Source organism: Poecilia mexicana, unplaced genomic scaffold (genome assembly GCF_051168715.1).
Source record: "Poecilia mexicana isolate PSO_F unplaced genomic scaffold, ASM5116871v1 scaffold_7, whole genome shotgun sequence".
NCBI lineage: Eukaryota > Metazoa > Chordata > Actinopteri > Cyprinodontiformes > Poeciliidae > Poecilia > Poecilia mexicana.
This window is the reverse complement of record NW_028263376.1, coordinates 11027965-11316322: the sequence shown is the minus strand read 5'-3', so window position 1 is coordinate 11316322 and position 288358 is coordinate 11027965. Positions and strand designations below refer to the sequence as shown.

Genomic DNA, 288358 nt, shown 5'->3' with positions numbered 1-288358 from the left:
AAAATATTACAATAACCACGTATTAAAAAAAAATAAATCTGATATTGTTGGGGGGGGTATGAGTTTTCCAGTGGGCGCTATAGCACCCCCTGGTGCCACAACTGAGAGCATGCAAGAGAGAAAACTTGCTCTCAGCGCTCTCTCTGAGAGCAGCAGCAGAAACTCACTTTCTGCTACACTGCAGCTAGCACAACCTGCGTTCAGAGGATGTGACAATTCCCATTTGAAAGCAGTAAAACTTTTCATGCAACGTAAAGGGCTATTTGTTTACAAAATATTGTATCAATCAGTCAAATGTTGTGTATAGAACACTTGTCATACATTCAAGTCTAATACAAAGTTACAGAGGTTAAAAACAGAAAGACAGGCATTTAACCACTAGACACACAATGAAATGATCCACAAACAGATAAAACAGGTAAGTATTGTTAATAAACAAATGTGATTTATTAGTGGGAGGAAATCAATTGTAGAAGATAAGGAACTGTGGCAGCTCGTATTGATTAGAGAGGAAACACTGGATAAATATTTCTATTATATAAAGAGAAAGCTAAAATTCATAAAAATGGTAAAGTCCATGCATTGTAAACATGCAAAAATGATAAATAACAATAAAATCTAGAATACTGAAGATGAATTATCTTCAAACACATAACAATGTTTATAATTATTAACAATTTTCAAATAAATACATTAGGAACATATAAATATATAATTTAAAAGTGGCAAAAACCAAAGTGAAATGGAAAATAAATACAGATGAGTAAAGTGATATGACACCATCCAACTAGCAACAACTATAAGAAAACAGGGAAATGATCAGCTCAGACACCCCAGGATGGTGACGTCCCTGTCCTGAGATTTCAGCTTGTTGGTGTTAATATGGTTCTGAGACGATCCCCTCACTTAGGTGAAATGGATCCTGATGGGGAGGAGGCGGATGGGATGAGGTCGTCATCAGGCTCCAAACAGGTTAAGTCCAGCTCGAGGTCATTGTTGGAACGAACCTTATCAGTCCTAACAAGGAAAATGGAAAACACAATCAATGATAATGCAGATCAACTGTGACTAAAACAGTGGTTCCCAAACTTTTTCTTCTGCGCCCCCCCCAGTGGTTTCCAAACATTTTCTGCGCCCCCCCTATGGATTACAAATGGCTGTCTGGTTGAAACGACGCGTGTGACGGGAAGGGACGGGGGTGTGCATCGACTTTTTGGGGGGCAAAATGAATATACGTAGCTGAAAATAGACACCAACATCGGTAGCCTACAAGGTACTTGTTAAGCTTAAGGTTCTGTATTGATATTAGCTAGTCATCTTTTAGCTAACATTACCTGCATCCAGCAGCTTTACTCAACTCAGTCGGTTAGTTTGGAGGGAAAAACTGTGAAAAGTTCTTTGCGTTTTGCTGCCGTGATTCTAACACAAACCTACGTAGCTCCGCCCAGCAGCAGCAGGTCTCCTTCACAGGTGGAAACCCAGCGCGAGCGTCGTAGCGCTCATGTTGCGTTTAAAGGCGGCTCGGAAAAACAGGTTACAACATGTTAACAACGGATTAAACAGTTTTAACTGCTGATAAAAGTGACAGAGGACACAAATATGGGAAGTGTGGAAGCCTCTACTGTATGAAATTGACAGAGGAATAACAGAGAGTTGGCCATTCTAAGGTAAAAACCCAGAGCATACAGTGTTCATGTTTTGTTTGTTTTTCATCCAGACGGCTTCCCGCGCCCCCCCTGCAATGACACGGCGCCCCCCGTAGGGGGCGCGCCCCACAGTTTGGGAACCTCTGGACTAAAGTACTCCATATCTTACCACTTAGTGGAAATGACTTATAACAATCTACATTCCAGATTTGTTTTCACCAGAATCTGTCCGAATATTTTATGAAACCTTTCAGAGAAAAATACTCCAAACATTCTGAGTCATTTAGATCATTGTTATGTTGGTTTAAGAGTGAATAATACACAAACCATTAAAGTTGCAGTATTAAACTTTTATAAAAATTTTGTTTTTTACATTTATGAAACTCACTGTGTTGTGACAGTATGTTATGAGACACATCATAGCTTGTTTGGTGCCCTGGGCAAACAACCCCTGTGGGCCATGATTCCATCTTTCCTCTCTGTTATTACCTACTTTCCTGTCTAACTGCTCTCAAATAAAGGCTGCCTGAGCCAAAAAAAAAACTGGTAAAAAAGAGATAATTTATTAGTTTCCTTCTTTTTTTTTTTAAAGTAAACTAAGTGATTTGTGTAAGACTGACTTAAATTTGTCATTTTAAACACACTTAATGTGTCTTAAAAAAGAAAAAAATGACGCAAAATACCCGACCTCCTGCTGGGTTTCAACCAAGGGTCCAAGATATTTTTTTTAGTCCTGACAAGATTGATTTGACAATTGAGTGTTGTAGAGACCCAGATGTGGATCAATCACTGAAGGTTTGGTGTCTTGGAGAGTTTTTGTGTAAGAGATATTACAGTTTTGTGTTTAATGGTGAAAGATTTCAAACTCTGAGGCCTGACCACGTCCCTTAAGCATGCATGGCCATGCCTTATGAACAAAATGATCAAGTTTGAAACTGATCGATTGAAATCTCTAGGAGGAGCTTGATCAAATGCGGAGGCTGTAAACGGCCAAAATATGGTCAAACTCGGCACTTCTATCCAAGATAGCCAACTCATACATAATTCTAAAGATATTAATAAAAACGTTATCAAAATTTTAATTTGTGCTTTTTTGGGTTTGAAGATATAAAAAAAAGTGTAAAGGTCAAAAGGTAGGAATTGCAGAGTTCATGGAGGGTGGGGATAGCGCAGTTAATAATTTGATGACCTTTATAGTAACCTTTTGGAGAACCTTCTTCTTTGCAACCTGCTAGTTAGCATTTGTGAAGAAATTCTCTGCACATCAGAGGTAAAGGGCCAGAAGAAGCTCTGCGGAGAGTCATATTGTCTTCCAGAGTCTAGGGAGGAAAGTCTTTGCTGCACCTTTTTATCATAATTTTGAGGCAGGACTTGAAACGCCAGACAACACGCCTGAACCATTTCCAGGAAATGTGTGGTGCTGAGATGGGAGCATCCTATCTTGGGAAGACACTCGTATTCACTGTTCTTTCTCAGAACACCCCATTTGTTCAGTCTCAATGCTGGATTTCATACACCTGTAGCTACAGGTGTATGAAATCCACCTGTAGCTACAGGTGGAATTCAGGTGGAACACCTGAATTCAATGATTTCGATTGGGATTCAAATACTTCTGGCAACATTGTGTCTTTGCGAAAGAACACATCATTTTAATTATTTCAATTACCTTTGTCTTTCTTCCAAGGCTAGCATGTCGGCTTCCCATAAAAAATGGATGACAATCACACCCATCATGTTTGTGAGAATATTCACCATGGTAGTGAAGTGGTCTCTGAAGGGGACATAAGAGGAGAACAAACTTGCTGTTATTCAACTATGTTTTCTTGAAGGTTTTCTCTTCCCCACTCTACAACAGTGAGCTCTTCTCCAGTTCAGACAATTCCTAGTAACATCAGTCACAAAGTGTAGTTTTATCAATCATTGCTCCCCAGGATCTCCCCACAAGTAGGCTATCCTAGACATTTGTTTATAATGCAAATTAAAAATCATGTCCTGGTCAAAAATAACTGCAAGCTTTTTGATAGCAGACCAGCATAACTCCATCCAGGGTGACGACACGGTTTGATGGTTAAAGTACTTCTTAAACACAAGTGGCAGGCTGTTGAGCATCAAGTTGAACTTACAGAAGCCATTCAAACACCACCAGATGGACAGCATCCTTTGCAGGGAGTCCCACAGATGTCAGAACCATGATAGTGGTCACAGCTCCTTTTGCTGGGACCCCTGCAGTTCCAAAGGTGACAAAGGCACTACACAAGCTGCAAACCAAACACAGACTACATCAACTGAAACACGCAATTGTGTCAAGCCTTTTCTCTTAACAATCCCAGCATGCACCTTTTCTCAATTCCAGACACTTCAAGGAAGCAGCTTACCAAATGGCGATTATCTGGCTGATGTCCAGCTTGATGTCATTTATCTGAGTAATAAAGATGGAAGCGATCACTTCGTACAGTGTTGTCCCGTTCATATTGATGCCGACGGTAATGGGCAATATGAGGCGGAGGAGTTTCTTATTGACCTTCACGTTCTCTTCACAACATTGAAGGGCAATAGGTAGAGTGGCGGTGCTTTGGCAGAAAGCACATCCTTTATTGGTGCACCGTTCATATGTGGAAACTAGAAAAGTGTCACTCTTTGACAACAAACAAACAGAACATCTCACCTGGATGAGATGATAAATGCAGTCATCATAGCCTTGGAGATCTTCCTGTAGATGTGAATGGGGTTCTGTCTGACTAACAAAAAAAAAAACGTGGGCAGAATAATAAAGGCGTAGCATCCATGTCTGAAAGAGACAACAAACTTTCATTAGAGTCATGCGCTGTGTTATCAAGACACAAAGAGCTATTCACTGGCCTTCAACTTTGACACTTATGAATTTTGACATGGTAAACCACATGACAAAATTGGTTGTCATGTGTTTGGGGGGACTAGATATGCTAATACATAGCTGTGCGTCATTGCAAAGTGCAAGGAAAATGATTCATTGTTGCACAGTAACATCCACGAAGATGTTTGTGCATCACTATTCAGCCTCAATGAGTCCATACTTTGTAGATCAACCTGTTGCTACATCTGTAGCCTGTTGGGTCATGTTTCCACCAGCTTTGCTCTTTCATAGACGCATTTGTCACATTGTTCTCTGCAAAATACTATAAGCTCAGATTAGATGGAGAGTGTTAACACAAAGCTTTCTGCCACATATTATCAAAAGGATATTGGTCTAGACCAGTGTTTCCCAACCCTGGTCCTCAAGGCCACTGACCTGCATGTTTTAGATGTTCCCCTGCTTCAGCACACATGATTTCAATAGTTTTGCTGAATTGCAATCATCTGAATGAGGTGTGTTGAAGCAGGGGAACATCTAAAATATGCAGGTCAGTGTGGACCTTTGTCCTCAAGGCACAATCAGTGATTTATTTTAAGCTCGGCCAATTAACCTGGTGTGCTCATGTCCACCCCCACGAGATGCTGCCCTGGGCAGTTGCACATGAGAAAAATCTCAGCAAAATCAATGCTACGCTTCTGTAAATACATTGAAAACAGTTTTCTTTCCTTCTTGTGTAGAGTTCAGTGCTGCCATCTCACGAGCAGTCATCTCAGTTTGGCAACAAAGTTGAAACAGACAAAGTGGACGTACGCCATACAAACCACTCCTGCAAACTTCACGAGTTTAAAGGCATCTCCCCAGTCCTCCACAACCAACACACTGTCTGTGATCAGGAAAAATACTCCAATTGGCAAATACCTGAATCAAAAAAACGGTCAAGAAAAAAGGTTAAATAAATGGGTCTTCCAAATTGATTTTGATTAACTGTTTGTCAAACAAGGTATCCTGCAAGGATGATAAACATTCTTTTCTGTCTACTTAGAAAGATTAAAGCAACTATTTCCACAATTTATTTATGTTGATCAAGCAAGACTGTTCTTTGTTTTAATTACTTACATATTTCTTTGAAACATAAAATCAAGGTAAATTCAACTTTGTAAATCAGTTCAAGCAGAACTTTGTATAATGCACTCAACATGGTTAATGTAAATGAAATATGCAAATACACGGTAAAATCTAATTAGTTCACCTAACTTAAAAAATTGTGCAAACTTATTGCCTCAAAAAAAAAAAAAAATCATGTTTTTAAAACTTAAGATTTGATTTTTATTTGTTTCTCTGTTCAAACTTAAATATGGAAAGAAGTGATAGTTTGTTCAAGTTTTTATTTTTCTAAGATTTTATTAGTTCTTTGCAAAATTACATTCGGGGCAGAAAATCAATTACAAGTATTACAACAATATAATACACAAACAGTTCATTCATGGATTTCATACAAATTCTGTTAGATCTATTATTTTCAAAGGTTCAAAAACTGTCCAGGTATTTTCCACGTTAACATTTTGTCTTCACTTTTTTCACCCAAGGAGTTTTCCCAAATAAAATTTTTAACCAATGTAGCCACACTTTTTGTTACAGTTGGGTTTTTTTTGTTTGTTTTTTTTTTTTTTGCTACTGTCAGTGTTGACCTCATCAAATCTATTTTTTCTGCCTACATCTCCAACAACAGCATTGCTTTTTGTTAACCTTTAAACATTAAAAACACACCATAGTGCATATTTTATTTTTCAACACAGAATCAGTTGCAGGTTTGCTTCAGCAGGAATGGAGTAAGGTCTGGGGACGTCCTGAACATTAAGCTTTAACTTAATTTAACTTCATACTTTTAAGTAGACACAGCAGTGTGTACTTGTCAGTGTACTTCAAATCACAGCTTGGGAACTCTTAGGTAGCTTAGGTTGGTGTCTTGAAATACAGAGAGAAGCACAGTAAAGATAACAAGATTGCTTTTTGTTTTGTGAATGAACTTAAAAAGATAGGCTCTTAGTACTTAATTTATTTTCTGAAAAAAAAATGCAATTTTTGATAGGTACTTTTTCTCGAACCTATATAAAAGAACCACAGACAACTAACAATTTTGAACAAATATTTTTGACCTCAATACTGTATATATTTGTGTAAAGATACAAACTTGATTTTCTTTTATTGTTGATTTCACAGTTTCAGCTATGTTAAATTTACTTCACCACAGATTCATTTTTATCACAAACAGAAATCACATTTCTTTGATATTGTAATTTACTCTTATGTCTGACCTGAACTGATTAGAACATTTTGTGTATTAAACATATATCAGTGATTCTTGAGAATAGGGACAAAATGGGTTTTAATTTTCCCATATTTTTTTTTAATTATTTCTCAACCTTATGTATGCAAATATGACAAATAATGTTTAGAAAATATGAAGATGCTAAGGTACAGGCTCCCAGTTGCGAATTTTTTTAAAAAAATTACATTTTTAATCGACCTGACCCAGAACTTTGTCATCACCATCTGACAAAAATAAATCTAAAATGATTTTTAAAATACCCCATTAGTGATATTTTTACTCAATTTACAGACAAATGCTTCTCAAGAAATAAAATAAATATTATTTAAAACAAAAAACAAGAAAAAGTCCATCTGATGGAGTTGACAGTGCATGACGGAGTTGACACAGAACTGAAGGTGGTGACAAACTAGTGAGTAAAATGAAAAACTTGGTACATGTGAAGTAATGCAATTCATGTAAAATACATTAAAATGAATTAGTTGCACAATTAAGTGAGATTTGACAACAATTTCACTGAAAGAGTCAGAAAAACTCTGACGGAGTTGACATCTGACGGAGTTGACGAAATGCCAAACTACCTCAATTTATATGATGTTATTCTGAAGGAGGCCATATTGTAGCTCGTCAGGTCCATGAAATCTTTACATTATACCAAAATTAAGCTTTTATTTCACAAAATTTCATCAAAGTTTTGAAAATTGTCAGTTATGGAGTTGACACATCATGGTTGTGACAAACAACTTAGGAATAAAACAGAAGAAAAAACTAAAGAATAACTTAAGCTAACCGGAGCTAACTAGCCCTCCTAGCAAAGGAAGAGAAAAGACAACGTCATGGGGTCCTCAGAAGTTCTGGTGCCCCCCAATAATGCCTGATTTTTTTACATTCTTTTCGTTTCTGACGGTGTTGACAGAAACTAAGGACAAATTTGAACGGAGTTGGAAAATATCTAAAAATTATTTTTAATTCAATTTATCGATACTTTTATAATTATTTATATGTCTACTTATACTTAATTGTCATAATATATAATTTTAGTATTTATTTAATTGTTTTAAACTATAAGAATGTGTTGAGTTCTGCTCCTGGACAAGGGCTTTTACAGGCATCATCCACCGACTACAATGTTTAAAATAAAAAAATATTCAGCAAAAAAAAGAAAAATATACATTGTTGTGCTCACATGACCCAGGTTAGTTTAGTTAAATATTTGAAAAAAATATATTTTGTGTATATTTTATTCAAATTTCATGCTTTATCCATAGGACCTGTTTTGTCCCTATTCTCAAGAATCACTGATATAATTTGGTAAAAGCATGAAATTGTATACTGAAATGTTATCTTACCACAGGAACCAGACGACTATGATTTTTACTGACTCGTTGATGATTTGAATGAGCTTCATAGTGCTTTTTGCATTGTCTCCCACCCTGATTAACAAGATGCCGATGGTGAAAGACCAGATGATCAGTCCAATAATGTTGGCTTCAGGAATATAGCTGCCTACCAGTAGCATCTCACTGTCATTCTGCGGCTAGAAACACAAATATGCAGCCTCTAACTCTCCAAGAAAAGTACTGTAGTAGTACAGCACCATATTGGACAATACATATCACTTTTCCACAGTAAGTCACATTAAAGTCATTAACTTTGATGTATTTTATTTGCCTTTATTTTGTAAAAGACAAATCCAAAGTATAAGATAACTGTGAAATGTATAGAATAAATTCAAGGATTAGAAAAACATTATGCATATAAAGAGAAAAAAAATATTTGTGTATTTAGCTATGTAACCCATCCAATAGTCCTACACATTCAGTTATACACACTTCACTTGCCTTTCTATTGCAGGGAAGCAACAGACAGTCTTAATAGGAAGATGGATGACACTAAATCCCAAACAATCTAAGATCAAAACTTGTTTTTAGGGGGCCAGAAGAGTTGAGAAGATTCCCTTGGAGAAAAACAGTCACTCTAAATATACAACCAGAAGACAATGGATGGCTTTAGGTGAAAGCACAACCATCTGTTCGATTATTATGGTCAAATCCGAGCCTAAATAGAACAGAACATTTATGGCAAGATGTGGAAATTATTCTACCCTCTGTCCAAAGAAATGCTATTGTTGTGTTATCTGGTGTTGTCTAAACCAATAGTACAAGTGTTTTGAATGGTTGCTTGTCTCTGTGTTCCCCTGTGATGTGCCCCCCCTCCTGCTCAATGACTGCTACAGAAAGGCACAACTGCCCCTGAGGTGAGCTTAAAACAAACACCACCTCTCCTTTCATGTTTTAAATTAAAGCCATCCAGATTTTTCTTCCTCTTCACAGTCAAGTACTCTTTTTAGTGTTGGCTGACTACTTAAAACCTAAACAAAATACTTTGAAGTTTGGGGTTGTAAAGTGACAAAACGTGAAAAAGCTCCAGGGCTATCAATGCTTTTGGAAGGTGCTCTAGAATAAGAACGATAAGAAGAAAATACTCACCATTGGGATTACAATTTGATCTTTTGAAAGATAAACAACCTCAGTCTTGTACTGAGGAAAAAAAAAAGAACTATTTGTAACCTTCCAGACCCAACATAGGAAGTTGCACACTGAGCTGTGGTTCTGAATAAAAACATACCTGCTCAAAGAAAGCCTGAATGAAGCTCTCTGGAAACATGTTCCTGTGGGAGTAAAAAGAGAGTCAGAAAAAAAACTGAGCTTGTAAATGTGAAAGACACAAACCGTGACAATATTATTTTCACCAGAGTTTAATATTATCATTTCACATCTACCAAGACAGTTTTAAATTATAGTCGCTGATGAAGATAAATTCTATTTTTATTTCTCTATGCAGTAAACTGAATATGCTGAAAAGCAGGAATATTGTTTGAAACGGATCACTAGAAGAAAATTAACAAAAAACAGAAATACAAAATGCAGCGGTCTGAAATTAAACATTAGACTCATCCCCTGTCTAAAGCAACCTCAGTCTCAGGAACTATCTGCCACTTCAGCCGGCTCTGCTACATATAAGATCAGAAAAAGGACTATTAGTAAATGACTTCACTCATTGATGTTGATGTTCCTGACAGACACATGGTTGGATGACAATACTGAATCACCTCTACTAATCGAATCTGCGCCTCCTAATTACAATTTTTTAGGTGAGAATAGAAACCGTAAAAAAGAAGAGTCGTGGCCTTTATATTTAAGAATTTCAGAATTTCATAAATTCTAATGAAATCTTTTTAGGTAATTTTACCTCTTTGGAATATCTGGGAATTGAGGTAAAAGTCCATAGACTCTTTACAAAGAGTTAGTGATATGTAGAAAACTTCTTCATTGGCTTTAATGAGCTTTTATCTCTTATATATATCATTGATTATGTTTATGTTTAATAATTTTGGGAGATTTCAACATCCATGTTTACAAGCCAGAAGATATTCTTGATAATTTTGGTCTGACTCAACATTTTACACAAGCAACACTCAATCAAGGATACACACTGGACCTGTTTATCAGTCAGGGTGTGAATATTTCCAATGACTGTAACTGTAAAACCATTGCCCTGTCTGATCATTTAGCTGTTATTTTTTAAGGTACAATCTATGGAGGACCAAAACCGACATAAGAAATAAAAGCATAAATATATGCTTAGTTTTTCTTTTTCCTTACACATGAGTTTCCATCAAGTAATGTATATATTTTCTTTTTTATTTCCCCTAAGCATGCGTTTTTGTCAAGAAAAATAGATATTTTGCTTTGTCTTTATTTGCTTCTCCCTTTTCTGCTCACTGTATTTCCGTTTGATGTATTTCTGCTGCATCGTTATGTTAATGAGGAGAGCTGCCTTCTATGTCTGCTATTGGTCAATAGAGCTTTGGAAAAACGTTGTGGGGCGTTTAGGTGCAGTCGCTCGGTGCCATCTTTGCAGGCCACAGACCAAAACAAACTTTATCTCGGTGGTTTAATTTTGTGTTACCGACTGCAGTGAGGTTAGTTTCGAGTTGGATATTGGATTTTCCATACGTTGGTTACGTATTGTAACCCCAGATTCTATGAGTATAGGCGCAGCCCTTTAAGGCTATATGAAATAGATTGGGTTCGTGGTGATCTGTTTCTGGGTGGTAATTCTGTCAGTGGTGACGGAGATATAGTCCAGTACAAATGAGGCGTGCTGCTCCACAGTGGGTTTCACATGTTGGCGAATATCGTGGTGTGAGGAAAAGGGAGAGATGGTCCAATTGTCCAACGTGGGGGACGGGTGTTGCTTTATGTGCTCCAGCCAAATGGGAGTAAACATGGTCCAGAGCCTTGTCCCCTCTAATGTTGCAAGTGACTTATTGGCGGAATTTGGGGAGGACTATCTTCAAGTTGGAGTGGTTGAAATCACCAGCAACAGTCAAAGCAGCCTCAGGGTGTTTGGTCTGGTGTTTGCTAATGGCTGCATGAAGTTCTATCACAGCCAGCTTGTCATTAGCATCCGGGGGGATATATGCTGTCGTGAGTATGATGCAAGTGACTTCTCTAGGGAGATAATAAGGTCTGCATTTGACCATTATAAACTCCACATTGGGTGAGCATTGTCTCTTGTCTGTGCACCAAGCTTTTTTTTTTTATATAAATGCACAAACCTCCTCCGCTGTTCTTGCCGGAGATCTCTGCTATTTTGTCAGTTCAGTGTGTATGGCATCCTGCTAACTCAATAGCATTGTCAGGGAAGCCATTGTTAATCATGTTTCAGAGAAAAATAAGACATTTGAGTTCATAATCCGTCTGTTATCGGTGTTGGGGAGCCATATTTCATCCATTTTGTTTGCCGGAGAATGGACATTGACGAGGAAAATGGTGGGTAAGGCCAGCCGGTGTGGCGTAAGCTTTAGCTTAGCTCGTAGCCCTCCACGTGTACCCTGCCTTTGTTTGCGCTCTTGGTGCCATCTGCGTGCACTGGCCAGGAAGTGTGAGCAGCCCCTGGCATTCTGGAGATCTCTGTGATTGTTGGATATAAAACTGTTGGAGTTTTGAGTCCAAATGTCCAGAAACTCCTGTCTGCTGTAGAACAGCAATGGCGAGCAATTCTGGATGCATAGTCCAGTCAAAAGTAAATAGAAAATCGTTAATTCTTGAGAGACCCGAGCCTTGCGTTGTTCATGCGTCACCACAGTTATGTGTAACATTCACCAACATTATGATGTGTAACGGTGGCACTTGACAAAATGTAATGCTTCAATTGTTGCCTGTGTGTTCTATGATTTTGGATTTTGTGTTTTTATGATGTAAAACACCTTTATCTGCCTTGTTGCTGAAATTTGCTGTATACAATTAAACTTGAGCTGAATTGAATTAAACACTTGTCCTCTCACCTCAATATATCCATGAAGATCAAATTCATAGAGAAGGGAACAATAGTATCCTCTTCATCAACTCCCAACTCTGATCCCACACCAGGCCTTATTGTGATCACCAGAGACAACCCTGCAACACAAAATCTCAGGCAGGATGTCAAAAGCAACTAGAAAAATTGCTGTTCCTTGCAAAACTGTTGTGAGAATGCATACCTGCAGGATGAACACTGCAGTAGATGCCAGAGAGAGTAAAAAATATATATATTTATATATACAGAGACAGAAATGAAGGAAGTTGAAGAGAGAGACGAGTCAGAGGAGAGCTGAAGACAAAAAGACCAGAAGAAAGCTGAACACAAACAGATCTAAGCAAAGCAGAAGAGGGAAACACAAGGAAGAAAATGTTCCCGGAGACCTGTGCTCCGAACGCCTGTGCTCCGGGAAAACTTGAGAGAAAACTGCAAGATCTACAGCAATTACTCTAATATTTGCTCAAAGCAGACACCCCTGGCTACATTTTGATGCATAAATTATTTCTGTAGAGTGAAAAATGTATGAACAGCAGCATTTTGATGAATGCATTCTCACTTGATAACACAACAGACACTATGATACTCTATAAATCTACGTTAAAGTACACTGCACTTTATAAAGTTACCATAAGCTGCGGCATACAAGGTAGATCCACAGACGAAGGCTCCTGTGATCAAGCCTGCTTTCCTGGACATTTTGGTGTGTAATCCAGTTACACCTGAGAAAAGAAAGCAGAACCAGAATTTCATCTGATTCCTGAGCAAGAAACAGGATAACATCCGAGTTCATATGTGGCCTAACAATAGTCTAAATGTCTGAACTGATCTTCATCTTCTAACACCTTTAGGTGACAAGAAATAAATTCTTGTGAATTAGACTCATTGAGATCTAGACACATATATAAAAAAGTGTTTTTAGCAATATTCATACAGAATATCCACAAAAAAGTGAGAGAACACCTTTCATATCTATCTCTATAACAATAAGTTAATACATTAAGAATTTAGATTTATATTTAGCTTGCCTGCAAGCACGCTTGTCACAATGAGGGGGAGAGAAAACATCTTAAGCACATTGAGAAGTATATTCCCTGGAATTTGGATCCACCCTTTCAAAGCAGAAGTTGGGCCAACTGTAAACCTCAGCAGAAACCCAAGGCCTACTCCTATGGGACAAAAAAAAAAAATAAAATAAAAAATCACAATCATAACAAGCATAAAAACACCCCCAGCACCATCAAGATGTAAAAACAACTTTCAGTATGGCATACACACAGCAGCTGTGAGAAATATGTGGAAGTGCTTTAATATAATGGTAAATTACATACAGCTATATTTTTCAAAGTTTGTTCAGATTATTATCTATAGGCAACATTGTATTGTATGAATTAGTAAAACAGAGTCTGCCATTTATTTTCTACAGATGGGTAAAATAGCGACTAACTTCATGTCATTTACACAGTAGATTCAATAACTGCAGGAAAATGAGTGAAAGTTGGCAGAAAAAAACAAGGTTCACTGTAATAGTAGAACATGGCCTACAATCATACTCAGTAAGTTAGAATATGTGTTCTAATGAGACTTGTTTATTTGAAAATAAACAAGTCTTTTAAAAATATCCTGAAACATACCGTACTTATTTATTTTTTTTTATTAAGCCCATATCTCCAAATTAAACATACTTTGTATTGTACAAAAATGTTAAATAATGTGTTTTCATTGGGTGTAAGTGCAGTAAATGGGCTCTACAGCGGTGTGAGTGGGGCCAGAGCGGAGACATGAAGGAGAGGAAGGCAGGAAAATGTAACAATGAGCCCTTCCAGTTCTCGCGGTGGATTATCGCGGGACCTTCTCTTCATCCGTAGAGGAGTGGCGAGATTTGACGATGAAAACAAACCCCCATGAGGTGGAGTCATTGTGGTGAAAGAAGTCATTTGACTGACGCCACGTTTCTGTTTCACCGTCATGCTAAAAATTATCCAATTAATCAAATGATGGGAAAGAAAAAAAAGCTTTTCAGCACAGCAAGTCAGGAAATACACTTCCGGGTGTACACTTCAATTTGTATTCTAAGATATTTGTAAGAATTCACCTGGGCAATTAGTTGATTATGGATGACCACTGGGGTATTGATTTAGGGACAACAATAATAATAATAATAATAATAATAATAATAATAATAATAATAATAATAATAATAATAATAATAAGTTCCTGTGATTCTTGGACATTACACACCCGGAATAATGTCCGGGAGTATACTCACACCACTGAAGAATTTATTTAAATCTGTTGTCGGTGACTAAATGTGATCTGAATTGAGGCAAAAATAAATAAATAAATAAATGAAAATCTTAACGTAATTTTTTTGGTGTAATACAGTGTATTAAGCTGCAGTTCTTAAGCGTCCAGAAATATTAAACACTTCATTTGCATATTAAATTTAACAAATGTCAAAGTACGTTTTAACTTATTTCAGTTAAATGCCAGGCTAAACACATCTATTTAACCGCTAACCTCCGTCTCACCAGCAATCCCACCACAAAAATGAATTAATAATAATAAAATAAAAAAATAAAAAAAAATTTAAAAAAAATCACAGAATGTTTGGCAGTAGCAAAAAAACTTGGTAATTACCTAAGGCAACGGACAACAGGCAAAAGACCTGAATTAGGCTGTCACTCCTTTTCATCGTTTCTCTGGTCCAGTCAGACAGATGCACCAGTCTGTCGCAGCCGTTCACGATAATCGGTTGCTGTTTGGTGTCCAATGCTGGGTAACCAGATGAAAGTTGTCCCACTTTTTAAAAAATGCCCCGGAAAGCATATTCTGTCTCTATGGATACATTGGTAAAATAAATAACACAATCTGAATGCGTTAGAAATATTCTTGTTTAAATATATTTAAACCTATGTCAGTAACTGGATGTATTTAAAAGCGAATCTGACTCGACTTGTTCATTTGTTACTTCATAGAAACAGTGTTTAGGTGATGCAAAAAAAATTCTGATCTAAGAGGATGTTGTTCATTTTGGCATCCAGTCCTAAGATTCTTTTTTTTTTTTTTTTTTTTTTTTTTTGGAAAATGCCCGGAAAAGCCTTCCCGTGTCTCCTTGGATACCTTGATTTTGGTTCAAATACTCAACAGAATTTATTTTAAAAATGAAAAAGTCAACATGTTTCGACTAAATTGTTTGGTTTATGGACTATTTACTCATGAAACTGGACATTTTAACAGTCTGAAAAATACAGTTTCCTTACTTTAGAGTGTTAGCCCATAACACAAGTTGCCATCAATGCTAAGAGTTATTTATAGTAATAACGTGATAAAACATTTTCTGTTGAAAGAACGGGTGATGTGATTTGTTACTCAGTGTCAAGGATCTTAACTGGTGAAATAAGGATGACATTTCTGTTTTGAGAGAGTACATTTAAGAGAATCAGTTTTATTTAATTTAGAGTTGAATAAAAGATAGGTATGTTATGTAAAAAGAAATCACGTTTAGTTTCCATGGTAATTGTTATAAAAACTAATAATTTGAAATGTATTCTAACTTTAACCGTCAGCTGTACTCTCGTAACCCAATCATCATCTACAAATGATGCATTTGAAAGAGTAGAAGTACAATTTGCTCAGAGGACATTGTGATTTTATATAAATGTTAAACATGTTTTAAAAGCTCTTTCTCTAAAACAACAAATGAGAGTTTATTTTTAACTAAGCCCATAACTCCAAATTAAACATATTTTAAAAACACTGGATACATTTTCGAAACCAATTAAACCCTTAGTTTCGTGTAGGAGTCCGCTGTTTCGCAATTTTTGAAAAATTCACGTGTGAAAGCATATTTATTTAGTTCCACACTGAGTTTAGATGTCTATTCCTACTGTATAGGTACGTTCATATAGGTCTTTATTTATATTGTAGTGATGGAGGTGGTAGATACTTTTGATTCTGAAAAATTGTAGGGTTGGAGAGAATGTAATTCAAAGATAGATTTTTTAAAATGAAAATACATTTAATATTACAAATTTACATGAGACCAATAAAAAAGCATGTAGATACATAAATGCGGGATTAATGAAAAAGTTTTTTTTTTTTTTTTACCTGTTTAAAGATTAAACATGTTTAAAGATTAAACCGGTAAAAAGATTATTATTAGGCAAAAGTAGATTTACTTTCCGAGTGCGCACATCTGATTTAATAAAACTGATCGCACTTTAACCACTAGATGGCGCCAAAACACTTCTCACAGTATCCTAGATCTGTGAGACGAACTTCAGGCCCATAGATCAGCCAGCATCAGTGGTAAACACAAACCATTTGAGATTTTTACTGGTGCTGATTTATGACACATGTCACAAAGCGGTTATAGGATCAAACAACATCAGCGATTTAAATATCAGGTACTGTTAAGGAAGAAAATTCTAAATTGGTTAACTTTGGAAAAAGTCTGGCTCTCTCTTCCTCTGGATCCCAGGTCCTCTCGGAGGGCCACGTGTGGCCACAAGGAAAACAGCAATGCGTGTTGACGTCACAGAATTACAGAGTTTAATCCAATATAAGACAATGCATAAACTTACACCAGAAACTGCAGAACAACAGAGACATACATTCATTTACCTGACATAAATGGAAAGAAGAAAAGAAAGAAAAGCAAAGACGTGCAAAGACATCTTTGGAGAGTTGCAAGAGCAAATCTGATTTGTTACTTCTGTGTAGAAAGTTTTATCTTCTTATCTTTAAAATTCAAATAAGGCGTACCTGTGCTCATCCAATCCAGGAGCTGTCTCTGACCCTCTCTCAAGCCAGAAACCCCTGCCGTGTTTACTGCTTTTCACAGATGAGTGTGAAAAGCTGGAACTTCTACTGTATTGTTTTCCCACACAAACAAAAGGCAGTTCAAACGATCCTAGCAAACCATCTGCTGTAACTACGGGTAAATTAAAGGTCAAAAAGTCAGAATACATTACTAATTTCAAAACCACAATTAGGCCATTTGAATCAAGACATGTTAAGTTTTAAAACTAGCTTATTTTAAATGTATCTTCTCAACAGTACTTATTAAAAAGTTTTTGTTTTGATCTCAATCTTTTTGTTGCAGTCTGGGTAAAGCCACAATTTTCTGGTTTGGATTTTTTTTTTCCCTCAGGAAGTCGTTAAGATTGCATTAGTCAAAACCAATCTCGCCCCCCAAGGATCAACTCTGAGAGACCTGTAAATGGCTGTTCACCGATCTTCGCCATCTACCCTTATGGAACTGGAGAGGATCTGCAAGGAAGAATGGCAGAAGATCCCCAAACCCAGGAGTGCAAAACTTGTTGCATCATTCCCGAGAAGACTCATGGCTCTACACTAGCTCAAAAGGTTGCTCCCACTCAGCACTGAGCAAAGGATCCTAATACTTATGAACACGCCCTGTTTTAACCTGCAGCTACTTTTATTAACTGCAACGTACAATTCAATGTTTATATAAATATATAAAAAACAGACTTTTTAATCTATAAGTAGACAGTTAACGCACAGCAAGGTGCACTGTGAGCACCGCAGGCCACACCCTGCAGCTACTTTCATTGCTTATCGTAACGTTTGATTTTCCTTTTGCAGCTTGAGTGTTCATCAAAAGCGTCTTGGAGTTAATTCCTTATTCAGCAACACATTAAGTGAATGTCTTAATGCAGATTTTCTGTTTTTCTTTGTGGTTTCTTTGTTGCTGGATTTCTAACTGCGCCAGTTGATTGCATCTCGGCTGACTGAACTCATGGCTCATCTTGATCAAATTTTAAATTGATGCATTGCAAACAGTTTCTTAAGAACAGAAGCGGCATGGTCAACGGTACAAAGCAAACATCCAAAGTCACGAACAACAATAAAATGCAGAATAGTGAAGTTTAATTATCTACAAACGCATAACAATACTTATAATTATTAAAAACTCAATACGTTAGAAATATATAAATAGATAATTCAAAGGTCGCAAAAACCGAAATGAAATGGAAAATAAATACAGATGAACAAACTGATATGACACCGTCCAACTAGCAATAACTATAAGCGAGCAGGGAGATGATCAGCTCAGACACCCCAGGGTGCTGCCATCCCTGTCCCCAGGTTTCAGCTTGTTGGTGTGAATGAGGTGCGGAGACGATCCCCTCGCTATGGTGAAATGAATCCTGAGGGTGGGTGGGAGGGACGGGGGACGAGCTTCTTATTAGGCTCCAAACAGCTTAAGTTCTTTTCGACCTCTCCAATGTCTCTAACACTAGCAAGGAAAATAGAAAACATAAGTAACATCAGTAATAATCTGGAAAAGCTGTGACTGTGAGAAAAGTCCTTAAAATACAAGGAAAGAATTTAAGATTAAAGAAATATAAGGACACTTACACATTTGGACTATTTTACACATTCGGAGGTGGAATAGATCACCTCCTGCTACAGTCAGAATAGTAACCGCTAGTCAGTTCAGCAACAACCTGTGGTGCTGGAAACTGTTGTCAAGCCTGTTTTTTCTACCTTTTTATTTCCTTCCATCTTCTATTTAAAGGCAGAAGCTGAAATAGACTCTGTGTTGTTGTTTTTTTCTTTCATTATGTATTTTATTTTCAATTTTATACACAGACAAACAAGCAATCAACCCGTGTTACCACCTGCTCAAAAGGGTGCTTCATTAATTTTAGACAGTTTTACAGCATCTTTAAGTCGGGTACAAAAACAAAACAAAAGATTTTCTAATGGAATGATTTTAATTTTGTCATAGTTTACCCTGAAACAGAACCAGAGAGGTTCAATAGATCCCACAGCCAAGAAGGAGAGTGAAAGGGGTCTGTTAGATAGAGGAGGACTTCATCAGATAATAAATTAATGTTATGGATTTCCTGACCAACCTTTAAATCTTTTACTTTAGGATCTCTGGATCTCTTCTTATTGCCTGAGCCAGATGTTCAGCAGCTAAAACAACTTGGAGATAGCTGGCAGCCTTGTCAACTCCCAGGTGGGAGGCAGAATATGACTTAAAAGATCCAAGTCAGTATCACGTCTGGTGAGCCCTCTCCTGTTTAGTACGGTATATGTAGATTATAAAATGGGGTCCCTCAGTAGTTTATATAGTAGGCTGCCCCAGTCATTGTTGACTCATGGTTGCTAAAAACTTTACAAGACCGACTGATTTTAGTGACATAGTGGGCGTAAAATATTGAATAAAATGTTGCACGACATGACCGGCTTTATTTTCATTCTTACATTTACCGCATTTTCCGCACTATGAGGCGCCCCTTCAATGAATGGCCTATTTTAAAACTTTTTTCATATGTAAGGCGCATAGAATAGACGCTACAGTAGAGGCTGTAGTTACATTATGCATCCACTAGATGGAGCTGCACTAAACAAAATATTAACAAAACAATCCGACTCCGGTCGGCGAGCAGAGCCTTCCGCGACTGGGCCGGGGCGTGGCCGGACGATGGTCACCCTTCTCCGTTCGCGCACAGCATGTTGGTGGAGAACGTGGTGCTAAATGACCTGCAGACGACCTGATTATAGACGGTCGGTAGGTAGATAGGTCAGTCAAACTTTATTAATAGATTACAAACCAACGTTCTGACAACTATACCAGCTTGCACCGCACACTTCTTCTTCTACATGGGAAAATGAAGTCGGCGGCTGCTTACCGTAGTTGTTAGACCTGTTGTGGCTCAATATTGGTCCATATATAAGGCGCACCGGATTATAAGGCGCACTGTCGACTTTTGAGGAAATTGAAGGTTTTTAGGTGCGCCTTATAGTGCAGAAAATACGGTAACTTTATGACATACAAATTTACAAGTTGATCGCTGAAATTGTCTCCAAGTGTATTCTGGGTAAAACACGTCACCAACCATCCACAACGTCGTCATCAGTCAGATACTTAGGAACGGATTCTAAGCTAGGTAGATTGGAGTATTTTTACGACAAATATGAATGGCTTTTATTAGTACTTTATAAAATTATGTTTTCATGAGCTTTGTTATTTTGGGTATTAAGGGCCCGGTCATTAGCCCCGCCCCCCGGCCCGACGCCGACTTGTTCCACAGAAAAACCACAATTTTTTCTGAGAACACTCTTTTTTTCCTCAGCCTCAATGCTGGATTTCGCACAACCGTAACCGCGAAAGTCACTGGAAAATCTAAATTCAGTGATTTGGATCGGGAAGTGAATACTTCTGGCAATATTGTGTCTTTGCAAACGAACACGTCATTTTAATGATTTCATTTACCTGTCGATGTTGTAGCCCATCAGCGCATCGTGGCACAGATGATCGATAACAGCCACACCAAAGCAGTCTCCCAGCACATTCAGCGTGGTGTTGAAATGGTCTCTGAAGAGCACAGAGGAAGAGAAGAAGCATACTGTCAGACTCAACTATGATTTTCTTGAAGGTTTTCTGTCCCTCACGCTACAACAACCAGCTCCACCAGCTCTTCTCCATCTCAGACCATCCCTGGTAACAAAATCAGTCTCCAAGGGTAGTTTTATCAATCATCGCTACACAGGCTCTGCCCACAAGTAGGTGATCCGAGATATTCGTTTTCCATGCAAGTTAGAAAGAGTAACTGCAAGGTTTCTGATAGCAGACAAGCATGACTCCATCCAGAGTGGCCGCACGGTTTGATGGTTAAAATGTCACTGAGACAATCAAACCATTTACATGATTTGAAAACATGAACTACCGTGCTTTCACTTTGTGCACACAAAAGCTTTTAATAATAAATATTTCTCACACAATACTATAAATGCAGAGTGTTGTAGTTTTCATCTGTAGTTACTGGGTCTAACGCCAGCGCCATCTTGTGACGTATTCAGGGTAAATTAAGCCATAAACACGTGATGGGTGATATGCCGATACAGATCAAGGTGAAAATGTCTGTTGTGCTGCTTCTCTTCTATCGTTTCTGTCACTATATGCTCTAGATCAGTGTTTCTCACCGTTTTTTTGGGCCAGCGACCCCTGTCCATTATTCAGGTCCCTCACCGCCCCCCCCATCAAAAAATGTATAGGATACTTTGCACTGAATGTTATTTTATTATTAATATTACTATCACTGTTGTTGATGTTTTGATTTGTATGGTTGTTTCTGGAGTTATCGTCAAAAATAATTTCCCAGAGAACAAAAAAGCAATGCGAATAAAAATTATTTTTACAGGTGTCTAAGAAAAATGCAATGAAAGGACATTCAACTTAAAATCGGTAGGTCTAAAAGCAGCCAAACAGAGTAGAAAAATATTCTTATTCTTTGCCATTTTCTACTTGTTAAATCTTTCACAAAATGACCAGATAAAAGATGTACAACAATGCCAGTTTAAACTGTGAACTTTTTGCAAAAAGACTGAGCTCTGCAACATTAAAACATGGATATATAACTCCAACTATATCATCACAACTGTTCCTCTCTTTTCTGTAAGTTTCTGGTGGTGCAGCTGTGTGCTGCCTTCAGGAGAATGGGACATCAGAGTATCATTCATATAGAATTTCACCCACATGGCATTTATTGTGCAAACCAGAGCTTTCAGTGGAAAAACAAAAGCTCCAGGTCCTTTGAATGCCATACAAATATGAGACAGAAACATGGATTACATCTTTATATAGGCCTGTCTATTGATTTATAGATTAATAGTTCGTTGCTCAGTTCTATGTCACGGTTCTCCTGCTTCAGAGTTTTGCGCAACGTGCGCATCCTTTTTTTTCCCCTACCCCATAAGGCGCGGAGCGGTCGGGAAGCTGGCTGGCGTAAACCTTTTAGCTTGGGTATTCTGATGATGAGCTACCATCGTTACGGTCGCAGCCAAGCATGTTTTAATGTTACACAATACCGTTTCAGCAACCTGCTCAAAGTCTAAACTGGTATTGTGCATTTAAGGCGTAAAGTTTACCTTCAAGCAAACGCCCCACAAAGGAATCCCTTTAGTAAAAATTTCCGCCAGCGCCCCCTGCTGTCCTCTGAACGCCCCCCGGGGCTTCAGATAAATGGCTCAAATCTTCGGTAAAAATCGCTCACAACTTTCTCTGTGTCTGTGTACTCAGCCTAGTTGTATAGGGTTTGATTTATGCCGATTACATCACAAGACGATTTATTATAAAAAGCTGTTGTTTAAATCATGTACGTGGTTTTATCATTTCAGTGACACTTCAAAGTAATTTTGAAACACAAATATCAGGCTGTGAGCATCAAGTTGAACATACAGAAGCCATTCCACCACCAGTAGAATGTAGGCATCCTCCGCAGGCAGTCCCACCGCTGTCAGAACCAGGATGGTGCTCACAGCTCCCGTTGCTGGGATCCCTGCGGTTCCAAAGCTGGCAATGGAAACAGTCAAGCTGCAAACCAAGCACAGCCTTCATGAGCATTACATGTGATCAACACACAACTGTATCAAGCCTTTTCTCTTTAAGGGTTTAGTATTATGCAAAATCATGTACTTTTTTGAGCTTACATCATGTTATAATGTTATTCCCTCATCAAAAACATACCTGGAGTGTTGCATTCTTTCATGTATTTTTTTTTTTTTTTTTTTGAGAAATCCTTTAATCTCCCATGACAACCACTCAGCTGTGCCTCTGTGGACTGATTGGGACTGTCGGACAAAGCTCTGAAAGTGGCAGCTTGGAACCTTGGAGCTCCACTTTACAAGGTTCTGAGTTTCCACCTCACAGAGTACCCCTTTCCCGTACCTGAGTGAAGTTGCCCTCCCCCCCCCCCACCTTCTTCAAATTAGACAAAACTGGTGTCAAACATTTGTGCTATGTTTGTAATGGTTTGTGCAGCAAAAATTTTCGTTTGTGCTGCTAAGATATTAAGAAAGATGTTTCTAGAGGTCATCAAAGGTCATTGGACATCAGTTCATGCTGGATCTGTGAATTTCATTTGAAATTGTTAAGTGCTAACATATGAACATAAATAATTAAATTTTAACGTTGATGAACACCACTTAGAACTAGGTCTTAGAATGAACTGGGACAACACCTCCCAAAACACACTTGCTGACCTGTATTTTAGTTTCTGATCACCAGAGGGCGCTATTAGACAAAGTGTACTGTTGAAATACGAAAAGTAAGACTAGAGCAAAATGTGCCAACTATCTAGTCTGCTAGATAGTTAGTACATCAATTTCATTACCGACAGTCATCATCAACTCTTATTTTCATGACTTCAATCTGCACAAACTTGCACAAACTGTTTATAAAAGAACTGATGTTCACCCAACTCTCACACTCAGCTCATTCAGACTAGCCAGCAGCAATTAGCAAACACGTGGAACTGTGCACTTACTGAGCTCAGTATATGAGCCACTTCTGAGTGCAACACAGGTAGAAACTTAGTTAAAAGGTTAATAGAGGAGTTGTGACGACTTTCTGAAGGCAGAGTTTCAAAGTGTACAACTTTTAAAGAGACAAAGGGCCAATTTCAAGGCATTAAATATCAAAGCTGAATTTCTTTTAATTTGTATTTGATATTGATCACATTTTTATAACAATTAAAGGTAACATAGTTCATTGGTTGCTATAAGAAAAAGAAAAACAATTTAACAATTCCACTATTCATTGCTTTCTTAATTCCAGGCACAACTAGGAAGCCGCTTACCCAATGGAGATTAACTGGCCGATATCCAGGACGATGTCATTAATCTGGGCAACAAAGATGGTAGCGATCACTTCGTAGAGTCCGGTCCCATTCATGTTGATGGTGGTGACGATGGGCAGAATGAGGCGGCAGATTCTCTCATTGACCTTCATCTTCTCTTCACAGCATTGAAAGGTGACAGGTAGAGTGGCAGAGCTTTGGCAGAAAGCACATCCTTTATTGGTGATGTGTGGACACTTTTCTAGAAAAGTGCTGCACTCTGACAAGAAACAAGCAGAACATCTCACCTGGACGCAATAATAAGTGCTGTGATCAATGCCCTTGAGGCCTTCTTGAAGACGACAAAAGGGTTCCGTCTGAGGATAACGAAATAAAGCCCAGGTAGAAATACAAAGCCATGGATCACAAGCCTGAAAGAGACAAAAAAGTCATGCTCAGTGTTAAGACAAAGTATTCACTGGCCTTTAACTTTGATACTTTTATACATTTTGTCATGGTAATACCAGACACCTTAGTGCATGGTTTCACAGTAACCATTCATCAATGAAAATGTTTGTACATCAACATTATACATTATAGATTATAGATCAATCTGTTGCTGCAGTTCCAGCTGCAGCCTGATGGGTTATGTCTGCACCAGCTTTGCTCATTCATAGAAACAACATTTGTCACATTCCTCTCCACAAAAAGCATGAAGTCAGACTGGATGTAGAGTGTGAACACAAAGCTTCTTGCCACAAATTATCAAATGATTATAGGTCTGGATTTGACTAGACCTTTCTAACACATGGATAAACTGGTGATCTCTGATCCTCAAGAGCTAGTGTACCAGACTTTTAGAAGTTTCCCTTGTCCTACACACTTGAATTAAATGGCTGAACGGCATCACTAGCATGCAGTCAAGGGCCCGGTTCCAATACTCAACCGAGCCCCGACACCACTCTGTGAAGTGTGAACTCAATCAAAGTGCACATAAGGGTTCGAGTGTGCAGATTACAAGCAGGCAAAAATGAGAGAATTGGGACAGTACGCCCCTGAGTGGAAACGTCGACATCCAGTGAAGGTATTTTTGCTTTCCAGAATCATCGTTGGATGTATTTGACTGTTATAATATGTTTTGTTATGACTTGTTGAATACAGAAAAAAAAAATTGATGGACTCACACATGTTCAGTGGAGTGAAACTAAAAATAGTTCAGTACTTCACTTTTGAAAACTGATTTTTTTTTCTTTGACAGTTTTTTGTGTGAACATTGTGACATTTCCGAGATGGCAAAAAAATACACATTAAAATATGTTAATACTCAATTTAACAGTCTGAAATTTGACTAATTAGAGACATGATTACATCTTCAGTTGTAACTCAAAAGATCAAGTTAAGGACAAACATACTGCATATATAAAAACTAGAAAAAAACAGCCTGATGCTACATTGTGAAAAGGAAAGACTACTGGAACTAAAATCTCCTTCTCAAAAGAAACTATGAATGTTGTGACTTTATAGGCCAAAACCGTCATAAGAAATTCATCAGGAACTCCTACATCAATTTTCTTCCCCTCTTTCCTGAGAAGAAAACGTTTAAAAATTATGATCTCCAAAGAACATAAGAACCATTCCACTCCCGCAAAAAATTTAAGATATTAATTTCACAATTCTGTACAAAATTTTCCCTGTAATGACTTTCTGCAAAAATAAATGCAAAAATAAATATCAATTCCTGTGCGTTTTGTGACAGAGATTTTGAGAAAATACACATTTGTTCAATTGCAAATTCATTAAGGTTTTTAGAAAGATTTTCAAAAGTGGATATTGTACATCTTTAATTTTTAATATAATAAAATGTAGTCTTGGATTGAAGAGTTAAATTATGATATTAATTATTTAATCTCCTGGCTAAATTACTAGCCAGGAGATTAAATACTGCTTTAAAAAATTATTTAAAAAATAATATTTTAAAAGTGAAATAATTTTAATGAAGAGAGTATTTAAATGTTTCAAAACCAAATGCCCAATCTTTCTACCAAGATGTTAATAGCTCAATTTAAGATTTGAAATTTGTCTTGCATTTGTAACATTTTGCTTTACTTTCCTCCCTGTTACTGTAGCTATTCTTTATTTCTTATCTTCTCTGCTCAGTTTATCATATCAAACTTTTTTGCTACTAATGTGAGCCTTGCCACAACATTGCCACATTTCCACCTTTTAACTCAAAACGTCACATGCAGCAATGAAATGTGCGTAACACATATAAGGACATAAACAGAACCCAAAATGGGCAGGGCGAAGGTCAGATGTGGAGAACGTGAGACACACTCAAACCTTTCAACATGAAAATTTGAAGGACACAAGGGTGGAAGTGCGTGTACTGGGACAGAACAAGATCTACATATATCTGCTAATAAGCCTATAGTGGAGCCAGGGTGTGCTGAAGCAGAGAAACACCTAAAAGTTTCAGGACACCGACTCTTGACAAGTGGAGCTTGAGACGACTGATCTAAACCATTCCATGCTCTCTTTAGTTGAAGGTTTAGAGTTATTGTGCTGAAGGAAGATGGACTTTGCCACAGTCAAAAGTATTTTGCTGCCTCTAACAGACATTTCTTTTCCCAGGATTGATGTGTGGAGCTCAGACTCTAAGCATTTTCCTTATCTGAAAACTTGGGATATTGTTCTAGAAACTAACCCTGCTCCAAACTTCTCCAGAACTTTGTCCCTGATGTGTCTGCTGAGGTTCTTGGTCTTCATGATGCCGTTTGTTCCCTTACATTCTCTAACCAACCTTTGGCCTTGTTCAGTTCATCCAGTCCACTGCTTGAACCGGACTGGATGTTTGGAGGTATCAGAGTAAAGAGGCTGACAATAATTGTATTCATAAGAACTGATCTCTGAACATAAAGGAAATCTCAGTAAAATCAGTGATACTGTTCTGTAAATACATTCAAAGCAGTGTCTCTCCTTCTTATGTAGAGTTCAGTGCTGCTACTTCAGGAGCTGTGGTTTCAATTTATTAATAAATCTGAAACAGAGGTGGTATACATACCCCAAAAGAACCAGCCCTGAAAGCTTTGTAAGTTTAATGATAGCGGCCCAGTCCTGAATCTCCAGCACCTGGTGTGCAACCAGGAACAACACCCCTAATGGCAGGTACCTGAAACAAAAAGCAGTCAGGACGTTAAATAAAATAGGTGTTTCAAATTTTTGCTTTACTAATTTTGTTTAGAAAGTTAACAGTTATTCTTGCTGTAAATACAAGAATTGAAATGACATTTCAAAGGTATAGAACTGGTGACTTCCTCTTGTGCTTGACCGGAAATAAAAGAGGGAATATTCATAATAAAATGCATCTAATTTGGTAAAAGAGTGAAGTTATGTGCTGTTTGATCTTACCACAGGATCCAGTTAAATATGATTTTTATTGCACTGTTGAGGCAATGAATGGCCTCCACAGCGACTTTGGCCCGGCGTCCCGCCCTGTTTAACAAGATGCCGATGACAAAAGACCAGATGACCAGTCCTACCATGTTGGCTCCAGCAATATACTTGCCTATCAGTTTAATGTCAGTGGCATTCTGTGCAAAAAAAAAAACAAAAAAACAAAACAAAACAAAAAAAAACCATAAATATACTACTCTAACACTCTTAGAGTAATATTGTAGAAGTACATCGTCATTGGACAATAAATATCATTTTTCCACAATAAGTCACATTAAAATCCTAAACTTCAATATATTTTATTTTGATTTATTTTGTAAAAATTTATTTAGCAAAAGAACCAGTCCAGATTGTGAGATGGGAAGAAACTAATTCAGTAGGTCTTATAGATTTTAGGTTTTATATATAAAAACCTAAAAAAAATTGTGTTTAAACAATTTTTTCATCACTTAAGTCTTTTAGTATTTTTTCTGCAAAATAAAACAAAGAAACTAAAGAGCTGCTTATTGAAAGCATAATGCTCTGACTATTTAGCAGATTAGTTCCCTCCAGAATTAGTTGATAAATGATGCATCTTCCACATTCAGTGCCACTATTAATGTGAAACATGACTTTCTTCCTCCATTTCACCTTAACATATTTAGTTGGATGTTTATTGTTTGTACACACTGTGATTGACTGACGACCTGTCCAGGGTTTCCTTAAGTTGATCGTTGGAGATGGGCACCATCATCCCTCGAAACCCCACCAGTGTAAGTTTGTGTGTGTGTGTTTGTGTGTGTGTGCACTGATGGATTAACTGATGGGTTAACAGAGCAGTGTTTTTCAACCCTGGTCCTCACAGCACACTGCCCTGCTTGTTTTATGCATTTACCTGCTTCAGGAAACATGATTTCAGTTGATGGTTGATTAACAGGCTTTTGCTGAATTTCAATCATCTGAATAGGGTGTGTTGAGGCAGGGAAACATCTAAGCAATGCAAACCAGTGTGCCGTAAGGTTGGGAAACACTGCTCTAGAGTCATATTAATGACCCGATTCAGAGGTGCTGAAATGGAGATGCATCTAAAACCTGCAGGACATCAGTCCTCGAGGGCTGGATTTGAGAACCAGCCCTCATACAACCTCAGAGAACCATGCTGACTCTGTGTTCCCCTGTGATGTACCCCTCACCCAATGACAACTCCAGAAAGGCACAACTGCTGCCCCCCCCCCCCGGTGGGCTGAACACAAACACCACCTCTCATTTCAGGTTTTAATTTGGAAATTTTTTAAAGCCTCCCCTTCTTTTTCTTCCTGTTTACAATCAAGTACTCTTGTGTTTGTTGATTACTTTAAATCTAAACAAAATACATTAAAGTTGGTGATTGTAAATTGACAACATGTGAAAAAGCTCCAGGACTGTGAAGACTTTTGGAAGGTGTTATGGAAAAAGAACAAAGATGAAAAAAAATAAAAATAAATAAGTACTCACCTGACTAATATTGTGGAGAGAGTCTTTTCTTTTAATTTGAACAATGTCAGTCTTGTACTGAAAGAAAAATAAATAAACTGTGGAAATTTTACAAACCCAAAATGGGAATGTACACAGTGAGCTGTGGTTCTGAATAAAAACATACTTGCTCATAGAAAGCCTGAAGAAAGTTCTCCGGAATCATGTTCCTATGTGAGTCAAAGGAGAGTCACAAAAAACTGAGCTTGTAGATGTTAGTCTTTTTTAGTTGCTTCGGTGCATTTCTCAAATCATTCTTGACATTTGCAAAAAAGTGCGTTTTTCAAAGCAATTTCTACAAACAGCGAAACACTTTGGATCACCTGCAAAAGCCAGTTTCTTTCTCAAAATTGAACATCTGAGTCAACGAAAGTGCCAATACCGCAGAATTAAAAGTTCTCATTTCATTGTGACAGTCAAATTAATTGGTCACGTTGTCAATATAACAGTGTGAAGGGATGTTCTGTTGTAAACTACAGCTAAAGTTTTGATAAGTATTGTAAATTATAATTGTGAGAGGTTAATGGCAAGAGACTGCAAAATTCACATTTATCCTTTTAGTGTAATTTGTTGACAGACCATGTCATTTTTGTACAGAAAGAACAAGACAAAACTGCAGAGCACAAAGAAAAAAAAGACACAGTAGAAATAGGAACATAGGACAATCGGAAAACCAAACTTATGTTTAAATATTGTGTAGGGTGAAATGATTCAACAGAGACATAATAAATTTTTATGAACATGACGCAAGTAATTGAAAATGTAAGAAGAATCAGAGAATCAGATATAATCACCTGTATAAATGTAAAAAAGTATTTGTAACTTGTTGAAAGAAATGATAAACTTCTTTTCTGATGTGTTCAAGAGGCACAATAATGTGAAGATTGAACAAGAAGATTTTGTGAATTTTAATTCTGTTCTGAGAAAAGCACCAAACCAACTGAGAAAAACTAATACAGAAAACATGAGGATATCATTTTTTCACCAATTTTACACATAAACCTATATAGTTTTAACTCAAACAGTGGGAAGAAAAAGCATTCATATCCCTTGAACTTTTCCCTATTTTGTCACATTACAAGTATATCTCATTGGAATTTATTGTGAAAGACCAAGATAAAGTGGTATGCATTTGTGAAGCAGAAAGAAAATTATCCATCCATCCATTTTCTTCTGCTGGTGCCTATCTTCAGCGAACTTTTTGGGCGAGAGGCGGGGTCACCCTGGACAGGTTGCCAGTCTGTCGCAGGCTTTGCACATGTAGTGACTGAAATTTTTGCCCATTTTTCTTTGCAAAACAGCTCAAACTCAGTCAGATTAGATTAAGGGCATTTGTGAAATGCAGTTTTCTGATTTTGCCACAGATTTTTTTAATGGGTTTACATTTGGACTTTGTTTTGGAGCCCTCCTTTATGTTTACAGCAGTTGTCCTGCTGGACCTCTACCCCAGTCTAATATCTTTTGTAGACTCAAACAGTTTTCCCTGTATTTGGCTCCATCAATCTTCTCGTCAACTCTGACCATATTCCCTGTTCTTGCTGAAGAGAAGCAGGTGCAGGGAATATGGGGTAAGAGCACCAAAAGTCCAATGAAACACATTTATGTTTGTGATTGTAATGTCACAAAATATGGAAAAGTTCAAGGCGTATGAATACTTTTGCAAGTCATCGTATTTGTTAGAGATAATAAAAAACAGCTATTGTATCTTTTCTATGCAGGAAACTATAACATTACTATGCAGAAAAGCAGGAATTTTGCCTGAACACTTCTTCTCTCACCTTAAAAGGTCCTGAAGAACCAAATGAACGGATATGGGTGGGACATCCACTTTTTCAGTGGATGAAATGTCTTGCCCCTCACCAGGCTTAGCCAATAGCACCAGAGTCAGTCCTACAACACAAATAATCTACAAACATATCACCTCACTCTCACTAATGAAATCTGGTCTAAAAACCCATCTTTTTATATGAACCTATTCTTATTAGGTTATGATGATGTGGATTTCTTTAGTCTTTCTTGCATTCTGTTGCTGTGTTTTATGTTAGCTTTTAACAGTACAGCAATCTTGATTGTACTGAGATGCACTTTTAAATGAACAGTTTCATGATTTTTTTCAACAAGCCTCAGGCAGCATGTCAAAACAACACCACAATGCACTCTATAGTGGTCTTGATAAGTCTACATTAAAATGTGCAACCTATGATAAAGTTACCAATAGCTACGGCAGTCAAGGTAGTGCCACAGACGTAGGTTGCAGCGAGGATGGCCGTTTTCTTGGACATCGGGGTGTTTAAGTCAGTTACGCCTGAGAAAAGAGAGCAGAACCAGAAGTTCATGTGGTGCCTGAGCAATGACTAGGACAACATGCCAGTTTATATGTATCCTAATAGTCTAAATGTCTGAACCAATCTTTATCTTTTTGTGGCAGTATGCCCTGTAGGCTCTGAACGCACCACACACGTGCCTGAATCTATAGCCGTTTTCGCACTGCAAGGAACGGAACGGAGCGGCACGGAACGGGTTCAAAGTAGGGCCGACCGTGTTTGCATTAAAACTTCCGACCCGGTTCCACCCGACTCCTTGTGGTTCCAATCGGGCCTGCCAAATGGGGCTGCTTAGAATCAGCAGCTGATTGGTTTAGAGTCAGCCGTTAATCGGTTCTAGCTGGCTCTCACTAAACTGTTCTTACTGTATTTTGTAAAGAGTGCTCTTTTTTAATATTTTTATTATTATTTTTAATTTGCGATGAATTCCTCTCAATATTCTGCTGTTACCTGCTCCCATGATGAGGTAATTTTTTTCCTCTCCGCTTACTCCCTGATGAACGAGTACAGAACGAACTAGACCGGTCAACGAGGAAAGAGAAAGTTTTCCGCAGCATCTCTGAGGAAAAGGTTTCGGCCGCTGCATCGAAACCATTGTTTAGTTTCAAAATAATGACGTCAGGTACAGCTTCGATGGCGCCCTCAGTTATATGCAAACACAACAGGGCTGCAGTTCGGGTGGAACCGGACCGAAGCGTGCCGTTCCGTTCCGTTCCGTTCTTTGCAGTGCGAAAACGGCTTAATTGGTTGTGGCACTGGCTGGCTGTATATAAAGGGCCCTCCCTCATCTTGTTGCCATCACGTTGTTTTCTTTCCGGTTCAGACCTCGGCGTTTGCTGGCGCTGCACGCTAGGTAAGGTAGGCTTCTTCTCTCTCTGTCAAGCTTATTACTTGTGATTTATTTCCATTTTCTATATATCAGCCGCGTATTAATGCGCGCTCGAATGGTGCGCTTAACGACGCTCTGATCGCCGATCCATCCTCCTCGTGGTAAGAAGCTTCCCACACTCCGCTTAGCATTAGCTCAGCTTCTATTGTATATCCAGGCTGCCTGTACAAGCTGCATGCTTTCCCCTTCCTGTCAGAGGCACCACATTTGAGCTCAGTGGTAAGTGAAATGGTAATCTTTTGTATGCTTCCAGAATCCATTTATGACACTTATTTTCGATAGCCGCTGCTGTTTGCCCTTGGCCGGCTGTGTGCCTGTTGTCTTGGTTATCCGTTGTGAGCTGCCTCCCTGTCGTCCTGGTTGCTGGTCTCATGCCCGCCGGCGTAAAACTGGCTCCTGTCACTCGTCCAGTGTTGCTGGTTTGTGACCAGCTCGGACTGATTCTTCTAGTGCAGCTCTGGATGGCGTCTGGTGCGGCGGAAGGATCCTTAATTTGAACTTTTGCTGCTTGAGTATTTGTCGTCGACTGAACTGCATAATTGTGAATTAATGTAATTTGAATGTGGTTCTCTTTTCCTTTATTTTGACAGGAACGGCCAGCTCACGGTGTTGGTGGTGGACTTTCCTGGTGGTGGTACTCTTTTTTTCTGGTTTGGTGCATGATTTTCTTTTTCTTTTTTTTTTTTTTTTTTCTGTCACTTCCCTGATTTGCACTGCCATCCGAGTTGAACCATAATTCTTTAAGTGTGTATGGTTTTAAATTGGCATATTTTGACTAAACTGAAAACAGTTGTGCAATAAATAAAATTATTGAATTGGGTGAGATTGTCTCAAGCCTCATCTGCAGCGGGTCTGTGTGACTTAAAGGCAACTTTTCAAGTGGATTCATTGCAATCTTATCTTAAAATAGTGGCCTTAAATTCAAGTTGCCCATTTTGATCACCCTGGTCTTGCTACATTCATTTTGTCACAAATAATTGGTAAGAACACCTTATGAATCTAAGGTCCAGATATAATCAAGTGTTTATCCACAAATCAATGAGTGAGCATCTTTACAACAAGCTAATGCATCAAGTATTTCGATTCATATTTAGCTTGCCTGCAATCACGCTTGTCACAATGAGGGGGACAGCGAATAGCTGAAGCACATTTATAAATATTTCCCCTGGCATTTGGATCCAGTGATTATGAGGTGGACTTATAGAAACCAGAAACTTCAGCAGAAGTCCAAGGCCTAACCCTATGAAGCAAACAAATCAAACACATATTTATAAACCAAGAACCAGAAATGCTGAATGAAGACCTGGTTTCTTTATAGAGCAGCATCACTTTAACACCAAAGGCCCTCAACCTGTGCTGAAAATGTGGTCGCTGCTGCAGATAGTCAGTCTGAGCAGTGCATGAGTTTAATATTTCCAGACATAAAAATCAACAAAGTACATTAACATCTTACACTATGACAAATACACATTTTTAATTTTTATCTGACCAACAAATAACTCAATATTCAAACTTGAGCTACACTTGGTGTCGAGGGGAAATGCATAAAAAACCCCAAATTAAACATTTCACGAGGGTATTAAGACTGCACATATAAAGTATGCTTACCTCATTTCAGTAGAAACCCTGGTTAAACCCACTAACTTCTGTCATCAGGCAGCAATTAGACCACACAATTAAAGCACTAAAAAAATTCACAGGATGCTCAGCAGTAGAAAATGGAGTCAGTACTTACCTAAGCCAACTGAAATCAGGGTAGTGAGCTGAAATGAAGTTTCTTTCATTGTCTTTCTTTCACCTCAGTGCAGTGAGCTGAAACAGATGGCCCAGTCTCTCACAGTTAAGATTATGAGTTGCTTTTTGGTGTCCAATGCTGGGTGTATAAATGACGTGTGTCCCCCTTTGAAAAAAATGCTCTGAAAAACAGATTTGGTTTCCATGGATACCTTGGTAAAAATAAATACAACTTCAACATTTTATAAATATACATATGTATATATATATAAAAAAGATAGTGGGCTTTCTGTAATTTGATGTGCTTAAAAACAAATTAGGTTTCGATGGTGTCAATTGGATTAATTAGTTTGCTAGTTCAGAGAAGTATTTTTGTTTAAACAGTGTTTCAGTGATTTAAAAAGTTTCAGTTTTAAAAGGATCTTGTTCATTTTGTCATACAATGTGTCTTTGTGTAATTTTTTATTTTTATTTTTTTTGGAAAATGCCAGGAAAACATTCCTGGTCTCCTTGGATACCTCGACTTTGGTTCAAAATTAATCAGTGTTAATATTCATCTGTTTAAATTAAAAAGGCAATGTGTTTCTAATATTAACTCCCTATGCTGTTATTTTATGGGCTTTTTATTAATGTGACTAGAATTTTTGTTTTGAGAGAATACATCAGTTTATTTAGTTTAGAGTTTAGAAAGAGAGATGGCGCTTGGCCTGAGCATATTAAAAACAAAAACATGTTTAGTATAGATGGAAATTGTAATATTAAGATAATTATTTAGAACAATATATTGTTTGAACATTGGTCTGAGTTTATCTGTTGGTTTACAGTCATAATTGCATGTGCAGTCACAAATCATCACCTAGATGCTAACACAAAGTAGTGCATCACTGTAAGGTGGAATGAAAATTATGGCAACTCTTTATTTGATGGGGTGTGAATAAGATTGTCATGACACTGTCATAAACATGAGTACGTTTTCCAAAGCCTCTGGTCCGTTAAAGCGTCCAGATCAGAGATGATTCTCTGACAGATATTGTTCTTAGTCTGATTAATAATGAGCTCCACGATGTTCTCTGTGCGTAAAGTTGAAACTGCCTGCGCACCAAGTGTCAGCTGCGCTTTATCACAGTCTGGACACAAAGCCAGCGGACTGTTCTCTGTTCTTATCAAGACGAGGGTGAGGAGGGAATCTGACATATTAACTCAGTTAAGTTTTTACTGATTTTGTTTTTAAAACACCATTAACGAAAGCAGCGTAACTATATATTGTATATTTTGTCATCTCATATGAGATTAATTGGAGCATAACGGTGGAGCATTTATGCGCATTTATTGTCCAGCGCACTGCGCTTGTTTCTGTCTAACGGATCTGCACTTTAATTTCTTTCCTCCCTCAACAGTCAGCTGCTATTCCTCTGCTTAAACTACAATAAGTAGATCATAACATTCTCTTTAGGTTTTCTCTGTGTGCTGCAAACTCATTAAATGCAAACTCATTAGAAGCCCGAGCCATCATCAGGCAAATCATTTTTGTCCGACCCGAACTATGTTAATATGTCAAAACATATTAACATAGCATATTTAGCCGCATTTTTATGCGGTTTAGTTAATATTCACCTAATTGAATCCAGATCCCATCACACATAAAGGAGACAAATGCATCTAACTTTTTTTCCGTAGTGACACAAACCACTGACTGTGGCTCCAATAACTTATAACAAGTGAAATTAAGCAACTCCACTTAAATTACTAGCACTTCACTGCTGTGGTCTGAACGCACAGTTTCACAAATTCTTCCTGGTCGCATCTGCAGAGAAATCTGTGCTGGTTCATCAACAGGTGGATCTGTCTGAACCAAACCGAAAAATTTAATTCTGCAAGATTTTTTTTTTTTTTTTTTTTTTTTTGCCCCGTGCGCGGTTCGGGCGTGCATTTTTGTCAGGATTTTTTATTTTTATTTTTTGCGTGGTTTCGCTTCTCCAAAAGGGACATATGTTACATCTGCCGCGCTCCTTCTGAGTGGCGCTCTCTTTCTGGGTGCGGGAGGGTAACATCTTCACCTCCATTTGTTAAAACTGCAGGGCGAGTTAAGTTTAATTCTTTGCATCGACGGAGGCGATGCGAAGAATTAAAGACAATGAATAAGTCTTTCATTGGTTGTGCAGCGTACTGCGCATGGATCTAATTAACTTCTGCACCTTTATTCATTTCCTCAATAAAAACTGCTGGCTCTTCTGTTTAGACTATAAATGTATTAAAACAACGTTGCATTCTCTTTAGTTTTCTCTGTTCTGTACTGCAGACTGGAGTTAAAGGCGCCATTTCAAGTAAAGGTTTCCAATGAGCTTCCTAACCAAGGTGTCCTGTCCATACCTCTTCAACACGCTGTCAGCTCCCTGTCAGAAAGACGCATTTAGTTCAGTGTCCATGAGATGATATGAACTCTTTGCGTAAAGTCTATCATGTCTCCATGTGCACCGGTCAAAGGTGTTAATTGTAACCTGTCAAATGACAAAGGGGTTTAAAAAATAACCAAATATTCAGTTTGGTTATTTTTCAATATATCGACTACACACACACTTTAACACATTTTAAATTTTGCCCACTGTTGCTATATTTAGCAATGTTTTAGAGAAAAACAAAAAATTGGTGTCGCCCAAAATTGGAATTGGCAGGTCAGGCCTCTTAAAGTTTGGTATTCAGCAATTGGCTCGAGAAGCCGCTCAAGAAGTCACCACAGCAACAAAAGGAGATAGTGCTGCGTCTTTTGCCTCCCCCTCCCACTCTTCTGTTTCTAGAAGTCAGGTCGAGAGTCAGCTGGAGAGACTGAACCAGAACAAGGCTGCAGATCCAGATGGTGTCAGCCCCAGAGTCCTGAAGGCCTGTGCAGAGCAGCTTTGTGTGATTCTGCAGCACCTCTTCAACCTTAGCTTGACCCAAGAGAAGATTCCACAGTTGCAGAAGACATCCCACCTGGAATTCTTGAGGAAGCTAAGATCCTTCAAACTCACAAACAGACCACAGTTTGTGTCAACTGAAGAACTGTCAAACCAAGTGGTCAGCAACACAGGAGTACCACAGGGCACTGTACTCTCACCTTTCCTTTTCACTCTCTACACGTCAGATTTCCAACACAAGTCCGATGTCTGTCATCTATAGAAATACTCGGACGACTCTGCAGCTGAGCACAGAGTCGTCTGTACTCGACTGCAGAGTTGAGTACAGACAACGAAACAGTCGCTGGTGGACTGTTTTGTGACATGCTGTGGAAACAGTCAACTCATCTTGAATGTAGACAAAACAAAGGAGTTGATTGTTGATTTCAGGTGAAACCGGGTTAGATCAAACCCTGTTTCCATCACCGGAGAAAATGTGAAAGTGGTTGAGGAATATAAGTACCTCGGTGTTCACCTTGACAACAGACTGGACTGGAGATGCAAAAGGGGCAGAGCAGACTGGACTTCTTGAGGAAGCTAAGATCCTTCAAGGTTTGCAGCAAGATGCTGCAGATCTTCTATAAGTCTGTTGTTGAGAGCGTCATCTCTTTTGCCATCATCTGTTGGGGCAGCAGCATCAGAGCCAGAGAACTGAAAAGGCTCAACAGTCTGATAAAAAAGGCTGGTTCTGTTCTGCGTACGACTGTGGAACCTCTGGAGATGATGATGCAAGGAAGGATTCTTCAGGGGATAAAGAAAATTATGGACAACCCTGACCATCCTCTTCACAAGACTGACTTGGGACTGTCTTCAGTCAGAGGCTTCTTTAAATTTACTGTAACATAGACCACTACAAGAGATTTTTCCTGCCAACAGCCATTATGATCTACAATAAGTCTTTGAAGAATCTTAACTAATGAGTTACGACAACATTTAATTTCCCTTTGGGATTAATAAAGTATTTTTGAATTTGATTTTGAACTGTTAATTTTCACGGCTTTGATTTAAAGTTAATCGATTAAGTCCTTGCAGCTGTTCAGTTGACATGCAGGATCTTTTAGACCAGTGTTTCTCAACCCTGGTCCTCACCGCCCCCTGTCCTGCATGTTTTAGGTATTTCCCTTCTGCCACACATATGAATTGTATCTCTGGGTGATTAACAGGCTTCTGCAGCACTTGATGGTCATGCAATCATTTGAATCAGCTGTTCTGGAATAGAGGCACATCTAAAACATGCAGAGCAGGGGGGTGGTGAGGATCAGGGTTGAGAAGTACTGTTTTAGACAGAGTTAAGAAACTGATACTCTGAATGGAGAATATGAGGGAGGTTTGAAATTATTTTCTGAGTCCGTGTGATTATAGTTTCATTGAAAATGGTCTGAATTGAAGCATACTGCTTGACCCACAGTAGCAGCAGTTCATAACGGTTTACAAAACAGAATAGAATATATTTTATTGATCCCCAAGGGGAAATTGCTTTATGTGAGACAAGTGGGGTTAGCCTTCATTTAGACAGAGAGGTTCCAAATCCAGGCAGAAGTGGTGAACCTAATGATGCAGCTAAAGATGCTTTCTCTATTTCAGTATGTTGAAAGAGCAACATTATTTTTTTGACTGACACAAGAAGCCCTCAACCTGCACAGAAAGTGTAGTTGCTACTGGACCCTGTTACTGACCTAGTCAACCTGAGTAGCCCATGAGAGTTTGTTGTCAATTTGTATTCCAAAGAATAGATCAAAAATAGGTTTGTCATGATTTTGCTAGTTGAGAAGAATGCCAACACTCAGACAACTGGTTGAGGTGAGGAAACGCAGCGTTTTTAGTACCATATTTTCCACACTATAAGGCGCACCTAAAAGCCTTAAATTTCCTCAAAAGTGCACCTTATAATCTGGTGCGCCTTGCATATGGACCAATATTGAGCCACAACAGGTCTAGCAACTACGGTAAGCAGCCGCCGACTTCATTTTCGCCCGTAGAAGAAGAAGAGCGAAATGCTAGAATAGTTGTCAGAACGCTGGTTTGTTAATAAAGTTTGACTGACCTATCTACCTACCGACAGTCTATAATCAGGTCGTCTGCAGGTCATTTAGCACCACGTTCTCCACGAACATGCTGTGCGCAAACGGAGAAGGGTGAGCATCGTCCGGCCACGCCCCGGCCCAATCGCGGAAGGTTCTCCTCGCCGACTGGAGTCGGACTGTTTTGTTGACATTCTTTATGTCAACAAAGTGGCTGTAGACATTCATTCGGGGTTCTTCGACTAGGGCTACCAAGGGACCAGCCCCTATACATTTAAAGCCGGGGGCGTGGGGGAAGAGAGACGTAGACTGAGTGAGTGAAAGAATGACTGGGGCAGCCTACTATATAAAGTACTAGGGGACCACTTCTTTATTATTACACATCCACGTTTGTAGAGTACGGAACAACAGGACGGGTGTCAACCTTAACTGTAGCGTCTATATGCCTTAAATATGAAAAAAGTTTTAAGATAGGCCATTCATTGAAGGTGCGCCTTATAGTGCGGAAAATACGGTACTTAAAGTGGGATTTCGAACAGACACCTCGAGAACAGGTAGCTCTGGTAACCCAAATGACAGTAAGCATCGACAAGGAACCCGCAAATCAGGATAAAGAAACGAAAGACTAAATACCTACGGAGCATAATCAGACTGCGAGGCACAGCTGTTGCCATCAAGAAGACAACGGTGGATTCAATTAACCAGTAAATGGGAAAAAATGGGAGAATCTGTGGCAGTTCATGTTGATTAGTGAGGAAACACTGGAGAAATATTTCTGTTGTCTAAGGAGAAAGATAAAATTTATAAAACAATAATACATAACATGCAAACGGGAAAAATAACAGAAATAAAATGTGTAATAGAATAGATGAATTATATTCACATAATACTTTTATTATGTAGATATTAACTTAAACACAAATAAAATATTACACAAATAGATAATTTAAGAGTTGCAATAACTAAAATAAATAAACTAAATACAGATAAATAAACTGATATGGCCCCATCCTATTGATAATAAACATCGACAAACAAGGAAAAGATCAGCTCCGACACTCCAGGATGGTGACATCCCTGTCCAGAGGTTTCAGCTTGTTGGTGTTACTATGTTGCGATGATACCCTCTTCGGGGTGAATTGGATTCTGAGGCGGAGGAGGAGGAGGAAGCGGAGGGGATGAACTCTTCATCAGAGTCCAAAAAGGATAAGGCCAGCTCGATCTCCTTGATGGAACGAATCCTATCATCGCTAACAGGTAAAATGGAAAACATGGTCAATAAAGTTCAAGACAAAATGTGACTAAAATACCCCTTGTTTTACCACTTAGTGTAAATGACTTGTAACAATCTACATTCAAGATTTCTTTTCACCAGAATTTGTCCTAATATTTTATTAAACCTTTCAAAGGAAAAAACTCCAAACTGAAGACAATCTGATACATTTAGACCATTGTTATGTGGGTTTATGAGTGAATAATACAGAGACGCTGATATAGCTCAGAAAGGGATTTTACACAATGTTGACAACAGTATTCTGTCATCTGCCTTCACATACACATGAGAACTAGAGGGGTGTCTATTCTCAACCCACGAGGTTAGGTATGATATGAGCAAACCAGTTAAGTTCTTCTGTGCAAAATGCAATAATACATGTTCTGGACACTGGTTTGTGTACTGGTGCTCAATCATGTGCTAACAGGAAGAAGCCATTTTCCAACTGTTCCCACAGGGTTGGGATCTTGAAATGGTAAAAAAAAGATGTGGTCCGCTGCCAGGACCACCAGTCTGACATCATGCTCATGTTCAGAGAGTGAAGTGGTACAGAAACCAGCTGGGGCTGTGCAGGGCTGGAGCAGAAGAGAACTGCTGACAGGTTTCACAGGGAGCAAAGAAGCAGTTCAGTTCCTCTACCATTGGTGCACTCAGGACCCCCCACTGTTACCAAGAGTCTCGTCACAGCAGAGCAAAGTGCGACCTCCCCGTTGCATACCAACAACGTATCATCCCGGGTGAAACTAGGTTTCAGAAATGATCAGAATGAAACACTCCCAAACACAGCAATGAGTTTCATTTTCAAATGATCCATTTTATGCACCAGAGATCTGGCTTTGGAGAACTACAGGCTTGAAAGAAGTGACTTGTGTGAAGGTGAGATTCACAGGGACGGGAAGGACTGTGAGGATATTTATTTAACAATGCAGTAAAAAATTAAATTAAATTTACACAATCTGAGCGTTTTACGAGTAGATTAACTCCTGCTACAATCAGATAATTGTTTGAAACAGTTCAAAAATAACCGGTGGCGTTAAAAACTATTTTCAAGATTCAACTTCTTATTGTTTCCATCTTCTACCTGAAGGTGCAAGCTGAAAGATTATGTGCTTTCAAAAGTTTTGATATATTTTTTGTTTGGTAGACTTCATTGGGCTTGGGGAGGGAGTGGCCATTATTCAATGTGAGTGGTTATAACCCCTGGGAGAACAGTTTTCTTTGCATCCCAGCAGCTAGCATATATGAAGATGCTCTTCATACAGCAACAGTAAAGGGTCGGGAGAAACTAGTGGGACAGCAACTTTGTCTGGGGACGAAAGTTTTAAACATTTTTTTGTTTTTTTGTTACATTTGAGGCAGGATTTTGAACTCCAGACAAAATGTCCACACTGGTCTAGAATCCAGTAGAGGAGATGTAATGACTTCAAGTCGTGCACAGGTGGCATCCCATCACGGTGTTAGTCTCAAATTCATTGTTGCTTTTGAGAGTGACCTATTTGTTCAGTCTCAGTGATGGATTTCATACACCTGGAAGCTGTGGAAGCCACTGGAACACCTGAATTCAATTATTTGGATCAGGGAGCGAATACATTTGGCAACATTGTGTCTTTGCAAATGAACACATCATTTTAATGATTTCATTTACCTTGGTATTTTGTCCAGGGTTATTAGGTCGTCATGCCACAAATGGTTGGTGATAGCAACACCAAAGACATTTACCAGCACATTCACCACGGTGATGAAATGGTCTCTGAAGGGCACAGAAGAGAACGAACATGCCGTCAGACTCAACTGTTTTCCTTGAAGGTTTCCTCTGCCTCAGTCTAGAACAACCAGGTGCACCAGGTCTTCTACAGCTCAGACTGATGTTGACATCATTCTCCAAGTGTAGTTTTATCAATCATTACTACACAAGCTCTCCTCAGGCTTTCTCCACTGGTAGGTGATCCTAGACATTAGTTTATTATGCAAGTTAAAAATCATGCCCTTGTTAAGAATAATTTCAAGCTGTCTGATAGCAGAGCAGCATAACTCCATCCAAAGTGACTCCACAGTTTGATGGTGAAAGTACTCTTTAAACACAAGTAGCAGGCTTTGAGAATCAAGTTGAACCTACAGAATCCACTCCACCCCAACCAGAATGGCAGCATCCTCTGCAGGCAGTCCCACAGCTGTCAGAATCAGGATCGTGGTCACAGCTCCTGTTTGTGGGATCCCTGCACTTCCAAAGGTGACAATGGCACTAGACAAGCTGCAAACCAAGCACATTCTCAATTAGCATCCCTGTCCCAGCAACAGAAATGCTACAATCTGCAATTGTATCAATCCTTTCCTATTGTCCAGTTGGTTCAGTTCAAAATTTACAGTGAAAATATCCTGAAACACCTCCAGATTAATGTTTTAGAATCAATAGAGTGCCTAGTCTTTGACGTGCTGCCTGAACCTTTGCCCACTGCTTCTTCCTCTGGCTCTAACTGTCATGATGTGTGGTTGCGGTGCGGTGAGGATGTACACCAAGGACCCAGGTTGTAGAAGGTAAGTGAAGTTTTACTGATAATTCAGCTCACATACAGTCCAGGAAGCTGGCAGCATGGCAGAGTGGTAATCTAGAGCTCAGGAGCGGTCGCAACAGTACAGCTGGAATGAGAGCTGGCGTCGACACAGGACTAACAGTTCTACTATGACGACTACTGAAACTGAACAGACACTCAGGACTTCACAGTTCTACTGAGATGACTGGCATACAACATGACTGTGAAAGACAAGTCACGACAAGGATCCGACGAGGAACAAAGGACACAGGTGGGTTTAAATACACAGGGAGGATAATCAGGGAACGAGACACACATGGGAAACAATCAAGGGAGGAAGAGATGGGACAACATGGGGACTCACAGATCTAAAACACAGAAAACCTAGAAGAAACACACTGAGAACACAGATCACGACAGTACCCCCTGTCAGGGGCAGCTACCAGCCCTCCCCCCCAGTACAAAACCAACAAAAAACAACCCAACCAGGGTGGAGGGCCGTCGGAAGCAGGGTCACAGTTCACGAAAAACAAAATAAACTCAGTCCATAATGGAAAAGTACGATCAGGGCGGAGCCTGGCGTGAACTGTCCAGTGGGCGGAGGTAGAATCCCGGAGGTAGGTCCAGCAGGCATCGCTGGTGCAGGTAATGGACCCCTGGACGCGGGTCCGGAAGACGATTCTGGCGCAGTAAGAGCTTGGGCCTCAGCAGGCGACGCCAGAGTAACTGGGGCCTTTGAGGGCGGCACCGGAACCATGATGGGCCCGGAGGAGGGCTCAGGAGGGCCAACAGCAGGCTCCAATGTTATGAACATTTAAGATTTAGCATGCTATAGTGACAACTTGACAGTGTAAACCAATGGTAGGGATCATCGCCAGTAGGATTTTTGCCCTCCAACAGTGGCTCTCTAGAGGCAGCACATCCCTCTATATGTACCATATTGTCTGCAGTGAATGAAAACGTTTTGAAATCAGGAAATATTTCTTCAGTGATCAAAAGTCGTCAAAACTCTGTGAACGAGGAGTTTTCTTATAGCAGCTGCCTGCCAAGATGGCTGTCAGTTACAAAGTTAACAGAGGTGTGATGTCACATGACATGTATTGCCCTGGGCCCTTGTTAAGGGGAAGTGCTACCCATTTGATAAATCACTGCTTGTAACAATCCCAGCATGCATCTTTTCTCAATTCCATGCACTTGTATGAAGCAGCTTACCCAATGGCGATGATCTGGCCAACTTCCAGCGTGATGTCATGAAGCTGGGCAACAAAGACAGTAGCGACCACTTCATAGAATGCCATTCCAGTTCTATTGATGCTGGTGACGATGGGCAACATAAGGCGGCAGAGTTTCTTATCGACCTTCACGTTCTCTTCACAGCATTGCAAGGTGACAGGCAGAGCAGCGGCACTTTGGTAGAAAGCACATCCTTTATTGGTGCACCGTTTATATGAACAAACTAGAGAAGTGTCATGCTTTTTCAACAAACAGAACATTTAACCTGGATGCAATGATAAATGCTGTCGTCAAAGCCTTAGAGATGTGCTTGAAGATAAGAAAAGGGTTCCGTCTGGTGAGAATGAAGTAAAGCACGGGGAAAATAACGAAGGCTTGGACTGCTTCCCTGAACAACACAACAAAGTCACACTTTGTGTTAAAGATGCATTACGTATTCACTGGTTGTTAAAGATTTATTCATATATTCATACCTCTTTAGACATTTTGTCATAAAACCTGACAGATCAATGTGGTTGGGGGATTTTATATGATATTCTAACAAAGTAGTGCATCACCGTAAAGTGGAATAAAAATTATGGTAACACTTTATTTGACGGGGTGTGAATAAGACTGTCATAAACATGACATAACACCTATCATGAACATGAGTAAGTCTTCATGAATATTTATGACAGCTTTCAAAGTGTCATTCGGTAAATCATGATACTTTTAATACAAAGTTGACATTATTAAAAGTGTCTTTATGACAACTTGACATTAACCAAGAATCATCATATGTCATAATAGTAGTTATAATAATGTCATTGTTATTACACTGTCAAAATCTAACAAAACACTTATTAATATTTCCTCTACCTGAAATAAGGCAAAACAAGTAGGACCAACAATAAAGACATCATTAATCATTAAGCATCACTGGAGATGGTGTATTGCACTACTATAAACAGCCTTAAGTATTGTTTCAAATGAAAAGTTCATAAGTGCTTTGTAGACATCTTGCTGTAAAACTTTAGGATAATTTAAATTAAGAAATTTAAGACTAAACAAAATGACAGAGCGATATAATATTACCACATAAAGCTACATAATTTTTAAAGTTTAATCAGCAATGTTTTTATAACAAATGTCAGATCATGATTTCTTGGATAATATCAAGTTGTCATAACGAAGACATTTTGAATAATGTCAACTTTGTATTAAAAGTGTCATGATTTACCAAATTACACTTTATGACAAGAGTCAAATATTCATGAAGACTTACTCATGTTAATGACAGTGAACATTTTTATTCTATTCAGTCTCAATGAATCCATACTTTGTAGATAAACATTTTGCTACAGCTCCTCCTGCAGGCTGTTGGGTCGTGTTTCAACCAGCTTTGCTCATTCATACAAACATTTGTTACATTCTTCTCTACAAAATAGCACAAGCTAAGATTTAATGGAGAGTGCAAACACACAGATTCTTGCCACATATTATCAAATGAATATAGATCTGGACTTTGTCTATCCCATTCTAACACATAAATAAGCTTTGACCTTAATCAGTGGTCTCAAACTCCAGTCCTTGAGCGCCAGTGTACTGGAACCTTTAGATGTTTCTCTGAACCTACAAACTTCTATGAAATGGTTAAACTTCATTTCCAGCATTCAGTCAAGATCTGCAGAAATCTGCTAATGAGACTGTAGTGGAGCCAGGGTGTGCTAAAGCAGAGAAACATCTATAAGTTTCAGGACACCGACTCTTGAGGAGTGTAGCTTGAGACAACTGATCTAAACCATTCCATGCTCTCTTTAGTTGAAGGTTTAGATTCACTATGCTGAAGGAAGACGGACCTCGCTGCAGTCTAAAGTATGTTGCTGCCTCTAACATACTGTTTTTTCTCCCAGGATTGATCTGTATGAAGCTCAAACTCTAACCTTCTTCCTATTTCTTATCTGAAAGCTTGGTATATTGTTTTAGAAATTAACCCTGATTTAAACTTCTCCAGAACTTCCTCTCTGATGTGTCTGCTGAGTTTCTTGGCCTTCATGATGCTGTTTGTTCACTAATGTTCTCTAACAAACCTGTGAGGCTAAAGAGAACTTCTGAATCGAAATGCTTGAACTGGACCAGATTTTTGGAGGAATCAGAGTAAAGAGGCTGACAATAATTGCATTGATGAAAACTGATCTCTAAACATCAATGAGTAAAATTTCAGTAAAATCTGTAAACTGTTCTTCAAATATATTCATAGCACAGTTTTCTTCTCATGTCACTCAGGAAGAGTTCAGTGCTGCTAACTCAGGAGCAGTGATATCAATTTGGTAACAAAGATGAAAAAGACAAGATATTTGGACATACCCTGCAAAAAACACTCCTACAAACTTTGTGAGCTTAAGGACAGCGTCCCAGTCCGTAACCTCCAACACATGTTCTGTGATCAGGAACATAACTCCGATTGGCAAGTACCTGAAACAAAAAAACAGTAAAAAAAAAACAAGGTTTATTAAAAAAGGGTGTTCCAAATATATTTTAAATTAACTGTTAAGAGTCGAAGCAGAACTGAATATGCAAAAGAAATGACATCTGCTCAGATACTGTCTGATCTTACCACAAAATCCAGTTGACCATGATTTTTATGGCATCGTTGAGGCATTGAATGGCCTCCACAGTGATTCTTGCCTCCTGTCCCACCCTGTTTAACATGATACCGATGGCGAATGACCAGATGACCAGTCCTATCATGTTGGGTCCATCAACATACCTGCCTACTAGTTTCGTCTCAGTACCATTCTGCACAAAAAACACAAGTATGGCGGCTCCAGCTCTCTGACAACAATATTGTAGGAGTACATCACCTTGTTGGACAATGCATTTCACTTTTTCATAAGTCAACATACAACCATTGATTTTAATGCATTTAATATGCATTTATTTAGTAAAAGACCACTCTAAGAAACTGCATGATTGTGAAATGTAACGGCACAAATTCAAGTGTCAAACCCTTTACACACACACACACACACAAAAATAAGTTAAGCAAAATGGAGCCGAATGGAAAGTAAAGGAAGGAACCAGCAAGGAATGGCTGAGAAAGAGGTGTATCACTACTGTTAGGTTGAATGCTGAACAAAGATCTGGGCTAATGAGCTAATAGGTGGCAGGGCTGAGGAGAGACAGAAAGAGGCACAAGGGGCGAGAGAGAGAAGACTTTGGACTTGGAAATGAATCTAACAAAAATAATTAGACATCAGAAACATAATGAAAACTAGAGTAACTAAGGAAAGGACAAGACAGAAAAAACTAGAATCACTAAGAAAATTATAGAAACAGGGCAGAACGAAGTAAGTAAGGAATACAAATAATGACAAAACAAAAAAACTCAAAAAACCCAAGATCTAAGCTCTAATAGTATAGAGCTATTAGGGTTTGCATGGTTGCTTGTCCTATGTCCTAACTATGGCACACCTTACAGTCACAATGGCAAACACCACCTCCCCATTCAGGCTTTAAATAAGAAGAAACTCAAGGCCATTCTTTTTCTTCCTCTTCAATTTGAAGTTTGTGGCTATAAAATGACGATTCTAGAATGAAAACAAAGATCAGAAGAAAATACTCACCAGTTTTGGATCAAGGGAGAGGCCAGGTTTTGTTTTAACCTGAATAATCTCAGTCTCGTACTAAGAGAAAAAAAAATAAACTGTTACATTTCCAAACCCCAAATAGGAAATTACATAATAAGCTGTGGGCCAGAATAAAAGCATACCTGCTCGTAGAAAGCTTGAAAGAAGCTCTCTGGAACCATATTCCTATGCAAGTAACAGGAGAGTCAGAAAAAACTAAGCTTGTAAATGTTAAAGACAAAAAAACATGCAGATGTTATTTTACCCAGAGATTCATTTCACAAAAACCTATATAGTGTCATGGTGTGGTGTGGCGGTGGACTCAAATGCAGCAGGCAGTAGAGCTTATAAGATCTCACCTTATAAGATCCTGCAAGATCACGTGCAAGACGAAGGTTGACACCTCCTCTGTTTCCTTGCCTACTTTATGGTCTCCCACACCAGGCTTGAATGTGAGAGCCAGAAACATTCCTGCAACACAAAGTATCAGGCAGGATGTCAAAAGCAATAACACAGAACAAACAATAGCGGTCTTCATAAATCCATTTTAAAATCTGCTGCCCATGATAAATTTACCGAGAATTACGGCTATTGAGGTAGAGCCACAGACGAAGGTCCCTGTGATGATAGCTGTTTTCCTGGACACTCTGGTATTTAATCCAGTTACTCCTGAGAAAAGAGAGCATATAATCGCATGTTTTAATCAACATTTATACAAAATATCCTAAAAAAGATGAGTGAGCATCTTTTCAGTCTATCTCTATAACAATTATAAGTTAATATATCAAGTATTTGAATTCATATTTAGTTTGCCTGCAACCACGCTTGTCACGATGAGGGATACAGCAAACATCTTAAGCATGCTGATAAGTATTTCCCCTGGTATTTTGATCCACTCTTTCAATTCTTCAGTTAGAAGAGGTGTAGCCCTCAGCAGAAACCCAATGCCAAACCCTGTAGGGCAAAAAAAACAACAAAAAACATTTATACAAAATAGATATGAAAAAAAAAACTTCATCATGTAAAAACCTTAAGAAGTAAATGGGAGTGCTTAATAAAAATAGCAAATGATACATTTTGCAGACATATTTTCCATATTTTTTCAGTGTTTTCACTGTAAAAACAAACATCTAAAAACCATCCATCAGTTTGTGAACTGAGCTACTGAAATAAAAAGAAATTTTCAGTAATCTCCTTATTTACTGAGCTTCACTTTAATGCATCCAAGATCACATGTAAATTTCAAATTTTAACATTTTACATCTAAATCAACTAACCACACAGTAACAAAATGACATGTTGCCATGGTGATACAATGGTTCATGATGAAATGACTGCAGAACAACTCCCCCTACAATCTTTTGTTTCATACTGCTATTTCATAAATGAAAATGCTGGGGACAATATAAACAACTTCCACAATCATGATATAAAACAGATTAAAAGATGAAAGGATCACTGGAAAGAAAACAAACTCCCATAACACTAAGTATATATTTTTTAAAACTTCACACCTCCGTGGTTCCCTCTCGTGGTGGAGGGGTTTGAGTGTCCAGTGATCCTAGGAGCTTTGCTGTCTTGGGCTTTCTGCCCCTGGTTGTGTCACCCAAGGCAGACAGGTCCTAGGTGAGGGACCAGACAAAGCGCAGCCTGAAGACCCTTTTGTGGACGAGAACTTTGGATTTGGTGTTCCCTCGACTGGACGCGGGTCACTGGGGAGCCACTCTGGTGCCAGGCCTGGAGATGGGGCACGATGGCGAGCGACTGGTGGCCGGGCTTCTACCCATGGAGCCCAGTCAGGCTCAGCCCAAAGGGGAGACATGGGTCCCCCCTCCCATGGGCCCATCGCCTGTGAAAGGGGCCAAAGGGGTCGGGTGCAGTGTGGGATGGGCGGTGGCCGAGGGAGGGGGCTCTGGCGGTCCAATCCTCGGTTGCAGAAACTGGCTCTTGGGTCGTGGAATGTCACCTCTCTGGTGGGGAAGGAGCCAGAGCTAGTGTGTGAGGCGGAGAGGTTCCGGCTAGAAATAATCGGTCTCACCTTGAAACATGGCTCTGGTTCTGGAGCCAGTCTCCTTGAAAGGGGCTGAACATTCCACTCTGGAGTTGCCCAAAGTGAGAGATGCCGGGCAGGAGTGGGCATACTTGTTGCCTCTTATCTGGGCGCCAGTAATGTGCGGTGAGGTTCATGGGTGGTGAGGCACCGATTTAATTATAATCAGATTTACAAATCTAGACCCCTGCATGTTATTGTTGACATAAGGAAATTTAGGGCATGAGTACAATGCTGGAGGGCAAAAAGACTATTCCTTAATAATGCTTAGCTGCGCCGCCGCCGCAGAATAATTCCTTTATCTCAATCAAACTTAGACATGTAGATATTATTAATTATGTGCTGTGCTTAATAGCAAAGGGAGAAACTGTAAAGTACAACCCAAAACCATGTCTTTCTCGCTCTCTGTATCAGCGCAGCTACTGTATGGCTAGCTCGTTGTTACTGTCTCTTACTCTGCAGTTGTGGAGTCACAATGTCTGAGTTCATGAGCGCCCCCTTCCATGAGGCAAGAGAACTGCCTGCCTCACCTCGAATCTGTTCTCTGCCGTTTCTGATCGCTCCTCAGCACACGAAACACGTTACACACACAGTTGGTGACAATAAAAACACAGCTAAGCTAAATTATGGAAAATCAGTTCATACATTAAATGTTTTAACCATTTTATTGGCGACGTACAGACAGGAAGAACATGTTCTCATAGAATGGCAACCGGTCCAGTTAGTGAGAGGTTGCGCAATCACAGGTGAGGCTCAGCTCGCTGCTGCCTCACCGGCTTCGCTTCGAAGCATTTGAATGGGAAAATGCGAAAATTCATCGATTTTGATGGAAAAAACCCCCCATCAGATTGGTTAAATTAAATGGAAAATAGGTACTTTATAGCAGTGTTTTTCAACCTTTTGTGAGCCAAGGTACACTGTTTTAATTGAAAAAATCCCAAGACACACCACCAACCAAAAATGTAAACAAAGATACTCTGTAGCCACCTATATTACATATATAGTCATTCTTATCAAAGTGTCTTGAATAGGAATCAAACACAAAAATTTATTTTTTATCATATTTTACATTTCTTATTTCAAATTGCACTTAACATGTCCACTTCAAAAATACACCTGAACAGTGCCACAACACTGTCATGTGTGATGCATGAATATTCTGCATCACTAATTCTTTTGTTTTAATGTAAAATGCTCTGTACCTACTGCCATCTAGTGATAATAAAATTACATGATTATGCGGCTAGTCACTACTACAGCAAAGACACTCAAAGATGGCATCATTTGCAGATAATTAATTCGTTTTCAAAAAATCTTTTAAGACCAATTACCATATTTTCCGGACTATGAGCGCACTATACTATAAACCGTGCCTTCAAATTTTTTGACTTTAGAAATAGGAATGATCTCCCATTCATGTCTAATACAGGCCTCTAACTCTTCAATCGTCTTGGGCCTTTTTTGTCACACCTTCCTCTTTATGATGTGCCGCCAAATGTTCTCTATAGGTGAAAGATCTGGACTGCAGGCTGGCCATTTCAGTACCCGGATCCTTCTCCTACGTAGCCATGATGTTGTGATTGCTGCAGAATGTGGTCTGGCATTATCTTGTTGAAAAATGCAGGGTCTTCCCTGAAAGAGATAACATCTAGATGGGAGCATATGTTGTTCTAGAACCTGAACATAGTTCTCTGCGTTAATGGTGCCTTTCCAGACATGCAAGCTGTCCAGCCCACAAGCACTCATGCAACCCCATACAATCAGTGATGCAGGCTTCTGAACGGAGCGTTGATAACAACTTGGGTTATCCTTGTCCTCTCTGGTCCGGATGACATGGCGTCCCAGAGTTCCATAAAGAACTTCAAATCGTGACTCATCTGATCACAGAACAGTCTTCCATTTTGCCTCACTCCATTTTAAATGACTCCTGGCCCAGTGCAAACGACTGAGCTTGTGAAGCTTGCTTAGAAATAGCTTCCTCTTTGCACTGTAGAGTTTCAGCTGGCAGCGGCGGATGGCACAGTGGATTGTGTTCACTGACGATGCTTTCTGGAAGTATTCCTGAGCCCTTGCTGTTATTTCCTTGACAGTGGCATTCCTGTTTGAGGTGCAGTGATCTGTGATCTATGTTCTATTACGAATAAAATATTGACATTTGCCATCTCCACATCTTTGCATTCAGTTTTTATTCACAATTTGTTTAGTGTCCCAACTTTTTTGGAATCCGGTTTGTACAAACCACAGGGTGAAAATATCTTTATAAATGATTTTATTATTATTATAATAAAATCATATTATAATAAAATCAGGGACGCCTCCCTGGTGAGGTGTTCCGGGCACGTCCCACCGGGAGGAGGCCCCGAGGAAGACCCAGGACACGCTGGAGGGACTACCTTTCTTGGCTGGCCTGGGAACGCCTTGGGATCCAGTGGCTGGAACAAGTAGCAGGGGAGAGGAAAGTCTCGGCCTCCCTTCTTAAGCTGCTATCCCTGTGACCCGACTCCGGATAAGCGGAAGAAAATGGATGGATGGATGGACCCTGCTGGTTCCTCCTGTCACTTCTCCATTAATTTCTTGTTCCATGTGTGTTCTCTTTGTGTGTCCTTGCTGGTTTCCTTCCATTGGATGTTTGGTTTGTGTTCTGCCCTAGCTCCCTGTGATTTTTGTAAGTTTGTTTAATTTATCATTATTTTATTAAACCTTGATTTATTAAACTGATTGGCTGTCTCTGTATATCTGTAATTGGGTACAACTACTACTCAAAGTGACAGAAAATGCAATTGTTTGGCGAATACTTTTTCCACAACTTTAGAAATGAATGGTAGGTTAAATAGGATGGAGATTGTTGAAGTTCGAAGGATGGAGACCAGATTGTTGTTGATAGGAGTAGTGACTGTGGATTTAAATGCCACGGGGATGATACCAGAGGACAGAAAGGAGTGGATGATGTTAGTAATGACAGGGAGCAGAGAAGTGAGACAGGGTTTGACGAGAACTGTAGGAAAAAGAGTGGGCTGCCTGGAAGACGGTTTACACTGGCAAATAGCGTCAGCAATGTCAGCAGCAGAGGGGACATAAGTTCAACAGTCATGCATGAAGAGTTGGGGCCAAGGTTATTGTGCATAGAACAGTGGTTCTTAACCTGGGTTCGATTGAACCCCAGGGGTTCGATGAGTCGGTCTCAGGGGTTCGGCAGAGCCTCTGCCACAGAGATAGACACACTTGTGTAAAGTCGTGATGACGCCCCGCTTTGCCATCACTTGAGGCAGAGGATCACATTACATTGCTTAGCCAATCAGAGCTGCGGAGGAGCACTGATTGAAGGAGTTCCACTCTCAGCATGGATTTGAACTTGTGTCTTTAATTACTTCAGCAAGACTCACCGTTTTTATCAAATTCTATAGTCTAAATCTGCTCCTTAGTCGCATCTTTTTGGGGTTGCTACTGCCTCTAGTGGCGTAGGGGTGGTAACGCAGCTAATATAATTACATTACTAAATCAGAACGCCGCAAAGTATTTTGTGTGTCGGCGGGGGGTGGTGTGGGGGGATAAGAAGGGTTTGGTGAAGGCGCATATGAAACTGGGGGGTTCGGTACCTCAAAAAAGGTTAAGAACCACTGGTATAGAAGGAACCTGGAACACAGTTCAGGAGTTTACCAAGGTGCACTGGCTGGGTTTTCAAGGGATTGAGGAAATCAAGGATATTGGTGAGGCCATTATTACGGATGCAAAGAAGGCCATCTGGGTCAGAAGTATGAACAATGGTGAAATGGTCAGCAATGTGTGATAAAACAAAATTTTTAATATAACAGAAAGAGAGGGACCATAAAAGTTTGGAGGAAGAGCATTGGAGTTTAACATTAAAAGAGAGCAGCAAATAATCAGTAAAAGGAAGCTCATCAGGAGAAGTTCAGAGGAGTAAATCCAGACAGAGCAGCTTAAAAGGTCCAGTGTGTGTCCTTGGATGTGGATCCAAGGACACACACTGGAGGAGGAGAGATCAGCATCATCAACGTGAACGATAAAATCCGTATGACATTCGGTGAGAGGGCTTAGAGACGGACAATCAGAGCAGCAAAGTCTTTCTTAAAAGAGGTAGACAGCCCAAAGGAGAGGAAGGCAGGCATATGTAACAGTGAGATCTTTCGGTTCTCGCATTGGGTCATTGCCAGACCCCTCCACAGCTCGAGTCTCAGCACTTGGTGACGTAAACAAACCTTGTCGTGGTGAAGTCACTGAGGCGAAAGAATTCACTCGGCTGCTGCCAAGTTTCTGTCTCACAGTCACGATGAAAAATGTCCAATAGATCAAATGATGAAAGGATTGCTGGTGTTGATGCACCAATAAATCGGTCCTGATTTCCTCAATATTGGGAGATTAATGATGGGCCTGTATGACAGTAAAGCTGATTTTATCCTCTGAGCTAATCCACCATGACAAAGATATAAAAACTGACCTCTGTCCTTGTTTGCTCAGCTGTAATAGAGATCTGACTGACAGACTTATGCACAAGGTCATGTTTGCACATCTGCTATTAATAATAAGTATCTCACTGTTGCAATATTTAGCAACGTTTCAGAGAAAAACAAAAAATTGGTGTTGCTCAAAATTGGAATTGGCAGGTCAGGCTTCTTAAAGTTTGGTAATCAACTATTGGCTCAAGAAGTCACCATAGCAACAACAGGAGATAGTGCTGCGTCTTTTGCCTCCCCCTCCCACTCTTCTGTTTCTAGAAGTCAGGTCGAGAGTCAACTGGAGAGACTGAACCAGAACAAGGCTGCAGATCCAGATGGTGTCAGCCCCAGAGTCCTGAAGGCCTGTGCAGAGCAGCTTTGTGTGATTCTGCAGCACCTCTTCAACCTTAGCTTGACCCAAGAGAAGATTCCACTGTTGCAGAAGACATCCCACCTGGAATTCTTGAGGAAGCTAAGATCCTTCAAGGTTTGCAGCAAGATACTGCAGATCTTCTATAAGTCTGTTGTTGAGAGCGTCATCTCTTCTGCCATCATCTGTTGGGGCAGCATCATCAGAGCCAGAGACCTGAAGAGGCTCAACAGCTTTATAAAAAAGGCTGGTTCTGTTCTGGGTACGACTGTGGAACCTCTGGAGATGATGATGCAAGGAAGGATTCTTCAGAGGATCAAGAAAATTGTGGACAACAATGACCGTCCTCTTCATGAGACTATCTTGGGAAGGCATGATAGTCTTCCCAAGATAGTCAGCTGTTATGATCTACAATAAGTCTTTGAAGAATCTGAACTAACGACTGACACAAGAAGCTCTCAACCTGCACAGAAAGTGTAATTGCTACTGGACCCTGTTACTGACCTAGTTAACCTGAGCAGTCCATGAGAGTTTGTTGTCATTTTGTATTTCAAAGAATAGGTCAAAAATAGGTTTGTGTCATGATTTGTATGGTTGTGGTGGTGAGGATGAACGCTGAGACCCAGATGATGATGATGATGAAGATTTAATAAGGAGAAGCTCAAAACAGTCCAATGTAGGTGGCACGGCAGAGAGAATAGCACACAGCTATTTACAGGTAGCAACTGATAGTGGACTGAAAAACGAGAGCTGATGCCGACACAGGACTTAACCAGTTCTCCTGTGACGACGGACAGACTGACGCTGACAAAGACGAAAGTAGACGAGGACCCGACAAGAGACAGAGACAACAGGTGGGCTTAAATACACACGGGGGTAATCAGGTAAGTAGACACACCTGAGCAGCAATCAACGGGGAAGACGCAGAAACAACAGAGACTCAGGACAGAAACTGAACACAGAAAACCCTTAAAATAAATACGCAGAAACACGGATCATGACAGTTTGTCATGATTTCTCTAGTTGAGAAGAATGCCACCACTCAGACAGTTGGTAGAGGTGAGGAAACAAGTGGGATTTCGAACAGACACCTGTTACTAGGACAGGTCGCTATGGTAACCCAAATAACCGTAAGCATCGACAAGAAACCCGCAACTCAGGATAAAGAAACGAAAGACTAAATACCTACGCAGCATAATCAGAAAACGAGGCACAGCTGTTACCATCAAGAAGACAGGTGGAATCAATTAAGCAGTAAATGGGAAAACACAACACACAAGAGAGCTAAAAGTAACATATAAGTAACACAAAATCCAAATCTCCACAAGGCTCCGGTGATATTTGGATGTTAAGGATCAGAAAATGTTCCTCACAACACTGAAGACAGTTTTTAATCTGCTGTCAGTGGTTAAATGTGATGTGTCTGAAATGAGACAGAGAATAGCTGTGTCATCAGAAAAATTTGACATGTAGTTGTTTGGTGTAGTGTATTAAGCTGCATTTCAGTAGCATTAAGGGAAAATACTTTTAAAAAATTAAACATTTCATCTGTGTATTAAAACTCACATTTAATGTACGCTTTAGAAAAAACTCCGGTTAAGCACATCTGTTTAACCGCTAACCACTATCTCATCAAGCAGAATTACACTACAAACATAAATCAATAAAATAAAAAAATAAAAAATCACCAGTAGAAAAGAAGTAAATACTTACCCACGGCAACTCCAAGTAAGCAAAATACCTGAAGTAGGTTTTCTCTCATTGTTTTTGTGTTTCTGTGGTCCAGTCAGATGGACCAGTTACTCCCAGCTGTTCAAGACATTTGACCCACTTTTCAAAAAATGCCCTGCAAAGCATTTTCAGTCTCTATGGATACCTTGGTAAAATAAATAACTACTTCAAATTCAAAAATTCTTTATTAATATGTTGTTGTTACTCATATTAATTCAAGTTCTTCAAAGAGTTATTGTAGATGGTGATGGCTGTTGGCAGGACAGACCTCTTGTAGCGATCTGGGAAGATATTTGTAGCTTTCTGTATTATAGATCTTGTAATAATGTGAACGTGAAATATTTTAAAAATAATATAATATGTTTTACAGTAATTTGATGTGCTAACAATCATGTTTCAGTTGAGTTGATTTGTTAATTTCTTAGTTCACAGAAATATTTTTATTTAAAAACAGCATTTTAGTGATTTAAAAAGTTTCTGGTTGAAGAGGAACTTGGCATCCAGATATTGGATTACATTTTTTGAAAAATGCCCAGAAAATGATGCCTGGTTTCCCTAGACACATGGATTTTGGTTCAAATAATGAAAACAATGTTATTTATTTTTTAAATTAAAAAGCAAAAGCATTTCTAATAATATTACCAACTCAAAAAACTCTTTAGTTTATGAGCTTTTTATTTCTGTGGGATGTAGACACAAGAAAGACTCCCTACTTAACTTCTCACGGCCAGCTAAGAAATGTTGTTACATCAACTAACTTACTCCCTCTTTGGTTACCTAGCAACAACCTGTTTAGTAATTTGCCCAGCAGTAGTTTAAGGATTCACCACTTTGCCTTTTAACTGCTTAAAAATAAACAGTGTGAAGTGAAAACTCTGCATAAGTCACGCCACCAGTTTGGCAGTATTTCAGATAAATAAAACAAAAGATAATAATTATGGACATCGACTGATATGAAATGCTTTTATCACGAAATGATTTCATGCAATGTTCATAAGGTCATTCATAGAAATAACTTTTTTACAGTTATTTTTTTCAGTCTGAAGCAGTAAACCTGGTTATGCAACATACAGAACTTTATTGATTTACAAAGTATTGTTGTACCAATCAATCAGTCAAACTTTGTATACAGAGTACGTGTCATACACTCAAGTGCAATACAAAATTACAGTTGTAATTACATTTAATCACTTGGAGACACACAGTGAAATGATCCATGTGATCAAATCAAGTAAACAGACAAAAAAACAAAAAACAAAAAAACAAGGTTGGTCTGGAAGTGGGAGAAAATCAATTATAGAAGACGAGAAACTGTGGCAGTTCATGTTGATTAGTGAGGAAACACTGGACAAATATTTCTATTGTCGAAGGAGAAAGATCAAATTTATAAAAAAACAATAATACATAACATGCAAAAGGAAAAATAACAAATAAAATTTATAACCGATCAGATGACTTGTATTCACATAACAATACTTTTATTATAATCGTTATAATAGTTAACAACTTACACACCAATAAAATATGACACAAATAGATAATTTAAAAGTTGCAAAAACTAAAACAAATAAATTAAATACAGATAAATAAACTGATATGGCCCCATTCTACCGATAATAAACATCGGCAAACAAGGAAAAGATCAGCTCCGACACCCCAGGATGGTGACATCCCTGTCCAGAGGTTTCAGCTTGTTGGTGTTACTATGCTGAGAAGATCCCCTCTTCGGGGTGAATTGGATTCTGAGGCGGAGGAGGAGGAGGAAACGGAGGGGATGAACTCTTCATCAGAGTCCAAAAAGGATAAGGCCAGCTCGATCTCCTTGATGGAACGAATCCTATCATCGCTAACAGGTAAAATGGAAAACATGGTCAATAAAGTTCAAGACAAAATGTGACTAAAATACCCCTTGTTTTACCACTTAGTGTAAATGACTTGTAACAATCTACATTCAAGATTTCTTTTCACCAGAATTTGTCCTAATATTTTATTAAACCTTTCAAAGGAAAAAACTCCAAACTGAAGACATTCTGATACATTTAGACCATTGTTATGTGGGTTTATGAGTGAATAATACAGAGACGGCTGATATAGCTCAGAAAGGGATTTTACACAATGTTGACAACAGTATTCTGTCATCTGCCTTCACATACACATGAGAACTAGAGGGGTGTCTATTCTCAACCCACGAGGTTAGGTATGATATGAGCAAACCAGTTAAGTTCTTCTGTGCAAAATGCAATAATACATGTTCTGGACACTGGTTTGTGTACTGGTGCTCAATCATGTGCTAACAGGAAGAAGCCATTTTCCAACTGTTCCCACAGGGTTGGGATCTTGAAATGGTAAAAAAAAGATGTGGTCCGCTGCCAGGACCACCAGTCTGACATCATGCTCATGTTCAGAGAGTGAAGTGGTACAGAAACCAGCTGGGGCTGTGCAGGGCTGGAGCAGAAGAGAACTGCTGACAGGTTTCACAGGGAGCAAAGAAGCAGTTCAGTTCCTCTACCATTGGTGCACTCAGGACCCCCCACTGTTACCAAGAGTCTCGTCACAGCAGAGCAAAGTGCGACCTCCCCGTTGCATACCAACAACGTATCATCCCGGGTGAAACTAGGTTTCAGAAATGATCAGAATGAAACACTCCCAAACACAGCAATGAGTTTCATTTTCAAATGATCCATTTTATGCACCAGAGATCTGGCTTTGGAGAACTACAGGCTTGAAAGAAGTGACTTGTGTGAAGGTGAGATTCACAGGGACGGGAAGGACTGTGAGGATATTTATTTAACAATGCAGTAAAAAATTAAATTAAATTTACACAATCTAAGCGTTTTACGAGTAGATTAACTCCTGCTACAGATAATTGTTTGAAACAGTTCAAAAATAACCGGTGGCATTAAAAACTATTTTCAAGATTCAACTTCTTATTGTTTCCATCTTCTACCTGAAGGTGCAAGCTGAAAGATTATGTGCTTTCAAAAGTTTTGATATATTTTTTGTTTGGTAGACTTCATTGGGCTTGGGGAGGGAGTGGCCATTATTCAATGTGAGTGGTTATAACCCCTGGGAGAACAGTTTTCTTTGCATCCCAGCAGCTAGCATATATGAAGATGCTCTTCATACAGCAACAGTAAAGGGTCGGGAGAAACTAGTGGGACAGCAACTTTGTCTGGGGACGAAAGTTTTAAACATTTTTTTGTTTTTTTGTTACATTTGAGGCAGGATTTTGAACTCCAGACAAAATGTCCACACTGGTCTAGAATCCAGTAGAGGAGATGTAATGACTTCAAGTCGTGCACAGGTGGCATCCCATCACGGTGTTAGTCTCAAATTCATTGTTGCTTTTGAGAGTGACCTATTTGTTCAGTCTCAGTGATGGATTTCATACACCTGGAAGCTGTGGAAGCCACTAGAACACCTGAATTCAATTATTTGGATCAGGGAGCGAATACATTTGGCAACATTGTGTCTTTGCAAATGAACACATCATTTTAATGATTTCATTTACCTTGGTATTTTGTCCAGGGTTATTAGGTCGTCATGCCACAAATGGTTGGTGATAGCAACACCAAAGACATTTACCAGCACATTCACCACGGTGATGAAATGGTCTCTGAAGGGCACAGAAGAGAACGAACATGCTGTCAGACTCAACTGTTTTTCTTGAAGGTTTCCTCTGCCTCAGTCTACAACAACCAGGTGCACCAGGTCTTCTACAGCTCAGACTGATGTTGACATCATTCTCCAAGTGTAGTTTTATCAATCATTACTACACAAGCTCTCCTCAGGCTTTCTCCACTGGTAGGTGATCCTAGACATTAGTTTATTATGCAAGTTAAAAATCATGCCCTTGTTAAGAATAATTTCAAGCTGTCTGATAGCAGAGCAGCATAACTCCATCCAAAGTGACTCCACAGTTTGATGGTGAAAGTACTCTTTAAACACAAGTAGCAGGCTTTGAGAATCAAGTTGAACCTACAGAATCCACTCCACCCCAACCAGAATGGCAGCATCCTCTGCAGGCAGTCCCACAGCTGTCAGAATCAGGATCGTGGTCACAGCTCCTGTTTGTGGGATCCCTGCAGTTCCAAAGGTGACAATGGCACAAGACAAGCTGCAAACCAAGCACATTCTCAATTAGCATCTCTGTCCCAGCAACAGAAATGCTACAATCTGCAATTGTATCAATCCTGTCCTATTTCTCAGTTAGTTCAGTTCAAAATTTACAGTGAAAATATCTATAAATATCCTGAAACACCTCCAGATTAATGTTTTAGAATCAATAGAGTGCCTAGTCTTTGACGTGCTGCCTGAACCTTTGCCCACTGCTTCTTCCTCTGGCTCTAACCCTCAATGGAGCCACCACTCTGCTCAATTCAGTTTAATGTATGATTCTACTGTATCAGCTGCTAACCTGGACTCTGGTTTTACAGGTTGGTTCTTTGTTAATTTGATTTTCTGAACCAGATACAGCGATACATAGCAGATCAATAAGCTGCTGCAGCATCAGATACTGATGAGTATAAATCAGAGGTTATGCTACACTTGTTCATTGTCATCTCTACTGATGGTCTCATTGAGGTTAAGTAATATTAAACAAGCTGAACATAAAACATAAGAACATAAGAAGCATATATATATATATATATATATATATATATATATATATATATATATATATATATATATATATATATATATATATATCATATCTAACATAATCTCCACAGTGATATAGTTTTGAAATCAGCAAATGAGGTCAATCAGAAGTGTCAGGATTGAATATCAAAATTGCTTTACAGTTCTATGTTTTTGGATGTGAAGCTTATTTTGCACATATTAAGTGATCACTGTGGTAGATTAGCTACTGGCAGCACATCCCTCTATATGTACCATATTTCTGCAGTGAATGAAAACGTTGTGAAATCAGGAAATATTTCTTCAGTGATCAAAAGTCATCAAAACTCTGTGAACGAGGAGTTTTCTTATAGCAGCTGCCTGCCAAGATGGCTGTCAGATACAAAGTTAACAGAGGTGTGATGTCACATGACATGTATTGCTCTGGGACCTTGTTAAGGGGAAGTGCTACCCATTTGATAAATCACTGCTTGTAACAATCCCAGCATGCATCTTTTCTCAATTCCATGCACTTGTATGAAGCAGCTTACCCAATGGCGATGATCTGGCCAACTTCCAGCGTGATGTCATGAAGCTGGGCAATAAAGACAGTAGCGACCACTTCATAGAATGCCATTCCAGTCCTATTGATGCTGGTGACGATGGGCAACATAAGGCGGCAGAGTTTCTTATCGATCTTCACGTTCTCTTCACAGCATTGCAAGGTGACAGGCAGAGTGGCAGCACTTTGGTAGAAAGCACATCCTTTATTGGTGCACCGTTCATACGAGGAAACTGGAAAAGTGTCATGCTTTTTCAACAAAGAGAACATTTAACCTGGATGCAATGATAAATGCTGTCGTCAAAGCCCTAGAGATGTGCTTGAAGATAAGAAAAGGGTTCCGTCTGGTGAGAATGAAGTAAAGCACGGGGAAAATAACGAAGGCTTGGACTGCTAACCTGAACAACACAACAAAGTCACACTTTGTGTTAAAGATGCATTACGTATTCACTGGTTGTTAAAGATTTATTCATATATTCATACCTCTTTAGACATTTTGTCATATAACCTGACAGATCAGTGTGGTTGGGGGATTTTATATGATATTCTAACAAAGTAGTGCATCACCGTAAAGTGAAATGAAAATTATGGTAACACTTTATTTGACGGGGTGTGAATAAGACTGTCATAAACATGACATAACACCTATCATGAACATGAGTAAGTCTTCATGAATATTTATGACAGTTTTCAAAGTGTCATTCGGTAAATCATGATACTTTTAATACAAAGTTGACATTATTAAAAGTGTCTTTATGACAACTTGACATTAACCAAGAATCATCATATGTCATAATAGTAGTTATAATAATGTCATTGTTATTACACTGTCAAAATCTAACAAAACACTTATTAATATTTCCTCTACCTGAAATAAGGCAAAACAAGTAGGACCAACAATAAAGACATCATTAAGCTTTATTACACTGTCAAATGATTTAGTCATTAATAATTCCTTTTACATCAAGTGGAACAAGTAGCCCCAGTTATGAAGATGTCATTAATTGTTATTGCAGTGTCAATCTTATCTCAAGTAAAGTGAAACACGTAACAACAGTTATGAAAATGTCATTGAGTATTAAAACAGTGTCATATGCTATGCTAACAGAGTCATTAATATTAACTTTTACATCAAGTGAAGTGGAAAACACTGAACTACTTATAACTTCTGTCATAGCTGTAGAACAAAACCTTTGAACAGTGGAATAAAACAAAAGATTACTTGTTCCTCAAACAGAGGGTTTTAATTCTGGCGAGTATATTGTAACTCTGAAATACTGATTGAAAATCTAAAATATAATTACTTATTATTTAACTTAAGAAAATAGGTTATTTCAACAGTCAGCCATTTCCTTCGTTATAGCGTTCCTGTAACACTTGGAAAATAGGGAGATCTTCTTGTCTCCATTTCCTGGAAGCAGCTCTTTGAAGGTGTCCAGAAATGCTAAGAAATTATAGTTGTTCTTGCAATAGTTGTGGTCAGTGTTGATCATGGTGAAAGCCTTTTCATGAATTCTAACTTGGTGAATCTCTTCTGGACATTCTCATAGCAGGTGATGACTCAATTCAATGTGGTCACCTAAAAAGATGGCAAAGCAAAGAACACAAGCACTGTGTCACATCAGCCAAGTTGCTAAATAATGCACATAAAGGATAACTTTGACTAACATATTAGCTTTTAATTTGCTAGATTAAATTTGGAGGTAAAAAATCTATTTGTCTGCCTTTAAAATACGTTTAATATTAAGGGCTAACCTTACAGTTATGGAGTTTAATAACTTTAGCTAACTTTAACTTGCAGCAGGTTTAAACTGCTCATAGCTAACATTACAAAGAAAGAGAACACAGTCAATGTTATTTTCTCAAAGAAAATGTAAAGTTAATAAGACACATACCTCATAACAGGAGGTCTGGCCGTTTTAACTTGTGTTAGGTTGGCCCCACAAGATGGAAAATTTCTTCTTCACCAACACACTGCACGCCTGTTCGTGCACTGCTGCCTCTCACTGGTGGAGATGGTGTATTGCACTACTATAAACAGCCTTAAGTATTGTTTCAAATGCAAAGCTCATAAGTGCTTTGTAGACATCTTGCTGTAAAGCTTTAGGAATAATTAAATTAATAAATTTAAGACTAAACAAAATGACAGAGCAATATAATATTACCACATAAAGCTACATAATTTTTAAAGTTTAATCAGAAATGTTTTTATAACAAATGTCAGATCATGATTTCTTGAAAATAATTAAAATACATGCTTGCACAGTAACATCCATGAAGATGTTTGTGCATTTCTATTCAGTCTCAATGAATCCATACTTTGTAGATAAACATTTTGCTACAGCTCCACCTGCAGGCTGTTGGGTCGTGTTTCAACCAGCTTTGCTCATTCATACAAACATTTGTCACATTCTTCTCTACAAAATAGCACAAGCTAAGATTTAATGGAGAGTGCAAACACACAGATTCTTGCCACATATTATCAAATGAATATAGATCTGGACTTTGTCTATCCCATTCTAACACATAAATAAGCTTTGACCTTAATCAGTGGTCTCAAACTCCAGTCCTTGAGCGCCAGTGTACTCGAACCTTTAGATGTTTCTCTGAACCTACAAACTTCTATGAAATGGTTAAACTTCATTTCCAGCATTCAGTCAAGATCTGCAGAAATCTGCTAATGAGACTGTAGTGGAGCCAGGGTGTGCTAAAGCAGAGAAACATCTATAAGTTTCAGGACACCGACTCTTGAGGAGTGTAGCTTGAGACAACTAATCTAAACCATTCCATGCTCTCTTTAGTTGAAGGTTTAGATTCACTATGCTGAAGGAAGACGGACCTCGCTGCAGTCTAAAGTATTTTGCTGCCTCTAACATACTGTATTTTCTCCCAGGATTGATCTGTATGGAGCTCAAACTCTAACCTTCTTCCTCTTTCTTATCTGAAAGCTTGGTATATTGTTTTAGAAATTAACCCTGATTTAAACTTCTCCAGAACTTCCTCTCTGATGTGTCTGCTGAGTTTCTTGGCCTTCATGATGCTGTTTGTTCACTAATGTTCTCTAACAAACCTGTGAGGCTAAAGAGAACTTCTGAAGGGAAATGCTTGAACTGGACCAAATTTTTGGAGGAATCAGAGCAGGGGCACAGTGAAAAGTGATGACGATTCTAGGGCCCCTGACCAGCAGGGGGCCCTCCACAATTTAATTATTTATATTTTGTTCATAGACATAAAATAAAATAAAAAAATCGGGGTCCTGTCAAATACAAAATTAATCATATTGAATTTTCAAAGATTGTTTTTAGCAGTAAAAACATACACATCCGTTTTTGCCCTGAACTCCCCGCTCAATCTGCATGAAATGGTTCGTTCCTGCTTAGAGCTTAACAGTGACTATGCAGCTGTGGTCAGTAGAGGCTGCAGCTGAATGCTGCGGCAACTGTGGCATTTACTGTGCTGCTAAGAAAAGTTATAAAATCAGGTTTTCAAAAACAAAATAGAGAGAGGGAGAGAGAGAAAAAAAGGCAAGAGTGTTAATTTATAACCCAGTTTTCCTCCATGAGAGGTGAGTATACTGTGTGAGATTATGAACCATTTAGCATAATTAGCTTAGCTACAGACTACTGTTTGCCTCCATTTCACTAGCATTTAATGAATTAAGAACATTTTTTTTACTAACATATTCATATATTTAACTTGTTCCCTGTGCCTTTTACCACTTAAGAGATGAGTGAGTCAGCAGCAGCTCTAATGTCCCTCCTGGCCTGTTCTCTCCCGAGTGAAGTTAAAGCTGCAGTATATCATTTTTATATAAATATTTTTTCACATATTTTTTAAAACTGTCATTATGTTGTGACAGTATGGTATGAGAGGTAATCTGTGAAAAACCTATTTCCTCTGCCTTCTCCAAGTGTTAGAAACAACCAGTCAGTGGCAAGAGAGCTTTAGTGCTGTCAATCATAATTTCATATGGTGCTGCTCATTCTTCCTCCCCCTCAATTTGTGCCATGCTGCAGCTAGCATAGCACATAGCTGTGCAGATTCAAACTGTGAATGCTCAGTTTAGTTAGCACAGCTACCAATGACGGCAGACAAACAGTTTCTTGTAATGATAAGTTGTTTCTCCCCCATTAGCACATTTAGCAGTGAGTGAATGAGGCTAATTGACAGTGCTAAGAGCGTCCTTCTTGCTCTGATTGGTTGTTTTGGTCAGAACGGTGCATTACTTTGACCAGCAATAGTAATTCAGGGAGGAGATGGAGGAGATTGATTGTTTTCACAAATATGGAGAAAACGTACTTTTTATTAAAGTTATGTATTGAAGCTTGGAAAAAATGCAACTACATAGCATTTTTGAGAAGTCTGGATTGCTTTATGTGTAGTTCCAGATTGATTTTGACTGTTGCTCATGGGGAGACATTTCAGTATCTAAAACTAATACAAAAAATGTAAGCAACCTACTTGCATACTGGATGTGGACTGTTGGATGTTAAATTCATGAGCAGTAAACATTGTGCTAGTTATCAGTATTGAACTAAAGAAAGCAATGCAGATGCAAGCCTTTAAAATTGTCACGCTTTTTATAGAGTCAGAAAATTGTAACAGCAGCAGTACAGAGGGCACCAATCAAATTTTTTGTCAGGGGGCCCACGATTTCTGGCAGCGCCCCTGAATCAGAGTAAAGAGGCTGACAATAATTGCATTGATGAAAACTGATGTCTAAACATCAAAGAGGAAAATATCAGTAAAATCTGTAAAACTGTTCTGTAAATATATTCATAGCACAGTTTTCTTCTCATGTCACTCAGGTAGAGTTCAGTGCTGCTACCTCAGAGCAGTGATATCAATTTGGTAACAAAGATGAAAAAGAAAAGATATTTGGACATACCCTGCAAAAACCACTCCTACAAGCTTTGTGAGCTTAAGGACAGCCCGCCAGTCCTTAATCCCCAACACATGTTCTGTGATCAGGAACATAACTCCGATTGGCAAGTACCTCAAACAAAAAACAGTAAAAAAAAAAGTTTAATAAAAAGAGTGTTCGAAATATATTTGAAGTTAACTGTTAAGAGTGGAAGCACCTGTCCTATGTAAATAGAACTGAATATGCAAAAGAAATGACATCTGCTCAGATACTGTCTGATCTTACCACAAAATCCAGTTGACTATGATTTTTATGGCATCGTTGAGGCATTGAATGGCCTCCACAGTGATTCTTGCCTCATGTCCCACCCTGTTTAACATGATACCGATGGCGAATGACCAGATGACCAGTCCTAACATGTTGGGTCCATCAACATACCTGCCTACTAGTTTCGTCTCAGTACCATTCTGCACAAAAAACACAAGTATGGCGGCTCCAGCTCTGACAACAATATTGTAGGAGTACATCACCTAGTTGGACAATGCATTTCACTTTTTCATGAGTCAACATACAACCATTGATTTTAATGCATTTAATATGCATTTATCTTGTAAATGACCACTCTAAGGCACAAATTCAAGTGTCAAACTCTTCACACACAAAAATAATAAACATAAGCGAAATGGAGCCAAATGGAGAGTAAAGGAAGGAACCAGCAAAGAGTGACTGAGAAAGAGGTGTATCGCTACTGTTAGGTTGAATGCTGAACAAAGATCTGGGCTAATGAGCTAATGGGCGGCAGGGCTGAGGAGAAAGAGAGAGAAAGAAGAAGTGGCACAAGGGGCGAGGGAGAGAAGACTTTGGACTAGGAAATGAATCTAACAAAAATAATGAGACATAAGAAACATAATGAGAACCAGAGTAACTAAGGAAAAGACTAGACAGAAAAAAACTAGAATCACTAAGAAAATTATAGAAACAGGGCAGAACGAAGTAAGTAAGGAATACAAATAATGACAAAACTAAAAACAAACTAAAAAATACCCCAAGATCTAAGCTCTAATAGTATAGAGCTATTAGTGTTTGCATTGTTGCTTGTCCTATGTCTTAACTATGGCACACCTTACTGTCACATTGGCAAACACCACCTCCCCATTCAGGCTTTAAACTGGAAGAAACTCAAGGCCATTATTTTTCTTCCTCTTCAATTTGAAGTTAGTGGCTGTAAAATGACGATTCTAGAATGAAAAAAAAGATCAGAAGAAAAAACTCACCAGTTTTGGATCAAGGGAGAGGCCAGGTTTTGTTTCAACCTGAATAATCTCAGTCTCGTACTGAGAGAAAAAAATAATTGGTGTTACATTTCCAAACCCCAAATAGGAAATTACATAGTAAGCTGTGGGCTAGAATAAAAGCATACCTGCTCGTAGAAAGCCTGAAAGAAGTTCTCTGGAACCATATTCCTATGCAAGTAACAGGAGAGTCAGAAAAAACTAAGCTTGTAAATGTTAGAGACAAAAAACATGCAGATGTTATTTTACCCAGATATTTCACAAAAACTTAGATAGTGTCATGGTGTGGTGTGGCGGTGGACTCCAACGCAGCAGACAGTAGACGTAGAAATAAATGGATGTAGTGATGGGTCCGGTGTTGCATCAATCCGGGTTTCCCCATCAAATACGGTTCCCCCTGCGTCTTTTTGCCACCCCGCCCAGGCGGCAAAATACGCGCGTGCTCGTGATGAGCACTGAGAAAGCCCGCGCGCTCATCTGGGGAACTACGGATACCGTGAAAGCTCAAACAACATGCTTCGGCAAAGTTCACACTTTCTTCAAGTTTTTGCTGAAACTATATATATAAAATTAGGTATCTGATGGGTGATTTTAACATAGGGGAAACGGTATCGAGCATTAAAATGCATTGCCCTGTTTTTAATCCATATAGCACTATCTATCTATCTATCTATCTATCTATCTATCTATCTATCTATCTATCTATCTATCTATCTATCTATCTATCTATCTATCTATCTATCTATCTATCACACACACACACACACACACACACACACATATATATATATACATACCATATTTATTATTATTATTATTATTATTAGTAGTAGTAGTAGTAGTAGTAGTAGTAGTAGTAGTATTAATTTCACACAAAAACGTGAAGTAAGTGTGACAACTTTGCCGAAGCATGTTGATTGAGCTTTCACGGTGTCCGTAATTCCCCAGATAAACGCGCCGAACAAGGGCGTGCTTGCTACGCGCGTGCTTTCTCATCACGAGCATGCGCGTATTTTGCCGCGTGGGCGGGGCGGAGCGGCAAAAAGACGCAGGGGGAACCGTATCTGATAAGGAAACGCGGATTGACGTAACACCTGCTGCACACACCGGATGAAACAACAAAAATGAAAACAAATTTATTTTCCAATATAAGATCAAAATGGTCCCACACTGCAGAAACCTTTCGTTTGAGGCTGCTCCATAGTTGACGCTGTTCCGTAAAAGATCAAGAATTCGTTTTGCAAATGCATTTGACAGATTGACAGATTCGCTTCCCTATAGACACAGTTTGGCGCGTTAATGTAATTTCGAAACAGTTCCTGTATCGGTCACGTGACTTGCTGAAACCAATACGCGCACCGACACGGGTTTTGGTCTGTGGGCTTGACACATGCGCCGAAGCATCGGTGTTGCCGGTGTTACGTCAATCCGCGTTTTCATGGATTGATGCAACACCGGTTCTTGCCAGTTTCTACTTGATCTATCTGAATCCAAATCCAGCTGAAATTGACTTGTAGTTTACTTTCATATTATGTTCTGCAGGTTAAGTGTCGCATATGTTTGACTAAACTGTCTTATTTAAATAAATCCACCTTTTCAATGTTGAGGTATTATGAGGCATGAGAATGAAGTCCCAGATACACCTAGATAAACTCAGATATACAGCCATTCTACAAATTTCTCAGTTGCATTTTATAAATTATTTCACATACAGTTAACCCTCGCTATAACGCGGTTCACCTTTCACGGTATCGCTGCTTCGCAGATTTTTTTATAAAAAAAATTTCCCAAAGTGTTCTGCGTCCTGATTGACCATATGATTGTTAAAAACAGTCTCCGCGCTTCTTCTCTACCTGAGTGCCAATAAAGTTACGGTATTTAATACAGATTGGCCATTCAGGAGATGGAAACTGAAACTTTGAATGCCAGCTGGAAAAAAAAACTGTTGCCAGAGGCAGCGCAAAACCTGACCGGAGTTTCGCTTGATGAGATCCATCGCTCTGCCGTAGATACAGCTGTGAATCTCGCGGGACAGGTTGGAGGAGACGCTTTAATGACATGACTCCGGATCACATTAATGCCCGATTGATGCACACGCACATCCGCTGATGTAGAGTATTTAATTGTGCTGTATAATAATTGTAAAACCTAAAGGTAACTACTTTACGGATTTCGCCTATCACGGGTTATTTTCGGAACGCAACCTCTAAGAAAAACAAGGGTTCGCTGTAAATGTAGTGTTTACTTCATTTTTCTACAGCAGGAGAAGTTTTGTCAAAAAAGCGTAACAGACTAAATTTTAAAATGTTGTAAAACCTTTTTTTGAAAATTTGTGGGAAAAAAAAGTCCATGCATCCTCATTCCAAACACATTCACATAAATTTTCACTTTATGGTACATGTTCCCATTATTTATTGACTGTATATCAAATATATTTTATATTTAACTGAAGATATGACATAATACAATATATAATATTCAATAAAATACAAAGACTTAAATCTTATTGTATAGACTAGGTCATCAAATCACTACGTTCCCTGTAGGAATTTTTAATGTCCAGCAGGTGTCAGTATTGAGTGACAGAGTATCGACACAGAATCGACACAGTTTTGCTATGTGTTGAAACGATACATGACGCCTCATCTACCCATCACTAAGTGGATGTTTTAGTGAAGAAAATCAACCAACAAAAAATCCAAAATCCAAGGATAGAAGAAAATCCAAAAACAAAACAAACTGGAAACACAAGGGAACAACAGGTAATCCAGGGAGGGAAACATGGGTAGTGACGATCAGGGTGACAAGACAGACTAGCAAGTTGTGACTGGGATAGAGGAGTTTAAAAACTGGGAGGTAGTAAGTGGAACAATGGACCTAACAAGATGAGATAACTGGTTGCAGGTGTGAATAGTTTTCACAGGAGCTAGCTGAGGGGAGGGGAGAAGATGACACGAGGAAGCTAAGGAGTTAAACTGGGGGAAAAAAACAGAGGAAACACCAGGGACCTGAAAATATCTCTAAAACGAAAGAAAACACTAATACCAAAGAAAACCTGATAAACTAGAAGACAAAAAGACATGAGGGACAAACATAAACAGAAAGAAGGCTGATCTAACAATAAGAACTAGGGGACAGAGAGCTATAGAAACTAGAAGATCTGAGCAAAGAGATAGCCTAACTAGAATTACTAAAGAAAGACTAAAAAAAGCTAAAGTGACAAAATAAGATCTAGAAACACTACAGAGGGAACTATAAGGATTAAATACAAATAAACTACAGTGGTGTGAAAATGTGTTTGCCCCCTTCCTCATTTCCTGTATTTTTGCATGTTTGTCACACTTGAGTGTTTCGGAACATCAAACCAATTTAAACAATAGTCAAGGACAACACAAGTAAACTCAAAATGCAATTTGTAAATGAAGGTGTTTATTATTAAAGGAGAAAATAAATCCAAACCATCATGGCCCCGTGTGAAAAAGTGATTGCCCCCTAAACCTAATAACTGGTTGGGCCACCCTTAGCAGCAACAACTGCAACCAAGCGTTTGCGATAACTTGCAATGAGTCTTTTACAGCGTTCTGGAGGAATGTTGGCCCACTCATCTTTGCAGAATTGTTCTAATTCAGTTACATTAGAGGGTTTTCGAGCATGAACGGCCTTTTTAAGGTCATACCACAACATCTCAATAGGATTCAGGTCAGGACTGTGGCTAGGCCACTCCAAAGTCTTCATTTTGTTTTTCTTCAGCCATTCAGTGGTGGTCTTGCTGGTGTGTTTAGGATCATTGTCCTGCTGCAGAACCCAAGTTCGTTTCAGCTTGAGTTCACGAACAGATGGTCGGACATTCTCCTTCAGGATCTTTTGATAGACAGCAGAATTCATAGTTCCATCTATCACAGCAAGTCTTCCAGGTCCTGACGCAGAAAAACAGCCCCAGCCCATCACACTACCACCACCATATTTTACTGTTGGTATAATGTTCTTTTTCTGAAATGCAGTATTCCTTTTACGCCAGATGTAATGGGACACACACCTTCCAAAGAGTTCCACTTTTGTCTCATCGGTCCACAAAATGTTTTCCCAAAAGTCTTGGGGATCATCAAGATGCGTTTTGGAAAAATTGAGACGAGCTTTAATGTTCTTTTTGCTCAGCAGTGGTTTTCTTCTTGGAACTCTGCCATGCAGGCCATTTTTGCCCAGTCTTTTTCTGATGGTGGAGGCATGAACGCTGACCTTAACTGAGGCAAGTGAGGCCTGCAGTTCTTTGGACGTTGTTGTGGGGTCTTTTGTGACCTCTTGGATGAGTCGTCGCTGTGCTCTTGGGGTAATTTTGGGTGGCCGGCCACTCCTGGGAAGGCTCACCACTGTTCCATGTCTTCGCCATTTGTGGATAATGGCTCTCACTGTGGTTCGCTGGATTCCCAAAGCTTTGGAAATGGCTTTATAACCCTTTCCAGACTGATAGATCTTAATTACTGTCTTTCTCAATTGTTCCTGAATTTCTTTGGATCTCGGCATGATGTGTAGCTTTTAAGGATCTTTTGGTGGACTTTACTGTGTCAGGCAGCTCTTATTTAAGTGATGTCTTGATTGAAAATAGGTGTGGCAATAATCAGGCCTGGGTGTGGCTAGAGAAATTGAACTCAGGTGTTAAAAACCACAGTTATAGTATATTTTAACGAGGGGGGCAATCACTTTTTCACACAGGGCCATGATGGTTTGGATTTATTTTCTCCTTTAATAATAAACACTTTCATTTACAAATTGCATTTTGTGTTTACTTGTGTTGTCCTTGACTATTGTTTAAATTGGTTTGATGTTCCGAAACACTTAAGTGTGACAAACATGCAAAAAAACAGGAAATGAGGAAGGGGGCAAACACTTTTTCACACCACTGTATAATCACTAAAGAAGCTTGACGTAGACTCAGAGATACAAGAAAAACAGAACCTAAGTAAAGAATAAACCTAACTAGAAACACTATGAAGGGCTGATAAGGAAAATAACAAGGCAATTGTAATCAGACTAAATAACCTCAAATAATAAATGTGAAATGACCCTGAAGGGCTAACCTAAAATGGACTAAAACATAATGATAAATAAGATCAAAACCAAACCCAAAAACCCAGAGTCCTGACAGATAGTTTAACTGATGGTAATCAAAGATGATAAAATATCTATTTTATCTTTTCTGTACTGGAACACATTACAGGAAATCATGAATTTTGTCTCACCTTATAAGATCCTGCAAGATCACATGCAAGACAAAGGTTGACACACCCTTTTTGTCACTGTGTAAGTCATGTTCTAACACACCAGGCTTGATTGTGAGAGCCAGAAACATTCCTGCAACACAAAGTATCAGGCAGGATGTCAAAAGCAATAACACAGAACAAACAATAGCGGTCTTCATAAATCTATCTTAAAATCTGCTGCCCATGATAAATTTACCGAGAATTACGACTATTGAGGTAGAGCCACAGACGAAGGTCCCTGTGATGATAGCTGTTTTCCTGGACATTCTGGTGTTTAATCCAGTTACTCCTGAGAAAAGAGAGCATATAATCACATGTTTTAATCAACATTTATACAAAAATATCCTCAAAAAGATGAGTGAGCATCTTTTCAGTCTATCTCTATAACAATTATAAGTTAATATATCAAGTATCTGAATTCATATTTAGTTTGCCTGCAACCACGCTTGTCACAATGAGGGGTACAGCAAACATCTTAAGCATGTTGATAAGCATTTCCCCTGGTACTTTGATCCAGTCTCTCAGTTCTTCATTTAGAACAGTTGTAGCCCTCAGCAGAAACCCAGTGCCTAACCCTGTAGGGCAAAAAAAACAACAAAAAATATTTATACATATAGATATGAAAAAAACTTCATCATGTAAAAGCCTTAAGAAGTAAATGGGAGTGCTTAATAAAAATAGCAAATGATACATTTTGCAGATATATTTTCCATATTTTTTCAGTTTGTCTATAGGCAACATTGTACCCTAATGCTGAATATTCAAGTTATATGTGTTGTAATAATTTGTTAAATATTGTGTTTTCACTGTAAAAACAAACATCTAAAAACCATCCATCAGTTTGTGAACTGAGCTACTGAAAAAAAAAAGAAATTTTCAGTAATCTCCTTATTTATTGAGCTTCATTTTAATGCATCCAAGATCACATGTACATTTCAAATTTTAACATTTTACATCTATGTTAACGAACCACACAATAAAACTAACCACACAGTAACAAAATGCCATGTTGCCATGGTGATACAATGGTTCACGATGAAATGACTGCAGAACAACTCCCCCTACAATCTTTTGTTTAATACTGCTATTTCATAAATGGAAATGCTGGGGACAATATAAACAACTTCCACAATCATGATATAAAACAGATTAAAAGATGAAAAGATCAACAAACTCCCATAACAATAAGTATATATTTTTAAAAACTTCACACCTCCCTGGTTCCCTCTCCTTGGGCTGCCATCTTATCGTGGTGGAGGGGTTTGAGTGTCCAATGATCCTAGGAGCTATGCTGTCTTGGGCTTTCTGCCCATGGTTGTGTCACCCAAGGCAGACAGGTCCTAGGTGAGGGACCAGACAAAGCGCAGCCTGAAGACCCCTTTGATGGACAAGAACTTTGGATTTGGTGTTCTCTCTCTGGGGAGCCACTCTGGAGCCAGGCCTGGAGATGGGGCACGATGGCGAGCGACTGGTGACCGGGCTTCTAGGTGGCTCAGCCCGAAGAGGAGACATGGGACCCCCTCCCATGGGCCTAGTGGTGCAACTACACATTATTCAGGTGGATGCGAAAACATAAATCGGCGCCCCCCCCTCCCAGGGAAGGAACGTCAGGGTGAAGGAGCGACGCTCGTTATGTGCGGGAGGTGAAGGAGCGTGAGGCGCGCTGAAGTGTATGGGGAAAACATAATCGGCGCGTCGCCCCCTCCAGACGGGGTTTTGGCGCCCCCTCTGGTGCTGCGCCCCTATGCGTTGCATACGCTGCATACCCACTTTTTGCGCCTCTGCATGGGCCCACCACCTGTGAGAGGGCCCAAGGGGGTTGGGTGCAATGTGGGATGGGTGGTGGCCGAGGGAGGGGACCCTGGTGGTCCAATCCTCGGTTGCAGAAGCTGGCTCTTGAGTCGTGGAATGTCACCTCTCTGGTGGGAACTAGTGTGTGAGGCGGAGAGGTTCTGGCTAGAAATAGTTGGTCTCACCTCAAAGCATGGCTCTGGTTCTGGAACCAGTCTCCTTGAGAAGCCCTGGACATTCATTCCACTCTGGAGTTGCCCAAAGCGAGAGGCGCCAGGTTTACCCCAGTGAACGAGAATACCGCAAGTTGCCTTCCCTCAATGGAATATATAGTAGTCAGTCCCAGTGACCGTTTCATTCACGGTTTAGCCAATGTGCTTCCTGGGTAAAAATCAAACGACAAATGCTGCCCAAAGCGCGCCCTCCCCATCCCACCCCGCTCAACAGTTTCCAGCAACACAGGTGATACACGTGAGGGGCCCGGTCATTGGCCCCGCCACCCGGCCCGACGCTGACTTGTTCCGCTAGTGCGGGCCACTGTCAGTCTCATACCTTATTTGGAAACGGGACCATTGCAATCTGGAAGTGAAGGGGGCGCTATTTCCTATACTTCCGTTTTTATTTTCTTTGGAATCTGTGACATATTTTCACCTTTAGGAAGGAGTTTCAATCTCAGAGTGTATTTGAACTTCATTCTTTTATCCTTTTATTTACTTTAGCGCAGCTCACAGTTTTTAGCAAATTCTGTAGCTTTCGGTTTACTTCTAAATCTGCTCCTTAGTCGCATCTTTTCGGGCTTGCTACTGCCTCTAGTGGCGTGAGGGTGGTAACACAACTTATATACTTGCATTACTAAACCAGAATACCGCAACGCATTTATTATTTTCTATTAATTCTGGCATTACTGGAACAGTAAAAGATAAATTATCTTATAAAAAAATTTTTTTTTCTCATTTTTCTAAGGATGTAGAGCTAATTAAATGACAATATTTTTATGCATATCTATATATCTCCATCAATTATAGAAGGAACAAAAGACAAAAGGAGACATGAAAAACAACATGATTATCTATAATAAAAATACCATTCGCAATTTATACATAAGAAATTTAATTGAGCAAAAGTCAATAACAAACAAATGAATTAGGTACAGAAGAATAATAACACAGGTTGTTACAACCAGGGCTGTTAAACAGATATAAGCAAAAGTTATTTTTTTTGTTTTTACAGTGCCATGTATATTATTGAGAGACTTTTTGTTGGTAGAGTCTTATATATAGAAAAAAATAAGATTAAACTATTTAATCAATCAGCGAGGAAATTTTCCTTTGACTCTAAATCAATAAATCATATTCATGAATCACATTATTACACGGCCCATCTGTGGCGACGACACAAAAAAAAAGTAGTCTGCAGAAACTTTATGTGGCATACAATGATGGCATGAGGCTTCTACTCAAAGTGCCTAGATGGAGTAGTGCTAGCCATATGTTTGTACATAATGCTGTTTCCACATGTGCAGCTGTGCTCAGGAATCTTATGTATAAATGCATGTGTAGATTATATGTGTCATGCAATAATATAATTGCAATTTTAGTAAATCCTGCTTTTAGTACAGTGAGACTCTCGTCAAGATTATGGAATCACTGGCGTCATCATTTATTTGTGACTCGGTGAATAATACGTCATGTTTATTTTTAATTTTCTCTTATTTTGCTTGTTTTTACCTTTTTACCTTTTTTGTGTCTGGAATAAAGATTTGATTGATTGATTGATTGATTGATTGATTGATTGATTGATTGATTGATTGATTGATTGATTATCAACAATTTGTGAACAGAGCAAAACACTTGGCATGCTATAGGTAAATGTTATTTAGTTTTGTAAAGAATAATTATTGCAATGTCAATAAATGACGTCTAATAGATGTTCCTAGTTACCAGAGGGACACAGTAACACCTTCATGAGCTCAAAGGTTCAAACTGATGAATAATGAGAATGGACGCTCTCTGCTAAAATATTTCTTGCCATCTTTCATGTTCTTTCAGCAAACAGTTCAGACAGAGTTGTTTTAGGTTTCACCACTATTTACCTGCTGTTATTCCTGCCATTGAAAGTATTCTTAAAAGATTCTGTTAGTCTGCAGCTCATGTGACCAAACCAGCCAAGGAGATAAAAAGTTAAAACTTGACTTAAAATGTTGTTTTAACTTGAATTGAGTTAAAACTCAAGTTAGAATGTTTAGTTTTAACATTTAACTCAACAACCTCTGCCTAACTAGAGGTTGTACACAACCTCAAGCAGGGTAACCCTAAGGGTGATTCTCACGAACCTAGTCTTTTGAATGTCTTAGAAGATTTTAAAGTCATACTCATGAAAATTAAAAATAATTCACTTTTATTTGAACAATCATAATTTCTAACATTTGGCACACTTAATTGTTAGTTACCAAAATAGTTTTTTAAATGTTTTTTAATTAATTTTGGAGTCAGAAATTCATTACCGTAATGCGTCCGAAGTAAAAAAAATGCTTTCACCTCAATTTATCATTGTAATTATTCAGGCTGGTTTATAAAAAAATACTACCAACTTATTTAAAACTATGTTAACTAACTCAATATTGTAATATTTAATGTTTTCCTATTAAATAATAAAAATATATTAATAAAAGTCAGTATCCGGAGGTGCAAAACTCATTACCGTAGCACCTTGTTCAAAGTCCTGTAATATTTATTAAAAAAAAAGAAATTTAGTTATTTTGACCCATAATGCACAACAAAGAAGAGAAGACAAAAGATGGCTAAAAAATAAGACTGTTTGATATCTTTTGATTATGATAATTGTTACGTTTCTCCTCGCATATGCCTATTTCCACACCACAGGCGATCATTACCGTAATGTGCATTACATCATGTGCTTAAAAAGTAAATAATTAGATATTTTCCTGTAAAGAAGATATTAGGGAATTTGTATTCTAGGTGAAAAATTTTTGCTGAGTCACCATGACATGCTACCATTTTAAGCTATCTTATGCGAATGTCACTCATTACCGTAATGCACAACGTTCATTACCACGTAATTTGAGACCTGTTGCGGTAATGAAAAACAAGATTACGGTGATGAACAGTCTTTTTGAAATGAAAAAATAGATAAATACATAAAGTTTAATACTGCTTGTTATTGTTTTTTTTTTTTTACACAATTACAGCAGTTTTTGATTTACTTCCTACTTATGAAAAATGGTTATACTACTTATATTAACAAATATTAATTACCTAATGTGAAGGTCAAAAGGAAGTAGTGCTGGCTATCAATTAAAATGTCCAAAAATGCTTCGATACAGAGGGACCCATTTCAACTCATGATCCAATTTGATGGTTTTTCGATTCAGTTAAGGATATTGCGCTATCAAAATTTTACTTGGAAGGTGAATGAGTGAAAGAAGATGTATATTGGGGGCAGTTCTCCTGGATAGGCAGCCTGGGGTGATGGTCCACCTATTTAAAAAGGGAGGATACAGAGTATGCTCCAACTACAGAGGGTTCTTAGGCCTCCTTGGTAATGTCTATTCAGTGGTTCTAGTTTAGTCGAATCTAAGTTTCAGGAAGAGCAGTGTGGTTTTTCTCTTGTTCGTGGAGCACAAGACCAGCTCTACACCCTCAGTAGGGTCCTGGAGGGTGCGTGGAAGTTCACCCAATCAATATTATTAACATGTGTATTGTGAACTTGGAAAAAGTGTTCGACCGTCTCCTTCAGGGATCCCTGTAGGGGCTGACAGTAAGTCAGGCTCGTTTCCGGTGAGAGTTGGATTCCACCAAGACTGCCCTTTGTCATCGATTCTGTTCATTACTTTCATAGACAGAATTTCTAAACGTAGCCAAGATGTGGAGGGGATCCGTTTTGTTGATCTTCGGATCGCATCTCTGCTTTTTGCAGATGATGTGGTCCTATTGGCTTCATCAGGTCATGATCTACAGGTTTAGTTCCAAGTATATCTGTGGTTATGGATGGAAAAATGGAGTGAGAAATTGACAGGTGGATTGGTGCAGCGTCCACAGTGAAGCATATACTGCTTTTCATTGTAAGCAGTAATGGCTTTCCATTATGGTTGAGCAATATGCAACATTTTCCCAGTTGTACCGGTCTGCCCTGGTGAAGAGAGAGCTGAGTCAAGAGACAAAGCTCTCAATTTACTTCCCTCATTTATGGTCATGAGATCTGGGTCATCACCGAAAGAACAAGATCACAGATACAAGAGGCTAAAATATTTTTTCTCTGGGTTCTCTCATAGAGATAGGGTGAGAAGCTCTGTCATCCGGGAGGGACTCAGAGTAGAGCCGCTGCTCCTCCACATCGAGAGGAGCCAGTTGAGGTGGCTCGGGCATCTGGTAAGGATGCCCGAGCCACCTCAGTAAATAAATCACCCTTAGATAATAAATAAATAAATAAATAAATAAATAAATAAATAAATAAATAAATAAATAAATAAATAAATAAACCAACCAACCAACCAGTGAAGGACATAACCTATTGTCTAGGGCTGTGTAATAATATTGATTTTGCAATATATATCAATATTTTCTTTCCTAGAAAAAAAATCGATATAGTAACGCAAGTATCGTAACATCCAACTGTCACCTTGCTCACTCACTGCTTGCTTCACCAGGTGAGTGATGAGGTCATCAGGCTTAGAGTGATTCCTTCAGATGTTAAGTGTCAAAGTTAAAAAGGTATCAAACTATGCAGAGCAGGTACTTGGTGCACTTTATTTACTTTACAAATGCAAGCTACAATTTGTACTGTTTCAATTAAAAGAAACATGTTTTCTCACCACTTCTTTGATTAATTTTGTCCAGCTGTTGACTTTAAGTTTGTGCCCAGGTCCAACCAGACCCAGGTATTGTGTAGTTGGTGCTTTTAATAATTTTTCAGTTAAATTAATTCAATTCAACTCTATAATGCTCACAAAATGTCACCAAAATTACTCTCACTCTAAAATCTTTCAGAAAATTGCAAAAGTGTATTGAATTGTATCGTTTGCTGATTATCACAATATATATCATATCGTGAGCAGAATATGTGTATCGTATCGTGAGATTATTGTATCACTGCAGCCCTACTATTGTCGAGGATTGATGAATCCGTCCAATTGCCCAACCTTACATTCCAAGCAATAAGCAGAGATGAAAAAAAAGTTAGGTCTTCATAAAAAGTAGAGTGTCTGAGAATAGTTCTTAAAGATATAGTCAGTGTTTTCAGCAAAGTTGAGCTGACTCTCCAGGAATGACTTGAGGCTTTTAAAATTTGCCACAATGTCAACAGGTTGGCCATCAAGTGAAACTGGAATCACTGTCAGGTTTTGTTTATCTCATTTAATTTGCTCTACTGCCTTAAGAAAATGAAAAGGTATGTTCTTTTGTGAGGGAATTTATCTTTTACTGTTCCAGTAATGCCAGAATTATTAATAATAAAGACTTTGTGGTATTCTGATTTAGTAATGTAATTAGATTAGTTGTGTTACCACCCCCACGCCACTAGAGGCAGTAGCAAGCCCGAAAAGATGCGACTAAGGAGCAGATTTAGAAGTAAACCGAAAGCTACAGAATGGGCTCTTTGCACCTCAGCTTCCGCGTTCGGTGTAATGCGGCTCGATTGTTTCCGATCCAATACAAATATCATTTACACTAGGTGCTTGCAGGGCTTGGCCAAGGTTTGTACATCGATCCGAAGCCCCAACAAGTCAGCTGGAGAAAGGTTTTAGATGTTCGCCTCGTTATACATTCACTGACACGAAGGTGAGTTTTACTTAAACTTTGTGGCTAACATTAACCTTAGCTTATGCTAGTAGGCAATATTCTCGGACATTGTTCTTGTAAAATGTGCTATTTAAGTATCTAAACATTCTAACGGACAATGTATTTATCTTATTTTCAAGTATATTATGTGTGTTTATTGTCGTTAGTGTCACAGACTAACGGGAAGGTTCCGGTTCGGGCTTTTTACTTCCGAAGCCTGACGGAGCTCAACAAGCCTCATAGCTTGACAGTAGCGCAGCTCTGGTGTCAGAGATCTGGTTCAGCTGTTCAGGTTCAAAGTTGCTGGTTTTAGAAAAATATGACCGTGTTGCTTCATGTCTCCGTGTTATTTCGTTTTATTACCTTTGCATGTTTCTTGTTCAGAGCTCAGATAGGACGGTGTTTACAGCAGGATGTACAGGCGGATCAGTTGCTCGGCTTCTGGCTCTGGTCTGCTCTCTCGTTCCCATAAACTCTTTCAGGCTGAATATAGAAGTGATTCCATGGAAATAACTCAGGGAGGCTCCTTTATTTACCATCCGTATCCCCGGTAGTTTTAGGCTGATCCGGAGTGAAGTGAAGGCTGCAAACTTTGCTGTGCGGCGTTAGCTGGTAGCGACAGATATTTACAAGCCATCTTCTTAATTCAGGATAGCTTGGAAATTAACGAAAACTTAAAAGCCCATTATATTAGGAAGACAACAATGTTAATAGTATTGTTTTTTTGCATCTGAAATACGACTTAGTCTTTTCTACCAGTCATGGTAACTCAAAGCGGAAAAAAGTGAGCCGCATTAGCTCCTGGAGATGTGACGTCAACGCCTTAGGTGCAAAGAGCCCATTTGCTAAAAACTGTGAGCTGCGCTGAAGTAAATAAAAGAATAAAAGAAAGAAGCTCAAATACACTCTGAGATTGAAACTCCTTCCTAAGGTGAAAATATATCACAGATTTCAAAAGAAAATAAAAACGGAAGTATAGGAAATAGCGCGCCCTTCACTTCCAGATTGCAATGGTTCCATTTCCAAATAAGGTATGAGACTGACAGTGGTCCGTCCCCGCCCCTTTCTGTTTGCTGCAGCGTGGTTGTTCTCCTTAGAGGTAGGGTGAGGAGCTCGGTCATCCGGCAGGGACTCAGAGTAGAGTCGCTGCTCCTTCACGTCGAGAGGAGTCAGTTGAGGGGGCTTGGGCATATGGCTAAGATCCCTCCTGGACGCCTCTCTGCTGAGGTTTTCCGGGCACGTCCCACCGGAAGGAGGCCCTGGGGAAGACCCAGGACACGCTGGAGGGACTATGTTTCTCGGCTGGCCTGGGAACGCCTTGGGATCCTGTGTCTGGAACAAGTAGCAGGGGAGAGGGAAGTCTCGTCCTCCCATCTTAAGCTGCTACCCCTGTGACCCGACCACTGGTCCTCTTGTCACTTCTCTGTTACTTTCTCGTTCCATGTGTGTTCTCTTCGTGTCTCCTTGCTGGATTCCTTCCATTGGATGTTTGGTTTGTGTTTCTGCGCTAGCTTCCGCGGGGATGATACCAGAGGACAGAGAGGAATGGATGATGTTAGTAATGATAGGAAGCAGAGAATTGAGACAGGGCTTGACGAGAACTGTAGGAAAAAGTTTGGACTGGTTGGAAGACGGTTTACACTGGTTGATTGTTGATTTCAGGTGAAACCGGGTTAGATCAAACCCTATTTCCATCACCGGAGAAAATGTGAAAGTGGTTGAGGAATATAAGTACGTCGGTGTTCACCTTGACAACAGACTGGACTGGAGATACCTCAGTCAAGCTATCTATGAAAAGGGACAGAGCAGACTGGACTTCTTGAGGAAGCTAAGATCCTTCAAGGTTTGCAGCAAGATGCTGCAGATCTTCTATAAGTCTGTTGTTGAGAGCGTCATCTCTTTTGCCATCATCTGTTGGGGCAGCAGCATCAGAGCCAGAGAACTGAAAAGGCTCAACAGTCTGATAAAAAAAAGGCTGGTTCTGTTCTGGGTCTGTTCTTCGGACAACTGTGCAACCTCTGGAGATGATGATGCAAGGAAGGATTCTTCAGAGGATAAAGAAAATTATGGACAACAATGACCATCCTCTTCATGAGACTGACTTGGGAAGAGAGGGTGTCTTCAGTAGTTAAGATCTACAATAAGTCTTTGAAGAATCTTAACTAATGAGTTATGACATTTAATTTCCCTTTGGGATTAATAAAGTATTTTTGAATTTGATTTTGAACTGTTAATGTTCACGGCTTTGATTTAAAGTTAATCGATTAAGTCCTTGCAGCTGTTCAGTTGACATGCAGGATCTTTTAGACCAGTGTTTCTCAACCCTGGTCCTCACCGCCCCCTGTCCTGCATGTTTTAGGTATTTCCCTTCTGCCACACACATGAATTGTATCTTTGGGTGATTAACAGGCTTCTGCAGCACTTGATGGTCATGCAATCATTTGAATCAGCTGTTCTGAAATAGAGGCACATCTAAAACATGCAGAGCAAGGGGGCTGTGAGGATCAGGGTTGAGAAACACTGTTTTAGACAGAGTTAAGAAACTGATACTCTGAATGGAGAATATGAGGGAGGTTTGAAATTATTTTCTGAGCCCGTGTGATTATAGTTTCATTGAAAATGGTCTGAAGTGAAGCATACTGCTTGACCCACAGTAGCAGCAGCTCATAGCGGTTTACAAAACAGAATAGAATATATTTTATTGATCCCCAACGAGAAATTGCTTTATGAGAGACAAGTGGGGTTAGACAGAGAGGTTCCAAATCCAGGCAGAAATGCTGAACCTAATGATGCAGCTCAGTGATTCTTGAGTATAGGGACAAAACAAGTCTTATGGATAAAGCACAAAATTTGAATAAAACATCCATCCATCCATTTTCTTTACACCCTTGTCCCTCAGTGGGGTCAGGAGGGGTGCTGGTGCCTATCTCCAGCTAACATTCCGGGCGAGAGGCGGGGTGCACCCTGGACAGGTCTCCAGTCTGTCGCTGGCCAACACAGAGACACACAACCATGCACACACACATTCATACCTAGGGACAATTTGGAGAGGCCAATGTTTTTGGACTGTGGGAGGAAACCAGAGTACACAGAAAAAACCCACGCATGCACAGGGAGAACATGCAGAAAGACCGGGGCTGGGAATCAAACCCAGAACCTTCTTGCTGCAAGGCAACAGCTCTACCAACTGCACCACTGTGCAGCCTGAATAAAATATACACAAAATATATATTTTTTCAAATATCTGACTGAAATAACCTGAGTCATGTGAGCACAACAATGTATGTTTTCCTGGTGTTTGCTGAATATTTTTTTGTATTTTAAACATTGTAGTAGGTGGATGGTGTCTTTAAAATCCCTTGTCCTGAAGCAGAACTCAACACATTATAATAGTTTAAAACAAATTAAGGAATACTAAGGTAGTAAGTATTATGACAATTAAGTATAAGTAGTCATATAAATAATTATAAAAGTAACAATAAATTGAATAAAAAATCATTTTTATATATTTTCCAACTCCATTGAAATTTGTTCCAAGTTTTTGTCAACACTGTCAGACTTAAAAAGAATATTTAAAAAATCAGGCATTATTGGGGGGCACCAGGACTTCTGAGGACCCCATGACCTCTTTCTTTCTCTTCCTTTGCTGAGAGGTCAGTAGTTAGCTCTGGTTAGCTTAAGTTATTCTTTAGATTTTCTTCTGTTTTATTCCTAAGTTGCTCGTTACAACCATGATGTACCAACTCCAACAGATAATTTACAAAAGGTTGATGAAATTTAAAAGCTTAATTTTGGTAAACTGTAAAGATTTCATGGACCTGATGAGCTACAATATTACCTCCTTCAGAATAACATAATATAAATTGAGGTAGTTTGGCTTTTTGTCAACTCCATCAGAGTTTTTAAGACTCTTTCAGTGAAATTGTTGTCAAATCTCACTTAAATATGCAATTAATTCATTTTAATGTATTTTACATAAATTGCATTACTTCATATGTATCAAGTATTTCTTTTTACTCACTAGTTTGTCACCACCTTCAGTTCTGTGTCAACTCCGTCAGATTTACTTTTTGTTGTTTTAAATAATATTTCTTTTGTTTCTTGAGAAGCATTTGTCTAAGACTGAGTAAAAATATCACTCATAGGGTATTTTAAAAATTATTTTATATTTATTTTTTGTCAGATGGTGATGACAAAGATCTGGGTCAGGTCGATTAAAAATTAAATTTTTTAAAAAATGTTGCAAATGGGAGCCCGCACTTTAGCGTCTTTACATTTCAAAAACATTGTCATATTTGCATCCATAAGGTTGAGAAATAATTTTTTAAAAAAAAGGGAAAATTTAAACCCATTTTGTCCCTATTCTCGAGAATCACTGAGCTAACGGTGCTTTCTCTATTTCAGTATGTTGAAAGAGCAACATCATTTTTTGACTGACACAAGAGGCCCTCAACCTGCACAGAAAGTGTAGTTGCTACAGGACCCTGTTACTGACCGAGTCAACCTGAGCAGTCCAGGAGAGTTTGTTGTCAATTTGTATTCCAAAGAATAGATCAAAAAAAGGTTTGTCATGATTTCTCTAGTTGAGAAGAATGCCACCACTCAGGTATAATGTGTTTACCTGGTAGAGGTGAGGAAACGCAACGTTTTTAGTACTTCAAGTGGGATTTCAAACAGACACCTGTTACTAGAACAGGTAGCTCTAGTAACCCAAATAACCGTAAGCATCTACAAGAAAGCCACAACTCAGGAAGACGGTGGAATCAATTAAGCAGTAAATGGGAAAACACAACACACAAGAGAGCTAAAAGTAACACAAAATCCAAATCTCCACAAGGCTCCTGTAATATTTGGATGTTAAGAATCAGAAAATGTTCCTCACAACACTGAAGACAGTTTTTAATCTGCTGTCGGTGGTTAAATGTGAGTGTCTGAAATGAGGCAGAGAATAGCTGTGTCATCAGAAAAATTTGACATGTAGTTGTTTGGTGTAGTGTATTAAGTTGCATTTCAGTAGCATTAAGAGAAAATACTTTAAAAAAATTAAACATTTCATCTGTGTATTAAATCTCACATTTAGAAAAAACTCAGCTTAAGCACATCTGTTTAACCGCTAACCACTACCTCATCAAGCAGAATTACACTACAAACATAAATCAATAAAATAAAAAAATAAAAAATCACCAGTAGAAAACAAGTAAATACTTACCCACGGCAACTCCAAGTAAGCAAAATACCTGAAGTAGGTTTTCTCTCATTGTTTTTATGTTTCTGTGGTCCAGTCAGATGGACCAGTTACTCCCAGCTGTTCAAGACATTTGACCCACTTTTCAAAAAATGCCCTGCAAAGCATTTTCAGTCTCTACGGATACCTTGGTAAAATAAATAACTACTTCAAATTCAAAAATACTTCATTAATATGTTGTTGTTACTCATATTAATTCAAGTTCTTCAAAGAGTTATTGTAGATGGTGATGGCTGTTGGCAGGACAGACCTCTTGTAGCGATCTGGGAAGATATTTGTAGCTTTCTGTATCATAGATCTTGTAATAATGTGAACGTGAAATATTTTAAAAATAATATAATGTGTTTTACAGTAATTTGATGTGCTAACAATCATGTTTCAGTTGAGTTGATTTGTTAATTTCTTAGTTCACAGAAATATTTTTATGCCTGGTTTCCTAGAGACATGGATTTTGGTTCAAATAATGAAAACAATGTTATTTATTTTTTAAATTAAAAAGCAAAAGCATTTCTAATAATATTACCAACTCAAAAAACTCTTTAGTTTATGAGCTTTTTATTTCTGTGGGATGTAGACACAAGAAAGACTCCCTACTCAACTTCTCACGGCCAGCTAAGAAATGTTGTTGCATCAACTAATTTACTCCCTCTTTGGTTACCTAGCAACAACCTGTTTAGTAATTTGCAGTAGTTTAAGGATTCACCACTTTGCTTTTTAACTGCTTAAAAATAAACAGTGTGGAGTGAAAACTCTGCATAAGTCACGCCACCAGTTTGGCAGTATTTCAGATAAATAAAACAAAAGATTAACAATAATTATGGACATCGACTGATATAAAATGCTTTTATCACGAAATTATTTCATGCAATGTTCATAAGGTCATTCATAGAAATAACTTTTTTACAGTTATTTTTTTTCAGTCTGAAGCAGTTAACCTGGTTATGCAACATACAGAACTTTATTGATTTACAAAGTATTGTTGTACCAATCAATCAGTCAAACTTTGTATACAGAGTACGTGTCATACACTCAAGTGCAATACAAAATTACAGTTGTAATTACATTTAATCACTTGGAGACACACAGTGAAATGATCCATGTGATCAAATCAAGTAAACAGACAAAAAAAAACCCAAAAAACAAGGTTGGTCTGGAAGTGGGAGAAAATCAATTATACAAGATGAGAAACTGTGGCAGTTCATGTTGATTAGTGAGGAAACTGTTAGGTAAATTGTATTATTATCAACTATTTGGTATATCTTTATTATGTTCTTAGTTTATGTATTCTTACTTATTTAGTTTAGTCATATGTTTTAAGGAATGTTTCTGTATTGTTAATCACTCTGCTTCCTTCCTCAGAGGAGGCCTCTCTGAAGAAGAGCAGTGACAGAAGCTCTTCTCAGAACGGCCTGCTTTGACCTCTTAGATAGCTATAAAACCATCGCCGTGAAGATGTACAACTTATACTGCTTGATCCTGGGTCAGGAACTGGATAAGCTAGTGCGAGATGGATTGTGTTGTTAGTTAGCGATAATCTTGGCGCTGTGACTGTGTGATGAAGTGTCTTTTCCCCTCCCCTTTAGAGTTACAGCGCTCTCTGTGATTAGGGATCCTAAAGACAATAAAAAGAGAGGGGCAGGCAAATGTGCTTCAGAGCAGTTGGAGATTTGTAACTGAAAGCACATCTCTGTCTGTTCTCCTCGCGAGTATTCAGAATCTAACTTTCTCTTGTCTTTCCTGTGTTATGTGCTGTGTTTAATAGGTGTCAACCCTGACATAATTTGGTCCTTCGAGCCGGATCTCAACATACCGGAAGGATTCCAGCGGGTAAGGCAGATGCCAGTAGAGACCGTGCACGGCAAGCTTCCTAGTGGAAGCTTTTCAGAACCTGTTCAAGGGCTGGCACTCTGCCTGCCTGCTGGGATCTGAAGGTTGACGAGACTCCAAGGAAAGACAACAGGGGTGAGTGATTCTTGGTTAAAAGTGGCGAGTGACTGGGGGTCATTGCGCGTATATAAAACCCTGTAAATTCTAGACTCTAACAGGTAACAAATTAATGCACAAAATCCGCGTAGGATAGCGAAAGTCCTAGCGCAAAGTCTTCGTGTAACAGGCGGACGGAGCCTGGTGCTGTGCAAGGTTGGAGACCTTGTCCTGTTCGGTGGCGGGGCCTGGTATACCCGTGTTAAACGGACTGCGGAGTCCGGCGACGACAGGCGCTTAAATTCCGTGACAAAAGTGTGAAAGTGAGAGTGATTGGAGGTTTAAATACCACTCGGTATTTTACCTCATATAACGCAGTAGGGTTGTAAGCAGCAAACCTCTTGTGGATGCAATAGGCAAGATTTTCCCACTCGAAAGAGTTGAAGTGGAGAATACCACAACAAGGTATTTTTAATTGCTGGCCTACTGAAACAAACTCCAGTTCATAGGACTCCCTAGGAGTCAACGAACCTGGACCAAATTTAAATAAATAAATTTTTGAAGCTAAAATAGCAAACCAAAGGTAAATAAATTAATAACTTTTCAAATTAAATTGCAAGTACTTTAAATAATGGGAAACACGAATTCTTGTAATTCCTCACTCGCTGAGGGTTCCGAAGAGGATGAGAAGTACATGCTGTCCAGATTTCCTGGTAGCACTGTATACATGACAAAATGGAAGAAGAAATATGGAGTAGAGGGGAAATTAAAATTTGAACAATGGCAAATTGTAGTAAAAACTTTGGAGAACAGTGTAATGGAAAAAAGAGGAAGAAAAAAGGCGAAAAAGGAGGAGGAGTTGAGTTGTGCTAAATTATGGTTAAAAGAATCCGAGAACTTATTTGTAAGAACAAAAGAAAGCACACGGACTGCTGTAGCGGTGCTGGGAGCGCAAGCTCCTGCAGCCACCCCTCCCCCCGCCGCTGCAGCAGCTCAGTCTGCCCTAGTATCAGCTGCTGCGGTCTCAGCAGCACGACTGTACCCCTCATTAGACGAAGGGGCCCCAGACTTATATGTTTTCAGACCCTGGACCTTAGAAGAAGCCAGGAAGGCTGTGGAAGGAATAACACCTGCAGCAGAGGATCCCGATATATGGGTAGAAGACATGACTGGATTAATTCATTCCTATAGATTAAATGGGACAGAAGCAGGGGAAGCTGCAATGCTCTCACTAGGGAAAGACTGGGCAAAAGTAAGAGGGAATTATACGGGAAAAATAACTGATCAAAATGGTAGATTAGGCCCAATAAAATACCCTATGGGAGCTAATCCAGAACTGAGTGAAGCATTCAAAGTACAATGGGATCCATTATGTGAAAGAGTCAAAAGAAATTTTCGCAAAAAAGCAAATTACCGCCACTTGGCAGGGATAAAACAAATAGCTGGAGAAAAAGTAGATGATTTCTGTTTGCGTTTTAAAAAAGAGTTTAAAATGCATAGTGGGATAACTTTTAATGAAGATGACACCAGTGCATATCAGCAGCAACTGAAAAATGCTTTGCTGACGGGCTTTCGCCCTGAAATTGGGAGATGGATAAGAAAACACCTGGTTGAAATTGAAACTGTCCCTGTCTCACAATTAACCACGTGGGCAATTCATGCTGAAGAAATCCTTGAAAAACCTAACCAAGGATCGGATGTTTTTCAGCTGGATGAATTTGGAGGTTTAGGAACCTCTGCCTTTTCCAACGGACCGATGAAAGGCCGTGGAAAAAGCAGAGACAGAGGAGGTCGCAATAGGCGACAACCCAAGAATAATACCCCACAAAATCCACGCAGTCCAAATGGCTGCTGGATTTGTGGCGGTACTGGCCACTGGGCAAGAAACTGCCCTTCAAAGAATGCTGCACGGGACAACAGGAGGGGTGGTGGAGTGAGGAAACCTCAAACAGGAGTAATCCTCAGCATGATCAGAGTTTATCACACCCCGAAAAGACAAACCACCACACCAAATTGATGAAATGGTGGACATGTGTGCAGCTTGGGATACGTTAAGTAGAATCATAAAAGAAATTGAATTTCTGTGCGATACCGGTGCATAAAAATATATATATATATATATTTTAACGTTACCAAAATTAGGTTTAAACCTCACAAGTGACAAATAATTCATTTTAAGTATACTACTGTGGAAATAAATTAAACACCTCTAAGTGTTGAAAATAATTGATAATTGAATTTAACTCAAGAATTTGATTTAGAGTTTAATTCTATAAAGAATCTACAAATTGATTGTTTTTGTGGGATTTTTCATATTGGATGAATGACAATTATTATGAGAAGAGAGAAATGTTACTACAAAATTGAGTAACGGATGAAACTATTGACCATTTAATACTGGTTATAAAAAACTTACGTTGTTAACTTGTCTGAAATGCAAGGTTAAGTGAAAGTCTGAGATTTTAAGCAACCTGATAGATATGAATGGCTACTAAAAATTGATGATTGTGAATGACAGCAACACTTTCTAGATTTCAGTCTAAAACATTTTAATCTAGATTTGATTTATAGTCAAATTCAAAAAGAAAAATCTTGGATTACAGGATTTGAGATTTGGTTAATTTAAAGATGGACATTTTTATTCTAGAGGAATTCGATAGAAATGTTGAAAGCTGCTGAATTTAACAAAGAATAACCAAAATATAATCCTGCAATTAAAAGACGTGTCTGCTAAAATATCTTCTATAGTGAACCTATGAGTTCACCTGTCCTCCCAAACACTTTATTAGAAGCTTAACTGATTGTGACACATGGGCGATGTCATGTGTTAAAAGGGGGGGGAAAGGGAAATGAGGTGATAACAATAATATAATATAAATTGGTGCCTGATTATGCGGAAATTGTGGCACCTTTACAGAAATTAATGTATAGTGAAAATCTCAAAATGTAAAGCAGGCCCTTGTGTCAACCTCTGCCCTAGCTTTACCAAATTATCAACAACCTTTTGTTCAGATGGTGGATTGCAAAGGTCATTTTATAACCTCGGTACTGGCACAACAACATGGTGATAAAATGAGACCGGTCGCATATTACTCCTCTAAACTAGATAGTGTGGCGTGTGCGTTGCCTCACTGTGTGAGGGCTGTTATTGCTGCTTCCATGGCTGTTGAAGTTAGCGCTCCTATTGTACTATTTCATCCATTACCACTAAGAGTACCACACGCGGTATCAGCGCTATTGTTACAAACAAATATGACCTTTTTATCACCTTTTTAGCAGAACAACCAGCTAGAAGTAGAAGTGATCTAAAAGATTTACCATAAGAGAAAGGTGAAATACTTTTTGTAGATGGTTCCTCAAAGAAAGACGAATTAGGAAAAAATCAAACTGGGTATACAGTGGTAACTGTTAAGACTGTGCTGAAAGCTGAAAAGCTCCCCTCACATTACTCGGCACAAGCAGCAGAACTAATCGCTCTTACCACAGCTTGTAAACTTATGAAGGATAAAACAGTAACAATTTATACTGACAGTCAGTATGCGTTTGCAACTGTTCATACCTTTGCACAATATTGGAAAAATAGAGGTATGGTAACATTTACAGGAAAGCCAGTGACACATGCAGAATTGCTGAAAGAATTACTTGAAGCTGTACAACTCCCAAAACAACTACCAATCTGCAAATGTGCGGCACACACTGCAGGGACAGACATAGTGTCCCTGGGGAATGCGTTCGCTGATAAGATGGCAAAACAAGCAGCGACAGGGAAAGTCACAGTGTTGCATTTAGAAGACAGTTCAATCTTGTGATCAAAACTTCTACGTGAAATGCAACAAGCAAGTCCACATAATGAAAAAGAATTATGGACGAAGAAAGGAGCAACAATAATAAATGATATCTATAAAAGCTCTGACAATAAGTCTATTTTACCAAAAAATCTATATAAATGGGCTGCAATATCGAGCCATGGTGTGTAACATGTCTCGACAGGGGGAATGGTCGGACAAGTACATCAGTATTATACTACTTATAGATTTATTTCTCATTCGAAAATTTTTTGTAGAACTTGTTTAATCTGCGTAAAACAACATTCCACAGACTGTTTACAGTGACAAGTGATACAAAATATGGCTACTCACTTGGGAATGACATTGAAAAACTACTGTGCTTATCATCCTTAGAGTGCAGGGTTGGTGGAAAGAACAAATGGTACTGTGAAAAGCAGATTAAAACATGTTTTGGAGGAACTAGTAGGCCCTGGACGCAATGTTTAGACTTGGTAAAATTATACATTAACATTACAAGTACATCAAAACATACACCTTTTTAAACATTATTTGGAAGACTGTATAGATTGTCACAGTTTAATAATCAATGGTAAATAGATGAGGAAGCTACTTAAGCTGATTATATGAGAAGCTAACTTAAATAAACAAAAACAAACTATTTTGGCCTATACTCTCATCTCGGCGTATTTTCCTAAGTGGGACGGGCCGTACCAGGTGCTGCTGACTACTCCCACAGCCATAAAAATAGCAGAAGGGTCATTTCAGCTCAAAAGTAAAAAAAAAAAAGAAAGAAAGAATAAGTTCCGGAGGCTCACTGACCTACAGGGCAAAGGCCAGGTTGCAAAGGGGGCTAAACCAAATAGTTTGACCGTCTCAAAACTGGTGAAGATTGTCCACAACCCTGGAGCATCCTTAGGAGCCGAACGAACTTAAACATTACTGAAATGGCGAATAAAAATGTTGTTTTTTTATTTTCATTTTATGTTTTCAGCCTGGACCAAATAATAACTGCTTATTATTTTATTATTCTTATTATTAATGGTAGATCAGGCTTATAAATTAGTCAAGCAAGATTGTGTAGTATGTATGGAACCAAGACATTTACTATGGGCAACCATAGCAACCATTAAAAAGTAATTCTTAATGATGAGTAAAACTAATCCTAAAAGCACTTGTAGGATTTATGTTCAATATTTCCTCTTGCAGTAACTGATGAAAAGATTCCTTTCTAAAAAGAAAGCGCAAATAAGTATGACAATTCTTGATTAACTTTCACTTTTAGGCCAGTGTTTTGACCCCACCTACTGATTGACTGCTACAAAGTTGGTAGCTTACTGGCCTTGCCTGCCTTTCATGTTGGCCGCATTTTCTGTACGGACTTTTTATTTTTCTCATTTTCATTACTAACCTTACTTGAAGGGAAAACTTAAGGCTTACAAAACCTTTGTATGTTCTGTCCTGGAGGGGATACTAAGAAGCTGGTTCAGTTGTAAACTAGGTTAAGTTAACCTTGTATAGGTAAAGTGCCTAATTTTTTCACTAAATGATGCCTGCAGGTATATCTATTAGCAAGTTTAATTTTGCCTGCACCTTGTTGTGTACATTACTTTAAGTTTATTTGACAAATTTACCAGTATGTATATAAAAAAGAAGTCATTCAAACTGCATTTGCCTTGTTTTACTTTTTACTTATACTTTTCATTACCTTACTTGAGTGCATCCATTATTGCAGTAAATTCCATACTTAAAGACGAGACATTTCAGTTGCTTTAAGACTTTAACTTAAGTAAACTTTCTATCAGTGACTTGGATTTTTGCATGAGTCAAATTTTGGAGAGATGTCTGGTGGTTGAGTTATAATGACAGGCTTTTTGATAAGTTACCCTGAAAGGTTACGGGTTTCTGTGCTCCAGTTTCTTTATTGCCTGTATTTCTTTATCCTATGTGAGACACCGATCTAACACATGTTCTGTCTTACCCTTTCCAGAAACGAGAGCTGTCATGGGAACATGTGCGTCTACATACATCCATGCCATCCGGGTCCCTCACCAATTTTGACCGATCAGGTTTTGAATATACAGTTTGTTGGTGATGTGCTGTGAACAATGGTGTAGACGGAATCAATTTCATTCATTACAACGTGCCAAACTAGGTAACTGGAAACAGGCTGAGTTCGAGGCGGTTCATGAGCAGCTGGCCGCTACTTCACTGATGGCTTTCCAAAACTGTGTAGCTCTTGACATGTTGCTAGCTGAGAAAGAGGTGGGTGTGTGTGTTGTCTTTGGAGAAAGATGTTGTATATACCTGCCAACCAACGCAGCAGCCGATGAGAGCCTGGCGGATACCATTACGGGGCACCGAACCCTGAATGACAAAATGAAGGAAGCCTCTGGAGAAAAAACCTCTATGTGGGATGCATGGTTGGAGGTTGTTGGAAGGTACCCTTGTGTCCTCTGCTTTAGTATCAATGGCAGTCTTTGCTGCCATTCTAACCTTGTGTGAATGCCGTTGTACTTTTTGCCTGCGTTCTTTGTTTAACCGTATCATCACCACAGCAATTTTGCCCATGGAGGACCGGATGGCACAGATGTATCCTTTGTTCGTAAAACAAGCTGAGTCTGAAACAGAATCCTCTGCTGAGGATTCCCCTCACATGTATTTAGATCCTAGTTTTTGAACTGAGTACAACCCTTGAGAGTAAAAATATTTGCGTTCTTAAAACAAATAAACCCCCAGCTGAAAATCATTTGAAGTGGCTGTTTAGAAGGGATGTGAGACTTAGAACAAATATTTGATAAACAGGGGGGAATGTTAGGTAAATTGTATTATTATCAACTATTTGGTATATCTTTATTATGTTCTTAGTTTATGTATTCTTACTTATTTAGTTTAGTCATATGTTTTAAGGAATGTTTCTGTATTGTTAATCACTCTGCTTCCTTCCTCAGAGGAGGCCTCTCTGAAGTGACAGAAGCTCTTCTCAGAACGGCCTGCTTTGACCTCTTAGATAGCTATAAAACCATCGCCGTGAAGATGTACAACTTATACTGCTTGATCCTGGGTCAGGAACTGGATAAGCTAGTGCGAGATGGATTGTGTTGTTAGTTAGCGATAATCTTGGCGCTGTGACTGTGTGATGAAGTGTCTTTTCCCCTCCCCTTTAGAGTTACAGCGCTCTCTGTGATTAGGGATCCTAAAGACAATAAAAAGAGAGGGGCAGGCAAATGTGCTTCAGAGCAGTTGGAGATTTGTAACTGAAAGCACATCTCTGTCTGTTCTCCTCGCGAGTATTCAGAATCTAACTTTCTCTTGTCTTTCCTGTGTTATGTGCTGTGTTTAATAGGTGTCAACCCTGACAGAAACACTGGACAAATATTTCTATTGTCGAAGGAGAAAGATCAAATTTATAAAAAAAAAAACAATAATACATAACATGCAAAAGGAAAAATAACAGAAATAAAATGTATAATAGAATAGATGAATTATATTCACATAACAATACTTTTATTATGTAGATATTAACAACTTACACACCAATAAAATATTATTACACAAATCAATAATTTAAAAGTTGCAAAAACTAAAATAAATAAGAAACTAAATACAGATAAATAAACTGATATGGCCCCATTCTACCGATAATAAACATCGGCAAACAAGGAAAAGATCAGCTCCGACACCCCAGGATGGTGTCATCCCTGTCCAGAGGTTTCAGCTTGTTGGTGTTACTATGCTGAGAAGATCCCCTCTTCGGGGTGAATTGGATTCTGAGGCGGAGGAGGAAACGGAGGGAATGAACTCTTCATCAGAGTCCAAAAAGGATAAGGCCAGCTCGATCTCCTTGATGGAACGAATCCTATCATCGCTAACAGGTAAAATGGAAAACATGGTCAATAAAGTTCAAAACAAGAAGTGACTAAAGCACCCCTTGTTTTACCACTTAGTGTAAATGACTTGTAACAATCTACATTCAAGATTTCTTTTCACCAGAATTTGTCCTAAGTTCTTCCGTGCAAAATGCAATAATACATGTTCTGGACACTGGTTTGTGTACTGGTGCTCAATCATGTGCTAACAGGAAGAAGCCATTTTCCAACTGTTCCCACAGGGTTGGGATCTTGAAATGGTAAAAAAAATTATGTGGTGTCCAGGACCACCAGTCTGACATCATGCTCATGTTCAGAGAGTGAAGTGGTACAGAAACCAGCTGGGGCTGTGCAGGGCTGGAGCAGAAGAGAACTGCTGACAGGTTTCACAGGGAGCAAAGAAGCAGTTCAGCTCCTCTACCATTGGTGCACTCAGGACCATGAGAGAGAGATGTGCTGAGAATGTCAGCCTGACATTGCCGTCAGGTGACAGGTACACAGCCTATACAGCCACAACCGTTAGCTCTCTCAGCAGAAAAAGCAACCGGCATAAAACAGATATGCACCCAGCATCTGAGGAACAGTGTTTGATTGTAATTGTTCCGTTGTTACAGCATTTTTCATGCACATATTTATAGAGATCAACCAACACCTCTGCTTTTTCCTGAATCTGGAGTCCTGTCACAGCAGAAAAAGTGCTGTTGCTTACTAACATCGTATCATCCCGGGTGAAACTAGGTTACTTTTGGCAACATTGTGTCTTTGCACATGAACACATCATTTTAATGATTTCATTTACCTTGGTATTTTGTCCAAGCTTATTAGGTCATCATGCCACAAATGGTTGGTGATAGCAACACCAAAGACATTTACCAGCACATTCACCACGGTGAGAAAATGGTCTCTGAAGGGCACAGAAGAGAACAAACATGCTGTCAGACTCAACTGTTTTTCTTGAAGGTTTTCTCTGCCTCAGTCTAGAACAACCAGGTGCATCAGGTCTTCTACAGTTCAGACTGATGTTGACATCATTCTCCAAGTGTAGTTTTATCAATCATTACTACACAAGCTCTCCTCAGGCTTTCTCCACTGGTAGGTGATCCTAGACATTAGTTTATTATGCAAGTTAAAAATCATGCCCTTGTTAAGAATAATTTCAAGCTGTCTGATAGCAGAGCAGCATAACTCCATCCAAAGTGACTCCACAGTTTGATGGTGAAAGTACTCTTTAAACACAAGTAGCAGGCTTTGAGAATCAAGTTGAACCTACAGAATCCACTCCACCCCAACCAGAATGGCAGCATCCTCTGCAGGCAGTCCCACAGCTGTCAGAATCAGGATCGTGGTCACAGCTCCTGTTTGTGGGATCCCTGCACTTCCAAAGGTGATAATGGCACTAGACAAGCTGCAAACCAAGCACATTCTCAATTAGCATCTCTGTCCCAGCAACAGAAATGCTACAATCTGCAATTGTATCAATCCTGTCCTGTTCAAAATGTACAGTGAAAATATCTATAAATATCCTGAAACACCTCCAGATTAATGTTTTAGAATCAATAGAGTGCCTAGTCTTTGACGTGCTGCCTGAACCTTTGCCCACTGCTAAGCATTCAGGCCAAGTAATATTAAACAAGCTGAACATAAAACATAAGAAGCATATATATATGTGTGTGTGTGTGTGTGTGTGTGTGTGTGTGTGTGTGTGTGTGTGTGTGGGGGTGTGTGTGTGGGGGTGTGTGTGTGGGTGTGTGTGTGTGTGTGTATCATATCTAACATAATCTCCACAGTGATATAGTTTTGAAATCAGCAAATGAGGTCAATCAGAAATGTCAGGATTGAATATCAAAATTGCTGTACAGTTTTATGTTTTTAGACTTGAAGCTTATTTTGCACCCATTAAGTGATCACTGTGGTAGATTAGCTACTGGCAGCACATCCCTCTATATCAGTTGTTCTAAACCTTTTTTGAGGTACCGAACCCCCCAGTTGTCATATGCGCATTCACAGACACCCCCCCCCCCCGACACAAAAATAATTTGCGGTATTCTGATATATTAATGTAATTATATTAGTTGCATTACCTCCCCCACGCCACTAGAGGAAGTACCAACCCCGAAAAGATGTGACAAAGGAGCAGATTTAGTCTATAGAATTTGGTAAAAACTGTGAGCTTAAAATCCAACTCCTTCCCTCAGCACTGATTGGCTAAGCAATGTAATGTGATCCTCTACAGCAAGTGATGGCAAAGCGGGGCGTCATCACGACTTTACACAGTGTGTCTTTACCTCCGCGGCAGAGGCTCCGGTGAACCCCTGAGACCGACTCATCGAACCCCTGGGGTTCGATCGAGCGGCGAGCCCATGTTAAGAACCACTGCTTTTTATGTACCATATTGTCTGCAGTGAATGAAAACGTTTTGAAATCAGGAAATATTTCTTCAGTGATCAAAAGTCATCAAAACTCTGTAAACGAGGAGTTTTCTTATAGCAGCTGCCTGCCAAGATGGCTGTCAGTTACAAAGTTAACAGAGGTGTGATGTCACATGACATGTATTGCTCTGGGCCGCTGCAAAGGGGAAATGCTACACACTTGATAAATCACTGCTTTTAAAAATCCCAGCATGCATCTTTTCTCAATTCCATGCACTTGTATGAAGCAGCTTACCCAATGGCGATGATCTGGCCGACTTCCAGCGTGATGTCATTAAGCTGGGCAATAAAGACAATAGCGACCACTTCATAGAGCGCCGTTCCAGTCCTATTGATGCTGGTGACGATGGGCAACATAAGGCGGCAGAGTTTCTTATCGACCTTCACGTTCTCTTCACAGCATTGTAAGGTGAGAGGCAGAGTGGCGGCACTTTGGTAGAAAGCACATCCTTTATTGGTGCACCGTTTATATGAACAAACTAGAGAAATGTCATTTAACCTGGATGCAATGATAAATGCTGTCGTCAAAGCCCGAGAGATGTGCTTGAAGATAAGAAAAGGGTTCCGTCTGGTGAGAATGAGGTAAAGCACGGGGAAAAGAACGAAGGCTTGGACTGCTTCCCTGAACAACACAACAAAGTCACACTTTGTGTTAAAGATGCATTATGTATTCACTAGTTGTTAAAGATTTATTCATATATTCATACGTCTTTAGACATTTTGTCATTATAAATCCTGACAGATCAATGTGGTTGGGGGGATTTTATATGATGTGCTAACACACAGTAGTGCATCACTGTAAAGTGGATTGAAAATAATACATGCTTGCACAGTGACATCCATGAAGATGTTTGTGCATTTCTATTCACTCTCAATGAATCCATACTTTGTAGATAAACATTTTGCTACAGCTCCTCCTGCAGGCTGTTGGGTCATGTTTCAACCAGCTTTGCTCATTCATACAAACATTTGTCACATTCTTCTCTACAAAATAGCACAAACTAAGATTTAATGGAGAGTGCAAACACACAGCTTCATGCCACATATTATCAAATGAATATAGATCTGGACTTTGTCTATCCCATTCTAACACATGAATAAGCTTTGACCTTAATCAGTGGTCTCAAACTCCAGTCCTTGAGCGCCAGTGTACTGGAACCTTTAGATGTTTCTCTGAACCTACAAACTTCTATGAAATGGCTAAACTTCATCTCTAGCATTCAGTCAAGATCTGCAGAAATCTGCTAATAAGACTGTAGTGTAGTTTCTTATCTGAAAGCTTGGTATATTGCTTTAAAAATTAACCCTGATTTAAACTTCTCCAGAACTTCCTCTCTGATGTGTCTGCTGAGTTTCTTGGTCTTCATGATGCTGTTTGTTCACTCATGTTCTCTAACAAACATCTGAAGCCAAAGAGAACTTCTGAATCGAAATGCTTGAACTGGACCAGATTTTTGGAGGAATCAGAGTAAAGAGGCTGACAATAATTGCATTGATGAAAACTGATCTCTAAACATCAATGAGTAAAATCTCAGTAAAATCTGTAAAACTGTTCTGTAAATATATTCATAGTACAGTTTTCTTCTCATGTTACTCTGGTAGAGTTCAGTGCTGCTACTTCAGGAGCAGTGATATCAATTTGGTAATAAGGATGACGTAGAGAAGGTGGACATACCCTGCACAAACCACTCCTACAAACTTTGTGAGCTTAATGACAGCACCCCAGTCACGCACATCCAACACATGGTGTATGATGAGAAACAAAACTCCAACTGGCAAGTACCTGAAACAAAAAACAGTAAAAAAAAAAAAAAAAAAAAAAGGCTAAAACAAATGGGTGTTCCAAATTTATTTAAAACATTTTTGTGTTGGCTCACCAGCATGATCGCTGGTGAGCCATCATGCTCGTTTAGCACGAGCATGTAGTAATGTTTGGTACTACAGTACCAAACATTACTACAGTTATGTTTGTTACTAGTGAGCTAATTATTCTTCTGCAACCTGACAACACAACATAATTTCTATTAAGGATGGAAGCAGCAGTTCTATGTAAAAATAAGAACTAAAATCTGCTTAGATACTGTCTGATCTTACCACAGGATCCAGTTGACTATGACTTTTACGGCATCGTTGAGGCATTGAATGGCCTCCACAGTGATTCTTGCCTGCTGACCAATTACGTTTAACTTGATGCCGATGACAAATGACCAGATGACCAGTCCTAACATGTTGGGTCCATCAACATACTTGCCTACTAGTTTCGTCTGAGTGCCATTCTGTACAAAAAAAGAACAACAAAAAAACAAAACACAAATATGGTGGAGCCAATCCTCTGACAACAATATTGCAGGAGTACATCAAGTTGTTGGGCAATGCATGTCACTTTTTCATAAGCCACAATAAAACCATTGACTTTGATGTATTTAATATACATTTATTTAGTAAAAATTTGTGAAATGGAAAAGCAACCCTTTCAACCCTTTAAATGATAAAAACAACTAATAAGCACAAAGGAAATGGAGCCAAATGGAATGTAGCGGAGAAACCAGCAAGGAGTGACTGAAAAAGAGGTGTATCACTACTGTTAGGTTGAATGCTGAACAAAGATCTGGGCTGATGAGCTAATGGGTGGCAGGCAGGGGTGAAAGTAGTTTTAAATTCTTGGGGGTACTATGACAAAAAAAAAATAAAATAAAATAAATAAATAAATAAATAAATAAATAAATAAATAAATAATATATATATATATATATATATATATATATATATATATATATATATATATATATATATATATATATATATATATATATATATATATATATATATATCTCGCCCATTTCGAGAGATATGGGCGAGTGGTGGATAAAGAACAGAGGAAAGCCGTTGTGGTGGATGTAGCAATACCAAGTGACCACAACATCAGGAAAAAGGAGCATGAGAAACTGGAGAAATACCAGGGCCTCAGAGAGGAACTGGAGAAGGCCTGGAAGGTGAAGACCACAGTGGTGCCTGTGGTCATCGGGGCCCTCGGGGCAGTCACCCCCAAACTGGAGCAGTGGCTCAAACAGATCCCAGGAACAACATCAGACATCTCAGTCCAGAAATGTGCAGTTCTAGGCACAGCCAAGATACTGCGCAGAACCCTCAAGCTCCCAGGCCTCTGGTAGAGGACCCGAGCTCAGAGGATGAAAGAGACCACCCACAGAGGGTGAGAGGGGAATTTTTTATATATATATATATATATATATATATATATATATATATATATATATATATATATATATATATATATATATATATATATATATATATATATATATATATATATTTGTGTGCTTTGGAGTTGAGAGTTTCTGTGCTGATAAATTTTGTTGCGAAGCGATAAAAGCTGGGTAGCTCTTGCATTGTTACAGAATAGAGCTGTATTTCCCTCAGCCCACTGACTGCAATGTTGACATCTTGTTGAAACAATAATCACTGAGATTATTATTGTTGTTGGGTCATTAATTTGAACACGTTTTGTTGATTTTTTTTTTTTTAATAAAGTTACGAACGTTTTGATAAGGAGTCAGAGGAGGATGTGCTGGTCTCAGCCTCCTGGCGGCGTTCAGTTTGTCACCTAATGCCGAGATCGACTCAAAACCCTCCGCTATCGACATATTGCGCCCCTGCTCTAGCAAGGCACGAACAGTTCAGAAACAATATGAAATGGGAAAAAGTTATTTATTAACCGATTAAGTCGTGTTTTAGATTGTTTTTGAAAAACTAATCAGTCACGGCTGATTAGTGGGTGCAACACAGCTGCACAGTGAACCCGTTGATTTTCTACAGCTGACAGCCGCTCCCCTCTCTTGCAGGTACTGCGTACCCCCGCTAAATCTTTTAGGGGTACGCAGTACCCTGCCATACCCCCCTACTTTCACCCCTGGTGGCAGGTGTGAGGAGAGAAAGCAGAAGGCGGGCTGAGGAGAGACAGAAAGAGGCACGAGGGGCGAGGGAGAGCAGACTTGGGACTAGAAAATGAATCTAACAAAAATAATTAGACATAAGAAACATACTGAAAACTAGAGTAATTAAATGCCTTGCTGCTGAAATGTGCTATACAAATAAAATTTGATTGATTGATAAGGAGAGGACTATACAGAAAAAATAAATATAACTAGAATCACTAAGAAAGAAATAGAAACAAGGCAGAACGAAGTAAGTAAGGAATACAAATAATGACAAAACAAAAAACAAGCTCATACAACCCAAGATCCTGACAGTATGAGTGTTTGCATGGTTGCTTGTCCTATGTCTTAACTATGGCACACCTTACTGTCACAATGGCAAACACCACCACCCCATTCAGGCTTTAAATAAGAAGAAACTCAAGGCCATTCATTTTCTAAATCTTCAATTTGAAGTTTGTGGCTTTAAAATGACGATTCTAGAATGAAAACAAAAATCAGAAGAAAAAACTCACCAGTTTTGAATCATCATGAACAATCTCAGTCTTGTACTGGGAGAAGAAAATAAACTGTTATATTTTCAAACCCCAAATGGGAAATTACATAGTAAACTGTGGGTCAGAATAAAAGCATACCTGCTCATAGAAAGCCTGAAAGAAGTTCTCTGGAACCATATTCCTATGCAAGTAACAGGAGAGTCAGAAAAAACTAAGCTTGTAAATGTTAAAGACAAAAAACCTGAGGACATCATTTTACTCAGTGTCTCATCTCACAAAAAGCTAGATAGTTGAACTAATAGTAGTCAAAGAAGATAAAATCTCAATTTTAACATACAACCAGAAAATGCAGAACAGCAGAAATTTTGTCTCACCTTATAAGATCCTGCATGATCACGTGCAAGATGAAGGTTGACTCTTCCTTACTGTCAGTGTTCCTGAGATCCTCTTCATTTTTTGTCACACCAGGCTTGATTGTGAGAGCCAGAAACATTCCTGCAACACAAAGTATCAGGCAGGATGTCAAAAGCAATAACACAGAACAAACTATAGCGGTCTTCATAAATCTATTTTAAAATCTGCTGCCCATGATAAATTTACCGAGAATTATGACCATTAAGGTAGAGCCACAGATGAAGGACCCTGTGATGATAGCTGTTTTCCTGGACATTCTGGTGTTTAATCCAGTTACTCCTAAGAAAAGAGATCAGAACCAGAATTTCATCTGAAGGCTAAGTCGTGAGCAGGACAACATGCCAGTTCATGTGTGTCCTAACAATAGTCTAAATTTCAGAAGTGATCTTCATGTTTTTATACTTTTTAGTCACAACAGATATATGGTATGAACATAAGATGAGTCTAACATCTAGATACGTATGTAGTCAACTATTTTCAGCAACATTTATACAGGATATCCTCAAAAACATGAGTGAGCATCTTTTCAATCTATCTCTATAACAATAATAAGTTAATACATCAAGTATCAGAATTCATATTTAGCTTGCCTGCAAGCACGCTTGTCACGATGAGGGGGAGACCAAACATCTGAAGCATCTGTAGAAGCATTTTCCCTGGTACTTCGATCCATTCTTTTAAGAGTTGAGTTAGAGGAACTAGAGCCCTCAGCAGAAACCCAGCGCCTATCCCTGTTGGGCCAAAAATAAAAAATAAAATAAAAACATTTTGCCCTAATGCTGAATAAGTAAAACAAATGTGTGTAAAACAGTCACAAAGCATGTCTTTTACACAATACATTTCTGCTATTTTATACATTGTAACACTGTGGACAATATACATGAATTTCACAGTCATGATATAAAATGTCAAACAAAGTAAATTGTTGAAATGATTGTTGGCAAGAAAACAAACTCCTACAACAACGATAATACATTATATTTAAAAGCATATTCATTGTTATTCTGCAGTAAAAAACAACAATCTCAGTCTTGTACTGGGTGAAAAAAAAGAAACTGTGTTAATAAGTTTCTGTAACCTGAAAATATTAGGATCTCAGGTGTTTTAATTGGGTTTTGTTATTTGTCCTCAATTCCTTTTCTTTTATTAGATCAGCTGTGCTCTGTTTGACTTTGGTTCAGTCCTTTCTTAGTGATTCTAGTTTCATTATCACTTTGTGTTAGTTTCTTATTTATTTCAGTTCTGTCTTGTTTTTATTTTTATTTTAGTGCCCACTTAGTGATTCTGGTTATGTTTACTTCTCGTCAGTGGCACAAAAAGTGAGTATACAGCGCATTCAACGCATAGGGGCGCTGCACCAGAGGGGGCGTCAAAACCCCGTCTGGAGGGGGCGACACCCGATGATGTCTTCGCATACACTTCACCGCTCCTTCACCTCGCGCACATGTAAATGTAGTAAATGTAGTAAATGTAGTAAATGTAGCGAGTTTTACCTTTCACGTGTCTTCGTCTCGGGGAGGGGGGGTTTGGGAGGTGGGGGGCAAACATACGGTCGGATAGAGCAACCGTATATTTTTTACGCTCCTTCACCCTTACATACCTTCCTTGAGGGGGAGGGGCGGGGGGGGGGGCGATTTATGTTTTCACATCCACCTGAATAATATGTAGTTGCGCCCCTGCTTCTTGTCTCTAGTCCTTTATTAGTTACTCTAGTTTTATTATGCTTGAAATCAAGAAAATCAAGGATATTGGTGAGGCTTTATTACGGATGCAAAGAAGGTCATCTGGGTCAGAAGTGTGAACAATGGTGAAATGGTCAGCAATGTGTGATAAAACATCATTTTTAATGTAACAGAAGGAGAGGGACCATAAAAGTTTGGAGGAAGAGCAATGGAGTTTAACATTAAAAGAGAGCAGCAAATAATCAGTAAAAGGAAGCTCATCAGGAGAAGTTCAGAGGAGTAAATCCAGACAGAGCAGCTTAAAAGGTCCAGTGTGTGTCCTTGGATGTGGATCAGAAAGAAGTATTTGGAGAAGGAGAGATCTGCATCATCAACGTGAACGATAAAATCCGTATGACATTCGGTGAGAGGGCTTAGAGACGGACAATCAGAGCAGCAAAGTCTTTCTTAAAAGAGGTAGACAGCCCAAAGGAGAGGAAGGCAGGCATATGTAACAGTGAGACCTTCCGGTTCTTGCAGTGGGTCATTGCCAGACCCCTCCACAGCTCGAGTCTCAGCACTTGGCGACGTAAACAAACCTTGTCGTGGCGAAGTCACTGAGGCGAAAGAATTCACTCGGCTGCTGCCAAGTTTCATGTTTGCACATTTGCAATTAACAATAGGTACCCCACTGTTGCAAATGCAGTGGCTTTCATGCTATATTTAGCAACGTTTCAGAGAAAAAAATATTTTTTGATGGCTAAAATTGGAATTGGCAGGTCAGGCTTCTTAAAGATTGGTAATCAGTGATCGGCAAGAAAATTGCCAGTGGTGCGCCCCGATTTGCTGGCAAGAAGAAAAACTTCTAACGTCAATTAATCAAACTCATCAAAGAACAAAGAGGACTAAAATAAATATTTTAAAAAATCACTTAACAATAATCCTAATGATATAAAAGAAAGATGTTTGGATGGTATCTGGAAAAGTTTAAATGTGATCAATACTTGACCAAAAATGAGGAAATTATGTTAGGTTATTGCTACTTTTCAACATTTCCAAAAACAATAAAATAATTAAACCTGCTATCATTATACCAGAAATAACTACATAAAATAAGCACGATAAAGTTTTATACACCGTTTTCTGTAGTGAAAAGTGAATCGAATGAGTCCTTGCAGGATCTTTTAAACGCAGTTAAGAAACTGATTCTGAAGAACACGACGGAGGTTTGAGATGACTCTCTGATTGTTGTTTCACTCAAAATTGTCTGACTTGAGGCGTACTGCCTGACACCCAGCAACAGCAGCTTCATAGCTCTTTATGTGAGACAAATGAGTTTAGCCTTCATTTTGGACAGACAGGTGGCGAAACCAGGCAGAAACGTTGAACCTAATGATGCATCCAACAATGCCTTCTATATTACGGTATGTTGAAAGAGCAACATCACTTTCTAACACAAGAGGCCCTCAACCTGCACAGAAAGTGTAGTCGCTGTTGGACCCTGTTACTGACCTAGTCAACCTGAGCAGTCCATGAGAGTTTGTTGTCAATTTGTACTCCAGGTAAGAATCCACCTGGGCAATTACATGCAGTGGATGAGTGATCTCCTGTGGCCTTCAGACTATAAATAAGTTCCAGTGATATTTGGACGTTAAGGATCAGAAAATGTTCCTCACAACACTGAAGACAGTTTTTAATCTGCTGTCGGTGGTTAAATGCGATGTGTCTGAAATGAGTCAGAGAATAGCTGTGTCATCAGAAAATTTGAACATGTAGTTGTTTTGTGCATTACAGTGTATTAAGCTGCACTTCTCTAGCATCAAGAGAAAGTACTTTAAAATATATTAAACATTCCATTGGTGTATTAAATTTCATATTTAATGGGCGCTTTTACTCATTTTAGTTTTCAAGCAGCAATTCCACCACAAAAACAAATCAATGAAGAGGAAATCACATGAGTAGAAAAAAGTAAGCTCTTACCCAAGGCGACTCCCAACATGCAAAAGGCCTGCAGTAGGCTTTCTGTCATTGTTCTTGTGTTTCTGTGGTCCAGTCAGATGGACCAGTTACTCCCAGCTGTTCAAGACATTTGTCACACTTTTTAAAAAATGCACTGGAAAGCATATTGAGTCTCTATGGATACCTTGGTAAAATAAATAACACTACTTCAAATTCAAATTCAAAAATACCTTATTAATTGAAAAAGGAAAATTAAATGTTACTTATTAATTCAAATTCTTCAAAGAGTTATTGTAGGTGGTGATGGCTGTTGGCAGGAAGTGGCCTTGTGGCCACTGTGCCTTATAACTGCTTAAAAATAAACAACAGCGTGGAGTGAAAACTGTGCACAAGTCACACCACAAGTTTGGCAGCATTTCAGATAAAACAAAAGGCTAATCAAAAATTACACTGGGTGACAAAAAAAAAACTTTTTCAGAAGTTGTCTATGTTTGTTTCAACTGAATTAGGATTATTTTGCACCGCTGAATCCTAAATGACATCCATTCTTCTCAGGTAAGGTTTTTATTCTAATTTGATTCAGAGAAATCCGATCTGACTAAATTGATTATATTTTGTGACATCAGTTCATTTCTGTTAATATTTTTCATCCAAAAATGATTTTAGGACAAAACAATTGTTTTCCTAACAAAGTATATTAAATGTTACAAACTTGGGTCTTTGTAAATTGAATAATAAATACTGATAAAGGTAAGTACATTTGAATTGAACATTATGTCTTCATTGTGCAAAATTCTCCATTTTTTTTCTGTCCTGATGGAGTCTCTCTCCGCCTGCTCATCAATCATTGATCAGATTCTCAGGAAACCGATAAATATGTGAGAACAAATCAATCATTTTGATGCTCATGTTGCATCCATAGTTCAGAAGGTCGACCTGATTGAGAACAAACAATGTGATTTTTTGAGTCAACACATCAAAATGACCCTAAAACAAATGAAAAACCGCAGACAATTATACGGCTGCTGACCAGTGTCATTGACAGCGACTGATATAAAATGCTTTTATCATGACATGTTTTTCAGCCATACTCACACCATTTAGCCGGTAGCTGAGAGTGACCTATTTCGAGCTGTCGCTGCCACACAATAGCCAAATGACCCGGTCAAAGAATCGCACCTGTGCTCTCCGGGTTTTCTTCTAAATGCTCTACTTTTTGCTGTCCATCTCCGTGCCGCTCATGTTCTCTTTGCAATTTTCCACAGAAGCTGTCAGGATTTCTGTTTGTCTTGGTGAAAAGGTTTATTAGGATTAATGACCCTCATTATTATAGATGCTGCTCAGTTTTTTCACGAAGGTCTTGGCGGTTTTATGCAATCCTTGCTTTGACCCTTCTTTGTCTCGTCGACACGTTGGACACGACGGCTCTCAAATAATGTTGAAGTATTTTGGGGGGTTTTTACAAAAGAGATGAAAATAAAGCTAGATGATAAGTAATGCACCTTTTAAACTTTATCTCTATTTGGAATTGATTGGCAGACTGCAGCTGTTGAAAGGATGTTATGCAAAATTGAGCATAATTCACGTTTCCACGTGTTTTTCTTTTCTTTTGTCATATTATTCTCAATATCTAACACATATACTTCTGTCATATTTAACAGCCTCCTACTGAGGCTTTTGCAGCAAAACTGTACACATTGCACCACAAGGACTTCATAAAAATACCCAACAATTGTCATATATTTTATATCAGTCAGTGTTTTTACTCTATTCTTCCCAGCTTCCATGTGTTTAAGCATGTTTTTTTTCCCTCCACTAACAACTACAGTATATTTATCTTGTTCTGGATTCAGAAAAATTGCAGTGAAAGTTTTTCTTTTATGCATTTGATTCTAATCACTATCCACGATTTTAGACTTTAGTCAAACTCTGAGATTCAAGTTAATGTTTCAACTGAAAAATGTAAAAAAAAAAAAAAGATAAAAGCTTTAGGTACAGATCTCAGACTGTTGATAAAACAGGACATTAGACATCGCCCACAAAGTTTCTGACTAACGCATCTTTTCTAGTTTTTTTGTTTTGTTTTGTTGTTGTTTTTAAATACTAGAAATAATTTGAGCTGTGATCTCTTGTTTTGAACCCAAATGTTTTGGCAGTGGAAGCAAAAAAGAGGAATAGGAAATGTACATGTAAGTACAAAGTACTTTGATGTCCTTAGCTGGAATTATGTGTAATTTTGTGGCTTCTTCCACGTTTTCAAAGTAATTGGATGCTTTTCCTGATTATTGCTGATCTGATGTCACATGTTGCTGCTGGGTTTTCCATTTGCCACCGGAAATCTCTATTAAACTGCATAACCCGTGTGGGAAACTCTGCCCTCTTTAAGGAGGAATGAATAGTCAGTGATGATAAAAAAGGTCACAGACAATTCACACTGACCATCTCAGATGGAAAGAATACATCATATAGATTATATTTATCCAATACCCTCAGATGATCCGCTCTTATATGACGTTTCCTTGGCAACAGATTAGCAAAGAGGGAAGAGATACGGATATCAAAAAGTGATGTGTTCAGATTGAAACTGGCGTCAATGGGAGCAGATAAGAGAGAACAGGAGGTTTGAAGTAAGAAAAATGTTTGGAGATCTAAATAAAAAAAAATCTCTCATCAGGACACACTTTTTAATTTTTAATTTAATCGTCTCATCCTGATTTATTTAGTCTAATTCACACCTTTTCGTTATAAGACTTCAGCTACCCAGATCTGTCAGCAGATTCTGTTGGGCTCCAGCCAGCGAGTCCCTTTCCTGTGGCATTTGAAAGCCCCCAGAAGCCAGAGTCACGCTGAGTGAACCATCAATTCTTGGCTTTGGATTTTATGCACTGCATGTTATTGATGAAGAATTGATGCCATGAGGAGTGTAACTTTATAACAAGGAGGTGCTGCTGGGTTCGGGCTGCCAAAACCGTGTAGCGTGAGGGGATAAAACTGTTTGCACAGTGGTTTTGTACTAATCACAGAATGAGAATTAATAATCAGGCAAACACCCATTAATCTGCAACACAATAACTGGGCTGTATGTTGAAGGCATGCCATCAACCTTAGCTTGAGATTAGTTCTGTATTTTCAGGTCTTAAGCCGCTTCAGTTCTTGTTTTTATCGATTACCAAATGTCCGGTTTTCTGATTCTGTACCGAAGAAATAAGATATTAAAATAAACCGTAAAGAAAAACAAGTAACAATTTTGTCCTTGCTGTCCAGCATTGGCCCAAACCAAACCTTACATTCTGGATTATCTGCTATAATATCCCTAATCATTTCATATAAAGTGGTAAGCAAAATTTAAATCAGATCAAAAACTGAAGTCAGCCACAAATCTTTAAGTTTTAAATAGTAATTAAAACTTATTTTCACTCTAAAGAATGCCAAGGGCTTGGCTGAAGACAGACATTGCAATAACATGATGGTGCCACCACCGTGCTTTACTGTGGACTGCTGTCTATGCGACGACGGCTACTGGGGTTGTAGAACATGTAGTGTAGCATAACTTATTTTATCACTCAGTTTTGAACAGTTATAATAGTCTAGGCTAGCTATGCTGACAACATGCTAACCAACATCAAAACAACAAGTTAATGGTGGGTAACTATGGCAACCAGTGAGTGTTTAAAAGCCCGCTGACTCTTTCTGTTGTCAGGTTCCGCCGAGTTAATAAAGAATCCATCAGACAAGCCCGATCTGAATATCAAACGAAACTGTGACATCACAATGTGACATCACAATATAACTTCAAAGGCAGAATTCTGACATCACCAGCGATTATATAATCTTGTCACATCCAGCTACCTTCATCACAACCTCTTAGCAGCCGTTGTTGATTCGTTTCTCGTGAGAATTTACTTAGCAGTTCATAGTAAGATTTTCGACTTCGTTTGGTGCAAGTTTCTGTAGGAGATTTTCGTCAAACTTAAAGTAAAATCTTTCCTGAGTTTCTGGACAAGTTATTTATCTTTGAACCTGAAACAAACAAAGGTTACTATGCAGTCCAATATACCTAGCGCTGAAGAAGTCGCATTCGACAAAGTTGTCGAAAGGGAGGTACAGCCACCCAAACCACCCAAACGCAAGAAGAAGAAGATGTCGTTTTCCGTCTGGTGGGAGCTCCATGCATCTGAGGAGCTGAAGAAATCTGCTGAGAATATCGAACAGCAGCAATCTCCACTGGTGACTGATAATGAATTGATCGCCACAGCACCCGAGACGGTGGATCACAAAGGGGACAAACAGCCACCTGAAAATAAATCCAACGAGAAGAACCAGGTACCGTTTAATACCTGGTCGGAGGAACATGTCCCTGTTGACCAAGAGGTTTCTGCGGTAACTTTTGAAAAGCAGAACGAATCACTGGTCAAAGAAGAAAAGTCCATCGTTGGAGTGCAGGAGACAATTCAGAAGGAACAACCCTCTAAGTCTGAGGAGCAGCCACCAACCACCAGGCGCATCAAGAAGAAAAAAATACCGTTTCACATCTGGTTGGCGAAACACGCCCCCGCTGATGTAAGAACTTCAGCTGAAACCACTGAAACGGAAGACGTTTCACCAGTAGCCACACAGGAATCGGTCTCCTCACTGCAGGAGACAATCGATCTGGCAGAGAAGGAAGAGTCCTTTAAGTCTTGCACTGAAAATCTTAATAAGCAGGACACTTCTCTGCCAGAAGAAAAAGCTCATCAGGGAGATTCCTTGAAAAAGGACTCTTGTATAGAAGAACCTGTGATTTTTAAGACAGCGCTGGTCACCAAAAAGAAATCACAGAAGAAAGTGAATCAGAAAGGGGAAAAACAGACATCAATGACGAAGCGTATCAAGAAGACGCCTCTGTTATGGAAGTCTTTCCCTGAACCAGACGCTCGCTTAGATCTAACATTTTTGACAGAAAATAGTGACATCAATAACAGTCCTCTGCCGGAAAAAACAAGTTATCAGTCAGCTTTGCCCACTGGAGTGAAGAAGACATTTTGGAAGGTGTTACCTGAACCAGAACCTCGCATTGACCTAAATTTCTTCGCTGAACATATCGAAGAACACAATGTTTCAGGTCTGGCAAAAGACAGTGAGAAGGTAGCATCCTTGGAAAAGCAGTGTTATTCCAAGGACACTGTGATTTCCACCACAAGTCAACCAAAGTGTACGTGTCAGGTCAAATCGAAGGAATCGCACGACACTTCTCTGCCTGAAGACGAAGGTGATCAGGCACTTTCCTTGAAAAAGGAGATTTGCGTTGAAGAAACACCACTGATCACCGAACAGGATTTCAGTGTCTCCAAAACACAGGAGACACTGGATCAGCAAGAGAAGGTGCAGCCACCAACCACCAGGCGCATCAAGAAGAAAAAAATACCGTTTCACATCTGGTTGGCGAAACACGCCCCCGCTGATTTAAGAACTTCAGCTGAAACCACTGAAACGGAAGACGTTTCACCAGTAGCCACACAGGAATCGGTCTCCTCACTGCAGGAGACAGTCGATCAGGCAGGGAAGGAAGAGTCCTTTAAGTCTTGCACTGAAAATCTTAAGCAGGACACTTCTCTGCCTGAAGACGAAGTTGATCAGGCAGATTCCTTGAAAAAGGAAATTTGCGGAAAGGAAACACCACTGGTCACCGAACAGGATTTCAGCGTCTCCAAAACACAGGAGACACTGGATCAGCGAGAGAAGGTGCAGCCACCAACCACCAGGCGCATCAAGAAGAAAAAAATACCGTTTCACATCTGGTTGGCGAAACACGCCCCCGCTGATGTAAGAACTTCAGCTGAAACCACTGAAACGGAAGATGTTTCACCAGTAGCCACACAAGAATCGGTCTCCTCACTGCAGGAGACAATTGATCTGGCAGAGAAGGAAGAGTCATTTAAGTCTTGCACTGAAAATCTTAATAAGCAGGACACTTCTCTGCCAGAAGAAAAAGCTCATCAGGGAGATTCCTTGGAAAAGGACTCTTGTACAGAAGAACCTGTGATTTTTAAGACAGAGCTGGTCACCAAAAAGAAATCACAGAAGAAAGTGAATCAGAAAGGGGAAAAACAGACATCAATGACGAAGCGTATCAAGAAGACGCCTCTGTTATGGAAGTCTTTCCCTGAACCAGACGCTCGCTTAGATCTAACATTTCTGACAGAAAATAGTGACATCAATAACAGTCCTCTGCCGGAAAAAACAAGTTATCAGTCAGCTTTGCCCACGAGAGTGAAGAAGACATTTTGGAAGGTGTTACCTGAACCAGAACCTCGCATTGACCTAAATTTTTTCGCTGAACATATCGAAGAACACAATGTTTCAGGTCTGGCAAAAGATGGTGAGAAGGTAGCATCCTTGGAAAAGCAGTGTTATTCCAAGGACACTGTGATTTCCACCACAAGTCAACCAAAGTGTACGTGTCAGGCCAAATCGAAAGAACCTGAATTGGGAAGTATCGAACTACAGAAATACCTAATGAGACAGCTTGATGAGATGTTCGACATAAATCGCAAACTCAATGCTAAACTCAAATACCAGCAAGATTTGTTGAGGAAAGTCCTCTCAGGGCAAAGACCAAACAGGAAGTCAACGGGGTGGGGCCATGAGTGGGAGGAGTGATTGGCAGGAATTAGAAAGCGAGCCACTGTAGTTGTTGATTGGACATTTTAAATTATATTAAAAAGCCAGGACATCAGAACTCATGTTCATCCATTATACAATTCGTATTTCTAATTCTAAACAGAAAAAAGGCAACCACATTTATCAAATAAAGGGAGATTTAGAAAAATAAAATTTTACCAACATGGAACAAAAAGAGCATTTTAGAAGTCTAAACCTATACAAATTGGGCAAGATATATCGATATCTATTTATATCTACATATCGATATATAAATTTATCTATATATACAATTTATATAGATATAGATACATAGATATATATATCTATCTTTACTTCTATCTATCTTTCTGTACATATATAAATCTATATGTAGATATCTATATATATATATATCTACATATTGATATCTATCTATCTATCTATCTATCTATACATATATAAATCTATATGTAGATATCTCTATATCTACATATCGATATCTATCTATCTATCTATCTATCTATCTATCTATCTATCTATCTATCTATCTATCTATCTATCTATCTATCTATCTATCTATCTATCTATCTATCTATACATATATAAATCTATATGTAGATATCTATATATATATCTACATATCTATCTATCTATCTATCTATCTATCTATCTATCTATCTATCTATCTATCTATCTATCTATCTATCTATCTATCTATCTATCTATCTATCTATCTATCTATCTATCTATCTATCTATCTATCTATCTATCTATCTATCTGTCTGTCTGTCTGTCTGTCTGTCTGTCTGTCTGTCTGTCTGTCTGTCTGTCTATCCATATATAAATCTATATGCAGATATATATATACTGCTCAAAAAAATAAATGGAACATTTCACTCATTCATATATATATATATATATATATATCAACCTCTATCTATACATATATAAATCTATATGTAGATATCTATATATATCTACATATCGATATCAATCTCTCTCTCTATTTAAATAAAGATAGATATTGATATATAGATATAGATATGTGGACATGTGCAGTAGAGACCAAAAGTTTGGACACACCTACTGTTATGTGCTTCAGGCACATTATGATTTTTGTCTATTTCTTTTCTTTGTTTTCTTATAGACTTTAGTTGAATGACCTTTTGTTAATATATTTTGGAGTTTGGATAATTTCTTTTTGGTCATTTAATTACGTAAATTTGTGGCGCTGTTGGTCCGCCTATAAATAGTCTGGCTTTCGGCATGTAGAGAGCCTCCCCTCCATCCCCGCCTGGGCTCCGCCTTTCCACTCGCTTCCGCTCGCTCCACCACCACCAGGCGCGGTGTGCGCTAGTCCAGCCGCTGTGGACCGCAGCTGAGGTTTCCAGCCTGCCATGTGGTATTTCTGTTAGCCTTTGTTTGTTTGTTTTTTTGTTGTGCTTTTGGCCTGGTGGGACCAGTTGTCCTGTTTTCAATCTTTCTTTTGCATTAGGTTCTTTTTGCTTTAGTCTAGTACTAGTAGGGGCTTCGATGGCCCTGTATAGAGTTGGCCCCCTGCTGTACCGTTTTGTTATGTTTGATCGGCTCACCAGGTCCAACTTTCCGTTATTACTTTTGGGGTTTTGTTTTTCTTTATTTTTTGGGACACGGGATCTGAGGGCCTGAACTCTATTTTCTTCACAGAAAATCAGAAGAAGCTGAACTAAGAAAATCAAAGTGAGAAGCATTTATGAATAAAATATTTTGTTGAACCCTCATCTTTTGTCTCGTGTCCTCAAATATGTTGTGCCCTTGGTGGATGTAACACCTACTCATTCAATGAGTTATTTTCTTGACTATTTGTTCAACCTCAGTGCTGGATTTCATAGCTCTGTAGCCATGTATGAAGGCCACTGTAACCCCTGAATTCAATTATTTGGATGGGAAGCTAATACTTTTGCCAAAGTTGTGTCTTTCAAAATACACCAAACAATTACAGGTTAAAATTTTCTGATGATACAGTTCAACTTTCATGAGTTTGTACTTTTGTGTTTTTATGACGTAAAGCACCATGAACTGCCTTGTTGCTGAAATGTGTTATAGAAATAAACCTGAACATGAAAGTTGAACTGTATCATCAGAAAGTTTGAACCTGTAGTTGTTTGGTGTATTACAGTGTATTAAGCTGCACTTCTACACTATTGTTAAAGTCAGATGTTTTCAGTAATGTCTTGTGCTTAAAAACAAATCATGTTTCGCATGATTCATTTTTTAGTTCATAGAAGTATTATAGTAGTAAATGCCCAGAAAGCCATGTCTGGTTTCCTTAGATACGTTCATTTTGGTTCAAATACTATAAACAGTGTTTATATTTATCTTTTAAAAAAATAATAAAAAACAATGTGTTTCTAATAGTGTTAACTCATAAAACTCATAATGGGCTTTTTATTAATAAAACTGAACATTGATTAGTCTGAAAAACATTGCTGACATACTTTGCAGCACTTTTAGCCTGTGACATATTTACAACATATTCACTGATCATGAGCAAAACTGATGGCAAAGAAAAAATAAATTACTATTGTGCTTAAGTGAAGCCAATTCACCTGTGCACTGAAGCACTGCATTGTCTTCAGTGCATAAGTGATGTTTCTTCTTAATGAGTTCACATTCTAATGTTTTTACAGCTTTGCACTTTGAGCAACCCGTAGGATTGTTTACCAGCTGAAGAATTAATTCCAGGCTACTATCTGAAGCCAGGACAGTGGTAATTTGAACTCAATCATCTTGAAATTCCTCAAACGCAAGAAGAATTACATCATCTGTAACAGAAACATTGACGTGACGAGAGCTATTTGCCCCAACTATTTCAGTATGCCTGTCCAGAGATCCTGCAGTGTCTGCTAGTTTAATGGTTATATGTCCTTAAAATGTTGCAAGAATATTTCAGTGTTGCTGAAATAAGGGTCTCTCTGATTCCGCTCATGGTTAACTAAAACCTCCTGATTGAGATTACCACTGTGTTGCATCTATTGTAGGAGTTTGCAGGGAGTCTGCAGAGCTATCAGATCCAGCTGATGCATGAGAAGCAACAAGCTGCTGATCAACTTGTGCAGCAGTAGTTTAACGTTTCACCGCTGTCCCTCATAACTGCTTAAAAATAAGCAACAACAGAGTGAAAACTATAGATCAAAGAGAATAAGTCACGCCACCATTTTGGCAATATCTCAGATATTTAAAAAAAGAGACTAAACAATAACCATCAATGTCGACTGATATGAAATCATAATGTGGTTTTCAGTCCTATTCACACCATTTATACATTAATGAAAATGGCAGAAATCTAAAACCTGGACAGTCTAATCTACAGGTGCATTCGGTGGACTTGGTTTCCACAACTAAATGTCTAATATTACAACCTATAGGTAGCAAAATTAGTCGACACTAAACCCCATGCTGAGTTGCCCAGCATAGATGCCACCAGTGTCACCTGGTTGTGTGAGTGCAGAACTCTATTGAATTTACATGCAACATGTTTGAAAATGTCTCAATTGGTTTCTCTGATCCAAAGAGGACATGTGCACACCAAAAAATGAATATTCTTACATTTGTTTGGTAGTTGCTTGGAAAACGGGAACCATCTTGAAATTCCAATTATAGAAATCTGACAGGAGTTGATTCAAAGAATTAGCTTCTCATTAATCTCATTAGTAAGAACCTGTTTTTTCTTAAAACATGTTCAACAGACAATAAAAATAATAACTAAACAATAAGTAGTCAGGCGTGGCATTCATCTTGAAAAGATGAATGCCATCTGGATTTTTGTGTGGCCAGTGGTATTTATGAAAAGAGGGGATTTTGAAAGGTACATATACCAAACGTTATGCTTACATTTGAACAATTCTTATGAAATAATATAATAGTCCGTTGCCATAGAGGACATAGTTAGTTAGTTGATGTCATCCTGTAATCTTCTGCCTTTTTATGAGGTACTTTATTGTAAACAGCTCCCTCTGCTGGTCAAAGACTGTTTTTACAAGTATGAATGCTTTCAGAAATTAAGATTGTTCTTGAACAGCAGCAGAATGACTGACAATTTATGAAGATAAGTTAATCTCAAGAAATGATTTCATGCAATGTTCATATGTTCATTCATAAAAATGAAAATTATATTCAATTAAATTATTTTCGAAATGAAAGCAGTAAATTTGTTCCTAAAACACAAAGAGCTTTATTTACAAAATGTTATTGTATCAGTCAGTGAAACTTTGTATATAAAGCAACTGTCATACACTGAAGTTTAACTCAAAATTACAGAGGTTACAAACAGAAGGACAGGCATTTAACCATTAGACACACAATGAAATGAGCTATATAATCAAATCAAGAAAAACAAATAAAACAAGTAATTATTTACATTAAAACTATAAGGATTAAGAAAAAGAGTTTTAGAAGATGAGGAAATGAAGAAGCAGGTGTTGTTTATTGAGGATACTCTGGAGAAATATTTCAGTAAATACAAAACGTAGTAAACATGCAAAAGGAAAAATAACAACAATAACATCTAGTAAAGATGAATTATCTTCAAAAACATAACAATACTTATAATTATTAACAACTTAAAGATGAATAAATTAAGAATATAGATCATTTAAAAGTTACAAAAAACTGAAATACTAGAGAAGCTAAATAAATACAAATGAATAAACTGGCATCATCCTACTGGAAATGTATGCAAACAAGAAAGTGATCAGCTCAGACACCCCAGGATGTTGACGTCCCAATCCTGAGGGTTCAGCTTGTTGGTGTTAATATGGTGCTGAGACGATCCCCTCACTCACTTAGGTGAAATGGATCTTGGAGGGGAGGAGGAGGACGCGGTGGAGGAGATGAACTGGTCATTAAGATCCAAACATAAGTCCAACTTGACCTGATGAATGGGATGATTGCTAACAGGCAAAATGGAAAACAAAAACATGGTCTGTATCAATATGGACAAACTGTGGCTAAAGTACCCCATATCTTACCACTTGGTGGAAATTACTTATAACAATTTATTTTCACCAGAATTTGTCCCAATATTTTATTAAATATTTCAAAGGAAAGTACTACAAACTGGATATATCCCGAGTGCTTTTTAGATCATTGTTATGCGGGTCAAGAGAGTGAATAGCGCACAGTCCACTAACACAGCTCAGAAAGAGACGTACACATTGTTGACAAAGTGTTCACTTGTCACACACACATACCTGAGCAACATCCTAATCTCAATCATATGATGTGAGCAAACCGGTAAAATTCTTCTACCCCAAAACTTACTCATCAGCGTCGCTCCTTCACCCTGACGTTCCTTCCTTCCCTGGGGGGGCGGGGGGGAGGGGGGGGGCGATTTATGTTTTCGCATCCACCTGAACAATGTGTAGTTGCGCCAATGAGACTACTATCATAGTTTATTTCATGATAGACTATTTCAGCTATCGTCTGAAATAGTCCAAAGCTGAAATAGATCATGTGCCAGAGGTGTTTTTGTATTTTTTTTTTCTTTTCTTTCCTGAGACAACCGGAACGTTAGAGTTGATCGAGGGTGGCGAGGGACCAGCTAATAATTTAATGGCAGTGATATTAACCGGAGGATCTTCTTCCTGGCAGCTAGCATACATAAAGACAGGGGGAAAGTCTTTGCTGCACCTTTTTTGTTACTTTTGAGGCAGGATTTGAAACTCCAAACAACACGTCCACACTGGTCTAGAGTCCAGTAGATGAAATATACTGATTGGAAGTAGTGTACAGATGGTATCCTATCATGGTACCATGCTCACATTCACAGTTTCTTCTGAGAGTGACCTATTTGTTCAGCCTCAGTGCTGGATTTCATAGCCCTGTAGCCATGTATGAACCCCTGAATTCAATGATTTGGATTGGGAAGCTAATACTTTTGCCAAAGTTGTGTCTTTCAAAATGAAAAGATGGTTTTATAATTTAACGTACCCCATGCCATCGGCCAGGTTTTTCAGCTCATTCCTGCACAGATGACTGATGACACCCATACCAAAGCAGTCACCCAGTACATTCACCATGGTGGCGAAATGGTCTCTGAAGAGCACAGAAGAACATAAGAAACATGCTGTCAGATTCAACTATGTTATTCTTGAAGGTTTTATTTCCCTCACTGTACAACAGCCAGGTGTACCAGCTCTTCTCCAGCTTATCCCATCCCTGTTAACCACATCCATCTCAAAGGGTAATTTTATCAATCGTTGCTATACATGCTCTTTACACAAGTAAGGGCTCCTCAAACTCTTGTTTTGCGAGTTAAAATCTTGTCTTGGTCAAAGATATCCGTAAGCTTTCTCATAGCAAACCATCAAGAATGACTGAACAGTTTGATTAAGGTACAAGAGTAGGGGACAGTAAACATCAAGTCGAACTTACATAAACCACTCAAAGGCCATCAGAATGGAGACATCCCTTGCAGGCAGTCCCACAGCGGTCAGAATCAGGACGGTGCTTGCAGGTCCCAACATTGGGACACCTGCAGCTCCAAAGCTGGCGACAGCACTAGTCAAACTGCAAACCAAGGACAGCTTCCATGAGCATTTCTATCTCAACTACAGCACACAACTGTATCAAAGCCTTTCCTTTTAACAATCCCAAGATTCACATTTTCTCAATTCCAGACACATGTAGGAAGCACCTTACCCAATCGAGAATATATGGCCGATATCCAGGTTGATGTGAGATAGCTCGGCAATAAAGACAGCAGCGATCACTTCATAGATCGCCATCCCATTCATGTTGATGGTGGAGACGATGGGCAACGTGAGACGGCAGAATCTCACATCAACCTTCATCTTCTCTTCACAGCACTGAAGAGTGATAGGCAGAGTGGCAGAGCTTTGGCAAAAAGCACATCCTTTATTGGTTCATATGTACATGAGAAAAGTGTCAATCTTTGACAACAAACAACCTAAACATCTCACCTGGATGCCATGATAACTGCATTTAGCAAAGCCCTGTAACTATGCCTGAAGACCATAAAAGGGTTCTGTTTGGTGAACACAACGTAAACCAAGGGAAGAACAATGAGGGAGTGAATTCCAAACCTGAAAGAGACAACAAAGTCATGCTCAGTGTTAAAGACATCCAAAGCAAAACTATTCACTAACCTTCATCTTTGACATTTCTATATATTTTGTCATGGTAAAACCGGACAGTTCAGTGTGTTTGGAGCAAAGCTAGTGTGTTTCCACTAGCTTTGCTAGTGGAAACACACTAGCTCATAGAACCAGTATTTGTGACATTCTTCTTTGCAAAATAGCATAAGCTTCACAGTTTGCCACAAATTATCAAATGAATATAGGTCTGTTCTTTGATTAGGCAATTCTAGCACATGAATAAGCTGCAATGTAAAGCTTTCAATCCTTTCACTGCAGGTTTAGAGTCGTTCTACTGATAGAATATGGATCTTGACACAGTCTAAAGTCTTTGCTGCCTCTAACGTATTTTCTTTCAGGATTGAGCTGATTGCCCTCTTTCCATGAACTCTGTCTAGCGTTCCTGTCCCTGATGCAAAGAAACATGTCATAGCATAATGCTGCCACAGCTGTCTGACCAAGGGTAATGGTGATATTACGGGAATTTGAAGTTTTAGTTTTCAATCACATTTTCTGTCGCAACAACATCTACTTTAGTCTGATCTGAAAGCTTGGGATATTGTTTTAAAAAATAACCCTGCTTTGTAAAAACTTTTTTGGTCTTCGTGATGCTTTTTGTTCAATAATGTTCTCTGACAAACCTAACATTGTAATGTTAGTTAAGCCCCTTTTCCACTAAACCGGGTCTAACCGGTATGGTCCCGGTCTGTCCTGCCCAGATTAATTTTCATTAGCAAATTTGGTGCAGGTCTGCCTGGCCGCTCTCAGATTATTGTACCTACTTTAGGGTAGTACCATCCATAACTTGCCAGGTACGGCACTAAAGTGATTTGATTGACAGCTGACTACACTACATTCTTTAATTGGTTCATGATTACCTCATGGCAAACTCCAAATAACTATTACAGTTTATATGGACCACTAACATACTGTCTGCTATCAGACAGCTAAGTACAGAGGAACAATTATAAGTTTAATCACAAGCAGGGCCAGGAACACATGTATTAAGCTTTGAAGCACACTACCTAAGGTAAAACTGAACCGCTCATGAACTGATTGGTGCACGACTTGCCAGCGGAAAAGTGCTTTTAGAGCACTAACCTAACTATGACGGGGAACATAACTTTGTATCAGTCACGTCTCGGTGCCATTCTACGCCTAGAAAGAAAAAAGGCCGACTAACAGAGTTTGGTTTGTTAGGCCTAACAGAACATCTGAAGGGAACTGCTTTAACTGGACTTGTTGGTTGGGGGCATCTGAGTAAAGAGATTGTCAATGTTTGTATTCATAAGCACTGATCTTCTCCCTGAAATTAATGATGCTGTTCTGCAAATACATTCAATGCAGCAAAGCTGAAACAGACACAGTGGACATACCCTAGAAAAAGCACCAGTAGGAGCTTTCCAAGTTTAATGACAGCGTTCCAGTCTTCAATCTCCAACACGTGGCATGTCATCAGGAAAAAAATTCCAACTGGCATGTACCTGAAGCAAAAAATAAACAAGATTAAATAAAACAGATGTTTCAAATATATTTTAACTAACTGTTCGTTAAGAAAGGAAACTGCTGTCCTATGTACAAAAACTGAAACCACATCTCAATCATACAGTACTGGTGATTTACTCTCGTGCTTGGCCTGAACTAATTAAGGAAATGTCTTTACATTAAAAAAAAAAAATCTAATTGTATAAAAGAGTGAACTTATGTACTGTTTGATCTTACCACAGGATATACTTGAATATGATTTTTATTGCATCGTTCATTTCTCTAGCGGCCTTCACAGTGATTTTTGCCCGGACTCCCACCCTGTTTAACAGGATGCCAATGACGAAAGACCAGGTGATCAGTCCTAGCATGTTGGCTCCAGCAACATAACGGCCCATCAGTTGCTTCGCCGTGTCATTGAACCCCTAGAAACACAAATAGGCTGGCTTTAATGCTAGGAGCAGTTTTATAGGAGTACTGCACCTTGTTGGACAATCCATATCACTTTTCTGCAATAAGTCACACTAAAGGCTTAAACTTTGATGTATTTTACTTGGATTTGTTTTGTGAATGACCAATCCAAAATATTGCATAGTTGTGAAGTGAACAGAAAGAAATTCGAAGGTTAAAAAAAACTTTACATATAAGAAGAATAAAATGAGACATCAATGAGTACTCAGTCCACACTTAGGACTGTGACTCCCCAGTGCTTCAACACAAATATATTGGACAAAGTCTATCAGACCTGTACGTCCTCATAAATAAATATGTCTAAAATAAAAAATTTAACAAAAATGGTGCTACTTTGATCATTCTTGAAATCCACGAGCAGAATAGTCCATGGGCCAGACCATTTTTTTTTTGTGAATTTCAAGGTGGCAAAGTCTGTCAATATTTTTGAAATGATACATGTTTTTTCCATTACCCACTCTGTTCCTCACTATGTGGGAGGGCCTTTAGCGCAGCAACTGGTCAATTCTCCGCTGAGGTTTGCAGTGACACTGAATGGAGAACCTCAAGGTTATGGTTCAGATGGACTCAAAGATATTTCATTTTATTTTATAGAAATTCATTGCTGGCCCAAACATAATGATAGAGGCTCCGATCAACTGATTAATTTGCTCTATATGAAATCGCTTTGGTGCCTACCCTGATCGGTCCGGCTAGCACTACCCTTGAAGTAGGTATGGAAATCTGAGAACAGCCAGCCAGAGCCGCGCTGGATCTGCTAAAGGAAAATGAATCTGGCTGAGACAGACTGAGGCCAAAGCAGTTAGAGGCAGGCTGGTGGAAAAGCACCTTTAGGAACATGACAGACAATGAGCCCACAGAAAGTGTGAGACAGAAGCCTGTCTCACACTTTCTGATAAATAGGCCAATACAGCATCCTAAAGTCTATGTAAGTGTACATTTCTACTATTACTGATTAACTATTTTATAACTAACAAACTAGACACGAGTGACACGCTAAACTAAACCCCCACTAACCCTTTTAACACACACACCAAAGAACCAGTTAAGGTTATAGCCCAAGTCTGTAACTTCGAATTACAGCTCATAATCGCCTCCCATAGACAGACAGTGTAGGCATATCATACATTTTCTGACTCCTTAGAGTCTGTTGAGTATTTTAGTTGTTAACTCTTGTGTCCCCGATGTCCCTGGATACCATTGGGATAAAAGAAATGTATCTAGTTTGGTCAAAAGGTGTGGAAAAATGTGTATTATTTTTGGTTTAATGACCTCTAGTGATCTCTGTGTTGTTCAGATAGACTCAAAACCTGATTTAAATGAAAGCCAAGAGTGTCTCCTTTAAGATGATACCAAACATTATATTATAGACCCTTGACAAATGCTCATACCATGAGCCTAAACCACACATACACCAGTCTCAAAAAACAGAATTTTTTCCAAAGGGATTATTAACTTCATGAGCTGATAACTATGACACAGCTACCATTTAGGAAGGGCTATCATACCAAAATACTAACTAGAGATATGTATATTTTCAAAAAATATTGATAGACTTTGCCACCCTGAAATGGACAAAAAATGTCAAATTTTGGCCTCTGGCCCATGGACTAGAATACTTTATTCAACAGATTTATTGTTTTTTCCAATCCGTACATTCAACAGTCAAAGTGTATTTACAAGAAATAAAAATGAAAAATTTTATTGAAGCAAAATTGTAAAAAATGTTTGTGTTACAAACGTAATAGCTACAAACTACTTACAGTTAGAGTATTTTTGACTGCAAAAATGGAAAATTTAGCTTCTTCACAAAGAGACCAAGCTTTTGCATGTTCTCAAAATTGTTCAAGAACAGCAGTCGATTTAATTGGTGATTTTGGTACCGCCAGCTAAGGGGTTAAAGTGAAAGAAAATATGTTCAAGTTTGTGGTTGTAATGTGACGTGTGAAAAATCTCAGGGGTTATGAAGACCTTCGGGAAGTGCTCCAGCATAAAAACAAAGATCAGAAGAAAATACTCACTTTTAATGGGTTAATGATGATGGTATTGTCTTTTGGATTGATCTCAGTAACCACTGTCTGGTACTGGGAGAAAATAGAAACTGTTTGGAAACTTTCCAAACTCAACATGGAACGTTACACAGTGAGTTGTGGTGCGGAATAAAAACATACATGCTCGAAGAAAGCCTGAATGAAGCTCTCTGGAATCATGTTCCTATGGGAGTCAAAGGAGAGTCAGAAAAAAAAGAACTTGTAAACGTTAAAGACAAAAAAAAAAAAAAAAAAAACATGAGCATATTATTTTCACCACTATGAGTTTCACCTTAGGAGTTTGAAATTATGAATTTTCTATAATTTCACATAAACCAAGCTAGTTTTGTTAGTTGTTAGAGACAATAAAAATCTCAATTCTTACTTATCTATGTTGAAAACTATATAAGCAGGACTTTTGTCTAAACACTTATTCTCTCACCTGAAAATATCCATGAAAACCAGATGCATAGAGTATTCTGGGACATGTGATTCAGCGTATCGAGCTGCTGATTCCGCACCAGGCTCAAACGTGAGCACTAGAAACAGTCCTGCAACAAAAGCAATTACTCAATACACGCTGGCGGTCTTAATGTACCTATTTTAAAAACTGATACTTTACCAAGAACTACAGCCAGAGTGGTAGTGCCACAAACGTATAATAATATGTAGACGGCTGTTTTCCCAGACAATCTGGTGTTTAATGCAGTTACGCCTGAGAAAAGAGATGAGAATCACAAGTTCACTTGGTGCCTGAGCAAAGAGCAAGACAACACACCAGTTTATGACTGTCCAAGTGAAAGTCCAAATGTCCTAAGTGATCTTCATCTTTGAACACGTTTTAGTCACAAGAAATAAGCAGTGAGAGTTTGAGCAACATTTACACAGAGTATCCAGGAGAGGTGAGTATCTAGATTCATATTTAACTTGCCTGCAATCACGCTCGTCACAATGAGGGGCACAGCGAACATCTGAAGCAGGTTTAGAAGCACATCTCCTGCCATTTCAATCAACAGTTTTGTTTCTTTAGATATATGAAAACGAAATCTCAGCAAAGACCCAGTGCCTAACCCTGTGGGGGAAAAACATGACAAATATAATTGATATGTAAAAAACACCCATCAACCTTATCAATGGTATACTTTATAACAGCCATAAGAAACAATTGGGAGTGTTTTAATGTAAATGATAAATTATATATTTTGTAGACATGTTTTTAAAAGTTTTTTTATTTTTTTTTTCAGTTTGTTGTACTGATCAATATTAGCCGATACTTTGGGGTTGAAAACGTGTGAAAATGCCTTCACAAAACAAACTTAATATGACATTTTAAAAAAACAAGCACTTGAGTTTTTGAGGCTCTCTCCATATAAAACAAGACATGTGGTCCAACAGCGTTATGTCTGGATGCTTTGGGTCCAAAGCCCAACAAGGTGCCACAGATTATTTTGACTGCAGCATGTTCCACAAATTGTGAGTGCAAAAGATGCCTGAGTGCTTAGCGTAGCCGGACTGCTGAAAAAATTTATTTGATAAAAACAAAAACAAAAATCACCACGTTTAAACTTTAATACTGTACCATGTTAATGAAGAAACAAAAGTGAAATTCAACATCCACCAGAGACCAGAAAACCGGCATGTTGCCAAATATGTTGAATATTGATATTGAATATAAAACAAATACAAACTCACATTTCCTTTGTGGGTTCATATAAAACTTATTAATTTTTTACAATAACAATTCAGCACTCATCATATTCTTGGGCTCAGAGCCAGTCCTAGCCTGGTAGGCACCCTAATCAGTCTTGTTAATGAATGTGTTTATGTATTTGGAATGTAGTTTGTTTGTTTATTCACTGATAACTTAAAGGTAAATTAATATTGTTTGGAAATTTATTTTGCCCACTATAATCTGCAAGTAATTTTGGTTCATTTGTTTGTAGGTTTTCAACCTGCTTGGTGCGTCTACTCTGACCACTCAAACAAATCATGGTGGTCTTGTATTGAAAAGTGAAGTGATTTAAAGACAAAAGAAAAGAGAAATAAAAAGATGACACTGAGATGAGTTGTTCCTGCGTCTCTTTGATGGGAGCACGCCTCTTTCAAGTTTGGGCAGAAGCCGAGGTGTTTGAAGAGGCCAGAAACTTGACAATGCATAATGCATTTCTGCCAGGAAACGCTCTCCAGCTCTCAGATAAGACATTACAGCTAAGTAAAACTATTATGTTTAGTCCCTACAATGGACTGGTGACCGCCTCTTGCCTGTTCACTGCCAGAGATAGGCACCTGCACCCTTGGCGACCCTATAAGGGATAACCGTGTTGAATAATGGATGGTTGGAACTTTAATCAATTATAAATTAAACAGTAATATGCTGCTAGATATTAACTGACTAAAAAACATCTGTGTTTAACTTCCCCTTGTTGGAGACAGCTAGCAGGAGGTTGAAAACAATGTAGAGGAGTCTTTAAATTCATAGAGGTCTTGTTGCTGTGCCATAAAGTAATCGGCCTACAAATCTGGCCTTCGAAGGACGCAGCCCATCAATTCGGACACAGCTTCAGAACCTCTGGTTGAGAAAGGGAGAAACAATTAAAGGCTCGGGGAGGAGGGTAAGTAAATACAAGAACATTTGTGGACAATAAGTCCATAAAAAAAATTAAAAATAAAATATTCATTGTATCCCTGTGTCCTGGAATGCAACAAAGAGAAGTTTTGGGAAAATCCTGTGCCACGTAATTAATTTTAAATTATATTATTTTACATTATTTTTCAAACTTTAGTTTTTAAAATACCAGAATTTTCATGACGGTCTACTTTTAGTCTGATGACATAATTCCCGAATGATAAATCGTACTTAAGCCGTCTCTTTCTAATGTTTACTTTTTAATCTTGAGTATCTTGGATGGATACGTTTTACTTTTACTTTAGTAAAAACATGTTGAAGTAGCGTTACTTTTACTAGTGTACAATTTCTGGGTACCTTATGTGTCCAACTGACCTGGCAGATTCACTGATGTCTTTCCAATTGCTATATCCATGTTATAACATCAATAAGCTAGTTTTGATAAAGCAAAAAAAAAAAAAAGCAATATGCTGCATATCTATGGACAGAGAAACGTGCTCAATATAAACTGAGTATTTCCACACTGCCATTCCCCTGTCCTTTCATGACCAACAAATCAGTTCATATTCAAACTTCAGCTACAGTTCAGTAGTGTCAGAAGAAAATACAAGAACATTGTAAACATTTCGTTAGCTGTAACGATTTCACATTTAAAATATGCTTTAACTGAGTTAAACATGCCATGGTAACCTGACTTGTTTATATGTAAGTTTAACATCTAACCTCCAGCTCATGCAGCAGCAAACCTGCCCGAAAAATAAAACGATAAGAAATCACAGGATAATCAGCAGTAGAAAAAACATGTTTGTACTTACCCAAGGCAATCATAGACAGAATGGACCCCTGAAATATGCCGTCTGTTCTTTTCATTGTTTCACAGAGGTCCAGAGAGCCGAGACAGATGGGCCAGTCTCTCACACCTGTTAAAGACGATCAGTTACCGTTTTGTGTCCAATGCTGACATTTGTTCCCCTTTATAAAAAATGCCCTGAAAAACATGTTTGGTCTCCATGGATACCTTGGTGAAATGTATGACATAACTTAAATACTTTAGAATTATTTAAAAATATATAATTTTCAGTGATTTGATGTGCTTTAAAAATCAATCATGTTTCGACTGAGTCAATTTGATTAATTTGTTAAATATGATTAACTTATTTAAGAAGTTTCTGGCTTAAGATGATCTTATTGTTCTTATTGTTCATTTTGGTCCTAGATTCAATTTCTTGGAAAATGCAAAGAAAAGGAGACCATGCCTGGTCTCCTTGGATACCTTGATTTTTGTTCAAATACAATAAAAAATACTATTTTAAGAACAATAATAAAAAGGCAGTGTGTTTCTAATAATATGTCTAAGTCACTGAATTGTTTAGTTTATGGGGTGTTTTATTAAATTTGACCAGTCTGAACAGCATTGCTTACTGTGTATTTAGGCTCTAACATACTTAAAATTGGACTGAATTTTGCAGAAGTGTCATTAATATTAATTGTAAAATGCAATCAGTTTCGTTTTGAGATGCTATGATCTTTTTGTTAGTCTATGGCAGTGGTTCCCAAACTTTTTCTTCTGCGCCCGCCCCCAGTGGTTTCCAAACATTTTCTGCGCCCCCCCCCCCCACCCCTCCCTATGGATTACAAATGGCTGTCTGATTGAAAAGACGCATGGGGGGGGGGGCATCGACTTTTTTGGGGGCAAAATGAATGTACATAGCTGAAAATAGACACCAACATCGGTGGCCTACAAGGTGCTTGTTAAGCTTAAGGTTCTGTATTGATATTAGCTAGTCATCTTTTAGCTAACATTACCTGCATCCAGCAGCTTTACTCAACTCAGTCTGTTAGTTTGGAGGGAAAAACTGTGAAAAGTTCTTTGTGTTTTGCTGGTTTGCTGCCGTGATTCTAACACAAACCTACGTAGCTCCCCCCAGCAGCAGCAGGTCTCCTTCACAGGTGTAAACCCAGCGCGAGCGTCGTAGCGCTCATGTTGCGTTTAAAGGCGGCTCGGAAAAATAGGTTACAACATGTTAACAACGGATTAAACAGTTTTAACTGCTGATAAAAGTGACAGAGGACACAAATATGGGAAGTGTGGAAGCCTCTACTGTATCAAATTGACATAGGAATAACAGAGAGTTGGCCATTCTAAGGTAAAAACCCAGAGCATACAGTGTTCATGGTTTGTTTGTTTTTTTCATCCAGACGGCTTCCCGCGCCCCCCCCTGCAATGACACGGCGCCCCCCTAGGAGGCGCGCCCCACAGTTTGGGAACCTCTGGTCTATGGAAACATCTGGTGGACTGGTGCGATTCAAGCAATCTAATCCTGAATGTCAACAAAACAAAATAAATTGTTGCTGATTTCAGGAAAAATCTGCCAAGTCACACACCCCTCCTCATCAAGGGTGCCACAGTGGAACAGGTCAGCAGCATTAAACTCCTGGAGATACAGATCACCAATAGTTTGACCTGGTCCCTCCAAACCTCTGGTCTGGTGAGGAGAGACCTGCAATGTCTGCACTTTTTATGTCGGATGAGAAACCAAAATATTAATCTTTTATTGTATATATTTATATTGATACTTTTCTATTATTACGTATTTATTTTATTATTGGAACCTCGCAATGGATTTTTGCTTAATATGTATATTTTAAATGTGCCAATGAATGAAAATAAAGTCTGTCTATATCGATGTCTAAATTCCTGGAGAAATGTCAGGATTGTTAACTGTGGTGCAGGAACCAGGATAGCATTTCTTTTGTTTTGAGAGAATCTATTTCATTCAAAATTCAAATTCAATTAAAAAATACTTTGTTGACCCAAAAGGGAAATTAAATATTGTTGTAAGTCATTAATTCAAAGTCTTCAAGAGTTATAGCCGATGGTGACGGCTGTTGGCAGGAAATATCTCTTGTAGCCGTCTGTATTACAGCGAATCTGAAGAAGCCTCTGACTGAAGACCCTCTGCCATTCCAAGACAGCCTGATGAAGAGGATGGTCAGGGTTTGTCCACAATTTTGTTGATCCTATGAAGAGTCCTTCTTTGCGTCATCATCTCCAGAGGTTCCACAGTCATCGTCAGAACAGAACCAGCCTTTTTTATCAGGCTGTTGAGCCTTTGCAGTTCTCTGGCTCTGATGCTGCTGCCCCAACAGATGATGGCAGAAGAGACGACGCTCTCAACAACAGACTTATAGAAGATCTGCAGCATCTTGCTGCAAACCTTGAAGGATCTTAGCTTCCTCAAGAAGTCCAGTCTGCTCTGTCCCTTTTTACAAATGGCTTGACTGTTTCATCTCCAGTCTTTTTCATTACACTTTCATATTCAATTAATTAGAATAGAATAAGGAATAAGAGATAGTTTCTGTCCTCGTAGTCTTTTGCTCATTTATAAAACTCAAAGTCTGCTTCTCAGCCAACTCTAGACGCTTTTATAAATTAGTAATACAAAAAAAGACTGTCCTACAACAACAGCAGAATGACTCGCAATTTATTAAAATCAATTCTTCTCAAGAAATGATTTTATGCAATGTTCATGCATTCATACATAAAAATTAGATGCATATTCAATTCAATTGTTTTCAGTCTGAAAGCAGTGAACATGTCCATGCAACATAAAGGATTATATTCACAAAGTATTGTTATCAGTATATTGTATATTGAGCACTGGTCATACACTCAAGTGAAATGCAAAGTTACAGAGGTTCCAAACAGAAAGATGAGCATTTAACTACAACAGACACACAATGAAATTATCTGTACAACCAAATAAAGTAAAAGGTCAAAACCAGTTATTGGTAATAAAACGGTGAGGATTCAGAAGTGGGAGAAAACCAATTACAGAAGATGAGGAACTGCGGCAGCTAATACGGTGCTGAGACAATCCCCTCACTTAGGTGACATGGGTCCTGAGGAGGCGGCAGAGCGAGAGGAGCCCAGCTGTTGTTCAGGCTCCAAACAGGTTAAGTCCAACTCGAGCTCACTGGTGGGACGAACCCTATCAATGCTAACATGTAAAATGGAAAACATGGTCAATGACACTGGTCAACAGCCAAAACAATTTGTCTGGGGTTTTTCAATCGTTTTAGGGTCATTTTGATGTGTTGAATCCAAAAATCACATTGTTTGTTCTCAATCAGGTCGACCTTCTGAACTATGGATGCACAATGAGTATCAAAATGCATGACTTGTTCTCACATATTTATTGGTTTCCTGAGAATCTGATCAATGATTGATGAGCAGGAGGAGAGAGACTCCATCAGGACAGAAAAAAGATGGAGAATTTTGCACAATGAAGACATAATGTTCAATTCACACGTACTTACCTTTATCAGTGTTTATTATTCAATTTACAGAAATTCAAGTTTGTAACATTTGATTTATACACTCTGTTAGAAAACAATTGTTCTGTCTCCTACAGTTTTTTTTTTTTGGATGAGAAATATTAACGGAAATGAACTGACAATGTCACAAGAATGTAATCAAATTAGTCAGAGGATCAGATTTCTCTAAATCAAATTAGAATAAAAACCTAATTATTCTCATTGTGAAAAATGGATGTAATTTTTGGGTCCAGCGGTGCAAAATACTCTTAATTCAGTTGAAAAAAAAAAACACAGACAACTTCCCTAACCCTAACCCTAATGATTTGTAAAAACTGTGACTAAAGTACCCTATGTCAGTGAAAACGACTTATGACAATCATTGTTCAAGATTTATTTTCACTAAAATTTGGTCCAATATTTTATTAAACCTTTCAAAGAAAGATACAACAAACAGGAGACACCCTGAGGCATTCAGATTATTGTGATGTGGGTCTATGAGTGAATAGTACCACTGACACAGCTCAGAAAGAGATGTACACAATGTTGACAAAGGTATTCACTCGTCTACCTTCCCACACACATTTGTCTTTTTCTCAGTGCAAAGGGTTAAATTCTTCTACACCTCATACTCATCCATGTTACGGACACTGCTTTGCTTTATTCACTGGTGCAGAATTCAACCTGCTCCTACAGGGGTGGGAGCTTGAAATAATAAAGAAATGCATCGGTGTGCTGAAGCATAAGGAGCTGGAACACCTGAAGTCAGTCATTTGGATCGGGAGGTGAATGCTTTTGGCAACGTTATGTCTTTGCAGATAAGCACATCATTTTATTGATTTCATTTACCTTTGTGGTTTGTCCAGATCTTCCAGCTCATCGTGGCACAGGAAATTGATGAGAACAACACCATAACAGTCTCCCAGCACATTGACCCCGGTCCTGAAATGGTCTCTGAAGGGCACAGAAGAAGAAAACAAATATGCTGTTAGATTCAACTATGTTTTTCTCAAATATTTTCTTTATCTCACTCTACCAAAGCCAAAAAAATAAAAAAAAAATATCTACAGGCAACACAGGTAGCCAGGGGAGAACAAAAACTCAAATCCAGGTATTAATGAGGTATTAAGAGGAGAAGAGGTATATAAATACTTGGAGAGGAACAATTGAATGAGGCTGATGGCTAACGGGTTGCAGGCTGAGGAGAGAGAGAATCGTAGCAAGGGGTGAGGGAGAGTAAATATGATAACTAGGAGAATGAATCTAAGAGCAACAAAGAATTACTAGACTCAAGGAATGAATAAACATAAACTGGAATTACTAAGAAGAAAGTAAAACAAAAACAAGGCTGATCTAATCAAGAATGAGACAAAACTAGAGTAAAATCACCAAAACCCTAAAACAACTGAAAACAATCTGCGTACCTGACGACATGCAAGTTAAAAATCATGTCCCGGTCAAAATCACTTGCAAGTTTTATGATTACAGATCAGTGTAACTCAATCTAGATTGACTACATGGTTTCATGATGAAAGTACTCTTTAAGCAGGAGTGGCTGACTCTGAGTTTCAAGTTGAACTTACAGAAGCCATTCCACCACGACCAGCATGGCAGCATCCTTTGCAGGCAGTCCCACAGCTGTCAGAATCAGGATGGTGGTCACAGCTCCTGTTGCTGGGATCCCTGCAGCTCCAAATGTGACAATGGAACTAGTCAAGCTGCAAACCAAGCACAGCCTCTATCAGCATTTCTGTCTAAAGCGCAACACAACCATAATAAAGCCTTTCCGTGGAATTCAAATTCGTGGAAATTGAATTCCACAAAGTGCTGCTTCCTCGGCACTTCAAGAAAGCGGCTTACCCAACAGCAATTATCTGGCCAGCATCCAGCGTGATGTCATTCATCTGGGCAATAAAGACAGAAGCAATCACTTCGTAGACCGCAGTCCCATTCATATTAATACTGGTGAGAATGGGCAACATGAGGCGGCAGAGTTTCCCGTTGACCATCAGGTTCTCTTCACAGCATTGAAGGATGACAGGAAGACTGGCAGTGCTTTGGTAGAAAACACATCCTTTATTGGTGCACCGTTCATACGAGGACACTGGAAAAGTGTCACACTTTTGACAACAAACAGAACATCTCACCTGGACGCAATGATAATTGCAGTCATCCAAGCCTTAGAGGTACCCTTTAGGATGACATAGGGATTCTTTCTGACAAGCGTGAAGTAAACCATGGGAAGAACAAAAAAGGTCTGGATTATAAGCCTGAAAGAGACAATAGTCACACTCAGTGTTAAAGAGTATTCACTGGCATTCAACTGTGACACTTTTATGTATCTTGTAATAATAATGATAAATAATAATTCATTTTACTTGGAATACATTTTATATCTTGAGATCTCAAAGGGCACACAGCAAAACCACATAGTTCAATGTATTTGGGGAGATCATACATGATATTGAGAAGAGAAAATGTTCTCTTTTTCTCTCTCTCCTTTTATTCATATCAACACATTAGCACTCTTTTATTTAGAAAAACAATATTTTGAAAAGAAGAAGTGTGATGCCTGATCCAGTCATCTTAACAGTGACTTGGAATTAATTATCCATTACACTTTGGGAAAGTAAGGCTGTGGAAAAAATAATGCTGAAATTGGTTACTCTTTTTTCTTTTTTTTTTTTTTAAATAAAAGAGCGCAAGTGTGTTGATGTGAGTAAAAGGAGAGAGAGAAAAAGAACGCTTTCTCTTCTGGTTTACAATATGCTAACACAATAGTGCATTGTTGCAGAGTGGAAAGAAAAGAATGCCTGGTCGCACAACAACATCTATCAAGACGTTTGTGCATTTGTTTAGTTGTAGGCTTAGAGTCGTCATGCTGAAAGAAGACGGACCTCGCCGGAGTCTAAAGTGGTTTGCAGCCTCTAGCAAATATTCTCCGAGGATTGATCTGCATGAAGCTCAAACTCTGAGATGAGTTGAGTTTAGGTTTTTCCTTATTGAATGTAGTGTAATAAAAGAATAAATAAAGTTGTATTTAAACAAAAATAAATTTAAAAGAAAAGCAAACAGAACAAAAGACGAACAGCAGTACAGCATCATCCAATAAGTTACTATTCCTGTTAACTTGGTTTTAACAGTCTTTCTTAGTATTTTCTAGTATTTTCTATATCCATATCTATAACTCTAACCCTCTTTCTCATCTGAAAGCTTGGGTACATTTTAGTAACTAACCCTTCTTTAACCAAACTTTATCCCTGATCTGTCTGTTGAGTTTCTTGGTGTTCATGATGCTGTTTGTTCACTAATGTTCTCTAAAAAAAAATACTCTGAGGCCAAACAGAACTTCTGAAGGGAACTGCTTGACCTGAATTGGGTGTTTGAAGATATCAGAATAAAAAGGCTGGAAATGACTGTTATCATAAGAACCGATCTTTGCAGTGTCTTCATCCTCTAACTACCTTAGCAGCGGCGGTATCAGTTTGGTAACAAAGTTGGTAACACTTTATTTGAAGGGTTGTGCATAAGACTGACATAACACTGTCATAAACATGACATGACAACGGTCATGAACATGGGCAGTGTCATGTCAGTCTTATGCACAACCCTTCAAATGAAATGTTACCAAAAAGTTTAAACAGAAAAGGTGGACATACCCCAGAGAAATTACAGCTGAAAGTTTTGCGAGTTTAATGACAGCGCCCCAGTCCTCAACATCCAACACGTTTTCTACGATCAGGAACAAAACTCCAATTGGCAAGTACCTGAAACAAACAAACAAACAAAAATTACTGAACTAAATTAAGGAATGTTTTGTACATTATTAATTAATCTAATTTTGTAAAAGAGTGGAATGATATACTGTCTTATTTTACCACAGAATCCAGTTAAATATGATTTTTATTGCATCATTGAGGCTTTGAATGGCCTTCACAGTGCTTGTTGCCTCCTGTCCCACCCTGTTTATCAAGATGCCGAAGGTGAAAGACCAGATGATCAATCCTATCATGTTGGGTCCGTCAACATAACTGCCCACCAGTTTTGTCTCAGTGGCATTCTGCACCTGGAAACACAGAAATGCTGGCTCTAACTCTCTAAGAGCAATATTGTAGGAATACATCACCTTGTTGAACTTTTTCACAATAAGTCACATTAAAACCATAAACTTTGACGTACTTAATTTGCTTTTTTGTTGTTGTTGTGGAAAGGATCAATCCTCAGCATTGCATAATTGTGAAATATAAAAAAAACAAATTAAACTGTTAAAAAAAACATTTACAGTACATAGAATCCAAATAATTCTTTGTGTATTTAGCTAAACTTTATGCTGTACATCCATTATCCACCTCTATGTTAATTTGCTTTTCTTCTGCAGCCCCGGCTCCAATGGACCTTAGCTGGAGGGCATTCGTTTACTTTGGGAGGGCAGAGTAAGCGAGCCTGTACTTTAATGTAAATACATAAATAAACATTTATGTTACCTTTCCAATAAAATAACCATGTTTATTAATAGAAAATTTAACAATAAGGACGTAAAAGCATAATCGGTCAGGGATGCAGAAGACTTGAGACTAGGAAAAATCTTCCCCTTGCAGCAGAACAGCCACTCCTAGGTGAAAGCATAACCATCTGCTGGATCCCTCCAGTAAAATCCAGGCCTAAATACAATTGAAAATCAGCGGAAAAGATGTGAGCAATGGCATCCCACCCACTGCCCAAAAACATTACTGCAGGGTTAACTGTTCTTGTTGACATCCATAGGTACAACGAGTGTTTTGCATGGTTGCTTATGCTGTGTCTCAGTGTTCTCCTGTGATGTATTCCACCTCCCACCCAAAGACTACTACAGGAAGGCACAACTGCCCCTAAGGTGGACTGAAAGGAAACACAGCCTCTCCTTTCTGTCTTTAATTTAGAAGAAATGTAAAGCCCTCCATCCTTTTTCTTCCACTTCAGAATCAAGTACTCTTTTGTGTTCGCCGACTACTTTAAACCAAACAGAATACTTTGAAGTTTGTGGTTGTACATGTGACATGTGAAAAACTGAAAGGCTATGAAGACTTTTGGAAAGAGCTCCAGAGTAAGAACAAGAAGTAAGAATAGTAAGAAGAAAATACTCACTATTCCTGGCTGAAGGGGAAGGCCAGAATCTACTCTTCCAATCTCAATAATTTCAGTCTTATACTGGGAGAAAAACAGAAACTGTTTGGAAACGGTCCAAACCTGGAAAGTTACACACTGAGCTGTGGTTCTGAATAAAAACATACCTGCTCATAGAAAGCCTGAATGAAGCTCTCTGGAACCATGTTCCTATGGGAGTGAAAGGAGAGTTACAAAAAAAACACATACACAAAAAAAAACTGAGCCAAATGTTAAAGACAAAACACATGTGAATATTATTTTCTTATCATCATTTCACACAAGTCAAGATAATTTTAATTATCTCACATAATAAAAGTCAATAATCCTGTATGTTAGAAACTATAAGATGAACATACTCACCTTCCTAAAAATAATGGCCTATCATATTTTGCCCAACGTAATTTTTCTCTTTGCCTAAACCATCTGTTGGCAATAGAGAGGTTGTGTTTTTTGTTTGTTTGTTTTGCCAGAATAACTTTTGGCAAAAATAAATAAATAAATATATATATATATATATATATATATATATATATATATATATATATATATATATATATATATATATATATATATATATATATATATTTAGACCTCATGTTGCAGGTTATTTTAGGAAGCTGACAATATGCACAATATGCACAACTTGCAGAAAAGCAGGAATTGTGTCTAAATATCTGTCCTCTTGCCTTAAAAGATCCATGAGGATCACATGAACGGAGAAGGGTGGCATTTCCTTAACCCTGTCCTGTGATAGGTGTTCTCCCACACCAGGCTTGATTGTGAGCACCAGAAGCAGTCCTGCAACACAAAATCTCAGGCAGGATATCAAAAGCAATAACACAATGCAAACTATGACAGTCTTCATATATCTTCATTAATAACTGCTAACCATAATAATGTTACCAAGAATTATGGCCAAAAGAGTAGTGCCACAGATGTAGGTTCCTGTGAAAAAGGCTGTTTTTCTGGACATTTTGGTGTTTAATCCAGTTACTCCTGAGAAAAGAGAGCAGAACTAGAAGTTCATGTGGTGCCTGAGGAATGAGCAAAACAACATACCAGCGCATATGTGCCCTGACAATAGTCTAAATGTCTGGACTAATCTTCATCTTTTAAAATGTTTTAAAAGCACAATAACTAAATGGTGTAAATATGAAATTAGCTTATTGTCTAGATATAATATAATCAAGGGTTTTGAGCAATTTTTATACAGAATATCCACAAAAAGATGAGTGAGCATCCTTTCAGTCTATCTCTGTAACAACAATACGTTAATACTTTAAGTATATAGATTCATATTTAGCTTGCCTGCAAGCACGCTTGTGACAATGAGGGGTACAGCAAACATCTGAAGTACGTTGAGAAGCATATCCCCTGGTATTCGGATCCATTTTACTTGATCGTCCCTTAAAAAAATCATAAACCTCAGCAGAAACCCAGTGCCTAACCCTGTGGGGGGTGGGGTGAAATCACAAACATAATAGATATGAAAAAAAAACTAAAAAGAAACAAACAAAAACAAAACAAAACAGAAAAACATCAAGATGAACAAAAAACCTTAACTATGGTATACTTTATAACAGTCATGAGAAATAAATGGGAGTGCTTTAACATAAATAGAAAATATTGTAGATATTGTTTTTTATTTATTATTTTTTTCAGTTTATTGTCAATAGGTAACATTGTACCCTGATTTTAGGAAAACCCTATTCCGGTACCCTTGTTCACCATGTCTGTCTTTATTTAGAGGGACTCGGCATATCTCATTCAGAGCTGGTGATCTTACCGTGAACAAAATCGCTAGAAATTAATATTCGACATTTTTCTTTCGTCATTTATCGACTCACCTGCATTTAATGCTTATGGGTCGTTAATGTGCGTCTCACCTCACTGTCAATTTAGTAGCATAATTTATTTTATCACGCGATAAACAGATGAAATCCACAGACTGACAACATGCTAGCTAATGTTAAAACAGCAAGATTAATACGGGTAACCATGACAACTAGTGAGGGTTTAAAGGTCGGCCCGACTCTTTCTGCAGTCAAGCTGCGCGCGCATCTGCTGTGTTTGCAAACAAATAATCCCTCTATTTAGAATATGTTATATTAAGACTTGTTTATTTTCAAAAGTACCTTTCAAAAATAACCTTTAAACAAGCTTTACACCAATTTCTATTATTATTATTATTATTATTATTATTATTATTATTATTATTATTATTATTATTATTATTATTATTATTATTATTTAAAAACTTGTTTTCATTAGTTTGATGTACAAATGTTAATCATTTTGTTTTCTTTAGTCAGAAAATTATCAAAGAAATTAACTTTTCAATAATTTCTTCGTTTATTGAACTTGACTTGAATGCATCCAACATCTTAGATAAATTTAAAAGCTGAACAATTTGGATGTGTATCAACCTAATCAGACAGTAGCAAAATGCTATGTTAGCATGGTGATAACACAGTGGTTCATGATGTACCGACTGCAGAACAACTTCCTCAATCATTATCGTTTTCAGAATTACTTTTATTGTCATTATGCAAGAAAGCACAGTGGAATTGAAAAGATAGCAACTCTCAAAAGCAGTGCAAATAAACAAATAAGTATATTTCAATAAGTATAGAGATTATAGTAGAAAACTGGCGCAGTATAAATGGTAATGATGGGATTAAAATCAACTTTCACAGTACTGAAAAATGTTCAATAGATCAAATGTTGAAAGGATTGCTGGCAAGAAAAAAAATCCTCTTATCTCCTTTATCAAGCTAAGGAGCATAAAATTAGTTTAGAAAATAACTTAATAACAATGCTAGTAATTTTAAAGAAAGATTTTTGAAAGTTATTTGGAAAAGTTAAATATGATTATTTATATTGACCAAAGACAAGTTGGTTAAGTTAGAAAATTTTGAAGTCAATAAAATCATTACTATAAAAACAGGGAACATTTATTAACTGGCAGGTAGTATCTTACAAAGTAACAGTTTTTTTTTTTTTTTTTTTTCTTTTTACAATTGTTGTCAGCTGTGACAACAACAATATTCAACCTTCAGATAAGATTATACTAACTTCAATATCCCAAAGGAAATATACCTCGGGTACAAATTCTGACTGCCGCATCATCCAAAACCATGAGTTTTATATTTACGCATAAAACCATTTCTATAATAAATCAATTAAAACAGATATAAAAACATAAAAGAAGCATGTTAAAATTTTAATCACCATAACCTACAGTCACAATTTACTGTAGCTAAATTGGGCAACTGGGCAATTAGCTTACCTACAGTAAATTGTAGGCAATTTACCTACAGTAAACATTTTGTTTGCTACATTTTGTTTACTGTAGGTAATCATTTAGTTTCATGGCCGTGATTTCAGAGTATGCCTCTGAAGTGAGGCGCACTGCTTGACCTCCATTAGCTTCAGAGCTCTTTGCATGAGACAAATGAGTTTGGCCTTCATTTGGACAGAGAAGTTACCAAATCTGAACCTAATGAAGGCCTGGTCTCTGGACAGCATGTTGAAAGAGCAGCATCACTTTCTGACTGACACAACAGGCCCTCAACCTGCACAGAAGGTGTAGTCGCTGCTGCAGACTGAGTTTATTGTCAATGTGTTTTCCAAGATATTTGTAAGAATTCACCTGGGCAATTAATTGATTATGGATGACCACTGGTGAGTGATCTCCTGTTGCCTTCAGGTCAAAAATAAGTTCCTGCGATCTTTAGTTAATAAGAATTAGAAATTGTTACCAGCACCACTGAAAACAGTTTTTAATCTGCTGTCGGTGATTAAATGTGATGTGTCGGAAGTGAGGCAGAGGATAGCTGTGTTTTCAGAAAATTCGAACATGTAGTTGTTTGGTGTATAACAAAAACAGCTTCTTCCCTTCAGTTGTCAGACTGCTGAACTCAAGCCGCACTTAATTCAACTTAATTTCACCTTTAAAGTTTTATACGCACACACTAAACATTTCATTAGCATATTAGATTTCATATTTAAATTATGTTTTGACTCATTTCAGTTAAAACCCCAGGTTCAGCACACGTGTTTAACCGCTAACCACCGTCTCATTAAGCAGTAAAAACTGGCTTAATGAAATTTGTACTCACCTAAGGCAACCGACAAGAGGCAAATGACCTGAAACATACCCTCCTGCATTGTTTTGTTTCACTGACTCACGGAGCCAGAAAAGATGGGCCAGTCTATGGCAGCCGTTTAAGATAATCAGTTGCTGTTTGGTGTCCAATGCTGGGTAACTAGATGACCTGAAAAGAATATATAGTCTCTATGGATACCTTGGCAACATAAATAACACACATAACTTATGACTGGTTTCAGGAATTTGATGTGCTTAAAGAGCCAATCATGCTACCATCGAGTCAATTTGATTAATCAGTTTTCTAGTGCACGGAAATATTTTTGTTTAAAAACAGTGTTTAAGCGATTTAAAAAGGTTTTAGGAGATCTTGTTCATTTTGTCATCCAGTCCTTGGATTCCAAGTTTTGGAAAATGCCTGGAAAAGAATTCCTGGTCTCCTTGGATACCTTGATTTTGGTTCAAATGCTAAAAAAGGTTAATATTTATTTCAAATAAAACTAAAAAGACAGCGTGTCTCTAATAATATCACCAACTCACAAAACTCTTTATTTTATGGACTTTTTATTCATGAAACTGGATACTTTGGCCTGTCTGAAAAATATTGCTTATGTACCAATAGTTTTTCTTTTGCTACTCCACCATCTCAGCCTCCCCTTAGGTCAGGAGTCTGGCTAGTCATTCTTGACAGCACACTGTCCTTCAAATCTCACATTAATAACATCACCAGGTCTGCCTACGTAATATGAACACCCATCGAAGGAAACATGCCTCAAATGTTTCTAATGAAATGCCCACACCTCTTAAAGTGAATCGTTTTTTCAATATAAAACATCTGCAGGTGCAGAAATAATATCTTGTCGAAGCAGAGAAGGGAAATGACATTCATACAAGTAGAAGAAAAACAGGCTTTACCAATGTCAGTTACAGTAAACAAGGACTTATATTCTTCAACATTATTTCTAAAGGGTTCACATATTACTACAGCATTAAAAACAATATCATACTCTTTATGAGTTACAGTTAAGTTATATCTGAGGTTGAACTCATTGTACTTATGTAAAAACCTCAATTTTTATTAAACAGCTCACCCACCAGAAGGATTTATCAATAATTTGTCTTTTTTAAGTCTTAGATATAAGAGCAATAATCCCTTGATTTAGACTAATGGACACAGAGCAAAGATAGTTTGCAATAATTTTTGGATTACAGGATACTTGCCCTGTTTTACTCTTCAAGTGTGTTGTGTTTACAGTGATGCTTTTCTTATTGAAAATAGATAAATAAGAAGCTTATTTTGTAAAGTAGCTAAGCTTACTTTGACAAGCCTAAGGGACTCTGTTTTTGGAGACGATCATAAATTCACTAATGATTTTTGTTTTCTTCAGCTGTTTTGAACTTTTTTTTTATTGTAGCCATATTGTCTCTGAGTCGTTCAATCTCAGTTGTAAACAGTTCAGTTGTTTTCTGTGATAACTTTGTCAAAAAAAGAGATTGAGAGGTTTTTTAGTTAAAGTAAACAATTGTTTAGGATCCAATCCCTTTCCTATTGTGTGATTAGCTATCAGACAAATCAAATTAATTTAAATATTGCTTTATGATGTGTTAGCGAAGTTGGAAGAATGTCGACAATAATGTTTCTGAGCCCAATGGGATGTTTTCTCTCCACGCATATTTTAAATTGTGTCTCTGCATGAATGGTTTAAGGAAAGTGTTTGAATTTTGAGGTAATATCATATTAAAATCCCCTCCTACAGTGATAATTGCATTAGGAAATTTATTTAGACCATTAGTTACATTATTTTCTGTTAGAGAAAGAAGTTGTGAGTTTTCGCGTTTTGAGTTATAATCGTAAGTGTTAATGGTAATGTCAAGAAAACTGGCATGGACTTGTGAGATCTCTCTAGGTACACGCAGAAAGCAGGGTAAAAGGCCTGAGGAGTAACGATGATCTTGTATTGATTTAAGATGATTAAAGAAATGAAATACAAAATACATAGTTGTGTAATAGTTGAAATGATTGATTTATTGTAATCACCATGTCTGTAATGTATGACTGAAATATATAATCTGTATTCATGATCTGCTGTAACAGTAACAACTTAGTTGGTATATATGATTTCAGATAATGGTAAAAAACAAATTGATTATGTTTTGAGTTAACTGTGTTTCAGGGTACATTATAAGAAGATTGCAGAGTTGAGCACAGGAAAATAAAAGAGTCACAAGCACTGAGCTGGCTGGGCGGGGGCCTCAGAACAAATTGCCAAAAAAGGTAATAACTACCAGATGGCCAACAGAAAAGAGAGAAGTGTTGCAAAGGAGTTGCAGCAGTCAAACGCAAAAGAGGGAGGTTTGTGTATTACCAAATTCAGGGTGGAACGAGGTTGGGGCAGGTCGGTAATTCCCGATGAGATATTCGGGAAGGATGAGTCATAAGACCTCTCCCATACACAACTGTGGGCCAAGAGGGTTTAAAAGCCAGTGAGCTGGGGAGAAAACTGTTCTTAGTCCGCGGCGCTGAAGGAGAATCAACCAGAGGACGCAGGCGAAAGATCAGCGGAGGACCACACCCTGGGACCAGGGGAAAAGTTTGAGACTTCTCGCCGCAAAGAAGGACAAGATCCGTCAGCCCCAGCCCTGGCCCCTGAATCCGACCGTCTCCTCTGCCTCCACCCTACGATCCCTATTCAACAGCAGCAGACTTGGGGAAAAGACAAAGGTCACCTAGTGATGAAGATTCTGTTCGTCTAAAAGAGGTTGGACAGATTGACTTTGCTGCTTTTCCGAAGGAGGACTTTGCCCGGCCAGGACAGAGACTCTAACCAAGGACGTCTAAAGATTTAGGCTGCCAAGATCGACTAACATCGGGTGTGAGTTGCCCTGCCCCTAAAGCCTCGCTCAGTGAGACTAGTGACACAGGTTAGGGATAGAAATAAGATAGGATATGGTTGATTTGGTTGATTTTATAATTTGAGATTAATACTTGTTGCAAGTTTACAATTACTTTTACTAAGTCTGCTTGTCATTTACCCCTGCTAAAGCTTGCTTAATAAAATATAATAAAAATAAGAATAGAGGTTGTGGACATTGAATTCAATTGAGTCACTGTTTGTTAAGGGTTCTTCTGGTATAAGTAAAATCTAAATGCATGATTCTAGAAATTGGTGGCTTCGTACTTTCCTTTGGCGAGCAATAAATAATGGCCCTGGGACTTATATCTAAGTCACTAAATCCAATCTAGCCGATAACAAGTGCACGTTATTTTAAGGAGGAAAGCTACCGTTAACAGGAGTGGTTGTTGGAACTACGCGGCAGCTAGCGCTACTCTGTCGACTGTTTCTCAACTGAAAAGGGCCGTAACTTCTGGATCTGAAGGTAGTTAGAGCTAGACGAGTTTTCTCCGCCGCCAGTTTAAACAGAAATTCTCTAGTAAACCTATGATAGGGTAAGACCCAGGTTTCAGGGATTCTCCGGACCTGTTAGACAGAGAACTGGTCAATAGTCAGTCAGTGGTGAGGTTAGGGTGTGGCTGGCTATTGCAGAATAACGAACAGTAATCAAGCTTTAATTTCAATATGATGGTATAACAAATACAAAGTGTTCCTGAATAGCACACTTCTTCAAAAGGATGTCGCCTTCAAATACGTTTTTCAGAGTAAACGTGCCAGCTGAATGCTGACGGCATTATACATTTTCATGGATGCATATATTATTGTCACTTCCTTCCTTCCTTCCTTCCTTCCTTCCTTCCTTCCTTCCTTCCTTCCTTCCTTCCTTCCTTCCTTCCTTCCTTCCTTCCTTCCTTCCTTCCTTCCTTCCTTCCTTCCTTCCATGGATGGATGGATGGATGGATGGATGGATGGGTCCATCCATCCATCCATCCATCCATCCATCCATCCATCCATGTTCTCCAGTTTACCCAGGTGTCGGTCTGTTTTGAAATGGTTTGTTTTTCACATATTTCAGGCATGAATGTTCATGTTCATTTCATGTTATGTCTTCCTTTGAATTTAGTTAAAAGTTTTGAAGTGTGTGAACCTACACTTCAATTTAAATGAGGCAGCAAACATGCTGGCTTGTTTAAATTATGTTTTTACTGTTTGCGTTCTTTTCTGGTCTGCATGTTAAGGATGATGCTACTGAAGTCAGAAGAGAACCATTTCTGACAGCCTCTGAATGCAGATCCAGAGGAGCTGGTGAAGGAACACCTGGTCCGTTAATCTACAAATGTGTTCACTAAAGAGATGATCAGAGTTGCTGTGGATCGGGGTTCCTGTGTATTCCTATCAGATTAAAATTTATTTTAAGAAGTCATTAAATCTCTTCCTGCGACAGACTGGCGACCTGTCCAGGGTGTACCCCGCCTCTCGCCCGGAACGTGAGCTGGAGATAGGCACCAGCACCCCTCCCGACCCCACTGAGGGACAAGGGTGAAGGAAAATGGATGGATGGATGGATTAAATCTCTTCTTCTTTCACTTGGTTACATTTCAAATTTCCAATTTATTTAAAAGGTGCATTTAAAAACAACAAATAGTTGATCATGGATTTAAAAGCATGCATCATACTGCGGCACAATCCCAAACCGACACTAGACATTTAAAATCCAAATTGAGTCACTTTCTGTTGCTGAGGGTCACATAAAGAAGGGGGTCAGGTGTAAACACTAACTTGTGGGATATTTTCAGCTGTTGCCAAAGAAAAAAGGGAATAATTAGTAGGGTGGATTTATAATTTTTTTTTTTGCCTGTGGGTTTTTTGATAACACGTGCATTGCTATGAATATGGATTAGAGCAGGGATAGATGTTTTACAGTAATACAACAAAGATTTTGTGCTGTAAATATGGATGCAAGGCACATCTTTGACTTATTTTATTTTCTTTTTTGTCAAAGGATGAGGGAGTTCAAATGATCATGGCAGACACTGTTTGGAATTATCATTCGAGCAGAAGGTGCAGAGCTTGGAGATAACCATGTGGTGATTGTCCTTGAAATGACGAACAACTTAAGCAATATAGTAAAGACGGGGCTACATTTGCCAGTATCAGAGTTCGACAGATCTGTGCACTGCTTTTCAAGGTCCACTTCATGGAAACTTAATGACAGCGGTAGGCTAAATTATGTTTATATTTCTAACTTTTAAGTTGACTGGCAATTTATTAAAATCATCTCATCTCATCTCAAGAAAAGATTGTATGCAATGTTCATGTGTTCGTTCATAAAAATGATGTTCAGATTTAATTAAATTTTGAGTTTGAAAGGAGTAAATCTGTTCATGCAACATAAAGAAATGTATTTATTTACAGCCAAATTTTGTATATAGAGCATTTGCCTTTCAGTCAAGTCTGATACAAAGCTACAGAGCTTAAAAACAGAAAGAAAGACGTTTAACCACTAGAGACACAATGAAATGATCCAAATAATACTAATAATAATATAAAAAAAACAGCTAACGCAAGTAATTACAGGTAGTAAAACCGTGAGGCTTTGGAAGTGGGAGAAAATCAAGTAAAGAAGATGAAGAACTGTGGCAGCTCTGATTGATAGTGAGGAAACACTGGAGAAATATTTCTATTGTCAAAGATTCATTTTATAAAAACAGTAACGTCCACATAGTAAACACGCCAAATGCATACAACAAAAACTCTAGAATAGTATTAATGAATTAGTGATTATAAATAAATATTTTCAAAGTTGCAAAAACAGAAATAAAATAGAAACCAAATACAGATGAACAAACTGCTATGGCACCGTCCTGCTAGCAACGACTAGAGTCAAACAAGGAAATGATCCAGCTCAGACATCCCAGGATGCTGACATTCCTGTCCTGAGGTTTAATACATTGGTGTTAATATGGTGCTGAGATGATCCCCTTATTTAGATGAAATGGATCATAAGGAAGAGGAAGGGATGGTCTCTTCATAGGGCTCCAAACAAAATAAGTCCAGCTTGAGGTCCTTGTGTGAACGTATCCTTTCCAAGCTAACAGGCGAAATGGAAAACATGGTTAGTAGTGATCTGGACAAACTGTGTCCAAAATATCTCACGTCTTTCTACTCAGTGGAAATGACTTATAATAGTTTACATTCTAGATATATACTATATTACATTACAGGAATTTGAGCCTATATTTTACTCAACATTTCATAGAAAAATACTACTAACTGAAGAGGCTCTGAACCATTTAGAGCCTTTTTATGTGGCTTTCTGGGTGAATAATACAGAGAACACTGACATAGTTCAGAATTGGATGTGCACGATGTTGACAAAAGTATACACTCATCTCCCTTCACACACACACACACACACACATACACACACACCCCCACACACACACACACACATGCATACACACAAAGCTGAGCAACATCCTAATCCAGTGTTTCTCAACCCTGGTCCTCACTGCCCTCCTGTCCTGCATGTTTTAGGTATTTCCCTTCTGCCACACATCTGAGTTGTATCTCTGGGCGAATAACAGGCTTCTTCAGTTTTTGATGGTCATGCAATCATTTGAATCAGCTGCTGTGGAATAGAGGCACATCTAAAACATGCAGAGCAGGGGGGTGGTGAGGACTAGGGTTGAGAAACACTGATCTAATCTCAATCCAGGTGGTTACATATGATGTGAGCAAACCGGTAAAGTTCTTCTACCCCAAAACTTACTCATCTATGTTATGGAACCTGCTTTGTGCACTGGGGCACAGTCATGTGAGAACAGGAACATTTTCAAACTGTTCCCACAAGGATGGGAGCTTGAAATAGTAAAAAAAAATGCCTTGGTGTGATGAAGCATTAGGAGTTAAACAAATGGGCTGAGTCTGGCTTCTGGTGAACGCTCCCAAATAATGAATCCCACCCCGCCTTCATGTACAACTCAAACACTGCTGACAGATAAGAGCTGTTGTCCTGACTTCTAACAAACCCCGTTGTTGGGACATCAACATTTTCACATCAGTGAGAACGCGATGCAGCTTCCGCAGAGTAAAACATAAAAAGCAGGACTAAATCACAAAACAGCATTTAATACAGAAAACGAATTCAACAATCCAACAAGAAATTAAATTAAATTCTGAGTGCATAAGTAGACAATCTCCTGTTACAATTAGAGGATAGTAATTTGAAACAGTTATTCTGTTCACCAACAACCTGTTTGTTTGACCCTTTATTGTCCTCCATCTTCTTCCTAAAGACAGAAGATGAAATAGACTATATGCCAAGTGTGCTGGGTTGTTTGATTTTTACTTTTCTTTCCTCAGACAAAAGAAATATAGAGTTCATTGGAGTTGGAGAGGGAGCAGTTAATTTATTGGCAGTGGTAATAGCTCTTTGGAGGACCTGTTTCTTTGGGCGTTGGCAGCTAGAATATGTGAAGACACTCTCAAAGCAGATGCAAAGGACCAGAAGAAGCTCTTGGGAGAGATGGTTTGTCTTCCAGAGTTCAGGGAGGAAAGCTTTACTGCATTTTTTAAAAATACTTTTGAGGCAGGATTTGGAACCCTAGACAACATGTCCACACTGGTCTAGAGTCCAGCAGACAACACGTAATGTCTGGAAGTAGTGTACAGGTGGTATCCTATCATGGTACCACGTTCAAATTCACTTCATGCACAAGTTCCTTCTGAGAGCACCCTATTTGTTCAGCCTCAGTGCTGGATTTCATCAACCTGTAGCAATGAGAATCACTGGAGAGCCTGAATTGGTCGATTTGGACAAGGAAGTGAATACTTTCAGCAACATTATGTCTTTGCAAATGAACACCTCATTTTAATGATTTCATTTACCTTGACAGTTTGTCCAGGGTCAGGAGCTCATCCAGGCACAGATGATTGATGAGAGCCAAACCATAACAGTCTCCTAGCACATTGACCACGGTAGTGAAATGGTCTCTGAAGAGCACATAAGAGGAGAATAAATATGCGGCCAGACTCAACTTTGTTTTTCTCGAAGGTTTTCTGTCCCTCACTCTACAACAACCAGATGCACCAGGTCTCCAGAATCAATCATTGCTACACAGGTTCTCCCCACAAGTAGAAAACTCAAGCCTCGTTTTCCATGCAAACAAAAACGAGTCTTTTCGTTTGCAGAAAAAAACCGAATAGAGTTGTTTGTGCATCTCTATTCAGTCTCAATGAGTCCTTTTGCTGCTGTTCTAGCTGCAGCTTGTTGGGCTATGCCCTGGACGAAAATAACTGCAAGCTTTCTGATAGCAGACAAGTGTAACTCCATCCAAAATGACTACATGAGTTGATGGTTAACCACATACGCTGTGTGCACAATTACTAAGCAAGTTGTAGTTTTGAGGATTAATTTCATTATTGAACAGCTACAGAACTCTCGGTCAATCCAACCCGTTTGAGAAGGGCCCACAAGCTCTTTATGCAGTCTAGGTCTGGTGAGGAAGGGGGCCACTTCATTATTTTTTCATCTTTAAGATCTTTACCGGCTAGTCACATAGTGGAGTACTTTGATGCATGTGACGGAGCATTGTCCTGCATAAAAATCACGGTCTTCTTGAAAGATGCAGACTTTTTCCTGAATCTCTGCTTGAAGAAAGAATCTTCTAAAAACTGGCAGTAGGTTTGGGAATTGATTTTGAATCCATCTTCAACCCGAAAAGGTCCAACTGGCTCATCTTTAATAATAGCAACCCATACCAGTACCCTGCTTTTACCTTCCTGGCGTCTGATGTAAAGTCTGTTTTCAGATATGTCTTGGTCCAGTCTTGATGTTTCAACTTATGTGTCCCGTTCAGTGGTGGTCGGGTTTCAGCCGTCCTTACCTTGGCCATGTCTCTGAGCTCTGATCATCTTGTACCTCCAGGCCCTCCAGGCAGGTTGCAGTTCTGGAACATGACAGCACTGGAAGATAACGGGATCCCAGTAGCTTCACGTTTGATTCTTCTCAAATCTTTCTTAATTAATTTACTCCTTTTTTTTCTCAACATGTTTCTCGCGTCCTTTTGACTATTTGCAGCAAAATATTGGATGGCTCCGTGATCACGGCCCAATATCTTAGCAGTTTCAAGAGTGCTGCATCCTTATGAAAGACTTTTTACAATTTTGAACTTTTCAGAGTCGCTTAAATCTCTTTTTTGGCTCTTTTTGCTTGAGGAAAAGAAGCTGCCCAATAATTATACACACCTTGATAAAGGGTGTTGATCTCCTTAGGCCCACACTCGCTCATTAAACAAATGCACACCAGCTGATATGTTTATATTCCAAAAGCATTCAAGATTGTACAGCTTGGAATTGGAAAATATCCATAAAAATGATGATATGGTCAAAACTAAAACTTGCCTAATAATTGTGCACACAGCGTAGTAGGTGATGAGTATCAAGTTAAACTTACAGAAACCACTCGAAGACCAGAAGAAGGGTGGCATCATGTGCAGGCAGTCCCACAGCCGTCAAAATTAGGATAGTGGTTGCAGATCCCGTTGCTGGAACACCTACGGCTCCAAAGCTTGAAATGCAACTGGTCAAGCTGCAAACCAAGCACAATCTCCATGAGCATTTCTGTCTCAACTTCAACATACAACTGTATCCCTCTTAAGAATGCCAGCATGCAACTTTTCTCAGTTCCAGGTACTTCTAGGAAGAAGCTTACCCAATGGTGATGATCTGGCTGACGTCCAAAATGATGTCACTTGTCTGGGCAATAAAGATGACAGCGACCACTTCATACAGCGCCATGCCGTTCATGTTGATGCTGTTGACTATTGGCAACACTAGCCGGCAGAGTCTCGTATTGACCTTCACATTCTGTTCACAGCAGTCAATGGTGACAGGCATAGTGGCGGCACTTTGGCAGAAAGCACATCCTTTATTGGTAAACCGTTTGTATGGGGAAACTACAAAAGTGTCGCACTCTGACAACAAACAAACAGAACATTTCACCTGGACGCCATGATCACTGAGGTAAACAAAGCCCTGGAAACCTGGATGAAGATGAGAAAGGGGTTCCGTTTGGTGAACACGAAGTAAATCAATGGAAGAACAAGAAAGGAGTGGATTGCAAGTCTGAAAGAGACAACAAAGTCATGCTCACTGTTAAAGTCATTCAACGAAAAAAATATTCACTCGCCTTCAACTTTGACACTTTTTGGCAGTTCAATGTGTTTGGGGAGATTTTATATGATATACTAACACACAGTAGTGTGAAGTGTAAGGAAAATGATGCATGGTTGCACAGCAACATCTATGAAGATGTTTGTGCATCTCTATTCAGTCTCAATGAGTCCTTTTGCTGCAGTTCCAGCTGCAGCCTGTTGGGTTGTGTCTCCACCAGCTTTACGCTTTCATAGAAACAACACTTGCACAAACAAATAGCGCCAGCTCAGTCAGACTGGATGTTGCATGTGAACACAAAGCTTTCTACAGATTGGATATAGGTTTGAACTTTTACTATGCCATGAATACGTTTTTATCTAGATCCTTGAAAGTTGTCTTTAGAGTCGTGCTGAAGGAAGATGAGTTTCTTTGTCTCTGTGCAGGTTCCTCCAGCTTTCCCCCAGTGTTAATATTCATTCAAATGTTTTCACACAATGTATTTACAATTCCACGTCTTCTGTGGTATTGCATTAGGATGTTTTCTATTATGAGTGCACACATTTAGTCAACCCCTTACGTATATTTGTATTACTAATTATTTTTTGTTTTGCTGAGTTTTAAAGGACTCGTGGGGGAGAGGACTGGGTTGGAAAGAAGCCAGGAAGTGGATCAGTCCATCAGGCTGCTGGAAGCAGAGAGGCAGATGCTGAAGAATCTACCTCTCTCTCTACTAATAGCACAATTGCTAAAACATATTTGGTGTTAGGTTGTTTTATTTTTTTACATTTGTATTGTAGTCAAAATGTGTTGGTTTGAATTAGCTGTTTATGTTTATGCATTTTGTTTATATTTATGTCTGTGTCTCCTTCCCCAACTCCTCCTCGTTTGTGTAGGCTAGTCTTTGTGTATAAATTTCCCTGTGTGTTCATTGGTTTGTTATCCTGAGTTAGGCTTGCATTATTTGATATTTTCTTTTGGGTTCATTTTTCTAAATTTTTGAGATTTGCTTTTTAAGGGCTTTTGTTTTAGAAAACTAAATAAAGAATTGGTTGGACTGTAACGATCTTCATGATGCCGTTTGTTCACCAGCAAACATGACAAACCTCTTAGGACCAGAACTTCTGGAGCAAGCTGCTTTAAACTGGACTGAAAATGATCATAAGAACTGATCTTTGCTGTGTATTCATCCTCTGAGCATAAAGAAGGAGTAGGAGTGGTACTGCACTGTTCTGTAAATACATTCAAAGCAATTTCTCTCCTTTTTATGTAGAGTTCAGTGGTGTCACCTCAGGAGCAGTGGAAACAAAGCTGAAATAGACAAGGTGGACATACCCCAGAAAAATTACCCCTGTAAGTCTGACAAGTTTAATGATAGCTCTCCAGTCTTTAACAGCCAACACGTGCTCCACGACCAGGAACAAAAGGCCGATTGGCAAGTACCTGAAACAAAGAACAGTCAAAAAATTAAAAAAAGGTTAAAGAAAATGGGTGTTCCAAAATTATTTCAACTCCCTGTTTGTTAATAATTAAAAAAACAAAAACAAAAACAAAAAAAACAGCTTCCTTATGCAAACTGGAATCACATCTCAGAGGTATGGTCCCAGTGATTTGCCCTTGTGTCTGACCTGAACTAATTAAGATCATTTTTTTGAATATTAAAAATGAACCTAATTTGGTAAAAGAGAGAAATGATGCAGTGCTTGATCTTACCACAGGATCCAGTTGAATATGATTTTTATTGCAGTGTTGACGCTTTTAATGAACGTCACGGTGACTTTGGCCTGGCCTCCCACATTGCTTAACAAGATGCCAATGGCAAAAGACCAGATGATCAGTCCTAGCATGTTGGTACCAGCGACATAGCCGCCCTTCAGTCGCGTCTCAATGCCATTGTGCACCTAGAAACACAAATGTGCTGTACCTAACTCTCTAAGAGCAGTTTTATAGGAGTACAGCGCATTGTTGGACAGTACATATCACTTTTTCACAATACGTCACACTAAAGCCATAAACTTTGATGCATTTTATTTGCATTTACTTTGTAAAATACCAATCCAAAGCACTGCATAATTGTGAGATGTAAAATTTACATGTAAAAATCTAAAAAGCATTTGTGTATTTAGCTAAACTTTATGCTGTAACTCCTTCATTAGCCAATGCATATCCAGTTATCCTCAGGTGTGTTTATTTGCCTTTCTTCTGCGGGGACAGGGAAGCTGACGGATGGAGCTATGTCCAGGAAAATTCAGGTTTAGGTTCAGATTTATTCATGTCTTTAATGGGTAATTGATGTTACAGTAAGTATAACAACTAAAAGACAAAGTATCAAAGTTAAAAAATAAAAAACAAAAAACTTATCAAAAAAGACATCAAATATAAATCAATACGTAATAAGAAGAGTACAGCAGTGTCGACCGACAGTTCATACAAACACTAACAATCAGATGCAAGTCCCCCTACCTTGTCTTGCACTAAAAAGAGAAATTGCAGTAGGGACAAAGGAGTGCTTGTACCTGTTACTGTTCATACTAAGAAGTCTGAGCCAGAGGCCAAAAGGCAGAAACTGGAACTCCGCATGTAAAGGGAGAGATTTGTCAGCAAGAATGGCATTAGTTTTCCTTACGATCTGTTTATAGGACAAATTTAGGGTGAAAATGAGGACATTCGCCTTGCAGCAGAACAGCCACATTCAGTCCATATCTACAATGGAATGGTTTAGGTGAAAGCATGACCAGATTATGGCTCCCTGTAGTCAAATCCAGGCTTAAATACAACAGAAAATCTGTGGCAAAATGTGAAAAGTGATGTTCCTCGCTCTTCCCAAAAAAACGTATTGTTGGGTCAGCTGGTTTTGTCTTAACCCACAGGTGTTTTTTCATGGTTGTTTGTCTGTCTGTTCCCCGGTGATGTATACCTCCTCACACCCAATGACCATACAGAAAGGCACGTCTGTCCCTCAGGTGGGGTGAGAACAAGCACCACCTCTCTCTTCACGTTTTAATTTGAAAGAAATTTAAAGCCGTCCACCGTTTTTCTTCCTCTTCACAATAAGGTACCCTTTTGTGTTGGTCTACTGTTTTAAATCTAAACAAAATACAGTGACGTTTGTGGTTGTAATGTGACAACATGTGAAAAAGCTCAAGGGATATAAAGACTTCGGGAAGGTGCTCTAGAAAAAGAGCAAAGATCAGAAGAAAATACTCACTGCTGTTAGATCAAGGGAGAGGTTAGAAGTTTGGATTTTAACCTGAACAATCTGTGTCTTGTACTGCAAGAAAACAAAAAGAAACTTTTTTAAAACTTTCCAAATCAAACATAGAAAGTTGCACAGTGAGTTGTGGAGCTGAATAAAAACATACCTGTTCGTAGAAAGCCTGAACGAAGCTCTCTGGAACCATGTTCCTATGCGAGTCAATGGAGAGTCAGACAAAAAATAAAATAAACTTGCGACCTGTCCAGGGTGGACCCGCTTCTCACCCAGCACCCCTCGCAACCCCACTAGGGATGGGCGTGTTAGATAATGGATGGATGGAACATGAGGATGTTTTTTTTTTCATAATATCAGAATTTCACATAAACCAAGAAAGTTTTAATTTATGATGGTCAGAGATAACAAAAATTTCTATTTTAACTTCTTCAGATCACAGCCTGAATATGCAAACCAGCAATTGTGTATAAACACTTGTCTTCTCACCTAATAAGATCCATGAAAATCACATGCATAGAGGAGGACGGCATATCTGTGTTAATGGTTGTGCCAGTTGTGTGATCCATACCAGGCTCGGTCAGGAGCACAAGGCTCATTCCTGCAACACAAAGTCACAGGCAGTAGGTCAAAACAATTACACAATACAATTACACTATGACTGTTTTGATAAATCTGTTAAAATGTGCTGCCCATTATAAAGTCACCAAGAATTACGGCCAGAATGGTACAGCCACAGATGTACATTGTTGTGTAGACGGCTGTTCTTCCAGGTAATCTGCTGTTTATTCCAATTACTCCTGAGAAAAGAGATCAGAACCAGAAGTTCACCTGGTGCCTGAGCAATGAGCAAGATAACACACAAATGTCTGAACTGATCTTCATCTTTCAACACTTTTTAGCCACAACAAATAAATGGTAAAAATGTCAGATAAGTCTTATATATACAGTCAAGCGTTTTGAGCAACATTGATACAGAATATCCACAAAAGAAGTGAGCATCTTTTACATCTATTTCTCTAACATTTTACAAGTTAACACATAAAGTGTCTGTATTTTTAGCTTGCCTGTAATCACACTTGTCACAATGAGAGGGACAGCAAATAGCTGAAGCACGTTGAAAAGCAAATCTCCTGGGAGTCTGATCCACTCCATTTGAGCTTTCGTTACAGGAACCATAATCCTCACCAAAAACCCAATGCCTAACCCTACGAAGGAAAAATCACAAATATAATAGATATAAGATAAAACATAACATCAAGATGTAAAAACAACCTTACTTTAGATAGACTTCATAACAGTCATGAAAAATAAATGGGGGTGCTTTAACATAAATGGTAAATGATATATTTAGTAGATATGTTTTCTAACATATTAAAGCTTTAATTGGGAGCAATATTGGCCAGAGAGCGCAGAAGACACAAAAAAAACATGTGAAGCTAACCAGAACAACTTCAGTTTAGACGCAATTTTTTTTTTTACCCTTTGTGTGGTGCAACAGGGTGGCACTGATCCAATGTGAGCTTTACAAGATTCATTTACTTTTTTGGTGGTTTCGGGAACTGATGGTCTGACTGAACAACCCTCTGCTTTCCTGCAGCTTGTCTGTGTCATTTGTTCCAGTCCTCGTGAGCGGCACACTAAGACGCCAAAAGGGTTAAATGAAATGGCTTCAACATAAGCAAAACTTAGTGACGGCGTAAGGAGCCATTGGGAGGCCCCCTAAGTGGAAATGTTTTTTTTTTTTTTTTTTTTAGTATTACATTAACAAAAACACATTATATATTATTATAAAGTTGTGATTTTTTTTAATAACATTTGACCATGTAGAAATCATTTTTCATACTGGCAAAAAGAAAAAAATAAACTGCTCTTGGGAGCCCCCTTGTGGCCACCCGAGGCCTCGCTTCACTATGAGCTGCAGTGCAGCATGTTCTTTCTCTCTATGGAACCATTTCATCTTCTTTTATTCTTTTATTTTCAGCAGTTTTTCCACCTATTGCTCTTTCAGTGGCCTTCTTCCCCTGTTACCTGCCAAGTTCTCTTCTTTCTTCTCTTGCCTCATTTTTTTCTTTTTTGCCACCAAACAAGATTTTGTCTCTACTTTTACATCCTCTGTCGTATGCAATTTGCAAGCATTATGAACTTTAAAAACTGCCAATCTAAGAAGGATATAATAAATTGAAATGAGAAATAATGTAGAAAATTCACATAATCAGTGATACGAAGAAGTCTTATTCTCATTGTAACTTTTTTGTTTTGGGATGTCACAAACAGGTATAATTGGGCCAGAAAAAATGATAAGATATCAGAAGATTTGGATTTTCAGTACATTGGTAGGAATAAGTTAAGATGTAATATTGAACAGCTTAAACAGTTTTATTTTGAAGGTTATAAGCGTAAGTGGGCAGTTGATATCTTTCATAAGCCAAAATTACCTTCTTATATTTTATTAATTGATGCCTTTAGTCTTGAGCCATGTGCATCATGGAACAAAGATCTATGTGCGCCCAGTTTAGATCTGGCACTTTGCTTTGGAGACCGGACGTTTCCGTTCAGTCTCAGAGGACGACCGAAGACGTTCTCTGTGTGATTTGGGGGAAACTGAGAGTGAAGCACACCTTTTGTTTTACTGTCCTTTGTACTTGAGTTTGAGAAATGATTTATTTACTAAAACACTTGATGTTTATCCAGATTTCTTTCTTGTATTTAACTGATGGAGACAAAAATGCGTCACTTATGTAAATATTTTGTGTTTCAGTTAGCACAGTTTATTTTGAAGGCCCAGCACCTTAAAAATAGGACACTTTTTATTTCAAGACTATTTATGTGTGTCCACTCGTATATGTATTATTGTGTCCTGTAAGCCCATGTGGGCTGGGCACCTGTGAGAGGGTGCACGACACATATGAAAATAAAGTCTATGAAATAGACTTCATGAAATAAACAATAAGAAATCACAGGATGATCAGAAGTAGAAAAAAAGTTAGTACTTGCCTAAGGCAATCATCAACAGGGTAAAACCCTGAAACAGGCTCTCCTTCAGTATAATCATTTCACGGTGGTCCAGTGAGCTGAGACATATGGGCCAGTCTATCACAGCCGGTAAAGAGAATCAGTTACCGTTTTGTGGCCAACGCTGTGTAACTGCATGACATTTGTCCCCCTTTTTAAAAAATGCTCTGAAAAAAATGTATTTGGTCTCCATGGGTACCTTGGTAGAATAAATAACATAATACTTTAGAAATATTTTTTTTTAAAAATACATTAGATTCTCAGTAATTTGCCGTGCTTGAAAACGAATCACGTTTCCATTGAATCGGTTTGATTGATTCATTTTTGCTCAAACAGTGTTCAAGTGATTTATGACGTTTCTGGTTTAGGAAGATCTTATTGTTCATGTTGGCATCTGAGTTCTGGGATTCCATTTTTTTTTGGAAAATGCAGACAAAGACTTGCATGGTCTCCTTGGATACCTTGATTTTGGTTCAAATATTCTAAGCAATGTTTATAATATATATATTTTTTTTAATGAAAAAGATAATGCATGTACAATGAGCAGATCAGACCCAGAGGATCTGAGTGGTTTGGACGGTTGATACAACAGCAACGGGTCTTTACTGTATTTTGGTGCAAAGCCCTTAAGAGATTTATAAACCAAGAAAAGTATTTTAAGGTTTAGTCTCTGAGCTGAAGATTTTCCCTGTGCTCTCATAATTCTTCTGACCCTGCCACAACAGCTCTAGCTCATGTCTCCTCCACGGCTGGCAACCACACAGCTTCAATCAAATCCTCCTCTTTCAAACACCAATTTACATCTTGGTACTTTACCCCCATCAGAGTCTTGACGTCCCGTCACGAAACAGGTCTTACCGTCCCCCTTTCAAAACCAAAGGAGACACAGCCTTTCTTTTTGTTCGTGTGGCTCCAGGACTTTGGAACTTCCTTCCTCTTAGATGGATCTCCACCTTTGCGTATTTATAACCTGTGTAAATAAACTTTTGCTGATCCATTTTCTTGAGTTTCGTGCATGTGGGTCAGAAACCTTAAAACCACGATGCCTGTCTCATCACTTCATGTGTCAAAGAACAAAGAGGAAATATTGCCAGGAGAAATATGAGGGCAAAGACCAACCAGTTCACCACTAGAATGAATCCTCTGTCACACTGAGCCAGAGGTGTCAGAGAGGACTTAAACTCCATCATGTGCATTTGTTGACTTTATCAGGGAAACAAACTGGAAAAAAACAAACCTTCCTTGACTCTGTCCAACAGCCATTTTATTTTGTCTTTCCATACATACTTTAAATAAGTAGTTTTTTTTTTTTATCTAGATCACTAAATTTGTTAATAATTGCATGGCCAAAGTTAAACCTACAACATTTTGACGCTCCAATGCAAGAACCTCAGCCCCAGCCAGAGCTTGAATCACAGGAGGAGGTAGATTTAGAGGGAAGGCATGAAGTCAGCGGTAGAAAAACTAGAGCAAGCAGAGTCCAGTTTTCCAAAAACGACTGCACAGGCCCCAGGTATCCAATCTCGACAGCTTTCTACTACAGATGAGAGAACAAGAGTTCGAGTTTTCCTTAAGACGTTCCGTCTGCGGCCGCTCCGGTGGGTCACCCAGAAGACCAGCAGGGGCCGGCTAGATGATCCTTAAAGCAGGAGTAAGCAGACAGCCATGGTGGCTCACACGACCTTCCATTTTGACCCTGTGGCTCCCTCTACTGGTAGGAAAAAACACCTTGGTGACTCATGAGGAGTCTTTCTTTCCTCAAAAGGTTAGTTCAAAATCCTCCAATTGTTATTGAATATGACCATAATGAACTGGCAGACGGTTTACTTTCCTACTCACAAACTTAAATCCTCCACAAGAGGATTCAACCCAGATAACTAAAACACAAAAGTTGTTGATTTTTTTTTTTTTTTTTTGCATGCTGTGTGCTCAATTTGTTGTTTCCCTTTTCTTGTGAGAAACTGAAGCTCATTTGGAAAACAAATAAGTTGGGCCCTTCAACGTACATCGGACTCTTTGTGTGTGCATCACAACCAGCTCTCACCGCATCATCGGGGGGGCTTCTTGATAATGTAGAAATTGCATTAATTATTATTCAAGAGAACCTCATTATTCTCTTGAATAATGAGGTTCTCATTATTCAAGAGAACCTCAGTCTGATCCAATGCAGAACAGAGAGGAAGCAAAAAGGCAGAGACCACATCAAAATCCATGACACGTTTATTTGTGAATTCTATGACAAACAGGAGGCAGTTTCATCTTATTTTACAAGCTACCACGGTCGGAAAAACAAAAATACCTTCAAAAATCCATTTGGACGTCTTTTTCTCACATCTTTCAATGTTTGCTATTGTTTTATTTCATTTCATTGTTCTTCCCCCCCGTCAGTCATCTTCAAAATGCAACTATATACATGAAAATGCTCAAGTGCCGTCTAAAAGGGGAGAGAGCTACATATTTCACAGCGACCTGCGTCAGATCAGCTGTTGACATTCAGCTATTCTCAAAGAAACAGAAGGGCAGGGAACAAACCGTTTCACTTTCCTGTTGCTTTACAATGTAGGTGGGAATTCTTCACCAAGTACTCGTTTACGTTTTTCTCCTTTTATTAATCAAGCACTGTTAAAAAGAGATTATAGTATGTTAATAAAGCTAATATACAGACTGTCCTTAATACCTCAGCTAAGAATAATTTACATAATCCCAGCATGTAATATTCTAATTAGTGGTATGGAAACATTACAAAAGGATGGAAATATTCATGTTGCTTTACTAGGCTTACCTAAAAATGGGTACAGGTGATGCTTGATACCCCAGAGCCTTTAAAAAAGTCATTGGCTGGTGATGTTTTTCTGCAAAATGTTTTAGTTAATGGGTGAAATACAATTTAGGGATTAGGGAGAGACGGATATCCGCCTCTACCAAGCCACATTGTATGTTGTAATGCAATTTAAAAATGATCAGAATCATTATGCGCGTATCATTCTGCCTCAAATCAAACAAGTATGTGTCCAGCATGTTTGCATACTTCTGCAGAACACAGCAAAAATGAAATAACAATAATAATGATTAAATAACGTTTCTCATCATGTGTTTGATTCTTCATATTATGATGCTATCTTAAATTTAGACCTATTCTCACGAAAAAAGAAAGAAAAACAGTGTAGGCTACAGACATTTATTGAAAAAAATGTTCTATTCTTCTTCATTTTGACACGTTTGGAAATCTGATAAATCAAAAATATTAATATCTAAGGGTTCACTTTAGCTCTCGTCTCATAAATCCCTTATCAATTGTGCAAAATACTACAGCTTTTAGATTTAATTCAACATGTATCTAAGCTGAATATCTGAACTAAGATGTGGTGCTTTTTTAAAAATAATGGAATCTATGCAGATAAAGGAAAAGGTTCTAGTAAAAACAAGACACTTTTGTAGAGGAAAGGCACTAAAGTGACCCTCTTGTTGACAGAATGACGTTGAAAATAAACCCCCAAGTATGTAGAGATTACATGAGTTTCCACTGAAAACATTTTCTGGCAGATTTACATGAATTTAGTTTTTATGTTTATTTTAGTCTATAGTCTAAGAGGTAGAACAAAATTCTGTAAACTGTCCACTTTTACGTTTGTGCAGACAATCAGAAATATAGTTTAAAATTACAATATAGGAATCATGTTATAAAGTCGCTTCTTATCTGGAACAGCACAACGGATATCCCATAAATCCCTGCCACAGTGAGCTGTTTGTTGGTTCGCAGTGTATAAAGCCAATCATGTTAATGTTCTGAGCACAACCCTGTTTTGTTGGTAGCACACAGTTTTAATAGCTTTGAGTTCCAGATATAAATGCAAAGGAAAGATTGAAAAAGACAGGTTATTATTTGAACGTGTTTGGAAATCTTCTGCACGCTAATCAGTTTGGGTTTTTGCAGTCTGGAGAATGAAACAATCTTTTTAGGATGGTACATATCCTATGAGCTGTGGCTGTCTTGTTAGCGTGCTAACTGTTTGTATGCGTTTGAAAGAAAGTTTAATATTAGTCCTCAAATTATTGGTTTATTGAAGCGTAGTGTCATTGACTTATGTAAAATTAACTTGTGCCTCCAATAGTTCAATTATGGTCTGATAAAAAGACCATAATGCCACACTGACAAGTAATTTAACTTTTTCTATGAGTATCTAGTGATAAGCTAAAGTTAACAGTTATCAAAGTCAAAAACGGTCATTTCTGGATAACTCTTCAACAGTGTGACAAACAGCTGCAATAATTTGAATCATATTGTTATGAAAAATTTCCATTCCAAGAAAAAAATTCAAATCACAGAAAGCCCTTTGAGTTTATTTTGGGTTCTAGAAAAATACTAAATATCTTAATGTAAATCAGCACTGAAGGAACAGTCTATCATTTAAATTTTTTGGTCAGATTTGTATAGTAGAATATTTTAATATATTTTAACAGGGATTTGCTTTAAATAATCAGGAAGAAATGTGGTCAGAATGACGGCTTTGCTAGATGAACATCTCAGCTAAATGTGCTAGCTTGTTGAAAGTTAAGCTTGGAGTTTTTGCAACAAAACCAAGGCGTTTTTCCTAAAACGGTTCAATAGCTCGATTGAAAATGAAAACATAAAATATCCAAGTCATATTTATTGTGTTTTCTTGTTGAGTTTAAATCGAGATTAAATTATAGCTTGTGCAGGAAAACGCAAATGCTTTTAAAAAAGTGAAATAAGAAAAAAAGGAACAGTAAATGAGATTTTTGGAAACCGTTGAAACATTGCTTAGCTGGTAAACCAGTCAGACATCAAGTACAGCCATTAAATCGAGGCCAAAACGGTCTAGGTGAACTCATGTCAGCGGCTGGAGAGGCAGCAGCTGGTTTTATGCAGTTGGTTTTGTACCCAAAATGAGGGCTAAAATCGAGACAGACAGTAGCACAGAGACTGTGGGTTTTCCTCAGCATGTTATTTAAGTATATGTACTTTCTGTAATGCCCTACTTTTAAACTGCTGAGTCATTAAACTGTGTGCATACACAAGATGGGTAGGTTCTCCATTGAAGCCCACAGAAGGCTGCACACCAAGTAGCACCATCGTAACAAAACAGAGACTCGACAACAGATCAGCAGAACATCAATTAAAAAGTGAAATAGTAGATATTCCAGAAAAATGACTTTGTATTTTAAAAATGCCAGATGTGCAATCTATGCCACATCCAGCTACAGTTGTTAGCCTCTTGTCGCTTTAGCAGGATACAGTACATTAATGAAGAAAACAAACTTCACGAATAAAAGAAGTTTGTGTGTTTTAGAGAGTCTGGTTTTAGTGTGACAAAATATAAGACACATAATCCAACAGACCATTTGAATAGCAAATCCAATATATAAAAAAGGACATGGCAAGGTAATGGACTCAAGATTCGTGTATAAAATTATTCAGAGTATATTTTTATGTCTTGTCCAACATCATATTTCTGCTATTAGCAACCAATCTTTGTGACTTTGCAACAGTTCTGTTTGTGTTGATTTATGCTGCCCATTATGTCCAGCTGTTGCAGGAAAACGAACTCTGTGGTCCATCTTATAGTTAACTTAGTATTTCATCTTCATTTATTTATATAGAAAATCAATTTATGGATCTGTTTCAAATAAGTTAAAACTTCAGATATTTAAATATTAAAAGTCATATTTTGCAGATTAAAAAAAAAGGTTTAAATAACTTTTTAAAAATCCTGAAAGAGATTCCAAGTTTGTTGTAATGCTATGAACCAATTCAATGAGCTTTATTAGTAAGAAAGATAGGTGTTGGTGTATGTTTGTGACAATAAGGATACTCTGATATCTCGACTTTGACAGCAGCCAGTTAGTGTGTCTGTTCCAAGTATCTAAACTATGGAGTTCACTGCCTTGCAAAAGTATTCATACCAATCGCCCTTTTTTTTTCTTTTTTATACCAACCTATAACTTTTACTAAAGCTAGTAAAAGTTCATGATGGAGAAAATTTCAGGAAAATCCCGAAGGTGCAAAAGACTTGAGACTGTGGTTGAGGTTTACCCTCCAGCAGAACAACAATCATGAACATGCAACCAGAGCTACAATGGATTAGATGAATGTAAATATATGGTCAAGGAGTATGAATACTTTTGCAACGCGGTAGTTTATTTTTCCCAACCGTGTGATTATGATCCCAAAAGACGTTTTGATTTATTAGTAAAACTGGAATGCCTTTAATTTCTTGCTCCCACCATTGACTTGGGCAATCTGAAAAAAAAAAAAAACAAAACAAAAAAACCCCCAAAAAACAACAACATAATAAATAAACATTAAAAAAAATTACATTTCTATCCAATGTGCCATAAGCTTAACAAAAAGGATCCTGGTTTAACTTAACAAGGAGGAATGATTCCCAAAGTGTGTCAGAACAGAAGCCATTTCAAGATGGCGCACAGCAGATATGTACATGTGTTTACCAGGTTGTTGCTCTAATGTTAAAGGATGCCAATACAAGTCTATCTCTGGCCGTCTGCTTCAAAATAAAGACATAATTTCTATCATCAAAGGTCAAAGTCATGGCTTTCATTTCACCCACGTTGTCTGTATTTCTGCCATTGTTCATTAAGAAAGACGGCACCAGAAAACCAAGCCATAAGATACATTTGCTCTCCAGGAACACTGGTTAAACATTGGTCTCTATAATCATTTCTATGGTTTCATTTTTTTGAGCCGTTAGATACCAACATTCTTCATTTTAGTTCAAATCTGGTCTTCATGAAACGCACGGCCCAGTGGTTTTCAACGTCTTCCTGTGCTAATAAGACACGGCGTATGCCACTCTGCTATGTGTCATTAAGCTGTGGCATTTTTTTTTTATCTGTGAAGTCAATTGTGCAAAGCAATCCGACACTGCGTGGCGTGTTAAGTGTGGGTCCAACACTGTGAAATCATCGAAACATTTAATTGTGTCTCGGTTTGCAGACAATAAAAATAATAAAAAACTGCTTTTGTTTCATACCCCCCAAAGTAACACATGATATCTAAAATAACTGCTCATTAAACAGCATGATGGTGGTAACATTATAGCATATCGTTGTGAATGTGTAGTATTAGCAGACTGATTGTAGTACCTGTTACTCTGATAGTTGGAGGTTGTGTTTTGAGTCCTGACATCATCATCATCATTATTTAACCTGTTGATTGGTATCTGTAGTGTTAGATGGCAGTTCTGGTTTCAGTCCTGCTGGTAGGTTTGGGATGCTGGCGCAGTCCTTGGCATCGGTCGCACGTCTAGAAACCGGAGTGGCGTCTCCGGGGTTCTGATTGAGAGAAGGTGGCAGTAGCTTTGTGTGGGGGTCCGGGGCAGGGGGCAGTTTGCGCTGTGTGCTGAGGCGGTGTGTTAATGTTTGGCAGTGGGCCTGTGTGCGTGGCAGGTTCTAGGTGTTTGTGTGCATTTGGTGCTCTGGGAGGTGCGGGGAAGCGTTTCCAAGGCAGTCGTGTTTGTGAAGAAGTGAATTTCCTCCGTGAGCGTCTTCGCTGGGAGGCTCGTCACTCGTTGCAGGCGTCTCCTTTCTCCTCGGCTCCAGCTGGAGAGTCCTGCGGACGGTGCTTGCAGTGGCGAGCAGCTGCTCTGGACGATCGGACGAAGCAGGAGGACGGAGTAGCACAATCGCAAGGTGCCTCCTGGGAGACAGAACAAAGTCACTTCATGCCCACATCATCGTGCCATGGTGTACAGAGCCTTGGAAACGTGTTCATACCCATTTAACCTTTGCACATTTTGTCATGTTATAACCACAGACTGTCATGTACCGTCATATTCAGTAAATCAGAATATATACGTCTCAGTGAGTCTCATTTGTCAGATTAAACGTATCTTTTGAAAATAATAACCTTTAAGCAGCAAACATGCTTTTCATTAAGCACACGTTCTTTGTTTTTAAAAAAAAAAGTTTTATATTGCTCTGATGTGATGATCTGATTTTAAGTGCCATGTTTTCATTAACTATAAGTGGGAAATGACTGTAGTTAGCAGAAATAAAAGCTCCCAAACACCCGTATGTGTAATTAATCTGTATGAAATGAGATGCTCCTGAAATAAATGGGCCGTTCAGTAATACTCTAATTTTTTGAATGACTCTGCATTTTACTGGTTAGACCAACAGAACAAACTAAATAGTTGTGCTTTAGAATGAAAATGATACATGGATGTTTAAAAATTACAGCTGAAACTCTTGGGTTATGTCTGCACCTGCTTTTCATGTTGAGAAACTCAAACTTTTGCCTTAACAAATCACCCCGGGCTGATTCAGACTGGATATACATCATTTCAAGAGGAGTTTTCTAGTCTTTGCAAAGTTGACTTAATGCATTGATCTAAACTCTTTTGTTGTAGCCTTGGATGTAATCAATGCTCTCCTCCTCCTGGCAGTTCAGGCCATCATACTGCTACCATTTTCAGTAAACACATTAAGAGCACTTTTAAAGCTTTCTTTCTGATCAGTCTACTGTATTTCTTGGTCTTTGTGATGCTGTTAGTTCACTGATGTCCTCAAACACACCTCTGAAAACTTCACAGAACAGCTGAATTCATACTGAGATTACACTACACACAAGTGGACAACAAGTACTTATTCCATGACCTTCGAAGGCAATTGGTCAAAGTGGACTTTATTAAAGGAGATTTACCACATTTAGATTTTAAGTCCCTCTATAATAGGCTGAAGTTTATGGTTGTAATATGATAAAATTTAACATGTAGTAAAAAACTACAAACTGCCATTTCATTTAAAAGCACAAACCTCGGTTCCAGGTCCTGCAGCCACGCTGTTGCTCGTTGCTTCCTTCCCTCCTCCCATGATGCTGATCATCTCCTCCCCGGCCGTCTGCCTCATAAACCGCTTATTAACAATCCTGGTCACGCTGTCGTTGCCTCCGCTCAGTCCAGCCAGCGCAGCAGCCCCTCCGAGTGTGGGTTCGTCCACGCTGCTCAAGCCACCCAAGACTCCCACGCCTCCGAGGACAGCGAGGGAGTCTCTCTGCACTTTCTCCACAGACAGGGGGGCTCCACCCGGGCCGCGGCTGTTGCACACATTCCTGAAGAACTCCTGCACCAGCCCTCCATACCGCTGAGGGTTGGAATCGGAGCCGCAAGCAGCAGCGCCGGAGGGTTTTCCGGCAGCGTGAGGCTGCCGAGCCGGGCTGGCCGTCTGGCTTGACCCTATAGCAGCGCAGGGATCACAGGTTTGGATTATCACCAACAGGATTAACTGAAGTTACTGTGGGTTTAAGCCAGAACAAAACGACAAGACGTTTGGGCTTTTTTCTGTTCCATCAAATTACGATGTTTCTCAGTTTGTTCTTATGTAAGTGTTACTGCAGGGATTGACCCTTTGCTCGTGATGTCAACGTCTTCACGTACCACTCCACCACTACGGACGTCAAAACATCCGATGTGCAAGTAAACTCTTGTAAAGCTTGTCAAAAAACAGACAGTCGAGAGCCTAATATCTCTTTTATTTAGATGATTTCACTTTAAAAATGGTTCTGCACAGACAGACAGACAGACAGACAGACAGACAGACAGACAGACATGGATGCAACCAAACTTGTCATTTTATTGTAAACCTTTGACAAGATATTGCAGTGTGGCGTAGTTACCCATCTATTCATTAGTAACCATGGAGAAAATGCTTCGCCTTGTAACTTTTGCATGCTTTTAAGTCTGCTTCGGTGTTACGGGAAAACGCCATTTATAACATAGTGGTATAAATCATGGGGCGTGAAACCGGCTGATTAAGCAAACAAATATGTCAGGAGAGGGAACTTATGGGTCGCTTTATAATCTGGCTTTATCAAACATTTGTAAGTGCTGCCATGTATGAGCCCCAAATAAATCTGTGTTACTTCGGCAAGACAAATTAGCTCGACTTGAACAAGTGAAAGCCGTGGCTATACAGGCAAAAACAACTTGGAAAAACAATCCCTCACTTCCAACGTCGGTCATGGCGCCTCAATGTGATTGGGTGGCGTATTTTGCAATACTTGAAAGACGACAGATTTACAGACCTAGATTATGCATCTCACCTATTTCACTCCTCCAAAGCGACTCTGTGCTTCCGGAGTGCTCCACTACGCTGAAGAGGCTGGAGAGGCCGTCGGTGAGGCCGTTCAGGACGGGGCTGTCCCTCGTCGTAGTGGAGCGAGCCCAAGCAGAGCCGCCACTCCCACCGATGGGCCTCTGATGTAGGCTCCACATGCTGCGGTCCCTGCTGGAGGAAGCGCCGTCCAGTCTGGAAGTGGAACCTGAAAATAGCGATTTGCTCGATCATTCGTCTAAAAACGCTCCAAAGCACCAAACGAACTGGGCTCAGAGGGAAGTGAGGAGAAGTTTTACCAGAAGACACTCTCCGCTGTAGCTTAGGCGACCCATACTTGGGCGAACAGCATGGCCTCTCAATGCGGCTGTGCACTTTATCCAGAGATGTAGAAATCTGCCGAGTTCGGGCGGATACCAGCGAGGAAGTGGTTGCTGGTGTTGGCCGAGGTGACCAGGATTTGGAGTGCAACCCCGTTGCCCTGCTGGTCTCTGTCTGCAGTCCGATGCTGACACCCTGAGCTGCAGTCTGGGTGGACTTGTTGGACACTCCAACGGGCTGAAGGAAGTTTAAAATGTTTCGGATTAACCTTTTTACCTGGACTTTTTTCCAGTAGAGCTAAGTTCGCAATTAGAACACGGAGATCTTTCTGTCTAAATCAAACATTTATAACATGTTTTAATATTACATTTTATTTACAAAGCACTTTTCAATACAAAGACAGGCAAGCTCATTGAGTTTGGCTTCCCTGCTATGAAGTAATAAGGACTAAATTCAACAAAAATAGCAGGAAAATATTACACATTCAAAACATTTACTGGAACGAGAATGAAAATGAAGGAGAGACGATACCTGACTCCCAGGCTCCTTGCTGGATTTCCTCTCCAGAGAAGAAGAGCGAATAGCTTGCCGGACACAGTTAGTCATCTCCTTCATGTCGTCACTTAAGTTGGCAGAGATGTCTCCGATCTCCAGATCGTGGAAGGGAGAACTGGATGTCATCCCGTCCACCACCCTGTTAGCCGCGCCGCCGCTGACACTGCTGCTGAAAACGCTCGGCATCGACGTGGAAATGCTGCTGCCTCTGCTCTCCAGCAGCTCCCGGTGCTGCTTGGACAGCGAGCTGAGCCACTGCTCATAAGAAGAGGTGAACGATGAGGCGGGTTGTTGGCGCTGAGCATCGAGAGCGTCCAGTGAGGCCACGCCACCGTCCGTGTCATTCTGCTTCAGAGATGAACCCCCGACGCTGTATTCATCAGAATCCAGAGGCTCCTGGTATCTTCTCCGGTGCTCCATACGCCTCACAGCAGGAGGGCTGTAGTAAATACGGATGCCGGTCCGGTCCGGAGCAGTGCAGCTCCTCTGCACAAAGTCCAAGTCCATCTGAGAGGCTGCGGAGCTGCTACAAGAACCACTTGGACCATCCCAGGTTTTACAAGTGTCAGCCATCTCTGGGGTCTAGACCAGCAGACAACAGCGTAGGTTTAGTAAATGTTCTGACTCAGTGTGTTTGTGTCACTACAAAAACCTCAATAAAGTTTACAAATTTTAGACCAGCGGCCGTATAAAAACCGTAGTTTCAAACCTCGTTGGTTATGCTGGTCCAGTTCTTCACGGTTACATCCCCAAACTCGGCTCCAGTAAAAAGCGGCATTGAACCAAAATGTGCTTTGTCCTTCGCACAGGAAGATCTGCTACCCTCCGAGTCCTCCAGTGTAGATTTGATCCTAGTCAAAGATGCAGTAACAGAAAAGTTATGTTCAGATGTCACAGTGACAAATTCAGTGTGATCTGCAAAAGTATTCATTCTTCCACATTTGCGACATTCCAAACCGCCCACTTCAGTGTTTGTTAACTTGGATTTTATGTAACAGATCAGCACAAAATGTTTATAATTTGTGAACACACACTGATCGCGCCTTTTTTTTTGCAAGTGTTAGGACTGTGGAAAACACTAACGCTGACCTCTTCTGGGTTTATGTTAATGGTTTTCTTTTTGCCTATTTTCCGTGAAAGCTAAATTTGTGGACAACACACTTTTCCTTTTATTTCTTTTCAAGTTTTTTCATAGGTCCATCTGAGCTGTGGACCTATGCCGCGCCTCCATTCTTTGCCTTGGATTTTATTTCGGGGCATCAGTGTAAAGAGGTCTGACTAATAAATGCACCCAATGCTTATAAAAAAAATACAGTACAAAGAAATCTGACAAAAAGTGAAAAGGATAAAAAAATATATAAATATCTTTGTGAAGCACCTCTCTTACTTTATCCACCTGCTTATTTGCACGTGTGTAGATATTGTATATTTTTCTTTTTCATACTTTACTTATTTTTTACTTTTTAGGTTTATTTGCACCGTGAAATCATTGAAAAGTCCCAGTGAACTTGTTCAAACAGATTCTGACACTGATTTTGACTTTAACTTAAAGCACCGATGATGAAACGGCCATAAAAAGTGACGGTGATGACAACAACTAATGACTTGTTCAAGTACGTGGTAAAGTAAGCATGACTGTTTTTCACTGTCACCTCGGCGATGCTGATCCGTTAACAACACCCGCCGTGTCCACAGTGGATTCGTCACCTGGAGGCTTCGACTGTGAGGGGAAAAGAGAAGAGTCACGTTGAAAAGACTTGATCTAGTTTTTGCAGTCAACATTTAAACGACCGTCATGACACGTCTGAGCATCACGGCTCCTATAGCATTTCATTGTGAGCATGAAGTTGCCAGCCGCCTCCTTTGGAGTTTCTAGAAGTGAACTCTATAATCAGTCTGTGGCAGATCGAGGTTAAACACGGATAGCTATGCTGAGTCGGTGGTTTTTGCACTGGAGGTGAGATCTGAAGCTAAGAAGCAATTTCCCCTGTGAGCGGAGGAGGAGAAGTGGAAGAAAAGGACATCTGCAAATGCTGTGCCTATAGCTGCACTGACAACCTTTTTTTACTCTCACCGGCAGCACTGTGCAGCCCGAACTATCCGAATAAACAGAAATCTAAATGCACAGCAGGTGCCTTTAATCGGCAAAATTAGATACTTATGTGTAAAAATCAAAAACTGAAGTATAGTAACTGGCCGTCTTTGTTCTGCTTAAGTGTAATAAAGCAAGGATTACACTAAGTTGCCTGTTGGTGGCACTACAACTGCATCCCAAAAGCTTGAAAAGGTCCAAACAAATGACACATTCATAAGACTTGAGGAAGGCAGAGCGTGATAAACGCCGCTATCAGAGTGGCTGAGACAAAAAGCTAAATGACAAGCTGAACCTCCTCCCAGTTCTCCTGCACAGGCCTGGAGCGAGACAGGATGACAGCAGAGAGGGGGAAGGAAGACGACGGAGACAGACGCGGAAGTGGAAAAAGCGAATGAGTGGACAGGAAACGGGGCGGGAGAGGAGGGGAGCTCTCTGCAGGCTGAGAACTTCAAAGATGACAGAAAGACCTTAAATGCACCTCTGGGGTTTGAGTCAGGCACGGAGAAAATCCCTTTAACCTTAGAATCCCCAGAAGGTCGCAGCCTGCCTCAGCCCTCACTGACATGTTGCAGCAGATATGAGTGACCATGTCTTTCTGCTGAGCTGAACTTTTACAGAAGGATCCAGAGTTGGATGGTAGCCAGATACATTTACTCTGTCACATTTGCTTGAGGAGCATTTTGGGAAATGAATACTTTTAGGATTATTTTTACTTACTCTGGACTTTTTACTTTTACTTGAGTCGTTTTATTAAGAATTGTCACTACTCTTACTGTAGGAACATCTCTGGATACTTTATACACTGCGAGTAACTTCACTGGACGGAGAACAAGCTTGTTTAAAAAACAATCATCAGACACCAGCAGTTTCATCAGTTTTACGTTTGGAAAATTTTTTCCTTTGCCTGACTTTGTTAATTTGTAATTATACTATTTATATAAATTATTTATCTTTAAAAAAAACAAAAAAACAAAACTAAATTTAAACTTATTTTTATATTTTGGTCCATCTGATGCAGTATTTTTAAAGTATTGATTCATGTTTTGATCAGTTTACCAAAGACTTTTTCTACCTAAGTATTTTCTTGGACAGCTATATATATATATATATTTTTTTTTTACTCTTACTTGAGTTAAAATGTTGTCAACTAGGACTACTCTTACTCAAGTACAACTTTTGGGTACTCAGCCAGCCTCTGCTCATATCATGGCATTAACATCTGTGCAGTTACTGTTTCCGTCCACAAAAAGATGAAACCCAGAGCAGCAACCTGAACCAGCAGCATCGTGGACCCAAGACGTCCAGAGTGTTTCTCACTCTCACGCTCACATGGACCAACAAAGACCCACCCTTTGCACCTTCTCCTGTTGTGTGGCAGCGTCTCTCAGCCTCTGCTCCCACTGAGTTCTCTCCTGGCTGAACCTCTCCAGCAGCTCCAGCTTCTCTCTGCTCCAGTTCCTCTCTCCGATCTGAAGCTGAGCCGATCAACGGTCGGACGAGCCAAAGGAGGGAGATTCAAAAACAGCAGGATCAGTTGAAATCAGATGGTGGTGACGTACATCCATATCCACGTCCCTCGAAAGTTTTTTTTGTCTGCAGCATCAGCGCCAAAGAAGTCGTAGGTTTTCATGCTTAGACATCAGCTCACCTGCTTGGTTAAGTCCATCACGGCGGCGTACGACTCGGCGAGGAGGTGCTGGTGCTCCTCACGCTCCTTTTTAAGAGCCACCTTCAGGTCAAGAGGGTCCAGTGTTTCAGTGGAGGAAAGTGCTGCTGTGGTTTTCCCGAGTTTGGTCTCAAACTGGAAGGTGAAAACCAGTAAATTGAGTCAGAGTTCTTTCGAAAAGGAAATGGGATTTTCTTTTTACTAAGCAAACATGAGATCTCCCATTTCAGTGTCATCCACTAAAGTTATAAGACTCTAATTCGGTTCCCTGTTTATTTAATTTGTCGGAGATATTAATGTTTGACCAAACATGGAAAAAACTTGACTGACATTCTTTTTGCTGCGACACTTCACGAGATGCTGAAATGAAAACGTGTAAATGGAAGATTATAAGATTAGAAGTCAATTTAAATTAACAAATAAAAGGCAATGTATGAATTTATTGTTAAGTATGAAAAAGTGACATTGAGAAAAAAATAATTTTGACCTAAAGAAATAATTATAAATACCCTCTAATTCTTCTGCTCATCCGCGTTAGCAGCAAAGCTGCAGGTTCGGCCCCATTAGTTCAACATAGTTATGATTTTTCTTCTAATGTGGACTATTATTTTTGCCATTATAATCATGGTAATTGGAAATGTGTCATAATTGGACTGAAATGGAATATGCTTAAAAATAACTTTAATTTGCTTAGTGATTAAAATAATTTATACTGGCTTGTGTTGCCTAATTGCACTTTAAAATCATCCGGTCGGCTTTATAGAGTGAAATATTGGAGATGGGAAAATTGAATAGAAAATGGGAGAATCAACAGTGTTATAGGTTTTGATAATTTAAATTACAAATAACTCATAAGAGGAAGTCTCAGGATAGCAACATGTCTCATCCTGTATTGGGGTATTTGTGGACTTCCCTATCATCGCCTCTCTTCCTCTTTAGCCCCGTTTCACTCTGTCCTGTCCCTGCAGACTTCTCACTCTCTATTTTGAGCCGCATCGCCCCTTTTTTCACCCTCTCTTCTGTTCCGCTGTTGCAGATTCTGTAGGTGGAATCCCCTTAAATATTTATGAGCCGTTTTACATTTTCTTCTCAGCGTCTGCGTCTCGCGTCTGTGCTTCTGACAGTGCCGGCACATCGGCCTGACAAACGTGAAAACTCAAATGCCCACACGCCCACACCCAGACCTCCCAGACCCATCAATCGTCTCGTTGTGCCTCGGCCTGGCTGCCCGACTCGGCGGCATCTATGTGTGGTACTAATGAAACTGTCAGGCAGCCAGTCACAGTGAAGCACACTCTGACCGAGCCCAACTCCCGTCTCTTACGGCCGCGCAGTATTTCTTATTAATGACGAACACAGCTTAATGAGCCCCACAACTCAACGTGGTTTACTGCAGAGGTGCTGAGAGGGAGGCTATTTCACTGGATGCCAAGTGTTTACAGACGTGTTTGGGTCAAAACCCGATACTTACTGTTTAGCAACTTTAACTGTGTTTATGGAGGTAAAATCTAAAACAGTAAAGTGCTTCTGGAAAGGAAGGAAGGCAGCGTCTGGATCTTTACCAATAAGTAGGACGTACTTGTCACGTTTATGAGTATTTCATTTTTTAATATAAGAAAACTTGCTAAATTTGGTAACATGTAGGCCTAAGAAGCTGTTAAGTATTTTTTACAACATCCCCAGACACGTCTGTGATTCATCATGGCTGCAGAAGAATGAGAGAAAGTAAGACTTTGGAAGACGACAGGAAAGCCAGACGTTTTATCCATCATAGCTCGTAACCTCTGTCTGCTACGGAGCATGCTGGATCTGGAAATATTGACTGTTGGCAGAAATAGCTCTCCGTTCTCTAGGAATATACACGGGGACAGATGTTTCTCCTTTGCTTTATAATATTAGTAGTGCTGTTTTGCTGTGACTGCTAAAGCAATATGAATTAGTAAAACCCTTTTTTTAAAAATCTATTTAACAACTTGCAGTGATAATGTTCTCTTTGCAGAGGTACTATGTAGGGAACAACAGTATTACTGTAATTAATGGTCTAATAAAAGCACAATCCTGTGAGGCTGATAGCACGTCTGACCTTTACATTACATAATAATTAGCAAAGCTGGTTAGTTAATCAAAAAAAAAAATCAAGTCAAGCAGAAAGGGCTGAGGATAGAGTTACTTCTGAACCATAATAAATGGAAGATTGATGCATATTGATGATTTTGATGATGTCACTCATAAAAATGTAATGTTTACTTGTTTCTAAATTGTTGGTGTTTTTTGATTACTTTGTATTTTTGTGCTTTTATGATGTGAATCACTTTGAACTACCTTGTTTCTGAAATACAATATAAAGCATATAAACTTGACCGATTGAGCTTTTCCCATGTTGATGTTAGAACAACATGGATACATACGCCAATATACATACATATATTGGCGTATGTATCCATACGCCAATATAGTATAAAAAAGATGTAAACGGTTCTCCGGTTAACCTTCACAATAATCGAATAATTAATGGTTTACTAAATAATCATAAGTCCTAATGAGACACACTAGTGATAAAGACATGGAACTAAAACAAATATGTATTTTCAGAGCCACAAGGAGACATTGGTAGGCATGTTTCTAGTTAAGCTGCCTGTGTTTTATCACACATTAAACAAACAGAGCAGAATGTTGCGACCGCATTTGATTTTCAAATTAATATAGCAGATGTCCGCCTCCCTTCATGAGTGAAGTTAATGCCACAGATGTGATGAATGAGCAACAAGAGCTTCCAGCTGCTCAGCTTGTCATCACAGAGATGTTTGTAACAATCCCACAGTCAGCAAGGATGACTGGGTAACCTGCATTAAACAATATGAGGCAGCATCAGAAGGGAGGCCTCAGGCCTTCACAGGTTGGAAGAAAGCTGCGTTTGTCCTGCAAGCGCTCAGGGATCCTGAGATCATCTGTACGCTCTCTGACCGGGTTTGTTTGTCAGGTCGAACAGTGAAGATAATTTCCTGTCAGGCTGTTTGACAGGGAGGACAGTGTTTGAAATTGAGTTGACTTGTTCAGTGAAGCAACAGCTGGAGGACCTGCTGCGAGTTGCCAGGAAGTCTTGGTACTGATGTGGTCGGCTGTTTGTCGTATGGCTACACACACACACACACACACGCACACACACCCCCCCCCACACACACACACACACAAACACACACACACACGAAAAACAAACACATGCACACACTGCACACTTTACAGTTTGCATCGTTGGCAGAGAAAAGATTACTTCCAAATGTGGCATCTAGACGAGAGCAACACCCACTCACAGACACGTCCAAGTGAGTTCACATGGCAGGGAAAAGCCAGAGGTGTTCAGGTCTGCACAGACAAAGCAATCGATCGCTTCTTTACAGATTACAACGATTTGAATTTTTAAAGAGGTCTCGATCGGTCTCCGGTTTTTCCATCAGTGTTTTTTCTGTCTCGTACATACGGTTTAAAGATACGACAGGTGGTTTAAAACCTTTACACAATAATGCAACTATTTTTGTTTCAGTCTCCAAAATTTACTGTAAAACCTCCGAACATTACAACTTACATCTAATAATTAACACTAAAGAGGTCGCCGTCAGGGAAGGGAAAAGCGTCTCGTCTCTCTGAACTCAGGCTCTCGTCTACGACTGGCGATCAGGAGACAAATGATCTGGCTTCCTAGAATGAGGCCTGAGTCGTCGAGATTGGACCAATGATTAACGACGGCTGTCGGTGTCGGCGTGCGTCTCTGTGAGCGTTATTAGATTGGTGTGCTGAGAGAACCCCAATATCGCGGAGAAAATCCTCCACTGTGGATTATGTTTAACTTACAATGTGGTGACACGTGGCTTTTTATAAAGATGTTTATTTTATTATTATTATTATTTTTAATCACAGAAGGCCGATGCATATGCATTTTTTACAGGTAAATGACGTCGTAGGGACTTTCGAAGCAATTTCTTCCTACAGGCAGGTTAAAAGGCAAAATAAAACTCTCGTTGGGGTTGGAATATTTCTAAGTGACCCTTTTCACTCAAAATATTATTTCCGTTTAACGTCTTCACTATCTAACAGTGAAAACTGCACAAAGAAGAGAGAGCCACACCCCCGAAAAAAACAATAACACGAAATACATGCGGGGCAGAAAATGCACATAATCAATTCCTAAAGAAAACCGTAGACATATCTGACCTGCAACTTCATATCGATTATGTCCAGGACAGAATATGCATTAACATATATACAAAAGGAAAGAAGGATGATATCATACAATTAAGCTCTGTTTTAATAGACCTCCCTGTCGGCAATAATTTATCTCTCATTCCTCCCCTGCCCCATTACACACAGGCTGTGTTTTATCCTAGAGGCTGTTAATTAAAACTATTACAGCTTCAGCTGCTGCTATGAGACAGAAAGCGAGACAAAGACAATCAAGAGGGGGAGGAGCCAGTAAAATCCTTGTCCCAAAGCCTATAGAGGAGCTGGAAAAGGTTTTACAGACAAATAAACTACCTGACCCCAAGGTCCGCAAAAATGTCACTATGTTTGTGTTTTGGAGATATGGTAAAGCTGGTTTAGTACTAATCATAAAAAACATTTCTTATTTTATGCTTCTACACCCCATCTTATCACCTCGCTCAAAAATACAGTTTTACTTCCTGGAAGAAAAACAAAAGTCTGCTCTGAATGTTCAGCCCTGCAGTCAAAATTGTCGAGCTGGACTGATTCACAGGGGGCCATACACACTCGTGCAAATTCTAAAATTGTAATTTTTTATGCAACCAAATTAAAACATGACTTGTAAACCCCCCTTGAACTTCAACAATCCAAGATAGCTAGTTACCTTCCATCTTTCTTGCATTTGATTCTCTCCAGCTCTTTTCTGTTCACACAAGCTTTGCTCATCAAGATATCAGTAAAAAACTAAAAATTGTCTTTGTCAAACTTAGTGAATTTTTTTTTTAGACTTTTCTACAGCAGCTCTGTTCTGTTACCTGCGTGATGAGGCTCTTTAGTTCGGTTCTCTCCACCTCCCATGATGCTTTGGCCTTTGCGAACTGCTGAGTAAGTTCCTGGGAGCCTTGTCTCTCTTGTCTCAACTCTGCACTCAGGTCCTGCAGAGCAACCTTTAGGTCTGCCAAAGTGCTGCTCACAGCACTAGACTGTAACAACACACAGACAGATCTAGTAAGGTTTTAGTCATGCACACATGTCACTGTGAGAGCAACATGTAAGAAGCTGTTCAAAACGTAAGTCAATGCATGCCCTATGCATTTTTGTGTGTGTGCTGGTCTGCTTGCCTTTATGGTTGGGCTGAGAGGCTGTTCGTCTGCAGAGGCTCTCTTGTCTGCCTGACTCTCCTCCTCCTCCAGCAGCAGGTACAAATCCTTCAGGCTGTTCATCTAAGGAGCCAATGAAAGAGCAGAGTCATCTACACTCCTCTTTCCAATAGTTCCTCAACCAAAAAAAAAAAAAAAACACATCCAAAATATTTCCTATTTCATAGCCTCACATGATGAATTAAATGATTTAGAGCCTTTTTTTTAGGGATTGGTGTTTTATATCTTGTCTTAGTTTTATCTTGTGAAAAACACAGCAAACACTTTTGATCTGTCTGAAATTTGTAAAAAAAAAATATGTGAAGAAACTTTTTTTTTTAAGTAAAAGTTACATACTGCAGCTTTAATGTTTCTACTCTCCATCCACTCATACCTCCAAAACATCTTTCCCCTCTGCATCCTTCTTGCAGCCCAGCCTCCACTGCTTGAGGAAGCAGCGCAGTTTCAGACTCAGCAGCAACAGAGCCTGTTTCAGGTGCTGGGACTCTTGAACGAGCAGAGTCCTCTCCTGACCCCACAGCTTCTGCTGAAGTCGAGCCTGCAGGCCCAGGCTCTGAAGCTGGAAGTCCCGTCGGAGCAGGGCCTTCTGGTGCTCCTCCTGGAGCTGAGAGGGGAAGAACGTAGACAGTCAAGTTCAAGGCTGATGCATCACTGTCGCTGTCAAGCAATCCACAAATCTGGTCATTATGGAAGATTAGCCAGAAGAAATCAACAGAAGTCCCGTTTTCAGTTTGCTACAAGCCAAAGCGGGCGACACAACAAGCTGCATCACATCAAAATTAAACTCTTTGTCCTTTGTGCAAGACCATATAATTGTGACGGCAGAATCATCCTGTGGGGACAATTTACATCAGTGGAAACAGGCAAGCTGCTTAAATTTAGAGCAAAAAGCTATAGAGACATTGATCTTAGCCACAAAATGAAATAAAATGTAAACAGTTCAACACTTTTGCAAAGAACTGTAGTTAGTGACCAAGAAATAAAAAAAAAACAAAGGAGGACACAGAAACCACCCGAGGTTCTGCTCATTCTTGAGAGGAAACCCTGAAAACGTTGAGATTCACTTTGGAAATAATAAAACAGAAAAAGAGTTCAAGCACAAACACACTGATCCAACAGAACTAGATTTTTGGGGAAAACTTACTATTATTATTGTTTGCTCCTCCTTTAAACTGACCTGTGAGAGTCTCAGGCTGATTCCTTTGTGGTTCTGCCTTTCTCGCTCCAGCTCCTCCAGAGTTCCTCTGGCTGACTCCTTTTCTGTGGACAGCTGCGCCTGCAGGTCACTGAGCTGGACAGACTGGAGAGAAAAGGAAATGAGAGTTGACAATTATAACGAAGGGGAATTAATAAGTAAACATGTGGAAAGAGCAAATAACTGATGGAGAAGAAGTGACTAAGGAGGATTTACAAGAAAATGACAAAAATGGACCCTTTGGGTAAAAGAAAAGAGATGTGCCTCTTCACCTTTAAATCAACCCTGAGCTGTACAAGTCTACTGCGAGTCTTCACAAACCTCCTACATCTGTACTCATGCACTCTCCCATGGCTCATTTAGCTGCTGAGTGAGTGCAATCCATCGACCCTCCACAGTACCATGAATGTCCTTTTTTACCCTCCCCTGGGCTTGGCTCTCTACCTCCATCAACCCCAACCAAGAGCAACTTCCCACTCGTAAGAGAAATTACTTCTTCTGTTACAAAATGACTCTGGTGCAAAGAAGTATATTGAAAAATTAGGAATTAATTGATACAATATTAATTTCATTCACATTCTAGGCATTTACGTGAAGAAATAGAGTCCAAATCCAGTAATTCCAATGAATATGACTATAAAAGAATATGAGTTTATAGACATATTTGTCCATTCAATCATAAACTGAAGCTGAAGGTTTCAGGGGGGAAATCTGAGTGGAAGAATACATCTGTGCTGTCACACTAAAACCTGTTGAACAGATGGACAGACCAGATTTACTTTTTGACCCCGAGGCTCAGCACTAAATACCGATTTCTGGGTCTGTCATCGCCCTCCACTTATCTGCCTCTCTCGGTTTATTTTGGTGTTCCCTGACCTATTCACCCTCATACTCGTGGATAAAGATGCAGATGCATGAAGCCCTGGTTGCCATGGAAGCACAGCATAAAAAGGTCAAGCAAACAGCGGTCTAGTCTTACTCCTGGTGCCACTGCGGGACGGTGCGGTAGCTGTTTATTTTGGTTGTGACGATGTGCCGATAAAGTTTGTCCGACACAGAGCGGCATCTCACCCAAATCTTCCAGCTGGCTCACCCATTTGCTGCCGTACCATTGAAAAGGCTTCGAATAATTAGTTTATATGGTTATCAATTATTTCTATGAAATGCTTATAGAGATCTAAATCATAGTCAAATTTGAACTCGTTAAACCAATGCGAAGATATAGAACTAAATCTGTTTGGTTCTATGACTGCAAACTATGACTTTAAAAGCATTATATTTCAGCACTGTAAAGAAAGCAAACACACCCCCTGCTTCTCTGCTTAGACATCCCACAATCCTGCTGCGCTGCACCATTGTCAGTGTCACTTGCCCAAGCAAATACTACATGGCCCACCTCCAGAATCACATGTACAAACGGCGACAACGTGTAGATAAACATGGGTAACTAATGTCGGCCCGGTTTTGCTTATGGGGCCGATAATCTTCAGCACTCTGATGACTGCTCACACAAACACAGCTGCCAATTTGTAGCTGCCTGAATATGTAGCTACTGTATTTTATGGATCCCGATGTAAAGTGGAGTCGTTGTAAAGCGACATTAAAGCACAGCCTCTTTCTCTTCTAGCTTCATAAATGATCTTGTCTTGTGAAAGTAAAAATATAAAATGTTTGGAAAATTAAGTGCACCTCAGAAATCCTAGATACGTACAAAGTACGTAAAGCATGCAAGTGCTTAGAATGTAAAGGCGTCGTACTTTCTTTTGCTTTGTTTGGCTAAAGTATTATTACGCCGGTCAAAGTTTTACGCTTAGGCTTTTGGTGTGACCTCCGCTGCTGTCTGGTTAAAAAATGGCGCTGGCTTTCAGCCAAGAGATGCACTGATGGCGGACATAGTGGGTCTCCAGTAGGAGTTGTTTGCTGTCATGTTGTTCATGATTGAGCGTACCGTGGAACGATCCGTCTCCTTTTCCTGCTCCGTTTGTCCAGCTGCCCGATTTTGCGTGTTGTTGCTGATGGATTGGCTGCTCTGGTAAGTGCCATCTTTCTCGTCTGGATCTGATTGGTCCCTATAATCAGGCTGCTGCATGCATGGGCAAGTTAATGAAGAAGAAGAAGAAAAAGAAGAAGAAGAAGAAGAAAGAAAACACACAAACAAAAAAATCATAGAGAAAAGATGTAGAAATGAGGAAGGAAACATTTTGGGAGGGGGGAAAAAAATTGAAGGTGACAGAAAACATGACAATAATAAGAAAAAACAATACAACCAAAATGGTGTCCATCAATGAGACATCAAGAAAACTAGGGGAGAAAAAACTTATGGGCCTCACAAGACAAAGAAAAGGATGTAGAGGAAGAAGAGCTTGGTCAAAGAGGAATATGAAAGTGTGGAGAAAAGAAAGAAAAGGACAATGGAGGGTAGAATGAACGGCTGAGGGGCAAGGAGGGAACGTTTTTAATGGAAGAGGACACAGAGTAGTGCAACAGATGGCAATACAGGGTTAAAATGGGAATGAGCGATAACGAAGGGGGACGGAGGGAGAGAAGGAGAAGAAAAGAAGGAATGGGAAGGGAAAGAGAAGGAGTAAGGCAGTTAGGATGAAAGGTCAGAGCGAAGGGCGGAGGGAGCAATAAGGCGCAGAAGAAGAGAGAGAAACGAGTGACGTGAAGCAATAAAAGGGACGAGTTGCAGCAAAAGATGTGAGGGGCGTAAGGAGACGTCAGAGAGAAGCAAGGTGATGAAGGAAGGAATGGAAATGAGCATGCGTGAGCGGTGGCAACAAAGGTGGTGTGAAAGGTGGGAGAGGAGGCGGGAGGGAGCCAACAGCAGAAATCGATCGGATATGGAGCCCATGCAGACAGAAGGAGGGACAAGAGAGGGAAGACAGGGGAGGAGAGATAGAAGGGGTTGGAACTGGCCTCTAATGGAGTATCGTCACTTGAATCTACCGATCATTTAATCACACCTTCTTAAAAACCAATAAGCTGGACCAGATCAGAAGAGAAAAATGATTTTACAATGCATGACTCTTTTGCTATTGAATCAGCTCTATGAAAACTTTTGCGATTTAAATGCCATTATCTAACTTTACTTAGAAATTTCAGTAGATTATTCCATCTTATCAAACCGAATTCCCCCATTGGTGAAGTCTAAGAAAAAAATGACGTCCATCTGTAAAGTCGTGTAAAGACAAAACAATCGAAGTTAATTCAAAATCTCTGCTGAGTTTTATTGTACTTTCTTGGCTCATTTATTGAATTTTACAATAATAAGTTACATTTAAATTTTTAAAAAATCTCCACCGAAACACCAATATAGATCTGAAATAACTTCAGCTTGCCTTTACGTTTTTCAAACATCTGTGCAGGTTCCAAATCCAGCCAGAAAATAAAACCTATTAAATGTTCTGATGTTCCCTCTGATCCGTTCTTGATATTTCAGAATCTCTAACTATTTCTTGTAAATTGCGTTTGCAGACCCACAATCAAATCATCCAGTTGTCATGACACAAAGGAAACAAGAACCACCAACTAAGACTTCACGATGCCAAACTCCAATAAAGGTAGACCTCTCATAAACGATCAATATTTGATAACCTCTCTGACCAGGCAACTGGCTCCATTTGAGGCTCCAAGCAGCATTAAACACAGGTTAGGAGGCATTAAAACAGCATGCAGAGGACATGCAGAGTTTGGTTTTGTTTTGCTTTTACGCCAGCAGCTCATATCTGACTTAATACTCTGCAGAGACCGGAATGCGTCCCACAGTTTTCCGGCCTATGCATGATGAGCATTGGAAATTGTGAATTTGGATCAACAGCAACTCCAATTAAACAGCTGATATGGCCAGGATGTTGCCGCAGATCTGAGCATGCTGTGTAAATGAATTTTTGCTCTGTGCAAAGAAACTCAAAAAGAAAGCAAGGTGGAATGGGACTGAGAGAGAAGTCGGCCAAAACAATGCTTAGGCACTAGAACAACAACAGATCAACAACAAAGAAACTTAAAAAAAACAAAAAAAACATACTAGAGAAATATAATTACCTAAGAATTCAATGGATCAAAGCAAAACAGTGGTAAGGAGTGAAGGAGAGGACTGTGCTTCGTGTATTTTTACCTTGTGCTCGACTTTGTTGTCTTGATCCTGGCTGTCTCCGGAGCAGGGGACGGAAGCGCAGGGAGACGCTGGAGGGGAGGCCCCTTCCACCTGAGCGTCTCTGCCCCCAGATGGAGGTTTACCCAGGCCGTCTACCTGCTCTACAAAGGCCTGCAGCTGGGTGTGCAGGGCCTGAAGCCTGCTGGTCAGAGCACCAACCAGAGGACGGTCCGCCAAATCGGAAAGCTCCGAGATCTGAAGAGCGGAAAGCGCAACCTTCATCACACGGCTTGTCGAAACCGATAGAGGGGATCAGGTAGTGTAATAACGAAAATGTATTTTCTATCGTCACAAGGATTTGATAAATAGATTTAAAGATGAATAAAATTTCACGTGACGCTTTCAAAAACAGACCGAACGGAGGGCGCGTACCTGGCAGTGAGGCTGAGGTTTCTCCAGGTCGCACGGCTCTGCTGCCTCATTGCTGCAGACCTTGTGATACAGCGAAGGAGAGGAGGAGGAGGACAGGCAGTTGGACTCGGGGGAGGTCAGCAGCTGTATGGCAGTGGAAACCAAACGAGCCTGGTCCCTCATGGCCAACAAGGCATCGCGGTCCTTCTGCCCCAGGCACCCAGAGAGCGGAGTCGTTGCCTCAGCGTTGTCCTCGATCTTCTTTTTCTGTTCGTCCATCTCCTTGGCATCGTTCTCACCACCCACTGGCTCTTTGCGATGAGGCGGGCTGACAAACAAGCAAGAGGGGACCTCTGTTATCGCCTATGTAGTCGTTACTGAAGACGATTTGTGTATCGAAGGAAATGTAAAAAAAAAAAGAAGTGACTAAAACTAAAGAGATAATTTGTAGTTTTGTTTCAGCTGATAATGCTGTTAAATGCAACAACTGAACGAAATTACATAGATGGGATGCACACTACATCTGCAAACCGATCGTAACTGATGTGTTCTTACTGACAAATATCTGGACAAAACATTTTGGCTGCTGATTCTCAGCTGAATCTCTGATGTAAACAAAAACATATAATCCGATAATACTGTGCAGATCATAGTTACAGGTCACTGATTAAAGGTTTGAAAGTGCAACTAGAGGATACAACTTGTTACAACATACATATCAGTAACTTTGGCTTGACACGATTTTAGATAAAATCCAGTGTCAAGGGTTGAGAAGCTTATTATCACATGCCATCACAGTGATACCAGACCACATCACAGCAGCTCTACAGTCCTTCCATCCCTTAGCCAGAATTCAAACGTGGAGAAGCAGCATTCAGCTTCAACGCTCCTCTAACATGGAAGACACTTTGAGAAAACCGCTAAATCTTCACGTCTTGTTTGGGCACGGCGGATGCGAATTGGCGTTTTCAATACTCTGGTACAACCCATCAAATGGTGGCATTTATGTTTGAGTTGTAGATTGTGCCTTTTTGAATAAATGAAATCATCAATGAAATGAACCAGCTGAACCACTGAGTTCCTGCAGGTCAAGGCTAAAAACTTGTCTTTGATGAGCAGCATGTGGAACATTGGTCAACAATTTGATTTTGACGATGACATTTGATCAAATCTAATGTTTGTTGCTTGTTTTGTAATTCATTGATATTGTTTGTATGGTGCATAGCACTTTGACCTGCCTTGCCGCTGAAATGCGCCATACAAACTGACTTGACACAATAACAGCATGCTGAAAGAAGCATCGGAAAACGATATCCAGACATACCTGAGAGGGAGGCACTCAGCCGAGTCTCCGGCTTCTGCATCTGTCTCCAAAGCCAGCCTCAACGAGGAGGAGGAGGACGAGGAGGAAGGAGCGTGGTACGAGGCGAGATCGCAGCGCTGCAGGTTGGACAGCAGCACGCGGTTCTCGTACTGCAGCTTCTTCAGTTTCCCGCTCAGCTCTCCCACCTGAAGCCTCGTCAGCCTCAGTTCCTCCTCGGGGGTCGGCGTGTCGGTGCTGATGAGCACGGCCCCGTCCTGGACCGAGTGGCTGTCGTTCAGCAGCCCGTCCGTCAGGGACATCAGCGACTCGGCGGACAGCGCGGACGTCGCGGGCGGGAGTTCGGATTTGTAGCGGTTGATCTCATTCATCAGCAGCTTGTTTTGCTCCTCCATCTCGATCAGAGACCTCCTCAGCAGCTCGGCCTCCTCCTCCACAAACTGCAGGTGTCTCTGGAGCTCCATGACGTTTTCGGACGAGGCCCCTCCGCCAAGCACCACGGCCCCTCCGAGCCCGGCCCCTGGACCAACGCTGGAAAGTTCTTGGTGGCCGTCTAGGAGTAAAGACAGTCGTTTCAGAAAAAAACTTGGAAAAAAAAACAAAAAAAAACTGTCGACAAAATTCTGAAAGAGAAAGTATTTAAGATTTAAATAGATATAATAAAGATTTTCACATGAGGAAACAGCTGACAGATTTTAATTAACAGTTCTAAAATGTGTCCTGGCACCTCGGCTGAACAGCATAGGATGGCAAAACGGGCAAAACAGGGGGAAAAATTGCTACTGATGTTAACAATGTGTAAATAATTGCACAGTCAGTGATGAGAATGTGAGGTTTAAGTTTCATCTATTGGTGATGTGTGTACCGTATGCAAGATGTGCAATATTACTATGTCAATTGACATGACTAAATGTTTCCTTATTTATTGTTTACTTTTTAATCGAAGGAAATAAAATAAAATGAACAACTAATAGGAGTAGCCACCTTGTGAGCCCTTCATTTCGTCCATTTCGGCTCGGAGTCCCCTGTTCTCCACCTCCAGCTCCACGATGCGTCGACTCAGCAGGTTGGCCTCCTCCTCCACTAGCTTCAGGTGAACTCTGACCTCAGCTTCGCGAGTGTGTGGAGAGTCGGCAACCTGAGACGAGTCAAACAGGGCAAACAGTGACCTCAAGCGTCTCGACGGATGTTTGCCTGAAAATGTTTAGCTGAGAGTCTGTTTGCGTCGCTCGCACTGTTCAGTGCTTTCTTTTTTAACTCATCTGGTATTTATCCCTGCTTTGTCGTGATAAATGTTGTTAGTAAACCGTGTTGTCTGTTCAGATGCTTTTGAAGATTTTAAGGAAAATAAAAAGTTAATACATGCACATACAAGCAATTAAAATTCTATTGAGTTGTTAAGAAAAAAAAATCAGTTTAATAAAATACAAAAAGTTTGAGTTTAGCTTTAAAGTGCTTTGGTGGTTTTTAAAGCAATGCAACTTTCCCTCTGCAGGGTTTTTCTCAGGCACACCCACCGGCATATAATGACCACATTGGCCTCTTGAGTGTTTTGTGGGAAGAAAAGAAATGCAATAGTTTACCACTATAATACACTAATGCTGTAATGAGACTGTTTACCAAACCACAACTTGTACAAAACAGCCAGCAAAGACGTAACATTGTTTATGGAGTTCCCACACATTTAAAATGCTAAACTTTTCCAGATACAATTTTTCTTTGTTGTCAGGAAGGAAGGAAGGAAGGAAGGAAGGAAGGGAGGGAGGGAGGGAGGGAGGGAGGGAGGGAGGGAGGAAGGAAGGAAGGAAGGAAGGAAGGAAGGAAGGAAGGAAGGAAGGAAGGAAGGAAGGAAGGAAGGAAGGAAGGAAGGAAGGAAGGAAGGAAGGAAGGAAGGAAGGAAGGAAGGAAGGACGGACGGATCCAACAACAGAAAATTATCATGGGAGGCAAAACAAAAGGAAAGAAGAAAGCAGGGAAAGATGGATGGGCAAAAGGGAAGGAAGAAAGGACAGAAGACAGGAAGGTCACAGCAAAGAGAGAAAAACAGGGAAGGAATCAGAAAAGTCTAGGAGGGAAGGAAGAAAAGAGGAAATAAAAGCAATAAATAATGAAGGAAGGACAGATGAAAGGACATTCAGAGTCTGGAAAAACAAATATTTTTCAACATTCTTATTTTCTGTCTCCATACTCAGACCTGGAAAACGCGGATGTTAAATTCCATACTTCTCCAAACTGAGTTTACAACTATTTACTACTCATTAGGGTAAAAGATAATCCTCCATGCTTCCTTTTCATATCGTGCAGCTAGCAGCCTTTGAGTCCTCGTGGTCCGTCCTCCTCTCACCTCCTCCACGGTGAGCGAGCTGTTGACGTCTCCGTACAGAGACCTGTACTTGGCCAGCTCCTCCTTCATGGCCTCGCTGTCCTTCACCAACTTGGTCAGCTTCTTGCACATCAGGGCCGACTCCTCTTTGGCAAAGTGGAGCTGACACTTCAGGTCTGAATTGTCTTCCTGGAGTGACATGACAAGAGGGAAGAAAAGCACTGGGGTGACAACGACAAAGACGCTACGCTCCCTGATGGCAACTCCCAGTAAATTCTGTTTCTGATTCATGGTCGTGTAAAAATGTAAGACCACCACATCGTTTACCAAAACGTATCGCTTGAATCACTTGTGCTTGTGGTGCCGTGGAAAATACATCCATAAAAATAAATAATAATAATAAAAAAATAAATAATAATAATAATAATTACACACCTACGTGTATAATTTAATGCCCATGGAACATCACAGCCAGTTACTCATCAAACCTGAGTGTTTACCATTTTACAGAGAAAGGAGTTGCATATATAGAGAAAGGCCCTTCATGCAGTTTGTTAGACGGGGAGGAACAGACAACCTGACAGCACAGATATACACAAAGCATGGCACAACAACAACCTGACCAGTCAGATCACTTCAACCACAAGATTGCTCCTCTTTGAGTCTGTAGCATTTAAAACTAGCAAAACGAAGTCCTGAGCTTTATGAACTTCAGCGCTTTAGATATCTTCACGTCGTCTTGGACGAGAGCAAAAGCCTCTCCGACAAACTCTTTAAACTTTAAAGGAAGACATTTCCGAAGCTCTGTCTGACCGACATGTGGACCGAAGCCACTAAATGGTGAGGTCGGAGTCCTGCTGCGTTTGTATTTTGCTTGAATTACAAGAATAAAAAGCTCTTAGGGGGGAAAACATCAGCAAACACACTCATTAGTGGTTTGTCTCAGACGTCATCTATCATCTGCAGAGACTATTCGATACCTCGACGGCGAGAGGAACATAAATGTGCTGGCAAATTGTCGAGGAAACGTTTAGTTCGGCCTTCTTGTTTAAAAGGGAAAAAAAAAACTCTTAAATTTGAACCTAAATGCATCTTTCTCTCATCCCAAACCCGACTGCTCTTGCTGCAGCTGACCTCAGGTGACCGAGTGCACACATTCCCCAGCAGCAGCTCTGTGGCTGTTTGTTTTACAGCCCGTGGAGCGCTTCCAACCACATTAAACGAAGCGAGGGCAGCTGAATCTACAGCCATTTATGGTATGTGGTTTGAGAGGGGAAGCCAAGGCACGTCTTGGCGGCGCAGCAGAGACTTTGGTGAAAAGAAATACCTGCAAACACTCAACGCGCTTCATTCTGCTGGGTGTTCACCTCGTACATGTGTGACTTTTCTGACCTGACGACAACAGCTAGTGCGTCCTGGGATGTTTCAAAGAGGGACATGATTTCTTTTGGTAGTGTTTGTCGAAGTGCGACTTCAATGATGCTGACAAGAGAGACTGAATATAGAGCAAACGGAGATTAAATTCTGTGTTGAAAGCTTTATCTGTCACAGCCAAAGCAAATTAAAATTTTGTAATTAGCACACTTGCAAGACAAAAAGAACAATCAGAAATAGAAAGGCAGAAGACATGGAGGACATTTGCGGACAATCATCACTTCTTGAACAGAGACACATTTATCAGCCATGTGCTCTGGTTGTGTGGCAGTCGTGATTTGGGGTTACAATACAATACAAGGCATCGTAGGACCAAAAATTAGCCATTCTTTACGTTTCTGAAGTTAAAACACTGATGTAAAACTTTTTAATTAGAATATAATGAGTGGCAGAGAAGAAGCACCAGCAATACCTTTGTAAAAACTAATTTACTTCTTGCTCACTTTCCATTCTGTGGTGTGTGTGGATGCATGCCGGATCAATGTCCATGTCTTTGCAGGTTTAAGTGGCTTTGGCTCCCGAGACAGCGGCGCGTTTCTCTTATCGATTATTCGAAGCACTCAGAGGAACCTCCCTCCAAAGCAGTGAGTGTGTTTCCCCCCTCCCCCCCATCCCAGTTAAAGCCTCACCTGTGGAGCAGGCTTCTTGTCCGGTTTGTTGCTGGACCGTGCTCCTCTTTTCTTCTGGGAGTTCTGCAGCAGAGACAGAATGACATTCTCATTAGCAATAAGTTGCACCTCTTCGATTCTGTTAAGAATAAAATCGGTCAGAAACAACAAGCATTAAGAGAAACGGCAGCAAAGAGGCTGCTGCTTCTGTTACTAAAAAAAAAAATCTTTGTTGTCTTCAAGATCTTTTATTGGACACTAAAGTGTGGGTCTAAGACAAAATGTGAAGAAAAAAATCTCACTAAATAGCAAAATGATAAATGTATCATAAGAGAGAGTCTTTAGTTTTTTTCACCAGGCTTCATGTCTGGCTCTTTTACATATTCATTTGCTACAAAAAACTGATATTTATGGGGCTCCAAAAGTACAATTTTAGAGATCGAAATTAGGGGGGAAAAACCAAAGGCAATGCTTGAGAAAGCAGACAAATTAGATTTCTCAAACCTTGCATATGAAAGTGAAGGAATCGTCAATAATTAACTATTTATGTTCCCCTCCTTTCTGCTTGTCTCTCTAACGATGCAAACAGAAATCGTGTGTCAATCAGAATAGGCAGATTTCCTGCATTATTAACACCAACCATTATTGGTGTTAATAATTATTAACACTTGACCAGCAAGCCAGAAGCTGAAACATCTGAACACACCATTTAGAAGTCATAAACACTCTTTGGTGTGGAGGTTCTTACTGCAGGGTGAAGCTTAAAGTTGGCCATTTGCCGCATAAGTGAGATGTTTAAATATAAAGCCAGATGACGTCCACAGAAGTAAGAAGCTATTTAAAAATACAGTTTATTGAGGGAATGAGACGGCAATACTTTCAGCAGAGGAATGCTGGGCAGAGGACAGCAAAGCTGCTCTGTTCAATCCGTATGAGCTTTCCATTTCTGGGAAAGCTCCCTCTTGATCTACATTCAGGAGGGAATACAGATAGAAGTAATGCTGGACACGGTAAACAAGATAACGACAAAATATATGATGCTAAACCCTTGTAAAACAGGGTTTATTTTACTATAAAGACACAAAAGATACTAAATTGGAAAGGTGATCACTTTAAAACAACTGCCCCCCTATAGAAGGGTCATAATCCCTTCTTTGCTACTAATATAAACAATTAATAGCTACTAAAAGGGAAGGTATTAACACATTTTCAATGTTGTTTTTCTACCTTTTTTTGTAACTGTTTATGAGAAATTGGAATAAGCCCAAATTTGTACAAAAAGTTTACCAAAAAAAAAAAAAGACTGGAAAGTAACCTCAATGCTCTGATTTGTGATGTTGCATTATATTATTTTTGACAGCTAAAAGCTTTCCCTACCTGATCTCTGATGAAGAAGTGCCACTTCAGTTTTCATTTTAATGAAAGTGCTTCTAACAGGAAGCCAAACTGGGAAACCTAAGCTGTGTTATTCTTCTCCTGGCCTTGGTTAAGACGTCATTGCTATGGCGATGCTGATCAATCCCATGGCGATCCTAATCACTGCAGGGCCGCTGATAAGAGCGCGGACTTACAGCGCTGAGGTGGAGGTAAGGCCTACAGAGATGCTGACACACACACACACGCACGCACGCGCGCGCGCGCACACACACACATACACACACACTGTCTGTTCATCCAAGCATTTGTTCTGCCCAGTGAATCAGACTCTAATCAATCATCATTCCTCCTCTCAAAAGGCAAAAACAAACCTTCATCATGCAAACACACACTGCACATACTCTGCAGTGCAAGTAACCAAGCTTATCTGGCTCAGCACGTTTCCATGGAAACAGGCTACTCTCTGTCTCTCCCTCCCTCCCTGTCAGTCTCGCTCTCTGGAACTCATCAGCAACAACAAAAGGAGGAACGGAGAGACAGGTGAAGAGGGTCGAGCAAGAGGGAATGGCAAACAGCTGTTTAGATTATGATGGAAACATGAAGTTAAAATAAATCTCCTTCGTCATGATCAGAGGAACAGCAGTTAAATCAGCACAGGGGCTTTTTTTGTCTGGTTCTCCGTCTCGCCATCGGTCTCCACCTGCTCTTTCTTCTTCACCACCTCATCCTCCAACAGAAAGCCCGATTCCAACCACTTAACTTTCCATCTCCTGCTGGGGTGTCCTCACCATCGCCCGTCCCCTCAAACCCACTCGGACACCAGTTTGTCAGGGGGCAAACGGGCTATTAGAGGCCCCGAACCCATCAATACGACCGTCCCCTGATAATGGAGCCATCGATTCTGGCAGCACTCGTGTGGGAGCTGTCGGGTCGGACTCTCGGCTCGGCTCTGAGACTCTGGCAACAAATGGAAAACTGCTGGTGGATGTGCTATTAGAGACATTAGTGTACTTGTTTAGGTACCACAGCTGGACTTAAACAGCCTTTAACAAATAAGTTGATTTTTTGTTTTAAATATTAATAATAAAAGTACAAATATATTTCACTTGAAAGCAAAATAGCTAACTTCTCTACACATTGAGCCATTGGTGATATTCATTTAAAACTTTGAATGCATGTAAATAAAAACATTTACTCCTCTTATATTTGAATCCACTTTATTTTATGCTGAGACACAAAACACAACAGGCCTGTGACGGGAACCCGACTGAGGCATCCTTCCTGCAAACTAGACTTTGTAGTTTTCTAAACCTGCACTGATTTTCTATGAGCAGCGCGCCAAGAATAAACTGACTGACCGGTGCGTGGAGCATACAGAAAACTAGACTTTACCATGACAATTAAACAGCTCAACAAGATTTGACACAAGATGCTGACTCAGCGTGCCAAATGCTTTTCCTGAAATGTGTCGCAGTTCTCTCAAATTCACAGAGTGTCTGCAAGATGCTGAAATGGCAGAAACGGTTTATTTTTCTCAGTCTGTGAAGGAACCGTTTTAAAGATTAAGACTTTAAAATACATTTTTTTATTTATTTTTTTTCCTCTTTACTCCTCTTGTAAAGAGGAACATGACTGCAGGTCTGGAAGAGAGACACTTACACCACATTATACATCATTTCCCATAGATTCTCTATAGGATTTGGGTCTGGTCTATAGACTGAGTTATTTTAAAACATAATATGCCTTGATCTAAACAATTTCGACATCCACCTCAGAGTCATTTGCAGCCACTAGCAGTTTTTCTTTTTTCTAGAACTGCTGAGCTTTCATCGATCTCCCCATCACCTCTGACAGCTTCTCTTGCCCTCCTGAAGAAAATCATCGTCGTGACCAGAACGCTTTCCTCCACATGTTGTAGCAGTAGATACTCACACCTGTCGCACCTGTCCCAGCATACTTTGCTCCAACGTGGTGTTTTCCCTCCCACAGAGTTCCTGTTTTTAGTTTACTTAACATATGAATAACACATTATTCATATGTTAAGTGTCTAAAATCACTTAACATATGAATAATGATGTAAAATTAGGGCTGTTGTAAACGAATATTTTAGTAATCGAGTAATCTATCGATTATTCTTACGATTAATCGAGTAATTGGATAAAAAAAAATTATAAAATGAAATATTGGTAAATCTGGCATAATACCGGTGTTACTATCAGATATCAATATCAGTCCAATTTTTCATATTTGAGCATCCCTAACAGTTGCTTTTTTGTAGTTTAGAAAACTAACCTGTAACAATAATAGCTCACTTTCTAAGTTAACCAGAAGAAAAGTTATAGAAAAATCTGAAATTATATTGAATTTAATAACAAAGAGGCAGGCTCACAAATATGCTTATAAAAAATGTCTACAATCCAGCTTTTAGTTTATGTATTCATCTTCAGTGAGTTTAATAGATTAATTAAACTCACCTTGCCACCTAACCTGTCACGCTTTGGGTTTGAAAATACGGGAAATGCCGCCTGGAGTGGGAGGAGAGGGCGAATGAACGAACATGGGGTGGAGGGGAGGAAATAGACCAGCGGACTGACGAACCGTTAGACCGGGGGACGAACACGGGGGGAAGCAATACGGGATATTTACGACACCTTCACTGGTCACACTCAGAAACTCATCTACCAGCCATGTACGATGCGCTCCGCCACCCGTTTCTTCAGACCGGGATATGAAATTTATTGTGCGGTTCGTCGGTAAAGCTACATTTACACGGTAAGCATCAGCTACTCAGCCGCCCGCCCTGTTCAGGCTATCCGCTCACCTCAGCGCTCTTCCCGCCGTTCGCTTTCAACCAGCAGCCCCGGAGGAGAAATGCTGCCGTACTCCAGGCATTCCCCCAGTCATTTTAAGGTCGGGCATTATCATCAATCAATAAAATCCCCACGGGCCAATCTTGAAAATTGGACTTTATGCCGCTGAGACTTAGCTTTTGTCAACAACTCAGAGGCGGAAGTGAGAGCTTCGCGCAACGCAAATGAAGTCCCGGCCGGAACACGGTGCGCTAACTAATAAAACATAAATTAACGAAGCTTCGAGGCAGGTAAATTTTCCTCGAGGAATTTTAGTAATCGAGGTACTCGAATCATTCGAGGAATCGTTTCAGCCCTATGTAAAATCATAATCAAATGTTTCCTCCTTCCTTGTCGACCTTACGGACAGATTCCAGCATGAATAATCCTCCTTAAAATAACCAATCTGTCCTGTGGTTCAGCTGGGCCTTTTCATAAATAATATGCCGAAGCAACACTGAAAGTGTACTGGGGGCTCTTCATAATTTATCGTGTGGAAGCCCACACACTGTGACCAGAGCCCAGCTCTCATGTTTCTGAGACTGCAGATCTCCAGTTACGCTGCGGATAAGATAGCGAGTTGACTTGCGTTGCTCTCTGATAAGATATTCAACAGCTTCTGAAGTACCCTCCCCCCTTTGGCTGTCTGTCCCTGCAGTGGAGATCGGTCTGCAAGAATTTATTTTCATATCTTTCACGACAACTAGATTCTAAACCAATACAGCAGACATGATGGTGGAAGGAGAGGTGGAGGGTTTTTGTGAAATCATTGGCAGAAAAGACTTAGTACAAGATTAAAAATAACTGAACTTGTGGAAGAAGGAAAAGAACCGGATGGTTCAGGGAAGCAAACAAATGACAGAGTCAGAAAAGAATGTGGAAATAAAAAAAAGACTTAATTTCTCTTCACAGTAGTGAGGACTCTCCTCTCCTCCCTCTCATCTGATCTGATCTGATGTGCGGTTCAACCAGCCATAACACACAGGGCAGGGCAGGACAGGGTTGAGTAAACCAAGGAGATCAGATAAGAAAACAAAACAAAAAAAAAACTCCCTGCAATATGAAAGTAGGATGGTGAAATATGATGACATGGAATCAATAACAAACACAGCCAAAGCAAAAACTGTGAATATGCAAGTATGAAAACGAACCGTCAACATGAAGAGCAGCGCTAAATTAAAAAAAATAAATAAAAAATGTTCAAGCAGTCAAAACAAGAGAGAAGTTTAGAGGAAAAAAACAACAACAAACATTTATTCTGAAGATGTTCAAGTTGATCCAATCGAGTTGGGTTTTTGATGGACTGGGGCAAAAGATTTCCCAAAGAGAAAGCGGAGATACGGTTTGTCTCACTGGGAACGACAATGGATGAGAATCAGAGAGATCGAGAGGAAGCGGAGCAGAAATCAGATTTGATTCTATTATACAGACACATGAACCAACCAGGCATGAAATCCAGAGAGTCGCATGCAGGGAGAACAGAACCTCTAAGTTCGAATTAGCCTGACAGTGGATGGCTTCTTCTTGATTTACAATTACGGTGGCTTAAAAAAAGTACAGATACCCTCTGTGCTTTTACTCATTCATGTCATGTTCAGCCATAAACCTCAATCTATGTTATGGTGCATAACTGTGAAGTGGAAAATGTGTGTGCATGTGTGCAGATAATGGAGAAATTAAAAAAGAATTTGGCTAACAAAGCTTTGCACTAACACACACTCCATCTTTGTCTCCGTCAGGCGAAGGTTTGGTCTGAGAAACAGGACACCGGCATATCAGCATTACCATTACACACAATGGGACAAAGATTCGCCACAGCGCAGCCACACAATGGTTGCATAACCAGCGTGTGTGCTGAATGTGACTGCGTGTGTAAGATTAAACCGGATGGTAGCAGATAGAAATGGATGATTGACAGATCAGAGGAAGGGCGATAATTACACCCCACTGACCATTAGGGAGCAGCAAGGAAAAATCAAACCAGCAGTCTTTTTTTTTTTTTTTGCCAAGAGTGTTCCACCCCCCCCAAATAATCTTTTAGCAAAAAAAAAAAAGGTGGTGATTTTTTTAAATGGCTTAGGCCATAATTTTAGGAAGGTGACAGCGTTGTAAAACGACTAAATTAGTATATTTGGAAAGGTGCTGGATTATTATGTGGTCGGGGAAAGGATTTACGTGCGACAATAAAAAAAAATACACATCCTGCCATTTGCCACATGAAGTGATTGAAAAAGCACAGACTGCTTAAGCTACACAGTGCACAAACCCTAACATGCTATTTATTCTCAGTGAGAGATGTTAAGTAGCTCCCTGCAGTTGTTTGCAGGCAAAGCGAAGCGGCTCAGCGCGCGTCAGAACGCAAAAGATAAGAGGGAAGCAACGCCAGTGTTTTCCCAAATCCCCAGGCTTCTCTGCTCATTACTAAACACACACATGCAAACACTCCACTTCCACACCGAGCGCATTGACACACAGTCTGTCATACGCCCATCCCGCTAATGCTGAGGTGGGAAAATAATCAGCCAGTTTGCTATCAGCTCCCGGAACATCAGATCACTTTGGATGATGCAGAGTGAACTGAGAACCAGAAATGAAATGTACCAAAATACCCAATGCAGAGGTTTCAAAGTGTTGTATCAGGTTAAATGTTGCATATCAGCAAGCAAGGCATCTGGTTTGAATGTTTACCCCCCTATTTATGAGCTCTGCAAGAAAGAAATTATGGTAATAAAATTAAAATGGGAGAATGCAGCAATCCTGGACTTTACGGGGGAAAAAATGTTCATGAGAAGTACAAGAAAAACTACATCTGATAAAAGCTGCACACAAATGTTTAAATAGCAGCATCTCCAGCATGATGTACCTACTTAAAGATAATTGTTTTTTTTTGTTTTGTAAGAGAACTTGGAAGAAAACTCAAACTTGGGCAACAAACCAGAAAGCGAGCAGTAATAAACGCAACTCCCTCCGAAGAGCAATGAGTTCATGTTTGTGTTTTATTTTTGGAGTTGAATACTTTGAAGGCAGAAATAAAACAATTCCTTCTGTGTTCTCGTCACAGGAGTGGAGGTGTGAAGAGAGAGAGGAAAAAAAGATGGAAGTAAAAGATGAAAGAGCTAAAACGCGAGGAGAGAAAAACGCGAGGAGAGAAGAGAGGGAGAAGAATGTAATCTGAGTGCTTGCATTATGCAGAGAAGGGGGAGATGCACAGAGCGAAACATATCAATCAAACCGTTTCTGGCTACTATACTGTCTGAGACGTTAACTTCGTTTAGTTTTAACATCAGCATGAAACACCAACTGAGCTTCTAACTCATCAATGTGGTAAAGGGCTATTTCACAGCTTTCTTTGGTAGATGGACTTGTATCAGCTTAAACACTGAAATGAATAATTTTGTAGATCTGAACTGGCTAATCACAGCTTGTAATCTGTGACTTCTGTATTTTCATATTTCTATTTTGTTCCTTAAACAAACTACTTGACAACCATGTAGTTAAACTATCCGCTTATTTTTTGTTGGAGTTAAGTATTTTCATTTATTTCAGGCATATAATCAACAAACCTCACATCTAATTTAATTTGATTGCAAATTTATTACCTGAAAACCTTTTTAGAGAACCGTTCCCATTGAATTAAGCTCTGATCACAGTTTGGCCAACTCGACTCTTATAACATCTGACAGATTGTGACTCCTGATCACACACATAGCAACTCAAGCCAGAAACCAAAACAACGCATGAGTTGGACAAAAACCTAAAAATTGAAATACAGATACACATTTGTTGATCCTTTTTGAGAGTTGTTTACTTTGACCAAATAAGAAAAAAGTCCATAACAAGACAAATGTTTTACCATTTGTCTTGTTCTTTCTTTACACTTCTATATTTGGATAAAATCAAATCTCACATTTTTCTAGAGTATTTAAGACAATGTAGGAACCATGTACATAAATCAGGTGGTTCCCCATCGAACATTCAGTCCTGACAGACTTGGAAAAATTCTAAAATGTATCTTTATGCCTTTCCTGAACTACAGTGACCATACAGTAACAGCTAATGTCATTCTTCAGATTCCTGTTCTTCTCAGTCCATCATAACGCATGTTTTAAGTTTTCCCACCATGAGGAAACAAGTGATGCAACAAAAGTGATGTAATTCAGCTCTCACTGTCTCGTGTGTGTGTGTGTGTACAAGCGCAGCCAAAGCCAACAGGCTAAATGCTCAATTAGCATAACATTAGCATAGCATTAGCAGAGCAACAAAGAGCCACTGGGCCGACTGGAAACGGATGTGTTACCCTGCATGCAGTTTCCAGAAAGAAAAATATAAACTCTTGCTTCTGTTGCTTTCATTTGTCACAAGTAATCACAGGCTGTCTGAAATATATGTAACCAGAGGAATAAAAAAATTAAAGCAGGGTTAGGGCGTTACAAAGAAAGAGAGAAGAAAATTGAGGAGAAAACAAAGAAAGGGGCAGACAGGAGGTTCCCTTTGTTACCAGGAGCACCGCTGCTCACTCCCAGCCTCTTCCATCAATCGAAAAGCTTCCGTTTATCTGCCAATAAGTGTGTATATGTTTGGGCCGTACGCGTGCGTGTGTGTGTGTGTGTCAACTGTGTGCTTCTTAAGGGCAGTGTGTTAGTGGGTAACCTTGAGAAGAAGAACACATTTCAAACACAACACGACTGCTTTGACTGAGCTGAATTATCCATGTGGTGAGTATACAGCCATCATCTGGGTTTAGCTGCCACTTTTGGTTCTCTACAGTTGTGAGGTAGATTTAAAATTCAATACTTTAAAAGTTTTATGATTCTCTTAATTTTTTCAAATAGTTAAAACATTAAAGTCCTACGAGCTCAGTGAGTTGGAGGATAAAGAAGAGGTCAGACTTTGTTTTATTAATATTTAATGCCATCACCTCCTCTATTCTGAGGAGCAAGCAAAGAATGCAGCATCCATTTCAATCTCCCCCTTATCCTCCCTACAAATACATGCATCAGCAACCACAGACCATGGTACGTTGCCGTGACGACAGCTTCTGCAGGCTGTCGCCAAAGCACACTGTTGGCAGCACATTAATGAGAAGACAGAAACAGGAAGAGGAGGAAGGACAGTAAATGGAGAGGGGGTAAGTGTTGGCGGACGAACGACAAGCGATGAGAGAGGAAAGAAAGGAGGACTGAAGGAGTTGAATCAAAAACAAAGTCATGAGTCGGGATTTGAAAATGTCCAGACATTTGTTTTGTTTCTTCTTATTGTTTTCAGAAAGTGGGAGTAAAATCATCTAAGCGTATCTCCGGAAAGCAATCAGCTGATCCCGATTTACATGATTAAACATCAACAGTAACCTGAAAGCCCGCTCTGTGCATTCAGCGTTGGACTAACAACCATGCGATAACGACAGGGCGTAAATAAGGAAAAGGCTCACGGAGGGAGATGAGGCTCATCACAACAATACAGCCAGTCCTCATAAAGTGTAAAACTGTAACCTCAATATTGACACAGAATGAATTAAAGACCTAATTGAAGGGTGTGAAATGTTTACGGCCACACTTTCTGCTCTTTCATTAAGCTTCTTCCTCTACTTCCTTTTGCAGCGAGACAAGGGAAACAGTGTTCTTCTGGGCGAGCTTAAGAGTAACGATAGTTCGCCCTGCGGTTCAACTTTCACAAACATGATTTACTGTTCAACATCACTGCACATTATTGTGAACGTGCGAGCCTTTTATCCCCTTCAGCCATCACAACAAGCAAAACCGAAAAGATTAGTAATGATTGTCTGCATCTGATTTCCTCAAAACTAAACAAAGAAAAAGATCCGACAATAATGAACAAATTACCCCATTTACAGCTAAATTCACAGACGGCAAATTCTTTAAGTTGTGTTGCAAACATTTTTACCCAAATGTTTTCGTACAGTTTAATGTATCACCATTAGGGTTTCTGAGTCATTTAAATCTCAAAACTAGCGAGTTTTCAAGACATTCGCTGTGCCAGTGTCACCAGCTGAACGGTTTATTTGAAGGGCTTAAAGCAGCAAAACCTTTCTTTCGTCTAACTAAAGCTGATGCCGAAACCAGGCGTGGTAAACCAGATTTTCAGATGCCTAAAACTGACAAAACACTCACTTTTTAAAAATCCAGATCGAGGTTTGTTCCTGAGGTTTCTCGTGTCACTTGAAAGAGTAATGGTTCCTACTGGGTTGTTTGGGGGTTGACAGATTGCTGCAGCAAGGTAAAGCACTGAGCCTAATGTTAACATGCTTATGACTGATAGCTCTAATAATAGCTTAGTGGGTAAGAATTAATAACCAAGTGGCTGAGAAAATGGATTACAGGAACGTGACAGACTGAGATTATTCTGCCGGCTATGATTAGCTGGTCTTAGCATGTTTACTAACTGTAACAGTATTTTCTATTTCACTCAGTTATCACCTGTGTTCATCTGTACTTATGAAATCTAGACACCTGATGAACACACTTTACATTAAAAAGCACGTGCCTGTACAAAAAAAAAAAAAAAAAAACATGCTGCTTTTGATATCTTGAAAACTAAAATAGTCAAGAAGTTAATTTTAAAATGTCACCCTGCAATATCAATACAGGGTTACACAAACACATCTCCCCCTCCATGCCTACTTCACACAGAGAAACCATATGTGAACGCAACACAGCAACACACAGGGTCTCCATCTGGTGAGTGTGACACTGTGGACGTCCCAGCGAAGCCCAGAGCAGCCCCCTTTTAGACGCTATAAATAGAGAGCGTCGTGTGCAGTTCACACCTCCCTGCTCCCTTTCTGTCAAACTGAGCTTTGTTGATGCTTTCTGACAAGGAAGCGGCATCTAATGAGTTGAAATCTGAAGTTAACCTCCTGTTCCTGAATTGCAAAGATTAGAATGAGTCAGAGTCTGAGATCTTAAAAGACAAAAGAGGAAGACGCCTCATGCAAGTGCCAGATGTAACTGTAACAAGATGACAAAAAATAAAATAAAAAAATCCTCAGATGCTTCAGGATTATACTTGGTCCGTCCAAATATGGCAACCCCCCCCCCCCAAAAAAACTGTATATAATTTGAATGCTCTATCTCCATTCTTAGACATGGTGGTGGCAGTATCATGTGGTTCATTGGAATTGACATGGAAGATGTTAATTTTACAAATCCAGTAAAATGTATAAAAAAAACCTGGTTGTAATATGAGAGTGAAACGTCCATGAGTCTGAATTGAATTTACTACAATAATCTAATATATAAAAAAAATAAATAAATCTTGCTACAATAGTCAACATTTTGACAGTACACAGCTTTATTTATGTTTCAAACAGGCCTCTTTTCCTTATTTGTGCCAACACATGCAATACATGCAAGGGTAGCTTAGACACCCTTGCATGTATCTAAGCTACCCCTATTTAGATCCATGCATGGGCTAACATGCATGTCCACAAACTCACCCTTCTGACCTGCATGTGGCTGGTAGGAAAGCGTGATTCACAAATTTAATTAGTCAGAATATCTTGTCACGCGCCGCCTTACACCTGACAAACACACAAGGCAGCAGTGACAGCTGCTAGTTTTTCACAGGGTGCTGCATAAGAAAGAGTGAAGTGGAGCACGTATGACAGCAAGCTGACTGGGTCCTTCGGTAATTGGCAGTTTGAGCTGCATCAATGTGTGTGTGTGTGTGTGTGTGTGTGTGTGTGTGTGTGTGCGTGTGTGTGTGTGTGCGCGCATCACATCCAGCTGCAAATAGTCTCCTGGATAAAGAAAGCTGCAGATACATTAAACACTATCAATGACCACAGACGTAGTAATAAATACTGTGTCAAACATTTGGCTAATAATTATAACTTTGGTCAATTAATTAGAGTATATTTGATTTAAGGTACAACAGATAAAAGACAGATAAGCCCCGAGTCTGTCATAAAAGCCAACGCGCTGAACCTGGTGGTGCTTTAAATAATAACCGCCTGTTTTATCTCGGTGAAAGCAGAACAATATCCGGCGCTGGCAGACATAAAGGGCTCGGCTGACCTTTACATGTGACTGACAGTTCAAACACAAAGACCAACGCGTTCACCACACACACACGAAGCGTAATTTCAGCAGACACTCATGACACTCCTAATGTAAACGGCGTGGCCCCACAACTCATCTTGCTACTGTGGCGACGTCTATACAGCAGAGAGAGAGAAAAAAAAAAATCTTTTTGTAGAAGTTGAAGTAGTTTTTGTTTTATTTATTTGTGGTTTAGTTTTGGATTTTAAAAAAATCTTCCAGTACCAGTGTTAAGTTTTTGGGGGTTTTTTTGTTTTTTTTTTTAATAAAAAATAAAGTTTAATGATGTTTAAGAGTGCTTGAAAATGGTTTCAAAACAACATTATTATTTATTGTAGTAATTGCGTGGGCAATTTATCATCCAGATCCAGATGCTACAGCTGTAGGGTTGTTTTTCCTTCATAGACCTTTGAGATTTTGTTGGAGAAAACTGAAAACGACACACCAGTGGGTCTTTGTACAGAATAATGATCTACAGTAGCAGAAGTTGTAATAAATCCTCCTTTGTGACCATCTCAGTCACAATACTGTAGAAAAACTGTGGAACAGAAACTGTCAGTGATCCCTCTACCTATGTGCGTTACTGCGAATCGCAACTTTTTCAAAACGAGAAAAAATAAATACAGTATTTTTTTCAATTCTTTTGCAGTAAAATAAAACATGATCATTTTAAGTATTTTTTACACGTCTTTGTCAAGGGTGTCAAATCACGTGTCTTCCTCTCCATCTTCTGGGTTTCGTTCCCTCTCTTTCACAGCATAAAATTAGATCCTAGAGACCATAATCGTGTTGTTGTCGGTGATAACAAGCGTCTTAGATGAGCACACGCTTATGTGTCATCCTTTCACGCCAGCTGGGACACATCTGTCTTCAGAAGTTCATCACAGGGCGCTAAACGCATCCCTCTTCTTCCTGCCACCCCGTTTGTTCCCTTCGTTCTCCTCGTGGCCCTCCTTCCATCCCACTCCAGCGATCCTGGAAATCGCATGTTGACAGGAAATCAAACAGGATATGACAGGTTGATTGGAGGCCTAACTTCTTGCTCCGAGCGAAAAGAGATGATGAGATGCTGTCTTGTCCGTAATCGTTTTCGCTGAAGGGCAGAAGCTGTGCCTTTTCCAGGAGTTTAAAATGTGTGAAAACAGTTAAGGGGAGGGTGTTTTTAATGAATTAATTGCGATATGCAAAGCAAATGCTGTGTGTTGCGACACAGTTTGACCTGATTTTATCCAGTTAGAGAGGCGGCGGCGGTCTGGTTATAAAAACGACCAAGGCAGATGCTGACCCTGGCACAGAATCAAACACAAATGAACACAGGGCTTTTAGCTGTTAGCTTTGGGTGAAGGAATGAGCTAAATGTGGTTTTAAAAGGCCGGCTTATCGACTCGCAGCATGGTGGAGGTTATTACACAGAGGGGGATGAGTGCAGGATGGACGGCGCTCCTGATAGCTGATAAGCAACCGAACAAAGAGGCAATCATACAGGGTTGTTGTGTGGCTGTTGCTGTCTGGTGACCAGATTTAGAAGCTACAGTTGTAAGCAGGCTAAACATAAAGTACAAAAAAAAAAAAAAAACACATAAGAGTGAAAAAAGACAAGAAGATAACTACACGGTTTGTGGAAAGTTATAGTCAAATGGAAAATATAAAGTAAGCAACCTGCTAAAACAAGAGACATTTTGGTTGTATCTTTTTTTTCTGAAGGGGTGAGCCAGTTTTATAAAAGAAAACACACATTCAGTGTTGCACCACTAGGGAGCTAAACCCAGAAATCTGCTCTCACTTGTTCCACATAAAGGGCGTTGGGTCATTTTCTGATTCTGTTGCAATATTTTTTTTCTGCGGCGAAGGCTCTGGCAGAGATTAAGACCCCTGAGAGGAAGACACAGAAATGCCCGTATGCGAGCGCTCCCACTCAGCCACTTGGACTCGCTCCACTGCTCCCATCAAATCAGTGCTGGGACCAACTATGTGGTGGCTATTAATTTTTGACCTCAGTGTGACAGACGAACACAAAACTGCATTACTGAACCTCCAGAAAAGTGCAGGGGAAACCCCCGGAGTGCCCAAAGAAAGCTCGGGGAGGGAAAGTACCACCAAACACTCATAAATCCTGGGAGAAGCCGACCTGTCTGCGCTTAATGATCAATTCACTCTACAGTCAGATACCTTTTCTTCTGTTTGGCAAGGTTAGAATAAGAAGCTAAAAGTTAGGAATGTTATTTAAGCCACTTGGGGATGACACGAAAAATTGAAATGTTTTTTTAGCCACTTTTTAGAGATCAACCTAGCATGGCCAATTGGAGTTCGCTGGATTTCACCGTAGACATTTTTGCATGTGTGTTACACTCTGGAAACGTTAGTCAAAGGAACTCAGAGAGCGAGGAAACCCTTTTAGTAAATAGCCACTGTGGAAAAAGTACAGACTAAATTCTCATACTCATCTAAATAGAAATGATGCAGCTACATTCCTTTAGCATGCTAATTACATTTAGCTTTACAACTCTGACAACAACTTACAATGTTGCCGAGCTAAGGCTAATAAGTGCATTTTTAGCCAACCTAGAAGCATGTATAAAGTATATACAAGGTTTTTTTTTTAGTTAATCTTTATTTATCCAGTTATGCCCTTCAAGACCAGATATCTCTTTTATAGGTGAGACCTGGCCAAGACAACATCAGCTTCCTTAAAAAACTGCCAAGATATTCCCATATTTTTAAAATCTCTCAGCGTAACAAGGGCATGAAGTTGAAGCTCAGATTGTAAATTGTTCCAAACATGAGGTACAGAAAACCTAAAAGCTTTCTGGTCCAGGTCAGTTTGTACTTTTGGGAACAGCAAAGATTGTAAAACATCCATAGATCTAAGCTTGTAACTCCCATGTTTCCTTATTAAGTGACAAGACAGATAAGAAGCAGTAGCACCCAGAATAGTTTCATAAATAAACGCATACCAATAACTGAGCCATCGAATATATAAAGATGTCCAGTTAGCTTTAGAGTACAGCAACCATATTTGCTCCCCTGAGGTTTTTTGTTTGTTTGTTTCATGAAGTTAAGTCAACTTCACAGTTTCTTTTAACTGTAATCACACACGGTGCACGTCCAGAGCCTGCTAGGCTGCTGGGGATGTTTGTGCTAATTATGAGAAGGTCTATTTGAAGGAGCAATGGAAGCTATTTGTAAAACAGGCCATGGGGACATTTCATATCCGCCTCATATAATTAATGGGCAGTTGACTCATCAGTTTTCTTGAAGCCCCGCTTATTTCATTTCCACCCGTGCAATTATGCACGACTATGCCTTCCCGCTGGATTTAGAAAAACTGAAATCTTTTTTCAGACAGTGAAACTTCTCATCGGCTACAGATGGACGAGTGAATGAACTGTAACAGGGCTGGCTGGTCATTTAACCACTGATGGTTCGGCTCTGTGTCACGATTCCCTTCAGTGTCCGTGTTTTCACCCTGATGACCCAAGACATTCTGTAAAAAAAAAAAAAAAAAAAAAAAGTTGAAGAGGACAAACCCTCAGTAAGCTGACCTTGACAATCGACCACTTTCAAAGGATTTGCTTTTCAGCATCACGCACAGGCCAGGTACGGCAAACTATACAGCTTCAAGAGGCATGAAATGTTTTTGAAGTTCAGCCCAGATGAGTTAAAAGCAAATCCACTGAGCGCTTGTTTGCCAACTCCACAGAACCAGTTACTCTTTTTTCTTCGTCTCAAAGAGGAATACACACTGTGAGTGGTGTTTTTATTTTTAGGACCATTTTACGTTTAAAGACATATATTAACATGCTGATTCTTCTTGTAACAGCTCTGTCCAGTTTATGTTTATTAAGCACTGACCTGGCATGGGGGTAAACTTTAACAATTCTGATTTAAATGATTTCAAAACATGTTTTCTTAATTGCAAAGTTATTTTTACAGAGTTCTCGCAAAATAATATATAAATCAAACAAATGCTATGTCAAATTATATGTAAAATTTGAGCATTTCTACGACTATGTTGAAAACTGATGGGTGAAATCTCCACATACTTACTAGATATTGTTCTAATGTGTATCTTGGATGCTCAACAATCAATGCTAACTTACAATAGCTGTTTTAGCTAAAGGAGCACTCACGTTTCCAAATTCGCCATTTTTACAAACTTATTCACAATATATTTCGAGTAGATGGTTTATTTTGGAAGAGAAATCTGAGAGAGAAATTGCTTCAAGTTTGAAATATGAGCTCACTTCTAGCCGCAGACTGGGCCAATAAAATGATAGTTAGGATCTGTCCACTGATGTGCTCAAGCATAGTCATTTTTATCAACACTTGTAATGCAGAAAAATTCAACATAACATAATATATACATCTCCTTCCTGCAGTGCTTTATCGGTGTGGTCATGTTTTCCTGGTGAAAATGCGATCTCTGCAATGTTCCTTGGATGTCCTCTAGAGCAAAAAGGACAATCATAAATCGTCTTTACTGTAGGATTACAGAGTCATCCAGTCCACTGAGCATGTCAGCCCTCTCACACCAACAAAACCCGTATGATATTAAGTACCTAAATTCTCATTTTACAACCCACTTTCTGATACCTCAGCTACTTCACCTTTATTGCTGTTCTCTAGTCTTCACACTTTTTATAAGTGCTTGAATTTCATGCCTCTAGAATTTCCAAATCTTACTTGTCGGACCTCCAGCTGAAAAAAGAAAAGAAAAAAATGTCTTTTTGGGTTCAGTTTATTTCACTTTGTCCAGTATTTCAGCAAGCAGGAGTTTAAAGGTATCCCAAAGAAGTAAAATAAATAAAAACAGTTCATTGCCAGGAGAGTAGAACGTCTTTAACGTAGCATTAGCGTCAAGTAGCGTTTGGGAATAATGCTGCTTGATGCTTCCAACACAACATGAATAACTTTGGCTCCTCTTTTCTTTGTTCCCTCTTTAGCCCTATGTCTAAGAAGGTATGTGCAGCAATGCAACATTTTTCGGCAGAAATGCAACATCGTCCTGAGTGAACTTTAAAATGTGCTAAAAACTTTAAACAATTTAAAGTAGCAAACGTAGCGAGTTCTTGTCCTATGAAATCTTAAAGGTATAAAACACCGTAATATTTCTAGAGCAAAGTCTCTCCTGTGAAGTGCTATTCGATTGCTGGATATCTAGAGAAATAATTGTAAGAATATGAAGAAGGTGTGTGCTTTAAAAACTCCATGTCTTTGAAAACTTTACCAGTGAAAAGACTAAAAATGGGAGGACTTGCACTGATTACATGATTTAAAAACCTGGAATATTTACTCTATTTATTAAAACAGGGTCAAAAATGTTGAACTCTTGCTAAAATGCACATAACTGTGTGAGAGAGGAACTTTTTTAAACTACCTATAAAACAGGAGGCTTATTAAGACCCACTGTACTGTGGAAAAAACTACAAAAAGTCAGTAAATCTCAAAAATTCAAAGATGTAAATATAAACTCAGACAGTATTTTTCACAGAAAAATTCACTGAACACGAAACCGTCCCCAAAGCAGACTGAAACCACGAGACATGAAGTTCAGTCTAAACCTGAAGCAGGAACATGCTACGAAACCAGGACCATGAAGATTAAATTCTCGGCCACTGTTCCTGAAATGATTTATTTCAGTAAGGATCTAAACATCATTTCCTGCAGCAGAGCGAGGTCATACAAGAAAACAGTTCACTCTTTCTTCTTTTCATCAGTTCCTCTCCTCCACAGCTAAATACCAACACGGCCACATTTCTCTTTAGGCACAGCAAAGCATTCACATAATATCGTTCTCTTCTCTCCTCTGGCCAGCTCCAGATGCCCACAGCTCCTTTCTGCCCCATTAACCAACCAGTGACTGTTTCTGATCCGGGTGACTGGATGAGACTCCCCAACATGCCACAAGTGAACGACATCTCATATATCATTATCGGCGGTGTTGTTTGTCATCTTTAAAATATAACTGGATGTAAAATTACAGGAGTCAAACATACGAGACATATACAGAAAGTGAGAGCGTAGCTGAAAAACTGTTTCACATGTGCAGCTTTTGTAGCAGAGGAAATCCTGACTGTGCCACAGATTAAATCATTTCCACGATGAGCTCACACAGCAACAAGTCCATCACTATAGCAACAATACAAACAATCTTCTGATGATAATTTGCTGAAAAAGATTTATTTTTTTTCCTCTTCATTTAGATCCAGCCCTTCTCTTTCCTTGTCATTAACCACTCCTGTTTAAAAATCTAAATTCTCTTTCTGGTTTTGTGAAAGACTGCATGCTGCCGTTTTCTTCAGGCATGTTTCCTCTCGTTTGTCATTCTCATGCATTTGCTTTGTAGCTGCTGCCGTTTAATTTGTCATAATTTGTTTAATTATGATTTGGGATGCATTGTGAAGGAGCATCACTTTAAAAAAAAGTTTGAAATAGTGCAAATAAATCCAGAGGTGCTCCACTCAGGCATTCTAGGATTGTTCAAGGAATAAAGCACATAAAAAATAGAAATTTTAAAATATAAGACATGGATGGATGGTTGATGGAAATATCCCCAACTTTTATCTGATTTTTATTAATCTCATAAAGTGCAGAGAAGTGCATTTACTGATGCATTTATAGTTCAACGTGCTGCATAGGAAACAAACTGATTTGGTCGATTTTATTTATTTATTCACAAAACCTTCCACAATTGTTGCTCTAAAATAAAGCAGCAACATCAAATTACTCTCTCATTGTGTGGCACCTTTGCAAAAATTCCCTGACAGGACACGCATTTGCTTCGTCTCCTTTGAAGGACCACATTTTTTTATTTTTCATTTTTTGCAAAACAGCAAAAGCTGACGCTTCTTAAATTTCAAACAGTGAGTCTGCCAACCAGACATAAACACAAGTGCAGCACATTGCTCTGTCTGTGCAGAGCAGCACACAAACACAAGCAGAGTAACCATGGCAACCACAGTCCAGCCAGACTATAGTATCAGCGGGAGGTGCCAGCTACTCATTTTCCACGTCTCCATTTCCACATCATAACAACGGCCGGCAGCGTGCTGATGATGTCACCCCGCCTCGCCATGCAGCCGGGCGAAAAGCAGGGGGGGGGGGGGGGAGGCAGGGGGAGAGGACGAAAAGGAGGAGAAGAAAAAATAAAAATGAAACGATAGGAGGAGAACAGAGGAAGGGGGGAGGACAAAGAAAAGAGACGGAGAGCATAAAGGATCTTTCCAAACACAAAAGACAAACACAGACGCATGTTTTCACAAAGGACCTGCACCTGCAGCCTCATGGTAATCTCCCCACTGCGGCTTGCGTGGAGCAGAGCGCGGCCGCAGCACGACTTCTACACCCAGCAGAGCTCATACTTTTAATGCATCAACAATAAACTCCAGCATCCATCAGCCATTATAAGCAATAAACCATTAGCAATAAACACCAGCAGCGACAATGCAGCCTTCTCTGGGGGGAAACTGGCAAAGATCTGCGACCGGTTTTATTGCATCTTGATGTAAGTCGGGTTCTGTCTTAGTGCGCTTGTTCTGCCTCCTGAGTTATAAGCGATCAGAGTGATTGAGTGCGTGACGACGTCTTCATTTGCAGATTTTTCATTTTCAACCCAAAGAGGTGTTTCCTCATGCTTGTCAAGATGAAACTATATTCTGACTCCAAGAAGAATTACATCCCCAGTTATTAGGTTTTTTTTTAAATTAAAAATCAAACCAGTTTTCTCCCTGTGAGTTGTGGCAAAATAATCTACGGTCTTCGTTCATTGCTGTTTATTGCAGCCGTTTTAAGTTTATTTCTTGTTCAGACTGCATACCTCGACAAAGATGATGAACACCGTTCATCATCTTTGATGATGAACGGAATTTCGCCTTTTTGAAATTCCCATAAAAATCAGCAGCTAAGAGAAACATGTCCAGTCATATTTTTAGACCCTGACAACTAAATAAAAGCCCTTTGATATTCTGATCAGGTTTAGAATAAAGCAGAAATTACAGCAGAGCAGGTGACACTTTTTTACTCCTGGTCTAATTCACAAAACTTACTTATTGTGCTTAACACCCAAACAAAGAACCTGTTTTATGGAAGCAGCGCTACATTTTTGTACATAAGTCAGGAACAGTGTGCAGCCAGGAAAATTACCAATAATGATGGTGACTTTCAAACTCTCCAGCAAATATTTGATAAAACTGCTTATTTCATCTTAATAAACTTTAAATCTTTCCAGTGGTGAAACTCCTAACTTGAGTTAGAGTTTAACATTTGATCAACTTTTATCTTCTCAGAATTTTTATCAATACTATATACTGCACTGACATTTAAAATGTGTTCAACAGTAAAGCAAAAAGCAGAATTTTAAGAAGGTCAATACTATTGTTACATGGTACCTATGTTATCTTTACAATAAGAAATATAATCCCCTTGATTACTAGAAGAATTACAAGCACAGATTTATTCAAACAGAGCAGCATTAGAGTTCAGAAAAATTATGGAGAAATGCTAATTTATAAGCATAAAGGCCCCAAGAATACAACAGATTCCGCTTTCTCAGAAAATAAATCTCCCTACGAACTTAAATCAGAAGCTTTGACTACGCTGTTACAGTGGAGAGGCACTCTGCACTGTAAAAATGTAAGTGTCTTTATTGATTTGGCTTTGGGCGCATTCAGCCTGTTCCACTTAGTTTATCTCCAACCCTCCTCAAACCAACACACAGACTAAACAGCTACTGAGGAAAACGATGCATAAAAATTATTTAAAAGATAAAAAATAAAAAAAACATGATTAATTGTTTCACAGCAGCAGAAACTGAGAAGAGACATTCTCACTGGTGATTGGCTGCATAAGAAACAAAAACTCCAAGCCTTTTTCTGACGAGCGAATGCACCATCAATCCTACCCTCATAACACTCTTCAGTGTGAAAGCTATTACTAAGGGAAGAATGCTGATCTGCTTTCACAGATATGGACCCTTAGAAATATCACTTTTTCTTAGACGAGATGTTAGCATCCTGATATTAGACTAAGCTAAAAAAAAAAAAAAAGAAAAAAAAAAACATTTTTATTCCTGCAGACTCAAACTGTTCATGCTGTAAATATATATATTTTAAAGTGAATCATTTTTGCTGCTCCTTTTGCCAAATCAATTAGAAAAATTAGCCATACAATTTGTGATCAGTGCACCTCTACTAGAAGGACACCACACTTTCCCTTTATACAAATATATTTGTGTATGTCAGGCTCTGACATGTTGGAAACAAGACAGATAAAAGGACCTGAAACCACAGAAGAAGAGCAGAGCTCTCACTGCGCCGAAACATCCAGCTGCAGTCTTTCTTCTCAGCTCCTACTGTGAGTTTTATGCTTGTTGTGTTTTCCTGAAACGTTTTGTCGCCTGTTGACTGGACGCTTCATGCACATTCTCACCAGCGCCGTCTTGAGTGATGCGACGCACCGATAATCATCTACACCCACAATAACAAGGTGCATCTCCATGACACACAAGAAGGAAATGTGACTCCAGTCGCATTATTGGATACTGCAATGATTTAATCCATTTTGACAAATGTATCTGTTGTTGGTAAAAGGTGAAGGTTACATTTTACTAACACTGACTACTCCTGCAGACAGGCTTGGAAAATAACATTTAAATCATGAGCTCAGAGCAGCTGCAGATTATAGCAAGAGTGAAGACATATTTAAAGGGACAGCACGTGTAATTCAGGTCAAAGAAGGGGGAAAAAGTACGAACTGTGATTTCAGCGCTTCAGGTTGAACCTATGAAGTCCATTAAAAGCAAAATCAATCATCCCACCAACATGTGGTGGCGCAGTAATCCTCTTTGTTGTTAGTGTCTCTCTCCACCCACGATGATTCCCCGCAGACCCCGGCGTCTCCCCACAGGTGAGATAATCAGCACTTGAGTTTGCTTTTAAAAGCTGTAAACCTCTGAAAGGCTGAGAGTGAAAGTTGCTTCCCCTCCCATCTCATCCATCTGCTCATTTCTCCCCCATCCTGTCCATAATCATCTCGCTCACTGGCCGACTGCGTGGAGCGCATTACTGCATTTATCCCTCTGGTTTCATACCCACTTAATTCCATCTCACTTTCACCCTGTTGCTATTTATAGCACCTGTACGTTTTGACGTCATGAAACATTCAGTGGACGATTCTTAATGGTGATATGAAGTGTTAGCTTTCCACAATACAGAACTTTTTTTTTGATGTTGCCCAAAATACTTTTGGTTGTTTTGGTCTCATAAATGTCACTTTTGGTGGACGGCTGTGCCTCTTCCGTTTAACTAACTCTGCACTGAACACTACAAACCTCCTCATGGAGCCGATTATTGTTTATTGTTCTCCAATAAACCTCAGAGGGCTTCACAGAATAGCTAGAATTATACTGAGCTCTAATTACAGGACGTACAGACAGACTGACCGTTATTTATTGGACTTTGTAGGCAGTTGCACTGGTTTTGTTTAGGTATTTCAGAATAGCCTATTTCAGAATATGCTAAATAGATAAATATAAAGATTTCAGACTTTTATTTGTGAACAAAAGAAAAAAAAAAGTATAGTTTTCCTTCAGATTCATATTTATTCACTACTTTGTTTGTTGGCCTGTTAAACAAAATCCTCCCCAAAAATTGGAGTTGTAAAGTGACAAAATATATAAATATACTGATAGCAACCTAATAATGTTAACAGTTAAGTTGATCAATTCAGATGTTGCTCAAGACAAAAGACTCGTTGCCTTTGACTGTGCCTTTCAGGCTGGCATTTAAAAAAAAAACAAAAAAACGCAGCAGCTGCAGAGGAAATTATACCTGACATTTGCTAACATTTGTGCTAGTGTTGCTCGAAGCCCACTTTATGACACCTACAAATCTATTCTGTGACAATGAAAACCTCTTCTTCTTTTTCTTCTTCTTCTTCTTCTTTGAATTTGGCAATAATTTAGGCTTAATTAATTTCTTTCAAGGAAAATTTAACAGAACAAAATGGTCCTTTATATACAATCAAGGTAACATAATAAAGAAATGTCTTTTAAGCTCGTCAAAAGGTGAAGCAGCATCTTGCCAAGAATCATTTTCTGGAAGTGCATTAGCGTTCGCACAAAGCGGGCTGCAGAAAAAGGTGAGCACTTACTGAAAGCTCGGTAGCTGCTTTTAATGGCACTCGCACCAGTCAGGGAAACTCGTCAGAGAACAATGTGTTTCCACGCTTTAAGTACATCTCTTTTAAGCTGAGCAGAAAAAAAGTCTGAACTTCTTCCCACAGATCTGACAAACTCATCTTTTAAATAAACTTATTTACGGATATGAACGAGCAAACAAATGGATGGACAGAATTTAAAAAAAAAAGAGCTGCTTGGTGTTCCCCGCCATCTGATCTAACCGCAGGGCTCCCATCACTGAAAGGTGTCAATACATCCAGACATCCATCCTCCCTCCGTTCCTCTTATTTGTGCCCTCTGGTTGTCTCGTCTTGTCTTTCTCTCTCGTGTTCTCGCTGTTATTACGACCCAGTCGTTGCTCAGCGCCTCCATCAGTGATTTGACCAGTTTTCGGCACAGGGTGTCTCAGGCAGGTTCACGTTACAGCTAGTGAGGCATGAAATTACCCCTGTTACCCCTCTGCCCCCCATGGGGCCATTAATGATTCTACACCAGAATAAGACTGTAGAAAAAAAAAAAAGACAGACAGGAGACAAGATTTGAGTTTAGGAAAGCTAAACACTGCTAATGGTTTTGTAGGAGACGATGAGGCACAAATTGCTTGCTGATATTTTTGTCCGCAGTGCAGGAGGTGAAGGCAAAGGAGAGACGGACATCCATAATACCCGACTGATGAGAAAAACGAAGCTTTTGAGTAATGATGAAATAAAAATGAAAAGAATCTTATATTATGACTAAAAAAGGACTCCAGAGTTCCTTTATTGACAGTGGAAAAAAATAGGTGTTTGTACACAAGAACCTTAAAATGTCGTGCAGTGCAGACGTTTTTCATATGAACTGGAATATTAAAAAAAAATCTGTTATTGTGAGCATTTTCATTTTGATGTGACCTTGTGATTAATTACCATATCCAGAACTGTTTAAATGTAGTTATTTGGTTATATTGCTGTTGAATCCGGTTTTCTTATTCATGTTTTGTTTTCTTTTTTAGAAAATCTGTTTTCAGTCACTTCAGCTAGTTTGTCTTCGTACCAGTTCCTCTGATTCCTCTGTTCAGATTTCTTTTGTTGTGTTTTTTTCTTTTTGCTCCCTCTGGAGCTGACCTGTTTTATTACCTGGAGTATTTCTTTGTTTCTTTATTTTGTGAAGGCCCAGCTCCCTCCCTCCTGCAGTGTCTTACCCCCTCAGGCAACAGCCTGGTAGATTGTTAAAGTTGTTGCTCCACCTGAGACTTCTCAGATCCTCTCTGACTCGCTGAGCTACACTTGTCCAGCGTGGGTCCAGCAAGTAATTGCAATAAATTGTTCATAAAATTACAGCTCTTTTTTTTTTCCATTCTCATCCCCGCCTAGGTTAATGTTTCCTTGTTAAATGAAATGGAGAGGAGATCCTTCTCTTTTTGTTACCGAATGTGTGGGACAGAATTCCAGTCTAGAATCAAAAGCTTTGGAAAAATACACAAAATGTTTGACATTGCTGCCAAATACTGAAGAAACAAACTCTGCACAAAAAGCGAAAAAGTCTGTTGGTATTATTTTTTGGTCTATCATTGATCTTGAGAGGCTTAATTCAACTTTAATTAAAAACACTTTTCAAGCTGGAGGCAACCAAAGATTGCTTTACGGACAAAAATCCCAGGGATTGAATATGTGTAATAATAAAGTAACATTATCAAAGCATAAAAAAGAAGATAGAAAAGACAGAACAGACAAGTTCAACACTAATACAAAAGCACCCAAATTAAATCCATATCAAAGCATTAAGAGTGTGCCTCAATAAAAAAGGAAAGAGTAGACTCTGATAGACATTTTGTGAAGTGGAAATGATCCTAGCTGACCTGGAAAAGGAAAAGTTTTGTCTGATTCAAAATTAGAGAGCGCTGGAAAAATAGTATGTCCTTTTACGAGGAAAAAGTGCATGTTTACATTTGGGTTTTCACACCAATAATTGGATTATTTAGCCTCAATTAATGTGCAGAATATTGTGCAGAAGACAGCAGTGAAATTCAGTGTTTGTTCCATCTTATTAACAGGAAAACTTACTGGAACTGTGACAAAGTATTATAAATGATCAGTTAAATAAACACAGATTTAAATGCATCTCTGATTAATGTTGCCAGTTTTTTACATACAAACTAGCAACACAGTCACATCCACAGTCTGTTTTCTTTGCTGAACCTGACATGATGTTCAGATTGATAAGGCACGATAAGAACGTTTTACCTTCCAGCCAGATGGCAACATGCAGAATTCAGTAAATTTCTGCATGCCTTGTTTGCTATAAAGCCAGCAGCAGAGACGCGCGGCTCACCTTGTGCTGCTCTGGTTCTTTTTGTGCACTTTTCTCTGCAAGGCCTCAATATTCCTAACCGACTTTCTACTCATCTGCATTACGGTATTTGTGAAAAGTCTCTCGCTTCTTATGCACACGTGTGTTTGTGTGCATGTGCAACTGCCATCTGTCCCGGTTGGTACCCGTGAGGCTGGGATCGACCCAGAAAACCCCTCCTGGTATGATTCCACTTGTCTTCCCCCGGTTTCCCTCTGGTTTTCTCCCCTGTTTCTTTCGAAACATTCAATCTCTTTTGTGCTTCTTCTTCTTCTCTCCTATTTTCAGAATTCACACAATTTCTCCCTTTGGGCTTTAACTCCTCTTAAGTTTTACTTCGTGATGTTCACCGTGTCTTTAAAACCTTTCTGTTATACTTTTATTTGCATTCCTATCGATCATCCACAATTTATGAGGTCAGTGTATATTTTTCTTCCTGCCTGCATCTCATCCATTCTGTCTCAGTCTTTCTAAGTTGTTCTTTTGCAGGTTTGTTACAACTTACAGTTTAAATCATCATTTTTGACACATTTCCAGCAACCTATCACCATCACTTGATGCGTCTCTCTTTCTTTCCCTCCAGCTTTAAAACGGTGACTGCCTCCTCTAACAAGCACAGTTGGTTTTAATGTCCCCCATGTCCCTCTTCTAAGACTCTCCTCACTCTAATCAATCAATGCGACCCAGATAAAGCCGAGTTTAAACTCGGACCACTTTGATGCTCTGACCCATTTTCTCCAAACTTGTGTCTGTGTAGTAAACACTGCTTTCACTTCCTCCCAGTGCTGTCAGATGGAGCTCCATGACGTGTTTGGTGCTTTGGATTAAGTACAGACAGGCCCGCTCGGGGTGAAATGGAGGTGCATCAACAGAATAAAGGTTTACTAGTCTTTGTTATGGACTTGCAAAAGATTCAGGCCCCATGTTGTCTTGTTTCCAACACCACATTTGTGATCCTTAATTTCGTACAAGCTGGGGTTAACTCAGTTATTAGCAAGTCTCTTCGCTTAGCTTCCAATGAAGCCAATTTGTCCTTTAATCCACATGAGGTAACATTTTAAAGTCACTATACACAACTAACAGCTCACAGTAGTTCTGGAATTTGTTACAACAAAAAATATATCCTAAATTCTCTCTGGCTTCACATTTAGTGAAGGCTAATCATCTGGGACAACATTTTTTGTTATTTTTTGCTTGGAAAACTTTTTGAACAAAGTCTGAACTTCAGCTTAGACCTTGAAAATTTTCTTCCTCATTCTGAGGTTCAGTTTGAGCGTCAGTGATGCGTCTTCGCCATATCTACATGCCTAAGTGTATTGAGTTGCTGTCATGTGTTTTGCTAATTTTCTGTTAGCTTTAACCAGCTTCTGAATGCATGTAGTACCTCAAACATGTCCGACTCCAAATAAGCAAGCATAGCAGCATAAAACATCATAAAGACTATGAATTTCTGATGCACCCTAAATAATCTCCTTGTATCTGTAGGTTAATGAAGGTTTAAATTTAAAAACGTTCGCCTTTAGCTTCCCATGGCACCTTTATTTTTCACTGCTAAAATAAAGGACATTAATGCGCACAAAGAGACGCAGCCTCACATACACACTATAAAGTCTCCAGCCACCCTCGCCCCACATCCCTCGGCTCCCTGCAAACAAAAGGCAGCACTTCCTGAAAGTCAGGAACAGCAGGGAACAGCTTCCTTTAGCATTTTGCCAGGACTTAAAGAGAAGGAAGGAGATATAAAAAAAAAATTTAAAAACACAGAAAGGTACGAAAGAAATGTCTGGAGTGGTTCACTCCTGAGCTGCTGCCTTCAGGTGTAAAGTTGATTTTTAAACCCCGTAAGCCTGAGCAATTACAAGTTTGATTTGTTTTGTTTGTTTTTTTCCTCCAAGGACAGCATGAGGTAATACGATGGCAGCAGTTTTCGACCAGAAAGCTAATGTACAGTTCCGGTAAATACTGTTCAAGCATAAAAATATCCATGATGTTGTATAGAGTCTGTTGCCTTTTGTTTGCCACCTTGAGCCGATTCATTCTACATCACCGCGTTCAGACATATAGACAAAGAGGAAGGGTCTTGAATGACCTTCAGGAGAAATATTAGCTTCAGAAATCTGCAGAGAGAAGCAAAGAGAGAAAGAGAACAGCTGGAGAGAGGAGAGGGGAAGAAAATAAGTCGGGGAGCTGCTATAATTTTCCCTCCTCTCACCCGGCACTCATTAAAGTATTTTTTTTTCTAATTTGGGCAGATATCTCCTCCTCTGTCAGCCTTCCTCTTTACAAACCCCCACATGGTTCAGTCCAGGCGTTTGTGTTTGTTTTTTCTCTTTTACTCTTTCAATGTATAATTGTTGTTCCTTTTCTCTCCATCCTTCTTCATTCTGTGTAATTTCTCAGTTATCCAAGCTGCTTTTCTTCCATCCGTCTTCCTTTAGTGCTTTTTCTGATCTCATTTTTCTCTTTGCAATTTTCCGTTCACTTGATTTAAAGAGAGGTTGCAGCTAAAACAAACAAATGACAGCTAGCATGCGGCATATTTTTCAAACTATAACTCAAACACATTTCATCTGGTCCTGCTACTTAGTCTGAGTCATCTATTAAAACACATAAGCGACACTGGACAGGGGAAACGGCAGTCCCGGTCACTAGACGGCATTTATAAATCATAAATACTGAATGTCAACAAAGGACAAGTCAGCTTTCTATACGCGAAGAAAGAAAGAGATTCAATTCAAATCAATACACTGAATCATTCCAAAGTCATCTTACCAGCATGTCTCCTACTTATTTATTTAAATACCAATGCACACCAGCAGACTCTGTGGAAAGTCTTGTGTGTGTTTGCAATACACACAGCAGCCAAAGTAGCACGTACGCCAAGAAGAGGCGTAATGGCGTTGGCCGTAAACAAAACCTGACCTGAAACAAATCAGAGGCAAGCTGACGACGCTACCGTTTTCTCCCTTAACTTTTAACATAAATTCAGTTTGACTTTCTCCATCAATATCATTTTGAATATGCCTCTATTAAGTCCTATCATCTGTTTCCCGCTAACCGTCTTTAGAACAAGTCCGTCCCTTATTGCTTCCATCCCTGTGGAACTGAAGTGCATCCATCCCATCATCAAGCGCAACCTTCCCACCTCCAAAGGTCACCCACAGCTGAACGGATCGATGGTTTGGGAGCAGGAAGTGTGGACGAATGAGAAAACAAGAGAGAGATGGAGAGAGAGAGAGAGAGGAATGAGTGAGTGGCAGCCTTGATGTGACAGAAGTATTGAAGGTGAAGTCCGGCTGGAAGAGGAGACGGACGAGGAAAGGATTTAAGGGGAGAAGAGGGAGGGCGAAAATAAAACTCTTGCATCAGCATTCCTGTACGTCTCTGTTTGAGAGATGGGAGGAGGAGGAGAGGGAGAGAGAATGGGAGATGATAATAAATGGGGAGAAATAAATTAAAAGAACACAGGAGGGGAGCCGTGGGTGAGCGATGGGAGGAAAGAAAAACAGGGGCAGAGAAAATGAGGAGCGGTGAACAATGTCAGCTTAATTGAATTCATTATCGATAATGTATGTTTTACAAGGTATGTGCGTTAAAGGTCAGTGTTCAGAAATGGCTCATGATGGTTTGAGATAGTGTGAAGCCAATCTGGAGCACTGAAACAAAGCACCTAGACTTCATTTCATTACATATGCAGCTACATGTTTGATGGATCTCCATGGAGCCTGAAATCCTGTTTGCATCATGCAACTCCAATCCTCCAACAATCTGAACTGATCCTCATGAAAGAAGCAGCAGGACCTGCTCCAATCGCAGTCCAGCCCGGCGGAGGAATCCACTTCATGTGGACTCCCTCTCAGAGCTGATTCATCAAAAGCTGCAGACAGACCTCTTCTTCTTCTTTTTTTTTTTTTCTTTTTACAGTCTCTCCAGTTCCAAGTATAACATCCACAGCCTACAGCAGCAGCATAGAGGTGCAGCTCCATGCGCCTCTGCTTCTTAAAGAATATCGATATCAGTGCAGACTGTGGGCTGCAGCTGCCACATAGTCAATAATTCAGCAGCCAGTCTTACCACTGTGAAGTTTAGGACCTTCATTGTCTGAGTGTTTACATGGTAGTTGTGTTCACGTGGGTCAGAACCGGTCTGCTTACCCTTACTACAATCATCTCTGTGTATCTACTTCAGCTCTCTCTTTATTTCCAAAACATATCTCTGTTGTCTCGCCTTGATTAGTCATAGTTTCTGCTTTGTGCCATGCAAAGAGTTCACGCCCTTTGAAATGTTTCACCTTTTGTCTCATTGCAACCACAAACCTAACTCCAGTTGTTCTGTGAAAGGTCTCGGAGGTCTGGGAGAAAGTTATTGAGAAATTTAAAGCAGAGTCAGATCACAATACGATGTTTGAAGCTTTAAGCATCACAGAGCTCTGTTCCAGCCATCATCTGAAAATGGAAAGAGGGCGGAGGAACAAATCTACCAACCGTTTGTGGCTTCAACTGAGCTAAACTGGACAGGATCATTAATCAGAGAAGAAGTCCTGATTTTGTGGTTTTGGGACATGACGAACATGTGGAAGAAGAATTAAGAAGTAAACCTTCAGGCCTTCGTGTAAAAGACCATGTGTGCCGTGACTCAGCCTGCACAGGTCATCCCCACAGTAAAACAAGATGGGGAAACTTTTCTTCAACAGGGACATGGACCCTGCTCAGAGCTCACAGGGACAAAACCTGTTTGAGTCTTCAGACTGGAGCGTAGATTCACCTTCCAGAAAATAGTTACCCTAAACATACAGCCATAAATACAATGGGTGGTTTAGATTTCATAAAAATGTCATGTTAGAATGGCCCAGTCAAAGTCCATGTATAAATAAAATTGAGTATCAGTAGCAGGGCTTGAACAGAGGTACTTTCCATCTAATATGTCTAAGCTATTCACAAATTTCTTTTGAAAAAATACAAAAACAAAAAAACAATTTGACTAAAAAATCTCAGAACAAATGCATGAAACACTTTGAACTATGTGTATTTTTTCTTCTGATTCAGTTATGCAACACCCGTGTTGCTCTGTCACACGAGGTCCCAACAAAATACACCGACATTTGAGGTTTCCGATGAGGAAAAAGATGTGAACGCTTCTTGCAGAGCACGGTAGCTGCACTGTGTCCAAATGGTGAAAAACGGATGAGTGAGAATTTCCACTGCAGATGAGCCTGAACACAAACTCTGAATCATCATTTTTCAGGGCAAGGAGGGTGAGAGGCTCCTTCTTAGAAGGGATTTTGGACGTTTGCTCAACAGACAATAAACAGACGTGTGGAATGAAACGGCCTAGTCACACACCGTGAGCTAAGAGCCAGAAAATACTCCAGCAAATCAGTCATTTAGTTAGTCAACAAAAAGACACGACAAGACGAAAATAACCAGAGCACATTGGCTTTGATGAAGCTGCTTAATGTGCATGGATAGCTTTAGATAAGTACTATAGTGAGGACCTAAGGCAATGCAATATCGCATTGCTTTGGTTAGAGATTTAAATGTGAACGCTCTCATAAAATATCTAAAACAGCTTTATTCTGCACAAACTAAATGCTTTTAAATACAAAGATTAAACCATGACAACTGGTTTACACATGTTGGTGAAACTCAGCAATAAAAGTAAAAGCATATGGATCCAATTCAGAGTATCAGCTATTTGTCTTGAGAGAAGCACATCAAAAGCAGCCGAAAGGCAAATTAATAACATTTTACAAAGTTCAAAGAAAAAGTACTGGCTTTATGAAATGGAAGGAGGCCTGTTTCTGGAAGCTTTGTCTGTTCACTGTTGGCTGGAGCCTCACTGAAAAATGCTGTTGAATTAGCTTAAGAGTTTGGGCAAAGCACCTCTGGCTTCTTTCCATAATCAATAGAAGATACTAAATTCTGCTAATAAGTGACCGATGCAGTAAGGGTGAGGGGGTGAAAATGTCTGCAATGAAAATATAGTCAAAATTGCCAAAGGTAGATATCAAATGAAGGCATGTGTGTGTTGTACATCCCTCTCGGCTGCCCTACATCCATAAACAAGAAGAAACTTTATGAATGCATTGTGGGAACACACAGTTCACCCAGACAAAAGCAGCCAAACCCAGACCAGCTGCCAGAAACCCAACCATCCAATTCTGACCCACATCGGGGGCCTCAGCGAGGGCCATCAGGCCAGCACAGATTGTGGAAAAGGGACACTGAGCAGAAAAAAAAAGGATGAGAAAAAGAACATGGCAACAAATTTGATCAGAAACAAAAGCAGGAAGTCTGGCAGAATAAATCCCATCAAGCGGAGCGTGACATCAATTGGGTTTTGTTCATCTTCACTTTGCCTTGCTTCGACATCCAAGTTGCCACTTTAGTTTTCAATGCAGTGTTTTCCTGGACACACTTGGCTAAGTAAAAAACTCCCCCGAGCGATGGCAGCGAGGCAGAGATGAAATGAACACAAGACGCGATCAGAGACAGAATCCCCTGAGGCTCCGAGACAAAATAGGCACAACAAGCATAGTTTTCAGAGACCTAAGTGAATGGGAGGATAAATCAGGATCCTCCTGAGCTGAGTGTTTAAATAAAATGTTTAGATCAGACCTCAAATAGATGTTGGACTGTAGCCGTATGATGCATCTTAACAGGAAATGTCCTATAAATAGCTCAGCAGCTCAAATCTGTTCTTTATCAAAACACTTGGTGGAGCATCAGATCGCCTGCATGCATATAAACGGGGGTCCATCACAAAACAGCAGTTTTTGTTCTGGACCAGTGGAAACTTTTTAATCTGACCTTGTCCAGCTCCTGCTGCAGGACTTGTTTGGCGACCTCCAGGTCCTGCAGCCGGACTCGGAGCTCTTCGTTCTCCTGCTCCAGCCGACTCCTCTTCTTCTCCACGCTGTCCAGCTGGCTATGGATTCGGATGGAGACATCCTTCGCCACCTGAGGAGAAGGGGAATGAGAAAAAGTTATAGCTAGCTAGTGAGTATAAAAACTGCTTAAAATCTTAAGGAATAGAAAAATAATACACTTTACCTTACTTTAGATTAAGAAAGAAATACATATCTCTTTGGCAAAATAATTTGTTTTAATAATTACTCTCGAAATGCATTACAAGCAAAATTACAGGAGTGTCAAAAGAGACACTGATCATTCATAAAAATGGGACATTTAATTCACAAGCCATTATTTGACCAGTTAATCTGTCATCAGAGCCAATTCAGGGATTTTTGTCAATTCACTTTAAGACAAAAATACTTTATTAATCTCAAAGGAAAATTAAGCGTTGCTCCAGCTCATAGAAATTTCTTGAATGAGTCAGCGTAGATGCATAAGGCATTAAGGATCTCCTGCAACAGTCAGTCTCACAGCGGTTCTGGAAAAGCCTCTGACTGAAGACACTCTGTTGTCTAGTGAAGATGACGCTCAGGGTTGTTCATTGTTTCTCTTATATTTTATGAAGAATAATTTTTAATACAGTCACCCCCAGAGGTTTCAGAGCCGTGTCCAGAACAGAACAGAACTGACGGCTCCACCACAGCTCGATAACTGATGGGTAAACAACTGATGTACTGCTAAATATTAGCTGTAATTACAGCTTTATGCTCATTCACGTAATAGAAAGACCACAGCAATAAAATTAACACCGAATTAAAAGTTTGTTCCGTAAATGGGAAGAAGTTGATTGTTATGGTCAGTCAGTTTTACTTTTTATATGTTCCAATTTATGTTCCTGAGGAGGACTTTTTTTTTTTTTTTTTTTAATCTAATCTACGCCTAGAGCACTCAGGAGGGCTCTGATATTTCATACATAAATTGATCTCATGAAAGTCTGATTGTGTTCTCCCAGGGGCGGCTCTTCATTAAAAGTTTGAAAAGTCAAAGAGTGAAACTAAAGTCAACCACTTTATGTCTGCAGCGCAGCTCTCGCTCAGATGTAATCTTTCCATCTAATTTTTTTTGCCGTCATGTACGCCAAACCCGCAACAGTCACATAACAGGCTGAGCAGTTCAAACCACGGTCGGATAACCGCACACGAGCCGATGCGACAGTAAATCACATCGCAGCGGCTTCGACTCTATTTTCAACTGCATTTGGTTAAACAAAACGAACCAGTGAGAAAGCAAACTGTGAACAATGTGCCAAATATAACCACCTAAAAGAGAACAATTAGACATTGTAGCATTTATACCAGTGCCGCCTAAATGGCACCTTCATACGCCACCCTGTCATCTGGTTACATACAAAACATTCAAGGGAGAAGGACATTTTTATTTTATGTTTTTTGGAGAATGACTTTCACATGTGTCTGGAGTACTACATTATCTCAGTCCATTAACAAATGAATTAATTATTACTTCAGCTACTCATAGTAAATTACATAAGTGATTTTTTTTTTTTTAATGGCAGAATAAGACAAGAAATCACCCCATTTCATTCCAGCCACATTAGTCAAACCTGTTAGAAACGGGTCATCGAATCACTGGGCCATGCTAAATTTGAGAAACCTCATTTGAGTTGAAAGAAATTCTGATGCCAGTGCCGCCTTCGTACTCAACAACTTTTATTTTTTTTTCCATGAATCCTCTCACGTCACGTCTGCCAATCCGTAGAGCAACCCTACATTAGTGGCAGGTTTCTGCACCTCCACCGTCAGCTTCCAGTCTACTATGGAGAAGAAAACATCGTCATTGTTTTCAGGGAGTATCGTCAACGAGTGAGAAAACCGGAAGGGGATTGGTTGTTGCTGCAAATCACTGAACCTGACATCCTGGGCGATAATTTACAGCTGGCACAGAACTCTCTGTGGATATATCAAATCTCATCTCATTGTGCTTCATTCCGAAGTTGGATTTATAAGACCCAGTGCGTCTATTGTTAAAAAATAAAAATAAAAATATCCCTGTAAATCATCACTTCCTTTGTTCTCACAGTATATGTAAATCAGAGGAGTGGAGTGTCTCTCCAGGTTGCAGCAATATTTCATGGGAAGCACAGCACCGGCTGACCTTTGTTTTCAGCAAAACTTGATCAAAAAACAATAGATTTATTGGTGAGGAAATCAAGGGTTTCTTTCTTACAGCTGCTTGTTGAGATGGTTTCAGCCAGAGGAGTGACATGAGCAAGAGCAATACGGTCACTCACAAGCAGCGCTAATGGCGTTCCGATGTTTCAGCGTAATACCATATCTAAAAACCAAATTTATTTCTTTTTAATCCTGAATGCTGTATTAGATTTGAATGCATGAAACTTTAATGACTCCCATTGGAAGCTAATCAAAAGGAAACCGAGTGTGCTAATTAAGTCACTCATTGGCTCATAAAAGGACTCAAACTCCATTTATTAAACAAAATTTAAACATTTGCACAGACCAAACCTTGAGTGCTGCTCCACACTTGTAAATTACTTTTGATAAAAAAGTGTCTGCTAAACGACACAAACCTAGATGGGAATGATCAGTGCTCTAACTCAGTGTAGGCCTGACTGATTCATTATCCGCCGTCTGTTTGTGAGATGAGTTTTCAGTCAATATTCAGACCCACAGGCCCCAACCACATAATGCATCTCATAAAACGTAACACAAGACCGGAGAGTTTGTTTGAGGCAAACAGGCATGGTTAAATAGTAACTCAAGTGTTTCCGGATTACACACACTGAATTTATCTAACAATTAGAAACTCAGATGAATCCATATTTCATCTCGGGGACTTTGTTCTTTTTTGTGTCGACACTAATCTGCATCATATCTCTATATTTGTTTGTTTGTGTTGTTGTTTTTTTTCTTTCTCTATAGAGTTGCCTGTGTGCAATAATGCCAGCCCCTCAGTGTGTTTGTTTGAATTGTTGCCAGTCTGCAGCTGAATCCCACAATGATGGGCCTTGTGCTGCCCACTCCTATTTTACCCAAGCAAACCCTGCCTGGGCTCCACCATGCTCCGATTCATGTCGTTTTATAAGTGTGCGTTTTGTGCGTTTGCACACTGGGGATTTTGATAAAGTTATTTAGGGCTCTCTGTTGTAAAGTTAGATATAAATATTCCAATAATACGCCGCTGCAACGTCTTTTCTTGGACTTATTTGTTCAGTTCCAGTTCATTTCCTATAATTTCCTGGTTTATCTTCTCATTACAGAATTCCAATATATTTTAGACCAAAACAATTTATTACACGGTATTATTCAGATGCAGCCATTCTACTCCGGGAAGACGTAATCTGAAACGTGTATTGTTGTTGTGCATCTTTACAGAGATAACATTCCCAACAGTACGCACCAATGCCATTGTTAAAGTGCTCCTTTAACAATGGTGTGCTGATTTGGGAAAATATCTGGCTGTTTAGCTACTGAATGCACCACAAACTTTTTAACTGTGGTAATGGGTGTTCATAAAGACCCAGCACCATGTTGAAACTGCTGACATTTGAAAAGCCGTACCAAGCTGAGAAAGAAAGTGAATTTAATAGAGATCTCATAAATCTTCTTGATCTCGTAAAATGTAATCGTAAAAAGTCCAAACTTAACAAGTAAAGGGTTACGAACAGGTGAGGCGACATTTTTGTATTCTACAAGAGTTGCACTGATGCAGCACTAAAGATACTTTCTCCAAACACTCTACTACTGCTGAAATGAACACTGATATTAAGGTATGCAAACATATGTGAAGACCACACACATTCTGGATATAAACTGATTAGACTTCTACCTTCAGCTCGGCGCTACAGAGCACTATTTTCAAAAACCAGCCGCTACAGACCCAGACTGCCTGTCTGATGAATGCAATGAACAACCATACAGTCAGAGTAGTCAGCTACTGTGCTGTGAAACAGAATCAGCATGTTTATAATATCACGAGCTGCTTTCCCTCTTTCGTCCTTTTCTTTGTGTAAATACACATACATGCTGTTTCACTTATCACTTGTTTTATTTCCTCTAAGATTATATATCATTATGTAAACTCGGAGTTCTTACAAACCCCTTTGTAAATACAATCTGTACCAATGAAGGTGATTATAACAACAATGATAACGTTAATTTTACTCCTAAGCTGTCAATAAACAGACATTTTTGTACATGAATTTTTAACTTAACTCTAAGAATGATGTTTTTGCAAGGTATTTCGTCAAGAAAAGCAAGGGAAAATGGCAACAGCCGTTACAAACTGCTGGCTAGTGGGACATCAGGCGGCCATATATGATTTGTTTTAACTCTCAAAGCTGGTCAAAGACCTCTGGCTTTCCAAGGCAAAACGTCCACTTTATTGTGTCTTCTATCAATTGTCCTGGTTTGGGGCTCAGACAGTTTGACTTCCGACTACAAATCGAATGCGCCATGAGTTCATGCCAGTTCTCTTTAGTTCTGATCCTCTTCTTCTATAGTGTCCTATTGCTTTAACATCACTTTGTTGGTCTTTCACTGCTGCTAAATACTTCATTGTTCTTCAATGTTAAAGGAAAGAATGGAAAGAATTTCACACCATCGAAGCCATTATTTTGTACCTAGCAACAGCACTTTAAGTGTAATTAAAGCTCACTTAGAGGGAAGCAAAGAGAAGAAAAAAAAACAGAAGGAGCTGGGAAAGTCAGTCTTTCTCTAATGCTTCTTTACCAACGCATTATGCAAAGCATACACACACACACACACACACACACACACACGCGCACACAAACCAGTGCACAAACAGCCTCATGTTTATGATTCTACTGCAGTCACTCAGTGAGTCACCAAAAGGATATTTTTCATGGAAAGCGTGTGTGACTGCGTGCGTTCTATTGCGGTCAACAACTGGAGTCTTGTTCCAGCTGTAATTCTTGCATCTACACACACACACAAACACGCGCACGCACACATACACTTAGCGCACAAAAGCAGCTGCATGTAAAACCCCTCTGATAAAATCTACACAAAGGAGACTTGTTAAACTGCAGACCGTTACGGAGAAAAAGCAGCTGTGCGTGTGTTTTACGCTGCATGTTTGATTTTTTTGCACCCTTGTACAATTATAGGTTTAAGATTCCAAAAGGGAACAGATGAAGACATTTGATTAGTTTTATTTGAAAACTGTTTAAATAAAAGTTTGACAAGAACTTTTTCCTTAGGAATCATTCCTGTCAAAATGCTTGATAAAAACTGTGAAGAGAAAATCTTACATGAAAAGCAATACATGCTCTACACAGATAGGTGGACAATGTGACATTAACATTGAAGTTACTGTCACCACACTGCCTTATTCCCTAAGCAAAACATCCACAAGGTCATTTATGATCATGGTTGGTTGGTTAATTAATGTTTGAATTAAAGCCTAATAAAAAAAATAAAAAAAATCCAGATTCAAAGTTTTGATTTGTTTGTCTCGATTCAAAGTCTTGAGTATGAAGTTACTGATGACAGATACCAGGTTTCACCTCAAAACAGTTCATGCACTGCTGGGTCGGAGCCGGTACGGTAATATATGGCTGTGTACAACATATGCAGATGGGAGAGATGTCTAGGCTCCTGTTTATGTATTTATAAGGATTTATTTATTTACTTAGATTGAATCTGCTCTAACTTCTAACAGGATGTGGCTGTCAACTCCATATTGACAACTGCTGTCTTACCTAGCAACAAAGGCAAAAAAAAAAAAAAAGCATGACACTTTCTGAAAAATGTAAGTGGAAACAGACAAACTTTGCAGAAGGCTTGTTTACCTTATTGGGATATAGCAACATAAATATAATCTACTACAACACTGTGGAGAAATGTACTCAGAAAAATCAATCGAGCAACATAGTTTGAAATGTTATTTAAGGCTGATGTGGTTTTCTGTAGTTGTCCAAGATTAGTTTCTACTGATTCTTTTGTGTGTTAGGTAATTTTCTGTGCCTTAGACATTCTGTTATTAAGTGAAATAAAACATAATTATTCATAGTGGTGCATAAAGCTGACATTGTTCATTGTTCACTTTGTGTTTTCATTTAGCTCAGCACTGTGGCTCAGTTTGCTCTTTACCAAGTCACAAATCACTGTGGCTTCACGCTGGGAAATGATGACTCCACCTAAATGGAAAAGTATCTCAGATCTTTCAGCCAACCTTGAAGGTAAGTGATTTTTTTTTTCCTAAAGAGCAATAAAATATGCTTACAAAGTATGGTCCTTTGTGATGTAATAGACAGCCTGGTATATTGCTGAGTCCTGCAGTTTAGCATGGAGGAAAGAGAGGGTTGCAGAATCAGCTCGCAGCAGAAACCTACAGAAAACGACTGGTTTGGATAACAAGCATGGTTATTAAATATGAACGCCATCTTGTTTTACAGGTACAGTATAAAGGACATATACCCAACTCTAACCTCTATATATAAAGTCAGGATAAACATTTCCTATAGAGATCAGGACAACCAAAACTATTTCCATTTACTAAATTATGTGTGTGAGCAAGGAAGACAAATTTCTGTCACATCTGTTCTGTCTGAAGGAATGGAACAAATTTTTAGCAAACCTGTAGAAGCTTGTGAAAAAAATACAGAAAATGTCCTAACAAATAATAAATGTATGTGATTTTTCTGAATCTAGACAAAGCTGTAGCAAAAACTCTCTGTGATTATTAAGTTACTTCGCAATTACAAAGATTTGGTAGTCCTAACTGCCCTAAAAATGGGAAACATTTACACTCATGTAATGTTAAGCAGTGAGGAAAATATGTTTTTTTGTCTTTTTAGAAAGTGGATGTAAATATCCAGCTTCATTTAAAGAGAAGATAATACTTTTTTTTTTTTTTTTACAAATTACAAGCCGGCTGCTGTACAGCAGACAAGTAAACACTCCTGATGAAATAAAACAAATAAAAAGCATCTCCAGAAAACAAAAAGTCTGCTAAATCAGATTAGATATTTTCCTAATTCCCCGAATTCACAAATTACTTTATTCTAAAATCAGTGTAACTTTATAGTAACTAGCCTACAGAAGTAAAATAAAACATTACTCTCAGATATGACTAAATTTCCACGACTGAGTGATTTTCGCAGGTGGCTACCAACACGACCAATTCGGCTCCGCATGCTTTAATGCCAAGCGTCGATGCTGCTTGACCCTTAGAAACAGCCGCACAATATCATGGTCTCTAAGTGCCCACTTAGAGGATATTACATCACCCATGGCGCGCTTCATGTCTATATATAAAAGCATATGAGCGAGAGAGTAGGAGGGAGCCGTGGCGTGACAGCTGTTCCAGTTCAGCCTGTGATGGTGGGTCTCCAGAGAGAGGAAGAAAGAGCCGGAGAGCAACAGGGAGCGAGGCGGCAGAGGGTGTAGGAATGTAATGGATCCTCACCATCACTGGCACTTTGTTTGGCTGGTGGAATGCGTGATCTCACCTCCACTATCAACAGAGATCCTTTTGATTCCATCAACACATCTATGCATTCACGTGCCGCCTTACACTTTATGGACACACTCTGGTAAAGAAGTGTAAAATGCCTTCCTTTGTGGATGATCTCGAAACAAACAAATTAAAAAAAAAGAGTGAGTCCTGTCTTAGGCTCTCTTTACTTCACAGGTTTTCAGTTAGATCTGGGTCTGTGGAGGGAGCTGGTCATCACGGATGTTTAATTTTGGAATTGGTGAACATTGGTTTCTTCTTCCCACATACTGATTCACATATTCCTCCGCCTTAAAATGTTGGTGTTAGAACAATCTCGACATCGTCTGACCAAAACACCCGTTTCCACTTAAAAGTCTGAATAGCTTCTGGTAAGGTCCGTAGGTTGTCACAGTTTTCCAATCTTGGAGATTCAATTTAAGAAAACAGGGAAAAAAAGAAAACAAAGTCAAAGCTTAGAACACACTAATTGCATGCTAGTCTGGACATCTTTATCTAGCACTTTAAACCATTTAGAACTTTATGGGATTATGGCAGCACTGAAAACATTCTAATTACATGTTTCATTGTCCTGAGACTGTAATAAAGAAGCAACCAAATGGATGCCTTAAAGCATTAATGTCACAGAGACATACACAGACAAACAAGAGTTGCTGTTGTTCCTCTGCAGTCTGCAGGGAAGTAAAGAATGAGACGGGAATGGTAACTGGAACCGTATGCATTATGACACATGGTGCAACAGCAGAGGGTGGGATCAGTGCGAAGTTCATGCATAGATGGAAAAACGTACATGAGGAGCAACTTACCTGACCTCATTCAGTAAACCAACTGCACCGAGTCCAGTTTTAGCTCCACGCCTCTCATTGGCACACGCAGCAGAGCATATGGTGATGAGGAAAGGATGCAGGCTTGTTCAGATGGATGTTGCTGCTTCCCTCATGTAATGATTTTTAGGAAAGTTATGCAGTGCAAGTATGGCAAGTGAGCGTTTTTTTTTTTGTTTTGTTTTAAATAAAATTTCCATACCTTCAAACTGCCTTTGGCTTTTGTAGTGTTAGGACTTTTTACTGTACAGCTTCTTAAATCAAAGCCCTGAAACTGCTCACTATTAGTGTCCCCGCAAATGCAGTAGTTTAATTTCAAGAGAGCAACGAGAGACGGCAGGTGCGTCTCTAAACTCTTGTTTAGAGACGCACCTGCCGACACCACAAAACGATTTGAAGGCTGCCTTTTAAAGGTTCCCTTATCATAGCAATTAGCTTTATTTATTGTGAACAGACAAAGATGGAGAGCTCAAAAGAATGAAACAGAGAAACCGTGATGTAATACTTTCAGCCTTGCTTCTGCCTGCTGGACGTCTTGCTCTCTCTCGCTCTCCTGCAGTCTGAATCAATTGTGAACTAATGTTGTCAAACTAAAGGAATCTCCAGCACACCTCCATCATGTTCTACGTTGTTAATTCGGGAAGCAAAGATTGTTTTAAAACTGTTTTTTTATGTTGCTTAGAAACTGGACTTTTAGTGAACTGTTCACTGTTCAGAGTTGAACTATGAACTGTTCAAATGAATACTTTCACATTGAAAGTATTCCGATGTGAATACTTTCATAAAACATATTAAGAGATATATTGTCTACTGTTTTGCCACACAGGAAAGCACAACATGTCAGTCTGTTCTAATTTCATTTAAGTCTCAATGGCTGCTGACTCGCCAACTACAAACTGGTTTTACAGAGATTAACATGATGTTACTGTTTGTAATTTTTGTGATTGTTATTAGAAAAGAAAGTTTATTTGGCTGCATGGTTTTGTGTGTCAGGTTTTAACATTTTACATTGTGATAATCCAAAAATCTTAGTCTGATATTCTGGTAAGAAAAAAAAAGGCAAAGCAAAAGAGATGACATATCTGTTTTATGTAAAAACAATAAAAAAGTTTGTTTCAAAGAATCTATTTGTTTTCAGGCAGAAAAGATCTAGTAGAGATCCCTGATAACATCATCCCCTTAAGTGAAGTAATGCTTTGTTGGCTTCATTAGGCTCCCAACAAACATTTCCTTCTGTACTTGTGCATGTGTGTGTGTGTGTGTGTGTGTGTGTGTGCGTGCGTGCGTGCGTGCGTGCGTGCGTGCGTGCGTGCGTGCGTGCGTGCGTGCGTGCGTGCGTGCGTGCGTGTGTGTGTGTGTGTCCAGATGTCTGCAGCCTGTGGGAATGAGAGCGGTTTGTGAGTGGGACAGGAAATGATGTTAGATGTTCTCATGGAGAATGTGATGGTGCTACACCACACTGACTAGTTTCCATTTCACACAGACACACAAACACAAACAGTGTGTCTCCAAGTCATGTGCATGCAAGACACACACACAAGACGGCTAAACTGACACAAGCTGGAGCATGTGATCCTCGTTCCTTGTCACAAAACATCCATGTGACACTAATCTTTCTGTATCATCCAGCACTCAGCACTTAAGTCATAGACATAAGTGGGAAGGAAGACAAATAAAATGAGAGCGAAAAAAGTTCGGCGAAAGCAAAAAGTTTGGCGAGAGCGAAGAGTTTGCATGTGCGCATTTGTCGATTTGTTTGCATTTGCATGTTGGCGAGTCATCAAATCTGGAACCTGAAGCAGCAACAGTGTTTAAGCCACTTACTCTTGTAAAGCAGCTCAGGAACCGTGGAGCAACTTAAGGTCAGCCTGGACTAAGAGCTGTGAAACACTGAGTGCCTCCAACGTACATATTTATTTCCAGCAAGAATGGGGATGTTATCGAACACAAACACTTATCCAGGTTCCTGCTATTTGCAGACTCCACCCACCTTCTTAACCTGAAATCCCATTAAATTATTAGCATTTTCTTTAAAATTTCAGCTATTTAGTTTCAATACTGAAATATCATATTTTTTACTTGGATGTAAAATGTATCAAAACTGAAAACTCCCATCATTTTTAGATCAATAAACACATCAACAAACAGTGAGTGCCTTATTCAAATGTTACAGTTTCATAAGAATATTATAAATGCTATTGAAAAGTGTCTTAATGCATAAATGGAAATAATATTAAAACTGTATTATGTTTTGTAGGTTTTTACTACTACTATCAAATAACCTGCAGGATATTCTTTCTCTTATGTGCGTCGTCATTTCTTAGAATAAAACACAATCACAACCAGTCGAACCCGATTAGTTAATCTCTACTGATTTTATCCCATGATCACTGTGTACTTTTACACCAGAGAGAGTTATATTTCCTAAAGGTTGGGATTTTTGTTGCCATACTGTTGTAGCTTCTGTTCCAGATAATAAAAAAAAAATGTTCTGATAAGAGGGTGTGCTGCAGACAGATGGCTAGTTTGGCTCTTTTCCACTTAACAGAAAACCCCAAAAGACATTTGCATTTGTGAAATATATTTTAGTTAGTAAATCAGAATTAGTTCACTTTAAGAGCTGGTACACTGATCAACACATGCTCACCTGCTTATTTCATGAAATCCTATATTCTCACTACTATTAAGAGCTTTTTCAAGACAGCTGAGTCACGGTAAGGTCAGAGGGAGAGCATCTGTTTTTGTAAAGATAAAGCTTTTATAAGTGATAAAGCTTTTAGAATAAACACGAGCAACAATAAGAGAAGATTAGCAAAGGCTTAATGCACTTCTACACCCACACACACTGAACAGCGTGGTGTAACTTGACCGGCCGAGTCTCTGCTGCCAGGGAGCCACAAGCGACCATGTGTTGTGAGAAAGATGCAGAGAGGTCAGCATTCCCTCCCAGAAGACACTTTATTCCAGTTTCCTGTCTTATATTTGGTAATACAGACAACAGATGCAGAATTTGCTTAAAGCGATAGTTCAGTCATTTTGAAGCAGGGTTCTGTTCAGATGCTTTATATATTTTGTTCTTGGTGTGTGTTTTACACAGGAACATCATTGGTGCCACAGCACCTTCAGCTTCCATTTTCTGTGTAAATAATCGACAGTTTCTCTGTAATTAACCGTTCAGCGCAGACATGACAAGTGCTACCAACTGCAAGTAAATTATTAACGATTAACAGAGTCTCCCTTCAAAAATCCTGACATACCTCTTAAAATCTCGTCTTCAAAGTCTTGTTTTTATTCACGTCACGCTTTCTGTACACATTTAAACAGAGCAATCATTAATTAAAAAAAAATAGGCTGGCTCTATTCAGATATCCGTTCCCCATTTTCCATTTCAATTTAAAAACTCCTCGTTTTCATTTTCCCTCTATTTTCATCCTCTCCTCCTGATTGGCCGGTTTGAATTTTCAAACTGAGACAGAGTTTTGCCCCCTCCCCTTTCAGTCCACAAACACCGGATATTAACTCGTCTTTTTCCTTCCCGTCCTTCCAAAAACAACCAGATGGTGAGACAGCAGCTGAGAGACAGACCGCGGCAGCGGGCGGAAACCCCTTAGAACGATACGACGGCCTCACACTCGTGCACTCTCTCGCTCTCGGAGTGGATAAAGACCTCATTGTGTCCTCCTTGACGTTAAAAATGTCGGAGGAACGTTGGAAATTTAACAAAGAGCAACTACTGACCAGGGGGAGCTCTGACCCACCCTGTGTTCACTTAGTGTTTACGTTGAAAAGGCTTTTATCAGGAATTCCTGAAGTGACTGGGATGACTGTAGATTATTTGCACATGCTCTGAAGGTCGCTTGCTTTAACCGTATCTGTGTCTGTCTGAAATGAATCTGCTCTGAAAGGTTTCTGGAGGCACTGTGCCACTCATCTCTATCATGAGGTCAGCTCAGAGTCCTGATGAGGCATTTCTACGTTTCTGTGAGCATAACTGAAATAAATGAGAGGAAAGTTGCCCTTACTCCCCGAAGCAAAATCCGGCGACAGTCCAGTGACACACACACACACACACACACACACACACAGACTTATGATAGCATTATGCTGGTCATATTTCAGAATCTGAAATAAGGATTATCCCCGGGGGGAGAACTCTTATCTCTAGTTGGTATACAGCTGAACAATGCTCCAAATCCAGAAGCCCATATTCATGAGTGAAGCCATCAAAGAATCATTGTTCTGTTGGAAAACCCAGATGGTTCTGTTTTTTAACCATCTGACCCAAACCATTTACCTTTGGTGAACAAAAACAAATACTGATTTTTATTGAATAGAGCTGAAATATATAAATAGAATCTTGAATGCTGACATTAAAATAGTAAGTAAATGTCAAAGTTTCAACACCGGCAAATTCTTTGACAGCAGAACCAAGACTAGCAGTTATGAAGCCAGCTAATAAATTTCTAGTAAACTCCAAGCTACACTGAGATTGCATTTCTCATTCATTCAAAATCATTTTGCGGCAACTGCTATACAAAATGTTGCTGATTTTAACACTTACTTTTACATCTTGCTCCAATGTCCTTATCAATTCTCCATCCACCTGGCCCGTTTGGGCTACGCGCAGAGAGCGCCGCTCTGCCTTTCTCAGTCGGTACTGCAGGATGCGGCAGGTTTTGTTTGCCTAAAGGGAGAAAGACAAGACGTCACGTCTTGTGTCTAAACCATCCCTGTTCCTGCTGCAGTCAATGCAATACATGACCAGAAAACACTTAGAACAAAGTAGCATTTAATTCCTTTGGAATGGATTAAAATGTAAGAATTGAAACACAAAACAAAGGTAATAGATGGAAGATAGAGCAAAAATAGCAGCAGAGAGGGACTAGTGGTTAAGAAAGTGGCCTGAATCCTGAGCTCATAAAGCCAATACAGGGTTTAGCCAGTGAAACCATTATGAAGGTACTGTAGGCAAAACAAGGCAATTCATTTGCATAGCAAATTTTCAGTAGCAGGGCAATTCAAAGTGCTTTACACGATTAGAAGGAAAATATACCGAAAAACAAAAAAAACAATGACATTGCAGTGGCAAAGTAAAGGAAAGGGATGGCAGGTTGAAAAACACAAGACAATTTATCATGTTTCAGTTCTTTATTTTATCAAAAGCAGCTCTAAACAAATGAACTTTTAGGTTTTTTTTAAAAAAAAAAAAGAAAAAATTTTTCCAGCAGTTTTGTCCAGATTTTCTTGAACCCCCCTGAGTCCAGACTACAAAGGTGTCTGTTGTAAACTAAATAAAAATCACTGGACATTGTGATAGCCGTCTATAATAGGCAGCTTATTTTGAGCTCAATAACAATAACAATAGTTACTAATGCCACCCCTTGCATTTGGCCACGAGAAAGCAGCCAAAAAAATTCCTCTATAGCTAACATTGCAAGACTTAAGGAAGAAATGTGAGATGGTTATGTGCAAGAACATTCTGGTGCAATTAGATGTTTAAGTATTGCGAAATTAAAGGCTCACGTTGCTTTGAAGGGAAGCCTGGAGATCATTTTGCTAATCCAACCTCGGACTGGTCTTGCACAAAAGCATCAAAAGCAGATGACTGATAAACCTTTTCTTGCTTGCCTGCTTTGAAACATGCAGCAGCACTTTCCTTTGTCAAGATCGGCTCTGGCTTGTTCTTACCTGCTCCAGCTGTTGGCGCAGTTCCTGCAGCTGGTAAACATCGTCCTCCATGTACATGTCCCTCATTTCCAGCATCTCAGACCTCAGCTCCTCCATCTCATCCTGGAGACGGTTCAAAAAGGAAAAAAAGGGAGGAGTTAAGAAAGTAACGCATGTTTTCATTACAATTCAAGTCATATTGTGATAACGGCATATTTGACGGTAATTTACTCCCCAAGAGTGGACCGCAGTTAAAAGGTGAAAACATTATATGGACATAAAGGGAATCCTTCAACATTTATGAAGAGCTATTGAAGCCTCTTATCACCACGGCGAGGGAAATATCATCCCATTGACCTTGTTATCAACATAATCTCTTTGGTCAGCTCGTTGTCGGCCACTTCAACTTCTCTTCATTAGTCTAATAACTGCCTAATAATTACCTAATAATTACAGACTCAACTGTCTGCTCCAGCAGCTGGAAGGGTCATCAGAAAATAGAGTTACATAAACAAAAGTTATTGCAAGATGTTCTCACCGGAAATAAACCTATATCTGTCTATATCTACCTTATATATCTAAAGCAACAAGAACACACAGGAGCTTTCAGGACATGAAATGTGAATCACACACACACACACACAAAAAACCTTAATTCTTGGACACCATGAAGAACGTGACAAAAACATTGCAAAGAGATCTGCTGCACATTACCTTCACGAATGTTACTATCTACTACCTCTCATTTTCAACAAATGGCAATCAGTGATTCATTTCAACCCAGAAACATGAATTGCATCATCCCTCTGAATCATATTTCGGGGTGCAGCTCTCATAGCAGCGTGGGTGTGAGTAATGAAACTATCATCCATGGGAAGAGGCTTGATGTGACAGCAGGATGTGTGTGACACAGTAGCGTGACTCCGAGACGAGCAGCGTGTGTTTGCTAAAATCTCCGCATCTCACATGAGTGAGGATGGTAGGAAACGGGAATGGGATGCAGCAGCAGTAGTAGTGGTAGTTGTAGTAGTGCTGACACAATTTTACTATAGTGAATAATGTGGGTCAGCTTCTGCAGAGCTGCTACTGTAGCAACAACAAGCTCTGGGGATGTGTCGCGATGTGTGCGTGGAATATGTAATGAGTCGAAGCGGGTTCAGCAGTAGGTAGGGTTCGCATGTGTCACTGCAGCAACAAAATACTCCTATGAGCGTGGAACTGCTAACGATTAAAGCTACTGCCTGTACGTTGTTTGAAAATTGATCGGTCTCGATGATGATATAGTTTGTGGTCTATAGGATGGTTTTGATGTTTATCTGTGAACTCCACCTTCCCAAAAACAAGATGACCTCTGGTGACATCACATAAGGCACAACTGAGCCTTGAGCATATTCATTTATGCTTTCCTTGCTGCGTTTCTTCCTCTTTGATCACATTTTCAATCCAATCCCTTGTTCAAAGGTACTTATTATATTTAGTACAGCAGCAGTTAAGCTTATCAGCTATATTTGGGAGCAGTGAATGTATTTCAGAACCATTTGGCAAAAACAAAAGACGTGGATTTTTAAAGAGGTTTGAATTTATGAAATCCTACAGTTCATCACTCCACCACTGTGCCGTTTTTATTGTTAATGTGTATAGTTTTAATAGACAATAAAACACCACAGTGTAGTATTTCGGATTGTAATGCAGCACAGTGTCTTGTAAGCAACCCGTTGTTGATGAAACTCTTGACTTCAGTAGGAAGCAATTTCTCCAAGGACCACAAATACAAATGTGCAATCCAGGGAGCAGAGGGTCGATTGCAGGAGGAAGGAGGGGGGAAATGGAGGAAATAAAAAAATGAGAGGAGAAACAAGATAAAAGAAGAAACTGAAAAATATGGGGATTTAAGAGGGCTAGAGCACCAAAATAAGGATAAATCTCCAAAGATGAAGATTTAAAAAAAAATCCTAGCTGAAGAGAAATTTGGAAATGGGTAAAACAAATCCCTCTCTATGCTTGCAGACCAATTGTACATAAAGATGATGAAACATGACAGAGGAGGGGAGAAAGTGAGGACATGAAACCAGGGAATCACAAGTTATCGTGGCTAGAGACTTAGAGAGAGCTTGTTCCACTGACCTGCTTTTTACCGCTAACTGAGAAAGAAAAGGGAAGATTGTCTCTGTCATGTGAGCACACAGCCAGTCACGAGAAAAAAAATCAACCAATCAGCTGTCATTTTTAAGAGTCAGACACTTTAATATTTGAAATCATGCTGTAATCACATCTCTTGCTTTTATTTGGTCATGTTAAAGCCTCAGAGTTTAATATTTGTTTTGACAATTATTTAATACACCAACACAAAGAAGCACACGGGGAAGGACAATGTCATAAAAAAAGGAATCGTTTGAAAGCGGTGGCGTGCATCGTGGTGGGCCCTTTAACTCTGATACCCCTATATAAAACAAAGTGAAAAATTTTTGGGGTTTTTTCACTATTGAAATAGATTTTAGCCATTTCAATAGCTGAAATCCCTCAGCTATCGAACAGAGTCCATCTGTGTGTCATTTCATCTCTTTTTAAATACAGCTGTTCTCTGGAGGCCTCTCAGCTTTGTTGCAAACAAACATCTCACAGAGCAGGGTTTACTCCATCAGCAAGTGAAAACATGGGGGCAATACTGCAAGCCTACAAGAAAATGGCAGACCAGGTAAGAAGGTCATTCCTGAGAGAAGCAGCCAAGAAGCCCATGGTATCTCTGGAGTAGAAATACCAAGCTCAGGTTGGATTGGAGAGAGGGGAGAATCATTTTTAAAAGAAAGTCAAATTCAAACTTTTGCCACTTAGGGCCACCTAACACCCCACCTTGAATACACCATTGCAGCTTCAAAATGTTTCACTTGCAGCATCATGCTGTGGGATATGGCAGACGGTCAGAGTTCATGTAAAATCAGTTGTAGATAAATTCAGGGAGAAAAACTGTTGGAGGCAACATAGACTTGAGACGGAGACAGAGGTTCACATTCCAGAAAGACAACAGTATAAACAAGGGATTCAATTAGAAGGGTTAGACTAATGTGTTAGCAAGACCCAGTTCAAGTCAAAAGACCAAAATCAAACAGATACTGTCTGTGGCAAGACTTGAGCATTGCCATTTTTGCATGCTGTTTTTTTTAATCTGCTGGTGGAAACAAATCCCTCAAAAACCTGAAGCTGCAACTGCAGCATAAGGTGAATGACTCAGAAAGGTTGAATACAAATGCACACCACACTTTTATTTATTTATTTTTTTTGTTTCAGCCATGTATCATTTTTCTTCCTCATTCAAATTATTTATATTTTGTTGGAAATATCACATAAATCCCCTGTAAATACTCTGCGGTTTGGTGCTGTAACACGACAAATGTGAAAAAAGCAATAAATGTGAATGCTTGAGCAAGGCTCTCTATATTTTATGTTAAAAGTTTGTTTTTTTCTTTTCCATAACATTCTCAGGTTGCAAGAGTATCATTCAGATTTCTTGATATGACAAATGATTTAGTGTCCTGTTAAAAGTATTTGCGACAAGTGATACATGGTTTAAAAATGAGGAAGGCAGGAACCATTTGTCCCATGACAGAGGGACTGAAGATAATTTAAGCATCTCCTTGTTGCTGTACACATAATTTATTTTCTTCAGTATGAACACATGCAAGTTCTTTATGCTGCTTGCAGGGTAAAAATAAAATGCAGGAAATGGCAAAAAGTCAATGTTATTCTAAGCAAAGTGAAATGTATATTTTGGTGCTAATTTCCAGATTATAAGCTAACTTGTGGTCTGAATATTCATTCTCTAATACTAACCTAAACAGTTTTATTAGACTTAAATTATAAATAAAATGATTTAAGAACATTAGTAAAGGGTTTCTTTTTTATTTACGGTCTAATGCGTCTGTGTAACACAAGACTGCAGCAGAAGAGCTGCTAGCTTAGCTTACTACAAAATGCAACGTAGCCAAAAAAAAAAATGTTTTTTTTGTTGAGGTGGGGAAATATTCGGAGCAGCATTTATTAACCTTAAAGCCACCCTCTGTCCTGTTTGCTTAGTAGTTATAGTGGACAAGGAGGTATTTTCTTCAAACAGAGCCAGCCTGCCTGTGCTCTGTTAAGCTAGCGTTCGTCTGCTGTAGTGTTGAGTTAACCTGTCACAAATTCAGATGTCAGGTTAAAAACCAAGATTTTTTTAATCACATTCATGTCAAGTCTTAGGTAATATATAACCAATAGATTTATTCAATCAAGTTTAGGATTATGTTCGTGATAACCAATGACTCAGGAAACCAAGAAATTTCTCTTTTGTGCCTTTAGCTGTTCAAAGAAGAACCATTGGAGATAAAATAATCTGTGACATTTACCCAAAGTCTTTGGGTCAATTCTGGTGCTGCAGTTTCACCACCGCCTACTTCCATTTCTCTATGAACCTTCTCAAACTATTAGACATCGCTGTATTTTTTATTTGAAGTTATGATTTTTTTTATAATTTCATAAATAATGATTTAATTTATACTGACAAACATAGCATGCTTCAATCTTCACATTGTCTGCATGTTCCCTTTGTTAGATCAACTGGCCATGTTATCTGTTGTGAAATATGACACCCCTGGAAAAAAAAAAATCTAAATAAGTGTCAACACTGCTGATGCAGTTTATTCCTGTTATATTTTAGTTTTTAACCAAAAGGCATATTTACCCAAAGTGGACAATAAGAATATTTGAGAGTATCCATATAAATCATGTCACAGCAAGTACAAAAAAAAATCCTACCTACCAGGAAGTTAAAATAAAATCTCTCAGTGTCAAACGATGTAATGGTGCAATCACACTAATTCAAACCCGTTTCCTGTATGTACAAGGAAACTGATGCTCGTCTTGGATCTGAAATTGTAGTCACAGGATAGACATTCCTCAAAAATTAAGTCAACGCTGGGGAAAAATACTTTTCAAATCAGCGGGATAGCTACGAGTAGCAAAGACATTCTCATACAGTAACACTTAAACAGCCCAGAAAGGTTTCTCTTTAACTTCAAGCGGAAGGAAAAACACTTGAAAAGAGTAGAAACAGAGCCAAATGTGGAGAAACAATGAAACTGTTGTTTGCCTGCCACACACACTGCACCAAGTGTGGTCTAAATAGCAAGGCGTTGTAAAGTGTGTGCAGCAAGTAGTATTTTTGACACGCTGCAGACGTAAAAGATTTTTAAGTTGACTGATATTTATAGGCTAATCAACAGTGAAAGAGAGGCAGCACTACAAGCTCAGGCAGTAATACAGAGGCAGAGTCCAGATCAAACAGTGACAATGAACATTAAATGAGGCTTAAAGGAAAGAAGGTAGTCACGAAAAAGATTTAGAATAAGGATTTAGCTCCAGTCTGTTAATCTGACGTTTAAACAGTTTGTTGTTTAGATCTTTGCAGGTGTTCCTCACAGCTGCAATGACAGATTAACTTGACTGCAGGCCCTCCCAGGAGTGTTTGCTGTGGTCTAAAGAGGTAGCTCTGAATCACGATGGCCTATATTCAATCTGCAGTCTGCCAGAGAAAAACGGCACTCAGAGGACGCAAAGAGTAGCTTTAAGTAAGAGAGAAACGCAGGAGTGTCATTATGCTTTAGTGTTCCACTTGCACAAATAAAAATTGCAAAGAAATGTCTGTGTTAGGAGGCAAGTAGTCTGTCCAGTACCACAATTAGTCCGTTTAGAACTACCTGGGCATAAAGAACCAGAAACACACAGAGGCAAGTGTTCCTGATCAGTCATCGCTTCCAATCAATCTCTGACAATTACTGGCTTGTCTGGTCAGACGTTGCGAGAGCTTCGGGACATGCTCCCCAATTGATCTTTCCCTTAATCAGTCAATCTCAAGGTAGGCTTGACCAGTAGATTCAATTGTGCTGCTTTTCACTGCTGTCTACAGGCAATCTCTGAGACCTGAAACAGTTTTTTATTTTTTTTTTTTTTTTTTTAAACTGATAACATTGTCAGGCTAGTTCTACTGTAACAATTTCACTTAATATGCTGGCTGTCACTCTTCAGCAGTAACAACAGCGCAGTGTTTGTGTAAAATGGATCAGTTAAATACAGGTTTCCCAAAGAGATTGTGCCTGAAAGATGGACTACTGGCACTAAACTGTATCGTTTAATGTAAGCCCAGATACTTTAGGCTGTTCTTCCAAGGCTATTGTGTCTAAGGTCTCTAATATGTAAATAAATACAAATCACAATCAAACTTTTCAACCTGCACAAGCTGCCATTCAAATTACTTTTGGGTCCATCAGACCAAAGGATTTTGTTCAAAGATGGACAGTTTTCAGAGTAGCCTCATAGGTGCCAATAGTGCACCGATTTAAGTCTTTTTTCTAAACAGAAGGAAAAATGTTGCAGTTTTTCTCATCAGCAACTCAAAGCAATTTTTGTGTTCTCAGAGAGGAAAAACAAAAATCCCAAATGTAAATGACAGAAAACCCTGTAATACAAGAACAAACCACCTTCTTGTATCTCTTCCTACGATTGTGTGTTTTTCACTACATGCAGTGTGTTTAGTGCCTCATTCTGAACAGAAGTGCTATTGTTATTTGTCAGTGGAAACAGTCAAAGACATTTGGCTGTAAGGGCCTCTGATTTGCAGAGGCGCTGCAGAACGCCTCCTGGGCAGGTTCCGATATCAAAATATGAATCAATGAAGCTCAGGGGAAAAAGCAAACTCCCAGGATGAATGGGGGGCTTACTGTTGGGTTTGATTCATCCTGAAAGTCAAAGCTCAGATCTGGGTTGGATAGTGTCACACGTTGTCGCTGCAATTTATAATTTATAGCTGCTCTGTGTTTTTGCTAGATGATCAGGATTTATGAAAATCCAATTTCAGAGTACCAAAAAGCATGCACCATTAATTGGTCAATACAATAGAAAAGGGGAGGCTTTGAGAACAGAGGAAAGTAATCGAGTGGCACCAAAATTTGACAACCTATATTAGGCTGCTGTATTGTTTCCAGCTAAACCAGTGTAAACACCCTTATGTATATTATGAAATATGGCCACCACTACCAACAACAACAACTTGCAATGTAATTCAATGAAGCAGAATCTCCTTCAAACCCAAGATGCAACTATTCAAATTATTTACATTCCTTCCACTTTAAGAGGTGGAAAGCATATCTGTTTGGTCTTTTGTTAACGTCTAGTCACAACGATCCTTCACAGATCATGCGCAGAGAGGGGTTCCCAAAACAATCTACACATGGGAAAAAAAATCAGAACGAACCAAAGAAATGTCAGCAGCTTAAGGTGCGCTGCATGAAGTGAAAAACAGCAAAACCTACCGAGTTATTAATTGTAAAATGACGCGATTTTTAATATTTATGTCTGACAGTGATGCGTGTTAGTTAATACGGTCCGTGCGTTTAAGGGAACCACAGAAGATGAATGTTCCTTACTTTGAGGTAATCATTTTCAGATCTCAGCTCTTCTATTTCCCTGAGGTACTCCTCATGCATGCCGTCGGTAAACTCCTCCGTGAGGTCTGAGAACGCCAGGGATGTGCTGGCAGGCACCCTGCTGTCAAACGAGGTGGCCGACCGCTCCTCGCCCGGGGAAATGCTATCCTCCCCGGTCTCCACGCTCAGAGAGAACCGATCCTTTTCATCTTTCTCCGCGGTGGAGCAGGTGTTCTTGGCGGCTGCTCGCTGACCAGCTCTGCTCCCAAGCGGCTTCTCTCCCTCTGCGCCGCGGCTGCTCCTCGACTCGGCGTCGCTGCTCCCAGCATCCGCTGAGAGTTTGTTTTCCTCGGAGGCGCAGTCCGAAAGCTCGGAGCTGCTGTCTGTCGGGGAGAGCTTCCCCGCGGCGCACCCAGAGTCTTTGGATAGGTCGTCGGAACCTGTGCTGGCGTCCGACACCTTCCTCCGGCCGCCGTTGCTTTTTGCCGCTTTGGACGCCGAAGTCTTGGACAGCAGCGAAGATTTTCCCGCTGTTTTACCACCGCCCCTCTCGGCTTTACCGTCCTTTCCAGCGAGGCTGCCCACAGGGCTGCGCCTGGAAATGCGGCTGCCCAGATGGATAGCTCCGGGCTTGACGCTCAGGGTCGTGCTCCCGATCCCTCCGCGGATCTTTGTGAGCGACCAACCGGGCACGTCCTTCGGTCTCGCCGGAGACGGTGCCCGGTTTATCTTCTTCTTCTCGCCCGTGCGAGCGGGCTGTGCCGCCGTTTCAGCCCCGGGGTGCTGCTGCGGCTGACCGGGCACCGCGTGCTGCGCCTGGCCGCCGTCCGAGCTCTCCGTCCCGCCTCCGCTTTCCATCTTCTGCCGGAGATGAAGTCTCCGTTCCTTTGGCGAGGCGAAGGAGAGGTGAGTCGGACAGTTATGGACATCAACCTCCTTTGTTTTTGTCATTCATTCCGTTTAGGGCGACACAATGAAAAGCTGAAATAAACCACCTCCTCTATGCAGAATTAGGGAGGCAGAAGTTGAATAAACAGCCGCAGAGCAACACAAAAGGGAGACCAGTCCTCCTCCTACAATGAGAGCTTGCAGAGCAACAGGACGACGCGGAGGAAGATGAGCCTGAAAGCTGCAAAAATGCTAAACAAAAACCCCAGTTTGGGAAGCAGATTTTCAAACTACTCCGATTTGTTGTTGTCCTCTCATTTCTTTAGGATTTCTTTGCGCGGATAGCACAAACCAACCGGTTCCTGCTTCGGAGCAACTGTGTCTGAGAAGAGGGAAGCAATGTGGTGGCTATGGTCACTATCTCTCTCCCTCTCTCCCCGCCCAGATAATGGGATGCATTGAAAGACGAGGCGAATCGCGTTTCTGAAGCTCTGTCGCCACCGTTGTGAGAAGAACACACAAAGCCGGAAAAAAATTAAGATAAAAAAAATTAACAAATCCATGCGTATTATGGAAAGCGAAACATTCAAATGAATTTAGCTATTACACACAAAAAAATCCCAGCAAAAATTCTTATCCATTGGCAGAGTGCCAGGTATTTGAAGGACGTAATAAAAGACATTAACACGGTAAACAGAAAGGTCAAAATAATTTTTGCAGCACACCGTTGTCTGTCAAGATGAGGTTGTAGTCATACAACAAACTTGAGAACCGCTGATTAAAATGCACGTTTGATATGTATAAAAAGAAATGCATATCAAAACATCTTTAAGTCACATCTCTAAAGAAGATACACACTTAAAGTCTTTAGCCTAACATGGTAGTGTTCAGATACAAAGTGGAGAAAGGTTTTTAGATTTCTCTAAAGCTAAAAATCAATGTTTTAAAAAGAAAACAACTTCAATATGTATATTTACCTTACTTCTTCCACATACTGATGCAGATTCTCTCTCAGGAGCCCGTAAGTCGAGGACAAATTGACTTTTCTTTTTTCTTGAAGAAGTCTCAACTCTCATTCTAAAGGCGTCTTCAGTTCTGACCAACATAAGACGTTATGGGCTTATGAGTTGAGGTCAGAACAATCACATTTATGAGGCCAATGAGGTCACAAATGGGACGATTAGGGCATGCGAGTCACTGTCGTCACACTGTTCACAGCTCAGCGTAACTTCCAACCGTGTTTTGAAGTTGAAGAACTCTTCTGGATGAAGAAGTACATTTTTGTAAGAACAAATTTGCATTGATTCTGCTGAAAACAGAAAACGTTCTTTACCAAGACAAAACATCCCTTTGTTTTGCTTTTGAAATCACCTCATTTGATGTGGTAAGATTTAGGACCTCACAGTGGCCCAAACCTCACTGTGAGACCAGAGGGAGGAAACTCTGTAAACCAATCACCAAATGCTTCCACAATACAAGCAGCATATTTCATTAATTGTGGATGAAAAATACCCCGACGTGCCTCTCATTGACGTACTCTCCTAGTTACAGAGCCCAATAGATCCCAGTTGCTTTTGGGGCACGAGAAACAATAGGAAATCGCTGCGTTTGCAAGACATTTTCAGTGCAGTAATTGGATGGCCGTGTAGGTGGGTGAAAACATGAGCTGCATCAGCACCGTCACTGCACTTTATCCAGCCTTCTGAGAATAAGTGATTGGCATTGTGTCACATTTTACTGTCCTATTTTTTGGAATGTTTTGCACTTTTAATTTTAGTTACATTTGTACTTTCATTTCAAATTCGTAGGACTAAACCACAAAATGTATTCCCCCAGCTGCAGATTTATCAGGCTAAACTAGTCATTATTTGTCCTAGTGGAAAATTACTTACTGCAAAAAGTGTGACTCATGTGCCCTATTTTGAAAAAAGAAAATCTCTACATTCTTTATTTTTTGCAGCACAGAATTGGAGGTCACCTACATCCTAGAAAGGCAGTAAGCAGTGCTCTGTATAGGCTATGTACTGCTTTAATCTGACTGGTTTCCCTCCGATTTAAAGAACAGAAGTTAAAATCTGTAAAAGTGTGTGACCACATGAATAGCTTCTTTAACCAGCGGGGTTTCCCATGATGTAATACTTGGAACACTTTTGGTTTTAATACTTCCCAATGCAGGAAGTATTAAGTATTTCGTTGGCATCCATACAAAATACCTATTACTCGTGTTATGAGTAATATTTATTTGCACATGTTGATTAAGCAACACCAATTTGCTAGTTCAGTGTTTGTAACTTCATGGAATCATTTTTGGTTCCATCTTGACTCTGGGTTCTCTTGAAAAAGTCATCTCCTGGTTTTGTCTCTTTCACTAAAGGCCATTTGCTATACTCAAAAGTGTTGTGTTGTCTGCTTAACTCAAATACATTTGTTTTGTCTCAATGCACTTAAACCTCTGTTATACATTATTTATTGGAATAGAAAAAGCATCACTGAAGAACTTTTAAGTCAATCAGAATGGGTTATGCTCTAACCTTTGTTTTGTGTGCATTATACAGTATATATATATATATATATATATATATATATATATATATATATATATATATATATATGTCTGATCTGAATGATATGATTCAGTTTAATTGGTAGGGTACTACTATCAGGATTCAAACATGTACTGACATTGAAACTGCATGCTTCGACATAGTTAGATAATCTACAGTATCATTATTGAGATGAGCTCAGTTTAATGGGCTCTATTACATAACGGGGATTTGTGGTTTATGCTGCTGGGTTTTGATCTCAGACAGTCACCACAGAGGGATCGTCTTGTCAAAACATCTCTTATTTAAGTATCTTTGAGAAAATGTAATATATTATGGAGCAGTGTTTTATTACATGTCTGACATGTAATAAAACTTGTAATTGAGCTCCCAGCTCAATGGAAATCAGTAAAAAAATAAAAATAAATTACACCAAAATTGTTGATGCACAAACAATATTTTTAATATTTTTCACAAAGTGCTAGAGAAAATCAGCCAGTTTGGTTGCCCTTATCCAATAAGAGGTGGAAAGTAACATACAAGTACATATAAAAAAATTAATATTGCATAAAAGTTCAATATTTCTTGGCAGCCACTTCAGAAAGTGAAGCAGTTATTTTAAAGAGGTTATTTACACAGAGAATATTATTTCTAGCTTCTTTTTTTTTTTTTTTTTTTTTGCAGTTTTAATGATTACAACATTCAGGTAAAGAAAACCCAAAATTAATTTCCTCATGTCATAGAAGACCAATCAAAAACGGCTATTTTTGATCACAAATGTCAGGATTTTGAAAACTAGCTTTAACTTATTATATACATTTATTGACTTAATACTTGTTTGGGTGTCTTCTTGCATGAATTACTGCATCAGTGTACAATGGCATAGGTCAACTGCCTCATTGGATTTGATATCTCTCATCTTCTTCCTGGCAACAGCCCACAGATTTTCTGAGATTTCGGTCAGGAGAGTTTGTGGGCCAATGAAGAACAAGAACACTGTGGTCAGTGGTCCAGCTTTAGGTATCTTTGGCAGTGTGGACTGTGCCAAGTCCTGCTGGAAAATAAAATCAATATCTCATACAGCTTGTTAGCCGAGGGAAGCATGAAACACTCCAGAATTGGACTGTTGTGTTGACTGCGGGCTCTGGACATTCAGAAAACACAGTGGACCAACACCAGCAAACGGCATGGCAACCCAAACCATCACTGGATGTGAAAACTTCAAACTGGACTTCAAGCACTGTAGATTCTGTGCCTCCACTCTTTCTCCCAGACTTTGCTTTCCAAATGAAATGCAGAATTTACTTTCATCTGAAACAGTTCCTCTCTGCTTGTGCATCTTTCTTTTCCTACCCGATTCCTCCCCTCCACTCAATTTTGTGGTAATATGCTCGGACACAGAACTTTGAGAACAACCTGCTTTTTCACCGATGATCTTTTGTGACTTACCCTTCTTGCCTTCTGTCAAGACAGCAGTCTTTCCCATGATAGAATCGTTTAAAGGCTCAGGAAACCTCCGCAGGTGTTTTGAGTTAGTTGATTGGGGTGTGGTAGCGTGAGTTTCCAATAATTACCCTTTTCAAAGTATTCTAAGTTTCTGAAACACTAATTCTTGGATTTTCATTATCTGTAGTCTATAATAATCACAATTACTCAAAACAAAGTCTTGAATTATATTAGTATGTGTGATGAGTCTATATAACGCAGGAGTTTCACTTTCTTACATGACTAACAAGGAATATTGCATTTTGCATTATATTCAAATATTTTGAGCTGTATCTGTGGAGAAAGAGAAAAAAATAGGACAATCTTTTACCGCCACCTTGTGTTCAGAATGAAGAGTTGCAGCACAGTAGTTCTAAGAGGAGCAATCATAAACAAGGAAGAAAACATTTAAGTGATAAGGTAAAATTATTCGCATGACCACAAGTTATGTAATATTTTGCAGTAACTGCTATGCACAGTATTCATAGGTGTGTTTTTCTTACTAACAAATGTATATTGACAATAAAAGCAGAGCTGAGTTATGACATGAGTTTGGATTTTGACATCACACATTACAATGTTTTACAAAGTTTATTGAAGAAAAGCAAAACAAAAAATTAGACATATTTGTTCATAGTTTGATTAATTACATCACAAGAGGACATTTCCTGGTCCTCTTTCAAAATTGCTCTCCTGGGGGACACCTGCATCAAACTACTTTTCTATTACTTATGATGGGGAGTGAGCGCTCCTCGAGGTTGTGCACACCATAAGAACTAAACGAATGTTTCTGTTAACTCTGACTAATTAAAAGAACACTTTGATTTACAGAGTTTGATTCGTCAGTTCAAAAAAAGTTGGAAGTCCTTTTGATTAACATGGTACCTTACCGAGTTCTTTGCAGAATGATTTAAACTGCAATTAATTGTGTACAGGTCATGATGACCATGACCCTTTATTTAGTGGTACATCAGAAAAATCTCACAAATCCACAGCACTGCGTTGTTTTGTTAGAATTTCTTTATGACGCCCAGGGCCTCTGTATGTGCTAAGAATGACTGTGTCTTTGTGTGAGCGACTGAGTAGAAGCAGGACTCTGTGTCCCACTGAGAGGATGAATAGAAACTATTTTTTCCTCCAATGTTCTCCGCCTGCTCCCCTCCTCCTCTCCTGCCCTCTCTGATCACATTCTCTGTTCTCCTCATCACACCATTATTGTTATGTAACTGCAGAGACAAACAGGACACTGCCTTTCTGTCCCCTGCTGGTTATCACAACACTAAATTAAACTGGAATAAGGCCTTTCTTATTTGTCCTTAGTTTAAATGAAAAATGTAGTTCAAAACCTATTTACACTTGGCTATTTTTTCATTTTTTTTAATGTTATATGGTCACATAAATAAATATGAGAATTGATGACTGACCATTTTTAGCTTAGAATGACCTAAGACTGACCTTGGTGTTTGAATGAACCTCATGCATGTCTTCATCTATGGGGATGCAGTCAGCTATATCAGACATATCAGTGACTAGTAAGATACATTATTTATGAAAGAAATAATATGGCTTAGATGAGGTCTCATACAGGGCCTGAAATGAACCCCTTATCTGACTACAAGAGTGGGCCAAAGTAATACTGAATATAGATTCACAGAGTTTGCAACGATAAAATATAATACATTTTTACAACAATAATAATAAAAAAACTGCGGTCAAAAGTGTTTCTCCAGTGTCGTCGCTGCATTCGCTCAGTTCATCTTCCCATCAATTCTGTCCATCTGAAGAAAAGCAGAACAACATAACGCATTCTGACTGTTGTGCAGTGTTGCTTTTCTTCAAGACAGTTTGAATGTAGACTGACAACTGCAGTTTTCTCCTTATCTGACAAGAGCATGCTTGCTTTGTCCTTAAATGGTTTGCAACTAACTTAAATGGGACTGTAGATGGGAAAAGGTCACATTGGTGGAGTGCATGCACGGATAAGAGTTGTGGCAACAGAATATAGCATTTATACTGCATTTAAAGATTGATTCTATTTACTAATTACAAGGACAACAAGGTTCTGGCAGAACAGAAATTTACTTCTTAATTTTTATTTTATAAAAACATATGAAGAATCATTTTTGTTCCACTGTTGAGGCATACCATTAATATAGCACAACTCAAGACCCTTTCACCTCTTTTAGGTGCATTTGATCAAATGGATCACCATAATTAATAGTTCTATTATATTTTGTAAGATTACACATATGCACATGTTTGTGTTGGTAGATAAAATAAAAATCCAAGTAATCCAAATGAATATGTGGTTGTAACATCACAAAATGTAAAGAAAATCTATCTATCTATCTATCTATCTATCTATCTATCTATCTATCTATCTATCTATCTATCTATCTATCTATCTATCTATCTATCTATCTATCTATCTATCTATCTATCTATCTATCTATCTATCTATCATTGTTTTGGTGGTTCTCTCTCTCTCTCTTTCACCTGATTGGCTGCCGACCACGTCTGTCCATCGTCCGGTCACGCCCACTGTGCCAGCGGCTTCCGCTTTAGTGTACAGACAAGGCTACACGCAATTCCTGCCCATCTTTCTGGGTTTGCCAAAAACATTCAGAGAGGAGCCACTGCGGAGGTAAGAAGACAGACATTTTAACGTCCTGATTGTGGACTATCTATTTGTTTTCAGACCAGGAACTCTTGCTTTGTCTGTTATCTTCAAAGAATACTGCTAACTGTGCTAACTAGCCATATTTCTTTTTCAATATAGCCCGCCCGCTAACTCCAACAACGCTAGCTGTCAAAAAGGGAAAAAAAAAAAAAAAAAAAAAAAAAGCTTTCATACCTCCGTCAGTCAGGACTTTGAATGCCAGCTGGACGTCTGCTTTTAGGGAAAAACAACGAGTGTTGTGTTTTGTTTTTTTCTTATCCTCGTTTTTGTTTATAATTCAAGCTGGGATTTTATGTACGCTTTAGATTGGCTAGCTAGATCAATTTTCACTTTGTGCTGGTAATATTAGCAAGAAAGACGTGACATATTTGGGAAAAGTCCCCACAATGGGTGTCTCTTTTGACAAATGCTCTTGTAAATATATTGCTAAGCAGCAACAATTAGGGTGTATTTCGTATTTTTAAGCGTAACTTTCACATAGAGTGTTTGTGTGGTTGAATCTTACTCCCAAAACGTGATGTAAGGAAACTTCTAATGTGTCCTTTCGTGTTTAACTTCTTAGTAAATGGTGGGAATGTCCCCCTGCTTGTTTGACTTCTCGCCGCTTCGGTCACCGTCTGCTTCTGACTTTACCTTTTTAACCCGGAGTAAACTGCAGGTCTTTGACACCCACATTTTGCCGTGATACAGCGTGTCTCTTTATCTGCCCTTCCCCACTAAGAGACAAATTCTCAGTGGCAAACGCTGCTGTATCATCGTGTGTTGCATATTGCGTAGACGTACCAAAACACCAACATTTCTTCATACTCCTGCTCCTTGCATGTAACGAACTAATATCTTAGCAAAATTATTTTTTTATTCGTTTTGTAAAGTGCAATTGTATGAGTGTACACAGATAGAAGTAGGATTATGTAGTACTACCAGAAATATGTTGGTGTCTGGAATGAACAAGAATGTTTCTTGCAAAATCTTAGACGTTTATGGTGGAAAGAAGAAGAAGAAGAAGAAGAAGAAGAAGAAGAAACAAGCCTTTTATTTGACATTATATTTCAACATTGGGCCACTCTGGGGATTTACAGTTGCAATCATTTTGTTTTGCGTCTTCTTCCCTAAGGTGCCTTAATTACCCCCATAGTTAGTAACTATGGGGATAGTCTCCATCTGAAAGGGAAATTTGTGTCTTTAGTACCAACGTTCTCCTAACAACAGCAATGCCAGGGACTTTTTTTTTTCATTTTCTAGCACATGCTGAAGAATAATTTAGTTGTGAAATGTGTATTTTGTGATTTGTGGAAAGGGAAGAGGAAGACAATGTTGTAATACGTGTACTTTAAGCCTTGTTTCAACACGTCTGTGTGGAGCGTTGCAGCGCTAGTGTGGACCAGGACACATAGACGTATAGTCACATGAATTACCGTGTCATTAAGTTGTTGGATTTGAATCTGAATTAGCTGGTAACCTTTAGCTTTTTCTCCAGAAGGACGTCATATGAAGACGTTTATAAGCCACTTGCTTTTTTTTTTTTTTTAAATAGTATTGCTGTGCTGTGCCACATGAGAATAAAGGTGAGCTTGAGGTAATGCTGCTTCTACTAGGCAACCCTCCCAGCAACAAAGAGATATTACTGTATGTTTAATTTATGGCTGATAAAGAGAGCCAACCCGGAGCCTCTCTTACAAAGGCACTGTTAACTTACTCTGCCTTTAATGGCTTGTTGTCAAAGGGGAAGCTTGCTGGTCAGCCAGGACTAAATATGAGACCAACCCTGTATCATTATGTAAACATACTGTCAATGCTAGGCAATATTGCCATAATGGGTACTTAAATATTGATCCGGTTACTCTTTGTAAGGAGTTGACAGCCTTGTGTTAAATTTTTCAATAAGTCCACCAGTCCAAATTACATTTTATTCCCCCCCGTCAGCACAGATGTGTTTTGGATACTCTAAAACACTGGCACATGATGTGTGGAGCTGTTATCGTACTTTAGATTAAACTGTTATAATTACGTCACAGTGTGATAACGTTGAGGGAAAAAAAAAAACTTAATTCTTTGTAACAAAGTATTTACAAAAAAATGAAAACTAAACATGATCTAATTGCTTTAATTTATGCCACAAAAGTATCACTTATTGACAGTGCTGCTTGTTATTAGGATGATTTTAACAATGGCGTATTCTTCATCAGTAAGGAGAATTAAGCAAAAATATAGACAGAACTCTGATAAAATCGTGTTGTGTTTGTTGTGCAGAAGCAAACCTCTTACTGTTGTGCTTTTCTCATGAAATAATCCCAGTATTGCAAAGTAGGTTTGTCTGATGTCAATAAAACATGTAGCTGTAATGCTATTGCTCAATACTGTGGCGATGTTGATGTTGATTATGACTAGGCTACATTTGGCCAGTCACCTGGAATTTTGCAGCAACAGGTGGGGGAAGGGCAATGCTGGATTACTTCCTTTTATCTAATAGTGTGACAAAAAGTTTTAGCAGCTTTGACATTTGCTTTTTACAAAATTTTAACCCATTATTCTGCTCACCAGTTTAAATCCATCCTCATCATTTTGGTATACTAAACTGTAATATTGTCACAGCTGATTTGAATTAATTTCAATCTAGAATCTAGTAATTAAAAAAAAATGTTTTTGCAAAGTTTTGTTTGGTAATGCAGATTGTTCTCCATATGAACAATCTTTTTGGGTTAGTGGGTCACCATGTGTTTATGTCAGATAAGTGATGGTGGAGATTGGCTTTGTTCTGAGTGTCCTTTCATGCTTCCTGTCTTTTGTTTACAGTTTTTTTTAAAGCAACAGTAAACACACAGTTAGTCAAACTAGTATAACCTCGTGAAACATTTGTGAATGAAGCTACACACCAATGAAAACACAGCAAAGGCAGTAAAGTTTTGCACACAGAAGTTGACTGGATAAAACTCAATTCCCAGCATTTATAACTCAGGGAGGGGAAAAACATTATTTTCTTCTCCGATACAGTTGCATTCAGCATGATTTCAAACTGCGATGACCAGAAGGTTTCTGGTCTCAAAATTATTGACGGGTTTGGTATAGATATTGGACACATTTAAATCTCGAGGCGCTGAGCCAGTTTAATGTCTTGCGATTTTGAAAGTGATACTCATCCTGGAAGGGTTTCCACTCTAACAGGTATCGCTGGAATGTGCTGAGTCATGCTGCACCGATTGCCAAGTTTTGTTTGCGAGTATTTGTGAGAGAAAGACGTTCAGCAGAGGATCACGAAAAGGCAATACTTATGTTTGTAGAACAGCAGAGGATTAATTAGGCTGTTCTAAATCCCAACACATACTGAATTAGTGTGTAACGATTATCTAGGTATTGATGAACAACCCATACATTTTACTGTTATCAGCATGGGCATACAGTGCTTTCCCCACTAACAGGTTCCATATGTTTTTGCCTTGTTATTGAATTGAAGTGAATTGTAACATACGGCAAATATTACCCGAGGAAAGACAAAATTAAGTTTTCAATAGATAATTTCATTTCTTAAGGAGAAATCGCAATCCTAATCAATCTTGCTATTTGTGAAAATGTAATCACAACTTCTTACATCCTTGTTAAATCGTTATTTTTCGTTGTTTTGATTTTACTCGCCACTCTCAGGCCTGGTTACTGCCAGACCCGCAGAATCAAGAAATCACTCAGACAGAACTTCTCCGAGTACACGAAATTTGCTAAAAGATCTCATGATTTAAAGAAATTGAAAGACGTGTACATATTTTATTCTGGAAAGGGTTACAGAGCAATTTATCATGCTGTGGGAGAACACTGTCTTAGCTAATATGCAAAAAAAACAAGGCATATCCTTTGTTCATTCAACTTTGGCAGCTGTGTTTTTTTGGAACATTGATGTTTTTCCATCCTTTCAAGTATGACGCACTGTAACCATTTCTCGGCCCCAGTGAAACACACTATGCAGCTCCCCTGGAAGAAATGCTTGTGGGAGACTTTATTGGCACTAGGGCTGTTGTAAACGAATATTTTAGTAATCGAGTAATCTATCGATTATTCTTACGATTAATCGAGTAATCGGATAAAAAAAAAATTATAAAATGAAATATTGGTAAATCTGGCATAATACCGGTGTTACTATCAGATATCAATATCAGTCCAATTTTTCATATTTGAGCATCCCTAACAGTTGCTTTTTTGTAGTTTAGAAAACTAACCTGTAACAATAATAGCTCACTTTCTAAGTTAACCAGAAGAAAAGTTATAGAAAAATCTGAAATTATATTGAATTTAATAAAGAGGCAGGCTCACAAATATGCTTATAAAAAATGTCTACAATCCAGCTTTTAGTTTATGTATTCATCTTCAGTGAGTTTAATAGATTAATTAAACTCACCTTGCCACCTAACCTGTCACGCTTTGGGTTTGAAAATACTGGAAATGCCGCCTGGAGTGGGAGGAGAGGGCGAATGAACGAACGTAAGATGGGGTGGAGGGGAGGAAATAGACCAGCGGACTGACGAACCGTTAGACCGGGGGACGAACACGGGGAAGCAATACGGGATATTTACGACACCTTCACTGGTCACACTCAGAAACTCATCTACCAGCCATGTACGATGCGCTCCGCCACCCGTTTTTTCAGACCGGGATATGAAATTTATTGTGCGGTTCGTCGGTAAAGCTACATTTACACGGTAAGCATCAGCTACTCAGCCGCCCGCTCTGTTCAGGCTATCCGCTCACCTCAGCGCTCTTCCCACCGTTCGCTTTCAACCAGCAGCCCCGGAGGAGAAATGCTGCCGTACTCCAGGCATTCCCCCAGTCATTTTAAGGATGCTTATTGGTTCCCCAAAAACGATAAAAAGTCGGGCATTATCATCAATCAATAAAATCCCCACGGGCCAATCTTGAAGATTGGACTTTATGCCGCTGAGACTTAGCTTTTGTCAACAACTTAGAGGCGGAAGTGAGAGCTCCGCGCAACGCAAATGAAGTCCCGGCCGGAACACGGTGCGCTAACTAATAAAACATAAATTAACGAAGCTTCGAGGCAGGTAAATTTTCCTCGAAGAATTTTAGTAATCGAGGTACTCGAATCATTCGAGGAATCGTTTCAGCCCTAATTGGCACAGTTGGCTTTAAGTTTGTTTGCAGTTTGAATATGTCGCCATACTAAACATTGTGTGTTTTTTTGGTTCTATGACTCCATCAAACAGCAGAGCTAAGGAAGGTGGATGGAAATAATCACAAGTTACATTTCGGGACATAACGTTCTCTTTAGCCACTTCTCTCGATCTGATCTACATTTTGTAAGCTGTACATCTTTTTCTTTCCAGACTCCCACATTTCTGAGATAACTTTCATCTTTAAAAGGTTGCAATTATTGCACTCATTTTTATATATCAAGGAAAAGAAAAAAAAAAAACATTTATTTTGTAGGAACATTTGACACAACAACAACAAATTCATGCTTATAATCTCATTTCTTGCTTAATGTTTTGTAAAGATAATCGCATTACAAAAATGACACGGAACTTGATTAAAACCAAACTGACAGGGACTTCTAAATCCAGTGATGTGTTTATAAATGGATTTCAATGCTATTTTAGAATGAAAGCAGCTTCTTGGCATTTTAAAAACTAAGAACTTGTTTGTGCTCGTGTTCAGAGCAAAAGTAGACTAAACACCGCTGCTACCAAGCAGCTGCTGTCAAGTGAATGTTCTTGACCGGGTTAGTCTTGTGATTGAGGTCGGATGAATTTGATTTTATACTTGCGGTTGTTCTATTAAGAAGTCATTTGACGTTTAAACTTATTCAGTCTTGTGATAAATTCATCTTCCTTAAGTGTCTTGTTGCAACCACAGTGTTCTGAACACATGTTTGATAGTGTGGAAAAGTACTTGATGTTTACTGTAAGTGCATGCAGAGCGGATGTGTCATGACTTGTAACATAAGTTTGCATGCTTTAAAACTCTCTGTAGGAAAACAAAAACCACAAACATTCTTGTTTGTTCTGTTGTCTAGTTGACCAGCTCCAGAGTGCTTCCTAGTACTTCCAGTCTGGATAAATAACGATTTAACACTTGAAATGTTTCTATAATATGACTTTACTTCATCAGTTCAGTCCATCAAGACTAACATTCGATTTTTGATTTATGGCTTTATTTTAGAAACAATGGGAAGCAAACAGGCATTTAAATTCTTGATTTATAAACACTTCTCTTATTTCAGTAATTCAAAAACCTGATGTTGAACTACTTCCTCAGTGACGAGATACTTGAACAACGAGGAACTCCTCTATTTCCATAGCAACTCTCCTTCCAACTCACTAGCTGGGTTTTTTTTTTTTTTCTTTTTACAATTTCTGCCCAAATTAATGCACGTCAGCCCTACAGTCAAAATGCTTTTCTGTTTAGACTCTTTTTAGAAGTGTGTGTGCGCATCTCCCGCTTCTCAGGCTGCACTGACAATCCCTTTTTCACAGATTTCACAGTCAAAACATTTTCTTTCCGTCTCAACCCTGTTGATGGCTCTTAAAGCCAAACCCTTTAGCAGTGAGGGATTTGACACCAGATTCTTCAAAACCTCCAGGCAATAAGTTATTCTCCTTTATGAAACGCATGTTTTCTCTTGTGACTGTTTCTCATGTTTCTCCAGTGACTGGATCGGCTTCCACCCACCTTTCTGTAGCTACGTTTCCTTTGACCATAAAATTGTGCAAATTGTGATTACGAAAACAAATCCACTTAATGTAAAAAAAAAAAAAACAACTCAACATTCTTTGATAAAAAGTTTTTGTACTAGGATGAGGTGGTTTTTCAGTATCTGTGTATTGCAAAGCTTGTCGCTCCAACACCTGAAAAAAGACACCAACGTCTCCTCTGATGGCTGAAGACAAATGCTAGTGCTGTGGTCAAAATATCAATATATGTCACCAAAGCGTGATTTTTAATGACTTATCATGCGAAGAAGCTTCTTTACATTAGAATATCAAAAACATTTTGCGCACATTTGTAATGTACCATCTTTGTGTTTTGTAGTTTCAAATCTGGACATGTTTGGGGTCTTCTTCACCCTTTGATCTCTGCAGCAACTTTAAACTGTAGATTTTGCAGTTTGAACTTTTTTGAACCACGTCTGCCTTGACTACTCACATGACACCCAGCTTTGTTGCAGTCTGATGTAAACATTGTACAATAGCCATTGCATTCTTGAGGCTCGTGTGAAGTAAGCTCAACACACCCATCCTTACTGGGTTGTCATGGCCGTCGAGTGACGACACGGGAAAGGAAACTGCTGTCCAGCTGGATGGTTCACTCAGAAGCTACACAACGTGGTTGCTCTGCACCATGTGACAAAATATTTGACTTAAGCCCATATTTGGTTTGTTTATGTTTGCTATTTAGTTTGAGTGTTCATCTTATTGTATGCCTTTATTTTTTTTTTGAGTGTGTGTCTGTGAATACCGCCCGCTGTGTGTGTCTCAAAGCATACGGAGACAGGTGTGTCAAGTACTGATGTTGGTGTGTGTGGCCAGACATCTAGAGGTGTGTTCAGTGCCAGGCTTTGTATTGAACTGAAAGGCATCACTTGGACTCTCCCTACAGTCAGTTGGCCAAGGAAGCGATCAGGAGGTCAGTAAGTAGATGTTTGTATTGTAAATGCTAATTCTGTGTTATACTGTGTTAAAGTGGCCATGAGGTATGGAGGTATACCAAGATTTTGAAGCTACACATTGATAAACTGCTTAATGTATGGTCATATTTTAGTAATTTTGTTTATTTTAAGTTGTAAAGAAAGCACAAGAGAGTTGTCAGCAGGCCAGAAGAGGACTTGTGCACTTCTCTGTGTTACAAGGAAAACTTTAGAGATATTTCCAGTAGATACCTAAATTTAGTGAGTCTTCCATATTTCAGCTTATGAGTGCTTCATGCATTCATAAAAATCTAAATTCTCTGACTGGAACAGCATTTGTAATTAGGAGCAGATTGCAACTAGGGCTGTTGTAAACGAATATTTTAGTAATCGAGTAATCTACCGATTATTCTTACGATTAATCGAGTAATCGGATTTAAAAAAATTATAAAATGAAATACTGGTAAATCTGGCATAATACCGGTGTTACTATCAGATATCAATATCAGTCCAATTTTTCATATTTGAGCATCCCTAACAGTTGCTTTTTTGTAGTTTAGAAAACTAACCTGTAACAATAATAGCTCACTTTCTAAGTTAACCAGAAGAAAAGTTATAGAAAAATCTGAAATTATATTGAATGTAATAACAAAGAGGCAGGCTCACAAATATGCTTATAAAAATGTCTACAATCCAGCTTTTAGTTTATGTATTCATCTTCAGTGAGTTTAATAGATTAATTAAACTCACCTTGCCACCTAACCTGTCACGCTTTGGGTTTGAAAATACGGGAAATGCCGCCTGGAGTGGGAGGAGAGGGCGAATGAACGAACGTAAGATGGGGTGGAGGGGAGGAAATAGACCAGCGGACTGACGAACCGTTAGACAGGGGGACGAACACGGGGGGAAGCAATACGGGATATTTACGACACCTTCACTGGTCACACTCAGAAACTCATCTACCAGCCATGTACGATGCGCTCCGCCACCCGTTTCTTCAGACCGGGATATGAAATGTATTATGCGGTTCGTCGGTAAAGCTACATTTACACGGTAAGCATCAGCTACTCAGCCGCCCGCCCTGTTCAGGCTATCCGCTCACCTCAGCGCTCTTCCCGCCGTTCGCTTTCAACCAGCAGCCCCGGAGGAGAAATGCTGCCGTACTCCAGGCATTCCCCCAGTCATTTTAAGGATGCTTATTGGTTCCCCAAAAACGATAAAAAGTCGGGCATTATCATCAATCAATAAAATCCCCACGGGCCAATCTTGAAGATTGGACTTTATGCCGCTGAGACTTAGCTTTTGTCAACAACTCAGAGGCGGAAGTGAGAGCTCCGCGCAACGCAAATGAAGTCCCGGCCGGAACACGGTGCGCTAACTAATAAAACATAAATTAACGAAGCTTCGAGGCAGGTAAATTTTCCTCGAGGAATTTTAGTAATCGAGGTACTCGAATCATTCGAGGAATCGTTTCAGCCCTAATTGCAACTACCTTCTTCTTAAAAAAAAGATGAAAAAGAAAAGAAAACAAAAACATCCACCATTTGCGATACCAAATTATATTTTATCCTGAATAGATTATTTTGTATTTAGATGATCAGAAGATAAAATAATATATATGGAGCAAGCATGCTACTTTTAATTGTGTGCCAATAGATTCCGCATAAATAGTTATGTTTCTTACAGAATAGTTTTTGTAGAAAAAAAAAAAATGCTCTTTCAATTTTTAAGCCTAGAAACTTTAAGCTAGAAATGCATGTCTCTTTTATCAGCAGTGTTCCAGTGTGGAGTATTTGGGTCATTTGATAAGCTTTTGTCCAAGAATGGGAGCGTAATTGTGATGTGCGCATGGTGCCATGTCTGTCACGGTTACGTAACAACTCACAGACATCTGAGAGAGAGAGTGACCGATATGATCTGAGGGGCTGCTCCGGCCAATCAGATAGCTTGTCTCCACTTCCACTCTGTCAGTGGGTGTGGGCGTGTGAACCTAGCAAACCTATCAGCACAGTCATGGAAGACCTATTTGCTGCAACTTGGAACAAAACAGGGTTACCTTGTTCTGATAAATTCTGATAAGTTGGTGACTTGACATTGTTTACAGTCGCGAGGATTTAGCTTGATCTTCATCTACAGTCACAAAAAAACATCGTGTTCCGATGTGATTAAGTTTCATAACAACTAGATCTATTAATCATTTAACTGCAAGATTAATAATTTATCTCAGATTTATTCTCAGAAACTGTCAACTGCAGTTTCTTGTTGAATGAAAAAAATCTATTCAAGTCTTAGAAGAAGCTGTGCCACCTTAACTGTGTCAATCATTGATTTTAATCCTCACTTTCTCTTTTGTAAAAATAGTTTTCTCATAATTTAAATAGTTTTCCTGCCCTCTTATATAACCCAACCTTTAGAAACAAGCTTGTAATGGAATGTGGAAAGGGAGTAGCAGCACGGGGTAATTTAATCGAATGACACGTCCTGCAAAAAGGCACAAAGACAGATTTTGTTATTCATGGATACTGATCTGTTGACCTTAAATTAAATGACTTTTTTATAGAGTAGACATTGTTGAATTGTTTCTAGTAAAACCTTCAGAAGACAGCAGTCCAGGAAATCCTGAAGAAAATATGTATGATTAACGATTCACTGAATTATTAGTTTTACTAGAAGAAAGAGTTAAACACTATTTGTGGAAATGTTTGTGGTCTTGACGTAATTTCAGTGTGAGACCTATCTTCGGTTATTACTTTAAAACTAAAGATCAACCAGTTCATCAAGGCTGGAAACATGTTGCCTGTGTTACTGTACAGCATTTTGTGATTTTGTCTGTTAAAAGTGCTTTATAAATAAACTTAACTTACTTACTACTTTCGCTTTTTTCTGGCCCATTTCTGGGTGTGTTTTTGGTTTTTTGGGGGGTTTTTTTTAGGTTTGACCTATCAATTTTAATCGACCCAGCTTTATTTTCTAAGTAAAATTAGGTAATACAGAGAAATAATTCAGGTTATTTTGAAAACAGAAATTATTTTTATTAAACTCAAAGTGCATAAAACACACACACATGCTACTGACTTGTGATTTTATAGAGTAGAAATAGAGGCAGTTTTAATTTTGAGATATTTCTGCCCATATTTGAATCAGTCTAAGGTGGACAAACTTGCCTTTTTTCTCTGTTTCTTCTCCTAATATCTCTGTTGATTCTCACCTTTTACTCTCAGAATGTCTAGAAATAATTTTCACATCCTTTCATTGCAGATTTCCGGTAATGAAGCGTTTGCCTTTCTGCACAGCACAAACTTTTTCATTAATACTCTGTGACGTGTCCAGTGGCTTATTCTGTAAAAAGAGATTCTGTAAGCCCTCTTTAGCTTTAGCAGGTTTTTTTTTCTCGTCCAGTCTTCTTTAAATAGAATCTAAACTACTGAATCATTGTAATGAATCTGCCAGTTTATCACACATCATCGTCTTCGCTGAATCTCATCTGCTAATAAGTCTGCAAATGACTCATTGGTACGCTCTTACAATATTTGAATGGGACACTGGGATCCATTCTGTCCACTTTATCGATCGTGGATGCCAAGGCCAAAGTTCAGTAGTGTGCTGAAGGCGTTGTTGATTTCTGAGAAAGGTAAAATCCCTGTACTTAGTGGAACAAATGGAGGGTGAATGTAAAGGAAACAGGAACAAACTGTGGTTCCTGATTCAGAGTTTTACCATCAGAATTGACGAACTTCATGAAATGAATTGTTTCAGGACTGGTAAAATTTTTAGTCCGTGTCTAATTAGAACAGAACTTATTCATTACTGATATTACTTTTAAATTTTGATGTGCTTTATTCATGCACAATTGCATTAAAATGAATTCTGAATTCTCATAGTACCTTCATTTGGGTGAACTTTTAAAATGAATTGTAAATGATCCTCTGGGCTGTTTGTTTACCGTCTCTACATTACTTTAGCTAATATATCAGACATCTTCAGACTTTAAAGACATTTCAGGAAAATATAGTGTTTTTTTTTCTTCTGTTTTTCTGATTTTTACATGTTCAGTTGGCTTGTGCAACACAATTCCTTCTATTTCTATCCCTTCCTACCCATTTTCTTATTTAGTTAGTAAGGAGAAGCTCTTTAATGGTTCAGTTATATCAGCAAAAGTGGACACATTTCCAACGTGTTGGCCACACAAAGTTGCTTCTTTGCACTGAATATTTATTTTAGATGCTCATACAGTCTTTGACCTATCACCTATAAAACATTATTTTTAGAGATTTAGCCTTAAACCTAAACACTACTACTATTATATTTCAGACAGGCTACCTATATGTATTTCACCTGCTGCAAATGAATTGACTTTTCAGTCAACACTTGTATCTGCTTTGTGGACTGTGTCATTGTGATGGAAATGTTACCTGTCAGTTTGGCTTGTCTGTAGTAAGATGAGGCATGTAGATTGTTGCAGCAGTGAGACAAACACAGGCATACAGTAAAGATCATGTCTCTAGGAATTCAGCCCTTTCATTGTAAAATGTGGTGCAGTGTGTGCGGCGCAAGGACTGAGTTATCTTTGTCTAGGAGTCTTTCCTTGGCAATGCTTTTTTTCTGCTGATGATGTTGAAAGTTTTAAAAAGGCTATTATTTGATCTGGCCCACCTGAACTCTGGAGGAGCTACAGCGATTGGGAGCTCAGGTGGGTTAAATCTATTCATAAGGAAATGATCAGCTCTAATCAATTCGCTTAGACATGAACAAACTTGAACCTTTTGGTCTACTTGCAAAACACCACAGTGACAAAACTTAACGCTTCAAATCCTCTCTTAATGCCTCATTCCTGCAGAATAATGTGGTGACGGCACCAATACAGTGAGGACATTTTTCTTTAGCATGAACTGTGAAGTTGGTTGGTATTGAAGGGAAGATGGATTGTCATAAAGGAAAACTTGTTAAGGATTATAAAAGACTTGAGACTGATGACATGGTTCACCTTCCATCAGGCAGCACAACTTTGTGCTAGAGTTTTGAAAGTTCCCTTTTTTTATTTAGACTTTTATTGTCTTTCTCTGTCTGATTCCATCAGTTTAACAATTCTTTGTTTCTTCCAGGTTAATAATTTGCCCTGGTGGACAAAGCCAAAGAAGCTAAGCTCTGAAGTCAGAACCATCTCCCTGCTATTCATTATTTGAGGAGCTGTATTTGCCTGGTGGTCGTCCTCTGTCATCTCCAATAAATCTGCACGTGGCAAATTTTGGGACCCCCATCTCGACATCTTGCATTTTCCTTGGGCACCTGGTGACGTTCCGGAGGACACATCTTCCACTGCTGTCCCTACAGATGCACTGTTGGGTCGCTACCAAGAGGAATATGTGCTAGAAACTAAAATCTGCTCTAAAAAAACTGCTCAACTTTGAGTGTAGAAGATGAGCAATGAAGACGAGTTTTACGACGCCGTCACAGGTGGGGAGGTCTCTTTACTCTGATGGTCTCTTTACGTGTTTGCTTTGCAGAGATGTTTGCTTCCCAACGGCACAAATTTTAGCCCATTGGAGCTGCACCACTCTAACATCTGATGGCATGCTGGCAGCCATTAGCTGCTTTACTGTTGACAGAGCGCTGTGTTATCAAGTGACTAAACATGCCTCAGGGTCTCAGCCTTGCCTGGCCTCTCTAATTTTGTCTCAACCTGAGCTGTCCTTCTGATATGCTCGTATCGTATCTGATCTTGTCTTTAGTTTTCGGCTCCACCATCTCCACGTCCATTCACAGACTTTGTGATGTTGTGTGCCAGACATTAGTAAAACTCTTACTATCCGTTAAATCTTCATGTTCAAAGCTGTCCTGTCACAAATTGCCCCTGACACTCGTCTCCATCCGTGAGCATAGTCCGTATTTTGGTTGAATCTCATAGTCGTTTGAAAAGAAAGAAAGTATTATCCTCCCGGGCTCTTGGAGCGATGCTCTAGAGTGCGGCAGATGTCACGGTCGGACAGCAGGAAAGCAGAGGCGTCCCGTCTCATCAGGATGTCAGTTCCTGAACCCACACACAAAAAAAAAAAAAAAACCCTCATAAACATGCATGTGGGGTCAGTGCGACAGTGCACAAAATTAAAAAGCTCACGGGGTCCAATGGTGGTCGTCCTCTGTTGTCAAGCCGTCTCCAATAAATCCTCACGTGGCAAATTTTGGGTCTCCAAGAGGGTTAAATTTTTTTTATTTCTTTTTGCCTTGTACACTGTTCCCTCCATTGAGAAATAAAAGAGGAAAAGTATAAACTGCAGGGGAAAGATTTCCATGAGCATCCAATCCAGAGGCGGTAATTCAAGCTGCCTCTGTTATTGAAGGATAATACTATTCACTGTTATCCAATTTGTTTCAGCCTGAACATGAGTTCAATAATTCAGAGGTAGGTCGTCTTGTGGTCATGATCACCATTACCAGCAACAAACCCAGGTGTCACTGAATAGGATTGAGGTGAATTTCACTTTCTTTAAAAAAGAAGAAGAAAAAAAAACTTAAGTTAGTTAAACACTTACCCCAAACATATGGTTATTTTTAAAGATTTATTTTTTTAATTATTAAATGCATAAACGGAAAGTAAGATCAGATAACAGTCCTCAAAGTCAACATTCAAGATTGGGTGCATGCCAAACACACTAAGAAGTGTAATAACCAGGTATTTGATAATTACACAGTGCATTTCTAAAGAGATATAGATGAGACAAAGATTGAAATCCTACCATTTAAAGGTCTCATTTGCTGCAGAGTTGAGACCAGAGGTTGTCATAGTCTTTTTTTGTTATCTGTCAAATTTTATAATAATAATGACGCATTCAGCAGTATTTATATATTGACTATGAACAAGCTGGTTGTCTACTCATAGACAATCAGATTAAAGGATCACACTTAAACTATGAGCGATTCACCTGCCGTGGGCTGATGAGACAGCCTCACAACGTCGTCCTGGTCTGCATGGACCAGATGTCTTAAGGGGGATTGCTGCAAAGGCTATGTTGTCATGAGGTTTATTGACTTTGCCTTGAACAGATGATTTCTCGTGTGGCTGTTTGGATGTTGATCTGGAGGCTGAATTCGATCCCTGTTGCCCAAATGAAGACTGGAATTTCAAGCACCTTTCCAGACAAAACTTTGAAATCGGGGAACATTTCTCCAATTGAAGTGATCAGAAGTCGGCAAAACTCTTTTGATTGATCCTTTAACAGCTAAGTACTATTAAAAGTAGCAAAACTTAAACTTTTGCAGATCTTTGCTGTTCTTGTGTCACTCTGACATTTACAGTTTTAACTGGGCAGCCAAATTATTACCACACAGTAGAAGTTAAAGGAGTGGGGTCATCTTCAGTGCTAACTTTAACAACATGAGCTGGGTAGCCCACGAGAAACAGAATGCTGTTGTATTTCAATATTGAGAGATCTTGCTCTTCTCCTAAAAACACCACGTGTATTTTTTTTATGACAAGTAATCTAATTTTTTGTGGTTTTTTTAATTGACCTCTGTGTCTCCAGCATGATAACTTTTGGATCCACACCTTGTACTTTTTGCTATAATACAAAAGCTGAAACTCCTTTGTGTATTTAAAGTGAAGGCCTCACCTTGTTCTGAACTCCACCCTGCTGCATATTTTAAGAAGTACTGTGGGCCGCCGATCACTGCAGCATTCTGTTAATTCGCCGTAGCAGTTGTGTCTTTAAGATTTTTATGGTCTAATTATCCTCACATGATTCATTTTGCTTTAAAATTACGAGTATAAGATTGACTTCTGGAAACCGCCACTGCCGTTTTCTGAAGAATTGAATCGTTCGATCAATAAAATTTGCTATTCAAATCTGAGCAACAGTTCGTGATGCAAAGCAGTTTGGACATTGATGTGCAAGGCTATAAAGATCCAGTGTTGCAAAGAAAACAAAAGACCACAGCTGGTGGTAAGATAGCAGATATTTGTAAAAAAAATTTAATCCAAAAAATGTGACTTTTTTTTTTAATGAATGCACAGGTGTCCTTTGTGTGACACCTGACGCTGTGTGCTGTCTAAATTGGGTCAATTCTCGCCTTGGGCAGGCCTGGATTCAGACGAGTCGTGTGAAGGGTTGTCTGAGGCCAGTTTCAAGGACGCCAGAGGGTTCGACGGCAGCATTCAGAAAAAAAATGGATCAGTACCACAAGAGAACGGCATCAGGAAACACAGGTACAGCTTCATTCCTGCGCCACATTCCACCCTCTATGGTCAGCGTTCTAATCTGTCTGGATTATCCTCACTTCAAGAGCTGCAACAGCGCTCTTTCTGAAACCAGAATCGGGTTTGAAATCATCAGTTTTCTTTCATTTGTTTTTTTTTTTAATTTAATTTGAACTCGCTTTGTATTTTTACATGAAATTTGTCATGCAGCTTTTCTTTTGAGGTGTTGCTCAAGGGGGGGAAAAAAGCAGAGATGACTGTCTCCAGGCATTATGGGCTGAGTCACACACACCAGCTTTTGGGAGATGCTGTATATTAACTTGCATTTGTTTTAGTGACGTGAAGCGTAGTGGAAAACTACCACTCCAAGGAAGAGTCACAGGTCATGTTCATGTGAACTCACGTGTTTGTCTGAAACATGTCGCTGAGAGTTAATAATTTTCTCCCTCGGTTCTGTAGCGTCTGCCGAGGAATGTCTGCATGTCTGCCGATAAACTTGAAAGATCTCGTCTTTCTCTTACCTGCATCCATGTTTCTTTTTGCCGTTTTTGTCTTTTCTCACCTCAGGACATCTTTACCAGCACCCATGTTTTCCAGAAACACGGTCAGCATCTGGAGTATCCTCAAGAAATGTATTGGACTGGTAAGGCTTAGTTTGTTGGATTGCTAGAAGTAAGAAAATAAAAATAAAAAGTACACCCTTGGCTCACTGTGAGCTTTAGTTTTAAATTCATTAAAATAAACAGGAGGATTCTCTGCCATCCTCTTTGATTTTTTTTTTGGTATGATCATTGTTAAAATTTAATGTTGGCCTTATTTATCTGTTCCTAAACCAGTTCTAGACGTTTGTCCTGTTTGAACACCCAAGTTTCCACCACCTAACTTTTGATTTGTGCTGATATTGAAGAATGTGGAGGTTCATTGTTCTGCCCACTTTGTGCGTATGCAGCACCAGTCACAATGGCAGCGAAACAGACCTCCGGCCTGATGGCGCCACCACCTTGCCTGACATGTAGAAAGACACCATGTCATTCTTTTTCTGATACAGTTTTTTGCAATGTTGCCACAAGCGGAACACACCTCAGAAGAGATAATACCATTTTATATCGAGTTAATGAGTAAAACTGCACAGAGCTCAGCGAACTTATCTGCCAAAAGCCATTTGCAGTGACATGCATCCATCGCCTCTGACTTTAATTGGGATCCACAGTCGAGACTCACTACTTTCGACATCGGCTCCGGTCTAGTGTTGTCAGCGTTAACATTATATTAAAAACACCAAATCTGTGAGCGTGTGACCCTGGGAGAAAGTACAGGCAGAGAACACAGCGGGTCTGACTTTCGGCACACAGGGACGGCTTAGCGGCGTGACAGAAACACTTTCTGCTCCTGCTGCTCAGCCTGCAAATGGATACATGCAGCCAACAGACATGTAGAGCAGATCGGTGTGTGTGTGTGTGTGTGTGTGTGTAAACACCTGCTGCTTGTGTAGAGGCTAGTATAATTAGCAGAATTATTGGCAAGATGATGACACTTTTCATTAAGCAAGCAGTAGAACTAACAATCCCGACTATACAAACAATTTTTGGGGGGTTTAAAACACCAACAATCAACGATAAATCAGAATTCTTTTCGTAGCTAGAAACTTATCACAATAAATGATAAACGACACGATAAACGTCCACAAGAAGTTACTGTCACTGTGGACAGGAACATAGACACTCAGAGTAACCTTTTTTTTTTTTTTTTTTTTACACCAGGACAGTCACACATGAAAGCTTCTACAAACTCGGATATCACACATTATATCCTGATGTCTGCTGTGAAACGACGTGCCGTTTGCTCGTTTTGCAGGAGCTGTCGAAGATCACGATGCCCATCGTCTTCAACGAGCCTCTGAGCTTCCTGCAGAGGATCTCAGAGTACATGGAACACACTTACCTCATCAACAAAGCCTGCTCGCTGTCCGACTCCATAGAGCGCATGCAGGTCAGATCGTCTGCATAAACCTTGTTTTACTCTGTGCATTGAGTCAGTAGTTGGTCTTTTGTTTTCAACATTTCCGTCTCAGTAACTAAATGTGCATTTTACCAGAAAACCTGCTCATTTGTTTCAGGATCCGGCGTTACAAAATATATTTTACAAAATATCTTTCTAAAGTAGAAACGTAAAAGCAAAGTCTCCGCCTTACTCATCCTATCATTGTCTGCGTTTCTTCGTTTCAGTCAGTAGCTGCTTTTGCTGTATCAGCAGTTGCGTCTCAGTGGGACAGAACTGGAAAACCATTCAACCCGCTACTGGGAGAGACCTTTGAACTCATCAGGTACATACAGAGACTCACCTGACCATCTTTAAAGCTCGTCAGCGGTTACGTTTACCTTATTGCCGTGTTCTTCTGCAGAGAGGATCAGGGTTTCCGGCTGGTGTCGGAGCAGGTTTCCCATCATCCTCCGGTCAGTGCCTTCCACGCAGAGAGCCTCTCCGGGGACTTCGTCTTCCACGGCTCCATCTATCCCAAACTCAAGTTCTGGGGCAAGAGTGTCGAGGCAGAGCCGAGAGGAACAATCACACTAGAACTTCTAAAGTGAGACTTTTATGGTCTCAGATGATAAAAAATGCTATACACTAATTTGTTCATCACATTTTCCACTTTTTATTTCTTCCCTTCTTCTTTTTAGGCACAACGAAGTGTACACATGGAGTAATCCTTACTGCTGCGTGCATAACATCATCCTGGGCAAGCTGTGGATAGAGCAGTACGGAACAGTGGAAATAGTCAATCACAGGTGTGTTGCATTTTCTTTGTTTCTTTCAAACCTCCATCGTAGTAAAGAAAACAAAGTTGCTGATACAACATTAGAGTTTCTACAAATTATTGGGAAGACTAGAATTAGTTTTTTTTGTTTTTTTTTCATTTTCCTGGACTGAATAGGTTTGGAAAAAATAAAAGTAGCTTTCCAAGAGTACACAAATCAAAATTATGCTTAAAAAAATTAATTGACAGTTACATTGCACACCTTTATTCTAACGTTTGTACCTGCCAATCTTTTGATTTTGACTGAATCTTTTGTAACTACTAAGTTGGATTGAACTATGGAGGAACCAAAACGGCCCTAATGTTTACAAACAGTTGAGTACCTTTACTCAGTTCTCCGGGACAAGAGTTAGAGATTGTCACATAGAGCCAATCCATATTAGTCCACACACCAAAATAAATATGAAATAGCCCTTTAACTTACTTTTTAAATTAAAAACCATTGCATTATGTTGTTTTCTGATTTGTGGTTTCTACTTTTAAGTTTTTTTATTTAAATGTCCAGAATGTTCTAAGACCTGCAGAAAATCCTAAACATTTACATCTGAGAAATATGAAATTAAAAATGTGCAGGAAACTTGCAAAGGCGTGTGGAAAAGGTTCGGTTCACAGAACCAGCGGACTGCCGTGACTCATATTCATTCCCCGGCTTAAAACTATAAATGTCCACAACTTGAACTCCACCGACGGAGACGAACCGAAGCTCGGTTTTTGTTTGCTCAGATATTTGAGACTGTTCTCTCTCAGGCAAACAACCACCGCTGCAGTCTGTATTTGTCCAGGGAAGCTCTTCAAGGCTCTGGTTATCTTTGTTTATACCTGGTCATGTGTCCTGTTCACACACTCGCACTGATTCACACCACAGGCTGTGAAGCCCACTCACACTGTTTGCTGTTGCACTGGCTGGTAAAGAGCCTGGATTCTTAAAAAGCATAGCGCTTGCTTTAATTCTCTCCAGGTTTGGACAACTAGACGAAACAAAAATCTAGTTTTATAATAATAATAATTTACAGTTTGCTCCCTTGGATAGGAATATGGATTTCTAAGATTATGTATATTTCATTCTTGAAATATATATATTTTAAAAAGGCAATATTTTTATCTGTTCATTTGAAATATGTTAAAATCACTTTGACTTGTTTGTATGGAGGAGCTGCAAGACTTCTCAGCTGTTGTTAGAAACACCAGGCGTAAAGCTTGGGTCTGCATTCAGGCTTCCGGTGAAATCGTTTCTGACCTGCAGAAATGCCGAGCTTCCCTTCACACCCTCTGCCTGTTTATTGCCCTGCAGTCCAGTAATTAAAAGGACCGTTCTTCCTTCTCTTCTCTTTTGTTCTGCAGCACCGGGGAGAAGTGTGTGCTGAATTTTAAGCCATGTGGAATGTTTGGCAAGGAGCTGCACAAAGTAGAGGGATACATCCAAGACAAGAAGTTAGTGAATGCTTTCGCATGAAGACAGTCTGAAGAGTCTGCCTAGTCATCTGATCTTCTTAATTCTGTTTCCTTTTCCTTCTTTGTAGCTTTACTAAAAAAAAAAAATCCTTGTATTTATTTTTAAATTTTCCTGTCCTTCCTTTCTCTTCTCTTCCCCTTTCTCCCTACACCTTTATTCACTTCCTTTCCCTTTCCTTTTTTTTTTTTTACACTTAGTAAAAAGAAGCTCTGCGTAATCTACGGGAAGTGGACCGAGTGCATGTGGAGCATCGACCCTCAGGAGTACGAGACCTACAAGAAGTCGGACAAGAAAGGCGACAAGAGCAAAAAGAATGTGAGACCAGCTGTGAATTTGACCAGCTGTGAATCTGATGTTTTTGTTTTATCCACATTACAATCGTTGTTCATGCTGTGTAATGACACTCCATTAAGTCCAGCTTGTTTTTGTTGGTGCCCTCAGCCCACTGTGTGGTCTCAGTCAGGTAAACCTGAAGGTTTATGTAGACTCGTGCTGCTCTTGGCGCGCTCGTTCCTGCAACGTGGTGCAATAGGTTAGAGACCCGGTAGCTCAGAAATGTCATCTCTCCAGAGAGATCCAGTTTGTCCTTGAATGTTTGAAAAGCATCGGTTCTGCATAGCAGACGATGCAGTGAGTTGTTGTTGTTCTTGTTTCCAGGAGGAGCTTCAAAAAGCTGAGAATGACGAAGCAGACGACATGCCTGAAATCCAGGAAACGGTGTCTGTTGTACCAGGAAGTACTCTGTTGTGGAGGATAGAGTCCAGACCAGCACACTCTGCTAAGGTATCGCTATAAGAGCTGCAGATAACAGCGTAAATAAATATATTTAGGTACTGTACACCTCCTGAAAGTTAGTCAGTACGACAGAATAAAAGCTTCGCCAATTTAGTTCAAAACAATCAAGTGTTTTAGTCAAACAGTGGATGATTGCAGCTTGGCTAACTGGATTCGTACCCGTCTGCTTTCCTCAGATGTACAACTTCACAAACTTTGCGATGGCTCTCAACGAGCTGGAGCCTGGCATGGGAGCCGTTTTGGCCCCCACTGACTGTCGCTTCAGGCCCGACATCAGAGCCATGGAGAATGGAAACATAGGTCATTTCATTTAAAGTTCTTTCCTTATTCATTTTTTTTTCATCCAAAGAAGTCGACTACTAAGCTTAAAGAAATATAAAAGGTTCTTTTGTGTTTGTGTATCTCCTGATTTCAAGCCATCCATGGTAACGTGCAGACTTTGTGTTTTTGTTTGGCCGTATGCAGACGAGGCAAGCAAAGAGAAGGAGAGACTGGAAGAAAAACAGAGAGCTGCCAGGAAGGAGAGAGCCAAGCATGAGGACGAGTGGACGACTAGGTAGCAAACAACTACATGCAGTCAAACCAGGCCAATCGTATTCCACCTAAAAACATTAATTGCTATAGAAAAGTGTTTGCCCAACTTGCATATCTCTTCTGGTTTTGCTTTTTTTGAGCTAAAAATATTTAAAAAACAGTTTGTTTTTTCCCAATAAAATTTCTTTAATGATCCAGGAGAAATGTGTAATGGTCACTTTAATCCACAGACCTGTATGTAGCAGTCCAGGTGTTATCTGTTTTATTTATATATATATATATATATATATATATATATATATATATATATATATATATATATATTTTTTTTTTTTTTTTTTTTTTTTTTTTAATCTAATTGGCTATAAAATCTTAGGCCAAACCAATGGTGTGTTAGAGAAACTCAAGATTATTGTGCATTAGAAGAAGCTACATGCTGGAAACTAATTTCTAAAGTGAGTCTAAAATGAGCTGCTAGCTGATGGCAACCTTTAACTTAGCCACTAGAGGGAGCCAACGTACTTTGGTCTTTGAACTGTTTAGCTGCAACTAATCAAATTGTTCAAACTAGATATGTTAGCTCTGACACCAACTCTCACTGTAAATTATCTTAAAGTAACTTCTAACGTTTATTTTTAATAATAATCTCAAAAAGAAAAAAAAAGATACTGCCAGTGTTTGTTTTAATTTAATAAGTCATCTAACGGAAAATGAGTTGTGTTCCATGTTTGTTTACAGCTCGAAGCTGCATGTGAACTTCAATGAGCAACAGTTTTATATTTTACTTAATCGGTGCTTTTGATTACACCAGTTTAAAATCCCTGATCCAACAAATAGGTAGCAGACATTCATCATATATAGAATTATAAAAAAAAAAAAGTCAAATGACTGAAGAAAATAATTCAAAGATAACATTAATGTTTTTTTTTTTTGTTTTTTTTTAAGGTGGTTCCAGATGGGCACCAACCCATACACCGGCTCCCGGGAGTGGATCTACAGTGGCGGCTACTTCAATAGGAACTACCAGAACCTGCCGGATATATACTGATACCCCGCTAGCCTTCATCTTTCTCCTCCTCCTCCTCCTCCTCCTTCTCCTTCTACTCCTTCTCATCATCATCATCTTTAACCTGCGTTTTCATTTTTGGCCCATCATGATGCAAAGAGAATTGCTTAAAAATGCATCCTTAAGGGTTGATGCTTTTTGGAAAGAAGCCCAACGCCTGCTGTTACGTTCCACACCTGGAAGAGAACCAGTGACCATCAAACGTCTCTTCTCTGCCTTGACGCTGTAAAGAACACAACAATCACTTATTTCCCGGGCAATCTCGGCAGCAGAGAGCTGGAAACGTACCGAGTCACACGTCCGCTCTAAATGTTTAACATCTCTGCAGTCGAACTCTTTCAGCCTTCAGCTGCCGCACATCCGGCAATCTGCGCGTCGACTTATAAAACACGCAGATAAATGTACACAAGCGGAAACAATAACTTGGACGTCGCAAACCTCACGATGGATTTGTGGACTTAAACCGGACTCCCAGTCAACAAGGAAATCAGGGATGTGAATGTTCCTTTGACTGAAGACGGATTTTCGCTCTGAAAGACTCGAAACACTCACAGATTAACGTGGAGGACGTCCTGCTCTCAAAGGAACAAACGTACGCATCTACTGTTGGTTCGGTTAGTCACATCAAGCAACGTCTGCATCCCACATCCCTGAAACGCCTCGTGTTTTCCCCCTCCCTCCCCCCCGAGTCGCCTGATAACACTGAAGTCGCATCACAGAACTCCAAAGCAAGCTCAAAAATGAAGTTCCTCCTTACTTTAAGCTGCGGCTCTGTTGTGTGTTTGTATGAAGTCGTTTTACTAACCAGAAGATGAATGCAGGATAGCTTTTGCAGCTAATTCATAAGAAAAATGAAAATAAACGTTCAGGAGCTAGGTTTGTAAGTGAAATGCGAGTCATTGAGATCAAAAAGTAATCCCTGAAATAGTTTTTTTCTTTTTTTTTATACATTAACAGAAGACTATATATAAACATAAACACTCAAACTCGGTTGTTAGAAGGCTGGAAAATGACATTTAAAGATACTTGTTTACTTTTACGCCTGTAGGTTATTGTTGATGTTTAACATAGATTTATTCACGTGTTTACACCGCAACCTCGATGAACTAATAATCCAAAAACAAGAAAAGCTTCAACATCTGCTTTTTTTTTTTTTTTTTTTTTTTTTTTTTTTTTTAACTGTGCGTCCGCATCCAATCCTGAACGACTGAGCTGTTTTAGATGATCTTGACATTACATGTACATATTTAACACTTCAGTCACGTCTTGCTGGGGGAAACAACTGAAACAGAAAAAAATCTCCCAAGTGTAAAGCGGAGCATACACATTAGTCTTGTGGATGTTTAGAAACACTTTTAAGTCATTCTAGGAAAAAAAAAAAAAAAAAGGTTAATTTGCTGCAAAAAAGGGGGAAATGATGAAATCAGTCGGCCGAGGTGGTTCCTTGAATCTTGAAAATGTAACCATCATTAATACAACATGAGCTTAAAATAACAACAAAAGATACAAAGCAAAATGTAAAATTAGCTACAAAAAAATGCGCATTGATTGTAGTTTTTTTTTTTATTTGTTTTATTTTGTCCTGCTACAGGTGTACATATCCGTCTGTGCCTTGGAGTTTGTCCTCCAAAAATGGATCAGCTGAGAACAAAACACACCTACCAAGAGAATGAAAGCACAGATGGATGAAAAGCTCCAGACCTGATTGGATTTAACAAACCGGTCAGAAGTTTGCTCTGGGGTTAAAACTGCAGGGCGACTTCCTGCTTTTACCACCAGACGCAAGAGACAAAGTGATGCTGCGGTAAACTCTTTCATTTCCATTAAAGCTGCACAGGCCACATAGTCGCGCACACTTCTCTGAGCGATGTGCTAAACTCCGCTGGGTAAACGTTTAGCAGAAAAGATCTTTACATCCTCGGGTTTGTTTACGCTGGAATCTGCTTTCCACTACCTGCACATTCAAGCTGAAATAAAACACGCTGAAGCAGCGAAATGACTCGTTTTAATATCTAGCTTTTATGTCAGAGTGATACGCTCACGTTTAGGGTTTAAAAGACATAAATCTATATATATATATTTCTATATATGTATGTATTTCTGTTGCAGCAAATTTGGAAAACTGTAACTTAACACTATGGAGCTGCTGAGATCTGCTGGCTGATGGGTGTTGTAATGTTTTGTTTGGTTATTGTTTCCTCACGTCTGTGTTTGTCTGACATCATGTTCCACCACCAACTCTATGCAACGTTTGCACAGCTACACAAACAGCGCGCGTCTCATCCGTTATTGTACAGCTACTCTACATTCCTGCCCCTCTCTGTCGTCCTGACACACACACACACAGCTAAATTATACCTGCTCACACTCATCTGTAGATGTTAACGTTTAATTTCAAATATTTCATTGAATGTGGGCGGGGGGAACAAACTGCAGCGGCGCTACGGCTGTCAGATCTCACCTCAACGTAACTTTTTTTTTTTTTTTGCTCTTGTTTTAAATCTGTAATGAGTGCCTGGTTCTGTCTAATTCTTTTTCTTTTTTTTTCTTTTGTCTATTTATGGAGTTTTTGGTTTTAGGAGATAATTGTTGCTAAAACTTTGCCAGAAATGTGGTGTAAAGATGCTTAAGCCTTCAAACTGTGGCTGTTACATGTTAGCTTGATTAGCCGCGTGGAGGGTCATTAACTTTCTGTTTTTGACGCGTTTGGGTAATTAAACTCACAGATTTCATTCCTTTTTGGGAAAAAGAAACACAAAAAAAACAAGCAAACTACGGTTACACTGTAACCAATTGGTGGAATTGATCACAGATCAAATGTTTAAGTAGCATGAATGCAAATAGAGACACCAGTCTGTTTTCTTCTCTTTTTTTTTTTTTTATATGAATTTTGCTTCTCATGATTTAACTCGCCAGCCAACATATGTAACAGTCAGACGTTTGAGCGCTGAGGTTCGACCAGCCGCCCCGTTAATCTCTCTGTTTAGCCGCCTCATGTTGCTTTGACTGCTCGGTTTCTCTGTCGATGTCTATATACGTGTACATGTGCTGCACAGATGTAATCACAAGCAAAATGGCACATTATTTTGTGCAATTGATTTATTTTTTTAGTATTTAAACAATTGTTTTTTGATTTTTTTTTTTTTTTTTGGTGAGAACGTTGTACCGGATGTTTTATTTTGAGGTGGGGGGAATGTAAAGAGGGTCTTACCCATGCTGCAGACAGCTCAGTTGGTTAATGAATGGGGGGGGGAAATGTCTACTAATAAAATCCTAATTTCAGTTTTTGACTGTGACTCGGACTTTATTGACATAAAATGAAGTGTAAGTTATGATATTGGTATAGTGTTGTAGTCTATATGAGTCATTTGTAATTACCTTAAATGGTCATATCATTTATGCAAATGGTTGTGACGATATGACCATTTGTATAAAGTATCAGACATGATGCATTCAAATACATCTCGGATTCACCTGGGAGCAGTTTACCTATTCAGGACAGAATTGCGGGGGGGGGGTGAAAATGCGTAGAAATGTGTCTGGCATATTATGACCACCTGCCCAAGCACTTTGAATTTAAAGACTTATGTGACGACATTGTGGAGGTTGAGATTATTCGGCAGAGAGCTGTTGAATAATCAGCTTTGATCGACATAAAATAAGCAATTGGAAATGTAGGAAAAAGCAGAGAACTGTACATAACTTACATAAATGCTGAAACGCTGCAAGCTGCTAATAGGAACATGAAACTGCTTGCTTTTTTTGATGCGCACAACCAACACAATGATTTAACCACTGAATGTAGTTTTGAGAAATTCAATTCTGAAAGCAACTAAGAAAAACTACAAAAAAGATGCAAAATTTTTCTCTTAATCCAAGAATCTTTTGCTCTTCTCCTCCTGATCTCTCACTTTTCCCTCTAAATCAACTTAAAGAAAGGGAAACGGTCAAAGCACAATAAAAGAATAGCTGAGTTAGTCAAACAAGACTTCGCTTCATTTAAGAAATCAACAAACTGTGGATGGATAGAATGAAAATAAAAACGTACAATTTTTTTTGTTTTGTTTTATGTATCTGTTTTATTTATTTTCCTGATTGAAATGTATTGTAAGGTCATAATTTGTCATTCATCACATTACATGGCATGATGCACCAGGTCTACTACACCCATTTACAAGAGGAATACACGGAAACATACACAAGGTTTTACAACAGGGAAACAGGAAGTTTAGCTCATTGCACTTACAACAGTGAATGGAACACTTTGTTGTCGTTTTTAGGCTCTTTTTGTTTTTACTCTTTTCTTCAATCAGCTGGGTTATTTTTAAAGCCCCTCCCCCAGACCCCCAGATGAGCATCGTTTCGTTCGCCTTCTCCCTGAATCTTCATCACGTAACGATTCACCCTGAACTTGGAAGTCAAAATATTTTTCTCGTATATATATATATATATATTTTTTTGTTTTGTTTCAGATGTCATCTCGTTTAACAAACACAACATGTATAGAAACTCTACACAGACCAATATCTTTTTTTTTTATTCCATATCCGAATACAATTATTTCTTTTTTTTTTTCTTTCTTTTAAATATGACTTTTAAACCGTCCATACAAGCCAGCCACGGACAAACACAATGCAGTTTGTCAGCTGATTACGGCTCCAGGTTTTTTGTGTTTTGTTTTTGTCGTTTTCGTACACAAAAAAAAAAAAAGAAAAGAAAAGAAGAAGCACAAGTTTCGGCAGGGAGTTCTTGGCTTGCATACGCTGCAGCTGGGGTCGCTGTTTGCAGTACAAAGGCCTCTCTCTCTCTCGCACGCCTCTTGTGCATGTGTGTGTGTGTGTGTGTGCATGTGTGTGTGGTGACTTTTGTTTGAGATTTACATGTTGTACAGGACGTGTCCCTCATTGGCATTTACATGTTTGTCTGTTTGGAGTGGACTCCGGTCGGTTCACATCTGGTATTTACACTGGAATAAGGATGGTAGGTGGGGGGGGTCAAAGGTCAGAGAGGTGGCTGGGGTAGTGATTAGGCTCACAGGGGAAAACATGGAAGGTGTCCAGATCATGCGCTTGTCACTTTTACAGATAAAAGATGAAATGACGGTGACAAACTGACAATTTTCCTCATGGCTTCTTCTTTACGTATAACCTCTCGCCTATATGAAACATTTTATATATATATTTATATACGCATTTGTTTTGTTTGAAAATCTTGCATCACATCCTGTCACACGTTGACTGACGGTAAAGAGCACAAAGATGCTACCTTTTGGGTTTTACAACAAACACCCACAGCCTGGATTTCCCAAAAGCAACCGATGGTGCATTTTAATGCAAAAAAAAAGTATAAAGTCTTCCAGTGGAAGTCAGATTAATCAAGTTCAAAACTTTCTTTTAAAACACAAACTTCTTACAGGTTCATGTCTGTACATTTGTTTTCTATTACAAACTAATAAGAACTGTATTCCATTTGAAAGCAAATAAATGGAACAACATTTATTGAGATTTTTTTTTTTCATGACTTTTGTAGTTGAAACACTGGTGAAAAAAAAAAACAGGCTGTGATGCGTTTACTGTGTTCTGATTAGTCCAGTGCACTCCTAGATACAGAAAGACACCATGCAGTGTGAGGACAGAGACTCCATGACTGGCTGGAGGGCAGTAACAGGATGGCTTTCTTCAGTGACCAGTATTGTAGTATAGAAGCCCTTACTGCTATGCATATTTAAGTCACCTTCAGTGGCTGTATTCATGCAGGAGCAAAAAGAAAAGACAGGAAAAAAAGCAAACACATCAAATATAAATAAGAAGTGGAATAATCTTATTTCTGCACAGTTCTTACTAATCGTGTGCTAGTGGCTGTGTCATTCACACACACACACACACACACACAGACACAGGCACACTGATTTCCTGCACCTGCATGAACACGCTCACGGTCTTCTAGCATCGTCTGAATGTCTTCCGTTGCAAGGCTGCATTAAGCGTGTGTGCTTTCCTGAGGCAGAAGTGATTGAGGATCATTTTATTTAGTTTTAAGTTTTATATATATAGATTTTTTTTACAAACTTCCAAAAACATAAGACATAAAGTAGAGGAAGTTGGTGTTAAACTGGGCAAATCTAAACTTTCGTACGCATCATTTGTTCTACTTTTAGCGTTTTTGTTGAGTTTGTTTAAGACACTGATCTAGAGGCAGTGCATCTATAAAATAAACTCTGTTTGGATCATGTGCATCAAACTTATTGGAAAGACATGAACTGTTGCTGTTTAAGTTTTTGGAACAAAGGTAAAATACCTTAGCAACGATATCATTTATTAAATAAAATAAACTCTGTTCAGGCAGAATTTCTATTTATGGTTTGACAATCTGATAATATTTGTTGTGCAATAACATAAGCAATAGAGCGATCTTTATATATTTTTCATCATATAGTGTTTTTGTGTCTAGATCTGTTTTAGCCTTTATTCCAGCTATATCTCCTCTCCATTTGATAAAATAAATTCTTACATAGAATAAATTATATTTTTAATATTTCTAAAAAATATATAGACTATTTTTACATGGACAAGTGATTTGTGAAAGTCGCATAAGAGTTCTAAAAAGGTTTGGAGAGTTTTTTTTTTTTTGTAATTGAGGTCTCAGTCAGGGGCTTTTGTTCCCTATACACTATTTTATTAAAATCTATGGAATGTATATATATGCACTAAAAGAAACACATTTTACATAATCTAACCAAAGACATTCTGGATACTTAGGTTTTTCTTGCTTATTTGTCCCAATGGGGGTTTCCTCAGGTCAGAATCAATATGCTGCTCCACCAGAGGGTTAGCTAGGTTAGGAAAGCGACCATAATCTCCTGATAACGCACCTAAAATGCACATAGCTTTGCAATTTGTTTATAAAGTTATATCTGACTCAACACATACAGCTTCAGTAAACTCTCGAGTTGTTCCTGCTGATGTTTTTAATAGGGAGTAGTTTGGTGAAGTACGAGGCTAACGCTAGCTAGCATGCGACATGTTGATAGTTTGGCTAGCAACGTATTTCAAAGTGATTGGAGTTAATGTGAATAAGGCTTACAGAGAAATATATACTACCCCTTAATTAAATTAGCTTTGAATATCTTAAAATTTAATCTGTGGTGTTTCAGCTACACAGCTCTCCCGTCACATAACACACATCTAGCTGCTGCACTCAATAGGGACTTTTTTTTTTCTTTTACTGTGGTGTAAATGTACTTCTTAAGGATGGAAAACTTTAACATTTGTTAAGTCAAAAAAATATTTGGAACTATGCCTGCCTAAAATTGTAATTCTTGATTAAATGTTATGTTCAAATTGTGCACACAAAGTGGGTGTGTGGCTAGCATGAAAATTGCAAACATAAGAAACACCATCAGGTATTGGGAAGTTAGTCACAGACTTCAATTTGACGATTTAAAATGCCTCTATTATGATCCAATTTTTTGGAGCATAACATCCTCTTAAAGGACATAAAAAATTATGTTTTCTTTGTATTTGATTACCTTTATTTTTAGCCACATTCCCTTAGTGTGCTGCTACCAAAAAGCTAACATACATCTTATGCTTCAGTAGCAGTTTACAGTACTTAATTTAAAACTAATCTATAGATTTATATTTATTTGTGTGTTTTTTAAACGCCTAAATTTGATTTTTCTTTTGAGATCAGCATAAGACGTTCTCTGGAGAAGCATTGTCTGCACAATGGCATTATTATAGCAAATTCTGTTTCTGGCCATCAAAAAGGAGAGAAGCCCTGAGCAACCCAACACCTATAATATATAGTTAAGTATATAAATCTTTAGAAAGCTTTTCTGTGAACCCAGTTCAGCTCCCCTAAACTAATCAACAAAGTTATTAACTGGGAAAGACGTATTCATGACAACTTGGATATTTCACTCTCCATATATATGTTATAGAGCTGTTGTTTACTAGACAGCGTTTCAGATCAATGACTGCTTAAGTACTTTTACCAATTCCACTGCTGCCCAAAAGGCTTCCTGGCCATGTTACAAGTGAAACTTCCCAGTTGTTGTGAACATGTCTTTAGCTCCCCATATCAAAGGAGAAGGGACGTGTTTTCTTTATTACAAAATTTCACGAAAACGAAACAAAGCAGACATGGTTTCTAACTGAGGAGTGATCAACAATGACTGTGACTTCCTTCTACGTTGTTCTTCACATGCCTTCACCTCCTCAGGTTTTTCTCAAACAGGATTCATTGCATAGAACGACTTTTCCTCCTTTGCCTGCGATGCTCGTCGTGGTTGAACTCGTGTCCGTTTTGTTTTCTTCCCCCACATTAGATGATTTTTTTTTTTTTTTAAATACTCGCATACTGAACCCCGAACACGCACATACATACACGCATACGTACAAACATCAGGAACAGAACAATATAGAGGTGACTGAGGTTTTCCTCTGCGCCGGGCAGCATGCGAAGGTTCCCAGCGAGCGTTCACAAAGACAATATACAGCAGAAGTTGGTTGATTTGGAGAAGGAGGAGGAGAAGGAGGCCTCACCCTGTTGGGGTCGTGTCATGAGGGCCGGACCGCGGATTCCCCACAATGCACTGCAGGAGCAACAGCAGAGCGAATACTGACCTGAGAATATTTCCTAGGTGACTGACAGTCAGAGAGAAAAGATTTGTTTCTGTTGTTTTGGAGAAGGGGTGTTGGGTCAGACGTCTGAACTCCACCGCGATAGAAAATAGGCCGTTTTTTGTTTTTATTTTCTTAAAAAAAAAAAAAAAAAAAAAAAAAGGCGAGTGACTTGGTGACACAACCGTGTGTGTTATTTTTGGTTCCTCAGTCACATAATGACAGCAGGTTATTTTTAGTAAGATCACTGACACCACTCCAAGTGTGCTTTCAGGTTCACATTTGACAGAGTGAAGACACATGCGGACACAGCTGTATAAGGAGTCCATCTCGGAGAATCAGAAGAATCCCAACAAACACTCCCTCCTGCTTCCCTCACTGAAGAGTGATGAATCGTCCAGTTCTGCTGCTTTCCTGCGCCTCTCTGCTGCCCTGCAGTGCTCTCAGGTCAGACTCCAGCTGAAGAAAGCAGCACGTCGGTACCGATCCGCCAGTCCGGGCGTCGCAGGACTCCTGCGTCTCTGTTCAGTTCATACAGCAGCAGTACAACAAGTGGTGCGTTTGAGTCACACTAAAGCAGAGCTTCGGCGGTAAACCAGACAAACGAAGGCAACACATTTTTGCAAAATGACACAAAATTGTGCTATTTACTTTCTTACCTCTTACTCTATTGCTTTCATAATTATTGATAGGAACAAAGAGTCTGAAAATTGTCAAGGGTAGGGGAGCCTAGTTCAATGTAACAAAACGCTAGAAAATAAATAAAATCATATCACAAGAAAATATATATATAAAAAACAAAAAAAAAACAATGTTAAGGTAAAAAAATAGAAATTAACCTCTCTGTGGCTGTGGTTCCAGCTTACCTAACGACATAAAAATACACCACTTCTGGTTTAAAATGAAACATTTGAAATAATTAAGGCGATATTGGTAAACTGCAACATAAAAAAAACAGGCAATTGACACAGAAGAAGAAAAAAAACACACACAAAGGCATATTAACTAAAAGCCAAAATTGTGGAGAATTTTGGAGATTTGCCACATAAACTGATAGTAAATATTGTCTTAATGGCTTTAAATTGGCTAGAAAGTGACCCCACTGCTTCATTTGCCTCACTTAGTCATACAGCTTTCTTTAGAAAAACAACATAAAATAAAAACTAATAATAAAAAAAAGGAAAATAAACTAAAAGCTCTTCTTATTCCCATGGCCAGATCCTTGTGTGTTGCTTAATTAACCTTTCTTTGCTATTATTTACGCCTTTAAGCTCAGATGTCTTTATGGCCTCAGTTACATAACGATGAAACAGTGTAAGGTCTTGGTTATAAAGTTCCATGCATCCCCATGTTTCCTGTTAGTTGAAATCCACACTACTCTTGTTTAAAGACATGGCAAGTTGTGAATCGTTGCAGTGGGGTGTGGAAAGAAAGAAGAGCTAGCATTCAAGAAACGCAAGAGAAGTGAAGAAGAAGAAGAAGAAGAAGGGCACAGTTCCCCATCTGGAATGTCAATAGAGGGTGAAAAAAATAAAAAACAAACGCATGGCGACATGCTTGGGCTGTGTCGACCGCCGCTTCTTCGTCGTCTGTTTCATTCATAGTGACGTTTCGATGATTTCCTCGTCAGTATTTGGTGGTAAAACGAGACGACTTTCGTACAAGAAAAACCTGTGACGCCTCTGTGAGTTTTCACCTTTTTTTTTTTTTTTTTGCTCATTGTTTACTTCGGAAAAAGACAGAAAAGAGGAGAGGTGATTTATATTCCTCCAAGATTGAGCACAGGACTGGAAAACCAAGCTATCACCTCCTACAGGAAGTTAGGATGAAAGCAGCTCTCGTGGACAAATGCGGCCGTCAGTCGTTGTCCGCACCACGTCAACGTAACTGTCGGGCTGTTACGTTGAACACGGCTCCCCCTGCTGGCAGGGAAGGTGATCACGGTCGTACAGCTGTTTCTTCTGCTGTCACCTTCAGCCAGCAGCTGCTCTGTTTTCATGTAGGGGTGTAGATGTTTGTAGCTGCTGCAGGTTTTCTGAGAGAAGCTGCATAACAATGGGAATCCCTCTGAAGATGGATGTTGGCTCGGGCTTGGAATGACCTAAAGGAGAGAAAGGAGAATTTAGTAAAAAAAAACAAAAAAAACCTCAAACTGACAAAAAACATTTTAATGATTGAATCTCGTAGGTCCTCTACGAATAATCTGTTTACTCATAAAGTTTATTCATGACTAAATGAATAAACATTATTGTGCTTGTCAGAAACAGATATCTAAATAGAGCTGAAGATACACTGAGTCTAAATTGAAATGTACTACAAAAAAAAAAAAAAATCAACTCGTGTGGAATCAGACAACTTTTTTCCTAAATATTTTTGACTGGTGATCGGTCGGTTGTAAACTCAAAAATGTATTTTTTTTTTTTTTTTCATTCGGAGAAAACTCTCCACAAGCACTATCGGGTCATATAACATCACCCAGTGTGGAAATTGTTAATGAGCGAAGAAGTTAAGCGGTTAGCCATTTTCAGCATCATTGAGGTGTTTAAAATAAACTACATGGTTCATTCAGGCTGCAAGAAAGCGAGCGAGAGCCACACTTTAAGAAGAAATTCATTTGAACCTTCTTCTGTCATGGCCCATGCGTGATCTGTAAATGTTGACATTTTCGGCTTCAACAAACAACATTTTTGTAATGTGAGTTGCTCAGAGTCTGTGCTCCCCTCAGCAAATTCATATTCTCTCTTTTAAAATAAAAATATAATAATAATAAAAAAAAACAGTAATACTGGTGCATCAGATCAATTAAACAGCAAAAATCAAACACGATTCTCATTTTTGTGCTCAAACACATTTGCACACCAGCAGAATTCTCTGTCAGAGTCCAAACTCGTTTTCCATTTCTTTCCCATTCCACATTAAATTTTAAGATATTTTCCCTGGTTTTAAACATCTGTGTACAAATATTCAGAGATATTTGCTTAAATTATTAAGCTGATTACTAAGCTTGATGTAGCAGACGGGGCAAAAGGGGGACATCTTGAGAAAGTTGCTGTTGGAAAGTTACATTTGTATGTTTTGGAAACGTTTCCGATGCTCAGTTTTATTTTTTCCTTCTCCATATGTAGCCAGACTAGGAAAGAAATCCCTTCTTCCCATTAGGAATGCACATCACATTTGGTCACAAACACGAGTTGTAGTATACAAAATTGTCCACCAGATGGGGTCGGAGTCCATAACTGCACTGCATATTTTATACAGAGACATATAGCTATTAATGAAAACTCTGCCATTGATATTTTGAGTGAGAGATTGAAATCTTTCAAATTGTTCTTTCTTTATATCTTCGAAAAATAGTAAAGCAGATGGATGCAGATGGCTTCAGTAGAATCCATCAAGATTCATCCATCCTTACGTGCTGCAATTTCAGCAGGATGTTCTTTAAAGGTTTACTGCTGAAGAGTTATCTTCCTGTTTCTTAAGACTATTTAAAACTGTATTTGATATAGTTGTTAAATCGGGTTTGATTTGGGTTGCAACATATGTTTTGTGAATATAATTTAAGGTGAAGTTCTACTGATTTGTTTTAGAGTTAGCCCAATTTTTCCACATCTGCTTTTTTTTTCTCTCTCTCTCCCATCTGAGTTAATCATGGATTTTCTTGTCTTTGGCAGATGCAGCTCTGATGATTTGTTGGATAAAATCATCCCCGTTATGTGCGTAAACAAAGCACATAACTACCCGCCTTCATTTAATGCATGTTTCATCAGAGTCTTTCATCTGTAATACCTTCCATTCAAACTGATGTTTCTTTGGAATAAAAAAAAAATGTAATTGCAGTCAAAAAAAAAAGGTGCCGTGGCAACGTGGAATAAATAACTTCGCATTATGTACATGAGCGTTACATAACGTTCGTGTTAAAACATGCAGAAAGCGGCTGTGGTGAGCAAAGAGACGAGGCCACAGGAGCTCAGCCTGTCAGCCTGCTGAAGTGGCTCCTATGGGGACATAATGTGAAGGACGCATGTTGTGGTGCCGCTTCAGACGACACGAGAGAAACGTCACTTGTATTCTCTGGGACTTCATGGTTGCCTCTCAGCCATCAAGGAAAAACAAATCGCACAGAGCCATTACTTAACGCCTTAGATACTTGCGATAATATGATGAACCTCAGCGTTGTGAACCCTGCGCCGGTTCATGATGTAAAACCCGAGGCTCCGAGCATCGTCTCGATTTATGAACTGTAAAATTGAACATTTTCCAGCATCATTCGAACTTTTGGTGGCATAATCGAAGACTATGAAAGCAGGTCCTGGATCAGGAGGAAAAATGGAGTCGTTTCCAACGCTGCTGCGACTTTGGTTATTTGTCTGGATGCAAACTTCATGCATGACCTTTTACATAATCAGGACAAGAGAAAAACACAAGTTGCCAGACACCTGATCCTCGATTTAGTCAAACAGCAAACAATTATTTCCATTCTAAACTCTGCTCCAAAAAAAAAAAAAAAAAAACTTCAGAAGCCATGATGCAATGGCACTGAAACAAGATTGCTGAAGGAATACATTTATCATCAGACAGTTTTGCTAGGAAGAGATCTTTGAAAGACTGACACGGACTACTTTACCTTGTATTAATTTCTTTTGTTCTATTTAATTGAACCCCAGTGGAAGACATAAAAGTTTGTGGTTTTAATAAAATAATTCCCATCAGGACTTTTTACCATAAAATGACTTAACTCATGTTTTTCCCTCCCACTCTGCGTGTGACCCGGGTTTAGCATCTCCAAACATGCGTTCTATCACCAAACTTAATCTGTTGCACTGAACACAGGACCCCAGGGGGGCTTGTGCATAACGCGCACTGAAACACGGACAGCGATGCACATAACCGCGTTCGAGTAAAAAAAAAAAAACACACACACACACACACACACACACACAAACAAAACTGGCTCGCTGTGCAGAGTCGAATTCGAAGGGTGGCGTAGCGAGCAGGATCGAGGATAGGAAGAAAAAGGAAAAGAAAGAAAATGTTTTCATTGTTGAAAACACATCTGCAAGGCTCTGATCAGAGCTTCCTCAAACGCCTTTAGGGGCTGAAGTGGAGCAGTGAGTCAGGCCATCAGAAGCCAACCTACATAATGCTTTTTTGACTGAATGGGAGCAAACACCCACAGCCTGTTTCTGTAAGGAACATCCTCCACAAAAAACACTGGGAGGAGATTTAATGTACAGACATAATCTCTCTGTATTGTAAACAAAAATAACACAAAGATGATGCCAGGAAAAAAACAAAAACAATTAAATGACACAGTATGTAGAGACAACAACATTTTTAGAGAGAAGAACATAACCACAGTATTTAGGCAGCACAAGAGAAGATCTAAAAAGAAAAAAAATTACAGTATAGATCTTAGAGAGAGAGTCTATATGAAAAATGGAGGAGAGGAAGAGAAAAATGTTTGAAAGTTGGAGTAGTGTGTGGGAGGATTGACAGAAAGAGAGAGAGAGAGAGAGAGATCCTGCCACAGCAGCAGCCACATGAGGCAGTTAAGCGCTGCATGGCTGCACCGAGCAGAAACACGCTCAGTGCAACACTGGATTCACACTGTGAAATAAACCGGCAACTTCAAGGCCTGCCCTTCATCCGCTGCGGCATCAAAGGCTTCAGACGCCACTGTTATCAAGGCAGAGCAACGCAGCCATTTCTGCTGCTTTTCCTTACAGTTTGCAACACAGAACACCCTGTCACGTCTGATTAAAGAAACCTGCAGAGATGTCTGTTTAGGGACCAGTATGTCGAAAAGGTAAAACAAATAAAAAATAATAAATAAAAAATACAGTCACGCAATTGTTGGATGTGTTTTGCAACATCTGTCCGTCCTTCCTCCCTGTCTGGCATTAAATCAGCTGAAGCCATTCCTGTGTTAGCTCATCTAAGATGATCAGGATTATTTGTATTTGCTGAATGCCAAAATTGCCAGTGTTGTCGTTAAAAGTGAATGACTTGGGTCAAACTGTCATGGTCCTTTTGCAAAACCCATTCATTTTCTTGATTTTAATTTCCATGCTGATGTTCTGAGAGGTTGCTTCAATATTTCCACATAGTGTCCAGTCCTCGTGATAGATTCTTTTTTTTTTCACCAGTCCCTCTTGCAGCAAAAAAAACATACACTCTACTCTACACTCTTCTTTTTATGTGGCTTTTGGAATAATGGTTCTTCTTTTCTGAGTGGTCTTTCAGCCCAGTGTTGGTACATAACTCATTCATGTTTCTGTTTATACTTTAGTATGCATCTTAATATTCAGGTACGTTGAAAAATTGAATATTGTGTCTTCTGGACATTTGCACATTTCCTCATTTCGCCTACTGAGCCAGACTGAGAGCCTCGGGAAACATTTGCTTGTTAATTAGTTGACTGGAGTTTGACGCCATCAGTTTTCTATGACAGACATACCAAATTTTTGTTAGCTATAATCACAATTATAAGTAATAAAGACTCAAAAATTTTCATTCTAAAAAATGTGACTTTCTCTTTCTAAAATGAGAGAAAAAAAATTCCACAATATTCTAAAGTGTAAAATGTATCTCTACTTTGATGTAGCCTAATCATGTCATAAAAATCTAACTAAATAAAGAACTGGGTGGCCTCACAGGTTAAGCTACCTCTAGAAATAAAATTGGAAGAAAAAAAAAATCGAGGTCACAAAGTTTGGATTTCTGCAGCTTAAAATATCCTGTCAGATATTTATGTTTCCAAGGTAAAAGTAACTTACTGTCTGGGCTGTCAGAGAGATCAGAGTGTTCTCTCTGCCTTTGTATGCTCAGATCTGAGACATGAAGCATCCAGAGGATTCCAGTCTGTTTTGGCTGCAAAAAGAGGCAGATATATTTTAGTCAAAGTCAAAGTCCCCCCCCCCGTTTAAATCTGCAAACTCACAACTGGGGATTAAATTACAAAACAGGATTAGAGTCTCACAAAGGAAAGTTCCAGTTTAACTTGGCTTCTGGAATTCAGCATCTTTGGAAAACTAATTAAGCTCACCAAACGGATTTGAGTCTTATTTGTGGAACGCCAGGACTCCTGATGCTTCGATGTGGTGTGGCGTTTTCCCTCGAGTATATTAGAACGCTTTCGATCAGTGTTAGACGGCCAAATTATTGTTATTAGCTGTTATCACTCGCATAATGCGGCTTTAATTTGATAGCAATCTACTGGATGACGGGTCAACCTGTGTCTTCAAACAGATCAGAAGGATATCAACACTAATCACAGATTACCATCATAACACAAACCAGATTACGTAGGTGGCATGATGTGATTATGGGAACAAATGTAATGTCTGAGCAGATGCTGGCAGGTGAAAGATTTTTTTTGACAACAAAATATTGTATATAGCTTAAACCAAAAGAGCATGAAATGAGGCAAACAAATTTTAACACATATCATGCTAAGGAGAGTCGAAGCTCTGGAGTTGTTTTGCGCTTTCTTTGAGAGTCACACATTTTGATCTTGAAGGAATTTGCTGGAATGTCGCTGAGGAGATTGGCAGCTGTGCCTAAACGTTTTACATTTGTAAATTATCGTCGCCACATAAAACGGCGGTGAGAAAAACGGACATCCGTTGATTGAACGCAACATCTGGTTTTCTGAGGTCTTTGCTCCGTGGGATTGTGTAAGGGTTGGAAAACTTCTACAGAGTTTATTTGTTTTGATTTTTTCTACAAATGACGTTTGATATTTTTGTAAATTTGTCATTACATCTCAATGCCTTCAGAACCTAGTAAAATCCAAATTGTTTTCACTGTCCTTGAAAACATGAACTCCAGTCGAAAGTTATCTCTTTTTTTTATGGTTGCGAATGTAAAAATCGATTTGAATACATACCATTATCAAACAATAAACAATAACGTATGTTGATTCAAAAACAACAACAAAAATTAGTTCCAAACAAATCCCAACTTCAAAGTTTCTATATATATATACATATATGTATTTTTAAAGTACTCACCAGAACGCTCCGCTCTCCTCTCAGTCATCATCCTCTCTCTCTTTCCTTTCTCTTTTTTCGGGGAAACAAAAGCAGGGG

General features: G+C 39.2%; 10 protein-coding genes across 12 annotated transcripts; 2 read left to right on the top strand and 8 right to left on the bottom strand.

Moving 5' to 3' along the window:
• Window positions 1-549: 549 nt before the first annotated feature.
• On the bottom strand, window positions 550-16579 carry LOC148158373 (excitatory amino acid transporter 3-like). Its single transcript, XM_088007047.1, has 13 exons — window positions 14813-16579; window positions 13201-13341; window positions 12802-12894; window positions 12162-12273; window positions 9437-9479; window positions 9298-9348; window positions 8158-8345; window positions 5290-5397; window positions 4312-4434; window positions 4022-4216; window positions 3770-3904; window positions 3313-3417; window positions 550-1017 (listed from the first exon to the last, which is right to left on the bottom strand). The coding sequence occupies exons 1-13, from the start codon at window positions 14865-14867 to the stop codon at window positions 903-905; spliced, it is 1464 nt and encodes a 487-aa protein (XP_087863173.1). The 5' UTR covers window positions 14868-16579; the 3' UTR covers window positions 550-902.
• A 3792-nt stretch (window positions 16580-20371) lies between these two features.
• On the bottom strand, window positions 20372-43175 carry LOC148158372 (excitatory amino acid transporter 3-like). Its single transcript, XM_088007512.1, has 6 exons — window positions 42981-43175; window positions 26831-27000; window positions 24078-24200; window positions 23791-23985; window positions 22392-22526; window positions 20372-20528 (listed from the first exon to the last, which is right to left on the bottom strand). Exons 1-6 carry the CDS (start codon window positions 43173-43175, stop codon window positions 20423-20425), a joined length of 924 nt encoding a protein of 307 aa, XP_087863638.1. The 3' UTR covers window positions 20372-20422.
• A 451-nt stretch (window positions 43176-43626) lies between these two features.
• On the bottom strand, window positions 43627-48121 carry LOC106911298 (excitatory amino acid transporter 3-like). The gene is made up of 7 exons (XM_088007511.1): window positions 48073-48121; window positions 47836-47928; window positions 47619-47730; window positions 47403-47445; window positions 46248-46429; window positions 45998-46105; window positions 43627-43825 (listed from the first exon to the last, which is right to left on the bottom strand). Exons 1-7 carry the CDS (start codon window positions 48119-48121, stop codon window positions 43627-43629), a joined length of 786 nt encoding a protein of 261 aa, XP_087863637.1.
• Window positions 48122-49002: 881 nt separating this feature from the next.
• On the top strand, window positions 49003-89550 carry LOC148158371 (uncharacterized). The gene is made up of 4 exons (XM_088007510.1): window positions 49003-49189; window positions 87054-87118; window positions 87223-87253; window positions 88153-89550. Exons 1-4 carry the CDS (start codon window positions 49003-49005, stop codon window positions 89229-89231), a joined length of 1362 nt encoding a protein of 453 aa, XP_087863636.1. The 3' UTR covers window positions 89232-89550.
• Window positions 89551-94713: 5163 nt separating this feature from the next.
• Window positions 94714-102417, bottom strand: LOC148158370 (excitatory amino acid transporter 3-like). The gene is made up of 6 exons (XM_088007509.1): window positions 102348-102417; window positions 102122-102242; window positions 101886-101928; window positions 99392-99573; window positions 97533-97727; window positions 94714-94867 (listed from the first exon to the last, which is right to left on the bottom strand). Exons 1-6 carry the CDS (start codon window positions 102415-102417, stop codon window positions 94714-94716), a joined length of 765 nt encoding a protein of 254 aa, XP_087863635.1.
• Window positions 102418-116786: 14369 nt separating this feature from the next.
• Window positions 116787-127020, bottom strand: LOC148158369 (excitatory amino acid transporter 3-like). The gene is made up of 13 exons (XM_088007508.1): window positions 126966-127020; window positions 124456-124596; window positions 124147-124239; window positions 123967-124075; window positions 123666-123708; window positions 123516-123578; window positions 121261-121448; window positions 120915-121022; window positions 119365-119487; window positions 119084-119278; window positions 118817-118951; window positions 118373-118477; window positions 116787-117333 (listed from the first exon to the last, which is right to left on the bottom strand). Exons 1-13 carry the CDS (start codon window positions 127018-127020, stop codon window positions 117222-117224), a joined length of 1470 nt encoding a protein of 489 aa, XP_087863634.1. The 3' UTR covers window positions 116787-117221.
• Window positions 127021-129770: 2750 nt separating this feature from the next.
• On the bottom strand, window positions 129771-139782 carry LOC148158368 (excitatory amino acid transporter 3-like). Of its 2 annotated transcripts, none has more exons than XM_088007046.1 (13): window positions 139734-139782; window positions 136921-137061; window positions 136516-136608; window positions 136299-136410; window positions 135738-135780; window positions 135592-135654; window positions 134346-134533; window positions 134127-134234; window positions 132615-132737; window positions 132328-132522; window positions 132051-132185; window positions 131317-131421; window positions 129771-130151 (listed from the first exon to the last, which is right to left on the bottom strand). In XM_088007046.1, exons 1-13 carry the CDS (start codon window positions 139780-139782, stop codon window positions 130034-130036), a joined length of 1473 nt encoding a protein of 490 aa, XP_087863172.1. In that variant the 3' UTR covers window positions 129771-130033. The 2 variants fall into 2 exon arrangements, with proteins under 2 accessions (XP_087863172.1, XP_087863171.1); XM_088007045.1 differs by having other exon boundaries at window positions 129771-130142; window positions 132051-132205; window positions 132336-132522.
• A 5796-nt stretch (window positions 139783-145578) lies between these two features.
• LOC148158367 (excitatory amino acid transporter 3-like) lies at window positions 145579-156032 on the bottom strand. Its single transcript, XM_088007044.1, has 13 exons — window positions 155975-156032; window positions 154045-154185; window positions 153685-153777; window positions 153467-153578; window positions 153132-153174; window positions 152978-153040; window positions 151483-151670; window positions 151105-151212; window positions 149620-149742; window positions 149330-149524; window positions 149072-149206; window positions 147505-147609; window positions 145579-145705 (listed from the first exon to the last, which is right to left on the bottom strand). The coding sequence occupies exons 1-13, from the start codon at window positions 156030-156032 to the stop codon at window positions 145615-145617; spliced, it is 1455 nt and encodes a 484-aa protein (XP_087863170.1). The 3' UTR covers window positions 145579-145614.
• Window positions 156033-158194: 2162 nt separating this feature from the next.
• On the bottom strand, window positions 158195-243152 carry mtcl2 (microtubule crosslinking factor 2). Of its 2 annotated transcripts, none has more exons than XM_088007042.1 (24): window positions 241568-243152; window positions 234135-234236; window positions 233008-233130; window positions 220063-220212; window positions 187488-187550; window positions 185446-185613; window positions 184086-184239; window positions 183105-183654; window positions 181802-182108; window positions 181391-181624; window positions 179222-179356; window positions 177256-177378; window positions 176452-176682; window positions 176040-176141; window positions 175734-175901; window positions 170704-170856; window positions 170405-170530; window positions 168613-168680; window positions 167670-167811; window positions 166937-167542; window positions 166384-166642; window positions 166074-166292; window positions 164789-165207; window positions 158195-163670 (listed from the first exon to the last, which is right to left on the bottom strand). In XM_088007042.1, exons 1-24 carry the CDS (start codon window positions 242516-242518, stop codon window positions 163536-163538), a joined length of 5688 nt encoding a protein of 1895 aa, XP_087863168.1. In that variant the 5' UTR covers window positions 242519-243152; the 3' UTR covers window positions 158195-163535. The 2 variants fall into 2 exon arrangements, with proteins under 2 accessions (XP_087863168.1, XP_087863169.1); XM_088007043.1 differs by having other exon boundaries at window positions 170414-170530.
• An 18333-nt stretch (window positions 243153-261485) lies between these two features.
• LOC106930943 (oxysterol-binding protein-related protein 2-like) lies at window positions 261486-274926 on the top strand. Its single transcript, XM_015008820.2, has 13 exons — window positions 261486-262244; window positions 264864-264990; window positions 265549-265624; window positions 266836-266970; window positions 267207-267304; window positions 267383-267565; window positions 267660-267767; window positions 269138-269227; window positions 269447-269564; window positions 269907-270032; window positions 270221-270344; window positions 270510-270600; window positions 271524-274926. Exons 1-13 carry the CDS (start codon window positions 262208-262210, stop codon window positions 271624-271626), a joined length of 1416 nt encoding a protein of 471 aa, XP_014864306.2. The 5' UTR covers window positions 261486-262207; the 3' UTR covers window positions 271627-274926.
• Window positions 274927-288358: the final 13432 nt, after the last annotated feature.

What these genes read in the sequence shown, in the direction of transcription:
- LOC148158373 (XM_088007047.1), bottom strand. Translation starts at nt 14,867, where the DNA reads ATGAAAAGGAGTGACAGCCTAATTCAGGTCTTTTGCCTGTTGTCCGTT. An exon ending in TTCAGGCTTTCTTTGAGCAG is followed by an intron (nt 9,349 to 9,436) that starts GTATGTTTTTAT and finishes TTTTTTCCTCAG; the next exon opens with TACAAGACTGAGGTTGTTTA. An exon ending in GCAGGAGTGGTTTGTATGGC is followed by an intron (nt 4,435 to 5,289) that starts GTACGTCCACTT and finishes TGTCTCTTTCAG; the next exon opens with ACATGGATGCTACGCCTTTA.
- LOC148158372 (XM_088007512.1), bottom strand. Translation starts at nt 43,175, where the DNA reads ATGGTTCCGGTGCCGCCCTCAAAGGCCCCAGTTACTCTGGCGTCGCCT. An exon ending in TCAGGGCTGGTTCTTTTGGG is followed by an intron (nt 24,201 to 26,830) that starts GTATGTATACCA and finishes TGTCTCTTTCAG; the next exon opens with GCTTGTGATCCATGGCTTTG. An exon ending in GCACTTATTATTGCGTCCAG is followed by an intron (nt 23,986 to 24,077) that starts GTGAGATGTTCT and finishes TTTCTGCCAAAG; the next exon opens with CTCTGCCACTCTACCTGTCA.
- LOC106911298 (XM_088007511.1), bottom strand. Translation starts at nt 48,121, where the DNA reads ATGCTTAAGATGTTTGCTGTATCCCTCATCGTGACAAGCGTGGTTGCA. An exon ending in TTCAAGCTTTCTACGAGCAG is followed by an intron (nt 46,430 to 47,402) that starts GTATGCTTTTAT and finishes TTTTTTGTGCAG; the next exon opens with AATGGTACTGAGACGAAACT. An exon ending in ATGGTCAACTGGATTTTGTG is followed by an intron (nt 46,106 to 46,247) that starts GTAAGATCAGAC and finishes TTTTTGTTTCAG; the next exon opens with GTACTTGCCAATCGGAGTTA.
- LOC148158371 (XM_088007510.1), top strand. Translation starts at nt 49,003, where the DNA reads ATGGGGCACGATGGCGAGCGACTGGTGGCCGGGCTTCTACCCATGGAG. An exon ending in TACCGGAAGGATTCCAGCGG is followed by an intron (nt 87,119 to 87,222) that starts GTAAGGCAGATG and finishes TGGGATCTGAAG; the next exon opens with GTTGACGAGACTCCAAGGAA. An exon ending in TCCAAGGAAAGACAACAGGG is followed by an intron (nt 87,254 to 88,152) that starts GTGAGTGATTCT and finishes GGACTGCTGTAG; the next exon opens with CGGTGCTGGGAGCGCAAGCT.
- LOC148158370 (XM_088007509.1), bottom strand. Translation starts at nt 102,417, where the DNA reads ATGTCCAGGAAAACAGCTATCATCACAGGGTCCTTCATCTGTGGCTCT. An exon ending in CTTAATGGTCATAATTCTCG is followed by an intron (nt 102,243 to 102,347) that starts GTAAATTTATCA and finishes TTTGTGTTGCAG; the next exon opens with GAATGTTTCTGGCTCTCACA. An exon ending in TTCAGGCTTTCTATGAGCAG is followed by an intron (nt 99,574 to 101,885) that starts GTATGCTTTTAT and finishes TTTTTTGTACAG; the next exon opens with AATGGCACTCAGACGAAACT.
- LOC148158369 (XM_088007508.1), bottom strand. Translation starts at nt 127,020, where the DNA reads ATGAAAAGAACAGACGGCATATTTCAGGGGTCCATTCTGTCTATGATT. An exon ending in ATATTCAAGTATATCCTGTG is followed by an intron (nt 121,023 to 121,260) that starts GTAAGATCAAAC and finishes TTTTTGCTTCAG; the next exon opens with GTACATGCCAGTTGGAATTT. An exon ending in GCAGTTATCATGGCATCCAG is followed by an intron (nt 119,279 to 119,364) that starts GTGAGATGTTTA and finishes TTTTTGCCAAAG; the next exon opens with CTCTGCCACTCTGCCTATCA.
- LOC148158368 (XM_088007045.1), bottom strand. Translation starts at nt 139,782, where the DNA reads ATGCAGGAGGGTATGTTTCAGGTCATTTGCCTCTTGTCGGTTGCCTTA. An exon ending in ATCCTCATGGATCTTTTAAG is followed by an intron (nt 135,781 to 136,298) that starts GCAAGAGGACAG and finishes TCACTCCCATAG; the next exon opens with GAACATGGTTCCAGAGAGCT. An exon ending in GTCGTGGTGGAATGGCTTCT is followed by an intron (nt 131,422 to 132,050) that starts GTAAGTTCAACT and finishes TGTGCCCTTCAG; the next exon opens with AGACCATTTCAGGACCGGGG.
- LOC148158367 (XM_088007044.1), bottom strand. Translation starts at nt 156,032, where the DNA reads ATGATTATACTGAAGGAGAGCCTGTTTCAGGGTTTTACCCTGTTGATG. An exon ending in ATTTTCATGGATCTTATTAG is followed by an intron (nt 153,175 to 153,466) that starts GTGAGAAGACAA and finishes TGACTCGCATAG; the next exon opens with GAACATGGTTCCAGAGAGCT. An exon ending in TTCAGGCTTTCTACGAACAG is followed by an intron (nt 153,041 to 153,131) that starts GTATGTTTTTAT and finishes GTTTTCTTGCAG; the next exon opens with TACAAGACACAGATTGTTCA.
- mtcl2 (XM_088007042.1), bottom strand. Translation starts at nt 242,518, where the DNA reads ATGACAAAAACAAAGGAGGTTGATGTCCATAACTGTCCGACTCACCTC. An exon ending in CTGAAAATGATTACCTCAAA is followed by an intron (nt 234,237 to 241,567) that starts GTAAGGAACATT and finishes AACCGTCTCCAG; the next exon opens with GATGAGATGGAGGAGCTGAG. An exon ending in CATTGGAGCAAGATGTAAAA is followed by an intron (nt 220,213 to 233,007) that starts GTAAGTGTTAAA and finishes CCTTCTCCTCAG; the next exon opens with GTGGCGAAGGATGTCTCCAT.
- LOC106930943 (XM_015008820.2), top strand. Translation starts at nt 262,208, where the DNA reads ATGAGCAATGAAGACGAGTTTTACGACGCCGTCACAG. An exon ending in ACTCCATAGAGCGCATGCAG is followed by an intron (nt 266,971 to 267,206) that starts GTCAGATCGTCT and finishes TCTTCGTTTCAG; the next exon opens with TCAGTAGCTGCTTTTGCTGT. An exon ending in GCGACAAGAGCAAAAAGAAT is followed by an intron (nt 269,565 to 269,906) that starts GTGAGACCAGCT and finishes TCTTGTTTCCAG; the next exon opens with GAGGAGCTTCAAAAAGCTGA.